This window comes from Microcaecilia unicolor, chromosome 7, assembly GCF_901765095.1.
Source record: "Microcaecilia unicolor chromosome 7, aMicUni1.1, whole genome shotgun sequence".
Taxonomy (NCBI): Eukaryota; Metazoa; Chordata; class Amphibia; order Gymnophiona; family Siphonopidae; genus Microcaecilia; species Microcaecilia unicolor.
In genome coordinates this window covers 194,680,167-194,901,843 of record NC_044037.1, presented here as the reverse complement: position 1 = coordinate 194,901,843, position 221,677 = coordinate 194,680,167, and the positions used below count along the sequence as shown (strand labels likewise).

General features: G+C 44.9%; 4 protein-coding genes across 5 annotated transcripts; 2 read left to right on the top strand and 2 right to left on the bottom strand.

The window, feature by feature from the left end:
• Positions 1-10,160: 10,160 nt before the first annotated feature.
• Positions 10,161-27,532, bottom strand: LOC115475104 (sphingosine 1-phosphate receptor 2-like). Its single transcript, XM_030210845.1, is given in 4 exon segments — positions 10,161-10,464; positions 10,467-10,522; positions 10,524-11,254; positions 27,449-27,532. Coding segments are annotated over 4 exon segments (1,128 nt in total). The 3' UTR covers positions 10,161-10,207.
• Positions 27,533-37,745: 10,213 nt separating this feature from the next.
• On the top strand, positions 37,746-78,063 carry LOC115474829 (UPF0565 protein C2orf69-like). The gene is made up of 2 exons (XM_030210503.1): positions 37,746-38,045; positions 75,802-78,063. Exons 1-2 carry the CDS (start codon positions 37,746-37,748, stop codon positions 76,618-76,620), a joined length of 1,119 nt encoding a protein of 372 aa, XP_030066363.1. The 3' UTR covers positions 76,621-78,063.
• A 36,035-nt stretch (positions 78,064-114,098) lies between these two features.
• Positions 114,099-188,918, bottom strand: TYW5 (tRNA-yW synthesizing protein 5). Of its 2 annotated transcripts, XM_030209987.1 has the most exons (8): positions 188,709-188,918; positions 176,244-176,398; positions 162,837-162,906; positions 155,432-155,476; positions 149,664-149,801; positions 145,288-145,375; positions 121,084-121,200; positions 114,099-116,757 (listed from the first exon to the last, which is right to left on the bottom strand). In XM_030209987.1, the coding sequence occupies exons 1-8, from the start codon at positions 188,901-188,903 to the stop codon at positions 116,501-116,503; spliced, it is 1,065 nt and encodes a 354-aa protein (XP_030065847.1). In that variant the 5' UTR covers positions 188,904-188,918; the 3' UTR covers positions 114,099-116,500. The 2 variants fall into 2 exon arrangements, with proteins under 2 accessions (XP_030065847.1, XP_030065848.1); XM_030209988.1 differs by lacking the exon at positions 155,432-155,476.
• Positions 188,866-208,118, top strand: MAIP1 (matrix AAA peptidase interacting protein 1). The gene is made up of 5 exons (XM_030209989.1): positions 188,866-189,216; positions 191,873-191,944; positions 194,810-194,936; positions 198,487-198,637; positions 207,741-208,118. The coding sequence occupies exons 1-5, from the start codon at positions 188,890-188,892 to the stop codon at positions 207,814-207,816; spliced, it is 753 nt and encodes a 250-aa protein (XP_030065849.1). The 5' UTR covers positions 188,866-188,889; the 3' UTR covers positions 207,817-208,118.
• The last annotated feature ends 13,559 nt before the right edge of the window (positions 208,119-221,677 follow it).

The following is a 221,677-nucleotide window of genomic DNA, read 5'->3' as shown; positions in this document are numbered from 1 at the left end:
TATAGGCAGCAGTAATGTGTTTTGCCTGTTATGGCTGTAGACAGATAAAATTAGGTGCAGTCCTTTTGTTCTGGTCTCTCACTACACTATAGTATTTGCCAGTCAGTTAAACCACTCCAGTACCCACAGAAGACTCAAACTCTTAGTTCTCAACTATTATTTAATACATATAAATAGACACATTTACTGCTTCAAGTGTAGTTGAAACAGAACTCTGGTGCAGGAAGAGCCTGTCTGATTCTGCTTCACAGATCAAAGGGGCTGCTGGGATAACTGATAACAGTGGCAAATGTTGAGGGTTGGATAAGGTAAACAAAAAAAAAAGCTATGGAACTGCAAAAGGGGATATAGAGGAATGAAAAGGAAATTTTGCATGTAAGGCTAACATCACATAAAAATGGCTTTTTTTTTCTTAGCACACGGAAGGAAAGGAGAAGAAATACCCAGAAAGCTAAAGTTCAGAGGCAAATGTCAATACAGTCATGGTAATGCCAAGAAAGCAAACATCTGCCAGTACTTCACTGATTAGTTACTGCACAGACAAGGTCCCTAGCACATGTTAATGTCAAGTGCAATTAGCAAGAATGAATGTAATGCCACCTCTTGAGGTAACCACTTATGCACATAAATTACTAAAATATCAGTATTTACACGTTCTTAGTGTCTAAAAATAGGTGGTTTCTTATAAAATTACCTCCTTAGTGAACCTGAGGTCTGAGCTATAATTTTGAACATATTGGTTTCAAGGTATTACAGTAGTCTATACTTCAGTAGTTACCATTACTGTGCCCACACTGATGTTAAACTAACAGGTTCATAAACAACAAAACTTTATCTGACTGGTTATGAACTGGGACCTCTTGTATATTATTAGATTGAAAATGTGACCCCAGGGGACTGATAAGAAATTAGACACTGGTGTAATGCAATTATTTAATGTTTTAGAACATAGTTTGACCTGTTGTGATTAATGTACTGTACCTTTTACTATTTGTGTATTTATTGTGATTGTACCTCTCTTGGATGTGTTTTGGATAGAAGATAAGTAATCAAATGTTAATAAGCAAACCAGTACACTAGGGTGGTACTGTTAGAATAAAGAAAAGCCAGATATGATAACAGAGTGTGAGGAAGTCTATAGCAGAAATTCCCAAACTGGCAACCATGGCCAATTCTACTAGTATTCAAGGTATAGTTTCCTAACTAAAAATAAATTCCACTGGTACAGGCACCACTATTTGGTAATCCTAGCTATTTGGCACTTGATTGCACCAGAGTCAAAAGACTTACCATCATTGACCTAAAACATGACTTACACTATGGTCACAGTATCAACTCTGACTTCATTGTATGGGCAGCACTAACACAGTGATAGACATATCCAAAACTATTGGCGAACACAATAAAAGGGATCAATGGAGAACAAAATATTTTATAAGATGTTAGTTTATGCTTTCAGAAAACATTGTTTTTATGTAGTTTCTCCCATCAACTCTCCCACTAATTCTATTCTTAGCACATGAACCTGTAAGTCCACAGAGATCCAGGTAATTTAACTTTGTCATAGGAAACCTGAAAATAAATATTAGCTAGAACCACTGTGCACCTTCTGGATGTTCTTTTATTGCTGTGTTGTTTTTTGAAGTAAGTGTTCATTTTTTTCTCTCCCTCAAGTACCTAAAAAGAATCCTTTTAATTCTTTCTTTTCAGATTTTAGATTCTTGTAGACAACTGACCTATATTTTGAGTATAGTACTTATTCCTTACACGGATTCCCTTTATAAGACTCTGGAGGTTAAGATTGCTCAATTATTGTGGCATGGTAAGCCACCAAGAATAGCATTAGGAAGTTACAATTGTTAAAATTCAGAGTAGAAGTTCATTTACTGTTTTCAAACAAGGTTTTGTGCTTTGGACGTTTTGTTTTTTGACCCATTTTCAGGGAAAAGAAATAAGTGTAAAACATAGAAAATCAAGCCATTGGGATGTAGAAGGAGCCAGCATTTTTAGCAGACCGGTCCCCCAGACATCCCAGGAGAGCAATGGGGCACCCTAGGGGGCACTTCTGTGCACTTCATAAAAATGCTCGCAGGTGCACATCTCACCTTTGCTCCCTTATTTTGTCCCCTGAGCTCTCCAAAACCCACCCAAAACATACTGCTCCCACTGTACAGCACTATAATAGCCCTTATGGGTGAAGGGGACACCTATTTGTGGGTACAGTAGGATTTTTGTGACTTCAAGTGTGACAGGTAGAGGGAGATAGGGACCTGGCCGGGTCCCCACTCCATAGTGCACTGCACCAACCACTACAATACTCCAGGGACCTGCATGCTGTTCTAATAGATCTGGCTATAAGATCTGAGGCTGTCATAGACACTGGTAAGTCATATTTTTATTCACATTTTTGGGAGGTGGGAGAGGGTCAGTGACCACAGGGAGGGGTATTGGGGGGGGTCATCCCTGATTCCCTCCAGTGGTCATCTGGTCATTTAGGCACATATTTGTGCCTTATTCGTTATAAAAACAAGCCTAGCTCAAAACATCTTAGTTTTAGTTTTGTTTTGTTCCATTATGGCTGAAAAACATCCAAGTCATGCCCTTAATATGCCCCCTTGAGATTTGGACACACTGCAGACGAACAGCATAGAAAAACATCTGAAAAATAGGTTTTGAAAATACTGATTTAGATGTTTTTGTGAGAAAAATGTCCAAATGCTGCTTTATGCCACTTTTTAGATGTTTTTTTCTTTTGAAAATGAGCTCCATAGTGCTATAACAATGATGTCATATGAGCAGATATAATATAGATTAACATATGTAATGATTAACCTGGAATGTAACAATTCTTAGAGGCAAGTGGATATAAAGATTGTCTGGAAAGAAACTATGCTTTGTGATTAAGTTTGGTAAAACAAATAATAATTGAAGATGATTAGATATGGACTCTTGATTAAGAACATAAGAGTTGCACTTCTGGGTCGGTCAAAGTCCATTAGCCCAGTATTCTGTTTCCAACAGTGGTCAATCCAGTCTCAAGTACCTGGTAAAGTCCCAAAAAGTAGCAAAATTCCATGCTGCTTAACCCCAGGGAAAAGCAGTGGCTTTCCAGGTCTTCCTCTTACCAATTTATGGACTTTTCCTCCAGGAATTTGTCCAAATCTTTTTTTAAACCTAGCTATGCTAACTGCTTTTACAACTTATTCTGGCAACAGTGTCCTGAGGTCAACTATGCATTAATTGAAAAAGTATTTTCTCATATTTGTTGTAAATATGCTACTATAGAACTTCATAATGCAAACAAAACAGTAGGCAAAATCAAGTAACCGATAAACCTAGAACCATCATATTCACTTCCAGTCCTCGAGGGCTGTAACAAGTCAGGTTTTCAGGATATCCCTAATGAAGTTGAATGGGGAAGATTTGTATACCTGCTACCTCCATTTTTTGTAAATCTCTCTCATGCAGATTTATTAGGGATATCCTGAAAACCTGACCTACTGGTGACCCTTGATGATGGAAGTGACTACCACTGACCTAGAGGTCCATATTCAAAAATCTAATAAGCAAGTAAGATGGGTGGATATTCAATGTGATTTAAGGGGCTGTTTTACAAAGCTGCAGCAAAAAGTGGCCGTAGTATGCCCGTATTTGGGTCTTTCCCTAAGGCCACTTTTTGCCATATCAGAAAATAGCTGATTTTTATTTTCTGCATTAATGGCCACACACTAAAGTTGCTATTAATGTGTGGCCATTACCATGTGGGCCCTTACCATCACCCATTTGTAGGCGGTATGGGCTCACACGCTAATCATGCACTAATCAGTTATCAGTTAGCGCATGCCAGTGTGGCTACCCTATCTGATTAGTGCATACACGCCCATTCTCTGCCCCCCCCCCCAGCCACGCCCTGTAGGAAAAATACATTTTATTTTTTTGTGTACCAGTAGCATGTGTACATGTCACAAGTACCACAGAATGCCTCAGCACACCCTGTGGTATACAATTTTAATTGCAGTAGGAATGCATTAGTGTTTACTGCACCTTGGTAAAAGGGCCCCTAACCTGGGAATTCTATCTAGCATGCCTAGAGATCCTCGCTGAAATCCAGGCACATTCTATAACTAGGCCCATAACTTAATTGGCTTAACAAGTCAATCAGCACTTTTAACAGCATTTAACAAGCAATAATGAGCAGTAATTGGCAATAATTACAATTTACATGCACAACTCACTAAACGCATTCTGTAGATGAACTGCACCTATATTCTAAAGCGCACATTTCAAAATGAATCATGCAGTTCAAAAGAGGCATGGTTATGGGTGGGGAAATGGGCATTCCAAAATTTACTGTCAGACTTCTGAATTCTTGTACCAAGTACAGCGCTGCTGAGCCCGGTACTCAGACCAGGTTCTGCTTGGTGACCAGACAACCCCAGGTTTCACCTGCGCTGACCGCTGTTCCCCAGAGGTTGAGCCCTAGGTGCGGGCGACCTGCAGGGCTTACGAGATGGAGCAGGAAGCGGGGTGGTGAACGTAACGACCAGACAGGCAGCAGGCAAGAGAGTGATCCAGGTACAGGCAAAGTCAATAGGCAGGCAGCAGGCAAGGGAGTAATCCAGGAACAGGCAATGTTAACAGGCAGGCAGCAGGCAGGGAGTAATTCAGGTATAGGCAATGTCAATAGGCAAACAACAGGCAAGAGAGTAATCCAGGCACAGGTAAAGTCAATAGGCAGGCAGCAGGTCAAGAGAGTAATCCAAGTACAGGCAAAGTCAGTAGGAAGGCAGCGGGTCAAGAGAGTAATCCAGGTACAGGCAAAGTCAGTAGGCAGGCAGCAGGCAAGAGAGTAATCCAGGCACAGGCAAAGTCAGCAACGAGGGACAAAGTAGAGAACAAGCACATTACTGAGCAAGTAACACCTACCAAAGTAGAAGCTGAAGCATAGAGTCCAGGAAGAGCTCAGCTGATAAAGTGCTGGCATCGGACATCAGCAGGGACCAGCAGGGAGAAGGAGCACAGCCATAGGACAAGAGGAACCAGAAGACCAATAGGAGAGAAGCAACGGAAGCCAGGCAGAGAGAGAGCAGACACAGGTGCATGGAAGCAGAGCAATCAAGGAGCCTGGAAGCCAGGCAGAGAGAGCAGACCCAGGTGCATGGAAGCAAAGCAATCAAGGAGCCTGCAGCCAGAGAAGAACTACACACATGGCTCAGGGCTGCGCCAGTCAAGTGTGCGTGTTGACGGGACCCCGTGCAGCCCGAGGATGCCGCTTGCATTGAGGTAGGGGACATGACATTTACACACATAGTTATAGAATATGGCCCAATGTACATAAATCTATGCACCAGGATTTATGCCAGGTTTTCACTGGTGTAAATGGATGCATGTAGATTTAGGCACTATATCAACTAAGTACATTCTATATACCGTGCCTAAAACGTATAGACTACGCTCAGTCAAAATGAGTTCCGAACAGATTTTTAAAGTGTCATATATAGAATCTGGCCCTAAGTGTATTGTAAGTATGCTGCTGAGTATATTCAATTAACATGTTCATCTTACACTGTCAGTTATGCATTACAATACAAGGAGCTCACATACCACCAAATCTTTTTCAAATCGAAGAGGTATCCCTTGGTATGCACCAACTCACTTTCACCCTAGGATAGGAATTCTCATCCCAGTCCTTAGGACACACCCAGCCAGTTGGGTTTACAGGATATCCACAATAAATATGCATGAGATAGATGTGTATGCAATGGATGCAGTGCACGCAAATCTATCTCATGTACATCCATTGTGGATATCCTGATAACCCAGCTGGATGAGTGTGTCCTGAGAACTGGGTTGAGAACTTCTCCCTAGGACATTAGTTCTCTATTTTCAAAGTTATCTAACATTTTGAAGTGTAATTCAACCCAAGCCAGACATTATCAGAAAGGTGCTACGGTATGAGTGTTTGGCTCTCAAAATTAAAAAAAATTAACAGGGCATATTTGAGTCATATGTATCAATTAAATTGGCAATGACATCTCAGGTCTGTTTGCTGGACAATGTTACTATGATCAGAAAATGGAACCACATTTCATGTCTTTTTCTGTGAAACGCTTCATTGATAGCCAAGCTTTGCATCATGGAATGGATCCACCAGAAGCCCCTACTTTAACAAAATGGTGTAATTAAATGCATGAATTGCTGCGGATGGAGTGTATGTCTGTTGAGCATTGTGGTTGTATGTTTTAGAAGTGATTTCTCAAGACTTGAGCACCATTTGTGGACACTCTTACTGCCCAAGTGCATTCAATTATTTTGAACAATTTGGACATTTAGTTCTTAGATGGCTTTAATGTTTTCTGTTCCACCTAGTCTATTGTTCTTTCAGGTATTTTGTGGGAAGGTAAAGGGGAATAAATTTTTTTGGGGGGGTCCCTATTTTAGTTACATTTTCTTTTTTTTCTAACTTGGCATTTTCTGGCTGTGTCTTGGTTGCTAGGACTTTTATATTTTAGATTTGTGCAGTGGAAGAGTAGCCTAGTGGTTAGTGGAGTGAACTTTAATCCTGGGAAACTCCTTGTGACTCTGGGCAAGTCAGTTAACCCTTCATTTCCCTGGGTGCAAATAAGTACATGTATATAATATATAAACTGCTTTGATTGTAACCACAGAAAGGCAGTATATGAAGTCCCATTCCCTTATGCTTGTATTTCTTATTTGCTCTGGGTGAAATTTTCAATAAACAGATTGAAACATAAAAACAAATTAACAGCACTGCATGTCAAGAAAACGGAAACTGAGCTTGTAGTGATAGTAACATACTTGAATGCACTCTGAGCCATCTCAGGGCCTGGGGGCAAACAGAGGTGTAACAGAGAGCTGACCAATAGGAATATAAATGTATCACTGCTTGTGAATGATTGATTGGACTATTTCACTAGGTTTTATATGCTATCATCAAAGTCCTTACCCAATCCAAATGAAATGTAATGATCTCTGCTCACACTGCAGTAAGTGGCAATTTAAAATTCTCTCTACAATCTTCTTTTAGAATCATGAATAAATGAGAAGCATAAACCCTCAGATCTTAATATTTGGACAACTATTTGGTCAACATTAGTTATCCAAGTAACTCGGGTACTCTGCTATAAATAACAGTGCTGACCTGACTAAAATTAACGACACTTTTACCCCCTTGATTACTAAGTTGTACTAGTGGCTGCTGTACGCTAATGCCGACACAGCCCAATCACTTTGAATGAGCTGTGTCAGCATTGCCGAGTGGCAGCTGCTAAAGCAGCTTAGTAAACAGGGGGGTTAGAATGTCCCAGTGCTGGTGATTTTTAATTTGAGCAACCTTTGTACAGGTGACAGTTGGCCCAGACAGAGAGGGCAGTGTTTTGTTGGCTTCATGTCAAAAACCAGGGAACACTTGGAATAGCAACCTCTTATGTTTGAACATATTAGTGCTGTTCAGCACCATGATCTGGACAGCTCCTATGAGTAGCAAGCCATATCTAAACCATAGGTCTTCTGGAGAAAACAAGGTTATGAAACACTTGCTTGATTCTTAATTCCTAGCATTTTATATGTTGCATTTATTATGCGTAATAGAAGGGTAAGGATAAGGATAATGGGATTTGATATACCACCTTTCTGTAGTACAAATGAAGCAGTTCACACAGACATGCAGCAGTTCTTGAAATTGCCTTTCTGAATACAGTGCTGCAGAAGTTTACTTTCCCTTCTATGATAAAGAGTTATCAGTAAGCTCAGGGGTTGGGAATAGTGTGCTATGAAAGAGCCCCACGCTGGAGGTAGGGGATCTATATTTTACAGAGGGTCTTATTAAAGATGACAGTTAAGTGAAGCACCAGTATTTTAGAATAACTAACACAGCACTCTCATTAATCGTTTCCCAAACATACATATATTTTTTAAGAAAAAGAAAGCAGGTGTGTGATATAACCACCTGTTTACATACATGGTATGTAAATATCGACACCCTGTTCTGGACCAGAATTTCCAGAACAGAGTTTGGCGTGGAAAAAAAATCTAAGGGAGTGACTGAGCGACCATCACCCGGGACCATCCCACTGTTTCACTTTGATTAAGTAGTGCAAGTAGGAGGATAAACCTTCTTCAAAGCCTACTCATAATTACATGTGTCTTGCCCTGACCTGTGTGTGAGTTATAAATATGCCCCAGTGTTTAGATGCAGAAATGCCCCAGAGTCAATCTGACTGATGCTCTGTTTCTTGTTCCTGCTTGTAACTGGATTTATTTTTGTTGCTGTGTGTTGGCCTTGTCTATAGGTCTTTGGCAGTGCTGGCATTTGTTCGTCCCAAGACTCAGCACCACAAGGGAGCAGTGTCTAGTCTGCTGTAACTGAGATACAGAAGCTGTGCCATTATTTATTTATTTATTGCATTTGTATCCCACATTTTCCCACCTTTTTGCAGACTCAATGTGGCTTACTGTATGCCGTAGTGGTGATCGCCATTTCCGGAATGAAAAATACAAAGTGGTATTGCATTATAACAAGGATAGGGGATCTTGAAGTCTGCAGCCTGGCATTTTCTCCTTGAAACGGCTCCTCAAGGCAGCTGACAATTCTAGCTAGGTAACTCCATAACTGGTGACCCAGATTCCGTCTAATCTAGCTATATTCAAACAGGGTTGCGTAGGGCATACATTGTGTGCCAGCAACAGCTGAACAGTCAATAGAGGGAGAAGGACCCCTGTTTCCCACAGTGGAGGGGGAGAAGGTATCTGGCAATACTGCTCTGCTCCGAGCACAAAATGGATACTTCCAGCTGCAGAGAGTCTTCTACCACTTCTGATGAGGATCCAGCTTTTTCCAGACAGGTTGATTCGGCCCTGCTCTGCTCTGTGGCAGGCTATCCTTAAGGCATGAGAAGTATAAGTCTCGGCATGCCTGGGGTAAAGTCTGGATCAGATCATCTGAGCAAAAGTGGAGCCAGGAGGCAATGCTAAAGCCGGCCTAAAGCTTAGTGTCAGCCACGCAGGGCCTTTCTCCTCATTCAGTTCCAGTGTCAAGTTCCTAGTGCTTCAGCATCCACATGTACACTAATTAAGAGTGTGAAATTAATAATGCACCGTTTCTCTTGATTTGCATGTCTCAAACTGATTTTTTTAAAAAGTGACCACTTTCCCTTGTGTGCTACTGTGATACCTCCTGCAGTATCCTCCTGAAAGATCCTCTACACAGGTGAAGCATTCTACTTTTCACAGTCTTCCACTAGTGACTCCCACCCCTGTGCAAAATTAACACTTTTGGACTAAGCTCCTGCCTGAGACAGTATTTATTTGGGGATTTTTTTTTATACTGTGATTTTTTTTAAACCACCTTTATGAAGACATTTCACCCAAGGCGGTGCCCAGCAGATTGTCTTTAAAGCACAGGTAGCAATTCCTAAGCTGATCTTTTATCAGGAAAGGGGTCACCTTAGCAAACAAACTAAGGCTCACTGCTAATATTCTGCAGAAGCAACAGTAAGGTCAGAAGAAGCAAGGGGAGAGCACACCCACCCAGCTCTAGAGACTTCACATCTCCATTTCCTTGTTTAGATCGATGGCCTGGAGCCCTGCAAGCCTTCATCTTGTGCAACAGTTGCTGGGTGCTGTGAGCTATTCCTCGTATGGTACAAGAGAGCTCATTTTGCCTGCCTCTTACACTATCTGAAACATTGCATCTGTTGGAAGAAAGGACCGTGTAAAGAAAGCTGACTGCTTCTGCTTACCCTGCCTAGGATTGGGAGGTATCTACTATGTGATAAGAACACATCCTTCAGGGTCTGTTGAATTACTGGAACTGCATTTCTTTAAAAAAAAAATGTAGAAAAACAGCACCCCCTCTCCCACATTTTGCATAGCGGAAAATTCCCACTGCTGCCATAACACAGCTATAGGGAAGGAAAGAGGGCACATGCCAGCAAAATTTATTTCGCAAACTTATTAGTTGTTCCCTATGTGCTAAAGCAGCTTTTGAAATAAAGATGACCAGAATGACTGAAATGACTTCTCCACAGCAGAATTATTATTCATTTCTGTACTGCTTATTGTTCTGTAAGTACATAAAAATACTGATATTTTTCCACCTCCCCCCCCCCACCCAAAAAGGTCACACAAATGTTGCGCACTCCCGCGTTATAGGGGAGCTAGGAAGTTCATGCTTATGCATGCAGTGCTATAGAGAGCTGGAGCTGCGGAGATGCATCATACAATGATCTGAGGCTTTGCTCTTCCACAGGGCACTCCAGCAACAGAGAACCCGCACAAACTCCTTCCACATGTCCTTGCTCCTCAGTGTGTAAATGATAGGGTTCATGGCTGAGTTCAAAGTTGCCGTGCCAAAAAAGAAGTCTGCTTTATACAGGATGGAGCAAGACTTTACTGCGCAGGAGACGTCCATCAGCAAGATGGAGAAAGCGGGCAGCCAGCAACAATAAAGACCCCCAGGACAATGGTGACAGACTTCAGCAGTGCCAGCGTATGGGGGGCAGCGCTTTACAAATGATAAGTAGTAGATTTCAGCCTGGCTGGACTTGACAATGAAGTAGATGCGTACGAGGATGACAATGGACAGGAGGATGACACTGAAGATGGTGACCACAAAGAGGATATACTTCTTGGTGTAGAGAAGGAAAACAGTGGAGCACTCCTCTAGTTTCTCAATGCAGTTCCAGCCCAGTATAGGCAGGCCGCCGATCATTATGGAGATGACCCAACAAGCCCCAATCAACAAGATCATCCGGCAGTTCTTGTTACTACTATAGACCTTCACTTTGGTGATTGCTACATGGCGCTCAATGGCAATAGCCAACAGGCTGAAGACTGATGCTGACAGGGTAGTGAATGCGGTGCCTTCCCTGATAAACCACTGAACTGGAGTCAACGTAAATGTCCTCTCACCAGAGAGCAAGATATTGGCAATGTATGCTGCTCCAGTGAGCAGGACTGAGAAGGCTAGATTCCCAATGAAGACGAACATGGCTGAGTGGAATTTTGTGTTTCTCCACACCGAGGCCAGTACCAACAGGTTCTCCAAGATAATGAAGCAACATATTATAATGAAGATGGTGGGGATGACCTGACGGAAAGAGTTTTCTTTCTTGGACAGCTCTTTGGTATAATTGTAATGTTCACAGATCTTCTGGGTGTTCAGGTAATCTGTATATACCCCACATTGCTGTAGTATGCGGTACAGATAGGGGAATGGCCAAACAGCCCCACCCTATGCCAGCACACACTGAAACAAGTTCAGCACTCAACCACAAAGATGCCAGGGTCAGTGAGGCCCATCCTCAATCTGCTGTTATCCAAGGGTGAAGAGTACGAAACAGCACAACTACAAAATAAAAAGGGGAAGTATATTAAAAGAGCACCGAGGACAACTTGAAAACAGACTTGCATGTTAACTTCAAAACTAGGATTAAGGAGGCACAGCTCAAGAGAAATACTTCTAATCAACATCCAAGAACTGACCTCCCTAGCTGTTTATGGATCCTGAGTTTGGACTCCAGCTGGACCTGGCTCCATGCCTGTTCCGGAACTCAGCAGCAGAAGGAAACCAAGCACAGATGGAACCCAATTCTTCTCCTGTATTCAAGGATGTGAGTCTGACACTACATAACTACATACACTGATAACAAGTTCTGATCCTGCTCGCCTCCCACCAGGGTATCTCTGAAGATGAGCCCAGTCACGTCTTCCTCTTACACCAGTCAACTGGCTTCTCAACTCTGTCGATTTGCATTCTCTCCCTTGAGCTCTGGAGTTGTAAAGGTTTGCAGGTGAAATTTCACACTAGAATTAAATAATTGGAACAACATGGTGCACTGATACTAACGACCACCCAGCTGCATTTGTTGAAAAGAGCCATTTGTGAAATAATGGGGCCTTCAGGTGATGCTGAGGTATTTATGTAGCTGTTCTAAATCAATTCAGTAAGCTGCCTACAAATTACAAAGGGTGGTAAGACATTGGGGAGAACAGGTAGTAGTATTGGGGGACTTTATAGCCCATCTGTCTAAAATGCTAGACATCTGAGAAGCAGTTGCAGAAAGGCGTTAAGCTGAAACTACAATTACAATTAAAGATGAGAAGAGCTTACACAGACAAGGCCTACTACTGGGTGGAAAGCATAGGTCAGTTGGACCCTTTCTGCTGTATTCAAAATATCTACCTCTTACCTTCAAAATTCTCCCTTTATTTTTCGAAATTAGTGCCCAAATTCAGCTGGGTAAGAAAGAGATAGAAATAATCCAAAGGTACTCCAACTCAAATAAATATCATTCTTTAATGAAAAATAACTGCGCAATTATAATCCACACACACCAAATGGTCCAAAGGAACTCTGCATATCGAACTTCTCACACCATCAACCGTACACAACCATCCAACCTCACTATCCACATAATCATTTTATCATCTGCAATTATATAGCTTCATAAGATGCTGTTAATACATGTCAAATGAACTTACTCTCTGTATCTATCATTAACTGCAATACATTAAACATATATGTATGCAGCTACAAACAAAATCAATGTGTTAGAGTCAATATATTAAAGTTCATATCAGAAGCCCATAACAGGCCAAACAGCAAATTCCCACTAAACGGGATTCAGCTATTACAGTCCATATATTGAATGGGTGCGGTGCCAGATTTGAAAACAGCTTCCCTCGGAGCCACTTTACATAATCATTCCGATCATGCTAACTTCCTCTAGTTCCTTGTTCCTAGGCGAGACCACATTTCGTTGTTCACTTCATCAGGAGGAACACGATAAAAACTTCCGGACCACAGCCCGAATCCTGTCCAAGAAAGAGATATCTAGACAGGTGTGCAATGTTAGTGGTAACCTCACTAAATTTGTATGGTTCAGTGCAACTACATAAAAGGCAGCTTAGAAATGACCACAAACATTTTCTGCAGCCGAACTTATCTGGTTAAGTGCAGTTAACGTAGCAGGGTTTTAGAAAGGTTTGGCAAAGTTCCATACCCATTAAAGAAGACTTGGAGAAAGCCACTGCTTATCCCCCGGAGTAGCAGTATGGAATCTAGCTAGTCTTTGGGGATTCTGCTCGGTATTTGCAACCTGGATTTGGCCACTGTTTGGAAATGGGATACCGGCCCAGTATGGCAGTTAAAGAGAACTGGGTAAATGCATCCTGTTTTGTTACAGTTTTGACATCCAGTGTCAGTGAACTCGGAAGAAAGGATACATTCCTTCAGTATCTAGGTGATTGTTAAACAGTACCATCTATAGTTCTTACTCAATGGCAATAGCTGCTGAGAGAACACTTCATTATCATTCTGCAGTAACCCAATGTACCAAAATATTAATAACTGGCCCAATATTTAAAATGATTTAAACAACTGTTTAAATTGCCAGTCCAGGGCTAACCGGGCATAGTGCCGCTTAAGTGCCACTGAAAATGCCCAGATAGCACTCAGTTACTTTGGGGGTGTCCAGGGCGAGTCGGCCCTTAACTAGTTAAAGTTAACGGCATAAATAGGACCACATAAAAGGCATCACACAAGACTTTTTCACTGATATCAAAGAAGTTTTATTCAGACATGTTTCCTGAGTGCTAGCAATTTACTTACCATGTTAAGGCGACATTTCTCAAAGGACATACTACAAAGGAAAGAGCTGAACCCTCTGAGGAACAGCTCCTGCTAATTACAAACCAAACCTTGAAGACAGTCGATGCAGTGAGTCCTGCTGGAACACTGCAGGGGGAATACACTATATGAGAGGGGGGAACCATGTGATTTCCAGGACACAGAACAAAAGGGGAGAGGCAGGTGGTTCTGTGCTGTGCAGAGGAGTGCCCTACCAACACAGCAACTAGGGGGGGGAGGAATTTTTATGCATCTGTTGCTAGTAAACCAGGAGGGGCATAAGTGAACGCCTATCTCCATGGGCGTTTATGTCCGAAAACGGGTACTTGAAGAGGCGGGAACAGACCGTATTTTCGAAAAAATGGACGTTTTTCAGCTGGCATTTGTTTTTTTTAGCGATAATGGAAACTAAAAACGCCCAGCTCAAAAACGTCCTAATCCGAGCCAATTTGGTCATGGGAAGGGCCAGGATTGGTAGTACACTGGCCCCCCTGATATGCCAGGACACCAACTGGGCACCCTAGGTCAGTGCGGTGGACTCAGAAAAAGCTCCCACATGCATAGCTCCCTTACCACGGGTGCTGAGCTCCCAACCCCCCTCCCCCAAAACCCACTACCCACAAATGTACAACACTACCATAGCTCTTAGGGGTGAAGGGGGCACCTACATGTGGGTACAGTGGGTTTCGGAGGCCTCCCATTTACCATCACAAGTGTTGCAGGTGGGGGGGGATGGGCCTGGGTCCACCTGCCTGAAGTGCACTGCGGTAACCACTAAAAGTGCTCCAGGGACCTGCATACACGCAGGCCTCTAGGACTTGTTGCTGCTGTATAACATTGGCACACCAGTTGATACGTGAAGACTAATCTCTCCGAAAACGTCCTTTATTGGAATAAGCACTCTTACTCACAGAGTGGAGGAGTGGCCTAGTGGTTAGGGTGGTGGACTTTGGTCCTGGGGAACTGAGGAACTGAGTTCGATTCCCACTTCAGGCACAGGCAGCTCCTTGTGACTCTGGGCAAGTCACTTAACCATCCATTGCCCCATGTAAGCCGCATTGAGCCTGCCAATAGTGGGAAAGTGCGGGGTACAAATGTAAAATAAATAAATAAAAAAAACTGCAGAGGTTGTGCCCCACTGGCAACGAGTCCCTGGTACTGAGATTAGCAGTAGGTCAGAGCTGGCAGAATGCTGTACAATGCACTCTTTCAGCCACACTCAAGGTAAGAACTAAGTTGTCTAACGTGGCTAACACAGGAAAGGGAACTAAAACTGGCTTACAAAATGGCCACTACCGCATGGACTACAACAGGAAACACAACAGGGCACACTCTGACCCAGTAGGCAGGGGAAAAGCACCATGGGAGAAGAGCCTACCAACTACCCACATCGTGAGACTGTAACACAAGCTAATGAAATCACAGAGCCCAATACCCTACACCCACCACAATGCAATGCTGATGTGACCCTGTAGTGCACCCGAGAGTCACATCTAACCCAGGGAAAGGCTGTGGGAGGATCGAACACGTTCTGCTGTCATGGAGGTGGGTCCGGCATTTGAGGCTGGCATACAGGCTGGGAAAAAAGTTTTTAAAGTGGGGGGTTTTTTTGGTGGGAGGGGGTTAGTGACCACGGGGAGAGTCTGGGGACGTCATCCCCGATTCCCTCCAGTGGTCATCTGGGCAGTTGGGGCACTTTTTTGGGACTTGTTCGTGAAAAAAAAAGGGTCCAAAAAAAAGTGACCCAAATCGCGGTAAAAACGCCTTTTTTTTTTCAATTATCAGCTACAGACGCCCATCTCTCCTCAGCTGATAACCACGCCCCAGTCCCATCTCCAACACGCCTCCAACACACCCCCATCAACTTTATTTGTTTCCGCGACGGAGTGCAGTTGGAAACGCCCAAAATCGGCTTTCGATTATACCGATTTGGGCGCCTTTGCGAGAAAAACGCCCATCTCCCGATTTGGGTCAAATATAGGCGTTTTTCTCTTTCGATTATAAGCTGGCAGATCTCCTAGTCATTTTTACCCTTCCTCTTCCACAAATAAATCAACCTCTTGTTAAAGCCTGTCTGCACTGAAATTGTTTAATGGGAGCATACTATTATAGTACATTTGCCAAATATGACTTTGTGAGCAGGACTTTTGTGATAGTGCCAAGAAGATGTAGGGACAACCAGAGATACCTCAAAGCGAAGGCCTGGTTCTCAAGAAAGCACTAGTCTATAAATCTCAAATAAACTTACTGTAAATCCAAAGAAAAATACATATGCAACAAAATGCTTGTATTGTGAATCAAACAATGATATCAGGAACTCGACACTGGTCTTTTATGATGCAGAAAATGCTGCAAATAAATAAAATTAGAGTGGATTTAAGAGGTTTGCCTTGCTAATTCGGTCTTGTAAGTGAACTGAGAAATTCGGGTTCTGTTGTGCCCATGACTTAACGTCTGGCTCAGAAATCACTTTAATGAACCCAGTTACTGCATAGTAGCTCTGCATTTGAAAGCTCAAGATGTGTTCTTTCCAGACCTTTTCCTTCCGCAAGAACTTTCACTCAGGTGTTTTTACTGCGTTTGACACCTCTGCCTCATTCTTTAAGCAAGCTTGTGTTAAAGCATTGGGATGCTATTAACAGGAAAATTTTGGGTTTTTTGCATATGAGTGACTGCAAAGGAAATAGAGAATCCACAAAGCGTGGAGAACTCAAAGACCCACGGATACTTTGTAAAACAACAGAAAAGTGGGCAAAAACCAGAGTCCCAGAGACTGGATCACAGTAAAGCTAAAACCAAATTTTATTAATTAGTATATTTGACTCGACACAACCGTTGTGTTTTGGCCACAAGGCCTGCATCAGGAGTCTACAAATAAAAACAGTAAAAATAAACATTTGACATAACATAAAAATTAATTGATATTAAATCTAAAAGACATGTATATAAAACGACATAAAAACATTATATAATATGTAGAATATTAATAAAAATACAAATACAAATGCAAAATATATATCAAATGATCAGAACAACAGCAAATCATAATAATAATAATACATGCGTAACAATTAAGAATGTAGATATGTATGAGAGAATAAATAAAACGAATAAACCAATAAAACAAAACAAAATGAAAATTGTCAGTAGGGAAATAATTCTTAAAACATTGTGCAACAGTATAAAACAGAAGAAAAAGTAGAAAAAAAGAAAAAAAAAAAGAAGGAAAATGGAAAAAATAACTGAAAAAATAATTAGGAAAAAAATAAAAAATATGTAAAGAAAAAATATATGAGTGAAGAAAAAAAATATATATATATGTATGTGGCGTAATTTAAAAATACGAAAAAGGACTAACCTAAATACTAAGGTAGACAGCTAATGATGATCCAGAATAAGAAATACTGGCGAATAGTGTATAAATGGTCTGTGAAAGAGAAGAGATGTACAAATATTAACAAGTATCCAATGCAAATTGCATGTACAAAGTATCCAAGAGTTTGTACAAAGAATCACATGATTTGAAGCTAGTAGGAATAAGGTGTATATGGTATTAATACCAGACTGAGAAGTGACTAAAGAACATATATATATATATACACATGTACACATACACATACATATATATATATATATTATATATACACACACACACACACACCATACACACACACTAACACACATATACACATACATCATCCACATACATATTAATCTGTGGAAGGTAACAGAAGGATCTGGGGAAAATATTATGTCCGATAGATGAACTACCCAGATTGAAGGCATACAGGCTAATATGGCAAAGGTGAAAAACGAGAAACAGATATCTCGGAGAAAAAAAGAAATAGCAATTTCTACCCTAGCTGAGGTATATTTAACCATCTCTCCGTACTTATGTGCAACTTTCTTTAAATCAGTCACCTTACTTTCTAACTCTTCCTACTGTCTTACCTATCTATAGTTACATCTTTGCTTTACCCTTCACTATAAACTATTAATTACCAATTGTGTTGACTTTGTAAGTAGTATACCATACCATACTTTGTATTGTTATTTGAATATTTTTACTGCTGTAAACCAGTGGTGTGCTGGAGCAGGCTCTCACAGGCTCTCGAGAGCCGTTTGTTAAGTTTTTAAGAATTTTGGGAGCCGGTTCTCCATGGCTACTTTAACAAATGGATGCCAAAATGTGGGCTTGGGCCCCTCCTGAATTCTCTTTTACTTTGCTGGCGAGAGAGAGCCCCCTGTTAACAATTTACCAGCACACCCCTGGCTGTAACTGCCTATTGCTCATGTTTGACTTATTCATACTGTACACCGTCTTGAGTGAATTCCTTCAAAAAGGCGATAAAAATCCTAATAAATAATAAATACAGTATCTTCAATTCTTTACTTTGGATCCCTTTTACTAAAGTGCATTAAGCATTTAAAGCACAGTTTACCACACAGTAAATACTAGCAAACAACTGTGCTAAGGGTTTTGTGGTATTCTAGCAGATAATGTGCAGTGAACCGTACACTAAGTGCTTTCTGTGCTAGGGGTGGGGCATGAGCGGTCAATGGGCATGGAAGTGTTATCCAGGCAAACGCTGCACTTACTATGTGCTAACAGGCTAACATGAGGTTAATGAGGGACCACGTACTGCCTCCTAATAAGAGGCATTAATAAAATTCTACCATGAACCTAGCACAACAAACTTCCCGCAGCATGTTCGAATAATGAGCATGCAAATTAATACTGTGTTAAAATTGTGGTATTAATTAGTTGCTCACTATTTTGTGCTAATTTTCAGTCAATGCCTGAGCACTGATTGATTCAGGCACTGACAAGAACGTTGTCATTTTAAAATGTAAAAAAAAGCATGCCACCACTGGCCCTGACCCTGGCTTGAATCTCCATCCTACTCCTCCCCCCCCCCCCCCACAAACATTAGGTGCAAATCCCCCCAATCATCAGGTGACCCCTTCCACCCTCTCACCTTTAAAAAAAGGTCCTAGTGGTCCAGTAGACACCTCCTGGCCCCTTCAAAAGGCCCTGGTTGTCCAGTGTACCCTGAGCACCTCCCCCAAAACCATAGCCAAAGCTCTGGTGGTCAAGTATAGCCCCAGCCTGGCCTGTTCAGGCCAGAACCCCCCCCCCCCTGAAGTCGAGCTGGTGGTCTAGGCCCACTCCCACCCCTCCCTCCCCCCATAGTCCTGACATACCTCATAGATAACCATCTTCCCTCCTGGGTGGCATCATCAAAATGGCAGCGCCCCTCCCGGTGCATTCTGAGATGTACTAGGCAGGGCCTAACTATCAAATAAATCCTTATTTGGTAGTTAGGCCCTGCCCAGTGCATCCCAGAATGCACAAAGCGGGGCAGGGCACTGCCATTTTAATGATACTGCCCGGGAAGGAGGAAGGAAGGATGCCTACTCCTTCCTCCCTGCTATCTACAGGGTATGTCAGGGCCGTGAGGGTGGGGATGGGCCTGGCCAGGCTAGAGGTATACTTGACCACCAGGGCTTTGGCCCACTGGGCCACCAGGACCTTTTGTGAGGGGGACCAGGAGGGGTCCATGGACCACCAGAGACATTTTTTAAAGGTCGGGGGCAGCACAGAAAGCCTGTTCAGGGCAGGATGGTCGGGTTGGTGGGAAAGAAGGGTGTTGTTAGACAAACCTTCTCTCAACCAACCCTTCTAATGCTGTCCCAGACCTAGCACTGTTTTTGCCAATGCTAAACACGCATGACAGCTATTTTTAGCATGCTGCAGGAATACTAAATGACGCATTTAAAAGCATTTAAATGCAGTCTGAGCTAATGGTTTCAGTACCAGTGTTGAACCCATTAGAGCACTGGGCAGCACTAACACCTGCAATAATCACCTTTAGCACAGGCGTCAGCTTTTGAGCATCGGGCCAGGAGTGCTGAAAGAGCCATGGAGCTTGCTGGGGGGGCTCAACTACGCTAACCAGGTCTCGCAACATTTGCTAGTTAGCGAAGAGATTTTAATTATGCAGAGTACACAGACATTGATGAGTTATCATTCCTTTCATTTCCTCCTGAGTATACAAACACAAAATAAAACTATTCTCCTTCCACAACCATCTTCTGCAAACTCAAGTGGTAAGTGTTCACTACCGAAGATCTGGATACCTTTTTGAAACTATTATCGCTAACTAAAAAATTAAAATAGCCAATTGTGCCCCAGGCTAAGATGCCAGAAATGCCTGGCTATCTGTTCCAAGCTAGAGACTTTTTATCTAGTCCTGGTTTTGAACTTCCATGGGATTTGTAGCACCTGATCCTGCCCATGCTGCACGTCTCATAATGCAGTAGGATGGTGTGGTCAGAAATCCAGGACTGTCCCAAATCTTCAGCATGGAATTCGGTATCTTGGCATCTCTGAGATACATATTTCCTCTCATACTCATTCATTCACACCTCCTAGTTTTCTGTCTTGGAAAACTGCCAGTAATTTATCACACTCTCTCACTGCCAAATATAACGTGATCCCAGCCTTACTTGTCAATCACTCTGCACAGCTTGAATTCTGCTAGAATCCTGGTTAGACAGGCTCCAAAATTCCAATCATGGAGAAGTCCATTTCAAATTCAAACAAGGGCAATCAGACTGAGTTTTAGTGATTAACAGCCATCATCTCTAATGTAAGAACCTCACTGACTATCTACAATATTTTCCTTAGAGGTTTTCTTTTTAATGTTGATGATTAATGTTTAATTGAACTTCCAACTTTTTTAAAAGGAACAACATGAGTTCCTTGTCTCGGGAAGTGTTTTTCTAGCTCCTTCTTCAGCTTTTCGAGTACAGGGAATAGGTTTGATGTTTGTTATAGCTCCCAATTTATAAACATTGCCCAGTTGATACTCAAAACAATTTATCGCAGCCAGGGAGTCACTTAAATCACTTGTGCAGGGCTATCTACTATTATTCTGCGTCACTTAACCAGGACTGTGCTGCTGAAAATCAGAACTGACGGCTACGCTAAACTGAAACTCAAGCTATTTGTGGGGTGGTCCGATATTCAGCCCATAACCACCTATGTTAGGAAAACCAAATCAGACTACATAAGACACAGTCTATCTTTATGTGATGTTGCTTAGGCAGTTTAAGGGCTGAAAGTCGCACTTAACCACATAAGAGATAGCCGACCACATAAACCTGAATATTCAATGCAAGTGCTTAGACATGACCCCGCGTTCAATATCCGGAGCTAATGCTGGGAGCAGCTTTTTAAAAAATGCTCGCCACTGCCAACTGAATATCTACCCCTCCCTTTACAGAGCTGTTAAGTCATCCAATTCCGGGTGGGAGACTTTTTGGCCACTTCTGGTTTTGCACTTACATCCCAAAGCAGTGTGGTGTTTGTAATTTCTGATTCTACTCATTGAGTCAGTGCTGGAGGTTGTCAGGAATCCAGGACTAGCCTAAAAGCTCCCTCTTGGAACTTGGTAATTTGGAAGCTCTGCCTTTAATCAGGGAAGGACTTAAATCCCTGCTTTTTAGGGGCTCATTTTTCTTTTTATCAAAAGTTCAGATGAGTAGGTGCTGAATCTTTCATGTGCTTGAAAACCCCTGCCCATAGATCTGGGGGGGAGGGGACTGGAGAAAAGGATTATCTTTAGCTAGAATGAATTTCAACCACATAAGGACAGGACCTCTACAATAAAATGTGACCCAACAGTGCTAGTGATCAGAACACTGCTGTGAATTCTGGGAAGGAATACCTAGGACATGTCAAACTAGAAGTATTTACATAGGGGCAGAACGTGCAAATTCCTGACTTTCACTGATAATACATAATTTTGACTCACTAGTTCTACACACAAATAGTAATACAAATTTAAGGCTGAGATATATATATAGAAAGAGAGATGTCGGGGGAAAGTAAGACAAGGCGTCAAGAATACAGTACATTCACTGTGAAGGTAGATTCTCACCTCAACCAATAAGTATGGAATTGAAACTCTGGACAGCTGGGTTTCAGGCACAGCAAGATAGAAAGAGTTTGTATATTTTATTGTTTAGTGTTTGAACTCATAACTGACAAAGAGGGATCTCTTTAAATCTGGGAAAGCTGTACTACCTGGGAATCATTAACAGCTAAAATTATTACGCAATGAACCCAACCCCAAGTGATAAAACCCTTCCTGATAAGGAAAACACTCTGGGATTTTGAGATGGCAGCAGAATATGTCCCCTGTAGAGTGGAGCCCTGTCAAAGAGAGCCAGTGGAGAGCAGAATATGCAGCATGCCCTCTGGAGGCAGAGAAGCTAGATGCAGAGGTGGAGCTTTCAGACCTGACTACAGAGACAGGTGAGGCACACCAGATCCTCCCAACACTCATATTGCTCACTGGGCCAGTTGCACTCCAGCATACGGGTGAAATTTGGAGTATAGTAGGAAGGAAACAGTGGGAGGATACTCATTATACAACATGGCAAGGACTAGATGGTATTCCTGTCTAGCTGATAATACTGCATGAGGATAACTACCCCAAATTATATAGGGGCCCTATCTTAACGAAGGACTTTCCCATGTACAAGTCTAAGTTCAATGAGGTAGCATTTAGGGACTTTTTCATTTTATTTTGCAGGTTTTCGCAAGTAATTTTTTTCATTAGCCCACGGGACTTATCACCTCCCACTTAGGAGGCACTAAGTACACCCAAAATTAAATCAGCATTAGTCAATTACCACATGCTATCTGAACATGCTAACTAGTTAACACTTCCATGCCCATCCTCCACCCATGGCATGCCCCTTCTAAAAATATATTTGTTTTTAAATAGTTAACATGCATTTAGAGAATGCTAACAGGCAAATTACCACAAAATGATTTAATGCGCTTTGTGGTAGCCTGTTTTTCATGCACTCAGCACCTGTCAGAGCACCATAGCTAGCTATCTGGGCTCTGGCACTGTAGAAATTTATGTCCCTTTCAACAATTCTGCCACAGGAGAATGAATAACCAACTGTTAGGTGTACTCGTGCATTTTGTCTAGCAAAAAGGTGCCGGTACTCAAATGCTAGGCCACCCTTCAAGGGTGGAGTGATCATTGAGGGACCCACCCTACAATAGCCAGGACCCCTGCAACCAGTCATAGAATCTATGACAAGGCAGAATTTGTATGTCGAACCTGAGCTCTTTCATTAAAATACGAGAACCATGGGTCAAGTTTAGCAGACAGTGGAAAAGGTGCCGGTACTCAGTACCCCCAAGTACCCCCTCAAAAAAACGCCCTACTTTCTATAAACATACAGTTGATTTATGCTTATAACACTTGTAAATACTGCCATCCAGCCTTGTTTAGTTACACCTATTCTCAGTTTTCCGAGAGGATACATTGTAAACAGGCACTTTTCTGGCTTTTTTTTTTAACATCAAGGGCTCTACTTGATTTTTATTTAAAAATTGATATTGCTGGGTTAGCTGTTGGGTTATTTTCTGTTGCTTTAGTAAAAGAGGATTGTTTTCTTTATTCTTAAGGAAATAATTTGCTTGCTCTAGGACTTGCTTTTTTAACCTCTAGTTCAAAAGGAGAGGCAAGCTAATTTATACTCTTTGAAGTCTCAGAACTTCTGAGGTCTATGTTTCCTCTCTCCACAACTCAACTCCCATCCACCCTACCTTCCAGTCTGCCATTTAGACCCACTCATCAATTAGGTGACTTGAATTAAATGGAAGTGTTTGGTATTGGTTGGAAGGGAAAATCAATGAAGTAAATTGGTCAGATTTTAGTTATCTTTTAAAAAGAACAATTAATTATATTTCTGGATGCTTTAATTAGTAATATTTTCTTAAATTCTTTGAGGTAAGCCTACAATAGGAACACACTAGATTTCACACATCAGATACACTTTTGAAGTCTGAAGGGATAAGATAAACCACTGTATACCCCCAAAACAATGTGAACAATCAAACAGGACTACACACAAGGAATCAGAACAGGGGTTATATCTTACATAAAAGAGGCTAGCTGCCATCTTTGACTTATAGGACAGCTAAGGAAAAGGTAGGGACTCTAGTAGGTGTTCTCTTTTCTTTCAATAGGTACCTAAACTCTTACAACTGAAGTATGGCTGGGAAACATTTTTCAGCAAAGGTATTGCCCCAATATAGATTCTGCCTCTGTCCAGATTGACAGCATGATCTATGGCAAAAGATTAGTTCCATGTACAAGATGTCTGCAGGCTGAATCGCTCACAAAACAAAGGAAGAATTAAAAGAGAGGTAGCAAGGCTGAGAAGCATCCATGGCATTTAGAAAAACATTGATGAAATTCTTCTTAAGTCAAAAAGGATCTCCAGTAGAGGAGGAAAGAGGACAGCTGAACACAGACCACCACAGGGGCAGAATGACTAAGGTTACCATATGGCTCCAGAAAAAGGAGGACACGTTGATCCAGTCTGGGTTTTGCTTCTATTGAAAGCAATGGAAGTAAACCCAGACTGGCTCAATCTGTCCTCCTTTTTCTGGGGCCATATGGTAACCCTAAGACTGACCATTTGGGCAACTGGGCAGTGCCCGAAGGCTTAGAGGCTCTAGGGGGCCCAGAAGCTCTGCCTGGATGCCCGCCGCTCTCCTCACTCCCACTTAATACCCCCCTACCACGGCCACCACTGCTGCTGTTGCTGTTTCAGCAGTGGCAGCAAAAACAGAGAAAAAGATCACGAGGGCTGCACTGTTCCTGCTCACGGCTGCCAGTCCTGCCTTCCTCTGACATAATTTCCTGTTTCGGGGCAGAGCTGGTCAGTCACGAGTGGAAATGAACCTCCCTGAGTTCCAATAAGTTGAGAAATTCACCCAGCTAGAGGGTTTCCATCCATACGTGCTGCACCTTGAGAGACTTGTTGACTCCTTTGAGGTCCAGAACTGGATGGATGGATGGAAGACCCCCCCCCCCCACCACACACACACACACACACACTTCTTCTGTAAATTAAAAAAGATTGAGTACCGGCCTGCTCCCGCTCCTCATCCACTAAGGTTGTTTTTTGTTTGTTTTTTAAGAAGCAAGAAAAAAATAGCTGGGAAAGAGAGAGAGGCAGAATAGTAGCAACAGGGGAGCAGGGAGGGACCTAGACCACTAGGTTTACACCTGAAGCACAGGATATTCTCAACCCCAAACTCTACTGAACCTGCAAGCAGGACAGGAGCCCACACGGAGAAGTCACAGAACTGCACAGGAGCTGCTATTTTCCTGCTGGAGATAGAGAATATTGGCTGAGTTGCTATGCACAGGACCTTATCAGGCACAGTTCATTAATGTTCTCTATCTCTATCTCCACCTGCTGGCAAAGGAGCATAACCATTAGTCTGGACTTATCCTTGGGATGTTAATGAAAACCTGCCCTGGAACTGATGGTGCCCAGCATGACTGCTTTGCTTGCCCTTCCCTAAATCTGACCCTGATCTATTCTCCCTTCCCTGCTGACTTTCCAGCAATGGGTTGGGAAACACTTACACCCAAATTCTATAAAGTTGTGTGCCCAAATTTCCAAATTTACATGCACAATTTATAGAATACTGCCAGTTATGTATTCAATCATCACACGGAGTCTTTCTGATGGGATAGTCCCTACTATTCTGAAAGAGGCGCTAGTAAAGCCTATTCTGAAGAAGCCTTCATTGGATCCTTCAACACCCAACAATTACAGACCAGTTTCTAATCTTCCGTTCCTATCCAAAGTGATAAGAGACAATAGTGTTCAGTCAATTGCAAACTTATGTGGACTCCAAAAATTTGTTACATCCTAGACAATCAGGCTTTAGGAAAGGCCATAGCACAGAGACTATTCTGACTTCACTGTTAAGTGAGATTCATGCAAAATTAGAGCATGGCTATGTCGCCTTGGTTGTTTTACTCAACTTATCTGCAGCTTTTGATTTAATTAATCATAAACTACTTCTTGACAGACTAAGTGAGACTGGTATTTCAGGGACAATTATGAAGTGGTTTATATTCTTTCTTACCGATCGTTCATTCAAAGTAGTTCAGCAGCAATCTTCTTCTACAACATACAATCTATCATGTGGGGTTCCACAGGGATCGGTCCTGTCTCCATTACTGTTTAATCTATATGTTAGTCCCTTGGCACTCCTCATTCAAACAATGGGTATTAGTTTTTACTCATATGCAGACAATTTCCTTCTTATTCATTATGTTAAACCATCTAATATAGACCTTACACCGCTTCAAATCTGTCTGGATAAAGTGGCAGACTGGCTAACAACATATCAATTAGTATTAACCCAGATAAGACTGTAACATCTTGGATAGTAGGACAGGGTACATGTTCCAGCAGTGGTACCTATGCTATTTGGCCAGAACATCTCTACAGTTACATCCTTTAGATACCTCAGGGTTATAATCGATTCTGCTCTGGCTTTTGAGGAACAAATATCCGATGTAGTGAAAAAATCTTTCTTCCATCTTAGGAGACTTAGGTCAGTTAGGAATTCAATTAGTAGGGATTCCCTTAAAACATTGACATCTGCTTACATCACCACACGCTTAGACTATTGTAATATCATATATGCAGGGATTACTCAAGCTAGCTTGAAACGACTACAAAGAATACAGAATACAGCGACGCGTATGATTTGTAGGGCCCGGAGGGATGACAGAGTAACACCTTTATTACATCAACTGCACTGGCTTCCGGTTGAAGCAAGAGTTAAGTTTAAAGCCTTAGTCTTGACCCATAAGGCTTTTCACACACTAAACCCTGACTACCTGTTGAATTTAACAATTCCTTACACTGCTACATGAACCCTTAGATCCCTAACAGATAACAGGTTAGTGATTCCTCCTCTCGCTAGAGCCAGATGGGAATCTATGCGGAGATCGGCTTTTTTCTACTTGTCCCCTTCTCTTTGGAACGGCCTTCCAAAAGAGATCAGAATTGAGAAATCCTACTTTCATTTTCCGGAAACTTTTGAAAACCTTTTACTTTACCAATTATGTAGAACAGAATTTAGAATAATGGAAGCAAGGTTATAAAAGGGTATCTTCAATGTATATTAAATCATAATTTGTACTGTTTATGTTTGTGTAGTTTATACTATGTACTCAATTCTGTATTTGTGGTGCTTTCCTGTATACTAAATCATGATTTATACTGTTTTTATCTTATGTAGCTAATTTTTGGTTTTGCTGTACTTTCCTGTAATGATTGCAGTTCCATGTTTTCTCCAAACTGTACATATAATGTTGTATTGTTCTTTTTCTATTTTACAAATTGTAAACCGTTCTGTCTTGCAGTTGCAATAAGATACGGTATATAAATTGACGTAAATAAATAAAATAAATAAATATCTTTATTGTTAAATTAGATGCCAATTGGCCTTAAGTACCAATAATAGCCCTGAAGTGGGCTTAGTTGTTGCTAATTTGGGGTTAATTGGTGCTAATTGGCACTAATTTGTAGTTATGCATGCAACTACACTTAGGCACTATTCTATAAACTTAGCGCCAGGGGCAGCCTGAAAAGGATCTGGGCCCCCAGGCACTAAGAGGATCCTGGGTCCCCCTGCCCCTGGGTCTCACATCTCTCCCCCTCCCCAGATTAAATTTCTCCCCCTCCCCTCTCCCAGATGCAACATCTCTCCCTCTCTCTCTTTCTTTCTCCCTCCCCTCAATGCACCATCTCTGCCCCCCTACGCAGCTCCACCAACTCTGCCCTCTCCCTCTCTTCCCAGGTTCAACATCTCTCCCCCCCTCCCGAGGCCATCTCCTCCTCTCTTCTTCTGTGTCCCTGAAGCTAGCTGTGTCCCCTTGTGCTCACCTCAACAGCCCCTTTCTCTGTACAGGGCCCAGACTGTCTGTGGCTGACAGAACCTCTCTGCTGTGGCCCATAAGACATAAGCATCGCCACACTGGGACAGACCAAAGGTCCATCTAGCCCAGCACCCTGTCTCCAACAGTGGCCAATCCAGGTCACAATCACCCGACAAGATCCACGGAGCAAAGCATTTTGTACTGTTTGTCCCAGGAATAGTGTATTTTTCCCTATGTTCCTTTAATAACATTCTATGGCTTTTTCCTTCAGGAAAACCGTCCAAACCTTTCTTAAACTCTGCTAAGCTAACACATAAAGTTAGGCGTGTGAATGCCATTCTATTCTGTAACAGCAATTTCAAGTTGAATTGCCATTACAGAATTGGCACTTAGCACCCAAATTTTTCATGCCTAATTTTGGCACCCTTTCTTGAATCAACCTCAGTGCACAGGGAAAAGCAAATGGTGAATCAGGTGCATGCTGGGGTTACACCCCAATGAATGGGATTTATGATCTCTGCTTATTCAGAAACACACTTGTAAAGCTTCTGACCATGCAATGTATGCATTCCTGACAACAAATCATGGCAGGTGCTTATTCAATCTAATTTTATTTTACTGATGGTAATAAATCCGAAGCAGATTCATCCTCCACTAAGGCTAGCTAGTTGTTTTACTTTATAAGTCATTTACCTGTGCATCAGGAAGTTTGGGGAGAGTGACCTTATCTGACGGTTTCCTAAAGGACAAGTCCATAGACCGCTACTAAATGGACTTGGGAAAATCCACAATTTCGGGAATAACATGTATAAAATGTTTGTACGTTTGGGTAGCTTGCCAGGTGCCCTTGACCTGGATTGGCCGCTGTCGGGGACAGGATGCTGGGCTCGATGGACCTTTGGTCTTTTCTCAGTATGGCATTACTTATGTACTTATGATGGATGGAGGAGAGGGCAGGGGAGAATCGAGAGTTGCTGGACATGGATGGATAGATGGAGGGGAGGGAAGTCAGGAAGGAGAAGCACGGATGGAGGGGAGAGAAGAGAGGAGAAATGCTGGGCATGGATAGGGAAAGAGGAGAAATGTTGGACAAGGATGGAGGGAAGGAAAGACAAAGGAAGGAGATGCACACAGATAGAGAGGAAGGGAGAGAGGAGAAATGCTGGACATGGATGGAGGGAAGGGAAGACAGAGGAAGTAGATGCACAGGGATGGAGGGGAAGGGAGTGAGGAGAAATGCTGGATATGGATGGAGGGGAAATTGCTGAATTTAAGGGTTGGATCAGAACATTTTGAGGGCATATGCTGAAACTGGAGAAAGGATAGAGACAGGGCTACAGATGGTAGACAGGACGCATAAGGACACAGGAGGATGGTGGACATGGTGAGAGAAAAAATATCAAATGGAAAGAAGACACTGCATAAAACAGAAGACACTGGGACCAAAGAGAATAGAAATACTAAATGATCAGACAACAAAGGTAGAAAAAAGTATTTTATTCAGAATGTATTAATTGGAATATGTCAGCTTTTGGAAATGTGTATCTGTGATATCTTGAATTTAAGTTTCAATTTTTCTAGTATTGCTGCATGCTGAGTCTGACTTCTTGAGATAACTTTCCAGTTCAGTATTTTGCCTTCATATTTTTTTTATTTCTAGTTCCTTGTGTCATATCTGTTGTGTCATGTGTTTTTCATGTTTGACCAAGGTGCAGTATTCTGCTAGTGTGTAGTATTTGCAGCCCTTTTGTTTTGGGTTTGTTTTTTTTTGTCACTAGGTAGTGTACTGGTGTTTTAGAGCCCGGTGTAATTACAGTGCTGCCTTTCCATGCATAAGGTTGTAGCTCATCCTGTCCTTGGAATTAGTGCTGTTATGGTTTGGTAAGGTTATGAGTGGGTTTTTGCACAAGTTTGTGTATAATGATTTGCAATGGAGAGATTGTCAGGATTATTTTCGAAAGAGAAGGACGCCCATCTTTTGACACAAATCGCAAGATGGGCGTCCTCACAGGGTCGTCCAAATCGGTATAATCGAAAGCTGATTTTGGACGTCTCCAACTGCTTTCCGTCGCAGGGACGGCCAAAGTTCACAGGTGCATGTTGGAGGCGTAGCAAAGGTGGGACTTGGGCGTGCCTAACACATGGACATCCTCGACCCATAATGGAAAAAAAGGGCGTCCCTAACGAACACTTGGACGACTTTACCTGGTCCTGTTTTTCTTACGACCAAGGCACAAAAAGATGCCCAAACTGACCAGGTGACCACCAGAGAGAATCTAGGATGACCTCCCCTTACTCCCCCAGTGATCACTAACCCCCTCCTACCCTCAGAAAAAATCTTTAAAAATATTTTGTGCCAGCCTCTATGCAAGCCTCAAATGTCATAATCAGGTCCATCACAGCAGTATGCAGGTCCCTGGAGCAGTTTTAGTGGCTGCAGTGCACTTCAGGCAAGCAGACCCAGGCCCATCCCCCCACCTGTTACACTTGTAGTGGTAAATATGAGCCCTCCAAAACCCACCAGAAACCCACTGTACCCACATCTAGGGTAGTGGCTTTTAGGGGGGCTCAGCACACAAGGTAAGGGAGCTATGTACCTGGAGCAATTTATGAAGTCCACTGCAGTGCCCCCTAGGGTGCCCGGTTGGTGTCCTGGCATGTCAGGGGGGACCAGTGCACTACGAATGCTGGCTCCTCCCATGACCAAAGGGCTTGCATTTGGTCTTTTCTGAGATGGGCGTCCTTGGTTTCCATTATCACTGAAAATCAGAAACAACCAAGTCTAGGGATGACCATCTCTATGGACAACCTAAATTTCAAGATTTGGGCATCCCCGACCGTATTATCAAAACGAAAGATGGACGTACATCTTGTTTCAATAATACGGGTTTCCCCGCCCCTCCATGGGGACGTTTTGCGAGCACTTCCTCAGCAAAATTTGGGCGTCCCTTTCGATTATGCCCCTCTGTGTGTTGGCCTTACTGAGGTGGCACCAAAACATCAGAAAAGGTGTAGAGCCTAAATCACGACACACTACCTCTTGAAGGATCTACATATAGAGCTTATGCATTTCTAAGGTGGAGTGGAGGAGTGGCCTAGTGGTTAGAGCACTGGTCTTGCAATCCAGAGGTGGCTGGTTCAAATCTCACTGCTGCTCCTTGTGATCTTGGGCAAGTCACTTAACCCTCCATTGCCTCAGGTACAAACTTAGATTGTGAGCCCTCCTGGGACAGAGAAATATCAAGAGTACCTGACTGTAACTCACTTTGAGCTACTACTGAAAAGGTGTGAGCAAAATCTAAATAAATAAATGAGGTCTACACTGGCATGGTATGGGAAAGGGGGTGGGGACATACTACTGGAGAGGAAGAGGGAGTTCTGAATAAGGAGGAAAGAAGGTTATTCCCCAAAAAGCCAGCTCTTTCTCCCTTCCTTCCTCCATATTAGCACATTCATTTGCATATATATATATATAAATATGCCCCACCCCATCCTTTGCTCCCCCCCAAATGAAACAGTCAAACTATGCCTATGATAATTTGGACATTTCAGTTTGTAAAATGGATGTACGAGACTGGGAGACTGGGCATCTATATGGCAGATGACGTTTAATGTGAGCAAGTGCAAAGTGATGCATGTGGGAAACAGGAACCCGAATTATAGCTACGTCATGCAAGGTTCCACGTTAGGAGTCAAGGACCAAGAAAGGGATCTAGGTGTCGTCGTTAATGATACGTTGAAACCTTCTGCTCAGTGTGCTGCTGCGGATAAGAAAGCAAATAGAATGTTAGGTATTATTAGGAAAAGAATGGAAAACAAAAATGAGGATGCTATAATGCCTTTGTATCGCTCCATGGTGCGAACGCACCTCGAATATTGTGTTCAATTCTGGTCGCCGCATCTCAAAAAAGATATAGTGGAATTAGAAAAGGTGCAGAGAAGGGCGACGAAAATGATAAAGGGGATGGGACGACTTCCCTATGAGGAAGGCTAAAGCAGCTAGGGCTCTTCAGCTTGGAGAAAAGGCGGCTGAGGGGAGATATGATAGAGGTCTATAAAATAATGAGTGGAGTTGAACAGGTAGATGTGAAGCGTCTGTTCACCCTTTCCAAAAATACTAGGACTAGGGGGCATGCGATGAAGCTACAATGTAGTAAATTTAAAACGAATCGGAGAAAATGTTTCTTCACTCACCGTGTAATTAAACTCTGGAATTTGTTGCCAGAGAATGTGGTAAAGGTGGTTAGCTTAGCGGAGTTTAAAAAAAGTTTGGATGGCTTCCTAAAGGAAAAGTCCATAGAACGTTATTAAAAGGACTTGGGGAAAATCCACTATTTCTGGGACAAGCAGTATAAAATGTTTTGTACATTTTTGGGATCTTGCCGAGTATTTGTGTCCTGGATTGGCCACTGTTGTTAACAGGATGCTGGGCTCGATGGACCTTTGGTCTTTCCCAGTATGGCAATACCTATGTACTTATGCTGGACATATCCAGCACATGGATGGCCATCACATGTGTACTTTAGAACAGGCTGTATCCTGTTCTAAACTACATGTGAGGTGGACATCCATGTGATATTCTGAGTTGATTGTCCTTTCTAAAATGCCGCTCCACATCTTACAGTCTAGGTGGATTACAATAATACACACAAAAATCCTAACTATATAACACATACAAGCAAATGACTGCATTCTTACATAAATTTATTCATCAATAAACAGGAGTCCTCCTTTCCACTTAGAACCACATCCTAGCTTGTGTACAAAGTAGCACCCTTCTGTCCTGTTTGGCTTTATGAATCTTGCAGTATCTCTTGCACTTTTTGTGACATGACTAGTCACACATTAGAGCAGTAGTTGGAAGCCTGTCCTCCTTGCCTTGGAATGAAAGGTACTTTAACCATCCAGTCAAAGATATTTTGAATTATAATTAAAATATCCTATATAATAATTCTCAAACCTCCAACGTTCTATCTTGCTGCCTGTGTCCGTGGCTTTCTTCGCAGTTGGTCTGCTTGGCTCCGTAGATCAAGCTGACGTCACTAGAATGCCAGAGCCAGAGGAGGAGGGGTGAAAGGGGCAGGGCACAGGGGCAGAAGCGGAGCTTGAAAGAAACAGAAGCGTTGAGGGACGGAGTAGCCAACAGCGTCGCGACTAATGGCAGGGAAAGAAAGGTCGGAGTCCTCTTTGGGCATCAGCGGAGGGGGCAGAGCCAACGAGAGCATGCTGCTGTGCCGAGCCAGTGTGCGGGTGCGCTCGTAGCATATCCTGTGCTGGGCGCGGGGGAGGGGGGACTTCAGGGAGTCTGAGCGGCGCGAAAGAGGAGGGATAGCAGGCGATGGCCGCAAGCTGCCCCTCCGGGCCCCATGGGAGGGTGTGTGGGCAGCCACAACAACTCCTCGGGAGGGAGGGAGCTTGAAACTCGGAGGGAGGGAACTTGAAACTCGGAGGGAGGGAGGGAGGGAGCCTGAAACTCGGAGGGAGGGGATGACCCTGAAAGTTGGAAGGAGGGAGGGGACAACCCTGAAGAGGAGGAAGGGAAGACCCTGAAAGTCAGAGGAAGGGCGGGAGGGAATGACCCTGGAACTGGAAGGGAGGGGGGGAGGGGGCCCCTGGCACACACTCTCATTCTCACACACACACATTCTCTCTCTCACAGACACACTCGCACCCAGTCTCACTCTCTCTCACAGACACACTCGCACCCACTCTCACTCTCTCTCTGTCACACACACAACATTGTACATTCACTCTCTCTCTCTCTCACAAAGTCACTCTCACACACACTCTCTCTCAAACATACACACTCCGAGAAAACCTTGTTAGCGCCCGTTTCATTTGTGTCAGAAACGTGCCTTTTTTACTAGTTTTATTATACATCTCAAGTTTTCATGGTTTAAATACCACAACAGTTACAAAGAAAATAGCAGTATATGTACAAATTCAGCAGGACTCTTCTTTGGGACTATCATGCAGTGTTTGGGGCATTTATTATGATCCTAAGACCGAGGCAGATGCACCAATGTCCTGGTAAAGCACTGATCACTATTTCCACCTTGGTAAAAATTACCGAGGTGGAAATAACAAGCTTTGCCCAAAAAAAACAATGCAAATGAGCTGCTCGTAAAATCAGCGAGCAGCTCAGTAAAAGGGAAGCCAATCAGTCAGCTGAGCATGCACAGAACAGCCAATCGCTAAGCGTGGCTGCTCTGCGCATGCTCAGAGCAGTGCGTGCTACTGTCTGCTTTCATACACGCGTACAAGTTGCGTGTATGAAAGCCGTGTGCATTCTTTTTTTTTTACTTATCAGCAGCACAAGCACTTTTCACAGGAAGCTCTACAAAGTAATGCTGGCAGTGAGCCTGATTTCTGGAGAGATATGCTCTCCCCCTGCCCAGCAGCAGCATGGAGCTGTAGTCTGACCACAAGTGTCTCCTGTGCCCAGCACCGGCGCTCTTCCTCTGCAGGAAATGGCTGCCCAAGAACATCACAGATCTGCACAATGAGCTGACTGCACTTCCAAGACGCAGTTGTCATGCAACGACAGTTCCTGACCACCCATAAAAATTTCATCCTAAAGATGGGTGGTCCTTTCAGTGCATCACTCGGAAAATGGCTGTGCATCACTCGGAATACACATTTGAATAGTAATTAGCTCATTAAAATAAATTTAAATAATTTTGCATACAATTCTCATTGGCTGCTACAGTGAGAGGAAAAGAGCATGCAGAACCCTTTTGTGTATGTCTCGCTGAACTCCGTGACACTAACCGGCTAGAACCAGTAAGACAAGCATATTGCTGGCTCAGTAAGTTTTGTGCATCTGGGTCTAAATTATCATTGGTCCATTTTTTTCTTTTAAAGTATCTGTGCACAAAATCCAATTATGCATGAACTAATGTGAAATAAATTGCAAAGAACTCACAAATATTCCGTCCTACATCCAAAAGGCCACAGAATGTAATCAGCTCTTCAATGCCATTTCAAATTGGAAAAAGCTAGTTTCAGGTGCACTTTTCTGAAGTTTGCTTTGCAGGATCATTGGTCCAAACAACACAAAGAGAACACTGCAAAGGAGTATATGGGGGAAAACAGCACCCATCTTACCACATTTCCTCACAAACAACCCTACGTAATGTATTTCATATTAGTGCATACATGCTAGTTTGTGAATGGATGATAAAAGGACCAATTATTGAGTCTGGGGCAACTTGAACAAATCATAAGTACATAAGTAATGTCATACTGGGAAAAGACCAAAGGTCCATCGAGCCCAGCATCCTGTCCCCGACAGCGGCCAATCCAGGTCAAGGGCACCTGGCAAGCTACCCAAACGTACAAACATCATTGATGATAAAGCCCAAAGAAAATCCCAAAGCCCAGCTGAAAAGTTTGGTTTGTGAATATTGCACCAATTCAAACTCCACCTTGGAGCAGCCCTAACTGCAGGGCTTCTGTTAATAGGTTTGGAGTGTTTCCAGTGGCAGAAACAAGCTGCCTAATCTGCTCTTGTTAGCTTAATTTACATGCAGCCTCTAATTATCAAGGATGATTTTGAAGCACTAACTATACACACTGCTGCTTTTATCCCTCCCATCCCAGCTTGATGAAAAAGCTGAAAGGAAATCATGCAACTGAGCATGGCTCCTCCAGGATGACTAACTACAGGACTGAAGAGTAAAGCTTAACATCTGGCCACTGAATTCTTACAACTGCCAAGGAATTCCTAAAGTAAAAGTCCTCACATTCTGCTATCTAAAAAATAAAATTCAAAATGTATTAAGTAGGAGTTTTTTTTATCATCTGTACACTTTCAACATGTTATGTTATAAAGAATTTATAATCCGCCAACTCCCTCAAACGAGATATATACACAGTAACATCAATAATTCAATAAAACAGCTGAATAACAAAAAGAATGTGAATAAACATCCTTGAATTTCACACTTTTTATAGTTGGAAAAGCCAAAATAAGATGATTACAAGTCCAAGAGGTTGAAATAGTGTTTAACCAATTATGATAAATCCTCAGAGCAAACACCACACAGTAATTTAAATGCCAAACATACACCTTATAAGAAATCCTTGCCTGAACTGGCAACCAATTTAACTCTATCAACAAAGAAGAAACATGATCTAACACCTTGATTTACAAAAAAATTAATCTAGCTGCAGTTTTGAATTAACGGAAGCTTAGAAATAAGCTTTACCTCCACACCTAAATACAAGAGTCACCATAGTCCAGTAAGGCTAGAAAAGACAATTGTACAATAACAACTCTAAAATGATCCCCCAATAAATAGAGTGTAGCAGCCGAAGTTGTTTTAACTTGAAATAAGCCTTCCAGATCAAATTATTGATTTGTGGTTCCACTGACAATCTAAAAGCATGCCCAACATTTTGACACCCTCTCAACCTTTTAAGTTGATCCCTTCATCAGCAACAATAAACTGAGGATATTAAAAAAATAAAAATAGAAAACAATGGCCCAATATTCAAACAAAGTTACACATTCACCAGTGGCCAGATGTTACAAAACAGCCAAGAGCTACTTTGGAGTGCATATATGCGGCTGTGCCAGATGCCACATGGCCTCTTCTGAGATCACTCTCCTGCCTCTGCCTTTAGCTGTCATGGTACAGATTCCCTTCTACGTAATTCTCAGACAGGGCGGCTCAAAGGACTGTGGTGCCCTGAGCCATCTTTTGGGTTGGCACCCTCCCATTGGCACCCCCAAGGCCATCCCTCCCACCCCCCAGCCTACCTTTAAAGAAAGTTTTCCAGTCCTTAATACTTACAGCATTTCACCTAACGCTACCCACATCAGCCCCTGAGTCTTCCCTCTGCCATTCCCCTGTGGAAACAGGAAGTTATGTCAAAGGAGGGACTGTCAAATCAAAGTATCCAGCTTAATCTATAGGGCCAGTGACATCACAGGCTCAGGCATTGGAGCCTTTTATCTCTGGCACCCTGGGCCAGAGCCTCACTGTACATAGGTTAAGCCGCCCTGTTCTCAGAGTAAGAACAGCAGGACCGAGGAAACATGCTAAGGAAGTGCCACACTTACATCAGAGTTCAGACATGCCAAGTCACATGCATTCAACATATGACACAACGCATTCAGGCTCCTTCTCCAGCTCACACAATTCAGTAGCTTGATCTCATGCATTGGCTCCCTCCCACTCCCCAGTGATCTGGCTCTCTTCAGTTTCCTTCCCTAGCAGCTGGGAATCCCTCACTTTCTTTGTGCTTCCCTCCCCCTGGGCCCCACCCCTGTTTCTGCAGACATGGCTTAGTTCCAGCTAGGGCAGAGCAGTGAGCTATTATATGGCTCCAGAAAAAGAGGATAGATTGAGCCAGTCCGGATTTTACTTCCATTGAAAGCAATGGACGTAAAACCTGGACTGGCTTAATCTGTCCTCCTTTTTCTGGAGCCATATGGTAACCCTAATTAAGTGGAATTTACACCACTGCAGTTTCAGCCTTCTAATTTCATTACTTTATTAAATTCCAACAGTGCCTACATTTTTTTATTCCCTGTTCCATACCCACCTTCCTGAAAAGTTGTTCCTCCAGCCAGCAGCTGATTGTTTTTCCTCCCTGCCGACACTTCTATGGACCGCCTACAGTAGCAGAATGGGCACGAGACAACACACAAAAAATATAACAAATAATATTCATCAAAATATTTGTATTGGATTATCGATTATTTCAAGCATAACACATAAGCCAACTATATCGTTCATAAATGTGCTCAATAAAATGCAACAGGGGCCCATTGCACATTGAGCCTGCATGTTGAGGGGATAATGTGGGGTATAAATACATTAATAAATAAATGGGATTCTATATTTCTGAAAATATATATTTATACGAAAACTTTCCTGATTTTACAATCAGCCAAATACTAAAAGAGATTTACAAAGCAAAGGTCTTGCCACTAAAGCATGATTTTAAAGTGGTGTGGGTGTGTGAATGTACTCTTCATAACATATGCGTGAGCGACTGCACGCACGAGGAGAGGCATTTAATTCAGTACCTTTAAAAAAACCCGCCAAAAACAAACGGAAAGATGTGGGCGAGCCCCCCAAATCGAACGTACTCTGTCTCCACGCCCCCTGCGTGTAGGCGTGGACTGGAGGAGAAAGGCGTGTGCGTGTTTGCTGGGCCTGTAGAAATCGTGGTCCGTAGGGGGCGTGGCGCCTCGAAGTGAGCTTGACTGTTATCGTTATCTGCTGCGCGACTCTAGAGCAACGGCCACAAGGCGCGGCCCTAGCATAGAGAAGGCTCTTTCCTGTCGCCTCATGTATAGCTCCTGGGCCGCTGCGCTGAGAGACGCTCTCCGCACTGCTTGCCTCTCGCTTGTAGCTTTCCCCAGAAACATGAGCCTCTGCGGCGGCTCCGGCGTGACTCACCCCGCCTCCTTGCCACCCTCTCCGGCCCTTGTGAGGTTGCCGCCGGTGCCGGGCTCCGAGCCACTTTCAACCAATGAACTGCTGCTCTTCTTACCGCAACCCTCCCTGAGCCCGACTCGCCGCCGCCCCCCGCAGTCCTCGGGGCATCCACCTCAGCATCATGTCGTGTATTTCCCTGGAGACGTGCAGGTATGTGCTGCGGCATGCAGAGCGAGCAAGGGACAACCCGATAAGCTGAGAAGAATAAAATCCCCATATACGAGAGAATTAATTGCGCAGTACAGCAAATATATCTACCATAGAAAATAACACACCTTGGCACCAGAGAGCTATTTCTCACCATAGGAAATAATGGACATGGTCTTCATATCACTAATCATAGAAAACACAATATATAGGAGAATTGCGTGTTTATTTTTATTAAGTATTGCACACCATTTGCCCTATAGACCTCGTGCAAAGAGCAACAGAATAGAATAATATGTACTGTGGAAAAGTGCCTGCAAAGGTGGGAAAATGTGGGATACAAATGCAACAAATAAAATTAAAAAAATGCTTCGATACATACTAACTGCCGAAAATAATATATATAAAGGTATTATGTAGAGGAGTGTGTTCCAAAAATCAATAATTATGAACCTTACAGTAAATACACTTTCCAAATTAAACTTGAGAAAAGGGGGCCTCATTTAAAATCACCAGTCAAAATATTTTTGGAGAAAGGTGTTCTCTCATCATGGGTCTCAAAATAACACTAAAAAAATTGGAACAGACTCATCACCACTCTATATGTAAACTTATTGTGATTGAACATTTGTGCAAAGGTTAAGTAGCTTTTTTTTTTCACGCCTGTTGTAGGCTTCCTCAAGGGAAATATCCTTATTTCATGGATGTTCCATGGTGTGGGATTTTGGTTACTTTAATTTTTGGAAAGTATTTAAAATAGAGTTTGTAATTGATTTTTGGAACACAGTGTCTGCATAATACTTGGGTGTATTGATATATTGTTTTTATTTTTGGTGGTTATTTGGCCTGTAGCTCCGTTTATATGGTCTTGTGACACATACTGATTATAAGAGCATAAGAATAGCCATACTGCATCAGACGTCTAGCCCAGTATCCTGCTTCCAACAGTGGCCAATCCAGGTCTCAAATACCTGTTGGAAACCCAGTTAGCAGCAACTGTATAATCTTCAGGGTGAGAATAAAACATAAAAGTAATTACAGTTCTAAAAAGCCAAGCTCCAGACCTTAAATAATCCAGCACACTGCAGATTTTTGTGTAGAAGCTTACCAAAATTGTCAGAAAACTTTCAGCCAAAAACTGAAACTTATCACCTGGTTTCAACCAAAGCTGAAAACAAAAATTTAAGTTTTGTGTGAATGTGAACCGGTGAGGGCCACAGGGGATTTGTCAGAGCTTGCAGTCTGCATCCCTCTGCTAAACCCACAGTATCCAAGTCAGAATGTAATAATTTAAATATTGTCTCCAAGCAAAATAGCCTCCATACGCATGAACCACAGCTAATGAGAACTGAAATTAAAATCCAGGGTGCTTTTACAGTGCTTGACTGTATTACACTTGGAGAGTGACAGCTGATCAGAACTGGATTAAAGCATTGGCAAGCTAGGCATATGCCTGGGGCCCAAAAGTTTATGGGGGGGGGGCTCTCAAATATACTCGGAAGTCAGGAGTTTAGGCTTGCCAGCTCTTTGGATTTTTTTCAGCTTCTATAGTTTTTTTTTTTTTTTTTAAGTTAGTGTCTTGAAGTCAGAAGGATGGCTAAAGGGTCTGGATATTTTTCAGAATCTAACTTAGCCTTTTTAACTCTAATGCTTCCTCCCCCTTTCCAGTGTAGAGACACTAAAGAGTCCAACCAATGGGAAAGCTGCTAGAGTCACAGGAAGGAGGGATAAGCTGGAAGTATTTGCCCAGAAACTGCATGGGGCTTAGAGACAGCCAGGGAAACCAGTGAGTGTTAGAGGTGAGGGAGGTTGTTGAGAAAAGGTGGGAATGTAAGAGGGGTTGGGGAAAAAAGTGAGAGGCAGACACAGGCAGAAAATAAAAGAACTGTATAGGATGATGGGAAGAGCTGGCTACAGATGGAAATGGGGGAGGAAGGGGACTAACTGAGCAAATGTAGCAGAAGCCACTCAGCATCAGGAGCGAGAGAGAGGATGTCTAGAAAGTGAAAGAGTGCATGTGTGTGTGAAGAGCAAGGGAGTGCACATATGTGAAGAGTGAGAGTCCATAGTGTCACTGGTGGAGACAGTATCACATAAATAGAGCTTCTTTTTGAAAATCTGAGCTGCAGTGGGGAAGTCCACTGGTACAAATGTATCTGTGCATATGTTAAATGGAAGGGAAATGTTCAAACTAGAAGATTTGTACTGCTATCATTACCCGGAAAATTCCTTTGAAACTGGCCTAATATTGCCTCCACTTTGTCTGTCTCCTTTACAAGTATCAGAGAGAGCTAAATATTTTGAGATTTTTCTATTTATGAAGTTTTTCACATATAAAATTTACATTTATATCTCATAGATAAATTTATTTTAAGTATTTATATACTACCTAGACCTAATCTCACTCTTAGTCTACCCTTGACAATGAAAGCAAATTGGCCAATGGAAGCAATGGAGGGTGAAAATGGCTTGCCCAACTTTCCTGGTTCTCAGCCCATTTCTCCAGCACTGCCAAGTTACCAAGCTGTAAGCTCTTTTGAGCAGGAACTGTCTTTTCTTCATGTTAAATTTTTGAAGCGCTACGTACGACTGGTAGCGCTATAGAAATGATTTGTAGTAGTAGTAGTAGGAGGGAGACTTTTGGCCAGTACTGTTTTTGAACTTGTATGCAAATTTGTGCTATTTGTAGTCCCTGATTTTACCCATTGGTATAGGTGCTGCATGTCCAATAATGCACCAGGATAAGGTTGTCAGAAATCCAGAACCGACCTAAAATCTCTCTCCTGGAAATTGGTAACTTGGGAGCACTCCAGCTCTAATCATTAAGCCACTCCATTCAAAACATAGCTTGCCTAGTCGCACTGACACAGCTACAGTAGGTTTTGCACTTCGCTACTTCTGGAGAGGTGAAATGTTGGGGGAAGGCCATGAATGAATATCTGAGTGGGGAGAGGGGACAAGGAAAATATTTTGTCTTAATCATGGCTGCTAACCAGGCCTTGTAATTCTCTTTCTACCTTTATTTCATACTCAGCTGAGAGGCTAATCTTATAACAGTACCTAGACAGGGACGGTGGTCCAAGGCAGAGGTAAGATTGTTGAATTGAGAGGCGGGGAGGTGAGGAAATGAAAAATGGGGCTCCATGGTAAGAGGGCCCACAATTGTATGTTGCCTAGGGGCCAATGTAGTTTTAATCCAGACTGCGGCTGATGTCATAAGCTCCTTAGGAATTAACTCTATGGAGTTATCCAAATTTAGAGACTTAAATTTTGGCTAAATTTGTGTATCAAAAGCATTTATTTGGCGCATTCTACCATATAAGCTATTGTGCAAGATCAAACTGCATGGCTTGTAGTTGCAGTACAAAAAAAAAAATTAAACAGTATTCTCCACCACCTTCTATGGACTACTTTTACAATCCCTGATGGTCTACTGATATAGTGAAGGTAGGAGCCATGGCCCCAGTCATAGCAGCCATTTTGAGAGAAGAGCCAGAATTGGTAGGAGTAACTGGGGATTGCTCCTGCCCCAACCACACCCCTAGACCACCAGGGATTGTAAGATAGGCCTGGGAATGAGAGACATTTCCTATTTGGGAGGAAGGGAGACAATGGGACAAAGTACACTTTTCAGCTTCTACCGAAAACATGGCCGAAAATTAAAATAGCTTACCAAAATTCGGTCAGCCTCTCTTTCCGTGGGCAGTCTGTTCTATATTCTAGGGCAGTGTTTCCCAAGTCCAGTCCTGGAGTACTCGTTGCCAGTCAGGTTTTAGGATATCCACAATGAAAATGCATGAAACTTAATTTGCATACACTGCCTCCATTCTATTCAAGTCTCATGTATATTCATTGTGGATATCCTGAAAACCTGACTGGTAAGGGGCATTCAGAACCGGACTTGAGTGAAACAACTAGTCTAGGGCCAGTGAGCCTAAAAGCACTTTCTCAAGCCCTTAGAGCAGTGGTCTTCATTAATTTGTAAGCTGGGGCCACTTTAGATTCTAATGAGCTGAAAGACAGCTGCCAAATGTTTTCCCCTGCTGGGCCCCAACACTGCTTGTCAGTGTGTGTTAAAGACAATCATGCTCACCAGCCCACCTTCAAACTTGGGGAGTTATCCTCAAGGTTATGAGCATGTTCAAATCATTTTCTTTTTGTCTGTTGAAAAATGCCTTGTCCTTCAAGCATGTGGCTCTTCCTCCGCCCCCCCCCCCCCCCCCCCCCCCCCCACTCCACCCCAAATTCAGTTTACCCTTTCTGTCCTGAGCCGGGGTAGAGGCACAGTAGCAGAAAAAGACAATGGGGGGCCACCCTGGAGGTCTCCAAGGGCCACCATTGGCTCCTGGTTCTTTCATTTAAGAACACTGCCTTAGAATATGGTTTAATTTATAAGATGTAACTGATTTTTTTTTTAGTCTGCTTCTTGTCATGTTAACTTTTAATAAGTGGGGAAAAGATGTTGTGTGTGTGTAAAAGGGAAGGTGCAGTTGAATGGCATGGTACCTAAGTATTACATTGGGTTGGAATGACTACAAATGAAATGCACATCAGAATCGCAAAAGGCCACCCAGTAGGGACGGTGGTGATGAGGTAGAGCACGAATGTTAAATAGTGTATGGGTGTGTCTGGGGGAATAGGGGAGTTGTGTAAATGTAGTTGTTGTTCTGAGTGGAGGAGTGGGCCTAGTGGTTAGGGTGGTGGACTTTGGTCCTGGGAAACTGAGGGAACTGAGTTCAATTCCCAACTTCCGGCACAGGCAGCTCCTTGTGACTCTGGGCAAGTCACTTAACCCGCCATTGCCCCATGTAAGCCGCATTGAGCCTGCCATGAGTGGGAAAGCGCGGGGTACAAATGTAACAAAAAAAAAACCCGAATTATATGTTGCATATTCTCATTCTCTGATTCAGTGCCAATACTCACCGCGACACTTGGCATTGTTCCAAAGAGCCTCATTCTGGAATTCATAAGGTCTAACGTGCACAGGCAGTATACCAAGTTGTGCTTGGAAATTCTCAGTACTGGGTGCCCCAACAGCTTGATCAAATCAGGATAATTTCTGTACCTTTCTGGCCACATCTTGTGCTTGAGTGGGTATCTGACAGCATTCCATTAGTTTAGAAAAACAAGATTAAGCTAAGTGAATGATAACGTAGCCATTATATATCCCTGTCAACAGATTCTATAAACTACTCTAATTGCCTCTCGTATAGAAGTGCATTGGGATATTTTTGGAGACTATTTCTGTGGAACACCTGGTCCAGTATGGCCTATTTCTATTCCCCAGTTCTTACCATATGACTAATTGGGGCCCATTCCATTCAGTCTGAAGAGTTCTTTTGCTCCTAGGCAGACGGGGATGGAGAAGAGGGGCAATGTTGATACGTTGAAACCCTCTGCTCAGGTGTGGCGGTGGCTAAGAAAGCAAATAGAATGTTAGGTGGTATGAAGAAAGGAATCGAAAACAAAAATGAGGACATTGTAATGCCTTTATATCGCTCTAAGGTGGGACCGCACCTTGAATACTTTGTGCAGTTCTGGTCACTGCATCTCAAATAGTGGAATTAGAAAAGGTACTGAGAAGAATGACAAATGATAAAGGGGATGGGATGACTTTCCTATGAGGAAAGGCTAAAGCAACTAGGGCTCGCTTGGAGAAAAGATGGCTGAGGGGAGATACGATAGAGGTCTATAAAGTAATGAGTGGAGTGGAACGGGTATATGTAAATCGCTTGTTTACTCGTTCCAAAAATACTAGGAATAGGGGGCACAGAATAAAGCTACAAAGTAGTAAATTTTAAACAAATTGGAAAAAATATTTCTTCACTCAACCTGTAATTAAACTCAGGAATTTGTTGCCAGAGAATGTAGTAAAAGCAGTTAGCTTAGCATGGTTTAAAAAAGGTTTGGATAGCTTTCTAAAAGAGAAGTCCATAAGCCACTATGAAGATGGACTTGGAGAGAATGCACTGCTTATTTCTAGGATAAGCAGTCTAAAATGTACTGTTTTGGGATCATGCCAGGTACTTGTAACCTGGATTGGCCACTGTTGGAAACAGGATGCTGGGCTTAATGGACCTTTGGTCTGTCCCACTATGGCAACACTTATGTTCCTATGTTTGGTGTGGCTTTGGAGGAATATAAAATGGAGGAGTAGCCTAATAGAGCAGTGGGCTAAGAACCAGCGAAGCACAGTGGCTCTTGTAATCTTGGACAAGTCACTTAATACTCCATTGACTCTGGTGATCAGGAAAATATCTGAATATAACTTGCATCAATGCCACAACTGAAAAAAAGGTATGAACTTAGTTCAGAATACCTTTGGGGGAATTCAGAGTACCATCAGTGGATTAATTAAGAAATTTCAAATAATCCATCCTGTAGCGCTTTGCTTACTGTTCTTTTCAAAAGAAGTTATTGATGCTGCAAAGGTCTTTAGAGGAAGTTTTTGTTTCCTGAAAAACTCTGCCCCTCTACTATTACTCCTCTATTGAAGGAGAGAGTTAGATCATTGATCTGCTATGGGAAAAAAACTGGTAGTTTAGACCAGAGTTAATTTGTGGAGGAGACCAGAAATTTTGGATCCAGCACAGGTGGAGTTCCATCCTAGCCATGGGGTTGAGTCGGCCCTTACTGACACAGGCAAACAGGTTATGTTAATTATGCTGGATTTGTCTGCAGCCTATGGTTTAGTTGATTGGGACATTTTGCTTTAAATGTTGTAGTCTGCTAGCCATGAGATCCAAAGCATTGTCGCAGGTTCAGCCCTTCATATGGGGAAGATCCTCAGTTTTCTCCGAGGACAAGCAGGCTGCTTGTTCTCACGACTGGGTGACGTCCGCGTCAGCCCCCACCAACCGGAAGAAGCTTCGCGGGCGGTCCGCACGCAGGGCACGCCCACCGTGCATGCGCGGCCGTCTTCCCGCCCGTGCGCGACCGTTCCCGCCAGTTCCTTTTTTTCCGCGACTGGAGAGAGTCGTGCCTTCGCCGCTCTCTCTGTTTTCAGCCCGGAAAAACCATCGCGTTTACGCGAACCTTTTTATTTTATTTTATTTCGTTGCCGCGCGCTCCACTTTTCTTTCTTTTAAAAAAAAAAAAAAAGGAGCACGCGCTCCCATTTTCCCTCGTTTCTAGCGGGGGCGTCGCGTTGCGGCCTAGTGGCCGCACGGTCGATTTCTTTTTCGAGGTGTGATTACCGCCACCATCGACGACTTTAACTTCGCCGACGCGATTTTTCCGTCGATGTCCTCGAAGGTCCCGAGTGGATTTAAAAAGTGTGGTCGGTGCGGCCGGCCGATCTCGCAGACCGACACCCACGCTTGGTGCCTCCAGTGCCTTGGGCCGGAGCACAATATCAAGTCGTGTTCCCTGTGTCTCGGTCTCCGGAAACGGACTCAGGTTGCGAGGCAAGTTCTTCGGGACCGTCTTTTTGGAACTTGCGCCGGCCCCTCGACGGCATCGGTATCGACGGCCGGTTCTTCGGTACCGGTATCGATGCCCGAGAAATCGGCACCGATGGCATCGACCCCAGGAGCACAGGTCCCGTCGGCCCGCCGGTCCTCCGGTGAAGGTAGGGGTGAGAGGCCGCGTGGACAATCGGCCCCGGTCACTCCCTCGGCCCATGGCCCTCGGGACCGAACCCTGTCGGACCCGGTTCCTCGTGACCGAGGGGGATCGACCTCCTCCTCCTCTGCTCCACCTGGCGCCGATGACGGGCATCGCAAAAAATCAAAAAAGCACCGTCATCGGTCGCCCTCGATGCACCAGGGTTCCGGTGCCGGCAAGGAGTCGACGCCGAAGCATCCTCGTCGAGAGGAGAGATCCCCTTCGGTTGTGGAGGTACTGCCACGTCAGGGTCCCAGCACTTCGGTGCCATCTCCTGGACCCGAGCAGCTTCTGGCACCGACACCTCTACCGGCCCCACCGTCTTTCCCGGCAGCGGGCCTGGACGAGTGCCTCCGAGCCATCCTTCCGGGGATACTGGAAGGACTGATGCGCCAGGCTGTGCCGGCGCCGGGGGTGCTTGCGCCCTCGGCGCCGTTGACTGTGGCGCCGGCGAGCTCTAGCCCGGTGCCGAGGCTGTCGACACCGCCGCCGCTTGCGGCGCCGGTCTCGACCGCCACGCAGGTGGAGTCCCCGTCGACGTCGATGGAGGGAGCTTCGTCCCCGCTGGCGCGGGAGTCCACCGCTCAACGACACCGAGGCCTCGGTGCCTCGACATCGAGCCGGGCCCGGTTAAGGACTCAGCTACATGAGCTTATGTCCGATACCGAGGAAGAGGCCTCGTGGGGGGAAGAGGAGGACCCCAGATATTTCTCCTCAGAGGAGTCTGCGGGCCTCCCCTCTGACCCCACGCCTTCACCGGAGAGGAAACTCTCACCCCCGGAGAGCCTCTCTTTTGCCTCCTTTGTCAGGGATATGTCTATCTGCATTCCCTTCCCCGTGGTCTCCGTGGATGAGCCGAGGGCTGAGATGCTCGAGGTCCTCGACTATCCATCACCACCTAGAGAGTCCTCCACGGTGCCGTTGCACAATGTCCTCAAAGAGACACTGCTTCGGAACTGGATGAGACCGCTATCTAATCCCATCATCCCCAAGAAAGCGGAATCCCAGTACAGAATCCACTCTGACTCAGAGTTAATGCGGCCCCAATTGCCCCATGACTCGGCGGTTGTGGATTCTGCTCTCAAGAGGGCACGGAGTTCGAGGGATACCGCCTCGGCGCCCCCGGGGCGGGAGTCTCGCACTCTGGACTCGTTTGGGACGAAGGCCTACCAATCCTCCATGCTCGTGACCCGCATCCAGTCATACCAGCTCTATACGAGCATCCACATGCGGAACAATGTGAAGCAGCTGGCGGACCTGGTCGATAAGCTCCCGCCAGAGCAGTCCAGGCCTTATCAGGAGGTGGTCAGGCAGCTGAAGGCGTGCAGAAAGTTCCTGTCCAGGGGTATCTATGACACCTGTGACGTGGCATCTCGTGCTGCGGCCCAAGGTATAGTGATGCGCAGGCTCTCATGGCTGCATGCCTCTAACCTGGACAACCGCACCCAGCAGAGACTGGCCGACGTCCCTTGCCGGGGGGATAATATTTTTGGTGAGAAGGTCGAGCAGCTGGTGGACCAACTGCATCAGCGGGAAACCGCCCTCGACAAGCTCTCCCACCGGGCGCCTTCAGCATCCACCTCAGCAGGTGGACGTTTTTCCCGGGCCCGGCAGGCTGCACCCTATTCTTTTGCAAAGCGTAGGTACACCCAGCCGGCCCGAAGGCCTCAGGCACAGGGACAGCCCCAGCGCGCTCGTTCTCGTCAACAGCGTGCGCCTAAGGAGCCCCCTGCGCCTCCACAGCAAAAGCTGGGGACGGGCTTTTGACTGGATCCACGGGAACATAGCCGCCCTCAAAGTGTCCGTACCGGACGATCTGCCGGTCGGGGGGAGGTTAAAATTTTTTCACCAAAGGTGGCCTCTCATAACCTCCAACCAGTGGGTTCTCCAAATAGTGCGGTGCGGATACGCCCTGAATTTGGCCTCCCTGCCACCAAATTGTCCTCCGGGAGCTCAATCCTTCAGCTCCCATCACAAGCAGGTACTTGCAGAGGAACTCTCCGCCCTTCTCAGCGCCAATGCGGTCGAGCCCGTCCCACCCGGGCAGGAAGGGCAGGGATTCTATTCCAGGTATTTCCTTGTGGAAAAGAAAACAGGGGGGATGCGTCCCATCCTAGACCTGAGAGGCCTGAACAAATTCCTGGTCAAAGAAAAGTTCAGGATGCTTTCCTTGGGCACCCTTCTGCCAATGATTCAGAAAAACGATTGGCTATGTTCCCTGGATTTAAAGGACGCATACACTCACATCCCAATACTGCCAGCTCACAGACAGTATCTCAGATTCCGCCTGGGCGCACGGCACTTTCAGTATTGTGTGCTGCCCTTTGGGCTCGCCTCTGCCCCACGAGTGTTTACAAAGTGCCTCGTGGTGGTGGCGGCGTATCTACGCAAGCTGGGAGTGCACGTGTTCCCATATCTCGACGATTGGCTGGTCAAGAACACCTCGGAGGCAGGAGCCCTCCAGTCCATGCAGTGCACTATCCAACTCCTGGAGCTGCTGGGGTTTGTGATAAATTACCCAAAGTCCCATCTCCAGCCAACCCAGTCTCTGGAATTCATAGGAGCTCTGCTGAATACCCAGACGGCTCAGGCCTTCCTCCCTGAAGCGAGGGCCAACAACCTCCTGTCCCTTGCTTCGCGGACCAGAGCGTCTCAGCAGGTCACAGCTCGGCAGATGTTGAGACTTCTGGGTCATATGGCCTCCACAGTTCATGTGACTCCCATGGCTCGTCTTCACATGAGATCCGCTCAATGGACCCTAGCTTCCCAGTGGTTCCAAGCCACCGGGAGTCTAGAAGATGTCATCCGCCTCTCCACCAGTTGCCGCACTTCACTGCTCTGGTGGACCATTCGGACCAATTTGACCCTGGGACGTCCATTCCAAATTCCGCAGCCCATGAAAGTGTTGACGACGGATGCATCTCGCCTGGGGTGGGGGGCTCATGTCGATGGGCTCCACACCCAGGGTCTGTGGTCCCTCCAGGAAAAGGATCTGCAGATCAACCTCCTGGAGCTCCAAGCGATCTGGAACGCACTGAAGGCTTTCAGAGATCGGCTGTCCTGCCAAATTATCCAAATTCGGACAGACAATCAGGTTGCAATGTATTACACCAACAAGCAGGGGGGGCACTGGATCTCGCCCCCTGTGTCAGGAAGCCGTCGGGATGTGGAGTTGGGCCCGCCGGTTCGGCATGCTTCTCCAAGCCACATACCTGGCAGGCGTAAACAACAGTCTGGCCGACAGACTGAGCAGAGTCATGCAACCGCACGAGTGGTCGCTTCATTCCAGAGTGGTACGCAAGATCTTCCGAGAGTGGGGCACCCCCTCGGTGGACCTTTTCGCCTCTCAGACCAACCACAAGTTGCCTCTGTTCTGTTCCAGACTACAGGCACACAGCAGGCTAGCGTCGGATGCCTTTCTCCTCCATTGGGGGACCGGCCTCCTGTATGCTTATCCTCCCATACCTTTGGTGGGGAAGACCTTACTGAAGCTCAAGCAAGACCACGGAACCATGATTCTGATAGCGCCCTTTTGGCCCCGTCAGATCTGGTTCCCTCTTCTTCTGGTGTTGTCCTCAGAAGAACCGTGGAGATTGGAGTGTTTTCCGACTCTCATCTCGCAGAACGACGGAGCGTTGCTGCACCCCAACCTTCAGTCCCTGGCTCTCACGGCCTGGATGTTGAGGGCGTAGACTTCACTGCGTTGGGTCTGTCTGAGGGTGTCTCCCGTGTCTTGCTTGCCTCTAGGAAGGATTCCACTAAAAAGAGTTACTTTTTCAAGTGGAGGAGGTTTGTCGTTTGGTGTGAGAGCAAGGCCCTAGAACCTCGTTCTTGCCCTGCACAGAACCTGCTTGAATACCTTCTGCACTTGTCAGAGTCTGGCCTCAAGACCAACTCAGTAAGGAATCACCTTAGTGCGATTAGTGCTTACCATTATCGTGTGGAAGGTAAAGCCATCTCTGGAGAGCCTTTAGTCGTTCGATTCATGAGAGGCTTGCTTTTGTCAAAGCCACCTATCAAGCCTCCTACAGTGTCATGGGATCTCAACGTCGTCCTCACCCAGCTGATGAAACCTCCTTTTGAGCCACTGAATACCTGCCATCTGAAGTACTTGACCTGGAAGGTCATTTTCTTGGTGGCAGTTACTTCAGCTCGTAGGGTCAGTGAGCTTCAAGCCCTGGTAGCTCATGCTCCTTATACCAAATTTCATCACAACAGAGTAGTGCTCCGCACCCACCCAAAGTTCCTGCCGAAGGTGGTGTCGGAGTTCCATCTTAACCAGTCAATTGTCTTGCCAACATTCTTTCCCAGGCCGCATACCCGCCCTGCTGAACGTCAGTTGCACACATTGGACTGCAAGAGAGCATTGGCCTTCTACTTGGAGCGGACACAGCCCCACAGACAGTCCGCCCAATTGTTTGTTTCTTTCGACCCTAACAGGCTAGGGGTCGCTGTCGGGAAACGCACCATCTCCAATTGGCTAGCAGATTGCATTTCCTTCACTTACGCCCAGGCTGGGCTGGCTCTTGAGGGTCATGTCACGGCTCATAGTGTTAGAGCCATGGCAGCGTCAGTGGCCCACTTGAAGTCAGCCACTATTGAAGAGATTTGCAAGGCTGCGACGTGGTCATCTGTCCACACATTCACATCACATTACTGCCTCCAGCAGGATACCCGACGCGACAGTCGGTTCGAGCAGTCAGTGCTGCAGAATCTGTTTGGGGTGTAAATCCAACTCCACCCTCCAGGACCCGAATTTATTCTGGTCAGGCTGCACTCTGTTAGTTGTTCTTCGTAGGTCAATTTTTGTTATGCCCTCGCCGTTGCGAGGTTCAATTGACCTGGGTTCTTGGTTTGAGTGAGCCTGAGAGCTAGGGATACCCCAGTCGTGAGAACAAGCAGCCTGCTTGTCCTCGGAGAAAGTGAATGATACATACCTGTAGCAGGTGTTCTCCGAGGACAGCAGGCTGATTGTTCTCACCTACCCTCCCTCCTCCCCTTTGGAGTTGCGTTTTCATCTTTTTGCTTGTCATTCAACTGGCGGGAACGGTCGCGCACGGGCGGGAAGACGGCCGCGCATGCGCGGTGGGCGTGCCCTGCGTGCGGACCGCCTGCGAAGCTTCTTCCGGTTGGTGGGGGCTGACGCGGACGTCACCCAGTCGTGAGAACAATCAGCCTGCTGTCCTCGGAGAACACCTGCTACAGGTATGTATCATTCACTGTATGTTGGCTCAAGATAGTAAAGATCCATTTTCAACAGGGTAGGTGTGCTTCAGAGGTCCTGCTTGTCCCTTATTTTGTTTTTGTATCTGCAGCCCGTGAGAACTCTGTGCATCAGGTTACCAATGTTTTTTTAAGCCAAAGTAATGATAAATTCAGCTCTTGTTCTCTTTTGAAGGGCTGTGGATATGTTGAAGCTAGATAGTAGGCTTCAGGAGATTGCAGATTTTTTTATGTAATCACTAGTAATGAAGGCCCGTTTCAGGGACAAATGAAACGGGCGCTAGCAAGGTCCTCCGCTCCCCCCCCCCCCCCTCTACTACCCTCCCCTCCTGTTACCGGAGTCCCAGCCGTAGAAGTGAAGGGCAAGGTAGTTCGGAGATTCTGGTGCCTTAATCCGTTGTGTTCGCTATGAGCTGTGTGCCCTGATTGGCTGCTCCCGCCCTTGAGGACGGGAGCAGCCAATCAGGGCACACAGCTCATAGCGAACAGAGCGGAAGGCAGCAGAATCTCCGAAGTACGTTCTGCGGCTGGGACTCCAGTAAGAGGAGGGGGGGGGGGGCCGACATGCACGTACTGGGGATGGGCGGAGCGTATGTCGGGGAGCGGAGGGGCGTTGGGCGGGTGGAGGCATGGAGTGGTTTGGCGTTTTTGGAGGGGGGGGTGATGTGCACGGGCATGTGTGAGAGGGGGGGATTTGTGGGGGGGGGGGCGACGCGTACCTCGTTTAAACACAGATGAAGCAATGGGCTTCAGTAGCTTAGTGTGGTTCTGTTCATTATGACCCGCCCCTGACGTTATAACGTTTTGACGTGAGGGCGGGGCAGAGTTAGATGGTTTGTAAAAGTGGTTACAGAGCTTCGAACTTACGAACTCTGAAGCCACAAAGTTTAGAATGTTGAGGTTGCTTTTTATGTGCAGATGGGGCGTGGCTGAGGGCGGGTCTATCAGTGAGGGTGAGTGGTCCACATAGCCTAGCCTACACAGAGTACGGGAGTTCAGTACTTCACTGCCACGGAGTGAGCTTCAGAACGTTTGAGGGGGGATGTTATTTATATAGATATGAAGTTAAGTTCTCAAGACAGCTTCTTTGGATTGGTAAACCAGATCTCTATGGGATGGGCCAATGTTTTTGCAAAGTTTGGGAATTACGCAACTGTTATGGTGTTTGGGGAATTATTTGGATGCTGAATTCTCATTGGCACAGTTGGTGTCACAGGTAGTTAGAATGATCTTTTAAGTTAAAAATTTAAGCATAAATTACTTCCACTTTTATCAGCAAGTTTATCTTGGGTAGTGGAGACAGATAATGTTACTATCCAGACAGGGTGTTAGGTTTTGTATTGGGGGAGGGGGGTTATGATCAGGGGAATGTGCAGGTTAAATTGCTGTGTTTTAGACAGTTTTATATTGGTTTAAAACCACTTTGAACTACTGTGGTATATAAAAAAAAAATTGTAATAAAATTGATGCTTGATTCCTAGTGCATAACTTGTTGCCAACATTTGGGTTGGAAAGAATAAAGAAACAGACACACAAATTTAAAATGAATTATGTAAGATCTGAAGCAAGTACAAGCTCTTCACAACAGGTGTCATGCTAAACTATTAGCACCACAAACACTATTGAAAATGAGTCTATTAGGTTTCATTACTTCCTGGATGTTTTGCTTAGTCAACAAATGGGGAAAGCATGTGGAGCATGGTTAGTGAAATTCTTTCTAGCCTGTGTGTGTCTTTGACTTTGAGAGGAGAGGCAGTTTGGTGAAGTAGCTAAATATGAAACTATTAGAAGTCGCTAACAGGTTTGAAAGAATAGATTTTTACAGTTATTTTAACCACAAGATGCCACTGTCTCATTGCCAGAGCCAGATTAACACTACATACTGGATTCTAGACATGGACATCCACATTTACTTCATTTCTTGGAGCTCCCAATAGCCTCCTCCACTCTTTCCTACACCACCTATTCCGTTTTGAGATTTTTGTTCATGGCTTTTCCCCCACCCTTCACCTATCCAGAAGCAGTGTAGGGAACATTTCAGAGACTGGTTATGGGTGTGATGGCAGTAGCAAGTTGTGAGTGAGCATGAAGTTTGTGCAAGCAGATGCTTCAGATGGTGTGGCCTGGTGGTTACAGTAGTACAATAAGATAACAGGGAAATTGGACAAGTTGTCTTCATCTTCCATTGCCTTTGGTACAACCAGAGAATGCAAGGGTGGATTGCGCTAAAGAGTGAGATTTACAGATGTCAGGTATAAATCTAGAAGGATTTAAGTGTCCAAAATAGAAGAAATAAAAGATATTCAGCTTTTTTTCTTTTGTGCCTCTGAAGGATATATAAAGAATAGAGGCACTATTAGGACAGTTTTCAAAGGAATCTGCCCAGGTAAGCAGTTGTGTACATATAAGCAGTATATCTAAAATCATGAAACTTTGGGTGTCCAGGCATTTGTGATCCCGCCTAGAGCTGTTGGACACGATGCTAGCCTTAATGGACTTTGATCTGACTCGGCATAGCATTTCTTAACTACTACTTCCACTTAGTGTGCATACAGATATATTTGTAGCAGGAATGAGTTGACATTCTCTGAGGACAAGCAGAACATTATCTTCTCACATATGGGTGACATCTGACAGAGTGCCTGCACGGATACTACCCAGCATTTGAGTGGATTCTTGAAGCTTTGGCAGCACCACACTGCGCATACACGGGTGCCTTCCTGCCCAAAATATGTGTCACATGCACTGTGGAAGCCATATGACCCAAAAACCTCAACACTTGCTGATCTGTAACCTGCTAGTTATGCCAGACCTGTAGGGCTATGGACACTAACACCTTTGCCCTAGATTCTGGAAGGAAGGGCCCGGACTTGAACTGTCTAACAGGGCTCCTATGAGCTGCAAATCGCTGAGTGGGAAGGAGATGGTACTTTGTGTAGTTTATGATGAACCCTAGGGACTCCCAACATCTGAATGGTTCCCTGAATGGAATACCAAACTTCCTTCTTAACTAGGGAAGGTTCTGTCTAGTGGCAGTCACTTCAGCATGCAGGGTCAGCAAGCTTCAGGCCCTAGTAGCTGATCCACCTTAAACAAAGTTTATTTACCATATGCAGCAGATGAATCTAGGAACTGGTGGATTGTGTCCATCTACCAGCAGGTGGAGATAAAAATTACAAAGCTGAAGGCGGTGATACCAGATGGTCTGCTCCTCCCTCACTTCAGTATATCTCTATCTGTAGCAGGTGGTAGATGGTTTCTCTGCAGCTCCTGGATTTGTCTCTTGGGCCTGCTCCTGGGCCTTTGGCCACTTGAGCTTAGGGGGTGTTTGGGCTGTATGCCAACTTTAGGGGCATACCTGGTGGCCTGGGTCCCTGCCTCACCCCGTGGTCCCTTTCCTCCCAGAGTTTGAACTGTTGTTCGGACTATAGCCTTCCTCACCGGGGTGGGGGGGGGGGGGAACCCTCTAGTCCGCAACAGACCTCATGTTTGCTGCTGTTAGCAGCTGTTAAAAAAAAAAAAAAAAAAAAAAAAAGCAATTCTGGACACAGGCTCTGCAGCAGGTTGCTAAGAGGAGCCTTTGGGGCAGTGTCTCTGGAGTCACTGTGTGTGTGTGTAGCCTGCTGAGCTGGTTTGGTGGCAGGCTTGTCTGGGAGGGCCCACTGTCAGCGGGAAGTCTGGCTGCGCATTTTTAGTGAGTGCATTTTTTTTTCTGCCGTTGGGGGATGCGCGGTATTGGCGGCTGAGGCCACCAAAGGAGGCTCATGTTCTGAGCAAGCATTGGCGGCAGCGGGGATGTGTGTTGCCGGGTGCACAGAGGCAGGCACCAGGCATTGCTTCCTCTCAAATGGGATTCCTGCTCTGAGGTGTCTGGTTCACATGCCATTTTCTTTTGGCACCTCCCAATGCGGCTCCCGCTTTCCAGCTGTTGGCTGAGTTAGCTGCTTTGCCTCTGCTATGGGGACCCCTTCCGGCTTTGTACCGACTCTCCTGATTCGGTGGAATTGTTTTGTGCCCAGATTTCTTCCTCCTTTTTCTCCACATTTGTCTTTAGCCCGCCCCTTTTGAGGGTTTCTTCAGGTACAGTAATGGCTTTTCCTACCCTCTGCGGTAGATCCAGTGCTCCAGGAGAGGCGGCTGGGTGCCGTGTTGGAGGTGGGGTCATTGAGAACCTGCTCTAGTTCCCCCTCGATAGCTTCAGGCTCGGGGGAGTTCTTATGCCCATCTCGGGCGGAGGGGTTCTAGATGACAAGGTTTTCCAGAAGGAATCTAATGGACCTTCTGTGGTGCACCTTGTTTTTCGGGATGCACGTCAGCCAGCCAATCTGGGGGCTTCTCTGGAGCTGGGGCTTCTGACCCCCCCCCCCCAGAGTTCATTCTGCTGCTGCATATGCCTATATGTTGCAGAAGTTTGGTAGGGGAACTGACAGTTGCTTTTTAGTTCAGCCATTGGAGATTTCTGGCTTGTTCCCTGTCTGTCTCCACTGATGGGACCTTACCCCAAAGAGTGGATGTTTTTACTCTCCAGCTCAGCAGTAGGTTTCGTGCTCTCCTGTCTTCCTCTATTTGGAGGGAGTCTTTTTCAGGGCAGTCCCTTTCTGCTCAGAGGCAGCAAAAATCACCTGAGCTGGAAAGCCATGTTTGCCTAAGTGGGTGCATTGATGGCAGCAGTCTCCAATGGGCCTCACTGTCTGTGGACAGCAGTCTCCAATAGGCCTAACTGTCTGTGGTGAGTTAAGATTTTCTTATAGTTCCTGCGTTGGCTAAAGGCTGTTCTTGGTGTGGGGAACAGTGAACAGCATCAGAACAGGGCTCCTTGTGTGTTGACTCTCTGAAGGGCCTGTTTTGTATTTTTATTTACAGACTTTTCGGTTCCCTTAGTTGTTTGTTTTTCCTCTGAGGGCAGTTGCTTGAAATACCCTGAAAATTTCCCTCACTTCCTTTGTGAAACTCTTTATTTTGGCAGTATAGGTATTGCCTACGGGCACACCACCCTGAGTGTGCCTGATCTCTGAAGCTTAGCAGGGTTGGGCCTGGTTTCTACTTGGATGGGAGACTGCCTGGGAATATCAGATGCTGTAGATTTTCTTTTCTTTTTCTGCACCATTACAAGAGTTTCTACTTTCTAGGCTTAGTGCTGTTGGCTCCAGGCAGTGGCGTAGCAAGGTGGGGGCGGTCCACCCCAGATGTCAGCTGGTGGGGGGGGGTGCTCCGCTCCTGCTGCTCCCACCCTACCTTTAAAACCAAATCTGCGATTGAAGCGGCGTAGCAGGCAGCGCCTTGAGTCTGCCCTGCTTGTAAAAGAAGCAGCTCTCTCCTCGTCGTTGTGAGGGAAGGCCTGATGACGAGGAGGAGAGAGCTGCTGCTTTTACAAGCAGGGCAGACGCGAGGCGCTGCCTGCCATGCCGCTTCAATCGCAGATTTGTTTTTAAAGGCAGGGTGGTGGCAGGACAAGAGGGTTGTCATCTGGTAGGCAACGCGGGTCGGGGGGGGCTCAGATGGGAGAAGGGGGTGGGGAGAGAAGGGGTTCTCAGATGGGAGAAGGGGGTCTCAGATGGGGGTAGGGAGGGGGTTTTCAGATGGGAGAGGAGGGGAGGGGGTTCTCAGATGGAGGAGGGGGTGGGGAGAGGAGAGGAGAAGGGGTTCTCAGATGGGAGAAGGGGGTGGGGAGGAGAAGGGGGTCTCAGTTGGGAGAAGGGGGTCTCGGGGGTAGGGAGAGGGTGCTCAGATGGGCAGAGGGGGTGGGGAGAGGAGGAGAAGGGGTTCTCAGATGGGAGAAGGGGACTGGGTTGGGGAGGGGGTGGGGTTCTCAGATGGGAGAAGGGGGCTGTAACGGGTCTGAGAAGGGGCCATGCCTGGGGCTGGTGGAAAAATGTGGCATGCCTGGGTCAGGTGGGAGAATGGGTCTGGGGCTGAAAAGGGGGGCCCTAATGCAGGACATGTGGATGAAGGGGGCTGGAACTGGGGGCTGAAAAGGAGAGTAGGGGGGCTAGTACTGGGACTGGGGGCTGAAAAGGGGCAGGGGCTGAAAGTGTGGGGACTGGGGGCTAAAAAGGAGACTGAGAAGTGGCTGGGGCTGAAGCTCGGGACTGGTGACAGAAAAGTGCTGGGGTTGAAACTGGGGGCTGAAAAGGGGACAGGGAGAAGTGGCTGGGGGCTGAAGCTCAGGACTGGTGGGAGAAAAGGGCTGGGGCTGAAACTGGGGACTAGTGAGGCTGGAACTGGGGGCTGAAAAAAAAGGGGCAGAGAGAGGGGACAGATCCTGGATGGAAGGGGGAGCGAGAGGGAGGGCAGACCCTGGATGGATGAGAGAGGGAGGGCAAATGGTGGATTGAAGGGGCAGAGAGAGCAGACAATGGATGGAAGGGGGAGAGAGAGAGGGGACAGGGGCAGATGGTGGATGAAAGGGGCAGAGATAGAGAGCAGATGGTGGATGGAAGGGGCAGAGATAGAGAGCAGATGTGGATGGAAGGAGCAGGGAGAGAGGGCAGATGTAGATGGAGGGAATGGCAGAGAGAGAACAAAGACAGATGCTGGATGGAAGGAAGACAGTGAAAAGAAGATGAGGAAAGCAGAAACCGGAGACAACAAACTGTAAATAAAATATATTTTTATTTTTTTGCTTTAGGATAAAGTAGTATTGTAGCTGTGTTAACCAATGTTTATAATAGAACATGTAAACAAGGTAATCTTTTTATTGGACTAATTTTAATACATTTTGGCTAACTTTTGGAGAACAAAACCCCCTTCCTCAGGTCAGGATAGGATACTGTAACAGCACTATACTGTATTGACCTGAGGAAGGATGTTTTGGCCTCTGAAAGCTAAATGTATTAGTCCAATAAAATGGTATTGTTTTATTTCTATTAATTTGTAAAGTGGTGATTGGTACTTGTTAGTTTTTTTCAAATTTACATCTGCTGTCTTTATATTTTGCACAGTACTAGGGGACATTTTCTGTTTCTGTGGTGTTGCATTGTATGCAGAGTCTGGCATCTTGGGGGTTCAGTTTAATTTTTGTCTAAATTTATGATCACTTATTCTATAGTGGATTAGGGTGTATCTGTGTGAAAAAGACATGGCTTTCGGTTGGCATTGAGTGTGCAGGATCGATGATCTCTGTACTATTCTGTCTGGTTTCGTTTTACAGTAGGTGAATTGATGTTCTAGTGCTCACTGTAGTGTTTAAGATGCTTTCCTTTTCCTTGTGTGATTTGTAGAAATGACTTCTTATAATATGGTAGAATTGCTCTATAGGTCCTGAGTGTTTTGTATTCTCGGCTTGCCTAGTACTAGATTTTGGAGGGGGGGTGTTAAAAAATGACCGGCCCTGGGTGTCAACTACCCTAGCTACGCCACTGGCTCCAGGTTTCTGTGAGAAATGTTATATATTGTTTTCTGGGGCTAGTGCCCTGGTCTCCATGGTAACCATGGAACCTCAGTGCTGCCATGGGGGGGGCTTTATCTCCAGGTGCAGTCGTTTCAGAAAAATAGTTTGTTTTCTGGAAGATGGTTGGCTTTCAACCTGAAGGTCACAGGTTTAGGCTGGTTTGTGCATCGTATTAGAAGCTGTGGCCCTCTCCTCCTTTTCATATGGGGCATATTTTATTTCACGCTCCCATATTTCTTGCCTTGAAAAGCAGTTCTTGGCATAGCTGGACAGCTTACACTATGGTACACTGCCAAAGGTTAGCTGTGGTGGTTGCCCACAGCAGCTCTGCTCTTCTAGTATTGTACTCTGACACTGGTTAAACTTGCATACCAGTTCCAGCTTCCACTGTATCTGTGGCACCTCTAGCTAGCTGTATGTTGCAGTGTCTCTAAGGCTTTTATTGCACTTTTGCATTTTTTCTTTGTATTGAACAGCTAGCTATATTGCAGAGCTACTTCAATTTAGCATTCTTCCCTGCCCTTCTCTAGGAAGTGTTTCTGCTCTTTACTCTTTGGCCCCCTCATCTGCGGTTTCTCTGGTTGGCCATATTGGCCCCTCATGTTCAGTTCCAGGCTTTGCCTTTTGGCTTGGCTACGGCTCCATGCACCTTGTCCTAGGTTTGGGAGTGTTGTGGCATTCTCTGCAAGGACGGCATCAGAGTGCATCCCGCTCTAGACGAGTACCAAGAGTTAATCTTCCCGGGTCTCACTGTTGGAATCCTTGGGCTGGGTGGTCACCCTTCAAATGAGCCACATCGTCCTGTCCCAGACAGCTCTGGTATGATTTTTTTCTTGATCGAGGAATGGAGGATCTAGCTTCAGACTCTAGTGGGAAGTCTGCTCAGGGCGCCGAGTCCTCGAGTGTGGCAGTACGTTCATGTCTTGGGCTCTGTGGCAAATACTTTGGAGGTAGTGCAGTGGGCTGTACTCACATGCAACCTCTACAGCTCTTGCTTCTCGGCAGGTGGTTTCTTGTGTCCCAGGAGTGTCAGCGCAGTCTTCCGTGGCTGTTCTCACACAATTGCGCATGAACTGGTGGCTCTGTAATTCCTCCCTGTGAAGGGGATGCCTTGGCGCCTCCGCAGTGGATGGTGGTGGTCATGGATACAAGTCTTTTAGGCTGGAGAGCCCTTTGCCTCCTTCCTCCTCCAGGGCGGTGGATGACATGGGAGACTGTGTAGCTGATCTCCCGCCTGGACCTGTTTTTGGTGGTGGTCATCTTCTAGCCTTTCAAGACTTGTTGCGGACCAGACGGTGCTTGTGCCGTCGGAGAACCCAACATTGGTGGCCGCTTCAACAGGGTGGGACTCAGTTGGGCCCTGGGCCTCCTATGAGGAACTGTGACAAGGACTTTGCTGAAATCCTGATAGATTGTATCTAGTGCATGTCTCTGGTTGCCCAGTCAAAGAACTCAATTGGTTTCATTTGGCATGATTTTCCTTTGATAAAACCATGTTGCCTCGGAACTTGTAACCCATTGGATTCCAGAAAATTCATTGTCCTTTCCTTCAGCAGTGCTTCCATTGCTTTTCCGATAGCTGACATGAAGCTTACCGGTCTGTAGTTTCCCACTGCTTCTCTGTCATAGTGTTGTGAAGAGGGACCTCATCCGCTTTACTCTAATCCTGGGGAACGTCTTCCGTGTCCAAGAATTTAATAAACTAATCTTTACAAGGACCCACCAGAACCTCCCTGAGCTCCCTCAATATCGTGGGACTGATCCCGTTTTACTGCCTTTTGTAAGTAAAACGGGATCAGTCCCACGATATTGAGGGAGCTCAGAGAGGTTCTGGTGGGTCCTTGCAAGTTGGTTTGCAATAAAAACAAATTCAGTAATAGGAAAGGGACTATAAAATGAAAATAGGAAAGAGGCTGGAAAAGATGAAATTTAAGTAGCTTTCGCTGAGGACCAGTAGGCCATCTTATTCTCACATCTGGGTGAGTCATCTGACGGAGCCCGGTACGGACACTGACCAGCAAATAATGCAGAAGTTTCTAGCAGCATCCCAACACAGAAGCACAGGTCCTCCATTCTTTTTTTTTTTTTTTTTTCCCAAGGAGCTGAGAGGACGTGTTCTCTCCTCATGCTGTGCTGATTTTTGCAGAGTGCCTTCCCGTGCGGGTTTATTTTTCATTATTTTGATCCTAATTTTTCATTTTAGTTAAGCCCTGTTTTTATTTCTTAAGGTTTTTTTCAGCCTTTTTATGTTTTGTTTGTTTTTGTTTCCGCCCCCCCCCCCCTTGTTTTTTGGGTGTGAGTTCCCGGTTTAGGCTTCAGCCCCGATCTCAGTTTTGAATGCTACCCCTTTTTGAGAGTTCAAGATTGAGGAGTTTAATTTGGCCAAGATTCTTTTTTCGATATCACAGAAGACCCCCAGTGGCTTCAAGAGTTGCGCCCAGATGGGTGATTTCTGCCATGGACCTGCACTCATGGAGCATCGGGGGCCTGATCATGACTCATTTGATTGTGATCTCTGTTTAAAAATGCAGGTGAGAACTCGGAGGGTGCAGCTGGCTCAGAGAGCAACTTCTTGGCTCCTCAAAGGCCGCAGCATCTACCTCCATGGCTGCTCAAACTTCAGCATCTGCTGGGAGTGCACCAACATCAAGGGGGTCTCCACCCAACTCAGCACAGGTGCTGATAGCAGGCCCCAGGACCGGTTGATTGTGATCTCTGTTTAAAAATGCAGATGAAAACTCAGAGGGTGAAACTGGCTTAGAGCAACCTTTTGGCTCCTTGAAGGCTGGAACATTGACTTCAGCACATCGGCATCGACCTCCATGGCTGCTCAGACTTCAGCATCTGCTGGGAGTGCACCGGCATTGAGGGGTCTCCACCCATCTCAACACGGGTGCTGATAACAGGCCCAGGGACCGGTCAGCATCGGGCCCGATACCAAGGATGTGCACAGGTTTGGCAGCATCCTCGTTGGCACCAGGGAAAGCTCAAGAAGCATAAGCATCTGTCTTCAATGCACAATGCTGGAGCATCGGGACATCAGATCCTCTGATGCCCAAGGAGCATCAGGAGGAGCACCCTTCCCTGACTCCCATGCTTTTGCCCACCTTTTGATAAATCGTTCCGGAGCACGCTCCTAGAGGAGCTGGTTCGGTTACTACAGGGACCTCTTGCTCAGGCATCGAGGGGGCTTGTGCCACCAGCGGAATAGCCCCAGGGCCCCTCTGAGGCTCCATTGGTGCAAGTGCCCAGATCTTCTATGCAGGCTCCTCTCAGGGTGTTGACATCTGTACATGTAGTCCGCTCTTGACATCGAGGGAGGAAGCTTCCCGGAAGTCTGAGAGTAGGGCTCTTTGGTTGGGGCATGGACCTTGCTCATCTGAGGCTGATTGAGACTGTTCTTGGGAGTCAAATGAGGTTCCACATTACTTCTCATGTGGTATACCATCTGATCCCTCTCCTCCTCAAGAGAGACGGAAATCTCCACCAGAGGTGCTGTTTGGTTTTGTGAGGGAGATGGCTGCAGCTGTTCCGTTTAAGTTGGAGGAGGAGCCTAGGGCAGAAATATCTGCCCTGGGCTATGTCTCCCCCTAAGGAAGGGGTAACTGTACCATTGCACCCTATCCATAAGGACGCACTGTTGAACTTGGAGTCTCCCCTCAGAGTGCAGGTCGCACCCAAGAAGGTGAATACTACTACTACTACTACTTAGCATTTCTATAGCGCTGCTAGGGTTACGCAGCACTGTACAATTTTAAACAAGGGGAAGGACAGTCCCTGCTCAAGAGAGCTTACAATCTAAAGGTAATAAACTGCTTACAATCTAAAGGTAATAAACTATGTAGTCAGTGTAGGTATCATGAATGGGGAAGGTGGTTAGGCGCCAAAAGCAAGGGAGAAGAGATGGGCTTTGAGTAAGGACTTGAAAATGGGCAATTTTGTATCAAGGCTCCTGGATTTGAGAGGGCACAGCTGCCTCACCACTCTTGGTGGTTGAATCTGCTCTCAAACGTGCCAAGAGTTCTCGCTCTTATGCCTCGGCGCCCCTGGGACGAGAGGCCAGAACCTTGGATTTCTTTAGAGGGAGGTTTTTCAGACTTCAATGCTCGTTGCCCACATCAAGTACTACCAGCTCTATAGACTTTAATGATCAGTACAGAGTCTAGCACAGGGGTAGGCAACTCCGGTCCTTGAGAGCCGCAGGCAGGTCAGGTTTTCAGGATATCCACAATGAATATGCAGGAGATAGATTTGCAAGCACTGCCTCCATGGTATGCAAATCTATCTCATGCATATTCATTGTGGATATCCTGAAAACCTGACCTGCCTGCGGCTCTCGAGGACCGGAGTTGCCTACCCCTGGTCTAGCAGAGTCCCTCCCTTCGGAGCAGGCTGCAGAGCTTCACCAGTTGGCCAACAAGTAGATGGAGTGTAGGCATGATCTGGCCAGTAGCGCCTATGATACTTTTGACGTTGCATCCAAACTCTCTGGCATGGGTGTGGGCATGTGCAGACTCTCCTGGCTGCATGTGTCTGACCACAAACCGGCAGTTCAAGAGATTAGTGGATGTGCTGTGCCAAGGGGACAGTTTGGCGAGAAAGTGGAACAGGTCGCTGACCTCATTAAAAAAAAAAAAATACAGACACCATCCACACTCTGCATCCTCCATCTGCATCTTCAACAAGAAGATTTTCCAGCGGGCCTGGGTGGTGACCCTATTACTCCCAAAGGTGTAGGTCCCCCCCCCCCCCCCCACACACACACACACTTGCTGTGCTTAGGAGACTCTGACCTTGCCAGCCCCATCCTCAGAAGTCCCAGCCAGCTCCCCAATCAAAGCAGGGCACGGGCTTTTGACTGGCTCGAGCAGAGCATAGCCACTCAACGAGTATCTGTCCCGGACAGTTTACCAGGTGGAGGGAGGCTCGCTTTTTACCAACACAGATGGCCCCTTGCAACCTCCAACCGATGAGTTCTTCAAATAGTCCATCTCAGGTATGCAGTGAACTGGTGTCAGAAACAACCAAATTTCCCACAGAGAGCATCTTTCAGCTGTAAGCACATGCAGGTACTTGTAGAGCAGATCTCTGCCCTTCTACAGGTCCAAGCGGTTAAACTCAAGCCACCAGGGGAAGAAGAGAAGGGATTCTATTCCAGGTACTTGTGATTAAAAAGAAAAAAAAAGCTGGGGGATTCTGACCCAACCTAGAGTTAAGAGCCCTGAACAAATTTCTGGTCAAGGAAAAGTTCAGGATGATTTCCCTGGGCTCTGGATTTAGACACCTATACCCACAGTTTGAATCCTCCAGATCACAGGAAGTATCCCGGATTTCACATGGGGAAACACCACTTCCAGTATCGTGTTCTGCTATTTGACCTGGAGTCTGCCCCTCCAGAGTGTTTACCAAGTGTCTGGTAGTCACAGCATATCTGCTTAGACTTGGGTGTATGTGTTTCCCTACCTAGATGATTGGTTGGTCAAGAGCAAATCTCAGGAAGGAACCATGGAGTCATGTGGCTAACTATTCAGGTGTTGGAGCTACTGGGGTTTGTCATCAACTACCCCAAGTACCACCTGCATCCAGTTTGCTAATTAGAATACATAGGAACCCTGCTCGATACAGTGCAGGCTTGGGCTTTCCTTCCTCGAGCAAGAGCGGATACCTTAGTAACGCTTGCCTCACAGGTCCGCAACAGCCGGCAGGTTTCAGCTCGGCAAATGCTGATTGGTAGGCCACATGGCCTTAACGGTGCATGTCACTGCCAAGACACGTCTCCACTTGAGAGCATCCCAGAGGTCTCGGGCGACAGGGAACCTAGCGGATATTGTTAGCATTCCCCCAGAGCTGATTCACACCTTTCTCTAGTGGACAGTCGGGCCCAAATTGACCCTGGGGCTTACAGTCCTCCTAGATTTTTTTTTTCTTTTGACCCCAACAGAATGAGGTTGTCCATCAGCAAACGTACACTTTTAAATTGGATATGCAAATCTATCTCCTGTATATTCATTGTGGATATCCTGAAAACCAGACCTGCCTGCGGCTCTCGAGGACTGGAGTTGCCTACCCCTGGGATAGTGGGTTGCATCTCTTATGCTCAGGCTGGGCTGACTCTTGAGGGTCATGTCATGGCTGTGTTGGTAGCCACTTGAGGTCAGCCTCCATAGAGGAGGTTTGCAAGGCTGCAATGTGGTCTTCAGTCCACACATTCACATCCCACTGCTGTCTTGAGCAGGATACCAAACGCAACAGTTGGTTCGGACAGGTAGTTTTGCAGAATTTGTTGGTGTCTAGAATTCAGCTCCACCCTCTTAGGCCCTTTTTTTATTTTGTTCCAGGCTGCGCTTACACAGCTAGAATGTATATAGTTTGAGGCTGATTAAAGTTTTGATCTTGACATTTCAAGACTCAAAGCTTTCTTGTGTTTTGGTGAGCTTGGTAGCTAGGGATTCCCAAATGTGAGACTAAGGCAGCTTGCTTGCTCTTAGAGAAAACAAAGATACTTAACCTATAGCAAGTCAATTTATTCTCACATACCCTCCCACCTACCTTAGGAGTTGAATTCAGTTGTATGCAGTCTGCTTTTTGCTTTTTCACCTGACTGGAGGACACATGCTCGTGCATCGGGTGGGAAGGCGCATGCAAGGTGAGACGCTATAAGAAACTTCTGCATTACTCACTGGTCAGCATCTGCACCAGGGTGTGTCTGATGAGGTCTCCCAGATGTGAGAATAATCGGCCTGCTGTACTCCGAGAATACCTACCACAGGTAAGTATCTTTCCTTTGTCCACCTTCCTCAAGTTGTTCATAAACGCTTTTTTCTATGGACAATGTGATAACCACTCCATTCTTTTATGTACCTTTGCAAGCCGATCATGGTCCTTCTCCAAGATTTTCTTTGTGAAAACAAAGTATTTGTTTAGCATGTTCGCTTTTTCTTCATCACTCTCCACGTAGCAGTCCACAACATCTTTTAGTCTCACAATTCCATTTTTAGCCTTCCTCCTTTCACTAAGCCATGGCCTTATCAGTCGCCCAGTTGATGTCAGCCTCCATTGAGGAGCTAGCAAAGCTGTAATGTGGTCTTCTGTCCACACATTCGCATCTCACTACTGCCTTGAGCAGGATTCCTGACACAACAGTTTGGTCAGACAGTTCTGCAGAATTTGTTTGGAGTCTAGAATCTGTTCCAAGCTGCACAACAGGATTGTTGGTTCCTGATTGGTCTTGCTTGTTGCAAGTCCCTATTGTTCTATGTTTGCTTTTCAGTGAGCCTGGTAGCTGGGGAATCCCATATGTGATAAATGTCTGTTTTTGTCCTTGGAGAAGGCGATGCTGCTCACTTGTAGCAGGTGTTTTATGAGGATAGCAGGACATACATTGCCACATACCCTCCCACCTCCCATAGGAGTCGTATTAAGTTTTTGCTCCCCCCCCCCCCCCCCCCCCATATACTTCAGTGCTGGTCTTTGTGCTGCCAGAGGCTTCAAGAAAGATCGAGTGCTGGGTAGGATCCATGCCAGGTTCTGTTGGAGGACATCACCCATCTGTGGTAAGGTGTGTCTTGCTGTCCTCAGAGAAACACCTGCTATAGATGAGTTAAGTTCACTCTGTAGTTGCGTAATAGGGTGCTCTGGTGAGTCCATTGCCTCTGAGATTTTGTGCACTGCTTCCACCACAAAGCTATCTGGCTTTTTACTATGAGCTAAGCAGTGGCATATTACAATGAATCAATGAGAGAACTAAAGACCTTGGATAACCCTTTATCCTGATGTAGGATTTTACAGTGTGGAAGTTGGTATAGCTTCACAACACATACATTTACTGTGTAATGCTTTTCTACTTTGAATTTCCAACTTTTTCTTGCTGGGACTCATTTTGATAATACAGTAAAAACAAATCTGGTTCATGGTGTCAAACAAGGAGCTGCCCACTTCTTTCCAGCCTCTAATAGGCTGTTCTAAAAATATGCTTTTGGAAACTTCAACTTTATCTTGTGTAAACTAGAAATTGACTGAGTTCTGTACTAATTTTCCTACTGTGGTGCAAGTGTGTAAATTTTAATGTTTACTCTTTGGTCACCTAGCTCTCCCACTGCATTCCTTGTATACTTCATTTCAACTGTACGTGAAGTGTTTTCTTTTGGGGTTTTTTTAACATTAGCTTTTTGCCTCTATGGCAAGCTGTTGCTTAAAGTTTCTCTTAGCTTGCACACTGTTTTACATTTCACTTGCCAGTGCTAGTGCTCATCCCTGCCTTCCTCATTCGGGTATGGTGTACCATTTTTCTGGCAGATGCCTTTTTGGCTTTCACTGCTTTTTCCATGCTGCCATTAAACCGTGCTGGCAATCATTTCTCTTACACTAGGCCTATTTACTTGAAGCAGGGATAGTCAGAGTTGTTGCAAGGTGCTTCACCCTGCCCCTCCGGTTCCTAAAAGATCACATTTAGACCTCCAGGAGTGGGCAGATGAGGCTACCTTTGCTTCTTCCTTATATGATGTGGCTTCTGTCTATGCAGAGGAGCCACCGTTCAAGGAGCCGTTAGAGGAGAGAAAGCTCCCTCCTGAGGAGAGGTATGAACCAAAAGTATTGAGGTTGTTACATAAAGAGGAACTCAGTACTCTTATTTCTGAGGCACTGGCGTTGCTTTCTATTAAGGAGTCTTCTGCTTTGATGTCAGGGGTTCCATCTTTGTCGATCGTGAGGGGGCTTTAGAGGTATTTCTAAGGCCTCCCCGATGCATCCAGACAGACATTCAGGCCATGACTACAGTAGAATGGGTCTCACTGAACACAGGGCTGAAAGTGAGAAGAGCCACAGCTCGCCCCTACCTGTTTTTTTCCAGAGGAGGAAGATGAGTTGCAGCTTCCCAGGGTGGATTCACTGGCTTTGGTGGGGACTAAGACTACCTTGCTGGTGGAAGGGGGTGCATTGCCTTAAAAGACCTACAGGATAGGAAGCTCGTGCTGAAACAAGACTTTCAAGTGGCCTGTTTAGGCCTTCAAGCGACAGTATGCAGCTAATTTGTTTCAAGAGCTTGCCTAAAGTGGCATCAGCAGTCAGGAAACCCTCTTCTCAGTCAGCTAGACCACCCAGTGCCTCCAGAGCTTCATAATTATGCGAGGCTGGGCCACTCGTCTCTTCCTCCGGCGGGAGGACATCTTCAGGAGTTGAGTGGGCCAAAATCACATCAGACCAGTGGGTTCTGGATATTCTTCCAGAAGATTACAAGTTGGAGTTCTCCCACCCATTTGCTTCTCCATTCTTGCAGTCTCCTTGTCAAGAGAGAACCAAAGATGTCATGGTTCAGCCCACCACATATTCCTTTCTGATGCTCTGGACCATTGTTCCAGTTCTCCAGGTCAAACAGGAACAAGGCGCAGATACTGTGCTTCGTTATCCCAAAAAAGGAAGGCACCTTTCTTCTGATCTTAGATCACAAAATGTCTAAATTGCTTCCTCAGTGTCTTGCTTTCACATAGAGACACTAAGAGCAGTCATAGCCTCTGTTCAAGCGGGAGAATTTGAACCCCCCCCCCCCCCTCTAGCTCAAGGAGGCGTACATGCATATACCCATATGGCTGCCACGTCAGAGGTTTCTGTTTTGCAGTGGTGGGCCATCACTTCCAGTTCAGAGTTTGCCTTTTGGTCTCGCCACGACTCCAAGAATGTTTACCAATGTTATGGTGGTGGCAGCCTTCCTTCAGCGCCAGGAGTTCACCCATATCTCAATATCTGGCTCAGTCATGCATCATCCTATTCGGACAGCATAGTGGCAATTGACAATTCTCTCATCTTCTGCAAACATTGGGTTGTGATCAGTTTTGAGAAGAGCAGACACTGGATTATCTCGGAATTCTGTTTGACATAACATGGGAGAGGATCTTCCTCATGGAGTGCAGGAGGTTGAAGCTGATTCACAGATTCATCTTCTCAGTCGAGGCAGGCCCAGGGTCTGGGACTATGTCCAGGTTGTGGGGTCAATGACTGTGGCGATGGAAATGGTGCCATGGGCAAGGGCTCATATGCAGCCATTACAGGAATCTGTGCTCAGCTGCTGATCTCTGGTGTCACAGAAATAACGACCTTCATCTTGGACGTTGGTTGCCAGATGGAGCATGCAGGAGTGGTTGCCCAGGAATTTGACCATCGGAGCTTCTTTTCTGATAACAGTGAGAGGTGGTGATGACGCCAGTAAGTCGGGTTGGGGGGGAGCTCCATTACAAGCTCTATCTGGTTCAGGGCACCTGGATGAACAGAAGGTCTCAGAGGTCAGTAAATCACTTGGAGCTCAGGAAAGTGAAGTGTCGTACATGACTTTGTTCCCTTTCTGACTGGGGCCCCGGTTTGAGTTTTCTCAGACAATGCGATAGCAGTGGCTTTTATATCAACAAGCAAGGCGGGACCCGCAGTTGTCTGTTGGCGGTGGAGGCAGCTTCCCTCATGAGTTGAGCGGAGAAAAATCTTCCTGTCAGCAGTTGGAATCACAGGGTCCTTGACTGTGGAGGCGGACTTTCTCAACAGGCACTCCTTGGACCCGGGAGAATGGGAAATATCCAGCCAGGGGATTCAGCTGATATTGGACTGATGGGGTCCTCCCCTTCTGGACTTGATGGCGACAAAAAGAAAAGCCAGTGCCCAAGTTCTTCAGCTGTCGGAAAGAGCCGGGCTCGATGGGGATCGATGCCCTACTGTAGGCTGTGTGTTCAAAAGAATTGCATTGTACTGGGGTTGAATAATATTCGTAGCCCCGGATTGGCCGTGGAGGCTGTGGAGCATGGATCTGAGTCGACTGCTGGACAGGGTCCTCTCTGTCTTTCACAGATACACAGCCTACTGAAGGAAGGTCTAGTGCTCATGGAGAATCCGTACCCCTTTGGTCTTACGGCTTGGTCATTGAAAGGGCTCGGTTGAGACAAAAAGATTATTCTGATCATCGTTGCTACCTTGCTTCAGGCTTGGAAATGCTCTACATCCATAGCTTATGCGAGGGTGTGGAGGATGTTTGATGGCTGTTATTCTGAGCGCAGACTTTTCCCTTTCTTCTCATATCATGCACATCCTAGTGTTTCTCCAGGCAGGCCTTCAGAAAGGATTGGTGTTCAGTTCTCTAAAGTTCATGTTGCTTCTTTGGCCTGTTTCAGGGGCCAACTATAGAAGACATCTCTTGCAGCTCACCAGACCTCATTCAATTTCTTGTGGGGAGTGGGCCACTTGTGGCCTCCTTTTCGTACACCTTGTCCAGAGTGGAACCTTAATTTAGTCCTTGGGCTCTTCAAAAACCTCCTTTTGAGCCACTCTGGAAGACCTCCTTGAAGATCTTACGTTAAAGACTGTATTCTTGGTGGCTGTTGCGTTGGCATGTAGGGTTTTGGAGCTTCGGACTTTTATCAGGATCCCTTTCTTTGCTTTTCAGAGATGAGGGGTCTCCCTACACACGTTTCCTTCCTTTCTTCTGAAAGTGGTATTAGCATTTCATCTCAACCAATCTGTGGAGCTTCTGTCCTTTCACAGAGAGTGAAAAAGCTCCGTATTCTTCCTTGAAGCTTTTCAATGCGAGTAGTCCTCGTATATCTGGAAGTTGAGAATGAGTTCTGCAAATCGGACGGACTGTACATTTTGGTAAACAGATGCTTGGCCTCAAGGCTTCCAAGCCCACAATTGCTAGATGACTGAAGGAGACTATCATGTCAGCTTATTTGCTTACAGAGAAGCAGCCTCGGGCCTTGCAGGATAATTCTACAAGGCATACAGCAACATCCTGGGCGGAGACTACTTTAACTGTCTGGATATTTGCAAGGTGGCAACTTGGTCACTGCATACCTTTGCCAAGAACTACAGGGTGGATGTTGCAGTATGCTCGGAAGCTAGTTTTAAGGCTTCGATCTTCAGTGGCAGTGCCAGGATCCCACCCACTCTTGGGATTGCTTTTGAACATCCCACAGATTCTGGAGTAGTGGGAAGCTACATAATGGAAGGAGATATTAGGTCTTAGCTAAATTTTCTTTCCGTTAGTGCTCGGACAAGTCTCAAGAATAATGGGAAGGTTCCTGAAATGTTTGGGTCAAATAACGATTGTACATTGCATGGTGTGTCCTGCTTATCTCTTTTCTACAAGTTGTCCAGTGATGAGAGATCCTCACATGTGTGCTCATCTAGTTAGTGTTAGGTTAGTGAGTTGTTTATGGTTGGTGTGTGTTATTCTGAGTTTCTCCTTACTACTTGTCTACATTAATACTGAGAGCTGGACTGGATGCCAAGAGAGGTGTTTCAGCTCAGTTTTAGTTTTCTACCTACCTGCTTGTTTATGGACACATCTATCCCACAGATTCTGGAATTCTCCCGAGGTCAAGCAGGCCATTAATACTCACAAGTGGGTAACACAGCACCATGTTGCCCAGTCTGGAGCTTTATAACAAGCTTTACAGAGCTTTGTAGAGCATGAGACATGCTCCACTGCACATGTGCGGGTGCCTTGCCGCATGCCGTGAGGGCACAGTTACCACAGTTTTTGTACTGCAGTGAGGAGAGGTTACATTTTGTACTTTCTCTTCACTCCCGGTCTGGAAGAGCTCTCTTTTTTTTTTTTTTCCTTTTAAATGCCTTTTTGGCTTTTTTAGCAATTTTTTCACTGTGCCTGTTCTGGGCTTCAGTCTCCTTCTCGTCCCATATAGTTTGTTTATTGTTCCCTTTTTTAAAGTTTCCTTTATTTTTTGTGACTTAAGCCACGTTTAGGCCTAGTCTTCGGTCGGGTTTTTCCCTTGACTTTTTTCCTGATGCCTTGCCCCTTTTTTCAGGCACCATTGCGTCTTTTGATTTGGCTATGGAAGTTTTTCCTTCCATGTCCACTAAACCTCCCAGTGGCTCTAAGCGCTGTACCTGCTGCAATCGGACAATCTCTGGCATAGACACCCATTCTTGGTGTCTTCAGTGCTTAGGGCCCAACCATAGCCCTGCCAACTGTGTCCTTAACTTCAGATGAAGATGACTCAGGTGTCCTGAGAGGCTCAACATGAGAAGATTTTTGGAGCCAGTTCTGAATCCTCGACATCAACTTTACCATCGGTCCATATGGCTGCTTTGAGACCCATGGACACTGGGAGTCATGCGTCGAGTGGGTCTCCACCTGTCTCAACACAGACTGCTGAACAGGACCCCCGGGACTGACCAGCGTCGGACCCAACCCCAAGGCAACATGAGGATTCGATGCCCTTCGCTCAGCATTGAGACTCCTCTTTGCCAACAAGGACAAGAAGCATCAGTCGTCCTCGACACATGGTGCCAGGAGCTCCTGAGCACCGAGGGATTTGGCACTCGAAAAGCGTCGGTGCTGGGGGGACTACTCCCCCTCTATTCAGGAGGTACCAAGGCATCTGCCCCAAGCAACCAGGACCCGACTCTAGTCTCGGCCCCATCAGTTCTGCAGCCTGTCTCAGAGCTGATGCCCTAGTCTTCCCCAGTGTCTGCCCTCGATGAGTGTATCCAGGCTTTGCTCCTTAAGCTTCTGGATGGCCACCTGCAATGGTGTGCATCGGTATTGGGGGTGCTTGACCCTACAGGGGAAGAAGGGCAGGGATTCTATTCCATGTATTTTCTCATGCAAAAGAAAATGGGGGGATGTGTCACATACTGTTAATTTCCACAGGGATAGTAGAATAATATCAAAATATATAACCCACAAATTCCACTATTGTATACCTGGGTATTGGAGGTGTGTGATCGCTAGCATATATGAAATGTGGAGAAAAAAAGACTTCAGAAATCCTAGAGAATGCTCCTGTGTGGAAACCACCATATGTCTGTGGAGCACCCCACTTCTTCAATCACTAGTCTTCACAAAAAAAACTCCACTCTTCTTATTCATATACTGCGTGCACAAACACCTAACACAATACTCAAAGGTGAAGGCAACTAATCCAAAACATTCGGTGAAAGAAACACTACTTAACTTAAATGTTCTTAGAACTGTCCAGTCTTCATCTATTTCCAAAGCCCAACAGGAAACCCTGTTTCGCCCCAAATAGGCTGTTTCAAGGGCAAAAACTTTAATCCAGACAGCTGATTTCCATAATTCAAAGTCACCGCATTCAACTGCCTCCGGTTGGCGTTGAATGCGGTGACTTTGAATTATGGAAATCAGCTGTCTGGATTAAAGTTTTTGCCCTTGAAACAGCCTATTTGGGGCGAAACAGGGTTTCCTGTTGGGCTTTGGAAATAGATGAAGACTGGACAGTTCTAAGAACATTTAAGTTAAGTAGTGTTTCTTTCACCGAATGTTTTGGATTAGTTGCCTTCACCTTTGAGTATTGTGTTAGGTGTTTGTGCACGCAGTATATGAATAAGAAGAGTGGAGTTTTTTTTGTGAAGACTAGTGATTGAAGAAGTGGGGTGCTCCACAGACATATGGTGGTTTCCACACAGGAGCATTCTCTAGGATTTCTGAAGTCTTTTTTTCTCCACATTTCATATATGCTAGCGATCACACACCTCCAATACCCAGGTATACAATAGTGGAATTTGTGGGATGTGTCACATCCCAGACCTAAGAGTCCTGAACAAATTCCTGGTCAAAGAAAAGTTCAGGATGGCTTCCCTGGGCACCCTTCTGATTCAGGAAAGTGATTGGCTATGCTCCCTGGCCTTAAAGGACGCATACACACACACATTCTGATACTTCCTGCTCACCAGAAGTATATCTGGTTTCGGCTGGGAACACACCACTTCCAGTACCATGTCTCTCTTTGGCCTCACGTCAGCACCCAGGTTCTTTACCAAATGTCTTGCAGTAGTTGCAGCATCGCTATGCAGGCTAGTGGTGCTTGTGTTCCCTTACCTCGACAATTGGCTGGTGAAGAGCACGTCTGAGGACGGTGCTCAGGAGTCCATGCGGAGGACTATTCGGGTGCTAGAGCTACTAGGATTCATTTTTAAACTACCCCAAGTCCCATCTTCAGCCTACCCAGCAACTGGAATTCATTGGAGCCCTGCTCGATATGCAGAAGGTTCAAGCTTTTCTCCCAGGACCAAGAGCAGTCACTCTAGTCGCTCTGGTTTCTCAGGTTCGAGTCTCAGCAGGTCACGGCTCAGCAGATGTTGATGCTGTTAGGCCACATGGTTTCTACAGTTTGTGACTCCCTTGGCATGCCTTCACATGAGATCAGCCCAGTGGTGTCAAGCTACGGGAGATCTAGAGGATGTCATCTGGGTGTATCTAGAACTTTTTCACACTCTACTGTGGTGGACCGTTCAATCCAATATGACTCTGGGTCTCCCATTCCGAATTCCTCGGCCTCAAAAGGTGCTGATAATGGACGCACCTCTCCCAGGTTGGGGGTCCCATCTATATGGGCTTCACACTCAAGGAGCCTGGTCCATCCAGGAAACAGGTCTTCAGATCAGCCTTCTGGAGCTCTGGGTGATCTGGAACGCTCTAAAAGCTTTCAGAGATCGGCTGTCTAACCAAATTGTGCTCATTCAGACAACCAGGTCGCAATGCGTTACGCCAACAAGCAGGGAGGCACCAGATCACGCCCTCTGTGTCAGGAGGCCGTCCAGATGTGGCGCTAGGCTTGCCAGCATGGCATGTTCTTCGAGCCACTTATCTGGCAGGCAAAAAAACAGTCTGGCCGACAGGCTGAGCAAGATTGTGCAACCGCACGAGTAATCTCTCAGCATGAGAATTGCCCGCATGATCTTCCAAGTGTGGGGCACCACTTCGGTGGGATCTCTTTGCCACTCATCTGAATCATAAAGCTCCTCAGTAATGTTCCAGACTTCAGACTAACGGCAGACTAGTGTTGAATGCCTTCATCCTTCATGGAGGGACAGGACTTCTGTATGCATATCTTCCCATACCTCTTGTGGAGAAGACTTTACTGAAACTCAAGCAAGCCCACGGGACCATGATCTTGATCACACCTTACAGGCCACGGCAGATCTTGTTCCCTCTTCTGGAGTTATCCTTCAAAGAACTGTGGAGATTGGAGTGTTTTCTGACCCTCATCACGCAGAACGATGGATCTCTTCTGCATACCAACCTTCAGTCGCTAGCCCTCACAACCTGGATGTTGAGTGCCTAGAATTTACTTCCTGGGGTCTGTCGGAGGTTGTCTCCGAAGTCTTGCTGGCTTCCAGGAAAGATTCCACTAAGAGGTGTTATTCTTTCAAATGGAGGAAGTTTGCCATCTGGTGTGAGGGCAAGGCCCTAGATCTTGTGTCCTGCCCTACACAGACCCTGTTTGAATACCTTCTACACCTCTATCTGGTCTCAAGACCAACTCCGTAAGGGTTCACCTCAGTGCAATTAGTGCTTATCAATCTGTAGAGGATGTCCATCTCTGGACAGTCTCTAGCTCGCTTCACAAGAGGTTTGCTTTTGTCAAAGCCCTCTGTCAAACCTCCAGTGGAGCGTATATTGTGCTCCACAAAGTTCTAAAGCTTGTTATAAGCTCCAGACCAAGCCTGCTGTCCTCGGAGAATACCTGCTGCAGGTAAGTATCTTCGCTTAGTGCTAAGGACTAATGGAAAGAAAATGAAGACCTAATTTCTCCATTTAACTCGCAATTTCTCTTATCCCAAAATTTTAAGAATTTCTTAGCAAGCCAGTACTCAAGTGACTATTCCACTCAAGTCGCAGATCCCATCTCAACATTCCAAAATTACAAAATTTTTTATTTATTTTTTTTTTAACACTGCTGGTCATACTTCTCCCAGTCTCCTTTCAGATAGCTAGAATGTTCAAAAAAAGAAGCCTAGTCTTCTACCCCTTCTCCCCTCCTACCTTGACAGCAAAATTAGCTTTGAAAAAGTAGTGGCTTGCCAAATCTATCTCCATAGCCCCTAGAGTTCTCTCCACTACTCTCGACATTCTTTCTTTTTTCCTAGTTTGTTAAAATAATTAGTAAAAACACAAGAACTAAATGTTCTTGCTAGAGTAACAGAATTAACAAATGCCGCAAGGGAGAATCATCATAACAAACCAGTAGGAGAGATGTATAAACAGTGGTTACCTTGTTTTGTAGAGTGGAACAGGTAGACATGAATCGTTTTACTCTTTCCAAAAGTACAAGGCCAGGGGGGCACACAATGAAGCTACTAAGTAGTACCTCTAAAATAGGAGAAAATATGTATTCACTCAGTGTGTAAACTCTAGAATTTGTTGCCAGAGAACGTGGTGAAAGCAGTTAGCATAAAAGGTTTGGCCAAATTCCTAAAAAAAAAAAAAAGAATAAATCCATAAACCACTCTTAGGTGGACTTGAGAAAATCCACTGCTTGCTTCTGGGATGAGCAGCATAAAATTTTTCTGTTGGGGGAAAAAGGATATTGGGTTTAAAGACTATGCTTATGTATTTATGTAGTTACTGGAAAGATAAGAGGAGAAACTGATTTGAGGATGTAGAATTTTGAACCCCCCCCCAATACATTATTGGTAATGATGGCAATGTAAACAGTTAAATTGAATATTATAGGCTTCATTCCTTCATGTGTTATGTTCAATATTTAATACCATTAATTTTTTTTCTTCCTTTTACTCTAGAACTATCAGAACATCATGGCTTGCCACCCTGAAAACTTTCGTTGGGAACACTGGAGTTTAGAAAATACTGCTGCTGTTCTTGCTCGCCGCTTCCCCAATAGTTACATTTGGGTTATCAAGTCATCTCGTATGCATTTGCATAAGTTTAGCTGCTATGATAATTTTGTGGCAAACAACATGTTTGGGGCACCAGAACATAGCACTGACTTTGGAGCTTTCAAACACCTACATGCACTGCTAGTTAATGCATTTTCTCTAGCTGAGAACACTTTCTCTCAAAACATCATGTATGGAGATGATGAAGATACAGAAGCACCCAGCTGTACTTTAATACCTACTTGTACCACAAATGGCTGCCCAGCAGATAAAAGTGACTATTCTAAACTTCTTCCTATCAGTTTTGGATCTCCATCATTGCCAGATTCTGTGTCATTTAGTTTAGTTGGCTTTAGCAAAGGTTGTGTGGTTTTGAATCAGTTGCTCTATGAGCTAAATGAAGCTAAGATAGACAAAGACATAAATTCCTTCATAACAAATATAAAAGCAATGTACTGGTTGGATGGGGGTCATTCAGGTGGGAGCAATACATGGGTCACATGTCCTAGATTATTGAAAGGATTTGCACAGACAGGAATCACAGTTCACACTCATGTGACACCGTACCAAGTGCAGGACTCAATGCGGTCCTGGATTGGAAAAGAACATAAGAAATTTGTACAGATCCTCACAGAATATGGCGTACAAGTGAATAACCAACTTCATTTTGCAGATGAGCCTCCATCTTTGGATAATCATTTCAGAGTTCACAATGTATTTTGAGACTTTAACACATATGAACATACTGTCTAAAATGAAAATGTAAACTTTGTTTTGTAAAACTCACATCAGCGGTTAGAAAATCTAATCAAAACTACTGTAATGCTTTCATTTTCTCAATATATTTTACTCTTAAGTTCCAGTTCATTCAGTCTAACCTTAAATACAAAAGTGTTTTTTGGATGAATATCTTCCAGTAAAAGTCAGGATTTCTGAACTTTAGAAAAGGATGAAGGCACATTGTAAAACAGTGTTGGTGCATAAAAAATGAGGCATTTGTAAATGTTAGAACCAAAATACATTTAAATAACAATTTTTTATGCGAGACAAATTGATGATGCAGTTTTGGTAACTGGAGTTTTGTTAGATTGTGATAGCTTTTTGAAAGCATGATGTACTGTCTGACCTTTTGAGAGAAAATGTGTGCTTTTCTTCAAATGTTATCTAATGTTATGTGGTCTCCAAAGTTTCATGTATTACATCTTTTGCCCTTTTTAAGGCATCACAACCTAATGTAAGTGCTAAGAAACTGATACCATCAGTGTACAGTAAATCTTTAGCTTATGACAGAGTTTGGGATGTACTATAAGTACAGAAGTTTTGTAATAAAACTAACGTGTAATAGCTCAAATTCAATTTGACAGTTTAGTACAGTAGAAGTATGGAGGCCATGTTGTCTGTGTGCAAGTCTTTGACCAGTTCTCCCTTTGCAGATGAGAATAAGATTTTTTTTTCTTTGATGCCTATATCATTTGTAAAGTGTGCTATGTTAAAATAATGCAAATTGGCATGGTCAGTAAACTAGAACTTCAGTAAAGAATAGAATGTGAGCTGGAAACCATCCTGTGAAGTTCTCATTGGGATGACTGTGCCTGAGAGTGAAACAAATGTTCAGCACGTTAGGGAAAAGGCATTGTGGTTCGCTTCTGAAATTGGGCACTGGACTTAGCTTTTCAGTTAGCTTATTCGTCCAATACTGCCACCAGTCAATTGATAGTGGAATTCGTATTATCTGTCTCAGATTCATTATATATAAAATTAATCAGGGTCAGCTTGATTGAGTCACGTATAAAAGACTGAAGCCTTGGGTGTGGGGGTTTATTTTTTTTTTATACAATTCCAGAGCTATGCTATCCTGCTCCTAGACTTAAGAGCTTGAAATGCTAGAGAGAAAGTATTCATATTCCTACTCACCCCCAAAAGGGTAGGAGTTCGAGCCATTTCACAAACATGGTGAGGAGGTTGATAAAGGGTAGAATCTGCATTATCTGAATGAGGACTTTTGGTGACATAGCCTCAGCAGAAGCCTGTTCAAATTAAACTAAAGCCCAGATTAACAGGAAACAGATCAAAAGTTGTGCATCAAATTGCTGTTTGCATTAAAAGCTATACAAATCAGGCAATGTTGTATATTCATAGTGTAACAAGGTTGGTTTTGGGGTAGGTACTGACAACTACAGTGGGGGAAATAAGTATTTGATCCCTTGCTGATTTTGTAAGTTTGCCCACTGACAAAGACATGAGCAGCCCATAATTGAAGGGTAGGTTATTGGTAACAGTGAGAGATAGCACATCACAAATTAAATCCGGAAAATCACATTGTGGAAAGTATATGAATTTATTTGCATTCTGCAGAGGGAAATAAGTATTTGATCCCCCACCAACCAGTAAGAGATCTGGCCCCTACAGACCAGGTAGATGCTCCAAATCAACTCGTTACCTGCATGACAGACAGCTGTCGGCAATGGTCACCTGTATGAAAGACACCTGTCCACAGACTCAGTGAATCAGTCAGACTCTAACCTCTACAAAATGGCCAAGAGCAAGGAGCTGTCTAAGGATGTCAGGGACAAGATCATACACCTGCACAAGGCTGGAATGGGCTACAAAACCATCAGTAAGACGCTGGGCGAGAAGGAGACAACTGTTGGTGCCATAGTAAGAAAATGGAAGAAGTACAAAATGACTGTCAATCGACAAAGATCTGGGGCTCCACGCAAAATCTCACCTCGTGGGGTATCCTTGATCATGAGGAAGGTTAGAAATCAGCCTACAACTACAAGGGGGGAACTTGTCAATGATCTCAAGGCAGCTGGGACCACTGTCACCACGAAAACCATTGGTAACACATTACGACATAACGGATTGCAATCCTGCAGTGCCCGCAAGGTCCCCCTGCTCCGGAAGGCACATGTGACGGCCCGTCTGAAGTTTGCCAGTGAACACCTGGATGATGCCGAGAGTGATTGGGAGAAGGTGCTGTGGTCAGATGAGACAAAATTGAGCTCTTTGGCATGAACTCAACTCGCCGTGTTTGGAGGAAGAGAAATGCTGCCTATGACCCAAAGAACACCGTCCCCACTGTCAAGCATGGAGGTGGAAATGTTATGTTTTGGGGGTGTTTCTCTGCTAAGGGCACAGGACTACTTCACCGCATCAATGGGAGAATGGATGGGGCCATGTACCGTACAATTCTGAGTGACAACCTCCTTCCCTCCGCCAGGGCCTTAAAAATGGGTCGTGGCTGGGTCTTCCAGCACGACAATGACCCAAAACATACAGCCAAGGCAACAAAGGAGTGGCTCAGGAAGAAGCACATTAGGGTCATGGAGTGGCCTAGCCAGTCACCAGACCTTAATCCCATTGAAAACTTATGGAGGGAGCTGAAGCTGCGAGTTGCCAAGCGACAGCCCAGAACTCTTAATGATTTAGAGATGATCTGCAAAGAGGAGTGGACCAAAATTCCTCCTGACATGTGTGCAAACCTCATCATCAACTACAGAAGACGTCTGACCGCTGTGCTTGCCAACAAGGGTTTTGCCACCAAGTATTAGGTCTTGTTTGCCAGAGGGATTAAATACTTATTTCCCTCTGCAGAATGCAAATAAATTCATATACTTTCCACAATGTGATTTTCCGGATTTAATTTGTGATGTGCTATCTCTCACTGTTACCAATAACCTACCCTTCAATTATGGGCTGCTCATGTCTTTGTCAGTGGGCAAACTTACAAAATCAGCAAGGGATCAAATACTTATTTCCACCACTGTATATGTTGAGCTTTGTTCCTAAGCTGTGGGTCTACTCTATGCTATTTTGTAACTTATCACCAAAGGCACCGATTAATAAAAGAGCAAGTAAGTTTCCTCCTCTCTTGCCCTACATACTCCTGAAACAGAAAAGTATTGGTGGCATAGTAACAGTGGAGGGCCAGAAAATCATTGCACACTCGCAGGCCCCACTTCTATGGCTTTCAGGTTCAATAGGAATCCCTCATAGAAGGCCATGACAGGGCCTGTGAAAGCTAGCTAGCTCACAAGGCCTGACTGTGACTGCTGCCACTTCCGCCGTCAGGTACAAATTTAAATGGAAGCCCAGAGGGAGGTAATGTGGCACTGTCCCATCTGGTGCATTTTTTGACCCAATTTGAAGTCTTGAGACAGTTTAGGATTCACCAAGTTAAACTGTGAATTAAGTGTTCAACGTTTCAAGTCTCTGAACTATGTTTTCCAACACACCTTCCTCTAAAAGAATGAAAAGCCTTTTTTTTTTTTTTTTTTTTTTACTGAACTACAGCAGTAGTGTAATATCTTTCTGTACTCCACTTGTCTCATCTGCTTTATTAGATATTACACAGGGACAGATTAGCTGGTAATTGGAAGATATGGTACTAGGTTAGGGAATAATGTGAAAGTGGCTTCATATATAAGTAAATTTAGTATAAGATAAATATGGAAACAGTTTTGGTGAAAAAGGGTTCCGAACAATGATAAAGTAAAATTGCAGATACATTCATGTGTAAGGGAAAGACCTAGAAATGTAATTGTTAGATATAGGCCACATATACATTTTACTGTTCATACTTCAGGGAAACAAAAATAAAAAGTTAAAGCAGAGTGCCTTCTAAAACAATAGCCAAGAAAAGGTTTATTACAACTGGAATTAGTATTTACACCCATTTTCTAAAAATCTTGAGATTGGTACTTGATAGTAACACTAAAAGGATTATATTGTTTAAAATTTAATGTTACAAGATGTATGTATAAGCATAATAGCATTGCTCTGCTAGAGTTGTAGTAAAAATGTTAAAACTGTTGAGTTCCAGAATGGTGTGTGTTCTCATTTGATGCGATTCATACCTATGTTTGCACAGCGTGCCTTCCAGAGGTGTTCCTTTCTAATTCAACTACTGAAATGACTTTTTCCAAAACATATCCAGTTCATTTCGCTAAGCGATTGTGATATGCTTTTTATATTTTCTACAATAACACTCAGTCCTATGGTGTGACATATTCAGATCCACTATTTCTGATGTGATAAAATGTTTCTTAATGGAAAGATAACTATAAGATAATTTAGTGTGACCAAATATATTTATCTGTACAGCTTGGGGGGAGGGGGGTTCCTATCTGTATTTTGAATAAGCTAACCAAACTTGGATTATATTAGTTCTTCATATATAGTGATAGAAGAACTACAAATGCACTGGAAATGTTACTTTCAAACTTTGGTTGGTGAGCAAAGTTACTTACTATCCAGTATAAATCTGAGACAACTTTAGTTCCTGTTTCATGAGTGTATAAAGTACATAAGGGCCAAAAGATATTTGCCATAGGCAAACAACTTAAACTTGGATTTTTTTTTTTTTTTTTTTTGGGGGGGGGGGGGTTGAGTGGGAGATCGTTCCCAAACTGCCTCAAATAGCTGCTCTTGCTGCATCAGAGAAAATGGCATGTGAGTATTAAGAGATTCATCCATTTTAAATACAGTGGGGGAAATAAGTATTTGATCCCTTGCTGATTTTGTAAGTTTGCCCACTGACAAAGACATGAGCAGCCCATAATTGAAGGGTAGGTTATTGGTAACAGTGAGAGATAGCACATCACAAATTAAATCCGGAAAATCACATTGTGGAAAGTATATGAATTTATTTGCATTCTGCAGAGGGAAATAAGTATTTAATCCCTCTGGCAAACAAGACCTAATACTTGGTGGCAAAACCCTTGTTGGCAAGCACAGCGGTCAGACGTCTTCTGTAGTTGATGATGAGGTTTGCACACATATCAGGAGGAATTTTGGTCCACTCCTCTTTGCAGATCATCTCTAAATCATTAAGAGTTCTGGGCTGTCGCTTGGCAACTCGCAGCTTCAGCTCCCTCCATAAGTTTTCAATGGGATTAAGGTCTGGTGACTGGCTAGGCCACTCCATGACCCTAATGTGCTTCTTCCTGAGCCACTCCTTTGTTGCCTTGGCTGTATGTTTTGGGTCATTGTCGTGCTGGAAGACCCAGCCACGACCCATTTTTAAGGCCCTGGCGGAGGGAAGGAGGTTGTCACTCAGAATTGTACGGTACATGGCCCCATCCATTCTCCCATTGATGCGGTGAAGTAGTCCTGTGCCCTTAGCAGAGAAACACCCCCAAAACATAACATTTCCACCTCCATGCTTGACAGTGGGGACGGTGTTCTTTGGGTCATAGGCAGCATTTCTCTTCCTCCAAACACGGCGAGTTGAGTTCATGCCAAAGAGCTCAATTTTTGTCTCATCTGACCACAGCACCTTCTCCCAATCACTCTTGGCATCATCCAGGTGTTCACTGGCAAACTTCAGACGGGCCGTCACATGTGCCTTCCGGAGCAGGGGGACCTTGCGGGCACTGCAGGATTGCAATCCGTTATGTCGTAATGTGTTACCAATGGTTTTCGTGGTGACAGTGGTCCCAGCTGCCTTGAGATCATTGACAAGTTCCCCCCTTGTAGTTGTAGGCTGATTTCTAACCTTCCTCATGATCAAGGATACCCCACGAGGTGAGATTTTGCGTGGAGCCCCAGATCTTTGTCGATTGACAGTCATTTTGTACTTCTTCCATTTTCTTACTATGGCACCAACAGTTGTCTCCTTCTCGCCAGCGTCTTACTGATGGTTTTGTAGCCCATTCCAGCCTTGTGCAGGTGTATGATCTTGTCCCTGACATCCTTAGACAGCTCCTTGCTCTTGGCCATTTTGTAGAGGTTAGAGTCTGACTGATTCACTGAGTCTGTGGACAGGTGTCTTTCATACAGGTGACCATTGCCGACAGCTGTCTGTCATGCAGGTAACGAGTTGATTTGGAGCATCTACCTGGTCTGTAGGGGCCAGATCTCTTACTGGTTGGTGGGGGATCAAATACTTATTTCCCTCTGCAGAATGCAAATAAATTCATATACTTTCCACAATGTGATTTTCCGGATTTAATTTGTGATGTGCTATCTCTCACTGTTACCAATAACCTACCCTTCAATTATGGGCTGCTCATGTCTTTGTCAGTGGGCAAACTTACAAAATCAGCAAGGGATCAAATACTTATTTCCCCCACTGTAGCTAAAAAATATATACAGAGTTTGATCCAAGTGTTTGCATTTGTTGAGTTGTGATGCATAAATATATTTGATTAATGTGATCAACTAGCTTACTAAGAGGAAGTTTTATGCACTAAAGTTGTGGATTGAAAGCCAATCCCCCCTCCTTCACTACTGGCTTACAGCTTCAGCATGTGTCCAATTTGTAAAGTAGTGTGGTTGGTTTGTTTGAATATAAAACTAAAGGTCAACAAATCTAATGTCTAATCAGCAACTTTGTTCATTGTAGTTAAATTTTGTTAGTAATTTGATGTTTTGTCCTGAGTTTTCTTCATACTCCTGCAGTAATCTAAAAATAAAATCCCATTTCCATTTTTCATCTGTATTAAATCTTTCTATAGTCCTAAGGACTTGTTTTAGCACATTTGTAGCATCTAAGCAGCACGAAATAGATTTTAATAGCTTTTCAAAAAATACAGCTAGTTTTTCCTAGCTAGGAAGCATTATCCTTGCATGCTCACAGTGCTGGCAAGATCCACCTTGGAGAGTTTTCATCTTAATATATAAGGGCTTTATTTTCAGCATCGTATGTGGCCTCTGTCCAGTTTTGTTTTTTTGTCTGCCGTGCCCAGTGCATGTTTTCAAGTTGGAGTTGAAACTGTTTTTTTGTTTTGTTTGTTTTTCCCTACATTTTTAAAGTTTATTTTAGAGAAGCATGGCAGTGGCTTCAGAAAATGCACCAAGTGTAGTATGATTTTAGTGACTGACTTGCATGACATCCTGGTGTTAAATACATGCCAAAAGCTACCTCCAGCGGCATGAGACTTCACAAAGCGTGCCTTGAGTAACTCCAAGGTTTGTTCCCCTAAGCAGATCTAGATTATCACCATAATGGGCCTTAAGCAAATACTTGTTTATGGGCCCTTACCATTGATCCCTAATCATTTCTGTGTCCAATTTCACTTTTTCTGAAGTAGCTTACAGTGGTGTAGTATTTATAGCAAGTGAGAACCAGGGAATATAAGTATTGCCAAACTGGGACAGACTGAAGGTACAAAAAGCCTAGCATCCTGTTCCATAGCATCCCACAGATCAATCCAGAGACTTGTGGGTTGTGTCCTTCTACCAGCAGGAAGAGAGAGAGAGAACCTCCGAGGTTTGCTATATGTGGACCTGTTCAGCCAAGTAAACCTCAGTATTCTCTCTAGCAGGTGGAGGGACATCTCTGGTTTGATCTGACTACTGGTGTCCTTTGGGCCTAGTTTAGCACAGTCAGGGGTTGAGTGGCTGTTTGTAGCTTCTGGTGCACACCTGGTGGTGCCAGGTCCCTCCCAGTCTCCCCCTTCCTTTCCTCCATCGCCCAGGGCTGTGGGCCTGATCTGGTGTTGCCTTTCTCTCCTGAGTTTAAAAAAAAAAAAAAGTAAGCATCTCTTTAAGAGACTTTGATTGGAGCTAGACGGGCTGCCGAGTCTAAGGGGCAGGCGTTTGTCACACCCTCTTCAACTTACGACGACTGGGAGCCGTCCAGCCTGTACCCCCAGCAGAAAGAGGGTGCAGTCGATACTCCATTTATTTTGTGGTACCAAAAAAGGGCGGTTCTTGGCGACCTGTCCTAGCTCTCAAGTGCGTCAACAGGTCCTTATGGGTTCGGCATTTCTGCATGGAAACCCTCCGCTCGGTGATTGCAGCCAGGGGAGTTTTTGACGTCTCGATCTCAGAGACCTATTTACACATTCCAATTTGGCCACCCCATAGGCGTTTTCTTCGCTTTGCAGTGCTCAGTCATTTTCAATTCAAAGCGATGCCCTTCGGCCTAGCCACAGCACCTCGGACTTTTTCCAAGGTCCTTGTCGTAGTGGCGGCCTATCTCGGAAAGGAAGGGATTCAAGTCCATCCTTATCTAGACTGGCTTGTGCAGGCATCTTCTTTCGAAGAGAGTCAATGGGCAACCAACAGAGTGGTCTGGTTGCTTCAATCGCTTGGTTGAGTGAGCAACTTCCCAAAGTGCAGCTTTATGCCCTCCCAGACGCTGGAATACTTGGAAGTGTGCTTCGATACCCGAACAGGGATAGTTTCTCTTCCTTCAGCTCGAGCACAGCGGTTGCAGGGTCAGTTGCGAGCTCTGTTCCAAACTCCGATCCCGCAGGCTTGGGACTATGAACAAGTTCTGGGTTCTATGGCTTCCACCTTGGATGTCATAAAGTGTGCCAGAGCTCACATGCGCCCCCTGCAGTGGCACCTGAGCCGTTAGTCTCCTCTCTTGGAGGATTGCAAGGTTCAGGTGCCATGTTTGACCCGTCTGCACACAATCGTGTACTGGTGGTTCATTCATAAGAATCTGATGTCTGGCATTCCTCTGCAAACCCTGGAATGGAAGATCGTCACCACGGATGCATCGCTGTCTGGTTGGGGGGCTCATTGCCTCCAATAGACAGCCCAGGGCATTTGGACCTCAACAGAGGCGTCTTGGTCCATCAATCGTTTGGATTTGTGGGCGATTCGTCTGGCCCTGCGGGAGTTTGTCTCTTCGTGGTTGCCCAGTTCGAGTTCTCTCAGACAATGCGACGGCGGTCGCCTACGTGAACCATCAGGGGGGCACTAGGAGTGCACTACTAGCGCGCAAGGCGGCCATGATCGGCTGTTGGGCAGACTCATCTCTCTCTCTTGACGGCGGCTCATATAGCGAGGTCACAGAATGTGCAAGCAGACTTTCTCAGTCACTATCAGTTGGAGCCGGGGGAGTGGACACTCTCCCCTCTGGCCTTCGATCAGATAGCTGCCTGTTGGGGATGCCTGTGATGGACTTAATGGCCACCGCATTCAATGCGAAGGTTCCCCGTTTCTTCAGTAGGGGAAGACAGCTGGGCTTGGAAGGCATCAATGCTCTTTTACAACCTTGGCCCAGGGGCCTGCTCTATGCATTCCCCCCGTGGCCTATGGTGAGCAGCTTACTGGCTCGCATTGCCAGTCATTCCGGTCGAGTGATCCTGGTGGCCCTGGATTGGCCCAGACATCCCTGCTACACGGATATGGTCACGCTCCTGTTCGATCGTCGGCTCCGGCTCCAGGCGCAGGATGGTCTCTTGCTGCAGGGACGAGTCATGATGGAGGATCCCTCCCCCTTTGGTCATACGGCCTGGCCCTTGAAAGGGCGTTGAGAAGGAAAGGGTATCCGGACGCGGTTATCGCTATGATGCTTCAGGCTCAGAAAAGATACACCTCGATAGCTTATGCTAGGGTGTGGCGTACCTTCGATTCGTGGTGTGCGAGTTCGGGGTTGTCAGCGGCTTCGGTATCGGTTATCCTCGCGTTTCTTCAGGAGGGTGTACAGAAATCACTCTCGTTGAGTTCTCTTAAGGTGCAGGTGGCAGCTCTGGCATGCTCTAGAGGCCGGCTTCAGGGGGCGTTGATCGCCTCCCACTCAGATGTGGTTCGTTTTTTGAGGGGTGTAAATCAGTCGCGTCCTCCGCACGTGCCAGTTCTGCCACCCTGGAACCTTAATCTAGTTCTCAAAGCACTTCAGTGTCCTCCTTTCAAACCCTTATTGGAGATTACGATTAAGGATCTTATCTTGAAAGCGATTTTCCTAGTAGCCATTACTTCAGCTCGGAGAATTTCAGAGTTGCAGGCTCTTTCTTGCAGAGACCCCTTCCTGCGTTTTACGGAGGTGGGGGTATCGATTAGGAAAGTTTCGTTTTTGCCCAAGGTGGTTTCTCGTTTCCATTTGGGGCAGTCTCTGCATTTGCCGACTTTTCACTGGAAAGATTACCCCGAGCAATTCCGGGCTCTTCGCTGCCTCGAAGTGAGACGGGCTCTTCTCAGGTATTTGGAGGTGATGAATGAATTTAGTGTTTCTGACCATCTCTTCATCCTTTTTGGAGGCAGTAAGAAGGGTCATATGACTTCCAAGGCCACCATAGCCGGTTGGGTGTAGGAGGCCATCACTTCGGCCTACGTGGCATTGGGCAAGCAAGCCCCTGTGCAAATTCGTGCTCATTCTACGCGAGCTCAGGCTTCCTCCTATGCAGACTCCAGTTTGGTTTCTCTGGAAGATATCTGCAGAGCCGCTACATGGGCTTCAGTCCACCCCCACCCCCCAGTCCTAGTATGTTTGGGAAGAGTAAACAAGCAATTCACATCTACCCATTCCACTCCATTATTTTATAGACCTATATCATATCTCCCCTCAGCCGTCTTTCTCCAAGCTGAAGAACCCTAGCTGCATAGCCTTTCCTCATAGGGAAGTCATCCCATCCCCTTTATCATTTTTGTCGTCCTTCTCTCTACTTTTTTCTTTTTTTAAATTCTTTTATTTACCATTTTAAAGTTAATACAAAGATACATTCTTTGAACAGATACACCATTTTAGATACATAAAAATTAAGGAAATATTCTACATAGAAAGTGTTTTCCAAATTGGGTTTATAGTTCTCTAGAGAAATGGATTCAAGATGGATATAACCAAAGGAAGTTGGTATAATAAGAAATAATATATAACAAAATCAAACAGTGGTTCCCTTTGAATTCATTTACGGGACTCTTATTTGAATTAAGGTCTAGTCTCTTTTCATATCAAGGAATGATCTCAATTGTTCAGGTTCAAAAAATATATTTCCTTGTCATCAAGCAGATGCAGCCATTACAGATGGGTTGTGTCCATCAACCAGCAGAGGGAGATAGAGAGCACACTTTTTTTCAGTGCCTCATACCAGCTTGCTCTACTTCCTCTCTTCAGTATTCTCTATCTCCCCTAGCAGAGTGGCTGCAGCTTCTTCGAGCTCCATCTAAAATCTGCCTGGAGGTTGCTCCTGTGCTTTTGCCAGTTGTTAGCAGGGGTGTTGGAGGCTATAGCAGCTTCACTTTAAAGGCACATAGGTTCGCCCTTTCCCTGCCTTACCCATACCTCCGTGGATGTGGACATATTGCTTAGCTTTCCCTGTCCTTCCCCACCAACAGTGGATGCAGGCACATAGGTTCGCCCTTTCCCTGCCTTTCCCACTCACCTGAGCCTCCGGAGTTCTATTTACCTCTGCTTTCCTCACAGCGTTAAAAAAAAAAAAAGGAATAGAGGTTTTTCCTTGCCTTTTTCTGTGGGACCGGAGCTGTGATACTCGGTCCAGTGAGGTAAGAGTTTTCTGACTCCTCCGGGGTGGGCCCACGATCGGGGCGATTTGGCACGAACCGCCATTTTGAATTTTACCGCCATTTTCGGCGATGGCTGCGGAGACAGTAAGGCGCTGTTCAAAGTGTGGCAAGCGCAGTTAGCAGCAGGGCTCTGTAAATCGTGCTGTACAGACGTTAGAGCCGGCCCGAGCATGGTGAGCGACGATTCTTCGTGCGCTGAGCTGGCAGCGGACGCCATTTTGAATTTACCACATGGCGCGACCTCTGCTGAGACGGAGAGTCCTGAACCCAGGGGGGAGGCCTCGGAGTGAGGCTGATATGAGAGCTACTAGCCCCGGCAGAGATCTGGGTGCCCAGGGTGAGTTTTTCTCCCCTGATTTTGTCTTATTAATGCATAAAGCATACATGCTTAAGAGCTCTCCCACAAAGCCCTGCAGGGGCCTCTTCTAATGCCCCCCCCCCCCCCCCCCCCCCGGTGGATTCTAGCCTGGGTACGCCCTCTGAGGCGTTATTCCCTGATAATTGACAGAATATGAAGCGCAGAAGGGCTCTTCCCCTTCAGAGAGTGCTGCACCTCCATTCCTCCCCCCCCCCCCCCCCCCCCCCCCCCGTGGTCGGGCTGCGAGGATTCGGAGGACTCTGGCAGGCCTTCATGGTCTGAGGAGCCAGAGCCTGGTGCAGAAGTGACTCAGGATCTGGACGATCCCTCCGCGGTGAGGACTTTCCACCGTGATGAGCTGCCAGCACTTATTTCTGATGCCCTGCAGGCTCTCTCTGAGGACCCTGCCAGTGGCACAGCCTCCTCTGTGAAGCCTAGGATGGCTAGTACCAAAAAGCCTGCTCGAGCCTCTCCTTTGCATGACTCCATCCAAGAGCTTATTTCGGCTCAATGGGCTGACCCAGAGGGACCTTTGAAAGTTTCCAGGGCTATGGGGCAATTATACCCTCTGAGTGAGGAGCATATGGCTCGCTTTGCTATGCCTAAAGTGGATGCCCTAGTCACAGCTGTGACAAAGAGAACTACCCTCCCTGTTGAAGGAGGTGTTGCCCTGAAGGATATTCAAGACCGTAGACTGGAATCAGCACTTAAACGGTCATTTGAAATTGCAGGTCTCACTATTCGGGCGTCTGCATGCAGTTGTTATGCTGCTAGAGCCTGCCTGGCTTGGTTGCAACAGGCAGTGGAACAGCCCGGCGATGGAGCGGAGCCCTTTTCAGATGTGGCTCCGCGGATGGAGTCGCCCTTGTCCTTTCTTACTGACGCCCTTTATGATATTGTCAGAGCTTCGGCTAAACACATGGCAGTAGCAGTGGCAGCTCGCCGTCTTCTTTGGCTACGGCATTGGGCGGCGGACATGGCTAAGCAAAGGTTGGTGAAGTTGCCCTTTCAAGGCCTTCTCCTGTTTGTTGAGGAGTTGGAGAAAATTGTGAAGGGCCTGGGTGAGGCTAAACCCCAGCGCTTGCCCGAAGATAGGCCTCGGCCTTCCTCTAAGGGTGCGGCGGTCCACTCCTCTTACAGACCTCACGTCCATGAAGCTCGAAGGTACCGCCCGGGGCGTTCTGCTGGGTTTACTTCTCGTGCCCGTTTTCAGCAGAGGAACTCCTTTCGGTCGGACAAACGTTCCACAGCCATTGGCTCAAGGCCTGGAGTTCAGGGGCGACCCTCTCAATGATGGTGTGCCGGCCCTCTCCTCGAGTCCTGTCATCGGAGGACGTCTTTGCCGAGGAGTGGACCAACATTTCCTCAGATAAGTGGGTTTTGGACCTGATCAGAGACAGTTTCAGAATAGAATTCGACGCCCCTGTAAGAGACGTGTTTGTGGAGTCCCGATGCGGTTTCTGCCGCCAAACGGACGGCGGTAGAGGAGATTTTGCAAGGCCTGATTCAGATAGGGGCCGTGTCCCCGGTACCTCCCGTCGAACACAGCTGCGGCCGCTACTCCATCTACTTTGTGGTGCCGCGAAAAGGAGGGTCTTTTCGCCCTATTCTGGGCTTAAAAGAATTAAACAAGTCCCTGAGAGTGCGGCATTTTCACATGGAAACCCTGCGCTCCATCATTGCGGCGGTACAGCCAGGAGAGTTTCTCACGTCTCTGGACCTGAAAGAAGCTTACTTGCACATACCAATTTGGCCCCCGCACCAGAAGTTTCTGAGGTTTGCGGTGATGGGAAAGCATTTCCAGTTCCGGGCCTTGCCTTTTGGCCTCGCCACAGCTCCCCGCACATTTTGAAGGTTATGGTGGTAGTAGCTGCCTTTCTAAGGCGAGAGGGTATTCGGGTTCACCTGTACCTGGATGACTGGCTCATTCGAGCAAACTCTGCTGCAGAGAGTCAGCATGTAACAGCCAGAGTGGTCTCAGTACTTCAATCTCTGGGCTGGGTCGTCAATTTGGCCAAATGTCACCTGACCCCCTCGCAGTCTCTAGAATATTTGGGGGCCAGGTTCGACACAGCCTCGGGGTATGTGTACCTACCCGAGCAAAGGCGGTGCAAGCTTCAGAATCAGGTCCGTCTGCTCCTGAGGATGTCCCGCCCGCGAGCTTGGGACATTGTCCAGCTGCTTGGATCGATGACGGCCACCATGGAACTGGTGCCCTGGGCGAGAGCGCACCTGAGACCTCTACAGTATGCTCTACTCCAAAGATGGTCTCCAGTATCTCAGGATTATCAATGCAGACTCTCTTGGCTCCCTGCGGCCCGACTCAGTATGGAGTGGTGGCTCTCAGACAGCATGCTCCAGTGAGGAATGCCGCTGGCGCTCCCCGATTGGTGCCTAGTGGTGACAGATGCCAGCCTGAAAGGCTGGGGCGCACATTGCAAGGGGAAGCATGCCCAGGGTCTATGGACACTCGAGGAGTCGGAGTGGTCCATCAACCGCCTAGAGTTGAAAGCGGTGTTTCAGGCGTTTCTGGCTTTTCAAGTGACCCTGGAAGGATTGGCTGTCAGAGTGATGTCGGACAACACGACAGCAGTGGCCTACATAAATCGACAAGGCGGCACTCAGTGCAGAGCTCTAGCCGCGCAGGCCGAACAAATTTGCCACTGGGCCGAGCTGCATCTACAGTTTCTGTCGGCAGCTCACATTGCAGGTCAGAGCAACGTGCAAGCCGATTAAGCAGGCATCAGATCGATCCAGCGGAGTGGGAACTTGCAGACGAAGTATTCCTGCAGATATGTGCCAAGTGGGGCAAGCCCGTGATGGATCTAATGGCGACAAGCATCAATGCCAAAGTCCCGTGCTTTTTCAGCAGACGGAGAGATCCTCGCTTGGCGGGGTTGGATGCCTTGGCTCAACCCTGGCCTCCGGGCCTACTGTATGTGCTCCCTCCGTGGCCCTTGATAGGGCGAGTGCTCCTGCGGATTCGGCTGCATCCAGGAGAAGTGGTCACCCCAGATTGGCCCAGGAGGAGGCCTTGGTATGCGGACCTCCGACAGATGCTTGTAGAGGATCCCCTTCAGTTACCTCTGGTTCCCAACCTGTTGTCACAGGGTCCGGTGACCATGGAGGATGCCGGCCGATTTGGTCTTATGGCCTGGCGATTGAGAGGGCGCAATTGAGAGACAAAGGCTATTCCAATAAAGTAATTACCACTCTCCTGCATTAGTTCGGTGAGACGGGTGTCAGAGCTCCAGGCGCTGTCCTGTAGAGACCCTTTTCTGCAATTTTCAGAGTCCAGGGTCATGGTTCGGACCGTGCCTTCCTTCTTGCCTAAGGTGGTTTCATCGTTTCACCTAAACCAACCTATTTTCTTGCCCTCCTTTGTCAAGGAGGAGTTTCCAGAATCTTTTGGGCAATTGCAGCTGTTGGACGTGCGCAGGACTCAGCTGCAGAATCTGCGAGTTACTAACTCTTTCAGGACCTCTGATCATCTGTTTGTTTTGCTATCAGGTCCTCGCAGAGGGTCTCCAGCGTCTAAAGCCACTATTGCCCGCTGGCTCAAAGAATCTATCTTTTCAGCTTATTTGCTTGCCGGCCGGCCTCCGCCTGATGCCTTTAAGGCGCATTCCACTAGAGGAATTTCCTCTTCTTGGGCTGAAACTGGAGCACTCTCTTCAAGAGATTTGTAGTGCAGCAACATGGGCTTCTAAGCTCTTTTGCCCGACATTACAGGCTGGATGTGGCTGCCAAGAGGGACGCACATTTTGGAGTGCAAGTGCTGGCGCGTGGTGTGGCTTGTTCCCACCCTATCTAGGGATTGCTTTGATACATCCCATCTGTAATGGCTGCATCTGCTTGATGACAAGGAAGGGAAAATTAGGTTCTTACCGTGATAATTTTCTTTCCTTTAGTCATAGCAGATGCAGCCATGATCCCTCCCTGTCTGATTGCTATCTGCTGTAAATCTATTTCAGGTTCTGTTCATGTTTCCTGGAGATTCCATCCTTGGGAGAAAGTCGGAAAACAGTCTTCAGGATTCTTGTTCAATTAAAGGAGGATGACTTAATTCCCTCCAGTTTCATGTTTTGGAGGATGAGTTTATTCCCTCCAGTTATGTCTCAGTGGAGGATGAGTTTATGCCCTCCAGGAGGATGTTTCATTCCCTCCAGTCTGAGTTAATGCCCTTTGTTGTAGGGCCATCGTTCGCTGTGAGGAAAGCTCATGTTATTCCCATTGCGGTTTGCCATACTGCTTTGGAAGCTTCAAATACTGAAGAGAGGCAGTGGAGCAAGCTGCTATGAGGCACTGAAAAAAGTGTGCTCTCTATCTCCCTCTGCTGGTTGATGGACACAACCCATCTGTAATGGCTGCATCTGCTATGACTAAAGGAAAGAAAATTATCACAGTAAGAACCTAATTTTCCCATTTCTTCTCCTTGAATATCAAAATACATTTACATGGAAAGCGTAATTGGAAAACAGCCCTTAACTAACAGATTTCCTGTTTCATATCCAGAAATTTCTTCCGCCTCTCTTGGGTCCAACGGGCAATATCTGGGAACACTGAGACTTTGCTTCCTTTAAATACCAGGTGACCATTTTTAAAATAGTCTCATCAAAGATTCTTTATCTTGTAAAAAGACGAGCGTTACAATTAAGGTTGCTTTAGTCTCAGTGTTGTCTATAGACTGTTCAAGAAGGTTTGTTAGATCCAATGATTCATGTAAAGTAGCCTGTTTAGGTACATCTTGCTGCAAAGGAGCTTTTGTTTCCAAGTAATAAATTTTTTGCAGTGGGGGAAGTGATTGTTCAGGATATTTATATACCTCCTTTAAAAATTTGGCAAACAAGAAATAATTTTTTTTTTGTTACATTTGTACCCCATACTTTCCCACTCATGGCAGGCTCAATGTGGCTTACATATACAGGTACTTATTTGTACTTGGGGCAATGGAGGGTTAAGTGACTTGCCCAGAGTCACAAGAGCTGCCTGTGCCTGAAGTGGGAATTGAACTCAGTTCCCCAGGACCAGAGCCCACCACCCTAACCACTAGGCCACTCCACTCCCTATCTACTTTTTCTAATGCCGCAATATCTTTTTTTGAGATGGTGACCAGAATTGCACACAATATTTGAGATGCGGTCGCCCCATTTTATAAAGTCCTAATTTTTGTTTTTGATTCCTTTCCTAATACCTAACATTCTGTTTGCTTTCTTAGCCACTGCCACAGACTGAGCAGCGTTTCAACATATCATCAACGATGACACTTAGATCACTTTCCTGGTCGTTGACTCCTAATGTGGAACCTTGCATTATATAGCTATAGTTCGGGTTCCTCTTTCTGAGATGCATCACTTTGCACTTGCTCACATTAAATGTCACCTGCCCTTTGGATGCCAAGTCTCGTAAGGTCCTCTAATTTTTCCACAATCCTCTTGTGATTTAACAACTTTGAATCACTTTGTGTCATCAGCAAATTTAATTACCTCACTAGGTACTCCTATCTCTAGATCATTATAAATGTTAAAAAGCTTCGGTTCCAGCACAGACCCCTGGGGAACCTCACTATCTACTCTCCTTTAACAATACTGGCCATCTAACCCTACTCTGTTTTCTATCTTTTAACCAGTTTTTAATCCACAATAGAACACTATGTCCTATCCCGTGACTCCAATTTCTTCTGGAGTATTTCATGAGATACTTTGTTAAATGCCTTTTGAAAATCCAGATATGTAATAGAGTGGTGAGGCAAGATTTCCCTTCACTAAATCCGTTCTAGCTTTGACTCATTAATCCATGCTTTTTGAATATGCTCTGTAATTTTGTTCTTTATAATAGTCTCTAACATTTTGCTCACACAGATGTCAGGCTCACCAGTCTATAATTCCCAGCTGTCCTCGAATGTTTTTTTAACAATCTGTGTTACTTTGGCCACCCTCCAATCTTCTAGTACCATTCATGATTGTAAAGATAAATTACATATTACTAAACTATTGTTAGTTTCTCTGATTCGTTACCTTTGAGTACCATTTCTGGCACCAGTATCTCTCCCAAATCTTCCTTGGTGAAGACTGAAGCAAATAATTCATTTAATCCCTTTGCTATTGTCTTTCTGAGTTCCCCTTTTACCCCTTGGTCATCTAGCAGTCTAAATGATTCTTTTGCCAGCTTCTTGCTTTTAATATACCGTGAAAGAAAGTTGTGTTGGTGTGGAGGCAAAAAACATAGTAAAAAAAAATTTTTTGTCCCTCTTTGCCTTCCTTATGCTGTTTCTTATTTTCAGTCAGATCCTTCCATTTTCTGAAGGTTTTTCTTTTAGGTCGCTTCAGTGTGCTACTGTGGCTCGGAAAGTGAATAGAATGTTGGGTATTATTAGGAAAGGTATGGAAAACAGGTGTGAGGATGTTATAATGGCGTTATATTGCTCCATGGTGCGACTGCACCTTGAGTATTGTGTTCAATGCTGGTCGCCGCATCTCAAGAAAGATATAGTGGAATTGGAAAAGGTGCAGCGAGGGCGACTAAAATGATGGCGAGGATGGGACAACTTCCCTATGAAGAAAGACTAAGGAGGCTAGGGCTTTTCAGCTTGGAAAAGAGACAGCTGAGGGGAGTCATGATAGAGGTATATTGAATGGAGTGGAGCATGTGCATGTGAAGCATCTGTTCACGCTTTCCAAAAATACTAGGACTAGGGTGCATGCGATGAAACTCCAGTGTAGTAAATTTAAAATAAATCTGAGAAAATATTTCTTCACCCAATGCGTAATTAAACTCTGGAATTCGTTGCTGAGAATGTGATGAAGGCGGTTAGCTTGGCAGAGTTTAAAGGGGGTTAGAGACGATTTCCTAAAGGACAAGTCCATAAACCGTTACTAAATGGAGTTATGAAAAATCTACAATTCCAGGAATAACATGTATAGAATGTTTGTACGTTTGTGAAGCTTGGCAGGTGCCCTTGGCCTCGATTGGCTGCTGTCGTGGACAGGATGCTGGGCTCGATGGACCTTTGGTCTTTTCCCAGTGTGGCATTACTTATGTACTTCCTTCACCTTACTTTTAACCATTCTGGCTGTTCTTTGGTCTTCCTTCCTCATTTTTTTAATATATGGAATATATTTGGCCTGGATTTCCAAGATGGTATTTTTGAACAGCATGAATGTCTGATGTAAATTTTTGACCTTTGCAGCTGCTGCTCTGTTTTGGTTTTTTCACCATCTCATTTTATCATAGTCTCCTTTTTTGAAAGTTAAGTGCTAACGTATTGAATTTCCTGTGTGTATTTACTCTAAAGCTGATATCAAATCTGATCATATTATGATCACTGTTCCCAAGCAACCCCGGCATCATTGCCTGCTGCACCAGCTCATGTGCTCCACTAAAGGGCTCAGTCTAGAAGTTTTCCCTCTTGTTAGTACCAGTACCATCTGCTCTATAATGCAATCCTTGATTTCACCTCCCTAGCATGTCCTGATGATACATTTACCCAGTCAATATCAGTTTGAAACTGTGCATACTCTTTGTGACCTTGGACAAGCCATTTTTTTTTACCCTCCATTGTCTCAGATACCAACTTATTGTAAGTCTACTAGTGCAACCCATTAACTGCATTTGCATCTTTGTAACTTTGCTGTTAACTTGAATTTAAGAAACTTGAGTAACTTAAATTGAGACCCTCACAGGCCTTACCTTCCATCTAGAAGTGTAATGGTACTGGACCAAAGAAAAGCATATGTGACTCATGATTCTTTTGAGGTGGCAGTATGAGCCTCTGCCATAGGCCAATGGAACTTAAGGGCTATTGTAGTTGCAAGCTTGAGTATTAGATATGCAGCATAGGCTTGCTAATGTACCTTGTAAGGGAGATAATTTCTTTAGAGAAGAACATAAGAATAGCCATACTGGGTCAGACTAAATGGTCCATCTAGCCCAGTATCCTGTTTCTGACAGTGGCCAATTTGGTGCACAAGTACCTGCCAGAAACCCACATAGGTGCAAGAAGGACAAAGAAGCAATGGGTTTAATAAAAGATCATTGTTTCTATAGTTTAGACCCTTAGTGTAGCCATTATTCATTCTCTTCCCTAAGGCAGGATTTGTCAGCAGGCCTTAATGACAAAAAAAAAAAAAAAAAAAAGCTGCTGAAATGGACTGAGTGTGTGTGTGTGTGTGTGTGTGACAAGGGCCAAGGATAAGTACTGTTGGATAGCAATGGCAAATTAGACAAGATTGCAACCTGGTTGAGTGAACACAAGCAAAACTTAAGCCAGAGTAGAGAGTTGCACAGGGACAGAAATCCAACCTTTCCCTTCTGGAATCTAACACATCCCTATAAGAATTTAATGGTATGTTTAAAAAAAAAAAAAATTCCTGTCTGCTCTCTGAATTTGAGCCACACCACTGCAGGCAATGAAGGAAAGTTGGAACACACTGACATGTAAGGTTTCTCTGATTCACTGGCACTGTGTGCTAAGAAATTGTCAAATGCACACACCAGTAGGTAAGGTGGCGTCTGATGCTCGTGCCTATGTCATAGCTGAGGTTTGTGCATTAGCCTGGGAGCAGAGAGGATTAATAGTAACAGTAAATGATGGATAAAAACTGGAATGGTCCATCTAGTCTGACCAATAGACATAATCATAGAAGTCTGCCTGGCCCTAGCCTTATGTTCCAAATATTGGAGTTGCACTTGAATCCCACTCCAGCCTATTTATCTTCTCATTTGCTGGACACAGACTGTAAAAGTCTGTCCAGCACTGTCCTCATGTTCTGGCCTCTAAAGTTATTGTCTAAGCCCTTTCCAGCCCATCTTAAACCAGATTGCCATATATGAGAGACAGACCATACAGGTCTCCCGGTATGGGCCCTAGTTCATCACAGCCAGAGTTGCCATCTAAGTGTCACTCAACACATCCACACACATGCAGTCATTTAAGTTTAGGTTTTTTTTTTTTTATAACTTCCATTGTCTAATTAAAGATCCTCTGTTTATCCTATGCCTTTTTGAATTTCATCACCATTTGTATCTCTACTACCTCCTTAATAAAGACTTCCCGTATCTGTGTTGTTAAAGCGAACAGGAGGAGGACACAGAACTCAAAGAACTTGGTTGGTACTCGGTAGGTGAGATGCTGGTGCAAGTGCAGCATACACTATCATGGGAACCCCGCAGGAACTGTTTCTGTCCCCATGGGATCCCCGTAGACCTGCTTTCATCCCTGTGGGAATCTTGTGAACCCCGTTCCTGCGCAAGTCTCTAATCCAGAGCCATCCAGGAGCCTTTTATCAAGGAAAAGCACTGCCACTCTGGTTTAGCCTGCTTGTATGGCAGATGTTTGTTTACTTTTCCACTCCTTTGTCATGATATTAGGTGTAGACTTACATCTACTACTACTACTATTTAGCATTTCTATAGCGCTACAAGGCATACGCAGCACTGCACAAACATAGAAGAAAGACAGTCCCTGCTCAAAGAGCTTACAATCTAATAGACAAAAAATAAAGTAATCAATTAATGTGAACGGGAAGGAAGAGAGGAGGGTAGGTGGAGGCGAGTGGTTACAAGTGGTTACGAGTCAAAAGCAATGTTAAAGAGGTGGGCTTTCAGTCTAGATTTAAAGGTGGCCAAGGATGGGGCAAGACGTAGGGGCTCATGAAGTTTATTCCAGGCGTAGGGTGCAGCGAGACAGAAGGCGCGAAGTCTGGAGTTGGCAGTAGTGGAGAAGGGAACAGATAAGAAGGATTTATCCATGTAGCGGAGTGCACGGGAAGGGGTGTAGGGATGGACGAGTGTGGAGAGATACTGGGGAGCAGCAGAGTGAGTACATTTATAGGTTAGTAGAAGAAGTTTGAACAGGATGTGAAAATGGATAGGGAGCCAGTGAAGGGTCTTGAGGAGAGGGGTAGTATGAGTAAAGCGACCCTGGCGGAAGATGAGACGGGCAGCAGAGTTTTGAACCGACTGGAGAGGGGAGAGGTGACTAAGTGGGAGGCCAGCAAGAAGCAGATTGCAGTAGTCTAAACGAGAGGTGACAAGGGTGTGGATGAGGGTTTTGGTAGAGTGCTCGGAAAGAAAGGGGCGGATTTTATGGATGTTGTAAAGAAAGAAACGACAGGTCTGGGCAATCTGCTGGATATGAGCAGAGAAGGAGAGAGAAGAGTCAAAGATGACCCCAAGGTTTCGAGCTGAGGAGACAGGGAGAATTAGAGAGTTGATAGTCTCTTCAGCAAGAATGGTCTTCATATTAGTACTCATTTTTTGGTCATTAGAAATCAGGATTACTGCAATGCTGTTTTTCCTTCTTCAAATTGTTAACAGTGTAATCTTATACGGTTCTTTAGATTGGTTAATGGATACAGATTTTGTGTGGGGCTTTTCTGCCAGGAGGCTCTAGGTTTATTGCTCAGACATAGGACATGCAGCTTTTGCAAATTTTGGCCCTCTAACAGACCCAGGTAGTCAAATTGATAACTACTATGGGAAATAGGTTGTTTTATGATTCTTAAAAACAGGACAATTTCAACCCAGCCTACAGGCAAGGGCCTTGAGTGAATTTATGGTGTAGGAATAGTTCAAGATACTTTCTATAGGAACTTTACATTTTTCCATTGCTAGGCAGGGTATAATGAGCTACACATATGGGTTAAGGTCATCCTGAAGGCTGCAAACCCTCTTTCCCAAAGCCCAGAAACATCAGAAAAAGCTCTCTGAGCATGTGCTAATGCTCACTTCCTAGCACCTGACACCCCTCCTCCTTGGTCTATTTTGGCTGTCTCTCTTTATAGTTGTTATTGGTTTTGATCAAATAGTGCCCAAGAAGATAGGTGAGATGCCCTAGGGCTCAATTACGGTCCCCTGTAAATCCAGCATTGTTCACAACGCAGTAGTTGTTGATACCAATCTCCACTTCTAATGTTTGTGGAGAGTAAAGTGAAAAAATTGAAAACTTAAAAAATTATTTTGAAAAAAAGCACTTAGTCTCACATGCTATATTTCAATTGGATGTATGTATCCACTATATTTTTTTAACTGTTTTTAATTTGACTAGTTTTTGGGCATCACAGTAGTGGGTCATATCTTTTTGCTGTTTTTGCTAACCATCACACTGTACTCCTATGCCACATGCCTAATCCCATAGTAACTAGGTTGCTGGTATATATATTTTGCCCTCTAGTTGAGGGTTTTTTCACATTATAATCTCCCCTCTGTGTTTCCCTTGTTAAACTCCTGAAAGCGTGCCCAAATGTTCCTGTAACTAGGACATAATACACTAACATTACAGAAATGTTGGGTAGACATTTCCTAAATTGTAAGGAGTAGGAAACATGTTAGTCTATTTCCATACAGTTATTATTGAAATCCTTTTCACAATTGCCTTTCACCGCTGTTACTATTTCCATCTCAACACTCCTGTTTAGCTCCCCTGTCATTTCCTTTCACTTTGCTTTTTTTTTTTGTTACATTTGTACCCCACGCTTTCCCACTCATGGCAGGCTCAATGTGGCGGGCAATGGAGGGTTAAGTGACTTGCCCAGAGTCACAAGGAGCTGCTTGTGCTGGGAATTGAACTCAGTTCCCCAGGACCAAAGTCCACCACCCTAACCACTAGGCCACTCCTCCACTCCAATTAACTTACATGACATTCCAGTACCTTTTCTTCTTCACATGGAAGTCCACACTTTATTGCAACTCATATTTCTATTACCCATACTGTCACTCTACCACAGCATTACACCTGAGTTGAAAGGGTTTGCTGAATATGGTAGACTCCTATGTACCTGTGCACCCTTAGCTTGGGACTCACCCATATGTGTGGCTGATTATATCCTGCTTGTCCATGGAGAAAGTGAAGTTGCTTGCCTGTAATGTTCTTTATGGACAGCAGGAGCCACACAACTCTCCCACCTCCCCTCAGGGTTGAAGTTACTCTTAGCTATAGACCAGACTGAGGAGAAGGGGTGGTAGTTGTTAGGGAGGGAGCATTCACACATACCCAGAGTGGCTGATTTATCTACCTGTCCATAAGGAACCTATGTTACAGGTAAGCAACTTCACTGGCTATGAAAGGGAATTGATTATGCTCTGTAACACATAGAGAAATGCCCACGTTGCGTAAAATATATTGGATTCATAACACGAAAACCTCCACTTCCAGTATTGTTTGTTGCCATTTACTCTAGCTACAGCTGCCTCCAATTTAGATGAGGAGTTTCATGTAGAGGGGCTTCACACTTAGGGTCTCAGTAGCAACCTCAGATAAATTTCCTCAAGCTAAGAGTAGTTCTGAACACTCAGTTTTCAAACAGCGTCATTATCCTAGTCAAATGAACAGGTAGTTACATTCTACCTAAACAAGTAGGGAGAAATAGGTTAGACCTCTGTGTGTGGAAACTCGGAATTTGAAACTGGGCTGACTTAAGGGATGACCAAGGGCCACAGAGTGAGCAGGAAAGGAAAATGTCCTGGTAGGCAGACTTAGGGTTACAACTAGTTAGAGAGAAAATTATAAATAAAATAAAGATCACTTAAGATACAGAAGGGAGGGAAGTTGTGAGAATAACAATTTCAAGTGAAGGGATGAGGGGAGGCTGCCACAGGGTACCGCCCAAGTGGTGAGACCCAAGCTAGTGTGAGGGAAAGGCCTTCATACTGATGTAAGTTTTCAACATCTGTTTGATCTTTTTGAAAGCGATTTCTAAATGAAGGTCTAGGGGTGGGTGGTTTTATAGAGTTGGGGCGACAACAGTGAAGCAAAAATAATGCTGGCAGGAAATCATACATAATGGCAGTGAAATCGTTGCACCCTGGCTTGTTCCCATGAAAAAGGCAGCAAAATGGATGTCTGTTGGGACACATAGAGCCTAAGATAAGTGCAGCCCTGCCGAATATACAGCAGTTTTATTCACAGTTCAATATATCACAGTTTTGTATTTTTGACATGTCAATTTGAATCACTTTATTTTGAGTCACTAATGGATGGAGGGGGGGTTTTGTCAATTGATTAAATTTATCACCAGAGACGTCTTTGAATCAAGGAACAAGACCTGCGTGATTGATGAGACTTTTCCCCCACATTTGTAAGCAAGTGCACTTTTGAGATCTCCTAGTCCAATTTTGGTTGATATTGATTTTTGTGGTATAGTTAGGGTCCATGATAATTAGCTGATAACCAAATAATTATTAATTGCTTCATTATAAACCCATACCATGAGTGTTGTGTGCCATTCTGGTCACTGCATCTCAAAAAAAAGACATAGTGGAAAAAAAAGGTACAAAAAAGACTAACTAAAATGATGAAGGGAATGGAACAAATCCCCCTCTGAGGAAGGCCAAAGAAGTTAGGGCTCTTCAGCTTGGAGAAGAGATGGCTGAAGGGAGATATGACAGAGGTCTATAAAATACGTGTACAGCAGGTAAATACAAGTCAGTTGTTTACACTTTCAAAAAAATACAAAGACTATGAGGACATGCAATAAAGTTACTAATTAGTACATTCAAAATAAATCAGAGAAAACATTTTTTCACACAACTCATAATGGAGTTCTGGAATTCATTGCTGGAGGATGTGGTAAACGGTGTTAGTGCAGATGAGTTCAAAAAGATTTGGACAAATTTCTGAAGGAAAGGTCCATAAACCATACTTAAGGGGACTTGGGGGAATCCATTGCTTATCCCTGGGAATAGGCAGCTTCCTTGTGGCGTGGATCAGCCACTGTTGGAAACAGGATACTTGATGGGCACTTGGTCTGACCCAGAACAGCCATTCTTAGTTCTTATGTACATCATACCCTCAAGAACTGGCAGATAAAAGCCCTGGTAATTACTATGGAATTTGCAATAATCAGTATTATTGCATTATTGTGCTACAGCTGTTGGATTTACTAAATTCCTATCTCCATTCCCTCTTGTAGCTGTTTTTCAGCTGCAGGGGGTTAGCTTATGACATAAAATAATAATGAAATCAATCCATAAATGAATACACTAGGCTTTGAAAGTGTCTCAGATGTCTGAAGCTGCAGCATCTGCTCCTGTACAGAAACCATGGGAATGCTTTTCTACTGAAAGAATGAAATGAGATTTATCATCTCGTACGGAGAGCTTAACCTTCTTGGAGAATTTGAAGATTGAGAACAGAAGATCCAAGAGCCCAACATAACTGGAGGGAATTCATCGGAGGAATCAGAGAATATGGTAAGTGACATTGAGCTGCCAAATTCTTTCCACATTTTGGCCCCAGTAAACCATATGCAGTCTAAAGATTTGTTTATATATTTGCAAAGGGTGATTTTCACAAGGAAACAGACCAGATAAAATTACATTGATTTCTTATTACTAATTCTAGATATTATCATCATGTTTTATTTCTCATGTTGCTTTCCTTTGATGCATGGCATGTTTTCAGATTACTATGGTCCATTATAATAAACTTTATAATTTGGTTGTAACAAATTGAGGTCACCTCCTCCTTAGTAAATCTGTATCTATTTTAACAGTCAAATCTACTAGAACAAATGGGGTTTTTTTTCATTTCTTGTTTAAAAGAAGGAATCACTGTATTTTGAAAGGGTCCAGGACCAGCAGGTTAATTAGATGGTGGGTAGAAGAAAAATCATAGGGGCCCCAACTATTGAAAGAAATTGAGAGTTTGAATGCATCTAATTCATCAGTGTTTTAGAGGCTGCTCGCTTTTATTTTATTACATTTTGCAATATGTAATACAAGTATCCACTTGCTTTAGAAAGAAAGAAGATAGAAATTTCCAATAAAGAAACTACATTTTTCATTAGACCACGAACATGGGGAAGTGAAACCTAAAGTAGGATAAGGAGATTCAATAAGAAATAAGGAAAATATAAAACAGTAATATGATTGAAACTCACAAACATAACCCTTATAGCCCAACCGTCATAGAATCTTCTTCATCTCAATGAAAGCCTTAAGCTGTTCAGGACACTGACCAGAATATTAACAAAAGAACTTATATATTTAGTAGTGGCCAGTAAGGGGGCAATTCTATATCTGGATGTCTCCATTAAATGCCCCGACTATGCACGGTGCGTGCCTATTGTACTACTGCATCAGGGTACCCGGTCAAAATAGCCCCGACAAAATGGCTCCCGACATAATAGACCCTAACATAACAGCCACTGTCAAAACGGCCTGCCCACAATATAGCCCTTGACAAATTAGCCCCCCGACAAAAGGGCCCGATCAGGCTGCCCAGAAAATGGCACTGCATTTATTTCCTAATAATCTTACCTTTGCCAAACAGGATAAGGTTGATAAGACTATGAAAATGATGATAGTATTGTGGGTTTTTTTTTAATTAGCATGTTGATGGAAGAATAGTTTCCTTAAACAGCAGAAGAGATCATGAATACCAGTTGGTAGCTATAGAATTTTGTTTATATATGTTGTATATAATGCAATGCTGATAGGAGCCTTACCAGCTTATTTTCGAAAGAGACGGACGCCCATCTTCCGACACAAATCAGGAGATGGACATCCGTCTCAAAAACAGGTATAATCGAAAGCTGAATTTGGACGGCCCCAACTGCTTTCCGTCACGGGGACGAGCGAAATTCTTGGGGGCGTGGCCGAACGGTAGCGAAGGCGGGACAGGGGCATTCCGGGGCGTGGTTAACAGATGGACCTCCGCGCCTTATAATGGAAAGAAGCAAGACGTCCCCGACGAGCATTTAGTCCACACAAAGTTGGCCCTGTTTTTTTCACGACCAAGCTTCCAAAAAGTGCCCAAACTGACCAGATGACCACCGGAGGGAATCGGGGATGATCTCCCCTGTCTCCTCCAGTGGTCACTAACCCCCTCCCACCCTAAAAAACAAACTGTTTAAATATTTTTTTCCAGCCTCTATGTCAGCCTCAAATACCATACCTAGCTCTATGACAGCAGTATGCAGGTCCCCCGAGCAATTTTAGTTTAGTTGGTGCTGCGCGGGACCCATGCAGAGAGCAAAAATCGGAAGAAAAAAAAACATGCAAGTGCAGTCAGGGACATCCAAAAAAAAAAACATGCAAGTGCAGTCAGGGACTCCAAATTAAAACAATAGTAATAAGGGGATTCAAACCAGCCCCTTTCTGATTATAAGACTTATGCTCTAACCACTGCACCACTTATTTAGATATGCCTTCCCTTTCCATTAAGTCTCTCCAAGTTTCTGTCAGCCAATCACAGTCCATTTACCTGACATTGGTGTCAGCTAAACGAGCTGTGATTGGCTGACAGAAACTTGGAGGGACTTAATGGAAAGGGAAGGAACTCTAGTCAGCTGAATAAGTGGTGCAGTGGTTAGAGCACAGGTTTTGTAATCAGAAAGTGGCTGATTCAAATCCCACTATTACTATTGTTTTAATTTGGACCTCCCTGACTGCACTTGCATGTTTTTTTTTCTTCCGATTTTGCTCTGGTTCGAATCCCCCTATTACTATTGATTTAATTTGGACGTCCCTGACTGCACTTGCATGTTTTTTTTGGGACGTCCCTGACTGCACTTGCATGGTTTTTTTTCTTCCGATTTTTGCTCTCTGCATGGGTCCCGCGCAGCACCAACTAAACTAAAATTGCTCCGGGGACCTGCATACTGCTGTCATGGAGCTAGGTATGATATTTGAGGCTGGCATAGAGGCATCTCAGGGGGACCAGTGCACTACGAATGCTGGCCCCTCCCACGACCAAATGGCTTGGATTAGGTCCGTTTTTGAGATGGCCGGCAGCGGTTTCGATTATCGCTGAAAACCGCGGACGGCCATCTCTAGGTCCAGCGATCTCACCATTTGTGTCGTCTATCTCTAGAGTCGACACAAATGATGGGATTTCAGCGGGCCAAACCGTATAATCGAAACCGAAGATGGATGGCCATCTCATTTCGATTTTACGGTTCGCTCCGCCTCTTTGCGGAGCCGTCTCCGGAGATGGATGTTTTTACACATGGGCGTTCGCGTTTGATTATGCCCCTCTTTGTCAGTGAAGATTTCACTTGTAGTTTATACTCTTTCTTTGTGACGTTATTTTTTCTAGGGGGGCTATTTTCTTAAGGGCTGATTTGTCAAGGGCTATTTTGTTACAAGGCTGTTTTGTCAGGGCTTTTTTGTCGGAGCTATTTTGTCAGGGCTATTATGACAGAGTGCCATTTTCGGGTACCCAGTCAAAATGGCCTCCGACAAAATAGCCCCAACAAAAAAGCTCCAAACAAAATACCTCCCGACATAATAGCCCCTGACATAACAGCCACTGCCAAAACGACCTGCCCACAATATAGCCCTTGGCAAATTAGCCCCCCCCCCCCCGACAAAAGGGCCCGATCAGGCTGCCCAGAATATGGCACTGCATTTGTTTCCTAATAATCTTACCTTGCCAAACAGGATAAGGTTGGTAAGACTATGAAAATGATGATAGTATTGTGTTTTGTTTTTTAATTAGCATGTTGATGGAAGAATACTTTCCTTAAACAGCAGAAGAGATCATGAATACCAGTTGGTAGCTATAGAATTTTGTTTCTTTATATATGTTTTATATAATGCAATGCTGGTAGGAGCCTTTATCAGTGAAGATTTCACTTGTAGTTTATGCTTTTTTTTGTGATGTTATTTTTTCTAGGGGGGGGCTATTTTGTGAGAGGGGCCATTTTGTCAAGGGCTATTTTGTGAGAGGGGCCATTTTGTCAAGGGCTATTTTGTTAGGGTGCCATTTTCATTATATTAATTGTGGCTTCTAAGGATCTAAGCTAAAAGTTATTCCTGACTTATCTAGGAATACTCAAAGGAGACGCCAGGAATTCTTGGCCTTGCGCTCTCGGGTGCAAGCTATGGGTATAAATTTTTTGCTTCAGTTTCTTTGTATTTGTTGTTTTACTTTTCAGAATAATTCCTGTGTCTTTACTGATCCTAAGCAAATGTTAGAGTTTGTGGATTCTAAAGACGAATTCAAAGTTCAGACATGAATCCTGCAACTATTTGGGAATATCTTTAGGCCAGCTGAGGATTGTTCCTGATATTGTTGACTATTCATTTCATTTTTCTTTTTTGTTTAATTTAATTCTTTAATATCTTGGTCTCATTACCTAATGTTTATGGACTGATTATTAACATTTTCATGATAATTGATGGCATGTAATATCTTTTTCCTTATTTCTTTAGTTGCATTGTAATAATGTGATAGTAATGTTTTGAATTGGATAAATAAAAATTAAAAAAAGAAATCATGTGCAAGGGGTACATAAATGTAGATACCCAGTAGAATTGCTCCTCACATTTATATAAGTACTCTATCTATAACCCAGCGGCATACCTACCTTACATAGCACCCAGGGCAGACACACACACCCTCCTCTAAGCAAGGGGGTGCACGGAGCAGGCACACACTGCCCATTCTGCCAGTCCCCTGCCCCCTCAGATGTCAACTTCCTGTTCCAGGGTAGGGGACCAACAGAGCCAACAGCACACGCCTACTCCATGTACCCCCTCACTGCTGGCATCTGAGGCAGACTGCCCCCACTGCCCCACCATAGGTACGCTAGATCTTTAACCACTGCTGAAATCCAATCTAACCAATGAGACACTTCAGCTCATTTTCGAAAGTGATCGCCGGCCATTTTCCGACATAAATCGGGAGATGGTCGGCGATCTCGGAAAAGCGGCCAAATCGGTATAATCGAAAGCTGCTTTTTTGGCAACATCACCACTTTCCCGTCATGTCACCAGCCAAAGTTCAAAGGGGCGTGTCAGCGGCGAAGCGAAGGCAGGGCATGGGCGTGGCTACCAGATGGCCAGCTTTTGGCGATAATGGAAAAAAAAACAGGTATAAGCAGTATATCGCCGGGTTTACTTGGTCCTTTTATTTTCACAACCAAGCCTCAAAAAGGTGCCCCAAATGACCAGATGACCACTGGAGGAAATGGGGGATGACCTCCCCATACTCCCCCAGTGGTCACCAACCGCCTCCCATACTAAAAAAATAAAACTAAAAACCTTTTTTGCCAGCCTGTATGCCAGCCTCAAATGCCATACCCATCTCCATGACAGCAGAATGTGTTCTATCCTCCGACAGCCTTTCCCTGGTTGCGATTTGGCTCTTGGGTGAGTGTGACACCTTTTCTGTTAGGTGCCCTGCAGAGTCACATCAGCAATGCATTGTGGTGGGTGTAGGGTAGTGGGCTCTACTCCCATGGTGCTTTTCCCCCCTGCTAACTGGGTCAGAGTGTGCCCTGTTTTGTTTCCGGTAGTCCATGAGGTAGTGGCCATTTTTGTAAGCCAGTTTTAGATCCCTTTCATGTGTTACCCATGTTACAGAACGTTATTACCTTGAATGTTGCTGAAAGAGGGCATTGTACACCATTCTGCCAGCTCTGACCTACTGCTAATCTCAGTACCAGGGAGACTCTTTGCCAGTGGGGCACAACCTCTGATCTGCAGTTAACTGTGAGTAAACGTGCTTATTCAAATAAAGGACTTTTTCAAAGAGATTAGTCTTCAGGTGTCAACTGGTGTGCCAAGGGTATACAGCAGCAACAAGTCCTCTAGGCCTGCGTGTATGCAAGTCCCTGGAGCACTTTTAGTGGGCAAAAAAACAAAAAGACACAAAAACTGCTTACTGAATAATACCAACAAACAGAAAAGCAGAGAAGGTTAAGAAATGCCTTGGATTTCGCTGGGTTGGAGATGGCCGGCATTTTTTCCCATTATCGCTGAAAAACAAACCCGGCCATCTCAAACCCGGCGAACTCCAAGGCATTTGGCCGGGCTAAACTGTATTATCGAAAAAAAAGATGGCCGGCCATCTTTTTCGATAATACGGTTCTGGCCAGCTGTAGCGCCGCCGCCAACATAGATCGCCAGCGATCTATTTGGCCGGCGACGTTCAAATATGCCCCTCACTATCACCCAGATTCTATAAAGGTCACCCAAATTTGGGTGCAATCTTGAGAAGCACATGCAAATTAATTAATGAGCTATTAACAACTAATAATTGGATGTTAATTATTGGTGTTTATCGTTACTAATTAGAATTTGCACACACATCTGCTTGCACGCTATTCTATAACACTGGGCACCTAAATCCCATAACATGCAACCCAAAAGGGGCCATGGCCAGAGGAGGGGCATGGGCGACTCAAAGGCATTCTGAAAATTTGGATGTAGTGCTAGAGAATACCGTGGAATTGCATTTGACTCGTGCACCGAGATTTACACCAGGCGTAAGTCCAGGCACCCAAAGTTGGGCATGGGAATTGGGGCTACGCACTATTCTTAAAGGGTGCTTAGCCCGTAACATCTGTTATAGAATAGTGCTGAGCACCACTTTTTGAGCGCTATTTACTGAATCTGGCCCTATATGGATAGAGCCAGCATTGAAGTAGGCAAAGCATTCAGCTACTTGAGTGGAGGGGATATTCTACTGCTACCTGTATAGATATGCAGTTTAATTTAGGACAAAAAAAAGACTGTCTTATATTAAACTACATGAAGGGGCATAATCGAACGGGGCGCCCAAGTTTTCATGAGGGCGTCCTCGCAGGATGGCCCCTTAAAGGGGCGGGGCAACCCATATTATCGAAACAAGATGGACGTCCATCTTTCATTTCGATAATACGGTCGGGGATGCCCAAATCATAAAATTTAGGTCAGACTTAGAGATGGTCATCTTTAGGTCATTTTTGAGATGGTCGTCCCCGGTTTTCAGCGATAATGGAAACCGAGGGCGCCCATCTCACAAATGACCAATTCCAAGCCATTTGGTCGTGGGAGGAGCCAGCATTCGTAGTGCACTGGTCCCCCTGACATGCCAGGACACCAACCGGGCACCCTAGGGGGCACTGCAGTGGACTTCAGAAAAAGGACCCAGGTGCATTGCTCCCTTACCTTGCGTGCTGAGCCCCCCAACCCCCCCCCCCAAAAAAACCCAAAACCCACAACTGTACACCACTACCATAGCCCTTAGGGATGAATGGGGGGCACCTATATGTGGGTACAGTGGGTTTCTGGTGGGTTTTGGAGGGCTCACATTTACAACCACAAGTGTAACAGGTAGGAGGGGGAATGGGTCTGGGTCCACCTGCCTGAAGTACACTGCACCCACTTCAACTGTTCCAGGTACCTGCATACTGCTGCAATGGACCTGAGTATGGCATTTGAGGCCGGCAAAAAAGTATTTTTAAAGAGTTCTTTTTAGGGTGGGAGGGGGTTAGTGACCGCTGGGGGAGTAAGGGGAGGTCATCCCCGATTCCCTCCGGTGGTCATCTGGTCAGTTCGGGCACCTTTTTGATGCTTGGTCGTGAAAACAAATGGCCCGAGTAAAGTCCAAGTGTTCATCAGGGACGCCCTCCTTTTTTCCATTATCGGCCGAGGACGCCCATTTCCTAAGCACGCCCCAGTCCCGCCTTCGCTACACTGCCGACATGCCCCCATGAACTTTGGTCGTCCCCATGATGGAAAGCAGTTGAGGGCGCCCAAAATCAGCTTTCGATTTTGCCGATTTGGGCGACCTTGCGAGAACGCCCATCTCCTGATTTCTGTCAGAAGATGGGCGCCCTCCTCTTTCGAAAATTCACCTGACAGTTGTATATATGGTGGCTGAATATCACCACTATCTGTGAGGATCCCTAATTAGAAAACAGATGGTATAAAAAAGCAAAACTTAAATGACTGTATGTGTGGTGCTTAGATGGCAACCTGGCTGTGAAGAACTAAGTCCAGTGTTGAGCAGACTTTTACAGTCTGTGTCCCATATATGGCAACATAGATTAGGATGTGCTGGAGAGGTCTTCAACAGCAACTAAGTAGTTGGAACGTAAGGACAATGCCGGGCGGACTTCTGTGGTCTGTATACTAAAAAAATGGCAAAGAAAGATCAGGATCAAGTATTCTTATCCACATTCATTGTTGGTTTAATCATGAATAGATAATGAGGTGACCGCCAATTTCTACTATGTTACTATGTAAGCTACTGCTGGTGACCATATTATACATATATTCAGAGCTGCCACCTCTCCGTTTAGCAGTGCTAAATATATGTGTTTAAATCAGTATTTAAAAAAAAATACAATCACTGCCCAGACTGAAAATTGACTCGACTGTTTCCAGAATCCCAGCTTCCTATAAGAAATAACCACAATGTCTGTTATAGTTGTGTATCAAGCAACAAATATGTTTACAGACCCTTTCTGATGTTTTCCTTCTCCTTTTTTTCACCTTCTTTACATATCACAACCTGCATGCCCATGCAGAGCTAGCTCTACCACTAGGCAGACTAGATATCTGCCTAGGGTGGCATTGGTGCAAGAGTCAGGTCACTAGTCTAGAGAAGAATCTGCATGGTCCAACACAGGGCTTCAAGCACACGTGTACATTCAAGGCCTGTCACATTCCATCCTTCTGAAACAAGAAGTTTGAAGGAAGCAGAATGTGACAGGCCTTGAATGTGCACGTGTACTCAAGGCCCTGCGCCAGTCGATTCTTCTTAATGGAGAAGGCCAAGGTAGATTTTGTGGTAACAGTGCAGCAGCTGCAACAGTAACAAAAAGTATGGTAGGCCCAGCAGGGAGAAGGGAAGGGGTGATGCTGGACATCATGGAGAGAATGGGGGAGATGCTTGTCTCTCCATGAGGGACAGAAGGAAGAAGATTCTGGACAATATGAGGGATGCAGCCCTGTGCCCAGACAGTACCTAGAGCCTTTTCTGGAGCCAGGGGTTAGAAGGCTATCTCCATTGAGATGATCTATCAGTGCCACTTTATAAAGTCAACAGTAACTATTACAGTAGAGGAAGAAGACACCTTCCTTTCTTCCTCAAGATCAAGTGCATCACCAAACCCATCACCCTGAATGAATAGCTCCTTGCCCTTTGAATTTTCTAATCGGGTTTTTGATTATTTCATTAAGACAAATTACATTTATAGAATAACTGTGTGCATCACCATAAGGCTATTCAGAACTTCAAAAGCTTTTTTTTCCCCTATAGATTATGAAGAGCAGTTGGCTGGTTGCTGTCATCCTGTTCCTTTCTGTACCTGAAGGTCAAGCATTTCAGAACTGCTGTCAACAAAGAAAATGTTACTGCAAATTCTATAAAATCCTACATAATCCTGGGAACCATGCAGTTGGTCTACTAACTATGGGCAAAAGGAAGCCCAGTTCTTTCATCTATCCTGTAGCTCTCCAATCAGGATCACCAGCAATGTGGGTGCTTAATGGGTGTATTAAAGTCACTCAGTCTGCTGCCAAAGCTCCCCTTTCCAAGACTACCACTGCTCCAATCAGCCAAAGCATTCTTCTTGGCTTCTGCAACAAACTCTTTCATCAGTACATGACAAACCTGGCACTTGAAACCCAGTAAGACCTATGCAATGTCCCATTGGCTACCAAGAGATCTGTACCATGATGGCAATGACTGACACATAAATTTTGCCTAAGTGCCAGAATGAGTGGAACAGTGTTTTTATAGTTTGTTGTCTTGTTTTAGAATTATTTCATGCTAGTTTAGAATAAGGAGTTTTGAAATGCCATATACAGTACATAACCTTTATCCATTGGAGAAGAACAGCAAAGCCAAACAGAACAAGGCAGCTTAGCTTGTTCAGAGCTTTTGTACATTTTTGCCAAAAGGGCCAATGCATGAAAAAACATGCAAAATTCCAAACTTTCAGGATTGTGTGCATTTTAGGGTGGTTTAATTTTTTTTATTTCACATTAAGAAATGACAGCAAAGCTGCCCCAGAGAGAGAGAAAGAAAAAGGGCACCCACTAGACATCAAGATGGCAGAGACAATGGAATCTGTCACCTTCAACAATCAGTTCAGTTGACGGTGGAAATAACTGAGAATTTAGGGCAACAGTGGAGTTAGCACTGGATAAAAAGTTTCAGCTACATAAACTAGAAACTATATACAACAGCTTGGAGTGTTTCATTTAAGAATTTGGAAGGAACACCAAACTTCCACAACAAACAAAAGGAAACAGGAAGGAGTGGAAGAGTAATATTCCAAGGATGACAGTCAAAAACAAAAGTTCAAGGCTTCTCAAAACTCTTTATTCTCCAACAGTATACCAAATGCATATACAGTGCTGACCTGCCAAATGCGTAAACAATTCTAACCCTACATGGGCCATGTTTCGGCATAAAGCCTTCCTCAGGAGTCTGTCAATGATGCATAAGGGGAACAGGCAAATCTAAATAAATAGTAAGTCACCAGGTATATAAAATCAAACATCACAATGTGCCAAAGCAAACTCCGATATGTCTAGTAGTAACTGGGCAGGAGGCCAAGCATTTAGAATCAAACCAAATAATTTTCACCTAGTTGGAATCCAGAGTCAATGGCAGAATCAGAATTGAAGGCATTTCTGGAATCATGGCTAAGCCAGTGTCTGAAAATAAAAGCAATGCAGTCCCTTTATACATAGAACATGCATATCTCGTTTATTTATTTGTTGTATTTGTATCCCACATTTTCCCACCTATTTGCAGGCTCAATGTGGCTTACAATATTCCGTTATGGCATTCGCCATTCCAGAGTGAAAGAAACAATTGGTGTTACATGAAATACATGCATGACAATATCGAAAGTTCCGTTATGGCAATCGCTATTCTGGAGTAAGTGATAAATTGGAGTTGCATGAAGTACATGGATAGCAATATAGAATTACGCATACGGGTCTAGCGAGAGAGTGTAAAGAGTGTAGTTGAAGTGGTATTGTGTTTTCATTAAATTATTGCTCATTGTGGTAAGCCTTGTTGAATAGATAGGTCTTCAGAGATTTACGGAAGTTGATTAATTCGTAATTTGTTTTTAAGTTAAGTGGTAATGCATTCCAGAGTTGTGTGCTCATGTAGGAAAAGCTGGACGCGTGTGTTAGTTTGTATTTTAGTCCTTTGCAGCTGGGGAAGTGTAGATTAAGGAATGTGCGGGCCGATCTTTTAGCATTCCTGGGTGGCAAGTCAACAAGGTCTATCATGTATGCCAGGGCATCTCTGTGAATGATTTTATGAACTAGAGTGCAGACCTTGAACACAATTCGTTCTTTAATTGGGAGCCAGTGTAGTTTTTCTCTTAGGGGTTTTGCACATTCGTATTTTGTTTTTCCAAATATGAGTCTGGCTGCAGTGTTCTGGGCTGTCTGAAGTTTTTTGAGAATATATTCTTTACAGCCAGCATAGAGTGTGTTGCAGTAGTCTAGGTGACTCAGCACTAATGACTGCACCAGTTTACGGAAAATAGCCCTTGGGAAGAAGGGTTTTGCTCTTTTAAGTTTCCACATTGAATGGAACATCTTCTTAGTTGTATTCTTCACTTGATTTTCCAATGTGAGATTGCGATCAATGGTAACTCCAAGAATTTTCAAAGTGTCAGCAATGGGAAGGGAAAAGTTTGGTGTGGTTATAGTGGTGAATTTATTTGTGTTATGTTGTGAAGTATAAGGCATTGTGTTTTTTCTGCATTAAGTTTCAGCTGAAATGCATCCGCCCAAGAGTTCATGATTAGGAAGCTTTGATATCGTTGGTGATTTCCTTTATATCATGTTTGAACGGGATGTAAATTGTGACGTCATCTGCGTATATGTATGGATTAAGGTTCTGATTGGATAGTAACTTGGCTAATGGTGTCATCATTAGGTTGAAGAGGGTTGGCAAGAGGGGAGATCCTTGAGGGACTCCATATTCAGGTATCCATGGGGTTGATGTAGTTAACTGGGCCCCAGGAGAGAGAATGGGAACCAACCAAGACTGGTGATTTTGAAACACCTAAACTTTGCTCACTAGTAGAGATTTTACAGGCATTGAGAAGCAGTAAAGCATTTGATTATGAAGGAAAAAATGTGCTGTGTTTTCAAGACTATTCAACATGAATGTCTATGCAGCAAAAGGATTTTGCTCTGGTTTGCACTAAACTGTGTGCTTTGAAAGTCAGATTTGCACTCCTATACCCAGCCAAAGTAAGGATAAACCACCAGGGAACACTACAAGTTTTTACAAAGGTCAAAACAGCAGTGGACTTTGTGAACCACATGAATCACGAGGAACAAAGAGATTAATCCAAGGTCTGATAACACAAGAACTCAGCAAGGTCAATACCAGGCCAAGGGCGGCATAATAACTAGGAGTGTATAGCCAAACAAAATTTTCATTTCATGTAATTTCCATGAATATTCGTTTTATTAGACTTTTTTTTTGGCAAATTACTGTAACAAAACGTACAGTATGTCATGTCTGTAATGGTCTAGGTTCAGACACATGCATGATAAATAAAATACTAGCTAGTACCTAATTCCTCAGAAACCTCTTGGTATGTTTTTCTACAATTCATTTGCTTAGTTGTCCAAGGTACTAATATTATTTTGAGTAGTGGTGCTTTCACCTGAATTCATTCTCATTGCTACAGGCGTGGAATCCAGTGAGAAATATATCTAAGGCCAGTAAATAACTGAAGGATCTCTCTTTCTCTCACTGTGTCTGACACAACTCAGTATAAGGTGTGCAGCAGAACTCACAGAGAGCTACGAGAATATAACAGGAGCTGCAGTGTGAACACATCTGCTATGGCCCCTGGAACTAGGCCAAAATGACCACTACACAGGCCTCCTGACCTGAGATGGGATTTGAACTGGTGGTGGGAGTTAAGAAGTTCTAGAGGAAACAAAATATATAAGAAAAACTGAGGTTTTGAGTTATAAAGATTAACAAAGCTGTTACAAAAAAAATCCATTCTTGTACCTTGCCATTAGCTGGGATGTCACATCTCCCATGGCTTACTGTCTTGTCTAATAGCAGGAGGATGGACAGTGAACTCTGACTTTGACCATATTACTTACCCTTCATTAACACATAACTAGACTAGAGAAAAAAGGGCCTTTTATTAATGGTTAGTACTTGCTAATGACATTAGTGTCACTATCCATTGTAGGACTCCTTTGATTTCTGTGGGCCCTGTAGCAAATAGCATGCTTTTAGGTCCAGATGCTCAAAACTCCAGCGCTGTTCGGAACAGTGCTGAAGAAATACCACCCAATTAGGGCGTCTGAACAGCTCCCTCATGCTCAACGCTAATAACGTGCAAATTCAAGCGCGGTCATAGTGTTGAGCATGAGGGAGTTTTTGAAGCGTTAAGGGTTGTGCGTCAAGCACAGCTGTTGAGCGCATGCCCAGAGTGCCAGAGGGGGAGGAGAAAGAAGTGCCCAGCTCATCTGTTAAAGGCAGCAGCTCCACCCACAGTGGCTCCCAACTTTTAAAGGTAGTGTCCCCTTCACAGGGCCCAGGGATCCCACCGTAGCATGTGAGAAGTTTTCACAAATACTTAAAAGTTACATTTTTGTAAAACTTTAGAGGCAGTGGCTACCACACACTTGCCTGGTCTCTTTTGCTCTTCTCTTTATCAACCCTAACATCAGCTCGTTAGGTTCCCGGAGGTAAGGGTGCCTTTAAGGATGCTCTTCTTTGAGCATTCAGGTGCATCTCAAATTATCTAATTTACATGCAATTTGCTTGTTGATCCCCGCGCTGGAGTCTTTTGAGTATCCAGCGCTAGCAAATGTGGGCGCAAGTCCGGCGCTGATGGCCTCTAGCGCCCGCATTTGCTTCTAAGCATCAGGACCTTAGCGTGCTGTTAGTAAATGACCTTCTGAGTTGGGAATGAGGTAAATGTACATTAATGGAATGTGAAGGGGTTATCATAATCATACCTAGTACCTGCTTGCTATGGTCTCACAACACTATACACTAAGGCCTGTTTTGATGGTTAACCACAACCTTGGGCAATGGGCAGAAATAATTTTTTGTTGACTACAATTTGGTAGTCTTATTGTTTAGAATGACTGGAACACTGTTATGGAATCATGCCCTTTATCACTTGTAAGCACTACAATTACAAAGTTCAATTCTAGAACATTCTGGGATTGTCTGTAAGCTGAAGTGGGATAATATGATATTCAGAGCTACTGTCCCTGCAGAAAACTGAGATCTGTACCCTGTCTTTTCTATATTTATTTTATTAAAACGGCATGGAAATTGTCTTAATTTTGACTGTCTCTTGCTCATTCATAGTTAACACTGTAGGCTTTGGCCTGTATTCGTAAAACCATTCTCCGTGCATAGAAATCTTTGTATTCCTCAGGCAGCTCATCCAGTGTCTTCAAAGCCCTGTCTAGGATCTGAACAGCTCTGGAAGCTGCTACTGGATCTTTGTTCCCATATGTGTCTGTTTTATCATAGCACTCAGAGGAAAGATGTCTCCAGAAGACATTCACTGCCACGCCAAACTCTTCTGCAATAGTATTGTGGAACCATAAAGCTGTAGGAAGAGAAAGAAAGAAAAATGTTTTCACCAAGTTGTTAACTGAATGGAATAAACATAAAGGGTCAGAATTAAAGCCCAAAAACAGCATTTCCATTAAGATTGCAGGCAATGAATTCAAACTCATTCCAAGGAAACAATTCTTTACATCAACACATTAGTTCAGTTACAGAACATACTGCTGCCAGAGACCAGCCATGGCTGCTTCTGCAAACATTTTAAAAATACAGTTGCATACATACTTGAAATCACAACATGGAACAAAGTACATTTTTTGTACTTAGTATGTATCTATGCTACTGTGTACTTTGGACATTAATTTTCAAGACTGAATGATACCAAAATTATAGCTTTGATCCTGGCCCTGTCTCCCCATATTCACAACAGCAATGAAAATGGGATATGCCATGGTCTGCCTCGCACGTGTATTTTTATTACCAAGCCAAACTCTGTGCCCCTTCTGGAAGCTTTTGGAAACAAAAGTATTCAGGGCACATTTTGAAATGCTCATACTTACTTTACTTATTTATTTAGTTAGTTTGGCTAAAAGAAAAATCATGCAAAACACGTTTCTTTGAAAACAGAGGAAACTTCAAGCAGTCAGTAAGAGAAGTTGATGTTGAAGCAGAAACATCTAAAAATGTATTATAAGCAGTGCTTTTTTTGTAGAAAAAAAGGTGCCGGTACTCATTGTGGGCGGGGTCACCACATATGGCTCCACCCCTATGATAGCCACACCCACATTAACCACACCCCCTATACCAGCCATGGCGCATATAAACAGACATTATTGAAAATATTATAGTACTATAGGAGAAAAAAATAACGTGATTTTTTTTCATGATAAATAATCTCTGTAAGCTCTTACAGCTTCAGTATACCCAGTGCAAAATAAGACAGCCAATGTAAATTCTCAAATTGGACATATTATAAACACTAAAATGAAAATAAAATGATTTTTTTCTACCTTTGTTGTCTGGTGACTGTTTTTCTTTCCATATTGGTCCCAGTCTGTGATTCTGCTTTCCTTTGTTTTCGCTTAACTCTTCTGTGCCATTTGTCATTTTTGTCTCCTTTTTCTTTGCTTTCTTCAATATTTTTCAGGCTCTCTCTCTCTCTGTCCAGATTTAATTCATTCTTACTATCCATTCTTTAATTTCCTTCATCTACCTGTGGCTTTTCATCTTTTCCTCACCCTTGTTCTCCCCATGCCCCTTCCTCTTATTCTCCAGTCTTTCTCTATTCCCCTTTTCCATCCAGCAGCTCTGCTTTCTCTCCCCATCCTTCCAGTGTCTCCCCTATTTCTTTCTGCATTCTTCCATCCAGCGTCTTCCCTCTTTCTCTCCCCATCCTTCCGTTTTCCCTCTCTCTCTCCCCATCCTTCCATCTGTTTTTCCCCCTCTCTCTCCCCATCCTTCCATCTGTTTTTCCCCCTCTCTCTCCCCATCCTTCCATCTGTTTTCCCTCTCTCTCTCCATCCTTCCATCTGTTTTTCCCCTCTCTCCCCAATCCTTCCATCTGTGTTTTCCCTCTCCCCAATCCTTCCATCTGTTTTTCCACTCTCTCCCCAATCCTTCCATCTGTTTTTCACTCTCTCTCCCCATCCTTCCCTCTGTTGGTTTCCCTCTCTCTCCCCAATCCTTCCCTCTGTTGGTTTCCCTCTCTCCCCAATCCTTCCCTCTGTTGGTTTCCCTCTTTCCCTCTCTCCCCAATCCTTCCCTCTGTTGGTTTCCCTCTTTCTCTCTCTCCCCAATCCTTCCCTCTGTTGGTTTCCCTCTTTCCCCAATCCTTCCCTCTGTTGGTTTCCCTCTTTCCCTCTCTCCCCAATCCTTCCCTCTGTTGGTTTCCCTCTTTCCCTCTCTCCCCAATCCTTCCCTCTGTTGGTTTCCCTCTTTCCCTCTCTCCTCAATCCTTCCCTCTGTTGGTTTCCCTCTTTCCCTCTCTCCCCAATCCTTCCCTCTGTTGGTTTCCCTCTTTCTCTCTCTCCCCAATCCTTCCCTCTGTTGGTTTCCCTCTTTCCCCAATCCTTCCCTCTGTTAGTTTCCCTCTCTCCCCAATCCTTCCCTCTGTTGGTTTCCCTCTTTCCCTCTCTCCCCAATCCTTCCCTCTGTCTCTCTCTCCCCAATCCTTCCCTCTGTTGGTTTCCCTCTTTCCCTCTCTCCCCAATCCTTCCCTCTGTTGGTTTCCCTCTTTCCCTCTCTCCCCAATCCTTCCCTCTGTTGGTTTCCCTCTTTCTCTCTCTCCCCAATCCTTCCCTCTGTTGGTTTCCCTCTCTCCCCAATCCTTCCCTCTGTTGGTTTCCCTCTTTCCCTCTCTCCCCAATCCTTCCCTCTGTTGGTTTCCCTCTTTCCCTCTCTCCCCAATCCTTCCCTCTGTTGGTTTCCCTCTTTCTCTCTCTCCCCAATCCTTCCCTCTGTTGGTTTCCCTCTTTCCCCAATCCTTCCCTCTGTTGATTTCCCTCTTTCCCTCTCTCCCCAATCCTTCCCTCTGTTGGTTTCCCTCTCTCTCCAATCCTTCCCTCTGTTGGTTTCCCTCTTTCCCTCTCTCCCCAATCCTTCCCTCTGTTGGTTTCCCTCTTTCCCTCTCTCCCCAATCCTTCCCTCTGTTGGTTTCCCTCTTTCCCTTTCTCCCCAATCCTTCCCTCTTTTGGTTTCCCTCTTTCTCTCTCTCCCCAATCCTTCCCTCTGTTGGTTTCCCTCTTTCTCTCCCCAATCCTTCCCCCCCCCCCCCCCCCGCGACACTCCGGGCGAGTCCTGCACTTAGTTTTTTTTTTAAGACTCAGAACGTGCGAACGATGCAGCCGGCAGCGATTGAAAGAGGCTGTCTGCTGGGCTGGCGTCTGCGTCGGAGCTTCCCTCACCCTCTGCGAGTCCCGCCTTCGTTGTTACAACTTCCTGTTTTGCGGGACTCGCAGAGGGTGAGGGAAGCTCCGACGCAGACGCCAGCCCAGCAGACAGCCTCTTTCAATCGCTGCCGGCTGCATCGTTCGCGCGTTCTGAGTCTTAAAAAAAAAAACTAAGTGCAGGACTCGCCCGGAGTGTCGCGGGGGGGGGGGGGGGGGGGGGGGGGGGGGGGCAAAAAAAAGGTGCCGGTACACCGTACCGTTGCGTACCGGCACAAAAAAAGCACTGATTATAAGTGAAAAAATGTGAAAGACAGAAGATACCTATGTAAAAGGCCATTGCTTGAAAAATCTCCAGTGCTGGTCAAGCAATCATGGTGTATATGCTTCCATTCCAAAGGTATAAAAATATTTCAAATACTTAAGCCCCAGCCAAAAAAATTTCAGGAACCAGGAAAATAGTTTTCCTTGGCCTGATAAAATGTACCCACTCCTTTTTCGTTTTGTTATCTTAATTTAAGGTTTTGCATGTTCATTTTTCTAATTTTTATTTTTCCTAATTTTGGCCTTGCTTTGCTTCTCCCACTTCCCTAGATTTTAACATTTTCTTTACTACCCCTGCAAAGTTGTTCCAACAGATGCTGCACAGGTTCGTAATAATCTGGCACAACTATACCACTGCAGGGTTTTCCTTCTATTTATTTCCCTACCCTCATATCTCCCTATTTTAATTTATCCATTTTCATTATCAATTCCTCCCTCTCATGCCAGATTCACCAGTCATCTACTGTCAAGCACAGAGGTTCTCAACCCATTACTAGAGACATGCCTAGCCAATAAATTTCCCCAATAAATATGCATAAGATCTGCTTGCATGCACTGCCTCCATTGTATGCAAACAGATCTCACGCACATTCATTGGGGAAATCCTGAAAACCCAACTGGGTTGCAGCCCTCGAGGACTGAGGTTGCCCACCCCTGTGCTAGTGTGTATTAATTCATTGTATTGTGCTATTCTATTTAGTGGAAATGTTGGTGCATCACGTTTCACTTCTGTGCATCAAAGTGGTTTGTCAAATCTATGAGGTGGGCTTGTTTATCGCTTCCCTAAGATCCTGTCTCATGAATGAATCATCTCATGCAGCCTCCAGAAATTCACTTGCTTTCCCTTACATCACTTTTCAAAAGCAAGATCCTCAGCAAGCTCCTGTGGCACAAGGTGAGAGCAGGATGCAGCTCCTTCTTTCTGCTAATTCAGATGTTTATCTTTAATCAACCACAAGGTGTCAGCGGAAGAGATATGTCACTACCCTCCTATATGTCAATAGTACTCCCAGTGCTAGTCAGCCTGAATGGGAACTTGAATAGCAGCACAAATCCACATCTACTACATGGCAGGAAATACTGCTTAATACCATATCACTGGTCTGACCTCAGCATCATCCAATGAACGTTTGCCTAGTTTTTTTTGTCAGTCTTACCTGGAATAAAGAGAACATCTCCTGCTTCAAGGCAACATTCATAGCGTCTGGCTTTTGGAAAAAGTGGGTATTTATTTAGGTCTGGGTTGTCCACATCTAATACTTCTGATTTGTCTCCTGAGAAAGGGAAAAAGAAAAATATTTGGCACATAGAAGTCTATAGAACATTCTGTTGGCTAATAAAAACATTGTTCTTAACAATGCAAAAACAAGCTCTACCTATTCTATCATTAACAGCTCCTCCTGCTGCGCATACTTCTTTCTGACCTCCAGCCAGTGGTGTGCTGGAGCGGGCTCTCACGGGCTCGCGAGAGCCGTTTGTTAAGTTTTTAAGAATTTTGGGAGCCGGTTGTTAAAGTAGGCCTCCCCATGGCTATTCTAACAACTGACTCCCAAAACGTAGGCTTGGTCCCCCTCCTGAATTCTCTTTTACTTTGCTGGCAGTGATGCTGGCCCCACCAGCCAAGTAAATAGACTGCTGCTGCTGCTCCTTGTTTCTGACTCTGAGCATCAGGCTGGGACTTTTCATGCAAGTGCAAGAAGGTTCCATCATGCTGCTCAGAGCCAGAAACAAGCAGCAGAGAATGGTGACAGTCCATTTATTGGCTAGTAGGGCTCGGTAAAAGTATGCCTAGTGTGCCCGCACAAGGGAGGGGAGAGAGAGGCATGTATTCCCCCCTCCCCCCAAATTTCAGGGCCGGCTATGTCGGAGAGAGCCCGTTGTTAAAATTTTACCAGCACACCCCTGCCTCCAGCCTATAACAGGCTTTCAGAATGGACTTTGGGAGCTAAAGTCAATCACGTGACGTCCTCTGAACAAGAGCAGAAGCCAGAGTCCACTTATACTGAAACACATGGGCCTACTTGTGTTGCTGACAAATTGTGGTTCTTATTGTAACTCATTTTTGTTGTGAGCTCTGTTCAAAACATCAATCTTGAACTATAAGAACTGCAAAAGCAAACGGTAGCTCCATTTTTAACTGTTTTTATTATAAATACTCAACTGGATATTTTCATTAGAATCACACTGCTTTCAGTAAGGACAAGGCTCTAAGGCAGGTGAAACTACCAAGCTTTTTTCTTCCCTTGCTCGTCAGGACATGAATAAATATACTCCACCTTGGTCATCGTTATGGGTTTGGAGGGGTTGTTTATAAGTAAATAAATTATTATTGCATTGTAAACCCTATATAACGCACATCGATATAACGGGGGATCGCTTACAACATGGCCAAGGGGGTGGACCCCTTCCTTTTCTTTTTACTTTTACTTATAATTCTTTGGCCTCCATATAACATGGATTCACTTATAATGCGGTCAAATATTTTGGACCCAAACATCAGGGCTATATAGGGTCTGCAGTGTATTATGACAATTCATCCCTGTCATCAGGTATTGTCTCCACATGGATTCCATAACCAAAATGATTTATTGTAAGTGCTCATCTCAACACGTACTGTGCAAACAGCCTTCTTCTGGAGTTCTTAAGATGTAATGGATACAGGCAACATACAAGGTGGGCTTGGCAATTCTTTTTAATCAGGCCAACAATACCCAATACAATTGGGACAATCTCTGCATTTTTCCACCACATTTTCTTAGGCCCTCTTTTATCTAGCCATGCTAGCGGCTCCTGCACGGCAATGCTGATGAAGCCTATTCAAATTGAATGGGCTTTGTTGGCATTACCGAACCAAGGACCGCTAGCATGGTTTGATATGAGGTTCTTAGACTCAGTACATCAGGATCTTCTCTTTCTCCACACATAGTACAAAAAATGTTTGCGCTATTTTTGTTTACCAGAAAGTCCGCTTTTCTTGCTTCCACAGGCTTGTATAAGTTTATGTTATTCAGATGCCTTGCTCCTATTCTTGTGCTCTGTGTATCACTTAGGATGTCTTTACTAACCATACAAGAATCTAGCCCTAATATTTTCAGGCATATTGTTGGACTGTGAATTAGGACGCTGTGCAAGTCCTTTTGGATTAAGAGATTGGAGTATTTCCAGATATTTGTCTATTTTATATTCTATTATTTAAAACTTTGTACATAAATTTTATCCCTGATGCAGACAATACACTGAAACACAGCCACCTTGGATTTAAATTCAATCTGGGATTTTTTTGTCTTTTGAGTATATACAGATTTTAGCATAAAATTAAACGTTTTAAATCAATTGTATATATTTTTATTATTTCCTTGCTGTTTTCCTTAGATATTCTTTGGAGGTTCTTATTATATCACTTTACCTGACAAACAGAGCTAAGCGGTTTACATACTAAAATACAATGAATACACAGACAAATAAAAGAACTACAATATCGAATAGAATAGAGGGAGATAGAAGACGACACTAGCAAATTAAATAATCAAAGGTAAAAACCAAAGGGTGAGCAAGAAGAGGGGAAGGACAGCCAGGGAAGGAATGAATGTCGCTGGACTTTGCCATCCTCACAGACCAAAAGCACACCTGAACAACCAGGTTTTGATTGTTTTGAATTTAGGGAGGGATAGTTCACCAGGAATTTCAAATGGTTGTTCCAGGAAGCAGGGGCCAGGAAGAAAAATATGCTAGGATGTGTGCTCAAATTTAGCCAATTTAGGGCCTGGGAGTATCATCCAGTGGTCATTAATTGAGTGAAGCAGCCATGGAGGGGAATAAGGTACAGTTAAAGATAATAGATAAAGTGGAGAACCCAGACAGAAGGCCTTGAAGGCCAGAAGAAGAACCTTATATTGTACCCAAAAGGGCACTGTTAGCCAATGATGGCTTTTGAGGAGAGGGGAGACTGAATCATACTTCCTGGCATGACAGATGAGTCAAATGGCTGTTTGAAGAGTCTAGAGGTTTTTTTTTTTAAGATGCTTGAGTTATTCCAGCAAAACTGATATTGCAGTAGTCGAGCTTTGAGATTAAAAGTGAGAGTACTAAAGCAAGAAATGAGTCAAGAGATACAAATTTCCTTACACCACGCAGTTGTCTCAGCACAAAGATGCCAGATTGAAGGAGAGAAGAGATATGGGGGGCAAATGATAACTTAGAATCCAAGGTAACTCCCAAATAATAAAAAAAGTTGGACCGGGACAATAGTGGTGCCAAGAGAATAGACAGTAATCCAACAAGCCACAGTTTTGTTGGGATTGAGAACCATCTGATGAGAAGCCAGCCATTTTGCAATTGCGTCCAGGCAAGATTGAAGCAGAGCAATGTTTTGAGTAACACTGTGCATGTAGTACAAAAGCAGAATGTCACCTGCAAAAATATAGAAGGATATTAAGAAACTCTGAGGGCCAGATGCATCAACCAAACGTAAAAAAACTAAAACGTTAAAGTCCTTAACGAATTTTAAAAAACGAAGAATGCACCAAAAAACAAGTCGCACATGTTCGGTGCGGTACTGTAAAGTAGAATGCATCAAACTGGTGTACTCCCCATCGGTAATCGGTCCCTAAAACATGCGCAGAGCAACCAAGCGTTATGCTGGTTGCTCTGCGCATGCCACAAACATCAAAACAACCAAAAAAAGAAAACCAAAACACAAACACGTTGCATGGATAGGGAGGAGGCAAAGGTGCTCATCAGGAGCGTCCTTCACGGGCGGCCTTGCCCCCCCCCCCGCCCGAGTTCGCCGCTGCTCCCCACTTCCCCCCGCTTCCCCCTGCATCAAAACAAAAATCAAAACTTAAGGCTGCCCCGCCCCCCCTTCCTCTCTTCCTCAGCTCCGCCTCCCGCCATCCTCCGCCCCCGCCGCTCCCACCTCCACCGGGCCCCCCTCCTTCTTACCGGGCTCGCGCAGCGCCTCTGACCTCTGTGTGAAGGCGCTGCACGGGCAGAAAGAACAGCTGATGCCTCTTCGCCCAGTCTTCGTGTCTCTCCTTTCCTCTTGGGCCCGCCCTTGTCTGACATAAGTAACCTACGTCAGACAGGTGAAGGGCCCAGGAGGAAAGGAGAGACGCGAAGACTGGGCGAAGCGGCATCAACTGTTCTTTCTGCCTGTGCAGCGCCTTCACACAGAGGTGAGAGGCGCTGCGGGCCCAGTAAGAAGGGGGGGGCCCGGTGGAGGGGGGAGCGACGGCGACGACCTCGACCTCAGGGGGGGGCGGCGGGGGCGCGCCACAGGGGCAGAGGATGGCGGGAGGCGGAGCTGGGGAAGAGAGGAAGGGAGGGGGGCCGGGGCAGCCTTAAGTTTTGATTTTTGTTTTGATGCAGGGGGAAGCGGGGAGCAGCGGCGAACTCGGGCGGGGTGGGGGGGCAAGGCCGTCTGTGAAGGACGCTCCTGACGAGCGCCTTTGCCCCCTCCCGAGCTTGCCATCCTATAAGGTTTGTTTGTTTTTTGTTTTTCCAAGCCCGCACAGCCACAACGAGAGGTCCAGACCTCTCGTTAGATTTCACGGCGTTTCGTTCAGTTTTCCTGTGTTAAACCAATCAGAAAAGATTAGTGCATCTCGTTACAACAGGGTTTCTACACAAATTGCTCATCTACATTCCATTTTCGTTAGCTGCTACTGTCGTCGGAAAATGGGCTTTAGTGCACGCAACAGTTAAAAAATTCTTCGTTAAAGGCTCATTTAAGGCTCGTTAAAGTTTAGTGCATCTGGCCCTGAATGAGAGTGGCAAGAGAGATGAGGAACAAACTAAACAGTAATGGTGACAGAATAGACCCCTATGGGACACCACATTGTAAAGAATGAGAGGAGGCTGACGTTAAAGACTGGGAAGAGACTTTGAAAGAGATATCAAAAAGAAAGAAAGAAAACCAGTGTGAGACCGTACCCATAATACCTAAAGAAACTAAGGGCAAGATGCACTAAACTAAACGAGGCTTTAACGAGCCTTTAACAAACAGTTTTCCTACCCTGGCATGCATTAAAGCCCAATTTCCAACAACGGTAGCAGCAAACGAAAACGGAATGCAGATGAGCAAATTGTGTAGAATCTCTATTGAAATGAGATGCATCAAAGTTTACCGCTTGCCCTAACGCTGGAAAACAACGGGAAAGCTAACGAGAGGTCTGTACCTCTCTTTGGGGCTGCCCGGCTGTCATAAAGCATGTCATAACACGTTTATGTAGTGCGTGCAATGTTTTGACGCGCTATATATGCGTGGGTACGTCAGTGTGCACACTACTACAACTACTACTACTAATGATGTAGCATATGATATGTAGCATGATATGAGTTAATTGTCAGAATTATTGATTTTGCTGGATCAGATCTAAATCATATAAAAAATATAGCTTTAATGACTTATTGGGACAGAATCAGATAAACTGGTCTGGCTTTCATTTCACATTCCCCCTTTCCTCTGGAAAACTACTGAGAACATGAACTAGCTGGGTGGATACCTAAGGCCATCAACACCTCTCCAAAGACAACAATCCCAGAGACTACAGTAACAAAAGACAGTGAAACTCCACCTATTACTCAGACTCAGAAGTCCATCTATCAGACAAAAGAAGCTCAATCACTCTCAGACAATGGACCAGCAGATGTCCAGATGATGTCATTGACCAGGTGACCCGTTACTAAAAATAGATGAGACCATTTTACTAGAAAAGGAGCTGGAATTGCTGCTCTGGCTGGCTCTCTTCTTCTGGACACTGGGCTCAATGGATTCCTGACCGGTCGCTCTCTTCACTCTGCCTGCTGCTGGACAACACACACATCCTGACAAGACTCCTTTCCAGGCTCCAGCAACCAACTTAACAGAAAAAGACTTCTGTTCCAGCAAGGATTCCTTCTTCACTCCAACCAGCTACCAACTTCTAGCCAAGTGAGTTACAATATTCAGCATAATTTATAATTCAGACTTGATATCTTGAAGCACATTTCCACTTGTGATAAGATTCTTAAAAACTACCTCTCTCTTGTAACATTATTATATTACCTGTAGTGTAAATACACTTTTTTTTTTAAGTAAAATATATGGTTTTTATGTTCAGAGCACATGTCCTTTCAGAGCACATGTCCTTAAGCCTTGCAGTGCAGGTTAATGTAATTTCACAAAAATAATATTTAATTCCCCCTGTTCTTACATATTCTTATCTTATTACCTTATAGGTAATTGGTGGAGAATAGAATCAAATATATAATATAATTTCCGCTTAACAATAACACACGTCGGACAAATGGCTGCACGGGGAAGAAAACCAAACTTCTCGGATATGGATGTGCTGTGGCTGGCGCAGCTGTTCACCATAAATGAAAAACGGCTTTTCCCCCGTCCAGGGAAAAAACGCGACATCCTGAGGATGGACAGAGGGTGGAAAATAGTGCAACGGCTATTTAATAAGCGTTGCTCATACCCCAGATCCGTAAGTATTGGCAGTATAGTGACGTTTGTATGTGCGTGTTAAAACATTTCACTAATGACCATTTGTGTACTGGCCGGCAGTGTTCGTCATTTTTCTTTATACTGCCAATATGGACGGTCGTTATGTGCGTGTACAAAAAAGGTGTTTTCTAGAGGGTGGGGTGGAGCTACTGAGCATAACAGTACATCATTGGTTTCTTGGATATATTTCTTTTCACCTGATTGCCCGTCTTCTTGTTTTACAGGTTGAGGAGCTGAAAAAAAGGGCACGGTCCTTAAGGAAGTACAACCCAGAATGGCTCCAGGAGGTCAAGGATAACCTTGACAACAGCCCAGGTATTTGCTGGTTTCACATGAGTCTATAACTGCAACATGAGATTTGATAATGCCCTCGGGGGTATTATCTGATAACTGTTATTTTGTCTCTGCAGAAATGTCATCTTCTGAGGCTGAGGCAGAAGATGATGGTGATGGTGATGATGAGGGCAATGAGGGGTCCCTGACTGGTGCTGCTCCTCCCCGCCCTTCCGGTCCTGCCCCTGGTCCCCACCCCTTGCCTTATGCCCTTGTCCGTCCCCGCCTCTCCTCTGGTCCCCCCCCAACAAAGAGATCCCGCCTAGACCCAGTGATACGGCTCCCTGCCGCGAAACAAGGCCATTTCCACCTTTCCTTTCCTCCTCCCCAAGCAGACATAAGCCCCCCTGCCTCTCCCCCCAGCCGCACACTCCCACCAGCCCCCCTCTCCCCCCTTCCTCCCCCCCCTCAGCCGCACACACCCACCAGCCTCCCTCTCCCCCCTGCCTCCCCCCTCCAGCCGCACACTCCCACCGGCCCTCCTGCTACCCCCTCCCACGCTCTCCCTCCGACTTCCCTCCCCCTTTCCGAACGCCATGCCGGGGCCTCCACCTCCGCCTCCCCAGAGGAAGTCACCCCCCTCCTGGAGCGATTCCAGATGGAGGTGCTGGTTGTTGATGGTGAGTTTTAAAAGGCTCATTATGGGGGGGGGGGGGGTGGGGGGGGTTCTAAGGTGGGGTTTAGGATAAGGGGGGGATCAAAGGCATGGTTACCTTTAGTTTGGATCATTTGTTGTACTGCGCAGAATGTATACTTGGTACAGTTTGTGGTTATACTTGTTGGAATTATAATCAAAAGGAGGAATGTGGGGGGGAAAGGGGGGGGAACAGTTGAAAATGGATGTAAGAATGACGATGTAAACAGCTTTGAAGCTATGTATATGATTTGTCATCAATAAAACTATTGAAATATAAAAGGATTATTGCGTACCATGGTGTGTGCGTGTTAAAGCTGTTCATGGTGAATCTTTCTGACAGTCCTTCTTTTTTCTTTTCTGACAGGTGCCATAGTAGACCCCACAGTGGAGGACACTGAAGAATTCTGCTCTCTTCCCCCCCCCTCCCCTCCACCCGCAGCAGTTGACCGCGCTGTCTCCCCCATGTCCCCTGCTCCCACCCTCAGCAGATCAACCTCCCCTATCCCTCCCGCTCCCACTACCCTTGACCGTTGTACCTCTCCCATCCCCCCGGCTCCCACCCACACCCGATCCACCTCCCCTGTGCCTCCCGCCCTTGTGGACCGTGCCTCATCTCCTCATCTCCCTCTCGCCCGTATCAACCTGCCCCCGGAGGAGCTCCAGGAGATCGCCCAGACACTGCACCTGGGAGGACAGGTACTGGAGGACCTTTCCCAGGTGGTCCAGTATCTGTTCTCCCATGTAGAGCGTCCTTGAGGCCATCTCCTCCCCCCTTCCCCCCCCCATCCGACCCCTCTTCAACCCCCCCAACCCGTATATAGCCCCCCTTTCCCCAATATATCCATGTTAATAATTTTTATATATTTTTAAATACGTTTATAAAGGTTTGTGTTCTCGATATTCTGTGTGTTCTAGTGTTGTGATTTCCAAACTGGTTGTGTGGGGGGGTGGGACAGAAATAATAGGAACAGTGGTAAAGGGGCGAAAGAGGTGGTATATCTCATGAGCAGCACTGAAGTGAAACACAGGAGCAGAGGAGGAAGAAGAAGGAGGTGCCGGGCGACGAAGAAGAGGGTACAAAAAGAGGAGATTCGAGGCTCCAGCTGCCCTCCTAACCCTGCCTTTTTATATATCATTCAACATCAACTTTTTTAGCGGTAAAGACTATTCTGTGTGCAGTATCACATCAGAAACTAATGAAATGTTGATAGGCAGAGCGAGGAGGGGGGGCACACATTGGCTGTATATGTGCGCTTATATGTGACGCATCATCAACAAGCGCTGCACGAATGTGGGTGGTATCATTGCGTTTGATTTGCACGTGACACAGGCAAGCAAATCGGCTTCTAGTTTCACAATCCAGGCATTCCCTGGTTGGCTGTGCATGTGCACATATATATGACGTACATATTGTGCATTAGAAACAAACGCCGTTCCTCGTGTTGGCCTTGCTCGTGAATTGCTACAACAAGGTAATGGATGGTGGATTTTCCTAGAAATAGGTAAAAAGTGGGATGTTTGACCACGGAAATACAAATCCTGGAGACAATATCATAAAAGCTTCTTTATTGAAGAAAAGACTCGACACAACTGTTGTGTTTCGGCCTACAGGCCTGCATCAGGAGTCTATAAAAACATAAATCAAATAAATCTTTCAAACAAATACATATACAGAATCAAATAATCAAATAAAACATTCAAATAAGTAATAAATATACAATAAGAGGTCAACATATAATAAAATACAACAATAAAAAAAATTGATAATAAATAATGATGAACGTAAAGTCTCTAAGTGACGTATACACAGATTATGCATATATGGGATGTTATAATATCACCAAACAAATTACCAAAAAATTACACAGAATGGTCGTGTAAATAAATAAATAATTGTAAGAGGGACTAATTATAGGAAGGACTAAACATTCAAAACATGTAAAAATAGATCATACTATCTTAAAATACATGCATATATGAAGGACAATAGATAAAATATCCATGAGGCATTATATGGAAACCTATATATACTAAATCATATCATAAAAGCAGCATCATACAAATACGTGCACAGCTTATGTTGAAACAAGGAAGACATACAGAAGTAAAACATGGTGGATTTTCCTGGCACAGTTGGACTTTTTTCCTGGTATGCAATATGCCCACATTGCTGCCAGGCAGGGACAGGAGGCAAGGCAACCCATTCATGAAGACCCTGCCCACGTTCGCCCTCACCGCCCCCCCCCCCCCCACGTGTGTTTCGTCCACGGCTGGTTCTGGAAGACATGTCAGACAGGAAAATTGTAGATGACTACCGCTTATCCAGAACAGCTATATATGAGCTGTACCAGGAAATAAGAGATTATATCAACCCAACCATTGCTAGATCTCATGCAGTACCTGGCCTGGTAAAGCTGCTGACTGTTCTGCAGTTCTTTGCCACAGAGACATTCCAGTATGTTTTAGGGGGTAATGCGGCGTGGACCAGGCATCTGTTTCAAGACATCTAGCCCAGGTACTACTCTTATTTTTGGAAAACCCTCTCCCCATCTCTGCGCTCCACCACGTCTCTGCCCTCCTCCACCTTTGTTACACCCCCTTCTCATATCTTTACTGTATAAAACCTGCATGACCAAATACACACCTTTGCTCTATGTTCCAGGTTCTGCGCACCCTGAAAAAATGTGTTTGCAAGCACATAGCTTTTCCCACAGGGGAAGAGGAGCAGAGGACGATCAAGCGGGAGTTCTACAAGATTGCTGGCATGCCCAATGTCCTGGGAGCTATTGACTGCACACGTTGCCTGTGGATCAAGAAATGCAGTACCGTAACTGCAAGATGGGGTACTCGCTGAATGTGCAAGCGGTGTGCAATGCAAACCTTAGGATCCTGGATGTTGTGACACGTTATCCAGGGAGCTGCCATGACTCCTACATCTTGTCTAACAATGCGCTGGGAAAGAAGTTTGCAGAGGGGCAATTTCGAAAAGGGTGGCTTCTTGGTGAGTGTTTTCCATTTTCTTAACAGATGTGGCAGCGGTTGTGTTTGGCATACTATTGCTATGGGCATTATTGCTAGGTCTACTGACCTCTTACGCCTTCGGGCCAGAAAAGAGCCCCCTCTTTCCTGGCCCGAAGACGGAAAAGCTCACAAGACCACCAGGGCACCTCTTCCCTGGGCTCACTGATCTCATCACATGGTTTCCAGTACCATCTCTATGCCGATGACACCCAGCTCTACCTCTCCACTCCCGACATCACAGTCGAAACCCAGGCCAAAGTCTCGGCCTGCCTCTCAGATATCGCCGCCTGGATGTCCAACCGTCACCTGAAACTGAACATGGCAAAGACTGAGCTCCTTGTCTTCCCACCCAAACCCTCCTCTCCTCTTCCCCCACTCTCTGTCTCTGTTGACAACGCCCTCATCCTCCCCGTCTCATCAGCCCGCAATCTCGGAGTCATTTTCGACTCCTCCCTCTCCTTCTCTGCCCATATCCAGCAGACAGCTAAGACCTGTCGCTTCTTCCTCTATAATATTAGCAAAATCCACCCATTCCTCTCTAAACAGACCACCTGAACCCTCGTCCACTCACTCGTTACCTCTCGTCTTGACTATTGCAACCTTCTCCTTGCTGGTCTCCCGCTTAGCCACCTATCCCCCCTTCAATCTGTCCAAAATTCCGCTGCACGTCTTATCTACCGCGTGAACCGATACTCTCATATCACCCCTCTCCTCAAGTCGCTTCACTGGCTCCCGATTCACTACCGTATTCAGTTCAAGCTTCTCCTAACGATCTTCAAATGCACTCAATCTGCAGCCCCCCATTACCTCTCTACCCTCCTCTCCCCCTATGTCCCCACCCGTAACCTCCGCTCTCAGGACAAATCACTCCTATCTGTACCCTTCTCCACCACCGCTAACTCCAGACTCTGTCCCTTCTGCCTCGCATCACCTTATGCCTGGAACAGACTCCCCGAGCCCATACGCCATGCGCCCTCCCTGCCCATCTTTAAGTCCTTACTTAAAACCCATCTCTTCTCCCTTGCTTTCGGCGCCTAACCACGTTCCCCATTCATAATACACTGACTACACTGACTACATAGTTTGTTACCTTTAGATTGTAAGCTCTCTTGAGCAGGGACTGTCCTTCCCCATGTTTTAACTTGTACAGCGCTGCGTAACCCTAGTAGCGCTATAGAAATGCTAAGTAGTAGTAGTAGTAGTAGTAGTAGTAGTAGTATGTAAGGGGAGGGGAAGCTAGTAATCTGCCTGTTTGTCCAGAAATCCAGACAAACGTGCAGATTGCCAAAAGCCGCCCGGTTGCCCGTAGATGCCCTCCAAAAGAGGGCATGTCAGGGTAGATCCGGACTTACGGTAACCCTAACTATCATGTGCTGATAGCTATGTATTGTTGTGTTCCTGCAGGGGATGCCGGATATGGATCTAAAACATGGCTACTGACCCCGCTCACAATGCCCCGGTCGGATGCTGAGAAGCGCTACAACGAGGCACACACCTCGACTAGATGTACAATTGAGCTTACTTTTGGGGTACTGAAGAGCAGGTTTTGCTGCTTGCACATTTCTGGTGGATCCCTGCAATATTCCCCAGAAAAGGTTGCTGATATAGTGCTTGTATGCTGCATGCTTCATAAAATCGCACTGAAGCATCACCTCGACATTGAGATTGTAGTCCCTCCAGAAGTGGACATAACCCCCTTGGACAGAGGATCGGATGTAAGCAGGGGAAATGCTGTGCGCTGGCAGGTCATCCAGGAATTCTTTTCCACACCTCGTCAGCCTTTGTAGCCACGTACCACTTATATGAGTTACCACTAGAAGGCATATATGCAGAGCTGTCAAGTTGCCCGTTCAAAGAGGGAGACATTTTGGCCAGTACAGGATTTCTGCCAACCTCATCCTTGTGCATTATAAGACTTGCAGCAATGATTACAATGCATACAATCATGGACAACAAGACCCACATTGCTTTTGGCTGTAAGTTAAAAACAGACACAAATCCTCCATCCTGTCAGCGCTGTAAATGCATAGCTCCATGTAAACCAGAGCTGGTATATAATTCATCACAAAACGCAATACAATGTATGAGTCATTTCCAGATGTCGAATCACAATGTTTTTGTAAACATTGCAGCAATATTTGGAATGACACCCCACCAGTTAGCCATGTGAGCTTAATATTATGATCCCTTTTCCCCTTTCTTGATTTTACCCTCTGTCCTTCGTTTTCACATGCAAGTTATCACCTACGTTATTAGTTATATGTTTAATTACTTTTATATTTAATTTCTATTGGCTATATGTTTGCTATCATATTGTTCATCTTGTGGAATGTGAGTTCAATGATATCTCGTAATTTCTTTGCATGGATGCTTTATTGAAAGTAATAAAAATAATGCAAAACAAGTGTTAAGAACAAATAACTTTATAAATATATAACATTAACAATAACTTAAAATCATGGTTTGATATATAAAATAACTTATTAATGCATAAAATATGTTACAATAACTGGAAGAAATGCATCGATAAGCAGCCAAACAGTGCATTTCAAGATGTCTCACTAGCTCAGTCACACTGGATCCTGCTGTTTCACTGCACCTTTGAAACAGAAAAAAAAAAGTTGAGAATGCACATGTAGCACTTGTTTGGGGGGGTGGGGGTGGGAACAGCGACACTGCACAGGTGCTGTTTGGGGCCGTGAGGAAGCAACAGAAATAAAACTTTTTATATTTAACATCTACTTGTTCACAAAGGTGAGCGCAAACCCTTAAAATAGGAGGCAAGAAAGGGTGAACAAATGTAAAAAACAAATCAATGCATTCCTCAACATTTTTTGGGAGTATATCTGTCAATGAAACTTACTATCGAGAGACAGGCTGCCACACAGGAGAGGTACAGGAGGGTGTTCTGGTGTTCTGTGGCTGCAAGGAAACAACAGAAAAAAAACTTTTTATGTTGAACATGTACTTGTTTACAAAGGTGAGAGCTAACCCTTAAAATAGGAGGCAGAAAAGGGTGAACAAATGTAAAAAAATAAAAAATGCATTCCTTAACATTGTTTTTAGTATATCTCTCAATGAAACTTACTATTGAGAGAGCGGCTGCCACACAGGGGGGGGGGGGGGGGGGGGTAAAGGAGGGTGGTCTGTTGTTCTGCCCGTGGTGTTCTGTGGACCTGCCTGTGATTAGAAAAAAAAATTACAGTTTGAAATTTACATAACTCTGCATTGAAGAAATCAAGACAGGTGAACGGGACACACAATCACGCGAGATACTTACTCAGAAAAGGAGGCCCGGGAGACCATGGGAGACAAGGAAGGGAGCGTGGGAGGTACACTTGTCGCCCAGGCTGTAGGAAAAAAAACACAATAGGCTTTAGTACATACATCTGGAGGATTGAACAAACATGTCTGGACACAACTAGCACCTGAGATGGTAAAATTATGTATAATCATACCTGATAATTTTCTTTCCATTAATCATAGCTGATCAATCCATAGACTGGTGGGTTGTGTCCATCTACCAGCAGGTGGAGATAGAGAGCAAACTTTTGCCTCCCTATATGTGGTCATGTGCTGCCGGAAACTCCTCAGTATGTCGATATCAAAGCTCCATCCGCAGGACTCAGCACTTAGAGAATTACACCCACGAAGGGACACTCTGCCCAGCTCACCACCGCCGAAACGGGGGAGGGGAATTAACCCAGCTCATCCCCACACAAGTGGGGGAGGGGAATCCGTCCAGCTCATCCCCGCGGAGCGGGGGAGGGACACCACACCCGCCGATGCGGGGGGATCTGGCTTATCCTGCAACCGCAACCGCGGGAGGAGCTGACTGACCCTAACACCGCCGAAGCGGGAAGGGTACAAAACTGCCCTACAGCCGCACGAAGCGGGAGGGAGTGCCGGCAGAATTTATGTCTCAATCCAGCCCCGTAAAACGGGGGGGAGAGGAATGCAGCAGCTCACTGTAACACAAACTCGTCTCAACTCTTGAAGAATCCAAGTGAAAAAACTTGAACACGAAGTCTTTCTGAAGTAACTGAAGACTAAACTTGAACCTGAAATGCAACCAGAATAAAAACAGTACAGATATCTGGGAGGGGCTATGGATTGATCAGCTATGATTAATGGAAAGAAAATTATCAGGTATGATTATACATAATTTTACCTTCCATATCATCAAGCTGATCAATCCATAGACTGGTGGGATGTACCGAAGCAGTACTCACCCAGGGCGGGACACTGAAATCCCTGACCGCAACACTGAAGCTCCAAACCGGGCCTCCGCCCGTGCAGCCACAGTCAAACGGTAATGCTTGGAGAATGTATGAGCCGAAGCCCAAGTTGCCGCCTTGCATATCTCTTCCAAGGAGACGGATCCGGCATCTGCCATCGAGGCCGCCTGAGCTCTAGTGGAGTGAGCCTTCAGCTGGATAGGCGGCACCTTCCCCGCGGCCACATAAGCCGCTGCAATGGCTTCCTTGACCCATCTTGCCACTGTAGGCTTAGCAGCCTGCAGACCCTTACGAGGACCTGCAAACAGGACAAACAGATGATCCGATTTCCGGAAATCATTGGTCACTTCCAAGTATCTGATGATGACTCGTCTCACATCCAGATATTCAAGAGCGGAGTACTCCTCTGGGTAGTCCTCCCTACGAAAGGAAGGGAGACAGAGCTGCTGATTCACATGGAAGCGAGAACCAATCTTGGGCAGGAAGGAAGGCACTGTGCGAATAGTCACTCCTGCCTCAGTGAACTGCAGAAAAGGCTCTCGACATGAGAGCGCCTGGAGCTCGGAAACTCTTCTGGCTGAAGTAATAGCCACCAAAAAGACTGCTTTCAACGTCAGGTCTTTCAGAGATGCCCTCGACAAGGGTTCAAAAGGCGGCTTCTGCAATGCTCTTAGCACCAGGTTGAGATTCCACGCAGGCACCACTGAGTGCAGAGGAGGGCGCAGGTGATTAACTCCCTTGAGAAAGCGCACCACATCTGGCTGCGAAGCCAGGGAAGCACCCTTCAGGCGACCCCTGAAGCAAGCCAGAGCCGCTACCTGGACTTTAAGGGAACTGAGCGACAGGCCTTTCTCCAGACCTTCTTGCAGGAACGCCAACACTGAAGAAATTGGAGCAGTGAAGGGAGAAAGTGAGCCTGCTTCACACCACGCTGCAAACATACGCCAAACCCTGGCGTAAGCAGTAGAAGTAGAGCGCTTCCTCGCTCTTAGCATAGTGGCGATGACCTTGTCTGAGAAGCCCTTCTTCCTCAGACGCTGCCGCTCAATAGCCAGGCCGTAAGACCAAAGGGGGAGGGATCCTCCATCACCACGGGACCCTGATGTAACAGGCCCTGCTCCACTGACAGCCGCAGAGGATCGTCGACTGAAAGCCTGATCAAGTCCGCATACCAGGGACGTCTGGGCCAATCCGGACCCACCCGGATTACCCTGCCGGGATGCTTTGCCACCCTGTCTAGCACCCTGCCCAACATGGGCCAGGGCGGGAACACATAGAGGAGCTCTTGTGTCGGCCACTGCTGGAGAAGAGCATCTACTCCCAGGGATCGAGGGTCCCGTCCTCTGCTGAAAAAGCGCGGCACTTGGCAATTGGCCGATGACGCCATCAGAACTAGGCTCGGCTGGCCCCAGCGCTTCGTGATGTCCAAGAACGCCTGAGCAGATAGTTGCCAGTCTCCGGGCTCCAAGGGATGGCGACTGAGAAAGACCGCCTTGACATTCATGACTCCGGCAATGTGGGCCGCTGAAAGCTGCTCCAGGTTCGCTTCCGCCCACTGGCAAAGACTCATAGCCTCCTTGGCTAGAGGGGCGCTCTTGGTACCTCCCTGGCGGTTGATATAGGCCACAGCCGTGGCATTGTCCGACCGGACCCGTACAGGCTTCAACACCAGTACCGGGATGAACTCCAATAACACCAACCGAATGGCTCTGAGTTCCAGGAGGTTGATAGACCACTTGCCTCTGCAGGAGACTAGAGCCCCTGCGCTGTCCTTCCCAAGCAGTGGGCTCCCCAGCCCATCAAAGAGGCGTCTGTCGTGACGACAATCCACTCCGGGGTCACCAGAGGCAATCCAGCAGACAACTTGTCTGTCTGCGTCCACCAGCTCAGCGCCTTGCGCACTGCTGGGTCCACGGGAAGGCGCACAGCATAATCCTCCGACATCGGAGTCCAGCGCAGCATTTAGCTGTAGTGGTCTCATATGAGCCCTGGCCCAGGGCACTACTTCCATCGTGGCCGTCACAGAGCCCAACAGCTGCACGTAGTCCCAAGCCCGAATAGGAGAGGCTACTAGGAACTAGTCCACCTGAGCCTGAAGCTTGACAATCCGATTGTCTGGCAGGAACACTCTGCCCACTTGGGTGTCGAATCGAACTCCCAGATACACCAGGGACTGAGTCGGGCGCAGCTGGCTCTTCTTCCAGTTGATGATCCATCCCAGGGAGCTCAAAAGAGCAACTACCCGGTCCATAGCTTTGCCGCACTCCGCATAAGAGGGGGCTCGGATCAACCAGTCGTCCAGATAAGGATGGACTTGTACTCCTTCCTTTAGCAGGAAGGCCGCTATGACCCCCATTACTTTGGAAAAGGTCCGCGGAGCAGTAGCCAACCCGAAAGGGAGGGCTCTGAACTGGAAGTGTCGTCTCAGGACTGTAAAACGCAGAAAGCGTTGGAGAGGAGGCCAGATGGGAATATGCAGGTACTCTTCCTTGATGTCCAAGGAAGCCAAGAACTCTCCTGCCTTCACTGCCGCTATAACAGAGCGGAGAGTCTCCATGCGAAAGTGCCTCACTTTCCAGGCCCGATTGACCCCTTTGAGGTCGAGGAGGCCGGACAGAACCTCCTTTCTTTGGAACCACAAAGAAAATGGAGTAACGTCCCTTGCCAATCTGATTTTTTGGCACCGGAACGATCGCACCCAGGCGGATCAGGTTGTCCAAGGTCTGCTGCACTACCACAGCTTGACCGGAGACTTGCAGGGAGAGAGTACAAACCCGTCTCTTAAGGGTTGGCAGAACTCTAGCTTGTAGCCGTCTCTGATGACTTCCAGCACCCACGCGTCTGAAGTTATAGTGGTCCACTCGCCCAGAAACGAGGACAGCCGTCCTCCAATCTGCACTGGGGCGTGGACCAAGGCCCCGACATTGGGTACGAGACCCTGGGGGAGGACCGGAGGGAGCACCTCCGGGACGGCGGTCTCTGCGAAAGGAATGCTGCTTGGGGGAGAAATTCCTCTTGAAGGAAGAGGCAGAGGAACCCGACTTGCCCGGGCGGTATGGAGGTATCGGGACGAGTACTAACCCGAGCCCTGACCTCTGGTAATTTCTTGCCCTTAGACGTGCCGAGATCGGTCACGATTTTGTCCAGCTTGACCCCAAAGAGCAGCTTGCCTTTAAAAGGCAATCTAGCCAGGCGGGATTTAGAGGCGTGGTCAGCAGACCAATGTTTCCGCCAAAGCCACCGCCGCACAGAGACTGTCTGAGCCATGCCTTTAGCTGAGGCTCTCCAGACATCATACAGCAAGTCTGCCAAATAGGCTAAGCCCGATTCCAGGGCCGGCCAATCAGCCCTCAAGGAATGATCCGAGGGGGAAGCCCGCTGCACCATAGTCCGGCACGCCCTGGCCACATAGGAGCCGCAAACTGAGGCCTGCAAACTAAAACAGCTGCCTCAAAGGACGACCTTAAGGCCGCCTCCAATCTTCTGTCTTGGGCGTCCTTTAGGGCCGTGCCACCTTCCACCGGCAACGCCGTTTTCTTAGTCACCGCAGTGATTAAAGAATCCACGGTAGGCCACAGATAGGCCTCACGTTCACTCACAGCCAAAGGATAGAGGCGGGACATAGCCCTAGCCACTTTAAGGCTCGTTTCCGGGACATCCCATTGAGCCGCAATTAAGGTGTGCATGGCATCATGCACGTGGAAGGTTCTAGGCGGGCGCTTCGTCCCCAGCATAATGGCAGAGCCAACAGGGGCTGAGGGAGAGACATCCTCCGGAGAGGAAATCTTCAAAGTGTCCATGGCCTGTAACAACAGGTTGGGCAAATCCTCTGGGCTAAAAAGCCGCGCTGCAGAGGGGTCATCCGCTCCATCCGAGCGGGGATCTATCTCCTCCAAGGAATCCGCAAAGGATCGTTGGGAGACCTCAGACACGCTGCCCTCATCTACATCGGAGGAGACAAAAGTCCTCCAAGGCCTGGGAACCTCAACCTCTTTATCAGAAGAGGGAGCAGGGGCAGCGTTTTGCATGAGGAAAGCCTGATGCAGCAGCAAAACAAACTCGGGGGGAAAAACCCCCCAGACTGTGCACTTCCGCAGTCTGGGCAACAGCCCTAGATGCACTCTCAACCGGCGCTCGCACTAGCGGGGGAGAGACATGCTGCGCATCCAAAATGGCGTCCGGCGCGAAACTCCGTGAAGGAGCCGCGCGGGAAGAACGGCGCTTAACTTTAGCCGCTTTTGTGCCGTCGCCCAAATTAAGGGCGTTCATGGCATTAATGTCTCCAACCTCAAGGGCGGCCCACGAAGAAGCCGTCCGAGCCGCGTGGCCGGCCAAGATGGCGGAGGCGAGGAGCGGGGGATGGGCGGTTATGGCGGGAAAAAACCGCCACGCCGGAGGAACGACCGGGACATTCATCGGTCACTAAACTATCACCCATCAAGGGCGAATCAGGTTGTAAAACCCCCGCATCCCCTCTAGAAGCGCTCCAGCGATCCGGGGAGCGACCCTTTGCGCCCTCGCCCTCCGACGCCATTGCCACGAGGAGAAGAATCGGGGAACCCCCTGCCCGCTATAAAAAGGTAAAATTACCTGCTTGCCGCTCCGAGCTGTAACGAACTGGTGTCCCAGTGAGTAGCTGCAATGAACGTTTAAAGAAACGTCGAATTAAACGCCTTTAAAGACGTTTAAAATTTTTTTTTTTTTTTTTTTTTTTTTTTAAACGGAGCCAGCGGGAGGGGGGAGAAAAGGAGGGACCTGGCACCACCAGGTTTGCACTTGCTCAAAAGAGCCCTCAACCCCAGGCCTCAACAAAACCTAAGGATTAGGCTTGGAGGCCTAGCCAGAGCTGCTGCTGTGTGTGACCACCACCTGCTGAGATAGAGAACATACTGAGGAGTTTCCGGCAGCACATGACCACATATAGGGAGGCAAAAGTTTGCTCTCTATCTCCACCTGCTGGTAGATGGACACAACCCACCAGTCTATGGATTGATCAGCTTGATGATATGGAAACTATACTTACTTGGAAGAGCATCGTTGGTAGTCCAGGGCTGGCCTGGCATCCAGGCTGTAATAATGTAGGGAAAAAAAGAACACACACATTAGATGAACACATGATAACAGAGGGGATATAGAATATGTGACTGTGGAAAAGATATATGGAGGGAATACATAAGGAGAATATACCATTTGCAGTGCGGGAACTGCAAGCGGAGTCATCCTGCAATAGCTCATGCTGCATTCTCCCTGATCTCCTGACGGAGATCCAGAAACATCTGCTGTTGCTGCTGGGAAGACGCTCTAACCAGATTGCACAGGTCACTCAAATGGGCGTTGGTCTGCTCCAATAGGGCGTTGGTTTTCTCGGATTGGGTGTTGGTGTTCTCCACCACATTCTGCACCTGCGCACAGATGGCAGTTGTGGAATGCTGGACACGTTCTGCCACTTTTTCAAGCAGTGTATTTATACCCTCATTCCACTTGCCCTGCATCTCCCATAACTGGTGACGAGCCTGCCATTCCTCCATAGGGGTTCTATGAGGACGGTCCATGGGCAACTGCATAGCAGAAGATAGGGGGGGTAACATGACCATTGAGTGGGGTTGTGACATCAACGAGGTCAAGTGTCACAGTTTCCTCGTCCTCCCCATCCTCTCCTCCCTGTGTAGGCGTCATCAACCATACACCTACCAAATAGAAAGGCAAGTACTTGAACACAGAAACACAAAGATGCACACAAACAACGCCGATGTCCAATCTTTCTGCAACACACAATAACACATCTGTACTCACGTGCTTCTTCTTCCTCATAATGTGTGGCACATGGTGTTGCAGGCCCTGCTGACCATGTAGAACAGCCCGGAACCGGATGTTGTGTGGCACATGGTGTTGCTGAGGGGAGATATGATAGAGGTCTATAAATAATGGTGGAGGTGACCGTGTAGATTACAAGCGTCTGTTGGCGCTTAACAAAAAAAAAAAACAATGCGAAGAAGCAGTCCAAAATAAGTTTGGACACAACTAGCACCTGAGATACTATACTTACGTGGAACAGCATCACTGGTATTCCAGGAAGGGGCAGAGGTGGGCTGGCTTGTACTTGGCAGAGCATCGCTGGTAGTACAGGAAGGGGCAGAGGGGGGCTGGCTTGTCGTCCATGCTGTAATACAGGGAACAAAAGAATACACGCATGGAAACAGGATGCTGGGCTCGATGGACATTGGTCTTTCCCAGTATGGCAATAGTTATGTACTTATGTCCCTTCCAGCATCCCCACAGCACATCACAGTACTCACCACCTTCTGTGTCCTGAGATGTGGGACCTAACAATCTGGAATCTTCCAGATGTTCACCTAGAAACATAGACAGAAACGAGGTTGACCCCAAACCATCCACAACGAAAGTTCTTACCCACACACACCCCACTGTCTGCGCAACGCTAAACAAACTCACCTTCCATACTACCAATGGCATCCTCCGACGTGTCGTCACCAGTAGAAAGTCCGACCACCTGCGCACGACCAAGGGTGGCCAACACAGCCTCCTCCAGGGGAGTCAGCTCCACGGTACATGGAGGGCCACCCCCTGTACCCTTTCCATGTTGCCACTTCTTCCGTGCCTTGGCTTTCACCATACCCCTGAAGTCGTGCAACAGTGCTTACACTGCTCTACAGTGCGCATCCGCACACCGAGAGCATTTACCTCATCCACAATCTTCCTCCATGTCTTGTTCTTTTGTCCAAGCGTGAGCCTGGACTTTTTAAAAAGCCATCCAAATTCATTGCATACACCGCGAATCAACACTTGTAGCTCGTCCTCCGTAAATTTCGGAGCACGCTTCCGCTTATCATTGACATGAGGGCCCTCACTGCCAACTGTCTCCTCATCCTCCTCATGCCACGACACATTATCCTCCATTGCTTCCAGAGAAATAAAATGGAGATGTTAACATCTTGAAAATGCACACTTATCAACCTGCCATCACCCCGCCAAAAGCTGATCTGTACGCTGTAAACGGCACTTATAAAAATGAAAACTGGCCAGCAGAAAGGTAAAAAAAAGTGGCACACACTTTAAAACAAAAAAAATGGTGAAGTAAACAACAGGAAAATGGCACCAAAATCACAATTTACAACATTCATACGCTGATGGGAGTGTCTTACCTATAAACAATTTTTATGATAACAAAAAGGATGAAACATGGCACACACCACACACCTTTAAAAAAATAAAATGGAGAAGTTAACAATGGGAAATGCAGCGAAATCACGATTTACAACATTCATACGCTCATGGAAGCGTCTTACTTACCTATAAACAATTTTTATGAAAACAAAAAGGATGAAACGTGGCACACACGATGGAAAATTGCAAGCAGAAAAACCAACGAAAAATCAAGCTGGAGGCAGTACTCGCCAGTAGCCCTGTGATCGCAAAAACAAACAGTGCAGCATCGCGATTCTTACACGCCGTGGACGCACGCCTATGAGGTCACATGCGCACATGAGCCACGCCGATACCGTGTGCTTTCCGAATGAATCTGTGTGCATGCGTTTCCTACTCCGCTACGGGGGATTGCACCAGATTAGCGAAACTTTCATGCATCCGACTTTTGAATACCGCACCGAACATTTCTGAGGTATTTTTTCAGTGCACTCTTCGTTTTTTCAAATTCGGTAAGTTCTTTTACGTGTTAGATTCTTTTACGTTTGGTTGATGCATCTTGAGTTAAGTGTGATAAAAGGAGAGTGATCAATTAAGTCAGAGGCAGCAGAGAGATTGAGGGAAATAAGAGCGGAACGATTGTTATCAAAATTAGAATGAATTTCGCTGAGAACACTGGCGAGAACAGTCTTAGTACTGTAATAACTCCTGTAACCTGACTGTCAGGGATGAAGAGCTAACGTTTTATCTGTAAAATCTAAGAGTTGTCGGAAGACAGCTTTTTCGAGTATTTTGGACAAGTAACAGGGTTAGACACTGGATGATAACTATTAGGATCAGCAGGATTAAGAGCGGGTTTTTTCAGTCTGGACTTTAGCCACAGTGCTCTTGTTCAGAGGCTAAGTCTGAAGACGTCCAAGGTTTCTGTTCTCTTGCCCATTCTTTCTATGACTTCAAGCAAGCCACAATATTCCACTGTGCTTCGCCTTTACTACTAGCAATTATTTTCAATTCAGAATGTAATTAATCCACCCTCCCCCTCCCAGGTTTTCTACAGCTGCATAATATTCACTGGTGGTTTTATGCAAGGTCACACTAAGTCAACAACCTGAAATTTTTTTGAACTTGCAACTCAAGGGGAACATGGAACCCTCTGTTCATCTCCACCTAGTACTTTCTTTTCTGTTTTTTTAAGAAACTTATTACTGATAATATTTCTGCCTTCTGTAACACAACACAGTAGCTCTCATTTAAAACAGATATCATCCAAATTCACAGGCACCTCAGCCAGTAAGGAGAAACTCTGACCAATGATTTTGAACTCTGAGAAAGCCTTTTGGATTTGCTACCATTTACATTCTCACTTTTTTATGGAACCCAGAAACAGTAACCATTTGTCAAGTTTATGCATTCAGTTTCACTTTTCTGCTGTCAGTCAGCTCCACTGATAACATGCCCTAAGTTTTTTTTTAAACCTCTCATCTGCATTGGCAAGTAATTCACGTTCCCATTTTGCAATAGCTGTCATCCTTGCTGCCGCCAATGAAATGGCAGCTTACATAGTAACATAGTAGATGACGGCAGAAAAAGACCTGGACGGTCCATCCAGTCTGCCCAAGAAGATAAATTCATGTGCTACTCTTTTATTTGTACTGTCCTCTTCAGGGCACAGACCGTATAAGTCTGGCCAGCCCTATCCCCGCCTTCCAACCACCAACCCCGCCTCCCACCATCAGCTCTGGCACAGACCGTATAAGTCTGCCCAGCACTATCCCCGCCTCCCAACTACCAGTCCCGCCTCCCACCACCAGCTCTGGCACAGACCGTATAAGTCTGCCCAGCACTATCCCCGCCTCCCAACTACCAGTCCCGCCTCCCACCACCAGCTCTGGTACAGACCGTATGTCTGCCCAGCACTATCCCTGCCTCCCACCACCAGCTCTGGCACAGACCGTATAAGTCTGCCCAGCACTATCCCCGCCGCCCAACCACCAGCCTCGGCACAGACTGTATAAGTCTGCCCAGCACTAGTCCCGCCTCCCAACCACCAGCTCTGCCACCCATTCTAGGCTAAGCTCCTGAGGATCCCTTCCCTTACTTTAATCAAAATTATTACAACAACTTTTCTTCCCTCCTCCATTTTGGAAACTGCTGCACACTTTGGGCCCAAGATTAGTGATCTCTGAACAAACTGATCTTTGTGCAACAAGACTAGCAAAATTGTTTAATAAAGAAAAATTCCTGTCTGTGTTAGGCTGCAAGAAGCACTCTGAACCCTTTCCTTCAGCTACGGTGTAAAACGGGCTGTGTTTTCTAGAAATACATTTTCTGGCTACATATGCTGGGAAGAGGAGCAAGGAAAAACTCCAGATGGAAATTAGTGGCCCTAGTGACTAATGAACAGTGAGATTTCTTAAGAGCAAAACAGGGGATCCACAAACAAACATGCCCAAAACTAATTAAATACTTACTGTACCCATTAAATATAGATAGGCTGCATCCCGAGGACTGTACAACACAACACGCTTCCTTCCTGTCACCTGGATTAATAAATTATCCATCACCTAAAAGTCAAACAAAGTGGTTTAGTGTCCATCTTCAAACCTCCCATCCAACATGACATGTTCTGTTCAGCCCATCCAACGGAATCCTATAATGCGGTTCTTATGGCCACCTGGAGTATTCCTTAGACAAACATTTTTCAAGGAAGAAGATTTTAACAGAAACTTCTTCCTTGAAAAAATGTTTGTCCAATGGCAGAGGCAAAGGAACAATATTTCTATAGTAAGGTGGAAAAGTTGTCAGATTTCAAGCCCTTTGGGGACCTGTCCCTCACAAGGGTTTGGTGTTGAAACTCATGTGGGAATGGAGGATGGAAAATTAGGGTTACCATATGGTTCCAGAAAAAGGAGGACAGATTTAGCCAGTCTGGGTTTTACTTCCATTGCTTTCAATGGAAGCAAAACCCAGACTGGATCAATATGTCCTTCTTTTTCTGGAGCCATATGGTAACCCTGGGAAAGATGTTTTGAGAAGTTAAGTTGTTGTCCATTTTTGACTTGCAATGAATGCTATCAAGGTTATGCTCCACTTGACCCAACATCATCTGAACTGATTAAAGCCCGTACTGGGGAAACTGCATTGTACAAAGGAGTTAATACTTCACTCTCTTGGGGGTATATTCTTAGATGCCTTAAATAAATCTATTACCTTAGTTTTAGAGAATGGAATGGTTGATCTGGCTTCTTCTGCTGGTTATTGTCCTATTTCCAATCTACCTTTTTTGGGTAAGATAGTGAAGAAAACAGTGGGCACCCAGATAGGGCAGTCTAGATAAGGGTCAGGCTGGGTTTAGCCAGGATCAGAAGTGAATCAGTCTTCGGGTCTGAGATGAAGTGTTTATTTCCCATTTAAATAGGAATAAAAGAAGGATTGAAGTGGTCTCACTTGTGCTGCTAGATCATTCTAACACTTTTAACCTGATTGATCATGATTTGCTATTTAACCACTGTGGTCATCTAGGTATATTCTATATGTTTAAAATATTTTCCATCTGTTAAAGAATGCATTGTTTCAGCTAATGAGTTAGGACTTTTACATTAGGGTGTGCAATCCCACAATGGTGATTATCTCCTCTGATTTCCTTTAACAAAGTCAGCATTGGGAAAATTATTCCAGTCATTAGGCTCTTTTGGTTACCTCTGCGTTGACAACATTCAGTCCCTCTGAGTACGGACCCTAAGTGGGCAATATGTAAGCTGTATGGCTGTTTCATGAAGATAATGACATGGATGCAGGACAGAGGCTCCGGAATTAATTCTCAAAAAACTGAGATCTGTCCTGGTGCTCTGGATTAGTTAAACACAAACCATGACTGAGGGAAGAGTAGTAACTGTTTCTACCGAGGTTCATAATTTGGGTGTGTAGATTGAGAAAAATGACTACTTCAAGCCTCAGACCCAGTTGGTACTGTGTAGTAGACACCATAAATTACTACTGGTGAGACACCTGAGCCCAATGTTTAGATATGTTGGTGGTCTGTATACTGAGGTGCTTGCTAGTTAACTGTAACTGGCAATTCTACTGCCTTGTACTTTGGGTTACCAAGAAATCTTAAAGCTGCACCTACTGCAAAATATAGCAGCTCAGATGATGACGAGCAGTAATAGGTATACCCAGGGCCAGCCCTACTACTGGGCAGACTAAGCATCCTCCTAGTTCAACACAATTCCAGAGGCAGCACTGGTGCTGGCACAGATGTCAGCAGTAATAAAAAAGAGTTAGGAGTCAGACTGTTGGCATAGGGTCTTCAGTATACATGCACACTCAAGGCTGTTGTGTCCCTTCCTTTCTGAACGTCCTGTTTCAGAGACGGTGGGATGTAATGGGCCTTGAGCATACAAATGCTCAGAGGCCCTGTGCCTGCCACCCTGACTCTTCTTTAGTGCTGCAGGGGTGGATGGTGACAGCATTGACATTGTTGATGTCTGTGATATGGAGTGGAGGTAGGCCAGATAGTGGGAAGGGAATGAGACATCAGGGGAGAAGTAGGAAAGGTGAACAGCTGGATACCTAGAGGGGGTAGCAAATAGAAGGAAAGGAGAGATGCTGGACACCTGGGAGTGGGGTAAGGAGGAAGAAGTTAGATGCTGGAAATCCTGGGAGAGGAAGGGAGATGCTAGACACCTGGGGGTAGAAATCCCTAAGTATCTGCAACTGGGGGGGGGGGGGGGGGTCACTTTTTTTTTTTTATTTCCACGCAATTATTTTATGACCTTTCAGGGGGTTAGATACGTTTTTCTGGATGTCCCAGTTTGAGGATTAACTTAAACGTATTGGCATACTGATATTTGTTAAGGGTGGTACGACGTTAATTCAATTTTGCTCTCTTTGCTATTTATTAATTTTCTGTCAGTATGTTTTCTTCCCCTTTTCTTTCCATGAAATGGGCTGGATTGATTTGGGTGCAATAATAAAGAAAAGTTCTTAGAAGGTAAGGGCTGTGTTACTGTCTATAATTATTTCATAGTTTTGAAAATTTCATTTAAAAAAAAAAAAAGAAAATTCACCAAAATTTAGGAATCTAAATCTTAGACCTGCTATTCATTTGCCAAGATTTGTGCTCTTAGGTTAGGTGCCTAATGCTGTAAATCAGTATTAAGCACCTACCTTTTTCCCCTGCCCTAACTCTACCCTACAGCTACCCATATTTTAAGACCCTAAGGGCCTCTGTTACCAAACCGCACTAGCGATTTCCATGCTGCAATGCCGACGAAGCCCACTGAAGATGAATGGGCTTTGTCGGCATTACCACGCCGGGAATGCTAGCATGGTTTAGTTTAAGAGGCCCTAAATTTACAAACCAAGCTCTAGTAAATTTCCAAAGGAGTCAATTTAGAGGCTAACTGCCAAAACTAGAGCCTGAAATCCTCTTAGTTGATCTCATAACATCACCAATACTACAACTAATATACGTTCAGCCATTCCAGGGGACAGCAACCTTTACACAGAATATCAGTGCTATCCCTAGTGGGTCGGAACTCGAAATGTCCATCACTCCAGACCTTCTGTGATAAATAAACAAGTAAATATTGAACTAAAAACTATGGAAACAAACTGCTAGAGTGGTTATTCTGAAAATATTTGCGAAATACAGTATTTAAAATCATCAAAACTCTGACTAATGATGTTTTCTGTGTATACGTCCCATGGTCTCATGGGCTGCATGAAATTCAACAGTGGGCCGCGTTTAGCCCATGGGCTGCAAGTTGCCCACCCCTGAGCCATTCAGATGTTTTTCATTTACTCCTAATCCAATATATAACAGAAATCAGAATATATGAAGTTTATATATCAGTTAACCTAGGAAATCATGAACACTTTTTAGAAATACAAAATATGTACACTAAACTGAAGTTTGGAAACCTAGGGCCTAATTTACTAAGCCTTCTTCCTATGAAGGAACAGTCTGGTGGTGAGCAACGGGCTGAGACCCAGGAAAGCCAGGGTTCAAACTCCATTGTGGACAAGTCACTTAACTCTCCATTGCCTCAGGTACAAAACTTAGTGTCAGATTTACTAAAGTACACTACTGCATTAATTTGTGTTATTTTATGCACAGCAAACTATTTGCACTTAACTGACCTTGAGCTCATATTTGGGAAGATGAGTAAATCAAATCTAAAATCCAAATCCATAAGACAAAATTTGGAGGGATACTGTGTTCGCAAACAAAATATGGACAACCTTACCTTGAAGAAGGTTCCAATATGTTGGAATCCAAATGTATTAACATTTTTTTTTACTTTCTTAGGGCCCTGTTTACTAAGGCGTGTTAGTGTTTTTAGCGCGCCTACAGTTGGCGCTTGCGCCTATAGGGATACTGTAGGCATGTACATGGTTAACGTTAATGCACCTATAATGCTGCTTAGTAAACAGGGCCCTTAATTCAAGAAGGATGCTTGCTTTCTATATTTATTTTGATTGCCTATAGTACCTTCCCATTATCCCAGCTACTAGATAAAGATGCTACAAACTGCCTCATTGTTCTCCATCATCAATTTTGTGTTGTTGCAGTAAGGCAGCCAATGATGTCACATAGCTCATTCTGTCCCACAGTATGAAGGCTTCCTAACATCATGGTCTTCCAGTTGCTAAGTGGATAATCCTAGTAGCAGTAGAAAACTTTTCAAGGTAAGCTGGCAAACTAGGAAGTATTGTCACCTGGCTGGAAAATCAGTTGCCTTAGATTTTAAATACAACATTACCCTTTAAATACGAGCTGGATAAGACCAATATTTCTAAAAGAGAAATATATACACAGTGATTAAACTAATATGAATATCTGCATACATCATAGTGGGTCCAGAGCTGTAAACGTGGTGAGCTGATTCGGAAAACACTGGAGAACAATTGTTCCTTTTCAAAGAATTCAGGTATCTTGATATCTTCTGCCAGTTCGGGAAACTGCTTCCTGATATCAGCAACATCCTATTGTAGGACGAGAATGAAGCATCAGAGGTTGATCCATACACCAAGAAGAGAGAGCAGCTTGGCTATTTGAGAGTAATTCTATAGTAGGGCGTCTAGGTTAATAGGGTAGCAAAGCACCTATTTTGGCCCTATTTTATAAAAATACATAGCTGTCAATGTGTCTTTATAAAATACTAGCACAAATCCTGCCCAAATAGGGGGGAATGGGACTTGATATACCACCTTTCTGTGGTTTTTGCAACTACATTCAAAGCGGTTTACATTTGAACCTGGGGCAATGGAGGGTTAAGTGACTTGCCCAGAGTCACAAGGAGCTGCAGTGGGAATTGAACCCAGTGCCTCAGGATCAAAGCCTACGTGCGTCCAATGCACGCCAGTATGGAACTACTGCTCGGCTACCACATGGCCTGGACAGAAATTCCATTTTTTACGCGCGTCCAATGCGCGCCAGAAAATATTTTTTATTTTCCAACACACAGCACTAACCGGGCGGTAATCAGCAGTGTACGCGCGCCGACAACTACCGCCCGGTTAACGCATGAGACCTTACAGCTAAGTCAATTGGTGGCAGCAAGGTCTCAGACCCAAAATGGATGCGCACCAATTTTTATTTTGCCGCACGTCCATTTTCGGCCTTTTTTTTACAGGGGCACTGAAAAATGGATCTGCGCACATCCAAAACACATGCCTACACTAGCACAGGCCATTTTTCAGCACATTTTACTAAAAGGAACCCAAAATCCACTGCACTAACCACTAGGCTACTCCTTCACGCTACTCTACTCCTAGACTGAAGATTTACACATTGCACCTGCTTGGAAGCAGGTGAAAATGTTAGTATGTATTTTATAACTATCCGTATAAATCATGATTCTGCCCACACTCTGCCCTGAGCACATCAACTGCACAACTACACACCAGTTTGTACAGCGCATACTATTGGGCATGATCTGATTTTATGTATGTGGGAAAAACGACAAGGAAACTCTGAACATAAATCATGTATTACTCATAATAAGCCTGGAGCGCCTTTAGCTTCACATAGTTCAACGTTTCAACATTCATTTGATCAGTTGAAATGTTTTGTGATTTACCAAGTGGAACAAAGCATGTGAGGTGGAAATAGAAATCTGAAACTTTTCCGGTCAGAACAATGCTGGATTCATAAATTAAAAACATTAGAACCAATGGGTCTTAACAATTCAGTTGAAGGGACGGCTTTTTTCTGACATCAAAAATGACTTGGCATCTCTCTATAGGTTAATGAAAAGTGTTGCAACAGTGATAGGATAATTATAAGTCGCCTGCAAACTACCGTCCAGTGGCAAGCATACCCCTTTTCACAATTTGGCTTCAGATCGTTACATAAAATGGAAAGATTACTGCTAGTTCTAATACATATGTCAAACAACACCTAAGCAAAGGCGACCAAGTAATTCTTCTCCAATTCGATAAGTTGGCGGCATTTGATGCGGTTGACCACACATTGCTACTCAAATGCCTGGATCAGATAGGAATAACAGGGACTGTGCTCAAATGGTTCAGTGAATTCCTTTCAAGTCGAAGCTACTCTGTCAAGCAAAACAAACAACTTTCCAACTACTGATCTATCTGCAGGGTCCCGCAGGGATTTTTTTATTTTTATTACATTTGTACCCCACGCTTTCCCACTCATAGCAGGTTCAATGCGGCTTCTCCCCTCTCACCGATCCTGTTCAACCTCTTTATGTCATCCCTTGCCTCAATACAACTGGGACTTAATGAACTACTATTATCCTACACAGATGACATCCTGATTCTCTTACCAGTAACAGCATCAAACAAAGATCCAACTTAGTCTCTAACGAATGATATGACTGCTGTTAGCACCTGAGCCTTGATCAATAAACTGAAACTGAATGCGCAAAAAAACAAGGTTCTGTGGTTCCGAAATCAGGAAGTTGAGGTCCCATCATCAATATCTTTGTCCAATGGTCAAAGCTTTACAGTCGAATCTCAAACCAGAATATTAGGGGTTTTGCTTGATTATTCACTCACCTTCTCTTCCCATATTAATCAGCTATGGAAGAAAACACTGTCCAAAGTAAGACAGCTATGTCTAGTCAGATCATTCTTCGACCAAAAAGCCTTCGAACTACTAGTCCAAATGTTAGTCCTACCTCACTTGGATTACTGTAACGTTCTATTTCTTGGTATTAAGTGTCAATATCAGAAAAAACTGCAAATCATATAGAATACTGCTACAAGACTAATATACAGATTGAATAAATATACTAGTGTTTCAACTCATCTAAACAAGCTGAACTGGTTTCCCATAGCAGAAAGACTCAGGTTCAAAGCTGCTTGTTTAGTTTTTCAAATCTTACAGGGCTTCACCATTGAACTGCTAAGACCACTTCACTATATCTGGTCCAGTCTAACAGACTGAAACAACAACTAATGCTAGCATCACCATTTCAAAAGACAATTCGAAATCAGAAGATTTTCAGCTCTCTATTTCCCCGTACTTGGAGTCAAAATATGGAACTCTCTACCTATTCCCATCAGAACAGAAAACAGCTACCTCAACTTCAGGAAGAGGCTTTAAAAACCTTTCTTTCCCAAAGACTGCTTCATAATAATCCATCATGACTTCTACTTCCTAGTATCATCCATTATCCTTTCCTTTAACATTTTTAGTCTCATGCATTTCATATCTCTAAGGTTTCTCATTCCTTACACTAACACTATCTGCTTTTGTCTCACCTAGAATGTAAACCACACTGAACCCTAGAAAGGGGATATTAGCGGTATTTCAATTGAATTTAATTGAAAATCACATAACTAAAACTTACAGTGACACAAACTGCTCTAGAATGGCCAATTCCAGATAGCAAGGTCACTGTCCATACTATACTTCATTTATACAGTTTTGATCCGCTTCAGTCACTTATTGCTTTTTTCCAGAGCGGATTATCATTATATTGAGCTAACATCTGTTAATTGACCAACAACTCACGTACTTAGTGTTGCTTAAATAGACCCCTGAAGCAGGCATCAGTCATGCCGAAACACGGTCTGTGTCGTGTCATTAATAAAGCACACTTGTTCCATTCCTGAGAGCCCTTTGTGCTTTTCTTCTGGAGTGACTTCAGCAACAGCAACAAACTCCCTCTACTACTGCACACTCTTGACACAACAAAACCCTAGAAAAAAACACTCTCAGCACCTACGTAGAAACCTGCCATACCATAACAGAACTAATTCCCAGGACCCAAACAGGTACAGGTGCCACCTCTGTGAGGCAGTGAGTGCTTGAGCACCCCCTGACATTAAGCAAACCACTTTGTCCAGAAAAAGGTCATTTATCTTGATTTCAGGCCCTTCATTACTTTGAAAAGTTGATTCTTCAGCAAGCAGGACTTATGAAAACACATCAAACACATCACTTCCTCAGTACTTCACTAACTTTTCCCAGTTGTGATCCCATTTTACTGGCTCTAAAAATCACATGACCTCAAATATACCTTTCCTTCCATTCATCTGCTCCAGATCAACTGATGCTACTGAAGCCCTGGCCTCCTCCCAAAACGGGACAAATTTTTGCAAGTGTGGTTGTGACCCCAAGTGAAGATTCTGCAACCCTGTTTGGATTGCAACCCACAGTTTGCAAATTGCTGCCCGAGAACACTATTACATCTTCTAATTAGGAACCAGAACAAACTGGACTGCTATAGATTCTCACCCAGAACCTACATACCAGCAGAATATTTAATTGCAGTCACATAACCAAAGCACATCAAACACCTCACCAAATACAAAATAAGCAACCATAAATTATAAACATTCTGAAAAAAATGAAATGAAAATCCTGAAAAGCCTGATGCTACATGCAATGCCACACTAGAGAAACAGAAAGAGTAGTGAGCAAAATACAATGGGGGAAAGGGGAGCAGATGCTGGATTCCATATAACAAGTTTCACAAGCAGTGAAATGGAATGGGTCACTAGGGCCAGGGCCAACACAGCATCAGCCATTAGGGAGCTTAGAGATGAGGATGGAGATTGTTTGTTTGGCCCCTTCAACCAAAAAGGTGTTCTGCTGCCCCTGAATTATATATGCAGCTATCCAAAGTGGATAAATCTCTACTGGACAGACTAGATGGGTCATTTTGCTCTTTATCTGTCATCATTTACAGTAACTCCATGTTATTTTTAAGGTAATGTCTGGATATTATCAGAGTACACATAAGTACATAAGTACATAAGTAGTGCCATACTGGGAAAGACCAAAGGTCCATCTAGCCCAGCATCCTGTCACCGACAGTGGCCAATCCAGGTCAAGGGCACCTGGCACGCTCCCCAAACGTAAAAACATTCCAGACAAGTTATACCTAAAAATGCGGAATTTTTCCAAGTCCACTTAATAGCGGTCTATGGACTTGTCCTTTAGGAATCTATCTAACCCCTTTTTAAACTCCGTCAAGCTAACCGCCCGTACCACGTTCTCCGGCAACGAATTCCAGAGTCTAATTACACATAAACACATGCACACATTTGAAGAGTCAGTCCGCGCGGCAGGAAGCACAATTAAAGCCCACTGCCAGAGCTGAACCCGGAAATTTAATGCCATGCCATATCCGGTGATCGGCATTGAATTTCCGGGTTCGTTTATGGACAACAAAACTTAACCAATTGAGCCAATATTCAGCACTAACTGGTTAAATTTCTAGCTGTTAAAGATAGCATTACTATTTACATGGTCCTATTTAACTGCTAAACCCGGTGTGAATATTAGTGCTAAATAGCTATATTGCGTGAAATATAGCCAGTTAGTCGCTATGCACCAACTGCAAATATTACTACTACCACTACTACTACTATTTAGCATTTCTATAGCGCTACAAGGCGTACGCAGCACTGCACAAACTTAGAAGAAGGACAGTCCCTGCTCAAAGAGCTTACAATCTAATAGACAAAAAATAAAGTAAGCAAATCAAATCAATTAATGTGTATGGGAAGGAAGAGAGGAGGGTAGGTGGAGGCAAGTGGTTACGAGTCAAAAGCAATGTTAAAGAGGTGGGCTTTCAGTCTAGATTTAAAGGTGGCCAAGGATGGGGCAAGACATAGGGGCTCAGGAAGTTTATTCCAGGCGTAGGGTGCAGCGAGACAGAAGGCGCGAAGTCTGGAGTTGGCAGTAGTGGAGAAGGGAACAGATAAGAAGGATTTATCCATGGAGCGGAGTGCACGGGAAGGGGTGTAGGGAAGGACGAGTGTGGAGAGATACTGGGGAGCAGCAGAGTGAGTACATTTATAGGTTAGTAGAAGAAGTTTGAACAGGATGCGAAAACGGATAGGGAGCCAGTGAAGCGACTTGAGGAGAGGGGTAGTATGAGTAAAGCGACCCTGGCAGAAGACGAGACAGGCAGCAGAATTTTGAACCAACTGGAGAGGGGAGAGGTGACTAAGTGGGAGGCCAGCAAGAAGCAGATTGCAGTAGTCTAAACGAGAGGTGTTCAGCAGCGATAACTGGTTATCTTCCACTGAATATTCACAGCTGGTTAAACGCTATTTAAGGGTCAGCGGCCATTGCTGACCGATTAAATGACACTGAATATGGGGGGGGGGGGGGGTAGGGTAGTACCTACCTTTCGTGCGTCTTCCCCTAGTGAGCGCAAATAATACTTTTCTTCCTTTAATGGACAGGAAAAATAAATACCATTAGCATTAAACAAACTATTCTTAATCCTATCTCAGCAACTCAATTAAGGGCTGATCAAAAATTCATGCACCCAACTGCTACTGAAGCTTGCAAGTGAGCGGTGTGCCCTTTCTCCCATTGCTGCCCGCTGGCTGTTTGCAGCAGGTAACCAAGGACAGATGTTTTACTGATGCCAGGGGACCGAAGCTGGAGAGAAACCGAAGCAGCTCTACCTAGACATTTAAGCTGTTGTGATAACATGACTCATATTCGATTCAAAGCAAACATACTGATTCATTTTAATCTCTGTTAGAGTTTGAAGCAATTGATTGTATTTTGTGCAAGAACTACTAATGTGAGACAATCGCTTGATCAAACTTTTCAATTAATTAAGAACACTTAAAGATTACAATATATAATTGTCCAGCCCTGCATAGTATGGCCAGAAGTAAAAACTTTTCAGAGATCTGAGAAGGAACAATCACAATGAAGTCTACCTACTCAGTGTGCTAGAGATCTCTTGGTGGTTGTGAGGCTTTTGCCTTTCTTGTGTACCTGCTGCTCTGTGACTTTCAGACAACAATACACAATCACGGCACCCTGATAAAATAGCCCCGTAACAAAATAGCCCTTGACAAATCAGCCCCTAACAAAATAACCCTTGACAAAATAGCCCCCTTAGAAAAAATAACACATCACAATAAAAGAGGATAAACTACAAGTGAAATCTTCACTGATAAAGGCTCCTATCAGCATTGAATTGTATAAAGATTATATAAATAAACAAAATTTTACAGCTACCAACTGGTATTCACGATCTGCTCTGCTGTTTAAGGAAACTATTCTTCCATCAACATGCTAATTAAAAAACAAAACACAATACTATCATCATTTTCATAGTCTTACCAACCTTATCCTGTTTGGCAAGATAAGATTATTAGGAAACAAATGCAGTGCCATATTCTGTACAGGCTGATTGGACCCTTTTGTCAGGGGGCTAATTTGTCAAGGCCTATATTGTGGGCAGGCTGTTTTGACAGTGGCTGTTATGTCAGGGGCTATTATGTCAGGAGTTTTTTTTGACTGGGCCATTTTAACAGGACTATTTTGACCGGATAGCCACAATCACTTCCCAAACTCAAATACTTGTGGATGGAACTGGTTGTGCTGCACTACCCTGAGGGATGGCAGCATGTCACTCGTGTACCAGCACCTCCTAGCAGCGGGATGACATCACTGCAGCACTGATGGACCTCTAGGTACCAGCTTCAGCTTCTAATAATTACACATACCTTCTTAATTAAAATTGACATTTAGGGATAATTTTATAATAGCACATCTATAAAACATTTCCAAAAATGCAGCTACTTGATAAAGACAACATAGGCACCTCAGTACCTTTATCAAATAGGTTGTAGAACCATCCCCAGTAGTGAACAAATACTCTTGCACAAATTTACACCTGCTCTGAGGCATGTGCTCTATGCATGTACAGGTATAAAGTGTGTGTGAATAATGTAGCTTCACCCCTGCTCTACCCAAACTACACCTCCCCAGGAATGCCTCTGTATTCTGTTTGGAAAGCATTATTTCTTACATATTTTGCATAGATAGTAGGACTGATCAGACATACAAGTAGAACTGACAGTGGCATACAAATGATGTCATGCAACAACACAGGGACAAAACAGCTCTCCTAGAGCTCAGAACCAGTGGCGTAGCAAGGGGGGGAGGGGCGGTCCGCCCCGGGTGTCAGCTCAGGGGGGTGCTCCCTGCCAGCTCCCCCCCTCGGCGAATCGACACCCCCCCCCCGACCAGCTCCCGCACCCTACCTTTAAAAAGAATATCGGGAGGCGAGGCGCAGCGCCTCGTGCCTGCCCTGCACGTAAAAGAAATGTGGACCGTCGGGTCTTCCCTCGCTCTGTCTGTCCCGCCCTTGCGGAAATAGGAAGTTGCGTCAGCGGAGAGCAGGACAGATAGAGCAAGGGAAGACCCAACGATCCACATTTATTTTACGTGCAGGGCAGGCGCGAGGCGCTGCGCCTCGCCTCCCGATATATTTTTTTTAAGTAGGGTGCGTGAGCTGGTCGGGGGGGGGTGTCATCGTGCTGCACCCGGGGGTGGGGGTGCAACAGCGAACCGCCCCACCCCGGGTGGCAGCCCCCCCTGCTACGCCACTGCTCAGAACTAAGTGCAAAGTTCTGAGTATACACGGTCCTTCCCACATGTAACACTCTCCTCAGTTCCTCGGGAATGCAGAGGGGGCAGGAATTGAATACCTGATCAATCTGCTGTTTACAGAAAAGAACTGTTACAGGTGACAGTAGCACTTAATGGATAGCAGTATCTAACTGTCCAAATAAATACCACTGGCTGGGAGATTCAGCGGTACTATCCAGATAATGCCACTAAATAATGCCTCCGGATAGTGCCAAGGTGGTCCATGAGCTGAGAGGCCAATTATTTTATTTATTTATTTGTAGCATTTATACCCCGCTCTTTCCCGCTCAATAGCAGGTTCAGTGCGGCTTACAATGTATGGGTTACAAAGTATCACAGGGATAACACAGTTGAATAGAGTAGTACAAGAGGAAGAGGATGTGGGGGGAGGATTGAGGTATGGGTAATGATAGTGGTGTGGATTAGGTTCGAAAATTAAGATGGGTCGTTTGGATAAGCTTGTTTGAAGAGGTAAGTTTTCAACAGCTTTCAGAAGGGTAGGTGTTCGTTGGTTGTTCGGATAGATCTTGGTATGGTGTACCATAGTAGGCTGCCTATAACGGAAAAGTTGGATGCGTAGTAGGTTTTGTATTTGAGACCTTTGCAATTGGGAAGGTGAAGATTGAGATATGTTCGAGAAGATTTGGACCCGTTCCTGGCTGGAAGGTCAATCATATTGGTCATGTAACTTGGAGATTCTCCGTGAAGGATCTTGTAGATCAGTGTGTGGACTTTGAAGTTTATTCATTCTTTGATAGGGAGCCAATGGAGTCTTTCACGGAGTGATGTTGCACTTTTGAATCGTGATTTACCAAAAATGAGTCTGGCTGCCGTGTTTTGGGCGGTTTGGAGTTTTTTCAGGATTTGGGCTTTGCAGCCAATGAAGATACTGTTGCAGTAGTCAGCGTGGGTGAGTACTGTGGATTGTACCAGATTACGGAAAGTTTTTAGGGGGAGGAATGGTTTCACTCTTTTCAGAACCCACATCATGTTGAACATCTTCTTCGTTATGGCTTTTGCATGAGTTTCTAGAGTTAGGTGGTTATCTAACGTTACTCCTAGGATTTTTAAATTGTCAGATATTGGGATTGTAACGTCTGGGGTGATTAGGGTGGTTGGGAGTAGAGTGGAGTGTTGTGATGAGAGGATTAAACATTGAGTTTTTTCTTTATTCATTTTCATCTTGAAAGTGTTAGCCCAGGAGGCTAAGATGTTTATGCCAGAGATTATTTTATCAGAGATTTCTGCAAGGTTGGATTGGAAAGGGATGAATATGGTGACATCATCTGCGTAGATGAAGGGGTTTAGACCAGACTTGGATAGGGATTTAGCCAAAGGAATCATCATAAGATTGAAAAGGATCGGGGATAGAGGCGATCCTTGGGGAACTCCGCATTTTGATGACCACGCAGACGATACTGATCTGGTTCATTTGACTTGATATGATCTGGTGGTGATGAAACTTTTTATCCATTTAATGATGTTTCCACCAATCCAGATAGCAGCAATATTCAGCATTATACACAGAAAAAAAAAAAAGACTGTCCTAAGTTATCCAGACAGTGGCATTGAATACCACTGCTATCTGCATAGTGCTCGCACTGACCACCCTACCCGGATATTCAGTGCTGGTCAATGAACTCCAATTCTGTTGCAGTTGAAGGAGACAAGCAGTTCCACAGACTTTCTTTTAAGATAATATATAGAAGCCCTTTTGCAGTTCAGTGTGTGAATGCACTGGACTGCAGGAGATCGACTTCTTCCTGAAGCAGATGAGTATGGGCTTCAGGCATTTGAGAGATTAAAACCTGAGGTGATAGAACATTTTTACGATGTTTAGAACCCAGAGATCTGTGGTGATCTCTTTCCACTGCTGAAGAAAAAGACTTCCCAACTCCCTCCAGGTAGGACAGGATGTGTATTGTCAGAAGAACATTGTCCCTGAAGAACCCCAGAACTATATAAGATCTTTGCCTAATAAATATACTGCCCAGCCTAATGCAAGGAATTTAGAGCAGAACCCGAGCTGCAGCAATAGCCAGCATGCTCAGAAGCTTAGTGGGTGCCTGGCTTCCCCAAGACCTATTAAAAGAAGAAAGGCTAGATAAGTACATAAGTATTGCCATACTGGGACAGACCAAAGGTCCATCAAGCCCAGCATCCTGTTTCCAACAGTGGCCAATCCAGGTCACAAACACCTGGCAAGATCCGAAAAAAATACAAAACATTATATTATGCTTATCCCAGAAATAAGCAGTGGATTTACCCCAAGTCCATTTTAATAATGGTCTAGGAACATTTCCTTTAGGAAGCCATCCAAACCTTTTTAAAACTCTGCTAAGCTAACCACCTTTACCACATTCTCTGGCAACAAATTCCAGAGTTTAATTACACGTTGAGTGAAGAAACCTTTTCTCTGATTCGTTTTAAATTTACTAGTTTGTAGCTTCATCGCATGCCCACTAGTCCTAGTATTTTTAGTAAGAGTAAACAGAAACTTCATGTCTACCCGTTCCACTCCACTCATTATTTTATAGACCTCTATCATATCTCCCCTCAGCCGTCTTTTCTCCAAGCTGAAGAGCCCTAGCCACTTTAGCCTTTCCTCATAGGGAAGTCGTCCCATCCCCTATATCATTTTCATTGCCTTTCTCTGCACCTTTTCTATATTAAAACACACTATATCTTTTTTGAGATGCGGTGACCAAAACTGAACACAATATTCGAGGTGCGGTCGCACCATGGAGCGATACAAAGGCATTATAACATCTTCATTTTTATTTTCCATTCCTTTCCTAATAATACCTAACATTCTATTTGCTTTCTTTGCCGCCACAGCACATTGAGCAGAAGGTTTCAAAGTATTGTCAACAATGACTCCTAGATCCTTACACTAGTATTCTATAAGGGAATTCACCCTTTGTAAATCAGGCCCACAAAGGGTAATTTGATCCACTCAGTAGTCCTCAGAAATCACCCTTCTAGAATTTAAGCTTAGTGCGTTCTGTCCCAGTACCTAACTTTAGGCATTCTTTTGAGAATTTACCCCTACATGCATATTTTCATATTTTGAAAAGTACACATGTTGTTTGGTCAAGAAAAATTCCCATAGAAAAAGCAGATGCAAGTCACTGCTGCTACTTGTTCCTTTGGCAGTCTTCAAAGAGAAAGTACATGTGTGCAAAGTCCACAGCTATGAAGTAGGCAGACTTTACAACAATGTGTGAACCATGCCCCATAATGATCATAATCCCATATTAACCATTATCCATTCATAGAAAATAAACTAGACAACATGATAAAGTAACCAGACATAACCTGACATGATAAATAGAGGAGTTTGCATCAGCATCAAACCCCTTCTCCCTCACCTCCCCCCACCCAACTTTAATTATACAAAATGGTTCTTATTCTTGTACAGATCTTTCAAAAACTACAGGGTCTAATTTGTATAAATCTTTCTGTATGCACAAAATAGGACAAAACCCTCTGTAAATCAGGCCCATAAAGGGTAATTTGATCCACTCACTAGTTCTCAGTCAATTAGACTACTGCAATGCTCTTTATAAGGGAGGGACTCAGAGTAAAAGAATGCCGATGCTTGCAGTTAGTTCAAAATATTGCAATCAAACTTATCGTGTGAGTAAAAAAATTAGATCACATGATCCCACTCCTGAAGGTCTCTCACTGGCTACATCTTTCTCATTGGATAACATAAATTACTCCTGCTGGTGTTTAAAATCCATAGCTCCAGCGAACTGTCTTTCCTATCATGTCTCCCGACACACTAGTCCCCCCCCTAGATCTTTCAGATCATGTAAGCAGAATCATCTGGCTGTCCCTATGTTTAGAGAAATTGTATACGATAGCACTTGGCTTTCAATATTTTCTGTCCAAGGCCCAGATCTTTGTACTATGTTACCCCAGCATCTAAGATTACAGTCCTTTCTCGAACATTTTAAGGCAGACCTAAAGACTCTTCTATTTGCGGATAGGTAGGAGATCACTAACACTGGCTCTGTTTGCAGATAATTTATTGGTTGTTCTTACTGACCCCAAGGAGGTCATTACTGTAGTTACTGACTATTGAGTGACTTTAGCTTCTTTTCTGGTTTGTGGATTAATACGGAAAAGTCAGAAGTTTTAAGCTTGAAACCAGGGTTGAGAGAGCAATGGGAAGAGCCTTTTCCCCTTAAATTTACTGGATATAAGTCTTAACCACACAGTCTCCTCCTTGTGTGTATTCTCCCCCCCCCCCCATCCTCTCCAAATTTTGTAGTTCCTCCCCTCCTCTATCCCCCTGTCTTGCTTTTCTATTGTACTTCATCCCTTTTAGTCTCTAAACCGGTCAGATAGCTTGGTTGATAGGTGGGATAGAAAGTTTTAAATAAACTTGGAAATTAATTCTATAACGGTGTGCCTATTTTTATGGTACTAAGATGGCGCCTTATTTAGAGCCACTTAATAAAAACAGTATGCACCTACTTTTCCTCACAGAATGTTAGCGTACCAGGGCAAATACGCACCTATATTTTAGGCAAGACACTTACGCATGTAAATTATAGAATGCTATAGGTAACTATCCACCATACTCATGCTCCACCCAGAATCCACCTATGTATATACCCACCATTGCATTCAGCTGCCAGTGTACAGAATAGAACATAGTCGGAATATTGGCATTTATAGGCATGTTTCTGCCAACATGCTGCCTAAGCACTATTCTACAAATACCTGTTTAACTTACACAGCACATATTTGCAAGGGGAGTGTATACAGAGACCCAAGTTTATAGAATACTGGAAATTATGTGCATGCATGTAGCACTGTGGTGCTAACACATACACCAGCTCCATGGCTGCTATAAGTGCTTGCGGCTATATGTTAAGCATATTAATACCTGGTTAGCCTAGTATTCTGTAAAGGAAAGCAGGTGCCTATATTCCTTTATATAATAGGTTCCTACCAGGCACCCTGTAATAGAAATATCCCCAACATGGCTACAACAAATTTAAAGAAAATTCAAAAACCCAATGCCATAAAGGGTTATGACTTCAAAAGAATCACCACAGGCACAGAATGGCAAGTGGAAATAAAGAAACCACCACAAGAAATACTATAAGGGAATTTACCTCACAAATAAAGTACTCCTCGTGTTTTTCTTCCACAGCTCGCTGTACAAATGCATCAAAAGGCAAGGATCTGAAACATAGGAAAGCTATTCTATGAGGGAAGGCAAAATGTAATGTTAACACTAATCCAGGAAGCTTGGCATTCCTAGGCCAGTCTCAGTTTAGAGCAGGGGTTCTCAACTCAGTCCTCAGGACACACTTAACCAGTCAGGTTTTCAAGATACCCATAATGAATATGCATGAGATAAATTTGAATGCACTACCTCCATTCTGTGATAATCTTACTCATGCATATTCATTGTAGATATCCCATAAATCTGACTGGCTAAGTGCATCCCGAGGACTGAGTTGAGAACCCCTGATTTAGAGCATGATACATTTCAAACTCTGAACTGGACACTGGTGAATCCCCCCCTCCCTATTTAGACTACTGCAATGGTCTGTAAGTGAGCTTTAATACCACACCACAAAATAAGAAGACAGTGGCACAATCAAAACAATAAAATCTCTGTTCTTAAACCAATCAGTACACTCCTTACTGAGGAAGACAGAAAAAGACCTCATGAAAAGCCATATGGCCAGCTATGGGGTTAGTTATTAACATGTGTTAAGCGAATAAAGCATGCCCCTTAACACACATTAAACATAAGTCTTAACCACATAATGCATGCTAGTTTAAGGTACTGAGCCCTAATAGTAATGAGAAGAAAAGCATGCAAATGCATACAAAATATCTCATTATTATGTAAATTCAAATAACACAGTTTGCATTGAACTTCACAAGCTATGCTATTCCAAGAAAAGTATGCCAACTCAAAGCTGGCATTACTGGCCACTGATATATGAACTGATGCTTCCAGGCACCACTTTAAAAGGGCAGGCACTGTAAAAATGATGCACAGTTAGGGGGGGGTCCCCATCTCAGCAAAGACTACCATGAAGACACCCAAATCTTCCCCAGACCCTCCACCCCCAAAGATGCATTAGTTCTGAAGGGTTTAAGATCTACCTTCACCCCCACTAGATCTCCCCAAGACACCCACTGCCCCGTAGGCTCCTTCAGGCCTACCTGAAGCAATTGTGGTGTAGGGAACCAATCCCCCGTCGTTCCTATCCCTGATGGCTTCGGGTTCAAAATGGCACTCATGACCCCTAGCTAGGATAAAAAAAAGTCTCCTTTTTACAACATTATATGGAACATAAGCATATGTGTTCTGATTTGTGTTCTTCTGTCAATGATTACATTTCCCCCATTAAGATCCAGGGGTGACTGCAATTTGCTGCTTTGCCAATTAGAGTAGGATGGATGTTTAAGCTTGGATCAGTAACCCTGACTGGCTTGAATGGTTGAATGGCAGTGGGATTTTCTATAAGCTCTGACTTGGATATTTCTGGTGAGCTCAGATTGGGCCATTTACATCAAATGTGCAACTTTCTTTAAATTAGTCACCTTATTTTCTAACTCCTCTTACTCTTTTACCTATGAATATGTTAACCATCTCTCTGGCCTCATATGCAACTTTCTTTAAATTAGTCACCTTACTTTCTAACTATCTTACCTATCTATATGTTCCATCTTTCCTTATACCCTGCACTGTCAATTAAAATGTTCTATTACATATTGTGTTGACATTATCAGTAGTATACTATCATGGGCATTTTCGAAAGAGAAGGGCGCCCATCTTCCGACACAAATCGGGAGATGGGCGTCCTTCTCTCAGGGTCGCCCAAATCGGCATAATAGAAAGCCGATTTTGGGCGTCCTCAACTGCAGTCTGTCGCGGGGACGACCAAAGTTCACAGAGGCATATCGGAGGCGGGACTGGGGCGTGCTTAACAGATGGGCGTCCTCGGCCAATAAGGTAAAATTATGTATCATACCTGATAATTTTCTTTCCATTAATCATAGCTGATCAATCCATAGACTGGTGGGTTGTGTCCATCTACCAGCAGGTGAAGATAGAGAGCAATCCTTTTGCCTCCCTATAGGTGGTCATGTGCTGCCGGAAACTCCTCAGTATGTCGATATCAAAGCTCCATCCGCAGGACTCAGCACTTAGAGAATTACACCCACAAAGGGACACTCTGCCCAGCTTACCACCGCTGAAACGGGGGAGGGGAATCAACCCAGCTCATCCCCACACAAGTGGGGGAGGGGAATCCGTCCAGCTCATCCCTGCGGAGCGGGGGAGGGACACCACACCCGCCGATGCGGGGGGATCTGGCTTATCCTGCAACCGCAACCGCGGGAGGAGCTGACTGACCCTAACACCGCCGAAGCGGGAGGGATACAAAGCTGCCCTACAGCTGCACGAAGCGGGAGGGAGCGCCGGCAGAATTTAGGTCTCAATCCAGCCCTGAAAAACCAAGGGGAGAGGAATGCAGCAGCTCACAACAAAATCGTCTCAACTCCTGAAGAATCCAATTGAAAAAACTTGAACACGAAGTCCTCCTGAACAGGAACTGAAGACTAAACTTGAACCTGAAATGCAACCAGAATATAAACAGTACAGATATCTGGGAGGGGCTATGGATTGATCAGCTATGATTAATGGAAAGAAAATTATCAGGTATGATACATAATTTTACCTTCCATATCATCATGCTGATCAATCCATAGACTGGTGGGATGTACCGAAGCAGTACTCACCCAGGGCGGGACATAGAAATCCCTGACCGCAACACTGAAGCTCCAAACAGGGCCTCCGCCCGAGCAGCCACAGTCAAGCGGTAATATCTGGAGAAGGTATGAGCCAATGCCCAAGTTGCCGCCCTACAAATCTCTTCCAAGGAAACGGACCTGGCCTCTGCCATCGAGGCCGCCTGTGCTCTAGTGGAGTGAGCCTTCAGCTGGATAGGTGGCACCTTCCCCGCAGCCACATAAGCCGCTGCAATGGTTTCCTTGACCCATCGTGCTACTGTAGGCTTGGCAGCCTTCAGACCCTTACGAGGACCTGTGAACAGCACAAACAGATGATCCGACTTCCGGAAATCATTGGTCACTTCCAAGTATTTGATGATGACTCGTCTCACATCTAGATATTTGAGAGCAGAGTACTCCTCTGGGTAGTCCTCCCTACGAAAGAGGGGTAAACAGAGCTGCTGATTCACATGGAAGCGAGAAACAATCTTGGGCAGGAAGGAAGGCACTGTGCGAATAGACACTCCTGCCTCAGTGAACTGCAGAAAGGGCTCTCGACATGATAGCGCCTGGAGCTCAGAAACTCTTCTGGCTGAAGTGATAGCCACCAAAAAGACTGTTTTCAACGTCAGGTCTTTCAGAGATGCCCTCGACAAGGGTTCAAAAGGCGTCTTCTGCAAGGCTCTTAGCACTAGATTGAGATTCCACGCAGGCACCACCGAGCGCAGAGGAGGGCATAGGTGATTAACTCCCTTGAGAAAGCGCACCACATCTGGCTGCGAGGCCAGGGAAGCACCCTTCAGGCGACCCCTGAAGCAAGTCAGAGCCGCTATCTGGACTTTAAGGGAACTGAGCGACAGGCCCTTCTCCAGACCTTCTTGCAGGAACGCCAACACTGAAGAAATTGGAGCAGTGAAGGGAGAAAGAGAGCCTGCCTCACATCACGATGCAAAGGTACGCCAAACCCTGGCGTAAGCAGTAGAAGTAGAGCGCTTCCTCGCTCTCAGCATAGTGGCGATGACCTTGTCTGAGAAGCCCTTCTTCCTCGGACGCTGCCGCTCAATAGCCAGGCCGTAAGACCAAAGGGGGAGGGATCCTCCATCACCACGGGACCCTGATGCAACAGGCCCTGCTCCGATGGCAGCCGCAGAGGACCGTCCACTGAGAGCCTGATCAAGTCCGCATACCAGGGATGTCTGGGCCAGTCCGGACCCACCAGGATTATCCGGCCCGGATGCTTTGCCACCCGGTCTAGCACCCTGCCCAACATGGGCCAGGGCGGGAACACATAGAGAAGCTCCTGTGTCGGCCACTGTTGGAGAAGAGCATCTACTCCCAGAGATCGAGGGTCCCGTCCTCTGCTGAAAAAGTGCGGCACTTGGCAATTGGCCGATGACGCCATCAGATCTAGGCTCGGCTGGCCCCAGCGCTTCGTGATGTCCAAGAACGCCTGAGCCGATAGCTGCCACTCTCCGGGATCCAAGGTATGGCGACTGAGAAAGTCCGCCTTGACATTCATGACTCCCGCAATGTGGGCCGCCGACAGCTGTTCCAGGTTCGCTTCCGCCCACTGGCATAGATTCATGGCCTCCTTGGCTAGAGAGGCGCTCTTGGTACCTCCCTGGCGATTGACATAGGCCATAGCCATGGCATTGTCCGACAGGACCCGTACTGGCTTCAACGCCAGTACTGGGAGAAACTCCAAAAGCGCCAACCGAATGGCTCTGAGTTCCAGGAGGTTGATAGACCACTTTGCCTCTGCAGGAGACCAGAGCCCCTGCACTGTCCTTCCCAAGCAGTGGGCTCCCCAGCCCATCAAAGAGGCGTCCGTCGTGACGACAACCCACTCCGGGGTCAAAAGAGGCATTCCTGCGGACAACTTGTCTGTCCTCAGCCACCAGCTCAGCGCCTTGCGCACCGCTGGGTCCAAGGGAAGGCGCACAGCGTAATCCTCCGACACTGGAGTCCAGCGCTGCAGAAGAGAGTGTTGTAGTGGTCTCATATGAGCCCTGGCCCAGGGCACTACTTCCATCGTGGCCGTCATAGAGCCCAACAGCTGCACATAGGCCCAAGCCCGAAGAGGAGAGGCTACTAGGAATTGTTCCACCTGAGCCTGAAGCTTGACAATTCGATTGTCTGGCAGGAACACTCTGCTCACTTGGGTGTCGAAACGAACTCCCAGATACTCCAGGGACTGAGTCGGGTGCAGCTGGCTTTTCTCCCAGTTGATGATCCACCCCAGGGAACTCAAAAGAGCAATCACCGGTCCACAGCTCTGCCGCACTCTGCATAAGAGGGGGCTCGGATCAACCAGTCGTCCAGATAAGGATGGACTTGTACTCCTTCCTTTCGTAGGAAGGCCGCGATGACCACCATTACTTTGGAGAAGGTCCGCGGAGCAGTAGCCAACCCGAACAGGAGGGCTCTGAACTGGAAGTGTCGGCCCAGGACTGCAAAACGCAGAAAGCGTTGATGAGGAGGCCAGATGGGAATATGCAAGTAAGCTTCCTTGATGTCCAAGGATGCCAGGAACTCCCCTGCCTTCACTGCCGCTATAACAGAGCGGAGAGTCTCCATTCGGAAGTGCCGAACTTTCAAGGCCCGATTGACCCCTTTGAGGTCGAGGATAGGCTGTACCGAACCTCCTTTCTTTGGTACCACAAAGTAAATGGAGTAACATCCCTTGCCAAGCTGATCTTCTGGCACCGGAACGACTACACCCAGGCGGATGAGATTGTCCAAAGTCCGCTGCACTGCCACAACTTTGACCGGAGACTTGCAGGGAAAGTGGACAAACCCATCTCTTAAGGGTCAGCAGAACTCTAGCTTGTAGCCATCTCTGATGACTTCCAGCACCCAAGCATCTGAAGATACCCTGGTCCACTCGCCCAGAAACGAGGACAGGCGTCCTCCAATCTGCTCTGGCCCATGGACCAGGGCCCCGTCATTGGGTACGAGACCCTGGGGGAGGACCGGAGGACGCACCTCCGGGACGGCGGTCTCTGCGAAAGGAATGCTGCTTGGGGGAGAAGTTCATCTTGAAGGAAGAGGGGGCAGAGGAGCCCGACTTGCCCGGGCGATACCGACGGGCTTCCTGAAACCGTCCTTTGGAGGAACCGGGGCGGGCACCACTGGCCCGAGCCCTGATCTCTGGTAACCTCTTGCCCTTAGACGTGCCGAGATCGGTCACAATTTTGTCCAGCTCGACCACAAAGAGCAGCTTGCCTTTAAAAGGCAACTTAGCCAGGCGAGACTTAGAGGCGTGGTCAGCAGACCAATGCTTCAGCCAAAGCCAATGCCGTGCAGAGAATGTCTGAGCCATACCTTTAGCCGAGGCTCTCAAGACACCACTCAAGGAACGCATTACTTTTAAAGTATGCACATTAGTCCACAAAATCATTCACGGTGAAGCCCCAGCCTACATATCTGATTTAATAGACTTACCACCCAGAAACGCTAAAAGATCATCCCGAACTTTCCTCAACCTCCACTTCCCAAATTGCAATGGCTTGAAATACAAGGCGCTGCACGCGTCAACCTTTTCCTACATGAGCACGCAGTTCTGGAATTCACTGCCGCGCAGCCTGAGGACGATCTACAAGCAAACCACCTTCCGCAAACTACTGAAGACCCATCTTTTTGAGAAAATTTACGGAAAGAACCAAAACACATAAAGCCCACACTCACTGTTCTATAATGCCGCGCAGCCTGAGGACGATCTACGAGCAAACCACCTTCCGCAAACTACTGAAGACCCACCTTTTTGAGAAAATTTACGGAAAGAACCAAAACACATAAAGCCCACACTCACTGTTCTATAATGCATCATTACAGCCACTCTGAATTCTCATCCCCCCTAATCTCACCTACTCATCCCCCGTAATCTCACCACACTCATACCTTTACTCACAGAAAATGTATACCAAATGCTTTCCTGTCATTATATATTACCCCTTTTAGTTTCCCGTTGTTTCCTTCCAATGTACTGCCCCTTTTAGTTTCCCGTTGTTTCCTCTTCAATGTTTCAATGATCTTTTCCATTGTTATATTCCTTAATGATACTTGACTTTGTCTCGCATAACTCCCCACAATGTAATCCATAACTGAGTTGTAACAAACTGTATTTCCATCTTTCATAACGTATTGTAAGCCACACTGAACCCGCAAAAAGGTGGGAAAATGTGGGATACAAATGCAATAAATAAATAAATACAGCAAGTCTGCCAAGTAGGCCAAGCCCGATTCCAGGGCCGGCCAATCAGCCCTCAAGGAAGGATCCGAGGGGGAAGCCCGCTGCACAATCGTCAGGCACGCCCTGGCCACATAGGAGCCGCAAACTGAGGCCTGCAAACTTAAAGCAGCCGCCTCGAAGGACGACCTTAAAGCCGCCTCCAATCTTCTGTCTTGGGCGTCCTTTAGGGCCATGCCACCTTCCACCAGCAACACCGTTTTCTTAGTCACCGCAGTGATTAAAGAATACACGGTAGACCAAAGAAAGGCCTCCCGTTCACCTTCAGGCAGAGGATAGAGGCGGGACATAGCCCTAGCCACTTTCAGGCTCGCTTCTGGGACATCCCATTGAGCCGAAATCAAGGTGTGCATGGCCTCATGCACGTGGAAGGTTCTAGGCGGGCGCTTCGTCCCCAGCATAATGGCAGAGCCAGCAGAGGCTGAGGGAGAGACGTCTTCCGGAGAGGAAATCTTCAAAATGCTCATGGCCTGCACTAACAGGTTGGGCAAATCCTCTGAGCGAAAGATCCGCGCTGCAGAGGGGTCATCCGCTCCATCCGAGCGGGAATCCGTTTCCTCCAAGGAATCCCCAAAGGACCTGTTATGATTGGGGTCAGAACCCCTCTCAAACTTACCTCTTTCCTGGGGGTCAGCTTCTTAGCTGGCTTCTGTTTCTTTTCTCTGTCCTTTTGGAGCTGGCTCTGTCTCTCTGTGCTGGCAGCTTCCAGCAGCATGGGGTTAATTGTTTTACTTTACTACAGCTGTGTGGGTGGACTGAGTTAGCTCTACCTCTCTTTGGGTGTACTGGCTTCAAGTGCTTCATGGTGTTGCATTGGTGTGGGTTGGGCCTCTCTGGGTCAGTGTGCTTTTGCCTAGGTCTAGGGAGTGTGACATCATCAGGGAGGGCCTTGATAAGGAAGTGGTGTTGTTTCCTTCAGAGCCTTTTCAACAGTGGTGTTTGCTTTAGGTAGGGTGGTGCAGTGTGCACTTCTGACTTTGTGTCTAGTTTCCCTGCTTGCTTTTGCTAAGGGCCAGGTTAGTGTTAGTGCAGTGTGCACTGGTGTCTGTGTGTTTAGCTTTCCTGCTTTTCCCTTTGGTTCCCCTGCTTTTCCCTCTTGGTGTTGGAAGCATTGCTGTGTGTAGGGCTTTGGAAGCTCTGTTGCTGATAGAAGTACTTCAGGGTTTGGTGTTGTTAGGAACACTGCAGAGTTTGCTGTTGTTGTTGTTACATTTGTACCCCGCGCTTTCCCACTCAGGGCAGGCTCAATGCGGCTTACATGTGGCAATGGAGGGTTAAGTGACTTGCCCAGAGTCACAAGGAGCTGCCTGTGCCTGAAGTGGGAATCGAACTCAGTTCCTCAGTTCCCCAGGACCAAAGTCCACCACCCTAACCACTAGGCCACTCCTCCACTCTGTTAGAAGTACTTCTGGTGTTTGTGCTATTGGGAGCATTGCAGTCTTTGCTGTTGGTGTTTGGTGATTTAGAATCACTTTTGGCTTATGTGTTAGCTTCCCTGCTTTTTCCTTGTGGCTCCCCTGTTTTCCCTTTTAGTGCTAGGAGCTCTTCTGGTTGCTTGCCAGAGTAGTGCTTAGGAAGCACCTTGTTAGTTGTATCTAGCTTGCTAGAGCAGTGCTTAGGTAGCTTGGTAGTTTTGTGTTTAGCTTATTAGTGTAGAGCTCTGCTTGTAGCTTTGGTGCTTAGTAGCACCTGTGTTAGCTTTGTGTTTAGTTCCCTGCTCTGTTAGTTTAGGGCTTAGGAAGTCCCTTTCTTGAGCAGGGCTTAGGAGCTCCTGGTTAGTATAGGGCTTAGGAAGTCCTTTTGTCAGTTTACTGTTAGGAACACTCCTGCTGGTTTAGGGCTTGGGAGCACGTAGATCCGTTTAGGTTTAGGAGTACTTCTGTTTCCAGTCCTGGTCCCTGTGTCATCCGGTATCCAGTAAGTCCTGCCGGCTACTCGAACCCAGGAGCTCAACTCCTGGGGGGCTTAGTAGCTAAGTGCAGGTGAAGCTGTGTGGACCAGTCCGGTGTGCTCCAGTCCGGTGTTCCAGTCCTGTGTCCTCCAGTCCGGGGGATTCCAGTCCAGTGTTCCAGTCCTGTGTCATCCAGTCCGGGGAATTCCAGTCCAGTGTTCCAGTCCATGTGTTCCGGCTCGCTGGGCGGTGCCTGCAGTCCCTGCCGGTGTCGGTGTGCTTGCCCAGTGTTGGTTGGTGGGTTTTGCCTGCTGCTGTCGCTCCTCGTCAGCAGCCCAAGGGCTCACATTTGCTCCAGAACCCAGCCCCGTGGGCTCTGAACCTGAGAACCTGACAGGAACGTTGGGAGAACTCAGATACGCTGCCCTCATCTACATCAGAGGAGACAGATAGGCATATTTTCAAAGCACTTAGCCTTCTAAAGTTCCACAGGTTTCTATGGAACTTTGGAAGGCTAAGTGCTTTGAAAATATGCCTCAGAGTCCTCTAGGGCCTGGAAAAAATGGCGTCCGGCGCGAAACTCCGAGAAGGAGCCACATGGGAAAAACGGCGCTTAACTTTGGCCGCTTTCTTGCCGTCGCCCGAATCAAGGGCGACCCTAGCATTAACGTCTCCCACCTCGAGGGCGGCCCAAAAAGAAGCCGTCCGAGCAGAGTGGCTGGCCAAAATGGGGGGGGGGGGGGTGAGCGAGCAGTGGGGTATGGGCGTTTATGGCGGGAAAAATCGCCGCACCGGAGGAAGAACCGGGACACTGACCAGCCTCCAAACTGACGCCCAAAGGCGGCGATTCAGGTTTTGAAACCCCCGCATCCCTGCTAGACACGCACACGCGGTCTGGGGAGCGATTCTTCACGCCCTCGCCCTCCGACGCCATAGGCCACGTGGAGACCAATCGGGGAACCCCCTGCCCGCTACAAAAGGTAAAAATTACCTGCTTCTCGCTCCGAGCTGTAACGAACTGGTGTCCCAGTGAGCAGCTGCAATAAACGCTGATATAAACGTTGGAATAAACGCCAAGGACGTCCAAATTTTTTTTTTTTTTTTTAACGGAGCCAGCGGGAGGGGGGAGAAAAGGAGGGACCTGGCACCACCAGGTTTGCACTTGCTCAAGAAGAGCCCTCAACCCCAGGTACTCAACAAACCTAAGGATTAGGCTTGGAGACCTAGCCAGAGCTGCTGCTGTGTGTGACCACCACCTGCTGAGATAGAGAACATACTGAGGAGTTTCCGGCAGCACATGACCACATATAGGGAGGCAAAAGGATTGCTCTCTATCTCCACCTGCTGGTAGATGGACACAACCCACCAGTCTATGGATTGATCAGCATGATGATATGGAATGGAAAAATGTAGGGCATCCCTGATGAACATTTGGTTGACTTTACTTGGTCCATTTTTTTTCACGACCAAGCCGCAAAAAGGTGCCCAAACTGACCAGATGACCACCGGAGGGAATCGGGGATGACCTCCCCTTACTCCCCCAGTGGTCACCAACCCCCCCCCCCCCCCTCACCCTAAAAAAAAAAGTTTAAAAAATATTTTTGCCAGCCTCTAATGTCATACCCAGCTCCATGACAGCAATATGCAGGTCCCTGGAGCAGTTTTAGTGGGTGCAGTGCACTTCAGGCAGGCGGACCCAGGCCCATCCCTCCCCTACCTGTTACACTTGTGCTGGTAAATGTGTGCCCTTCAAAACCCACCGTACCCACATGTAGGTGCCCCCTTCACCCCTTAGGTCTATGGTAGTGGTGTACAGTTGTGGGGAGTGGGTTTGGGGGGGGGGGGGGGGCTCAGCACCAAAGGTAAGGGAGCTATGCACCTGGGAGCAATTTGTGAAGTCCACTGCAGTGCCCCCTAGGGTGCCCGGTTGGTGTCCTGGCATGTGAGGGGGACCAGTACACTACGAATGCTGGCTCCTCCCATGACCAAAAAAAATTAAATGAGCCCAGGTTCCAATCTAATTCATGTTTAATGTGGGATAAAATACCATACATAAGTAAATAAATATAAACTTTTCTACCTTTGTTGTCTGGTGACTTTGTTTTTCTGATCATGCTGGCCCAGTATCTGATTCTGCTGCTATCTGGCCTCTTAACTCCGTTTCCAGGGCTTCCTTTCCATTTATTTCTTTACTTTCCGCCTTTCTTCTTCATTTCTTGTACTACTACTACTACTATTTAACATTTCTAAAGCGCTACTAGGGTTGCGCAGCGCTGTACAATTAACAAAGAAGGACAGACATCCGTGGTAAAAGCTGGGTCCTCCGCAGACTTGACTGTCCAGTGGATCCAGCTTCTGCCTATTTTCTTCATCCATGTGCAGTTTTTCTCCTCTCTTCCTTTTCCCTCATCTCATCTCCTTCCTCACTCTTCCCTCCCCTCCATCCATGTCCAGCATTTCTTCTCTCTCCCTTCCCTCTCCTCCATCCATGTCCAGCAACCCTCCTCTCCCCCCTGCCCTCCCCTCCATCCACCCATGTCCAGCAACTCTCCTCTCCCCTGACCTCCCCTCCATCCACCCATGTCCAGTAATTCTCCTCTCCCCTGCCCTCCATCCATACCCAGCAATTCTCTTCTCTCCCCTGCCCCCTCCATCCATCCATACCCAGCAATTCTCTTCTCTCCACTGCCCCCCTCTATCCATCCATACCCAGCAATTCTCTTCTCTCCCCTGCCCCCCTCCATCCATCCATCCATACCTAGTGATTCTCTTCTCTCCCCTGCCCCCCTCCATCCATCCATCCCCAGCGATTCTCCTCTCTCCCCTGCCTTCCCACTTCCATCTATGTCCAGCGATTCTCCTTTGCCCCCATCCTCCCCTCCCATTCATATCCACCTACCCGCCCTCTTCTCCCCCCAACATCCCCCTTTTTCTTCCTGCCACATTTGGTTTAAATCTTTTTTATTACCTCGCTCCACTGAAGCGGCCGCATCATTGAAAGCCCTGCCTGTCTCTAGCCTTCCCTTCGTGAGTTCGTTCCCTCAGAGTCCCACCCTCGCAGAAAGAGGAAATGAAGTCAGAAGGCGGGACTCTGAGGGAATGAACTCACAAAGGGAAGGCTAGAGATGGGCAGGGCTTTCAATGATGTGGCCACTTCGACGGAGGTAATAAAAACGATTTAACCCCCCCCCCCCCCCCCCGCCCAGGGCGGCGCAGGCAAACGAGGGCAGTGGTGGGAGGTGAGGTAAATGGGGTAAGCATGGCTTGTGGCACCCTCCTGCCACGCTTACCTTGTTTACCAGAGCCAGCTCGCCCTGCAGAACAGCCGGCTCACAAGATCTTAAAAAATTTAAGAACCGGCTCTTGTGAGCCGGTGCAAGTCGGCTCCAGAACACCACCTTGGAGGCTCGAGCTAGAGTGGAGACATCCATCAGCTCTACTCCCTCCCCTTTCTCTTCCTCTACTCAATTCTTATCCCACTCCATAGCCTCCTCCACCCCTGTCTCCTGCAGCTGTTGCTCATCACTTTGATTAGAACACATTTCCCAATCATTCCCTTGCCCCTCTGCTTCCTGCGAGTCATGAGTTTTACCTTGTCCTGGTGGTTTCTGGCGACTGCGGTTCTCTCTCCTATATTGCTCTCTTATCGAGCTTTTCTCCACCAGAGGGCAAACTTTTCCTCCAAGGGGAATCTGGGACTTGTGGTCCCTTACCCTGGGAGGAAAACTCTCCTCCTGTCTCCTCCTCCACCTGCTCACTATAGTGCTCTTGCTATCCTGCTCACACTATCCAGGAATTTTTTTCCCTATTTTATAACCGCTCCTAACTTACTTAAGTCCAATCATTGCAGCAACAGCCATGCAGGGGTGGCCCCACCATTGCACAACTGTGCTTTCTGCATATGGTCCCACATTTCAGCCATTACAGACTTATTAAAGAGAGGCCCAGCAGTGAGTCTCCGCACATGCCTCTGTATCACTTCTAACCTCCTATAGATATGCACCAGGGTTCCTTCCAGAATCCTGCAATCATGGGCTATAATTCCAACCAGTAGGTGTTGAAAATTTAATGACAACTCTCAGTCCTAATCTCCCTATGAACATCACCTCCACAACATCCTTAGCCTTGGCCAGTCCAGGGAGCAAAAGATAGCCAGTAGTAACACTTTGAATGTACTTTGGTTATTTGCTCACATTCTCATTGAATGGTCAAGAGCTTATACAGTGTTAAGTGTTAATGAATACCAGTAGGATAGAGATTAGGGTTTGCCATAATGCCATCCAACACATATGCAAAGACTAAGGTTAACATAGTAGTTCCTCTAAATTTTATGTACAAGCTAATGCTGAACTTAATAGGAGTCAGAAAATGATTAAAGTAATGCTTGAACTATTCAATGCTAGTGAAGTATATTGGGGAAAAATAATTTTCCTATTAGAGAAAGGTCTGATCTGAAAATAATACCAGGGCATGAAACATTAAATCGGACTAGAGAGCAGGCAATTTTGTTTTCCTTATCCAACAGAACTTCCAGTTCAAATGAACAAAAACAAACAGGTAGGATCAATTTCTGGAAGATATCAATACCCAAATTTAGAAACAGGAAAGTCTTGATGAAATGCATACCTGTAAATAAAATTCTTGTTGAGGAAGTCCATCTGGGCAACAGGGGAGACATGTATCTTCACTTCCTTACTTCCTCCAGCCTTACAGATATAATCCACTGTCCACTTTGTGGTGCAGGGCCCCAAGTCAAGTCCCTTAATTACCATAGGCCTTCTCTGTAAAGTGAACATACTTAGCATCAACGCTCTGTACCCAAGCCATAACAAGGGGAAAGAGGCAGCCAACAACTTAATTTCAGCAGTGTTATATAACAGCACTTAGGTCAATGTCTAAAGGACTTAGTCACACCTTCAAAAAAATGTAGCAGATGGGTAAGGCAAGACTTCCCTTGGCTAAGTTCATACTGGCTTTTGTCCCATTAAACCAAGTTTATCAGATCACCTCTGGAACTGTTTATAAAAATGGTTATATTTTCAGGTACCATAGTCAATTTTAATGATAGGTTGCACATTACTAATAGTATGCAATTTCAAGTTGAGTTCGTTCAGTGCTCTGGGGTATATACCACCTGGTCCAGTTGATTTGCTACTCTTTAAATTTGTCAGTTTGCTCTATTACGTCTTCCTGGTTCATTGAGATTTGTTTCAGTTCCTCTGATTTGTCACCATTAAATACCATTTTTGGGATGAATATCTTCTTTATAACTTCCTCCATAAAGACCAAAGCAGACTTAATTTAGTCTCTTCACAATGGCCCTGCCCTCCAGTGCCTTTTTAACCCTCAATAATGTAATGCTCCGGCTGACTCCATGAGGCACACCATGCAACCTCTTCCCCTGATGAGGAAGCAGTTGTGTGTTTCCTTTTCTTTCTTGTAAACTCTACTGTGAAAGCTAGTGACTGAACTTGTAGCTTTCTTAATGATTGCTATTGTAGCTGGGTCGCCCATCCAGGACCCAGCCAGGCTCGACCCTGCTTAGCTGCCTCTTCCTCCACACGACTGTTGCCTTCACTCCACAGCAATCTGGCTCCTCTGAGCCTTGGCTCCAGGCCTTGCGAACTCCCAGGACTTCCTCCTCCCTCCGTTCCTTTCACAGAGGCACATTCAATGCCCAATGTTTATAAGTAAGAGCTTTTATTTTCTTGCTTCAAATCAAACAAAACACCTTTCACTCCAGGTTGTTTAGGCCAGCAGCCCAGAGCACAATTCAGGTTCAACACAGTCAAATTCAGATTCAAAAACAGTCCATATAACTTCACTTCACTTTAGCTCAGATTACTTCACTTAGGGAACAGTACATTATCAGAGGGAAAACCCAATAGCTTGGTAGGTTGCAGCCCAGACCTTTTTAGTATGCAACAGTTTACACAGTCTTTCTTGCACCTTCTTACAGCATGGTTACACAGCTTTATTCCCACCTGGTTCAGGCTGGGGTTTCAATTGTGCCCAGCTCTTTCTCTCCCACAGGCTGCACCTGTTTCCTCTTTAGTAGAGATTTCCCCCAGTGCCTCAGCCTCTCTCCTCCGGTCTTCCACCAGTCTCTCCAAGGTACAGCTAGCCACCCTCTTACAGCAGCTTTTTGGGTTTGAGCCAGGGCTCCAATCTCCATCTGTTCTTCTCCTAGCCCTTCAGTAATCTCCATTTTATCCTCCTCTCCAACTTCCCCCGCCCTCAATCCCTCCAGCTGGCCCTCATCACCTTCCTCAGAGACCATTTCCCAATCTTCTATCTCCTCCCCTAACTCTTGCACAGCCGGGTGGGGAAGAGAAGGATTCTGGGACTGGTAGTTCCTCCCCTTCTTCCTTAACCCAGCCAACCTCTCTGCCTCCGGTAGCCCAGCTTTCTGAATGTGGGTGTTGTGCACATGAAATCTGCCCCGTTGGGATTCCCCGGCTCCCTGTACCCCCTTTCTTCGTGCCTTCCCAGATCCCCTTTCACCTGCACTCTCACACTATGTTTAGTTGAAACCTCAAATGTGGTCATTTCACTCTTTTTACATGTATGCAAACCAAACGTACATGGGCTGCCATACCCTATATCCTCGTCAGTCCATTAATTATTTTTCATACTTTTTTTTTTTTTTAGAAAAAATGTTTATGTATAAATTTTTTTTCAATTATCCAATAAAGATTAGCTACAATGTCCAACAATCAAAATATATACAGTGGTGGAAATAAGTATTTGATCCCTTGCTGATTTTGTAAGTTTGCCCACTGACAAAGACATGAGCAGCCCATAATTGAAGGGTAGGTTATTGGTAACAGTGAGAGATAGCACATCACAAATTAAATCCGGAAAATCACATTGTGGAAAGTATATGAATTTATTTGCATTCTGCAGAGGGAAATAAGTATTTGATCCCCCACCAACCAGTAAGAGATCTGGCCCCTACAGACCAGGTAGATGCTCCAAATCAACTCGTTACCTGCATGACAGACAGCTGTCGGCAATGGTCACCTGTATGAAAGACACCTGTCCACAGACTCAGTGAATCAGTCAGACTCTAACCTCTACAAAATGGCCAAGAGCAAGGAGCTGTCTAAGGATGTCAGGGACAAGATCATACACCTGCACAAGGCTGGAATGGGCTACAAAACTATCAGTAAGACGCTGGGCGAGAAGGAGACAACTGTTGGTGCCATAGTAAGAAAATGGAAGAAGTACAAAATGACTGTCAATCGACAAAGATCTGGGGCTCCACTCAAAATCTCACCTCGTGGGGTATCCTTGATCATGAGGAAGGTTAGAAATCAGCCTACAACTACAAGGGGGGAACTTGTCAATGATCTCAAGGCAGCTGGGACCACTGTCACCACGAAAACCATTGGTAACACATTACGACATAACGGATTGCAATCCTGCAGTGCCCGCAAGGTCCCCCTGCTCCGGAAGGCACATGTGATGGGCCCGTCTGAAGTTTGCCAGTGAACACCTGGATGATGCCGAGAGTGATTGGGAGAAGGTGCTGTGGTCAGATGAGACAAAAATTGAGCTCTTTGGCATGAACTCAACTCGCCGTGTTTGGAGGAAGAGAAATGCTGCCTATGACCCAAAGAACACCGTCCCCACTGTCAAGCATGGAGGTGGAAATGTTATGTTTTGGGGGTGTTTCTCTGCTAAGGGCACAGGACTACTTCACCGCATCAATGGGAGAATGGATGGGGCCATGTACCGTACAATTCTGAGTGACAACCTCCTTCCCTCCACCAGGGCCTTAAAAATGGGTCGTGGCTGGGTCTTCCAGCACGACAATGACCCAAAACATACAGCCAAGGCAACAAAGGAGTGGCTCAGGAAGAAGCACATTAGGGTCATGGAGTGGCCTAGCCAGTCACCAGACCTTAATCCCATTGAAAACTTATGGAGGGAGCTGAAGCTGCGAGTTGCCAAGCGACAGCCCAGAACTCTTAATGATTTAGAGATGATCTGCAAAGAGGAGTGGACCAAAATTCCTCCTGACATGTGTGCAAACCTCATCATCAACTACAGAAGACGTCTGACCGCTGTGCTTGCCAACAAGGGTTTTGCCACCAAGTATTAGGTCTTGTTTGCCAGAGGGATTAAATACTTATTTCCCTCTGCAGAATGCAAATAAATTCATATACTTTCCACAATGTGATTTTCCGGATTTAATTTGTGATGTGCTATCTCTCACTGTTACCAATAACCTACCCTTCAATTATGGGCTGCTCATGTCTTTGTCAGTGGGCAAACTTACAAAATCAGCAAGGGATCAAATACTTATTTCCACCACTGTATCTTCAATAATCAATCCAATAAGTACTTATCTTCAAATTTATTGTTCCATCCCGACATTGACTGCACTCTGCTGTAAATCGGATAGCTGTTATTACTTCACAGAGATTAATCCACTAGACCAACAAGATGGCTGACTATGAAGATAAGTGCTGATAAGATGACTTAAGAGAAACTAGTAAGTCCCTGACGCAGCCGGAATGGCAAAACGTGGTACTATGGTGGACTAATGGTTGCTCATCTTTGAATCTTTTCTAATTCCACTATATCTTTTTTTGAGATATGGCAACCAGAATTGAATGCAATACTCAAGTTGTGGTCACGTCATGAAGCAAATACAGAGGCATTATAATATTGTTGGTCTTATTTTGCATCCCTTTCCTAATAAATCCTAGCATCCTGTTTGCTTTTTTTGGCTGCCGCCACACACTAGGCAGAAGATTTCAGCGTATTATCTACAACACCACCTAGATCTTTTTCTTGAGTGCTGACTTCTAAGGTGGACCCTAGCATCAAACTATGATTCGGATTATTCTTCCCAATGTGCATCACTTTGCATTTGTCCACATTAAATTTCATCTATCATTTGGACACCCATTCTTCCAGTTTCCTAAGGTCTTCCTGCAATTTTTCACAATCTGCATGTGTTTTGACAACTTTGAATAGTTTTGTGTCATCTGCAAATTTAATCACCTCACTCATCATTCTGATTTCCAGATCATTTATACATGCTAAATAGCACCAGTCCCAGTACAGATCCCTGCGGCACTTCACTATTCACCCTCCTCCACTGAGAAAATGGTCATTTAACCCTACCCTCTGTTTTCTCTCCAATAACCAATTCTTAATCCACAGAAGAACATCGTCTCCTATCCCATGACTCTAATTTTCTCACGAGTCTCTCATGAGGAACTTTGTCAAAAGCTTTCTGAAAATCCAGATACACTGCATCAACCAGTTCACCTTTATTGACATGTTTATTCACACCTTTAAAGAAATGAAGCAAATTGGTGAGGCAAGACCTGCCTTTGCTGAATCCATGCTGACTCTGTCCCACTAAACCATGTTTGTCTACGTATTCTGTAATTTTATTCTTTATAATAGTTTCCACTATTTTGCCCTGCACTGAAGTCAAGCTTATCAGTCTGTAATTTCCCGGACCACTCAGAACCCTTTTTAAAAATCGGCATCACATTGGCCACCTTCCAGTCTTCAGGTAGTAAATTTAATACGAATTGATGAAAATTTTCTTCACTCAACATGTAATTAAACTCTGGAATTCGTTGCCAGAGAATGTGGTAAAGGTGGATAGCTTAGTGGGGTTTAAAAAGGGTCTAGATGGCTTCCTAAATAAAAAGTCCATAGACCACTATTAAAATGACTTGGGGAAAATCCACTGCTTATTTCTCGGATAAGCAGAATAAAATGTATTGAGCTTTTTTGGGATCCTGCCAGGTATTTGTGACCTGGATTGGCCACTGTTGGAAACAGGATGCTGGGCTTGATGGACCTTTGGTCTGTCCCAGTGTGGCAATACTTATGTACTTATTTTAACAACAGGTTACAGATCAATAGCAGCAGATCAGCAAGCAATTTCATGTTTGAGTTCTTTCAATACCCTGGGGTGTGTACCATCCAGTCCAGGTGATTTATCACTCTAACGTGTAAATCTGGTTCTGCACTCAATTCCTCCCATGCTCAACTTACTTACCCGTTAACCCCATTAATATTATGTTTACTACAAATTGTACATTCTTTTTTACAACATTTTAATTCTTTATATTGTTACTATGTAAGCCGCATTGAGCCTGCCATGTGTGGGAAAGCGCGGGGTACAAATGTAATAAATAAATAAATAAATGTATCAAATTCTGCAAATAAAATATAAATAATAGATCCCATCTCAGTAAACTTAATTAAGTTTTGTTCTGATACCAGGTTAATGTGGAGCCTTGATTTAATTAACGGCTCTTTGTCTCAGGAGGTGATGCATATCCATTTAAGAGACAGTAATCATCCCTGGTTTGAAAAAGGAAAGTTGGATGAGAATTATGCTAATTTTAGCCCTATGTTCATCTACCGTTTTTAGCTTAGTTAATTGAGAAAGAAGTAATGCACGAATTAGATTGTTATCTAGAAGATAATGGTTTGTTTGACTCTGAGCAAGCAGGATTTGGTTTGGAAAGTGGCACAGAAACCTTGCTGGCTGCTTTACTTGATCAAATCTATCTTTATTTACACAAGGATGTTCCTGTGTTACTGGTGTTTTTGGATCTTTCAGCAGTGTCTGATGTAGTGGAATCTCCACTGTGGCTAGAATGATGTCAGCAATTAGGAGTGGGGATAATCTTTCACAATGGATTACATCATTTTTAGATGGGTGGAGGTTTCAAATTATGGAAACTTTCAATCTGGTTATCATTCATTGTGGTGGGATGCTCCTCAAGACTCCCCTCTTTCGCCTCTCCTTTCCAACATCTATTTTTTTTTTATTTGTACCCCGCGCTTTCCCACTCATGGCAGGCTCAATGCGGCTTACATATTGTATACAGGTACTTATTTGTACCTGGGGCAATGGAGGGTTAAGTGACTTGCCCAGAGTCACAAGGAGCTGCCTGTGCCTGAAGTGGGAATCGAACTCAGTTCCTCAGGACCAAAGTCCACCACCCTAACCACTAGGCCACGCCTCCACTGGGAGGTTTAGTGAGGAAATATAATATTGAGGTTTATTTATATGCTGATAATATTTGCCTGTAGAAAGGTTGAATTAATGTCTAGGAGAGGTGAAAGAGTGGCTCCAGGCTAGTTGTTTGATGATGAACGCTGCCAAATCTACTTGTTTGGGAATGTAAGGCATAGGGTAGGAGGATTATTCTTCCCAAAAGACATCAATACCTTGGGTCAATACTATAGAAACACTGGGAATAATTATGGAGGGTCAATACTATAGAAGCACTGGGAATAATTATGGAGCCCAAGGGATCAGAGTGGAAGCATATTATGGCTGTAACTAGAGGGTCTTTTTTTAAAACTGAAGTCCATCAATTAAAGCCATTTTGGGGATGGGATGTTGGCTCAAATTGCAAAAGTTTTGGGAACCACTATAAATAGGAATGCCTCACTGGGGGTATCAATCTGAAGTCAGTTAAGAATTTGAGTGTTCATTTAGATTGGCAAACTTGCACAAACTTTTGTAAGTAGTTTGGAGCTATTCCATACAGGCATTTAAAGATTATGGTGAGTAATTTGAACTCTATCCTTGCTTTGCATGGAAGCCAGTGCAGTTTGTACAGAAATGGAGTGGCGTGTTCTCTCCATTTTCCTCTTCTGATTAGTTTGTGGTGCATTTTGGATTATTTGTAACTTCCTCATTAGCTTATCTGGGAGACCTAAATACATTATATTGCAGTAGTCTAGGACCGCTATGACTAAAGTTTGGACAATGATATGGAAGTGTTTTTATCCAATAGATGTTTAATATGGTGGAGAAGTTTGAGTTTGTAGAAGCTTTTGCGTATGACCTAGTTTGTTTGCACTGACATGGTTAGTTGGGAATCTATTCAGACCCCCAACAGCTTTATTTCTTTGTTTATAGTGATCGTGGATCCTGCTAACTTGGGAAAGAGGGTTAGTGGGTTGTGGTCCTCCTTTCCTAACCATAGTAAGTTGGTCTTATCCAGGTTTATTTTTAGACTTCATTCACAAAACCATGCAAACAATGCGAAGACCTCATTTATCATTGAATAGGCTGATTGTAGGTCAGACTGTGGGAAGAGGAGAATGATGTCGTCAGTATAGGAGAAATATTTGACCCCAAATGGTTCCAGCAGTGTCTCTATGTTTCTTAGGTAGAAATTAAAGAGAATCATAGACAGAAGAGATCCTTGCGGGACCCCACACCTTGAAGTCCAGGGGCGAGATAATGAATGTTGCCATTTTACTTGGACTGTTCTGTGTCAGAGGAATCTTATGAACCACTTAAGGACTATGTCAGTGATTCCTACATCAGCTAACATCTCCAGTAGATACGTATAGGTCATCAGATCAAATGTAGCCAATAGATTCAGCTGCATTACGAAGATTAGTTGTTTTTTCTCCAGCAACAAGCGGGAATCTGATATGAGGCCGGCTATCACTGTCTCTGTACTGATTGTGAGTGGTCTAGAAGATTGTGCTGGTCTAAAAGTTCTGGAATTGTGTAGCCACTACTGCCTCCATTATTTTCATTACTGTGGGAATATTACCAACAAGGCAATAGTTGCTTAGTACTGATCTATCAAGAGATTCACCCTTTAAGAGTGGAGATAGGACAATGCTTCTTATCTCTCTAGGGAACGATCTTGTACTTAGTATGTTCTCTATATCATCAATTTGATGTATTCTACTATTGCTGCAGGGGATTCCTTGAGCTGTTCCGCTTTGCAGGGGTCTAGGATACAGGAACCTTTGGAGAATTTGTGCAGTGTTGATCTAAATTCCCGAGAATCTAAGGTGTTGAAGGAGGTCCAGTAGCAATCTGCTGGAATGTCATTCTCCGCGGTCAGGTAATTTTTTTCTCTTTGTGGGAGCTGTCGTCGGTATGGATTTAAGCAGGTTGTCCACTTTGGCCTGGAAGTAGTTGAAGAAGGCGTCTGCTGAGAAAACTGTATTTTCTTCAGGCTGTGTAGGATTTGTGAGTCCACTAGTTGGCAAAGCACCTGGAAGGAGTTATTATTGTTGGAAATTCTTTGGGAGAAGTATCTTTGTTTCTCCATTCAGATCATGCTTTTCTACTTCCTAATTTGCGAACTCCAGAGATCCCTATCCTGTGGCACTTGAGTGTTCATCCAAGAGCGTTCCAGTTGCCCACAGGATTTTTAAAATTGTTTTTAATTCATGTGTACCATGAGTTTGTAGCTGACCTTGGGAGCTTTCTTTCTTTCCATGGTGCTATGTTATCTAGTGTTGATTGGATGGTCAGGTTCCAATTTGCTACTTGATGCAGTCTTTGTCTCTTTCCCTATACACGACCTAATAAAGAAATCATGTCAAACATCCACACTTATCTGGTCCGACCACAAACTACAAGAATTTAATCTCCACCTCACTTGCAGCAAGAAAGAAAGAATATGAGAGGGACAATAACATCCAGAGGTTAAGATCGACACCTTGCAACTAGCTGAAAAACTATAGAAACAAACACCAGACCCCAGAACAGAGGAACAAGTAGCAAATACCTCTTGGGATGATAAAGAGAAATAAAGCCTTTGAGCACGAGTGACAGGGTAACTGCCTTTTCACCTTTTGGGATGATAAACAGAAATAAAGCCTTCAGGCATTTTGTCTGGGACTACTGTAATTGCTTGCCCTCTCAGGGCAGAAAGGCAGGCGGGGCTGTGTTGTAGTTTTAATCTGAGAATATATAGAGAAACAACAAAAGAATGAGGGAGCTGCTTTATGGGTCGAAGCTCCAAAAGTGGCCCTCTCTCTGTTCCTTTCTTGTTGTTGACGTGTGTGCCTTGGCATGGTGGAGAGACGCCTCCTATTGCAGTTTGGGCAAGTTCAGAGGCAAGGGAGAGGAGCTGCTTCCTGGCAGAGCAAGACCTGTTGAAAGAATTAACATGAAGAAAGTGGCAGCAAACAACCGGGGGGGGGGGGGGGGGGGGGGAGAGCTATTTAGGCTAAGGTTACTCTAAATATAAATGCCCTACCCATGTATAAGCACCCACACCTCCACCCTCTTCCTATTTATGTAGCCCCTGTGCTGTGTAGGCCGAGGACCCTCAGCGCCTCATGCATGGGCAAAGTCACCCACCCAGTAGGAATAAGCTCATGCACTCCACCTGCACACTCATGCAACAAGTGAGAGACTATAACTGTCATACAGCAATCAGACCTGTGAACACCAATTATACCCCAATAAACATATAACTTGGAACTGGAATTAAAAATTTTTTACTCACTTTTCAGAGCAGAAGGTGAGTTACATTCAGGTGCAGCAGGTATTTCCTTTGCTTACAATCAGTGATATTTGCATCCAGTTCTCGAGGATCACAAATGGGTTGGGTTTTTAGGATATCTCTAATGAATATTGCACGAAAGAAATTTCCATGCACATGATCTCCATTGTATGCATATCTATCTGATGCATATTCATTAGAGATATCCTGAAAACCCAACCTGTTTGCAGCCCTTGAGGACCTGAAGTGACTATCACTGGCTTACAAAGATTCTAGCTAAAACCGTGGATGGTTTGTGACAGTTTTGTGTATAATAGTTTGTTACTGTTTGCACACTGCCCCAGCATTCCTGCTCCTGTACTTGGCCTGTCCTAGTGCCCCTATTCTTGGCCTGCCTCAGTGCTCCTGTTACTGACCTACAAGATTAGTGGTAGGTAGTTCTTTTCTGAGGCTTATCCACATATCATTGAATTTACCTAAAGTAAAATGAGCAGAATAGTGTCAAGGCCATTCTGAAAGATGTAGGTAGTAACATGCTGTTGCAGTAATATAGGAGTTTTCAGGTTTGGTGAGAAAACGTTTTGGCTGCTTTTGTGTAGGGTTAGACAGGTCATAAATCTGAACAGCAGTATCTTGAATATGGAAGAACCCCCCCCCCCCCCCCCAAGCTATTTTTGATGTCAGAATTGTTCGGCTATTCCATCTGGCAACTCTGACACTTTGGGAGGAGGTGGGAAGGACAGATGGTGGACTACAGAATTTGCCATGTCCACGGTAAAACTGTGGAATTGGGCAAGGACCCCCGCAGGAAAATTTGAAAAGCTGCAGGTAGCAGTTTTTTGGGCAGTTTTCACTGCCGGGGCCCACAGATTAGTGATTTTCTCCCATCGCCATCCAATAGGAAGGCGAGGGAGGCGGGATCCATCCCATTTCTTAAATGCAGAAATGCAGGCCCCCGCCCTCTCGGTGAACTCGAGTGCCACTGCCCATAAGTCAACATGGATGCCTGGACAGTTCCTGCAATGCTGTTCGGAGCAGCAGCAACTCTTACCCCTTTTCCCTTATTCTCTTTCCTCTCTTCTCACTGTTTCCTTTATTCTCTCTCTTCCCTTATTCTCTCCTCTCTACCCTTACTCTTTCCCCCTTGTTTCTCTACCCTCACCTCATTCTCTCTCCTCGCACTTTTCCTTCTTTTCCACACCCGGTCCTCCTGTCTTACTCAGGGCCTCTGGAGCCGAAGACCCCTGCTACCCTGCACATCCTCCAGCTCAGTCAGCTAAAAACAAGGGGAGACTCAGACTGGCCAGAGCAGCTCTCGGTTCTGCTCCGCTCCTGCCCTGCTTCTCTCGCCAAACCGGGCGCATCCGGCACTCTGGACTCACTGGTTCAGGAGTTGGACACATCGCCATCTTACAGACTCGGCGGGATAGGAGACAGCACCCCCACCACCACCAGATTGTGTGTGCACGCAGGTCCAGGCAGGCAGGGAGGAAGAGGGCCGGGGACTGCAGGAGCGAGCCTAGGGGGGTGGTCAGACTGTGGAGGGATGGGGCCGGGCTCTGCCAGGGCTGTAAAAAAAAATAATGCTTGTTGTGGTGGATGGACGGAGGGGGAGATGTTAAAAATCCATGAGCTGCTCTAGCCACATTCTTTATTGTTAGCTGCATTTTTATTTGATCTACTGTACACCGCCTTGAGTGAATTCTTTCAAAAAGGCAGTACATAAATCCTAATAAATATTTTCTGTTGGTTCAGGCTGCTTGCTATGCGAATATTCCATCGCTATTTCATTATTGCTACTATCACATATATATTAAGAGCATTTGCTTTGAACTTTGTTTTAATTTGTTATCCAGTACTTACACGCACATGGTTTTGCTTTTTAAACCCAAAGGTGAATCCTAAGGGTGGTTGCATAGTTAGGTATAAACTGTGTTGTTTCTGACTTTACTTGTTGTGGACTGCTAAGTGCTTACACAAATTAATGTTAAGCTACTTTTTAAGAAAAATGGATAGTTTGAAAACATTATTAATAAATTGTTATGCTGATTACAATATTCATATTGACCTTATTAATATTAATAATATTGGGCTATTTTGGGGCTACTTTTGGCCAGAAGTTGGGCTTGAAAATTTTTTGCCATCTCTCAACTCTTAAAATTAAATCAATACTTAATTTAAGATGCTAGAAAGGGGAAGAGAAAGACCTTGAGCTACCCTTGGCGGGGAAATGAGGCATACAACTAAAGGTTCGCCTAGACTAGGGTGTCCCATATGCCAGTCGGGCTTAACAGACCCCCTTGTCCTTGATATGAACTGGTTTTAACAAATTCGAAAGATAACTCCTTTCTTAATTCACACTTTTGGTGGCATTCTGTCATGCAGATCCACAAATTTGAGCTATCTTTAGCTCTCAAAGTTCGAAATTCCTTATATGTTGATAGAGTGTGGTTGCCTCTTTAACAACCTATCTTTCTTTAAACAAGAGTTCTTCAAAGTACTCGAATCTCGAGTGTAAATTGCAGGTTTTACTTTGAATGCATTCATAAATTGCTTCCCCCCTATCCTCCTCCTACCTCCCTCCTTTTCCTCCCTCTGTTACCTGTCCACTGATATTCTTTGGTGTGATTACCTGATTATTTCCTACCCCTGTTATTAAAACTTAATAAAAATTTTCTAAAAATGAAAAATGATATGAACCAGCACAGCATATCTTATTTTCTTATTTCTTCAGCTTGCAGTCTAACAAAACCGGGGCTGGCCGCAGTGCACTGGCCACATGGAGCTACTCTTTGGTTCCAGTTTCGTTTATTTAGCCTGAGACTCTCACCAGCGGGTAAATGAGCTGTAGGAAGGTGTCGCGATCTATCCCACAGTGTTCCGGCACCGGGATCCTCTGCGGAGCTCCATCCATGGCACCAGCCTCGGTCTCTTCTAGGCCAAGCTCCGTGTTTCTAGCCGGAACTTTCACCGCCCGCGGTCCAGGGGCGGAGAGGTGAAAGGGCGGCAAGATGGCGCTCTCCATGGGCAGTTACAGGCACTCGGTGGCTTGTTGCCGTTTGTTGGCCGTCTCGTCTCCCTCCGGCCTTGGGCGGTCTCCGGCGCCCCGGCCTCAGTCATGCCCGGGATCGGCTGCCGCTCCCGCACAGTACTGCCCGCCAAGTGCCCGTTTCTACAGCTCGGAGGGTGGGGGGCAGCGACCGTTGGCCCGGAGGATAGTGGTGGTGGGCATCCCGAACCCCTTCATCTGGTGCCGCACTCGCATCTATTACTTCCTCATCAGGACCTACTTCGACCGCGAGTTCAGTATCGAGGAGTTCAAGGATGGAGCGAAGCAGGTGAGCCCGGGCCCAATACCCAGCCTTTTAAGGTTCCCACTGACATTCCAAATTCAAAAAGGGTTGATCCGGTCCTGGGTTTTTCCTGCTTATAGGTCTCATATCCCAATTACAGTCTCTAAGAAAAGCAAGTTCTTGCATGCATGGAGTAAACCCAGGTCTGGATCCCCTCTTCTGTGGAGCAAAAGTAGAGCCGGTTGGGGTGCAAGCCAGGTTTAATGGGATGGCAGGGGGCCCTGTTCAGTGTTATCCCCTCCCCTGTTAGGTTGGGAATTACTAGGAGAGTGAGTCCCTGTGGAGAGTCACTGGGGGGAGTGAATGGGAGGTTTCTGGGTGAGAGGAAGCCTTGCCCAAGGGGCGTAGTTTGAAATAAAATGCAGAGAAATAGTACCCCGGTACTGAATATGAGGGGGGGTGGAATTTGGAAAAATATAAAAGTGATAGAGACGTAGCCAGGTGGGTCACCAGGGGAGCGACCAGTCCCCTAAATGGACTTCCGATGGCACTGGCGCCTATTTTTCACGCAATCTGTCATACATTCCAATGCCGTCGGAAGTCTGCTGTCCGCTCCCCCTTGCCCTCAACCTGGCTACACATGATAGTTTGCCCTTTGGGGGGGGTCTTTGGTTGTCTGATGGTCCCCTGACACTGACCTGGAGAAGTAAAGGGGGTCCCAAATAGGCTGTAACCAGGAGTTGTGGCTCAGGAAAACGACAACTATGAAAGAGGAGAGCTACGGGTGGGCAGAGGAGAGACTCAGCCCGGGAGTGTGGGATTGGAGCCAGAGAGTACCCATCCCAAGGCCAGGGTGGACCAAAGCAAAGGTCGCCTTGGAGGGAGGTCACACCACAGGAGCGCAGCGATAGCGAGAGGAGTCTGTATACGCCATTTTGCCAGTTGTAAGGATGCCCAATCATTCAGGAAAACCTCTACAATTTTGTGCTGGTTTTTTCCCAACGAAGACACTGTCAACAGTTTTGCTGACATTCCATACAGGTGTCTGCCAGTAAAAACCACAGGATAGCCCCTGAGGCAGCCCTTTTTGGGCGAAACACGGACAGTGTCGGGCGATGCAAGGAGATTGCTATTTACATGAATAAAAGTTTTAATATCTATCACTGATCTGCTTTTATCATTTCCCATCTTGGAGCTTGCGGATCAACTGCCTTTCTGTTTTTTGGGACCTGGCTGTTAGATTAGGCAGGCTTGGGAGACTGACTTTTATGTTCTCTCAAGTCCAATGAACACACTGAAGTCAGCAGCTCATGCAAACTCAAGCAGTTTATTCTTCAACTCTGCAACTGCAGAAACATCAATCCATTCAACTCTCCAACAGTGAATGCAAAGCTTTTAAAACTCCAATCTTTCTGGTGTTCCCCAGGAGAACTCCTGTATTCTCCTCCCTTAGATATATTTAAAGGTACTTTTCAGCAGGACTATTTACACTTTTTACAGACTCCTGCCCATGCCTATCCCAGAAAATGTCCCAAGAATTACATACTCAAATATTTGTCAAACAGGTAAGTTTTCAATGCTTTATGGAACAAAATATATCCGGAAAGAACGTGAATTTGTTCCAGTATTGAATTCCAAATCTTGATAGATTTGATACCTAAATGAACCATCTAAGACTGTCTTTTAAAAGGAACTTTCTTAGAAGTTGGAAAACCCAATATTAGAGTAGAACAGAAGTGTGAATCCTCATGCAAAACTGGATATGTTAACAACTTTTATTTTTCATATTCAGTTACAGTGTAGGATTTTAAATACCATGCAAAAAATCTTAAATTCAACTCGCACGTGGAAAGGCAACCAATGCAATCTTGTCAAAAGAGGAGTTATATGGTCGTATCTTGAACAACCAGATATCAGCTTTTCTGTGACATTCTGAAGAAGCTGCAGTCTGCTAACTAATGCCCCTGTTTATCAAGCCGCACTAGTGGCTTCCGGTGCGGTAATGCCAACAAAGCCCATTCACTTTGAATGGCTCTGTTGGTATTGCCACGCAGCTTGATAAAAGGGGCCTAAATTGGAATGCAAACCAACCAGCACATTACAGTAGTCTAGCTGTGGCAAGATAATAACCTGTACAATCATTCTAAAATGATCAGGTGTAAGTACAAATCTATTTTTTCTTAATTGACATAATCTAAAATATAGCCTCTTACACAACTGATTTACCTAACGTTTCATTGTTAAATTGAGTATCCAAGATTATACAAATTCTCTAGAAGATATTTCAAATTGTAATTGCTCACCAGAATATATTGTAATGCTAGTTGGAACAGTACTAAAATCATTACTAAAGTAAAGAAACTTTATCTTTAATGCATTGAGCTTCAACAAATGCTAATTTGCCAACACATGGATAAGAGATACAATCAGAAATTGCAGTCTGTAAAATCTGTTAATCTGAATTTACAGGTATTGACACGAATATATCATCTGGTGATGTTGCAAGTTGAATAGAAATTAAAGTAATTCTTCATGAGTTTTTTTTTTGTTTTTGTTTTTCTTGGTTATCACTTGACATTGCTGTTGTGTTTATACAATATCTAAAGTCAGCAAGGCATTGACTATATATCTAAACCGAAAGTCAGGATTATTTTGTATTTAAGTACAAATTAAACAGACTTTTTTTCCTTCTTATTTTTAGGCCTTTGCTCTAGTTTCAAAGCTGCTATCTGAATGTAAATTTGATGCACTGGAAGAGCTTGTGGCACACGAGGTAAAAATGCTTTAATGTTGCTTGTAAAGCAGCCATTCTTCAGCACAAGCAGCAACGTGTGTGCAGCATGTGCTAAATTTGCTTTGCCATCCTATAGGGGGGCGATTGTTACAAAAATCTTTTAACAAAATGTTTATAGAAGTTTGAGATTTTTTTCATCATCACCAAGTCAAAAGTCTAAAAAGACAACTAATTTTGAAAGTGTTTTCTCATCATATCTGGAGCTTGCTTCCATGCACCAGGCTACCCTTTGACCTCTTGCTGAACATAGAGAGAGTACAAGGAAGGGATCTGCCCATTAGGGTATGCTGGGCATTGTCAAGTGACCCAAGCTGATCACTGATCTGACCCGGCATAGGTTGCACCAAATCCTGAATGCAAATAGAAAAACTATCAGGCTTATTTTCGAAAGAGAAGGACACCCATTTTTCGACACAAATCGGAAGATGGGCGTCCTTCTCACAGGGTCGCCCAAATTGGCATAATCGAAAGCCGATTTTGGGCGTCCCCAACTGCCTTCCGTCGCGGGGACAGCCAAAGTTCCTAGGGGCGTGTCGGAGGCGTAGCGAAGGCGGGACTTGGGCGTGCCTAACACATGGGCGTCCTCGACCCATAATCAAAAAAACAATGGCGTCCCTGACGAGCACTTGGACAACTTTACTTGGTCCTTTTTTTTTTTCTTATGACCAAGCCACGAAAAAGTGCCCAAACTGACCAGATGATCTCCCCTTTCTCCCCCAGTGGTCATTAACCCCCTCCCACCCTCAAAAAAAAATAGTTTAAAAATATTTTGTGCCAGCCTCAAATGTCATACTCTGGTCCATCGCAGCAGTATGCAGGTCCCTGGAGCAGTTTTAGTGCGTGCAGTGCACTTCAGGCTGGCGGAACCCAGGCCCATCCCCCCCCCCCCCCCCCCCCACATCTGTTATACTTCTGGTGGTAAATATGAGCCCTCCAAAACCCACCATAAACCTACTGTACCTGCATCTAGGTGCCCCCTTCACCCGTAAGGGCTATGGTAGTGGTGTATAGTTGTTGGTAATGGGTTTTGGGGGGCTCAGCACACAAGGTAAGGGAGCTATGTACCTGGGAGCTTTTTCTGAAGTCCACTGCAGTGCCCCTTAGGGTGCCCAGTTGGTGTCCTGGCATGTCAGGAGGACCAGTGCAGTACGAGTGCTGGCTCCTTCCACGACCAAAGGACTTGCATTTGGTCATTTCTGAGATGGGCATCCTTAGTTTCCATTATCACCAAAAATCAGAAACGACCAAGTCTAAGGACGACCTAAATGTCAAGATTTGGGCGTCCCCGACCGTATTATTGAAACGAAAGATGGACGCTCATCTTGTTTCAATAATATGGGCCCGCCCCTTCGCCATGATATTTTGCGAGGACGTCCTCGGGAAAATTGGGCACCCCTTTCGATTTTGCCCCTTCACATATTTCAGCATTATTTGTCGTCAGTTGGGGCAGAACTGCACAACTGTCTGTGGGTGATCTACTTGTTGAGAAGAAGTTTATTAAATTTGGAAAAAGAAACAACTCTTTTGACAGAGTATGAATGCCCAATCATTCAGGAAAATAATACTGCTCAAGTAAGGTGATGAGCCTGTCTACCTGTGGGGCATACACAGTTAACAACATTTTGGGGCATTATGGGAATGTGATGCTTGGTATAGGTTGCAGAAGAATGGGACCCTGCCATGATCAGGCATCAGATAATTATAGTGTCAGAAAGGCAGTTGTGTTCCATTTTTATCTACAGACCCAAATTCCCAATTCCCAAATAATAACAGAACTAACTGCATAGACAGAGTATTATAAAAAATAAATTTCTTATTTAATTACAATAGCAGCAACAACAAAATGGAAATGTGGGAGTCGTGAAACAGAAGTGATTTTGTCATGGAAATAGCACAGTGTAAACGCACATCGATCCCTAATGCTCCTAATATAGTCAGTCCCTATAAACCCCCAGCACGTACACAGCAACTACACATGGCAATTATACAGCCTGATTGGAGATGATCCCAGACATCTAGGTAGCAGAGTGTTCTTCCCCCAGGTCAATCAGTTGTAGTGCAGGGCTGCCTCAAATAGAATGTCCGCCTTTTGTCTTTGTTTACAAGCTGCAGCTGATGTGGTGATGTCATTCTCGGCTTGGCTCGGACCCCATGTGTTCTGTGAAACAGCCTTGTTTGTTTCAGATTGTTATGATTTACGGGCCACGGTGCTGTCTCATTGGCACTACGAAGTCAGTGTTTCAGGGAGGAAGGTGCTTTCTTGAGATGCAAATGTGCCACCACGTCTGGGATAGCAGGCCTGGGACTTTTCCAACATTATGGTTTACAGATCCAACTACTACATCATATCTGTAATGTAACAGAGCCAGTCTGACTGTGGAGTGCATGCATTGTCCCAGGAGACAGCATGTTGTATTCTGTATCTCCAGCCATTATGTCAGCTCAGTCTCCAAATAAATTACACCTACGCCTATCTACACACTCCTTGGCAGTGAAGGATAGCCAAAGTATGTATTTTAAAGTCAGGTTGGTCACGCTAGAAAGTGCTATGTATTATTTCAATATAACTTTATTATATAGTGGCATGTAGTGCTGCATTGGATGCTTTATATAGTGTTTTGTGCAGTGGCCCTTTGCCCCTACATACCTGCATCTTATCAGTATTACAATTCTCAAAAACATACCTCAAATCTATTACCAAATTGCTGCAGTAGAAAGAAAAAGGATTTAAAATATCTTTGGGCATCTGGCAGCAGTTACTGGCATATGTGTTTGTGCCAAGAGTTTCACATTGTTTGGTATGCTAGAGTGCTAATCACAGCATTGATTGTCTTTTAATTATAGGCACTTCAGACGTTAAAGGAGAAATGTATTCTGCTTCCTGATAACCACAAAACTGCCCTGGCAGCTGCTGCAGATGAAATAATATACACAGTAGCAGGAGACATAGGCATTTTTTATGATGAAAATGGTACGTACCAGAAGAAAATGTATGTGCAGGGAGAGCAGCAGGTATCTTCTTAGCTGTCAGTTCAAAAGCAGGATGCCATGCGTGAGGTACAGGAGAAGAAGTACTTGCTTAAGGAGCCACAGTGTAAATTAAAATAGTTTGTTCCAAATGTACAGTAGAACATACTCTGTCCTCACTGGACAGGATTTTTCTTTGCTGTACATTAGGTAAGTGAAGCCTTCAGCCAAGGGTGGAAAGTTACTTAGGAACTCTATGCACCAGCCAAATCTTGTTAGGACTCAGGAAAAACACTGTTTCATGCTTTAGTGTCTTCTTCTGTTGTCAAAGTTCTGTTCATCTGTGTGTTTTGCTTCTTTTATCTGTATACATGCATGACATTTGTTTTCAGAAGCACATGCAGGTGATCTATTTTATTTTTTTGTTTTCTAAGTATTCAGGAGTAGCCTAGTGGTTAGTGCAGCAGACTTTGATCCTAGGGAACTGAGTTCAATTCCCACTGCAGCTCCTTGTGACTGTGGGCAAGTCACTTAACCCTCCATTGCCCCAGGTACAAAATAAGTACCTGTATATATGTAAACCGCTTTGAATGTAGTTGCAAAATACCACAGAAAGGCGGTATATCAAGTCCCATTGCCCTTTCCCTTCATTTGTTTTAGTGTTCTCTCATATAGCTGATGTTACTTTAAAACTTACCTGGGTGTGTGCTAAATCTTGACTATTGTAATGCACTATCAATGGGCACACTAGAGAATTATATATATTGTCTTCAATTGGCACAAAATACAGCAACATGGGTCATTTTGAGGGCCTGATGTAGATAGGGCAGGATTAACACTTTAGAGGTTCCCCCACTGTGCCCACCCACAGTCATACATCCCATTTCCTCCCAGACACCAACCATCCATACTTCACCCATATATCTCCCTACTTCTACTGCTCACAAACCCACAGCCCATATACTCTTACACCCTTCATTTTTTTATATAGATTTATTGACCAACTTTGGGAAGAGATTCACCCAAAGTAGCATACAGATGTAATGTCACATAGGCAGCTTATGTTGTAGTAATAGTGAAGTGAATTTGGAATATAATATGACTGTGTCAGTATCATATACACTTCAGAACAGCACAGCAGAACATTAATATACGCACAGTGTCAGTAGAATACACTGAAACATCTTAATCAGGAGCAGATGGGACAGGTGCAGTTGGCATGTTATAGACCCAGAACAGGTAAGAAAGACATTAGGATACATTGATTGTATGTATAGCTGAATAAAGTTTATGCAGCTAGTTTCAGAGGGTGTGTGGAAATCTAGTTCTGATGTAGTTTGAATGACTGACTGGTCAATCGCCACAGCCTTTAACAGTTTGGTTCTTAAGTTAGGTGTAACCCCTCTGGGAGAAAGGTCCAGACTGGATGGAGGTGGGGGGGGGGGGGGGAGGCTACTTCTGAGAAGGCTTGCTGATGCATATCACATCATGTACTTTCCTTTTTGGAGAGGGTACAGATAGGGCACCCCAGAGGCCTCAAGGGTCCAGAGAGAACTTATTCCTTAGGTACTCAAGCCCATTTCCTCTGAGGGCCTTGAAGAGAGTTTTAAATTTGGTCCTATAGGATACTGGTAGCCAGTGCAGTTTTTGCAGGAAGGATGGGATATGGGCATTGCACTTCCAACCCTGTATCAGTTATGCTGCAGTGTTCTGAATTAATTAGAACTGATGCAAACTCTTCATGTTCAGATTAGTGTGTTACAGTTGGCCAGCTGTGGACATTATCACAGCATTGACCAGTGTGATCAGACTTGCCTTTTCGATATATGGAGAGAGATTGTGTAGTTCTCATGTTAGGCAACCTTTAAAAACTGCTTCTGAAGTTGTCAGGATCAAAATTAAGTAAGTCCAGCAATATCCCAAGATTTCTGACCTGTGATTTTAGGGGCAGTTCATAGTTCTCAAAAGGAGTTTTGGTATTAGGTACCTGGCTCATGTTAAGAATCTTCAGAATCAGTTTTATTTGATGTAACCATACTCTCTGTATCCCTATATATACATTCCCCTAGCCCCTTCATATACAATTCTACCCACCCTCACATATAATACACTCCTGCTTTCCCCAAGTCTACCCACACACTCTTTTTCTACAAATCTGTGTTAGAAGGCATTCCCAAAGACATGCTTTTTGCCTGCCTGCCTGCCTGCCTTGCTTGTTGAAACTTCATGTTTCTGCTCTTCATAGATGATAAATTGAGAAAAATGGTTTCCAGCTATTGTGGAAAATTAACATATTGGCTATTATGTTAGAGATCACTTGAGCACCTTGTATCACACAGTTAGAAAATCCAGAAAAACATACAAGATCTTAACATATGGATCAACACTGAGTGAGAAACATAAATTTCAACACGAAAAAAATGGAGAAAAAAGACCTCAGAAAAAAATACACAAAGACCCACAACACCATCATAGGTCAGAAAAAAAACTCCACATACTATATAGTGTGAAGAAAAATTCTAATTCTCAAACCGTTTTAAATACATATGTCCATCCACAAGAATGAAAAAAAAATTAACTTCTCCATGAAGTTTCAAAAACCACAATATTAATTGTTGGTAATCCACTTATCTCATGCTGCTTTCTTCTCTTGAGAGGTGGCGAATCTAACAACTAATAAATCCCATTATCAGGTTAGTACAGAATAGAAACACCAGCCCTACTGCCCTGGGAGAGCTCAAACTTGTCAGATCTCGGAAGATAAGCAGGGTAAAGGTTTGCTAATACCTGGATGAGAGAACACCAGGGAAAACAATTGCTGCTGGCTTCAAAAGGCAGTGGCAAACCACCATAATGTACTGGAAAGAAAATTTCACAATTGTCATAAGGGTGCTGCGATCATACATGGCTAACAAACAATTAGGGCAAACAATGCACTTCCTACCACCACTGCAGAATATATTTTTAAACACCAAAAGGCACTTGCAGGTAAAGTGAAATTGACACATTAACATTCATTTGCAACTATGATACAGTAATCAGAATATGCAATTTGGAGCAATAGGATTGGCCTCTTCTGAAGTGTCATATTTCTCAGATTTGCCTGTCTTTTTTTTTTTTTTTTTTTTTTGCTGTGCTGCATTTCATCATTTGTTTCTGTTGCACTGTATCATAAAAGGAACTTTTAAAATGGGTCAATATGATTTTCTCTTTTGAAAGGTTTTCAGATACCCATTTTAGCAACCTCATGTTATATGCTACTGTGTAACCCTTGTACTAAGCAGGCATCCTTATATCAGGGCATTCTCTCCTGGTACACTGTATCACTGGAATAAATTTACCTCCTAACAGCCAGGCGGTTCCCACACTCTTCCAGCCCTGATTAAAAATGCATCACATATTCAACTACCTACTCCCCCCATGCTATTGTGCTAACTTGTGTCACCTTTTGTGACGTGCTTGTAAGATGCCCTGGACAGGACACCACTATAAAACCTGAAAGTGATGCACCTGTGATTATAAACCCATGTATGTTTTTTCTTTCTCCCATATAGGAAGGAAATTTGTCCGTATCCTGATGCGCTTTTGGTATCTGACCAGTGCCAATCTTCCTGATGAAAGTCCCGATGGGACCAAAGTTTTCCAGATTGTATTTGGAGACGAAAATGCTAAAGAAGCTAAACACCTTCTTACTGCTAACTATGAGTAAGTGCTCTTTGCTGCATTTTGACTGTGAAAATCTTGTTCTTGATTAGGAGTAAGCATAAAGGGATTTTTTTTTTAACTGTATGGAATATTTTTTATTAAACTGGTAAACTATATATACAGACAGGCTAGATTTACTAACCTGCATTAATGTACATTATTTAACATAAGTCCCATTACTGTCAGTGGGGCTTATATACTAATAAACATGCATAAAAAGTACATTAATGCAGGTTAGTAAATCTAGCCTAAGATTTGCCAATAGAAAAGAAGTTTCTCCTCCACCTCCAAACAAAAAAATGAATAAAAATTCAATGCAGCATAATGTGATACAGTGAATATGAAACTACTGGTTCCCCTTGAGCACACTCCCTCACACGAGCATATTAAGAGGCCTCCCTACAGAATACTTAGCAGGGAGGACATCGTTCATACAGGGTAGATAAAAACCCAAAGCAGAGAGAGGCCCAGAGCAGGAAGGAACAGCACTCCTGAGTATGCCTCCACAACCTATGCTTGAAGGACCAGAAGGCTGGCCAAAGTGAGAAAATTCTCATTGCAACACTGTGTAGTTTGTGACCTTTGTGGACTGGCAGGAGCCAGGCCTTTGTTTAATACTGAACTCCAAGCTGATACTCCAGTTCACGCTGTGACTTTTTGTAACTTGGCTGGAGCTTTTGATGATTGGAATCAAGCTAAGAGCTTCCAGTCCTGTGAAGAAAACAGGCTTCTGTGTATGTTTGTTTGAAATAAGCCATTAAAATAGTTGTGCTTTACTTTTACACTGTGACTTTGCTGTGTCTGTGGAGTCTTTGTGCCCTGCCTCACTGATGCTATCACACTACAGTAAATATGCAAGAACTTGAAACAGTTCAGAGGAAGGTGACGAAAATGGCATGGGGTTTGCACCAAAAGACATATGACAAGAGGCTGGAAGAACTGAATATGTATACCCTAGAGCAGTGGTTCCCAAACCTGGTCCTGGAGGTGCCCCAGCCAGTCAGGTTTTCAGGATATCCACAATGAATGTTCATAATAGTTCTGCATGCAGTGGAGGCAGCACATGCAAATCTCTCTCAATAATCATTGTGGATATCCTGAAAACCTGGCTGGGGTGCCTCCAGGACCAGGTTTGGGAACCACTGCCCTAGAGGAAAGAAAGGATAAGGGAGATATGATATAGACATTTAAATACGTGAAACTTATTAATATAGAAACAACATGAATTGAGGTTGCGTGATAGTACACTTTTAGGAGTAACGTCAAAAAAATTCTTTTTCATGGAGAGGGTGATGTATGCCTGGAATGCCCTCCCAAGGGAGGTGGTGGAGACGAAAACAGTGACTGAATTCAAAAAAGTGCAGGATGAATACAGGATCCCTAATTGAAAAAGCAAAACTTAAATGAGCATATAGATAGCTGGGTGGCTGGTGGACGTGAGGATCGCCTGGTGACTTGCCTGCCTGGTGCGAAGGTGACGGACCTCATGCGTCACCTAAATAGGATTCTAGATAGTGCTGGGGAGGAGTCCGCTGTCTTGGTACATGTGGGTACCAATGACGTAGGAAAATGTGGGAGAGAGGTTCTGGAAGCCAAATTTAGGCTCTTAGGTAGAAAGCTCAAATCCAGATCCTCTAGGGTAGCATTTTCTGAAATGCTACCTGTTCCACACGCAGGGCCCAAGAGACAGGCAGAGCTCCGGAGTCTCAATGCGTGGATGAGACAATGGTGCAGGGAGGAGGGTTTTAGATTTGTTAGGAACTGGGCAACATTCTGGGGAAGGGGGAGCCTATTCCGAAAGGATGGGCTCCACCTTAACCAGGGTGGGACCAGGCTGCTGGCGTCGGCTTTTAAAAAGGAGATAGAGCAGCTTTTAAACTAGAAATGGGGGGAAGGCCGACAGTCGCTCAAAAGCGCATGGTTCGGGATAAGGTATCTTGCAAAGATACCTCACAAACAGGGAAGATATGGTTTCTGGATAGTGAGGTTGCGCAACAGACCGTGGTAGGTCAGGTGCCCTTAAATACAACTAAAGATCAGACAAAAGAGGCAAATCAGTAGTGTCCAGTACTAAGCATCATGGAAATAGGAACAACAAACATACTTTGAAATGTCTATATGTAAATGCTAGGAGTCTAAGAAATAAGATGGGAGAGTTGGAATATATTGCACTAAATGAAAAATTGGATATAATAGGCATTACTGAGACCTGGTGGAAGGAGGATAACCAGTGGGACACTGTCATACCAGGATACAATTATATCATAGTGATAGGGTGGACCGGACTGGTGGAGGGGTAGCATTGTATATTAACGAGAACCTTGACTCAGATAGATTACAAATTCAGCAGGACACAAATCGCACCCTTGAATCATTGTGGGTTGAAATTCCATGTATAAAAGGGAAAAGGACGGTGATAGGAGTGTACTACCGTCCGCCTCGCCAGGATGAGCAGGTAGACGCAGAAATGATAAAAGAAATCAGAGACGCAAACAAAATGGGCAATGTGATAATAATGGGTGACTTCAATTATCCAAATATAGACTGGGTAAATGTAACATCGGGACACGCTAGAGAGGTACAATTCCTTCATGAAATCATGGACAGCTTTATGGAGCAGCTGGTGCAGGAGCCGACAAGAGAAGGAAAAATTCTAGACTTGGTTCTTAGTAGAGCGCATGATCTGGTGAGGGACGTTATGGTACTGGGGCCGCTTGATAACAGTGATCATAATATGATCAGTTTTGATATCGACCTTGAAGTTACTATACACAGGAAGTCAAATACGTTAGCGTTTAACTTTAAAAAAAGGAGACTATGATAAAATGAGAAGAACAGTGGAAAAAAAACTTAGGGGGACAACTGAGAGGATAAAAACTGTACAACAGGCATGGACGCTGTTCAAAAATACCATCCTGGAGGCCCAGGCCAAACATATTCCACAAATTAGAAAAGAAAGATGGAACTCCAAAAGACAGCCAGCCTGGTTGAAAAGTGAGATGAAGGAAGCTATTAGGGCTAAAAGAAATGCCTTCAGAAAATGGAAGAAGGAACCGTCTGAAAATAACAAGAAGCAGCATAAGGAGTGTCAAAGCAAATGCAAGGCGCAGATAAAGAAGGCCAAGAGGGATTACGAAAAAAAGATAGCATTAGAGGCAAAAAAGCATAGTAAAAAATTTTTTCGGTATATTAAAAGCAGGAAGCCGGCAAAAGAATCGGTTGGGCCGCTGGATGACCGAGGGGTAAAAGGGGCGATCAAGGAAGACAAAGGCGTAGCGGAGAGATTGAGGAAGGTTTGGGTGGGATACGGTGTCAGAAATGATATTTCAAGCGGTTGAGTCGGAGAAACTTACTGACTTCATGGTAAACCTGAAGAACGTAATGGGGGCAGTTCAGCAAACTGAAGAGTAGCAAATCTCATGGACCGGATGGTATTCATCCTAGAGTACTGATAGAACTGAAAAATGAGCTTGCGGAGCTACTGCTAGTGATATGCAATTTATCCTTAAAATCGAGCGTGGTACCGGAAGATTGGAGGGTGACCAATGTAACACCCATTTTTTAAAAAGGTTCCAGGGGAGATCCAGGAAATTATAGACTGGTGAGTCTGACGTCAGTGCGGGGAAAATGGGAGAGGCTATTATTAAAAACAAAATTACAGAGCACATCCGAGGACATGGATTACTGAGACCGAGTCAGCATGGCTTTTGTGTGGGGAAATCTTGCCTGACCAATTTACTTTAATTCTTTGAAGGAGTAAACAAACATGTGGACAAAGGGGAGCCAGTTGATATTGTGTATCTGGATTTTCAAAAGGCGTTTGACAAGTTACCTCATGAAAGGCTACAGAGGAAATTGGAGGGTCATGGGATAGGAGGAAAAGTCCTATTGTGGATTAAAAACTGGTTGAAGGATAGGAAACAGAGAGTGGGGTTAAATGGGCAGTATTCACAATGGAGAAGGGTAGTTAGTGGGGTTCCTCAGGGGTCTGTGCTAGGACCGCTGCTTTTTAATATATTTATAAATGATTTAGAGATGGGAGTAACTAGCGAGGTAATTAAATTTGCTGATGACACAAAGTTATTAAAAGTCGTTAACTCGCGACAGGATTGTGAAAAATTACAGAAGGACCTTACGAGACTGGGAGACTGGGTGGCTAAATGGCAGATGACGTTTAATGTGAGCAAGTGCAAGGTGATGCATGTGGGGAAAAAAGAACCCGAATTAGAGCTACGTCACGCAAGGTTCCACGTTAGAAGTTACAGACCAAGAAAGGGATCTGGATGTCGTCATCGATAATACACTGAAACCTTCTGCTCAGTGTGCTGTTGCGGCTAGGAAAGCAAATGGAATGTTGGTTATTATTAGGAAAGGTATGGAAAACAGGTGTGAGGATGTTATAATGCCGTTGTATCGCTCTATGGTGCGACTGCACCTTGAGTATTGTGCTCAATTCTGGTCGCCGTATCTCAAGAAAGATATAGTGGAATTGGAAAAGGTGCAGTGAAGGGCGACTAAAATGATAGCGGGGATTGGATGACTTCCCTATGAAGAAAGACTAAGGAGGCTAGGGCTTTTCAGCTTGGAGAAGAGACAGCTGAGGGGAGACATGATAGAGGTATATAAAATAATGAGTGGAGTGGAACAGGTGGATGTGAAGCGTCTGTTCACGCTTTCCAAAAATACTAGGACTAGGGGGCATGCGATGAAACTACAGTGTAGTAAATTAAAAACAAATCGGAGAAAATGTTTCTTCACCCAACGCTTAATTAAACTGTGGAATTCATTGCCGGAGAACGTGGTGAAGGCGGTTAGCTTGGCAGAGTTTAAAAAGGGGTTAGACGGTTTTCTATAGGACAAGTCCATAAGCCGCTACTAAATGGACTTGGGAAAAATCCACAATTCCAGGAATAACATGTATAGAATGTTTGTACGTTTGGGAAGCTTGCCAGGTGCCCTTGGCCTGGATTGGCCGCTGTCGTGGACAGGATGCTGGGCTCGATGGACCCTTGGTCTTTTCCCAGTGTGGCATTACTTATGTATGTGTTTTGAGTGGTTCTTAGATGGCAACTTGGCTGTGAAGAACTAAGTCCAGTGTTGAGCAGGCTTTTACGGTCTGTGTCCCCATATATGGCAACATAGATTAGGATGTGCTGGCGAGGTCTTCAATGGCAACTCAGTAGTTGGAACGTAAGGACAACGCCAGGCGGACTTCTATGGTCTGTGTCCCAAAACAATGGCAAAGAAAGATCAGGATCAAGTATTCTTATCACACATTCATTGTTGGTTTAATCTTGAATTGATAATGAGGTGACTGTTGAGCAGACTGGATGGACCATTCAGGTCTTTATCTGCCATTTTCTACTATGTTACAATGTGAATAGATCTGCGTGCACGCTCTCCATTGTATGCAAAGTTTCTCATGCATATTCATTGTGGATATCCTGAAAGTCTAAATGCCTTAGTGTGTCCTAACAACCAGGTTGAGTACCCCTGGTCCAGTGGAGTCCTTAACACAGCAGCGTCCCTTCCCCAGTGACAGACTTCTAGCTTGCCCTAAGTAGGCTGATCTATTGCACAGGGCCCGAGAAGGTGCAGCGTTCTTATCTGTTAATATTTTATAGCACAAACAGTTGAATCAAAAACTGTTAGAACATAGAAAGTAACTAACAAAATCCTGTAGAGAGCTTGGACTAATAGCTCTCCCACAGTACAGGCAAACAGATATATTACAAAAGCAGACCATCAAACAAGCAAGAATGAACCAACCAACCCCTCTAGAACTCAGGAACCAAATTACAAAGCTAGATTATTTAATACTAAACTATGTACACAAGAGGACAAAGATTTGTACATATGGTTCCCAAATAGCCCAAAATCGTTTTTTACGCTTAAACATAAGACATGCATCCTGAGCTTCCATGAGCAATAAATTATGAAAGGCATTCCTCCAATGCCAAAATTTAGATGGAGAACTTGGTATACAATGCTGTAAAATACATTTTTTACCCACTACACTGGCTTTATATATAAAAACACGCTCATTCCTCAAAAGTGGTCCACAATATTCAACTTTCCCAAAAAGTATACCTAAGAGAAGAAATAAGAGATTTATGAAGTAGTTGTTCCCAATATGCAAGCAATCAATACCAGAATCTTTGAATTGTGGGACATAGCCAAAAAGAGTGAAACAAAGTGGAATCCTGTGAACCACAGTGAGGACACAATACAGAGGGAACGTAACCAACGTAAAAGGCCTGTTTATGAGAAAAATATAACCTGGAGATAAACCGAAGGTGAGATTGCCTGTACATTGCACTATGTATACGAAGGGGTAAGAATTGTATTAACTTAAGGATCTCAGCTTCTCAAAGACAAACCCCAATTCAGTATTCCACTGTAGCACCCATTGAGAAAAATCTTTCCCAGGAACCACCATAGTCGGCACTCTATAGAGACTAGACACTGAGACTTGGGAGACATTGGATGGGAAAAAAAATTCATAAGCAACTCAAACATATGAGGAGAGCAGTTAATTCTAAGCAGCTTTTTAATATAATGTAGAGGAGTGTGGTAGCCGTGTTAGTCCACTCTTAAGGTTATCAATAGGAATCAAACAAAATAAAACATGGAAAAGAAAATAAGATGATACCTTTTTTATTGGACATAACTTAATACATTTCTTGATTAGCTTTCGAAGGTTGCCCTTCTTCCTCAGATCGGAAATAAGCAAATGTGCTAGCTGACAGTGTTTATAAGTGAAAACATTCAAGCATTACTGTGACAGTCTGACAGGGTGGGAGGAGGGGGGTGGGTAGGCAGTATGCATGGGGACATCAAAGCATATCATTGATATTCTAACAGGGTGGGTGTGGATAGGTGAGGGGAGGGTGATCAACAGAGACATACAGCTTTATGGTTTATAATGGGCTAGGAACCCCAGATCCTTGTTAAGTCCTTTCTGTTGGGTGTTAAAATATTCAATCATTCTGACTTCAAAGGTCTTACGTTCTTGTATGGTTTTAAAGTTACCTTTGAGGATTCTCACTGTGAAATCACTGGTACAGTGTCCTGGTCCTGTAAAATGTTGACCAACAGGCGTGGGAACCCTGCTGGTACCAGTATTGTTCATATGATGTCTATGTAAATTGAATCTTGTCTTAAGCATCTGGCCTGTTTCTCCAATATAGCATCCTTCGTTACATTTTTTACACTGAATGATATATACCACATTGGAAGATGAGCAAGTGAAAGATCCCTTTATGTTGAATATCTTTCCTTTGTGGATGACTTTGGGAAAGATATTCAACATAAAGGGATCTTTCACTTGTTCATCTTCCAATGTGGTATATATCATTCAGTGTAAAAAATGTAACGAAGGATGCTATATTGGAGAAACAGGCCAGATGCTTAAGACAAGATTCAATTTACATAGACATCATATGAACAATACTGGTACCAGCAGGGTTCCCACGCCTGTTGGTCAACATTTTACAGGACCAGGACACTGTACCAGTGATTTCACAGTGAGAATCCTCAAAGGTAACTTTAAAACCATACAAGAACGTAAGACCTTTGAAGTCAGAATGATTGAATATTTTAACACCCAACAGAAAGGACTTAACAAGGATCTGGGGTTCCTAGCCCATTATAAACCATAAAGCTGTATGTCTCTGTTGATCACCCTCCCCTCACCTATCCACACCCACCCTGTTAGAATATCAATGATATGCTTTGATGTCCCCATGCATACTGCCTACCCACCCCCCTCCTCCCACCCTGTCAGACTGTCACAGTAATGCTTGAATGTTTTCACTTATAAACACTGTCAGCTAGCACATTTGCTTATTTCCGATCTGAGGAAGAAGGGCAACCTTCGAAAGCTAATCAAGAAATGTATTAAGTTATGTCCAATAAAAAAGGTATCATCTTATTTTCTTTTCCATGTTTTATTTTGTTTGATTCCTATTGATAACCTTAATATAATGTGAAACTTGCAAATATGCAAAAGTATCAGTATCAGATTTTCCCAAAGTTCGCAGTAACATTGGTATAGTTTTCAGCGCACCTTGTTTGTCCACTTTGTGCATTATTCCAGCTATGCACTGATCCATAGCCTCTATGGTCTAAAGACTTAGATGAAAAATCGGGCCATGTCCATACCTAACCAAGAGGCTCATTTTCAAAGCACTTAGCCTCCCAAAGTTCCATAGAAACCTATGGAACTTAGCCTCCCAAAGTGCTTTGAAAATATGCCTCCAAGTCTGCCATCTGATGAGTGACTTTTTATGCACTTGCCACTTTTTTTCATAGCCTTTGGAACAAGAAAGGGCCATATCCAGGTGTTACAAGTCTTGTGGAGTAACAAATTGGGCTTTTGTTCTTGGGGTTCAAACGGCATCTTACTTTTCCTAAAGCAAAATTTGGTTTAGAAACAATTGCCTTGTGATCAAAAACAAAAAAAAATAGTCTTTTCTATTGTGACCACCAAATAAGAAATTCTAACTATACCTTTTCAGGTCAGTGTTTTTAAACATTTAACTACTTTTCATATATCCAGCAGCACTATATAATCGTACAAACCACTGACAACTAACTGGATAGTGGTGATACTTGGCCACAATCTGTATAATTATGTGGTTTGAGTTAAGACATCTTTTCTACTATCCTAATTAAAGGGTCATGGATTTGACATACCACCTTTTTTTTAGATACTTTCTCTGTCCCTAGTGGGCTTACAATCTAAGTTTTGTATCTGGGGCAATGTAGGATTAAGTGACTTGCCCAGGGTCACAAGGAGCTGCAGTGGGAATTGAACCCAGTTCCCTAGGTTCGTAGCCCACTGCACTAACCATTAGGCTATTCCTCCACTCCACGTAGCTATATGGATAGCAGATGAATATTTCCAGCTATCTGTAGCATGCCACTGAAAATTGATGGTTAGGAGATTATACATTTGAGCTGCCACCACTAAACCTATAAACCCCTTTGAATATTGGGCCAGTTATTTCTTTTTTTAAGTCGGAGCCAAGAGGCAGTTGCTTTAAAGTTTTTAATATTTTTTTTTTGTCATTTTAAATCTTTTGTCTTGTTTTTCTTTCAGGTTTCGTAGGGAGTTTACTCAAGGAGCAAAACCAGAATGGATTATTACACGCATTGAGCATTCAAAGCTTTTATAATGAACTTGTCCTTGCCATTGTGGACAGCAGCAGTAAGAATGGCAAGCTGGCAACATGGCCAAGTATCTCCATGATGGAAGCTAGTTCTGTGGGCCAGTTTTTTATTTTTCATTCAAAGGGATGCTTTTGAATAATTTGCCATACAGTACATAGCACATTGGTACAGAAAATGTACTGCAGTCATTGTCTGGAAATATTTAAAGCTAAAAGTATTGGTACATGTTTTTAACAAATGAAGATTTATGGTCACATATACCATGTAAATGTCTCATGGTCAAGGAAAGTAAAGAAGTTATAAAAGACTATAATGGTTCCATTTTGGATGGCAGAAACTATACATTTTTTAATCTTGAATATTATTTTGGCCTGAATTAGGTTTTTACAGCAAAATACATATGCATACTCCAAAGAGCTTAGTCACAGTGGGTTCTCCGAGGACAAGTAGGGCATTAATTCTCACAAGTGGGTAACATGGCTCTGCATTGCCCACTCCGGGCTTTATGACATGCCATAAGAGCTTTTGTGAAGCGCAAGACATGCTCCACCACGCATGCACAAGTGCCTTTCTGCCGCCGCTTGTGTTTGGCTACCACAGTTCTTTTTTTTTTTTTTTAATCAAGGAGAGGAAAAGACCACGTTTGTGACTTCTCTTCACGCTCAGTTTGAAGAGCTTTATTTTTGGTACCTTTCGGCGTTTTTTCAGCTGTTTTTATCACTGTGCCTTTTTGGGGATTTGTTTTCCCTTCTCTTCCTGTACCTTTTTAGTTTGTTTATTTTGTCCAGTTTTTAAGTTTCCTTTATTTTCTATCTGCTAGGTCTCCGGTCGGGTCTTACCCGTCTTTTTTTTTATTTTCCTGGTGCCTTGCCCATTTTTTCAGGCACCATTGTGTCTTTTGATTTAGCGTCGGACGTTTTTCCGTCCATGTTCTCTAAAGCTCCCAGTGGCTTTAAGCGTTGTACCCAGTGCAGTTGGACAATGTCTGGCATGGACAGTCTTGGTCTCTTCAGTGTCTAGGGCTTGACCATAGCCCCGCCCCGCTAATTGTGTCCTTTGTCTTCATATGAAGTAAAGGACTCAACTGTCCAGAGAGACTCAACAAGAAAAGATTTTTGGAGCCAAGTCCGGGTCCTCAACATCGGCATAGAGGTCGGCGGCGTCTGTGTTGAAGATAGCATCAGGAGCATCGGTCCCTATGGCTACCTCGAGACCCAGAGACGCTGGGAGCAGTATTGCGTCGAGTGGGTCTCCACCTGTCTTGATGCTGACTGCTGGACAGGGCCTCCGGGACCAGCCAGCATCAGACCCTCTCACCAAGGTGATGTGAGGATTCAACGTCATTCTTGTCAGCACCGAGGAGTCTCAACACCAAGCTTCAGGCTAAGAAGCATCAGCATTGGTTGTCCTTGTCACATGGTGCCAGGAGCTCCAGGGCATCGAGGGACTCGGAGAATCGTTGGTGCCGGGAGGATCGTTCCCTCTATCGAGGAGGTGCAGGTGCGCCCGTCTCCAGGTAGCCGGGACCCGACTCCCATCTCGGCCTCATCTGTTCTGCAGCCTATCTTGGAGCTGACACCCCCATCTGTTCTGCAGCTGTCTGAGGACAATTCTCGGGAGTTCATGCGGAGAACTATTCAGGTGCTAGAACTACTAAGGTTTGTTATAAACTACCATAAGTCCCGTCTTCACCCCGCTCAACAGTTGGAATTAATTGGAGCCCTGCTCGATACGCAGAAAGTTCGAGCCTTCCTCCCAGGCCAAGGGTGGACACTTTAGTCGCATTGTCCTCTCAGGTTCAATCCTCTCAGCAGGTCACGGCTCGGCAGATATTAAAGTTGTTAGGCCACATGGCTTCCACAGTTTATGCAACACCCATGACACACCTTCACATGAGATCAGCTTAATAGACCCTAGCCTCCCAATGGTACCAGGCTAAGGGAGATCTGGAAGATGTCATCAGACCTTGTTCACTCTCTGTTCCGGCGGACTGTTCAATCCAATTTGACCCTGGAACGTCATTCCAAATTCCTCAGCCACAAAAAGTGCTCACTACAGATACATCTCTCCTCAGTTGGGGAGCTCATGTACATGGGTTTCACACTCGGGGAGCATGGTCCCTCCAGGAAACAGGTCTTCAGATCAATCTTCTGGAGAGCTCTGGGCAATCGGGAACACTCTAAAAGCTTTCAGAGGTTGACTGTCCAATCAAATTGTGCTCATTCAGACAGACAACCAGGTTGCAATGTATTACACCAACAAGCAGGGGGGCTCCGGATCACGCCCTCTGTGTCAGGAAGCCGTCCGGATGTGGCGCTGGACTCGCCAACACAACATGCTTCTTCGAGCCACTTATCTGGCGGGCAAAAGCAACAGCCTGACCGACAGACTGAGCAGGGTTATGCAACCACACGAGTGGTCTCTCAATATGGGCATTGCCCGCAAGATCTTCCGAGAATGAGGTCCCCCCTCAATGGATCTCTTTGCCACTCAACTGAATCACAAAGTCCCTCAGTTCTGCTTCAGGCCCACGACATACTAGCATCAGATGCCTTCCTTCTGCATTGGGGGTCAGGTCTTCTGTATGTGTATCCTCCCATTCCTCTTATGGGGAAGACTCTGCTGAAACTCGAGCAAAACCATGATCTTAATCACACCTTACTGGCCTCAGCAGATCTGATTCCCTCTTCTTCTGGAGTTATCCTCCGAAGAACTGTGGAGATTGGAGTGTTTTCCAACCCTCATCATCAAGCAGAACCAGGGGTCTCTTCTACATCCCAACCTTCAGTCTCTGTCCCTCACGGCCTGGATGTTGAGAGCCTAGAATTTGCTTCCTTGGATCTGTCAGAGGGTGTCTTCCGAGTCTTGCTGGCTTCCACTAAGAGCTGTTATCATTTCAAATGGAGGAGGTTTGCCATCTGGTGTGAGGACAAGGCCCTAGATCCTGTTTACTGTCCTACATAGTTCCTGCTTGAATACCTTCTGCATCTTTCCGAATCTGGTCTCAAGACCAACTCCGTAAGGGTTCACCTTAGTGCAATTAGTGCTTATCAGTGTGTAGAGGGTAAACCCATCTCTGGATAGCCTCTAGTTGTTCACTTCATAAGAGATTTGCTTTTGTCAAAGCCCAATGTCAAACCTCCACCTGTGTCATGGGACCTGGGTGTCGTTCTCACCCAGCTGATGAGAGCTCCTTTCAAGCCACTGAATTCCTGCCATCTGAAGTACTTGACCTGGAAAGTCATTTTCTTGGTGGATATTACTTCAGTTCATAGGGTCAATGAGCTTCAGGCTTTAGTAGTGGATGCACCTTACACTAAGTTTCATTACAACAGAGTAGTCCTCCGCACATACCTGCCAAAGGTTGTGTTGGAGTTCTCTCTGAACCAGTCGATTGTCTTGCCAACGTTCTTCCCCCAACCTCATGCCCATCCTGGCAAGAGCATCTTTGCACACCTTGGACTGCAAGTGACCATTGGCCTACTACATGGAGCAGACAAGGCCCCACAGATAGTCCACCCAACTTTTTGTTTCTTTTGATCCCAACAGGATGGGGGTCACCATCAGGAAACACAATCTAATTGGCTGGTAGATTGCATTTCTTTCACTTATGCCCAGGCTGGGCTGACACTGGAAGGTCATGTCAAGACTCATAATGTCAGAGCCATGGCTGTGTCTGTAGCCCACTTGCGGTCAGCCTCCATTGAAGAAATTTCGCTATCATTGTCAATACCAGGAAATAATTTACATCTCTGGCATTTTCTTGTTCACTAAATGACATGTGTTTATATTTATGTAGCCCTTGGGTTTCCTCCTGAACAAGTTCCAGGGTATTTATGTGGGTGGGGACAGGCCCTGTGGGGCTCATTTTCAAAAGAGAAAAACATCCAAAAAAACAAAACATGGCATAAATCTGTATTTGGACGTTTTTCTCACAAGATTGGTATCTTTAGACGTTTTTCTATGAAATTCGACAGAAGTGCGTTCAGATCACAAGGGGGCGTGTTAAGGGCAGTTCCTGAGTGTTCCTAACACTTGGACGCTTTCTGCTATAATAGAACAAAACAAAAACATCCAGGGCTATAAGTTGGACGTTTTGGTCTAGACTTGTTTTATTAACGAATAAGCCACAAAAAAGTGCCCTAGATGACCACTGGAGGGAATCATGGATGAGCACCCCTTACTCCCCTAGTGGTCACTAATGACCTTCCACCCCCCAGAGAATGTGATACATTACATGTCAACCTCAGATGTTATACTTGGGTCCATTAGAACAGCATGCAGGTCCCTGGAATAGTCTAGTGGTGGGTGCAGTGCACTGCAGCCAGGTGGACCCAGGCCCATACCTCCTGCTACCTGTGGTGGAAACTGTGAACCCTCCAAAACTCACCAGAATCCCACTGTACCCACATATAGGTACTCCTTTCACCCATAAGGCCTATTGTAGTTGTGTACAGTTCGGGGTAGTGGGTTTTGGGTGGGTTCTGGGGGGCTCAGCAGACAAGATAAGAGAGCAATGGTGTGATGTGTACCTGGGCGCATTTATTTGAAGTGTAGTGCCCCATTGCTTTCCTGGGATGTCTGTGTGGCCAATCTTCTAAGAATGCTAGCTCCTCCTACATCCCAATGGCTTGATTTTGTGAGTTTTTCACTTGGATGTTTGTTTTTCAAAAGTGGACCAAAAAGATAAACACAAAGTGCACAAAAACATCTAGAAATTAGCCATTTTTGCAAAAAAAAAAAAAGACCTTTTTCTGTTTTGAAAATGGCTATATTCCCCAGTTGAATTATGGATGTTTTTAGCAAAACGTGCAAAGTTGGACTTAGACATCATATCGAAAATGCCCCTCCACGTCTACTACCTGTGTGGTCCTGTTGGACTTTCAAGACTTTACCACTGTGCATTTTTCTTCTGACTCTTATCTCCAACCAGCAGGCAGCTCAATCACTCAGAAGAAAAAACAATATTCAAACTGAGTGGTTGTCCAAAGCAAAAGCAATTTTGCTGATATGCAGTGCAAATAGAAAAGGGAGGTTTGGATTTACCTTATTCCTTTTCAGTAGTAGCTGAAGCTGAGTTACATTCGTATACAGCGGGTATGTTCCTGTCCCAGGAGAGCTTACAATCTAACCCCCCCCCCCCCCCCCACCACCACCACCACCCTGTATACTAAGCCATGTGGCAATGCTGACACGGCCCATTCAAAGTGAATGGGCTGTCTCAGTATTAGCGCATGGCAGCTGCTAGCATGGCTTAGTATACAGGGGGGTAAGTATGCACCTGAATGATAGAGGGTTAAGTGGCTTGCCCAAGATCACAAGTGCAAACAGAAAACTTCACTTCAGTACAACCAGACCCAAGAAGGGTAACATAAGATAGTAACATGCTAATCCTTTGATGCCTCACAGCAAACTCCACTTCCTGCACAAAAAAGTAAGCTCCTTCTCTGTTCAGACTCCTTTGGTTTTCTCAGGCTTGTGGCCAGATTTCCATAGCAGCCTTCTTATTCTTATTTCTTCTTCTCCTTAGTTCACAGAACTCTGCTACTCTTCTTCCTTAGGGGTTCATTGAACCTCTTTCACTTCTCCTGGTTTTTTAATCTTCCTTGAGGATCTGTGGGATACAGGCACAAAAAATCTGACCCCTCTCCCTCACTCTAGGCCTTCTGACTCTCAAATCCCAGGTGCTCCCCTTCAAGTCCCAACAGGCCAACACATTCAAAGATGAGTGAAGAGAGATTAAAAGCCCTCCCACACTTGCAGCCTAATTTTGCGTAGGGCATCTATGTAAAAAAAAAAAAAAAGACACTTTAGTCCATACATGCAAAACTGTGATAGTATTTTATAAAAGACTCACTGGAGGCAGAGCCTTTTATAAAATGCTTATGGTGTTCTGGGAAAAAATGCACTTATTGGGTGGCATGCACAGCAGTGGAAGCCATTTTATAAAATAACACATTCAGGGTCCTTTTACAAAGGCGTGTGTTTTATATATGTGTGCTAAACATATGTACGTGTGTTAAATATATGTGTGCTAAACACTAGAGGTGCCGATGTATTCCTGTGGGCATATCTAGCGTTTAGCACGTGCTAATCAGCGCATGCTAAAAACGCTAGCGTACCTTTGTAAAAGACCCCCTCAATTCATAGCACTACTTAGAACACAAGAATTGCCGTACTGGGTCAGACCAAAGATCTAGCAAGCCCAGTATCCTATTTCCAACAGTAGCCAACCTCCAGGGACTTTTTCTCCAGGAGCTTGTCTAATCCTTTTTCTTAAACACAGTTATACTAACTGCTTTTATCATGTACTCTGAGAATGAATCCCAGAGCTTAGTTATATGTTGGGTGAAAAAATATTTTCTCCTATTTGTTTAAATGTGAGACTTAGTAACTTCAGATTGTGTCCCTTAGGCTTTCTACTTCATGAAAATTTGCAATTGCCCATTGTCAGGCTGGACGTGAGCCCTTGAGCCTAGGCCGAGGCCTAATATAGCTTTTAGGCCAAGGCCTAGGATGGAACGAACAGGTACTATACGCCACCCCAGCTACCAAGCCCTGCACGCACACACACGCGACTATCTTGCACTGCCAGAAAGGGGAAGATAGGGCATTCAGGCGGGCCTCACGGTCTAACGGGAACCCACTTGCTCAGAATACAGTCATATGGGCCTCACAGCCTAACCGGAACTGACTCAAACCCAGGGAAGGGAGAAAGAAAAAACAAGGGGTCCCCATGGGAACTAGAGCACCAACACACTAAGTGCTCGCTAAGGACACAAGGGAAAAATGAACTAAGAGAGGTAACTACAGGAAACACATCAGGCTGTACCTCACAGCACACAAAGGAAATGAGGGACTTAGAAATATGGATACAGAGAGCAGAGACCCCCAGCAGACAGGAGAGGGAAAAGCCAAAAATAGAGAGCCGGGCCTGAGACGCACCCCACTGAGAAAGGGCAGTACACAGTAATAGCGAGGGTAGTGACAGCAAAAAAAAGAATTAAAACAGTCACAAGGGAAGACTGCTCCAAACACTCAGCTGCGAGAGGCAGGCAAAATACTGCAGTCAAAGGGTTAACAAAGCTCTGAACACACAGCTGCATGGAAGCAGGAACACTGCAGACAAGGGTAACATAAACACAGGGAAGAACAAACAACCCCCATGGAAAGAAAGGCCCCACAAAATACAAACACAGCACAAGGGAAACCTGGAACAGAATGATAAATGAGCTTACCACAAAGCACCAGAGTCAAACAGAGGAGATCACAGGTGAGGGAAGAGGGGTATGTTAAATTGTACAGCACTGCGTAACCCTAGTAGCGCTTTAGAAATGTTAAGTAGTAGTAGTAATCAGACACACGCTGGAAGCAGCAAGCACACAGACAGAGCAACAGAGGGCTACAGCAAGGAAGGAGAAAACAAACTCCACAATACACAGAGCAAAAGCTCAAACAGCGCAAGGAAAGGCTTCAGCAATAAACGAAGGGCAACGCCAAAGCAAGGGTTGTAGGGAAGGATAAGCTTAAGTAAATCAGACTAAGGTCAGCTTAGCCCAGATGGACCAATCGGGAACGGTTCCAGGCATTCCCCTGTTTGACTAGCAGAGTTAAACAGAATTATAACACCCATTCCACTCCACTCATGATTGTATAGGCCTCTACCATATTTCCCCTCAGCCATATCTTCTCCTCATTAGCCTTTATTCACAGGTAAGTCATTCTATTTCCTTTATCACTTTGGTCACCCTCCTCTGTACCTCTTCTAATTTCACTATATCTTTTTTTGAGATCTGGCAACAGAATTGCACCTGATAGTTAAGGCACAGTCGCACCACAGAGCATTATGATACACTATTTTATTCTCCTTTCCTAATAATTCCTAGCATTGACCTAGCATATGCTGCTAAAGAAAGGTAGTATTCTGGTCAACTGTGTATGTTTTATTTTTTCTTAAACAACCAGGAGAGAAAAGTCTACTTTTTGATAAAACGTGTATACTAATGCTAGATAGTTCCTACATATTTATTACTTTTTACAGCAAACAAAAAAAAAAAAATACTAACATTCTATTTGCTTCTTTTCATTTTTTTTTTGTCACCACTGCATACTGAATAGAGGATGTTTATGATTTATTAGATTTAATGTACCTCCTTTCCTTGTCATCTGGCTACACCATTCTGAACAAGTGGGTGTTATCTTCTACCAGCAGATGGAGGTAGAGGAAAAAAAATGGTCTTTTCTAGTGAAGCCACCAATCTAATTTGCCAGTGCTCAGGGAAACTTCCAGTGTTTTTCTCCACCTCTAGCAGATGATAGTTTGTTCAGGCTGGTTCTCCTGGTCCTAGGACTAGCTATCCACTGTGCTGGCCGAGGCCACACAGAGGTGCATTTAGACTTACATAGCAACCTATGTAACTTTGTAAGTCTAAATGCTTTGAAAATGAGTTCCACAGTGTGGTAGAGCCTAACCAGACCTAGTTAAGTGCAGGGCTGTTCCCCGCTGCATCCAGTGGGCAAGGAGTGTGGCTTGACCCTGATGGCTCCCCCCCCCCCCCCCCCCCCCCATCCTCAGTCTCCATCACCTCCACTGGGGGAGACCATTCCACACATCCACCACCCTTTCCATGTAATTTCCTTAGATTACTCCTGTCTCTATTCCCTTTTCACTCTCATCCTATGCCCCCTCAGTCCTGAGCTTCTTTTCAATTGAAAGAGACTCTCCTGTGCATTATGCCATAGAGGTATTTTAATGTCTCTCTCAGATCTCCCCTCTCCTGCCTTTCTTCCACATATTGAGATCTTTACGTCTGTCCCCATACACTTTATGATGAAGACCACTGAGTAATTTAGTAGCAGTCCTCTAGCTTAAAGATGAAGGTATGGTCTCCAGTATGTACACAGTACACTCAATGAGATCCCCACCACCCAATTGAGTCATAATCATCTCCTTTTTCCTGCTGACTATTCTCCCTATGCACTTAAGCATCCTTCTAGATGACAGCAGATAAAAGCCAAAAGAGCCCATCCACTTTGCTCAGTAAATTTGGCTGGGATTGTAACTACCCCCCCCCCCCCCCACCCAGTCTAGGTTACCCCTTATGATGTCTGAAAAAGTTCAATAGTTATTTTAGTGTTGTTTTGCAGGGAGGCACTCAATGCTTGGTTTCCAGATTTTTTTTGCTTTGAAGGATCCTCTGTGTATATCCTACTGTTCTTGTCTCTGCCATCTTCTGTGAGAGGACATTCCAGGCATCCATCATCCTTTCTGTTATAAAAATGTTTTTGTCTCTGCCATCTTCTCTAGGAGGGCATTCCAGGCATCCATCATCCTTTCTGTTATAAAAATGTTTCCTGATGTTGATTCTGAGTCTACTTTCCTTCAAATTTATATCACGGTCCCTTGCTCTACAGCTTTCTATCCTTTGGAAAGTGTTTTTACTTCTTCTGTGTTTAATAAGAATGAATATTCATATATTTATCTCCCCTGTCCCTCCTCTCCTCTAGGTTACAAGTGTATATAGGACCTCTAATTTCCTCATATATGAGTTTGGGTGCAGACCCCACACCACTTTGATGGCTTGCCTCTGGTCTGCCTCCTGTTATACTTCCCTGAGACGCACCTTCCAAAACCGAACATAGTATTCCATGTGAGACCTCGCCATTGACTAAAATTGCTACTTATCAATTCTGTAAATGGCAGCTACTCATTTTAAAATTGCTTCTCTAGTGTTTTACAAGTTACATCACTGACATCAGTGGCATTAGCATACACACACCCAGTACCATTTCTGGTAGCAGATTTCAAATTCTTTTGATTATACCACCTATAAAAGTCTAAAATCTAAGTGGTTTACAGCTAGGGCTGGATTAAGGCCAACCGATGCCCTAAGTACAGCCCAACAATAGTGCCCTGCGGCCCTTCCTTTGCTTATATGACAAGATAAGTACTGAGAAACATCATTAGTGTATGAAATAAAACATTGTATGTATTTATAATAATTACAAACCACTGAAATTCATGTTGGAGGGTGGGTGTGACAGATGGCAATAAAAGAGTTAAGGGCATGATAGCTAGGGGGGAAAAAAACTCTGTGGTACCTCCCTTCCCTTGGTGCCCTAAGTATGTGCTTATTTTGCTTAATGGTTAATCTATGGCTGTTTACAGCCAATTATAAAATGGAGAGAAGAGGGGGGATGATTACAAAACATATGTAAAGGTACAGACACTAAATACAATAGAGAGAGCGCAAAATTAACAGATACAATGTATTACAAGAGGAAAAACAAGAGATACACATTGCTTCATTAAGTCAAGTGCCGGCCCCAATGATTAGTCTCTGGAATATAGCAACATGATGGCAGATAAAGACCATATGGCCTATCCAGTCTGTCAGTCTATGCCATCTGCTATCCCTTCCTCTCCCTTAAAGATCCTAAGTTCTTGTCCCAAATTTGCTTGAATTCAAATAGTCTTCCTCTTCACCTGAAAGCCATTCCTCAAATTCACCACCCATTCCATGAAGAAGTATTTTCTCGGGCTACTTCGGAGTTTGTCCCCTTTCACCATCATCCTGTGCCCCCTCATTCCAAAGCTTCCTTTCAATTGAGACTTGCCCCCTAGCCTATATGCATTTATGCCATGGAGGTATTTGAATGTGTCTTATCATACCTCCCCTCTCCTGCCTGTCTATGTATTGAGTTCTTAAAGTCTGTCCCCATAAGCTTAATGCTAAGACCACTGACCATTTTTCTAATGGCCCTCTGGACTGACTCCATCCTATTTATATCTTTTTGAAGATGCAGTCTTGTTGGAGAGTTATACTGGGGCATTATTACCTCTTTTTTTTTTTTTTTTTTTCTTCCTGCTGCCAGAAGCCACTATTACATTTTGTTAACAGAGCTGTGGAGAGGAAGTGATGTCACCAGGCAGCAAGGCTGCTTAAGGAGAAAGCTCCCACTCAACCTTTTCTTTGCACCGCTTCAATTCCTTAGCAAGATACTGATTCCAGAACTGAACAAAATACTCTAGGTGGGGCCTCACCAACGACTTATACCAAGACCAAGCTTCAGCCACCCTAAAAGGCCGAGCGGAGCTAAAGCCAGTCACTGCGAAATTGCGAGAAATGGCCATTTGGTATCATTGGCACCACCCATTTGCCCTGGTGTTTTATAAAGATGGGCACATGCACCAAATTAAATCTGTGGCGGAGGCCCGTGAGATCCTGTCGGAAGGGGATCCTGTTACTTCTTTGGTGACCCCTAGCAAACAGAAATCCGCCCTGGCTGTCTCGGCTTGCCCGAGATGGCAGCAGGTGGAGAAGGGCCACAAGCGCCTGCAATGTCAGCAGTCGGCAAGCAAACTCCCATGATATGTCTGATCATTCTAAGATGTATTTTCTGATATATTTTGCCTGTTGATCTTGTTTTGATGTATCATGGGCTGGGTGGCGGTGCCTGCTTTCTATGTTATTATGTTTGGACACGGATGATGTTTGTGAAAGTTTTAAATGTATGCACTCTACATTTTTGGTCAGGGGGAGGGGAATGGGAGTGGGGCTTCACTTTCTGTATCGGAGGCCTCTTCTCATGTGGGAGGAGGGTCCTGATATGATACGAGGTTGGGGGGAGGGAGGGAGTGAGAGGGGAAGTTGTGTTTAGAGTTAGAATAGAGCGGCGGAGGAGGCAGGAGGGATGGTCTATGGATGGGGCTAGAGGGTGGACGGTAGGATCTGAAGTGTTTGTCATTTTTGCCATCCATTACTGTTATATTTAGATGTCAGATGTATCATTAGTGCTCCTGAATGTAAGGGGGCTGAATACTCCTATGAAACGTCAACTCCTATTTAGAGAGTTAATTCGACTGAAGGTGGATGTCACCCTGATTCAGGAGACACATTTGAGACCAGTGCACGAGCACCTGTGCCAGCATCCTAAATTTCCTTTGATATATTTTGCCTCTAATCAGGGGGGATCTAAAACTAAAGGGGTCATGACTGCTTTTAATAATTCCCACCCTTGGCAGATTGAGAAAGTGATTCGGGATCCAGGAGGCTGGTTCTTATTAGTAATTTTCTCTCTGGGGGCTTCCAAATACACCCTAGTAAATGTTTATGGGCCTAATGCAGACCAAAATTTTTTTTTCACCAATTAGATCAACTTTTGCTAAAGCATAGGGTGGGATTTCTGTTGGTAGGGGGTGATTTTAACTTGACTATAGATCCTCGCCTGGATAACTCTTCAGGGACAGCCCACTATGCACAGCGAGATCGTGTATTGCTAAATGCCTTTCTTGCTAAGTGGCAGGTGATAGACCTCTGATGTTTGGCCAATCCCTCAAGTAAAACTTTTACTTATTTTTCTTCAGTTCATAAGTCTTTCTCTCGCATTGATTTTTGGCTGGGGGATTACTCTTTGTCTAGGGTGATGCTGAGTCATCAAATTTTGCCCTCTTCATGGTCCGACCATAGTCCGGTGTTATTACAGTTTTGTTTGTTAGCAATGCCTATAGCTTATTTTGATTGGTATCTGGATGATTCGCTGTTGATGGACGTGCCTAATATTCACCAGCTAGAGAATTTTATTAAAGAGTATATTCAACTTAATGATACTGGGGAGGTTACGCCAGATGTTTTATGGGATGGCTTTAAAGCAGTTATGCGGGGTCATTTTATTGCATTGAGGGCACATGTGCAGGGGGGAAAAACATCAAACAGAGGATTTGCTCCGTAAGCGACTAGCGGCTGTGGAGCGCCAGATGGGCCAACAAGCCTCTGGACCTGCCCCACATTTGGTACATTAGGCACACTGCATTCAACAAGAGTTATGAGTTTACAAGTAGCTGAGGTTGCTGAGCAACTTCAGCGGGTGCGTCAATCTCACTTTGAATTTGGCAATAAAGCTAGTAAGCTTTTGGCTCATAAGCTTACGCAGCGGCGAAGTTGCACTTATATTCCTAGCCTTAGAGATGATATGGGTAGGGTGTGGTCTGTCCCAGCCTATTTACAGCACCAGTTTCAGGAATATTACACTCAGCTCTATACTCCGGATATTGACCCATCGGAGTCTGCTATCTCTGCCTATCTAGATCGAGTGACTTTACCGAGCTTACCCGTTACTGTGCAACAGCGTCTATCCAGGCCCATCAAGGTAGATGAGATTTTTGTATTCGATTCGCGAACTGGCTCCTGGTAGGGCTCCAGGTCCCGATGGTTTCACAAACACATTTTATAGAGTTTTTCGCAAACTTTTGGCCCCCTTGCTGCTGAAAGTGTTTAACTCTTTTATTGATGGCCATCGGCTCCCTGAGTCTTGGAAGCTGGCAACCATTACATTACTATTAAAGCCGGGGAAGGATTCTCAACTTTGTAGCTCTTATCCTATTTCTTTACAGGGGGTGGATTATAAAATTTTCAACAAAATTCACGCCTGCAGGTACATCTCCCGCTACTAATTCATGAAGATCAGGCTGGCTTTGTCCAAGGTCGTCAGGCATTTGATAATATTCATAGAGCGCTTCATATTGTTCATGCGGGGGAGATGGAAGGAGTTCCTCTTTGTCTATTATTGCTGGACGCCGAAAAAGCGTTTGATACAGAGTACACTGGCCGTTTCTGTTTGAAGTTTTAAATAGAGTAAGGACCTTGCATAGTTTTATGCACTGGCTTCGGCTTATTTACACCGACCCATATGCTTCGGTCTGGGTTAATGATCAACGCTCCTCTGCTTTCCGCTTGTTTCGGGGTACAAGGCAGGGATGCGCCTTGTCCCCACTTCTATTTGTGTTGGCCATCGAGCCTCTAGCTATCTTAGTCCGGACACATCCAGGTATTCATGGTCTGCGCAGGGGGACAATTGAGTCTAAGA

Bases quoted from the DNA above. Each gene is read 5' to 3' on its own strand.
- TYW5 (XM_030209987.1), bottom strand. From the start codon at position 188,903: ATGGAGAGCGCCATCTTGCCGCCCTTTCACCTCTCCGCCCCTGGACCG. The intron at 145,376-149,663 runs GTATGCAGATAT...TTTGACTTTTAG, and splicing joins AGCTCTGGACCCACTATGAT to GTGATGGATAATTTATTAAT. The intron at 116,758-121,083 runs GTAAGACTGACA...CTCTTCCTACAG, and splicing joins AGATGTTCTCTTTATTCCAG to CTTTATGGTTCCACAATACT.
- MAIP1 (XM_030209989.1), top strand. From the start codon at position 188,890: ATGGCGCTCTCCATGGGCAGTTACAGGCACTCGGTGGCTTGTTGCCGT. The intron at 189,217-191,872 runs GTGAGCCCGGGC...TCTTATTTTTAG, and splicing joins TCAAGGATGGAGCGAAGCAG to GCCTTTGCTCTAGTTTCAAA. The intron at 198,638-207,740 runs GTAAGTGCTCTT...TTTTTCTTTCAG, and splicing joins CTTCTTACTGCTAACTATGA to GTTTCGTAGGGAGTTTACTC.
- LOC115474829 (XM_030210503.1), top strand. From the start codon at position 37,746: ATGTATAGCTCCTGGGCCGCTGCGCTGAGAGACGCTCTCCGCACTGCT. The intron at 38,046-75,801 runs GTATGTGCTGCG...CTTTTACTCTAG, and splicing joins ATTTCCCTGGAGACGTGCAG to AACTATCAGAACATCATGGC.